This window comes from Tenrec ecaudatus, chromosome 2, assembly GCF_050624435.1.
Source record: "Tenrec ecaudatus isolate mTenEca1 chromosome 2, mTenEca1.hap1, whole genome shotgun sequence".
Classification (NCBI taxonomy): domain Eukaryota; kingdom Metazoa; phylum Chordata; class Mammalia; order Afrosoricida; family Tenrecidae; genus Tenrec; species Tenrec ecaudatus.
The window spans coordinates 40,373,742-40,662,099 of record NC_134531.1 but is presented as its reverse complement, the minus strand read 5'-3'; the positions used below and the strand labels follow the sequence as shown (position 1 = coordinate 40,662,099).

The window sequence follows — 288,358 nt, the reverse complement described above, 5'->3', positions numbered from 1 at the left end:
GATACTCTCTACTGACAAGATACATAGCATTACACTGATAGACCCTGTGCACTGGATCTGGATAAATCACTTGGAAACTGCCAGTGTTGAGCCGCTTACATTTTCACTGGATCCACAAGACTTCCCACCCACTGGCCTGTGGTCTTCCTGCATTCGGCATCATTGCATGTGTTTTATGAGTCCAAATAGGTTTTTATAGACTGGTTTCAGACATATGGGCTAATATAGGACTTATGGACTTGATCTGGACTGGGCTGTGGCATTTTCTCAATATTCAATTGTTCTTGTTTATATAAACCTCTTTCTTATACACATATGTGTGTCTATGAATTTGTTTCTCTAGTCTACCCAGACTAACACACCTTCCCTCTTGCAGTTAGCGTATACGTTCCCTGTTCCAAGGTTCTTAGGTTTGTCCTGATGTCTTCATTGATGATCCTGATAGTTTGGGGTTTTACTTCTAGGTCTGTGATCCAACTTGAGTTTGTTCTTGCGCATGAGGTGAGGTAAGGGTCTAGTTCATTTTTCTACAGGTGGATATCCATTCTTTCCAGCACCATTTTTTAAAAGAGGGCATCTGCCTCCCACTTGATGCTTTGGGCTCTTAGTTGAAGATCAGTTTTCATTGTGAAAATTTGAATAATAGTTTTACTAACTGATATTCTTCACAGTGTATAGACATTATCCTTTTTCATAAAGTCTTGGTCTTAAAGATAGATCTTGAAATATTCTTTTGATGATAAATGTACTGCCATTCCTCTTGAATTTATCATTCCCAGCATAGTAAACCATATGCTTGTTTACTTTAAAAGACAATACCAGTCAATTAGCTCACTAATGCCTGGGATATAAGTCTTTATTCACTCTCATTTCATTTGTGATGACTTATAGTTTCCTATATTTATATTTTGTACAATTCACATTATGATTATTAATAGATGTTTGAGCTGTTTCTTCTTATTTGAACCATGCCCAATAAGCAAATGAAGATCCAGAAGCATTTGCTTTATTCGTGTCATTAAAGTGTGTTGTTTGGAAAAACAAAAATAGTGCTGCTTCTATATGTATATATAGAAATAAATTTAAATACAAAAATGGCTAGCACAGTTGTAGACACAGTCAAGTCCAAGTCTAGGTCGGTATCAAGTTGTTGGGTCGGAATTTAGGTTGGAGACTTCTGATACGCATCACTGACAGCACTGATGGACACTAGATAGGCAGGAAAGTGAATGAATCCAAGTTCGGCAGGTCAGATAGCAGGGCACTGAAGACTGCTAGGGTAGGCAGGCAATATGGCAGGCCATAGGTTAAATTCCAAAGAATGGAAGTCAATGAGGCAGGTGTAAGATCCAGACCCAGCAAGAAGCAAGCAACCTTTCCACTATGACTATTTATATAGGAAGTAGGCTATATCCCCAAAGAAACCTCTCTCCATTTGTTTCAAGGACATGCTTTGAGTAAGAGGGTTGCCACGGATAGGTTGCTCATAGCAGATACCATCATGGAGTTGATTCCATTACGTTAGATCACATCATGGGGAATGACTAGTCTTCAATTGCCAAACCACTGAGAATCCTGACCTAGCCAAGTTGATACAAAATTCAACTTTCACAAGGCAGGAGGCAGCTCTGTCTCAGTCATATTTTGCAATTGCAAGCATCAAAGATATGGTTAAAACTTTGTCTCTTCCCCGTAAATATAAACAGAAACGGTAAGATAATGAACCTTTTTACACCAATATAATATCATGGTTTGGCGAATAGAGTTTGGAGTCAAACTAAACAGGACTTGAATTGTTGCTCAAGATTCAATAACAGAAATCTATCAAATGCTGCCTATAGGGTGACTATGAGTCAGAATTGACTCGATGGCAATAAGTAATTTTTTTAACCTCAAAGAGTTGTGTATTGTAAATGAAATATATCTGGCAAATCAGTGCTTGGTAAAGGATATCCATTATTTTTATGTCTTCCCATGCATTCTTACCTGTAAAGGAACTCTATTTTCAAACATGTGAAAGGACATCTACAGAGAGAGACACACTCCACTTCTTGCTGTACAGCTGCTTGGCACCTCCTTGGAGGCAACAATCCTGAGTGTGCTTGTTGATAGTGACTATCATTGGGGAAAGGAACCATTCATAGCCTTTTTGATTCACTACAGTATCACTCTCATCCTTTTGATCTTTCTTGACTATAAATATGTAATCTAATGATTCTATCACTTAAATAGCTCCTTTGATGATTGGATTTTCAAAATGCTTTCAGTCATTCATTAATTACACAGATCCACCCATTATTCTAGAGCATATCAACGAGACATTCGAAGAGCTTTGGGGAATAAGCAATTCCCCCTGAAGGTGGGGGAGAATAAGGGACCTGATTGCACGGATTGACATATTACCACCCCCACCCCCACCAGGGGGACCAACAACAGAAACCTGGGGGAAGGGAGACAGTGGATGGTGTCAAATATGAAAATAATACTAATTTATAATCTAGCAACAGTTCATGAGGGTGGGAAGGTGGAAAACTTCAAGAGTTGAAACCAAGGGCTCAAGTATAAGGAAAATGTTTTGAAAAGGATGATGGCAACATATGTGAAAATGTGCTTGACACAATGGATTATGATTGTTATAAGAGTTGTAAGAGCCCTCAATAAAATGATTTATTAAAGTTAAAAAGAAACAAAAAGAAATTCACCCTGATGCTTTAGAATGACAGTCATAGAATTTTGAAAGCATCAGACAGAAGAAAAGAAAGATTATTTTCAGGGGATAAATTTATTACCATCATCTTGCTAATTTTCTTTCTTGGCAAATGCCTCTAAAATAATTTGTATACATGAAGTGACCAATAGCGTGTCTTGATATTTCATAACTCCTGAAACCTCTGCTCAACTATTTTTGCCATTTTCCACTTTAAGGACTGTTCTAATAAATTCTTATTCCTCATATCACCTCAATGCCCTTATTTCATACTATGACAAACTGTTATCCAGCTGAATTTTTGCTTTCCCCCTTAATTAGGGGGGATTGGCCGTTAGATAACTGTGAATTTGAAATTTTCCCACTAAATGAAAACATCCACTTGTAAATGAACCGATACCGTGATTGTCTCTGAGATTTGGTTGCCAGTCTGAGCAGGGAGTTTGTCTGTCAACACACAAGGAATGCAGAAATTAAAATTTTCCATGCATCCTTACAGCGAGTAAGGACGATTTGGTTCTGGAGACTGCGCTGGTGCTGAAGATGACTCTCCTGCTTGGAGATGGTCATCGGATCTTGACCTTTCTTGTTCTCAAAAATGATGAGATATCAGTCAGTTCATGTATACAAACTATTTTAAAGGCATTTGCCAAGAAAGAAAATTAGAAAATGATGGTAATAAATTGTCTTCCTTGACTTGAACACTGGTTAAGAAAAGAAGATCCTTGCCAACTGCAGAAAATATATCCCTCATTAAAAATATTTATTATTGGAAAAGAGGGTGCAGTTATTGCACAGATGTCCTACAATGGTGGCTGCACCAGTGGAGAGGGTCAGCATTTCTGTGTGATCCACAGGTCAGTATGTACTCGAGCTGACTCAAAGGCAACTCACAGCAACATGATTTACTGTCTATCTTTTCTCCTAGAATCTGAGGTCCGTGTGAGTGGGTACTTCAGATGTGCACTAATCCAATCTCAGTCAATAATCATTAACTTAGTAATCATCTTAAATCTGGGTTCTCTCATGTAGCAAAACCAGTGAAATAACAAAGATCTGTGGGAATGAGTTAAGAATTATTACTATAAGCTCATACAACCTACTTGAAAGTCTCATTAAACTGTATAGCTCTTGTTTCTTGCCATGTCATCCATCTAGGGCTTTACTTTCTGAAGGCAGTCTCCATCTCTGTAGCCCTTCTTTAAATAATTCTATACTCTTTAGTTTATGTTATATCAAACTGTAGTTTAAAAAAATCATTTTATGGGGGTTCATACAACTCTTATCACAATCCATCCATCCATCCATCCATCCATCCATCCATCCATCCATCCATCCATCCATTGTGTCAAGCTCATTTCTACATTTGTTGCCGTCACTCATTCTCAGAAAATCATCTGTCTACAGGATCCCTTGGTATAAGTTCCTCATCCCCACCCCCCATGAACACTTGATAATTTATAAATTCTTATTTTTTTCATGTCTTACACTGACTGACTTTCACCCACTTTTCTGTTGTCCAACCCCCAGGGAGGGGGTTCAAACTATAGTTCTGACATTCTTGAGGGATTCAAAATTATGTGCCCTTTCAATATATTTTTTTTAGTTTGAGGAACAGAAAGGAAATGTGAAGGTAAAAGAACAGGGATATTGGGTGGATGGGGTAAGGTTTCCCAACAAATGTCTGTTAGGATAGATACAGTCTTTGATACCCTCAAAGAGGGAGCCTGTACATTTTGTGTGATGGGAAAAAATTCCTTGGCATAACTTTCCTGGTCTTTTTAGAACAGTTTCTTGTATTCTTAAACCTTCTTCCTAATAATCTCCCATGATCAGCCTCTGTCCTTTGAGAAAAATATATCGACATTACCCCCATTGAAGTCGTCAAAAAGCATCTAAATAACCTATTGGATTTAATAGACAAAGAAGATCCTCACAGATTGTTTCTATTGCATTGATATTTTAAAGATACCCTAACACAATACCAAGTCAGACATGTTACTGAGAGAAGTTGTCTACAGCCATCTATTGACAACAAAATATTTTTTGTTTGTAAACCAGTTGTGCATATATAATCTAAAAACTCCAACAGCAATACATTTACTTACTCTCATATAAACCCAAAGCAAACTGACTGCCATCAGGTCAGTACTGACTCATAGCAATGCTCCCTGTGGGTTTCTGAGTTTATAGGAGTAGAAAATCCAGTTTTTCTCCAATGAAGCTGCTGTTGTTTTGATCTGCCAACCATATGGATCACAGCCCAACATGTAATCACCCCCCACACCACCAGGGCTCCCTTCTGTACAGAGAGATTTACTTCAATGAAATGGCTCACTAAATTTTGAGGAAATGGCTCAGATTCCAAACCCACCAAGCGGGACAGGCTAACGACCCATTTTGGCTCGTGTTTGCAAGGACTGATGTGCACAGGTTTGAGGTCTCTTCTGGCTCACAGAAGTGCCAGAGATGGTGAATTGAAAATGTGCAGATCAAGCAACAGGCTGAACACGTCTACAGGTTTACAGCCCATGAACTGGAGTTCAGGCAACAGGCAACGTATAGGGTTGGGAGAGTGTGAACTTTTCCAGAATATCTATTTATAAGGGAGGCAGACCACATTCCCAAGGAAACTCCCTTTCCAACTAATGGCTGCTTAGATCAGATCACAAAACGGAATTACCAAGAATCAACAGCCTAGTCAAGATGACACAATCACTATCACAATAAAGTTGATGGAGATGGTAGAAAGGAAGAGGTAAAGGGAAGTAGGGTAGCATAAAGAATGGATGCAGTTGTCTGGATGATCCTGAGTCTGGTTTCAAATAATCTTAGGGAAGCTCGACCCCGAGACCATGGTAAGGAGAACCAAGAATTGCCATGAATATCAATAAACGAAAGCACACCTGTCAAAAGAAGAGAGAACCAAAGCCAACACCTCCAAACCCAGACTCTGCGGTCACTAGAACAAGAGCAACACAATAAACTTTCAATGCACCGTAGAGACTAGAGCAGAAACAAAGTAATCAAAGCAAAAAAAGAAATTAATTAGAAATCAGAAAAGCAATGGAAAAAAATCAACACGACAAGAACTTGGGTCTTTGAAAGGATTAACACAATTATTAAGCCGCTGGCAAACAGCAAAGGGAAAGAAAGGGAAGACGCAAATATCAAGAAAAAGAAATGAAAAAGATGACACTAACAGACCCAAATGGAAAAAAAATCGTCTTGAAGGTTTTTGAATTTTAGACACTAGTTTGATTCTCTGCCGGAATGACTACACCTATTCCTTGTCTAGTAGCCCTTCCCTGGTCCAGCTGGAGGTAAGTGATCTTCAGTAAGGGAAAGTTGGCCACGGAGTGTATTGGGGATGACAAGGGCTGGGTGAGTGGCAGATGGCGAGGTCCTGTCTGGTGGTAACAGTATGATGGAACAACAAATGAAGATAAATGTTACCTCAGCGCAATACTTTCAGAGGTTAATCCAGGCACACAGTTCAATAAAGTCTGGACTCCACAAGAATTTGAAATTCTATTATGCATCCCCCAAGTTTAAATTTTTACCTTTTTTTAGGGAAAATACCACAATTGTCTTATTTAACAATATATTCCATTCTTGAGCCCTATTTTTCTAAAGACCTTTTGCTCAAAATTTTCAGGGGTGGTAATGAGGCATGATCTAGATTTTTTTGGTTTGATGGCCCATGAGGAAATTGTTCATAGAAACAAATTGACACACACAATTTTTATCCGCCTCCTATCCTTGATCCTCCTCTTTCTTTGGTGCTCCAGGAAAACAGAAACCAATTGCAATGACTTTGATGGTCTCTTGCCAGCTGTAAAGGCTCCAGACACTTTGCAATAAATTAGGTAGGTCAGAAGCACTAAACACATTATTAGGACAATTAACTAGAGTCACCTGAGAACATGACCCTAAACCTTCAAATCAAGGAAACAAATACCTTGAGGTGGCTGGGTGTGCACAAAGAGCCTCAAAGTTCCCTGTGTTGTAAATCGATCTCACAAAGCTATTGCCAGCTCCACACTTCACAGCTGTTCCAAACATTGTGCTTCCTATGGTCAGCTGTGCATCTCTAGCCTTAATCAGATGCGATTTTCCCATAACCACAACGACCTCCTTTTCCACTTCCTCTCACCCCACAATCAACCGCAATCAACGTTGGTCTTTATAAATTTGTTTTTTTCTCACCTTCTCATACACGCGAGGCCATTCAGTACCTGTCCTTCTGAGATTAACGTAGCTCACTGAGCATAATGCCTCCAAGCACCATCGGTATTGCAGCATTTTTCAAATCTTTAAGTCTTCTACTGACTGAGGCATATTCCCTCGCATGTCTGGACCACTTTGCTTAGCCATTCATCTGTTGGTGGGCATATAGGACATTTGCACCTGTTGGCCATTGTGAATGGTACAACAATGCATGTTGGTGTATTGCTTCTGTTCGAATCCCAGAGAAACCTATTCTTATTACTGCAATTAAGAGAGGAAACTGCCATCCTAACCTCATTTATCATCCTTCATGTTTTTTCATTCTTTCTCTCTTATACTATTTATCACCTTTGTAGAGCCCTTGAAACTGAAACATCTTCTGTCTAGGTGACATGTTCTTCAGGGATGATGAGACTTCATCTCGTGCACTTTGGTCATGTTATCAAGAGGGACCAGACCCTGGAGGAGAACATCACGCTTGGGAAAGTACAAGGTGCACAAAGAAGAGAAAGAACCGCAAAGAAAGCTTCCTAAGTTACCCATTTCTCTTGGGTTTACTCCTACACACGGCATTTCTGGGTCATTGGATATGTAAACGTTTAGATTTATTGAATATAAAATTAGCAACAATTGTGAGGATGGCACAGGCTTGGGCAGCATTTCATTGGGTTGTGCATCAGGTCTCTGTGACTTGGAACCAATTGGATCAGAGCTCCTGGGTCCCTGGGTAGTGCAAACCACTAACTAAAACTCCGAACTGATAGGAGACGCCGTGGAAGAAAGGCGTGGTGATCAACTTCTGAAATTCTCGAAGATGCTGTGGAATGCAGGTCTACTCTGTCCTGGAGTGAGTGGTGCTAAGTTAGGAACATTTGAAATATGCAGCACTGTGTGCTTATATTTTGTGGTATTATGTATTGCTCTGTGTCCCAACTAGAATTTAAAACAGTTCAAACAGGGATGTTATTTTTTAAAACTGAAAGCTTGGCACCTAGAGCAGTGTCTTGATACATAGTAGGTATTTGATAAAATTTTTTAATGAATGTATGCTCTCTATAAAATAATTAGCAGAGCTCATACTCAGTTTATGTTCGTGATTTTCCAGGTATCAGGCTAATTTAATAAGAAGACAGATGACTTGTAATGAAAACTTATTAGAAACGGATCTAGAAAAAATTACCTGATATGTAGATCTTGAGCATTTTTTGCCCAAAACCCGAATTGTGGAAAATGAAAAAGTAGGACTTTTTTTTAATCCTATGCAACTTAAAACGAGCTATGTATAAAACACTCAAGTATATAATCATCATGGTTTGATCTGATTTTTTGAAGAGGACGTAGATACTTTTTAATTAACTACTTGGTCATCAATCTTTGGTAACTGTGTGTCTGTGGGCACAGTAAGATCCCTGAACAGCTTGCTCATCTGTGACAGGACTGAGGCCTCCCCTCCCCAATAGAGTTGGACACATTTCTGTTTGTCCAGTACTGCAAGTTGCACCAGCACGCATCTTCATAGTACAAGAAGATGGGATCTTTTCCTGTAGACCCACTGCAGAAAGGACCGGAGCTCATGAGATAAGAGAGTACAAAGCACCACGTAAGCTATGCCTCACTCACTGCCATCAGGTCGCTGGGACTCACAGTGAGGGAGTGAAAATCCCTGTCTTTTTAAGAAACTCATTTTATTAGAGGCTCGTACACTCCTATCACAATACATCCATCCATCCATTGGGTAAAGCACGTTTGTACATTCGTTGTCCTCATCATTCTCAAAACATCTGCTCTCCACCCAAGCCCCTGGCATCAGCTCTTCATTTTCCCCTCCCTCTCCACTCCCCCCTCCTTCATGAACCCCTGATAATTTATAAATTATTATTTTGTCATATCTTGCTCTGCCCCACGTTTCCCTTCCTCCACTTTTCTGTTGTATAGGCCACTGGACATCCCCTTACAGAAGGGTCGTGGGGAGGAGATGAGACAGTCAGGGTGCGATGTAGCAACAATGAAACATACAGCTTTCCTCTAGTTCCTAACTGCTTTATGATCTGAATCCTACCTTGCAACTCTGACTAGACCAGAGGATGTACACTGGTACAGATGGGAACTGGAAACACAGGGAAGCCAGGGCGGATGATCCCCTCAGGACCAGTGAGTGGTGTGAGTGGCGATACTGGGAGGGCATAGGGAGGGTGGGTTGGAAAGGGAGAACCTATTTCAAGGAAAAGCCCTGTCTTTCTCCCAAACAGTGGCTGGTGGTTTTGGACGGCTGGCCTCTCAGATTGCAGCCCAAGGCTTACCCACTTGGGCTTCTAACCCACACGCACCAATTAAAACTTCCTCTTAGCTAAATTTAGCCTCAGGTTTTGGGCCTCTGTAAGCTTGTTTCTGTTCAGTGGTGCTTTGTTTGCTGCTAGTGTTCTTCCCCTTCCTCTTCTCCTTTCTTTTCTCTTGGCTCTTTCCTCCTTTGAGGTCATTGTTGGGGCTCTGTTCCCAGCTCAGCCCTTCGGGAACCATCCTCCTCTAAGGTGTGGGAAGCCCCATGCTTAGCTAGCGGTACTTATTATCCCACAGGCAGCAAAACTGAATCTTAGGAGCACTTTTACACAAATTACTTTCAAAGTTCGATGAAATAGAGGAAGTCTTTAAAAGCATAACTCACCCAAACTGACGTAAAATAGATCTGAGTGGTCCCATGTCTTCAAAGGATTTGGATATATCACCCACATTCTTCCTACAAAGAGAACTCCAGGCCTAAATGGTTTCGCTGCTCATTTCTGTCACAAATTTAAGGTTAAAATAATATTGTATGTACACAGAACTTTTCCGAGAACAAAGGGAAATGCTTTCCACAATACCTCATGATGTCAGCGTAACCTAGCAGCAAAACATAAAAAGACCCTTGTAAGAAAAAATAGCATTTCTTTAACTTCCATTAGCATAGACTTGCATTTCTTAACCACAATGGTAGCAAATAGGCTGCAATAGAAAAAGCAGTAAAACACCTCATAACCAGGTAAAATTCATTTCGAGGTTTTCAGTGGTTCATCTTTCAGAAGGGGCTCACCTATTCCTTCTTCCTATTTCTTTATAATCAGTAATCATGAAAGCAGTAGTGCAGAAATACAAGGACAAACTAGGGCATATCTGCTGCCGAAGATGTCTGGAAAGGGTTAAAGAGCGGGACTCCCACTTTGATGGTCAACATGTGTCTGATGAAGATCATGGTGTTCTCGATTGCCTCACGTATCTGTGAAAGCTGGACCCTGCAGAGAGCAATCATGGTCTTTAAAAAAAGCATTTTATTGGGGGCTCGTACAACTCTTATCACAATCCATACCTCCATCCACCGTGTCAAGCACACATACATTTGTCGCCATCATCATTCTAAAACCATTTGCTTTCGACTTGAGCCCTTCATATCAGCTCTTTATTTTCCCCTTCCCTCCCTGATCTCCCCTCCCTCATGAACCCTTGATAATTTATAAATGTATCATTTTGTCATATCTTACACTGTCCGATGTCTCCCTTCACCCACTTTTTTGTTGTCCGTTGGCCAGGGAGTAGGTTATATGCAGATCCTTTTAATTTGTTCCCCCTTTTGACCTCACTTTCTCTCCACCCTCCCGGTATCGCCACTCTCATCACTGGTCCCAAAGGGATCAAATGTCCTGGATTCCCTGTGTTTCCAGTTCCTATCTCTACCAGTGCACATCCTCTGGTCTAGCCAGATTTGAAAGGTAGAATTGGTATCATGACAGGGAGGTGTGTGTGGGGAGGAGCATTTAAGAACTAGAGGAAAGTTGTATGTTTCAGCATTGCTACACTGCACCCTGACTGGCTTGCCTTCTCCCTGAGACCCTTCTGTAAGGGGATGTCCAGTTGCCTACAGGTGGACTTTGGGTCCCCAAACTGCACTTCCACTCATTCACAATGATATGAGCTTTCGTTCTTTGATGCCTGATACCTGATTCCTTCCACACCTCATGATCCCACAGGCTGGTATGCTTCTTCCATGTGGGCTTTGTTGCTTCTGAGCAAGATGGTAGCTTGTTGACCTTCAAGCCTTTAAGACCCGAGATAGCTGGGCACCATCATCCTTCTTCACCACACTTGCTTATGCACACATTTGTCTTCAGAGATTGTGTTGGGAAAGTAAGCATCATGGAACATCAGTTTAATAGAACAAAGTGTTCTTGCATTGAGGGAGTACTTGAGTGGAGGCCCAATATCCATCTTCTACCTTAATACCCTATAAATATATGCACATATATCTATTTCCCCATCATCATATATACATATATTTACTTATGTACATGCCTGTATTCTGACCTCTATAAATGCCCTTTGCAGTTTGCCTCCTAATTCTTTCCTCTATTTCCTTTGACTTTCCTCTTGTCCCACTATCATGCTCAGACTTCATTTGTATTTCAGTAATTCCTCTCGGTTACATTGCCCTTGATCAATCCCTGTATGGTCGGCCCCACTATGAGACCGACATCCCTCACTGACCCATACCCCTACAGAGGACAACACTGAAGATACAGTGTGGGAATTGCACCCGATCTGACCACACCACACCGAGACAAAACACTAAGGGCACGCAACAGAACAGCAAGGGGAGCAGAGCAGGGAAGTCCTGAGAGAGTACCAAAAATAGACTTTGGGGCCAGAGCATGACACCCCATCGGACTCGACTAGAAAACACCCCTAAAAGTCAAGAAAGAGACTTGGACTGTTTACAGGCTTTCCTTTTCTCGTCATTTTTTGTTGTTGTTGTCGTTTTATTTTCTTTTGTTGCTTTCTTTTGCTCTGTCTTATTTTTTTGTGCATATTGTTATCTCTGCAGTTATATCTAGATAAGACAGGCTGGATAAACAATCTGGAGGAGAAAACAACGGGATCAGTGGTTCCGAGTGGACAAAGGAGAAGGGACGGTAGGGGAAAGGAAGTGGTGTTAACCAACCCAGGGACAAGGGTACGAGTGATCCAAAATCAGCGGTGAGGAGGGTGTAAGAGGCCTGGTAGGGAATGAATCAGTGTCTTTTAAGGAGCCCTGGTGCTGTAGTGCTTATGCATTGGGCCGTGGCCACCAATCAAAACCACCCAAGGCTCCTTGGTAGAAAGACTGGGCTTTCTACTCATAAACAGTTCTAGTCTCAGAAAACTGCGGGCGGTAGGGTGGTGGTGGTGGGGTTACTATGAGTCAGCATTGACTTGGTGGCAGTGAAGTGTTTTGTTTTTAAATTAATGATGTTAGTGGAGAATAGCAAAAGTATCATGGATTGCCAGAAAAACAAACACATCTGTCTTTAAAGAATTACAATAAAAAGTGCACCTGAGACTTGATACGGCGAGTCTTTGTCTCATGTACTTAAGACTCATTATCAGGAAAGACTGCTTCCCCGAGAAAGAGATCACGCTTGCTGAAAGAGAAGTTCAGTGAAAAAAGGAAGACCCTTGAGATGGGAACAATTTATGAGAATTTATGAGATAGTACAATTTATGAGAACACGCCAATAAAACTGTCAGAAATAGACACCACATTTTAAAAGTTGAAAAGAAAAAAATCATGAGGCTGATGGGAGGCCTCCATAGAGCAGTGTGTTATTCCGTTCTACGTGATTGATATGAGCTGAGGGTGATGCCACCGCACCGAGCAACCACCACAAACACAACAATACTTACAATTAAAAAAATCAATTTATTTGCGCACTCTAACTGAAAAACAAAAATAATCATGTCTCAACAGACACAACTACATGAAGTGGCGTTTGACAAAAGTGTTCTCGGTTCTACAAACGTGTTCTCGGTTATCAAACAAACAACAAACAATTTCTCCCAGTAAACTCGGATAACCAACCAGAAGTTCCCGGGGCTCAGGCCTGATGGCGGATGGCGGAAAAGGTCACATGACTTGAAAAGCAAATGGAGCACAGTTCTTTCTACTTAGAAATACCAGGGCTAAGAGACTCTACAGCATCTCTCTCTCTCTCTCTCTCTCTCTCTCTCTCTCTCTCTCTCTCTCTGTCTCTCTCTCTCTCATAATCTATGCCTCGATCCTGGGAGGGATTACTCCGTTTAGATATTTATCAACACACCTAGGTATATACTAAAGTTTAGTGCACTTGATGAGTTTTTCTGTGTATACATTATACTTCAAAGGATTTTATGAAAAAGTTAACAAAACTTGAAACGTGCCTTTCAAAATAGGGGAAGCCAATAGAAGCAGTGAAAAGATAATGAGACAGAATGAAAGATAAGCTCATAGGTGAAAGAACACACGTTAGCATCCGTCATCTCATGCCGAGATGGACACGCCGCTAGGTTCCAGTCGCTGAGTTGGACCAGGAGCCAGACTGTATGGAAGGCTGTGCAGGACTGAGGGTCACGGAGGTCTGCTAATTCCCTGAGCAGCAGCCTTCAGAGCCTGCACCATGGCAGCTCTTGCCACAGGCTCTGCTGACAGCAAACAGGCATTAACACCTCAAAGAGCACAAAGCATTTTGCAGCCGGAGGCAGCCTGGCTGAGCTCCCTGTAGTTCACTAGCTCCCAGAATCAAGAAAAGAAAATTCGGCATTCAGCTATCCTCCCTTTGGTCACCAGTAGAATTCTCAAACACAGCCTTTGACTTTTGTCTATTATTGTACTTCAAAAAAACAAAAACAAAGTCCATTCTCAGTGGCGTTCCTTCCTGAGATTGTTTTTGTTGTTCTTTTTACAGCACACGGTCAAGCAACTACCAGCACGTAATATATAAAAGGCCACTGGGAAACTATCTGCAGTTAATTCTGATGGAACACGTTTGAGAATTTAGGAGGCAATCCAAACCTGCTGCTTGGATTTTAAAATCGTGTCCTCACGTGTGCTGTGTAAAATAGATGGACAAACACCGAGCTCTGTCTCCATCATACCTTTCGGTGGCCATAAGCTCGCTCAGTGTGGATGCCGGCCCAGAGACCCAGCTGAACTGAACACACACGTTCATAAACTTGTAGTGGTTGTTGTCATCAACTATAGTGATTAAAGCAGTCATTCTGTATTCAGGGTGGCCAGCTTGGTCTTTTTTCACCCTAAGCTGTGAAGGGATGCATGTTAGTGTTTATGGCCACACTGAGCAGTTGGAACATCATAGACTGCTTTCAGAAGCAAACGAAAGGGCATTTTTAAGATGATAGATTGCACCGAGATGTGGTTCTTGGACCGCGTGTGTTAAAGTTTGACCCCCCAGCGGGTGTCCTTGGCTGTCATCTTCAGGGGATGAGTGCTCAGTGGCTAACTGAAAGGGCTGCTCAAGCACATGCGGCAGGTCTGGCTGACAAAGACCACGTGACCTACTGATCAGAAAACTCTTTGGGGCATGTCTATTCTTGGGAATCAGCATGAATCCGAGCAGACGTGACAGCACTGGAGGAAGACCACCACGTCTGTTCTTCAGTCATCCCCTTGGGCGGGCTTACACTGTCCACACTAGGACTGGGAGTGAGTGTCAGCTCTTCGGTCGCCTAGGAACCGTGCAAAGAAGGTTGGAGCATTCTAATTGGGAGTGTTCTTCCCAGCACACATTCACATTTTCTAATAGTATCTCATATTTATAGGAGGTTTTATAACATCACCACGCTTTAGATTATATATATATCACCTCATTTGAGCCTCAGACTTTCATAAATAAGAACTGTACTGTATTTACCGGACAGATGAGAACACTCGGTTTTAGAAATTGTTAAGGTCACCTGATAAATGGAGGAGTGGGGACCAGAGATTGCACCTACTTTCAAACCATGGAGCTGGAATGGGGATTTTTCCTTTCCTTTTTCATCTCATTCTGGCACAAAACATTCCAGATTCTGACTTGTACATGGGGGGGACGGACGGACTATTTATCACAGGGAACATGGGCCCCATGAGATTTGTTACATTTACCAAATGAATAGACTCCTGTGATCAGTGTAGGGAGGCTGCAAAACAAAACAAACAAGCACAATCTGAGAAAGAACGATAAAGATAAACAGAGGCGCACATTTTGCTTCAAGTTTAGAGAGTTTCAGATATAGTTTTATTTAATAATTGGAGAGCCAAACCAAACCATACCAAACAAAATCAAAACACCCCAAACAAACCCACTGCCATCAATGTTGTTCCAAGTCACGGTGATAATACTAAGGGGTTTGTGAATCGTTAGGTTGTCAGAGAGCCTCATCTTTCTGCTGCAGAGTAGCTGGTGAGTTTGAACCATCACCCTTGGCGTTAGAAATGCAATATGTACCTGACAAGGCTACTTGGGTTTTAGTCATTGGAGAGGGAAGACAAAAGTATACCTGACATCAGAAACACCTGACAAGTAATCCCGGTACGTTGAATCAAGTATAAAATATAGGACTTCATTCTCAGGTAGAAATGACTTAAGCAACCCAGTACATGCAACAACAAAAGTGATTTATAAGAAATTTGTTGTTCTATGTGGTTTTCTTAAAGTAATTTTTACTTGCAGAATGATTCTACCTTTGTAGTGTCCTGTTCTTCAAATTTTGCCCAGCACATACCACTGTTTAACCACCGCCACCTTTATGTTCAAGAAGTTTTATCACCCCTCAGAATCTCCACCCTACCCATGTTTTCTAATTCTCTAAAATTACCTAAAAGGTGTTTTACAATTCATGACATTAGCAAGCATGGAAGTTAGGATATGTTGGTACATGTCCAATATATGAAGTGCCATCAGTTGTCCTACATATATATACAGCTTGGCCGATTGGGTCCCAGGAGGTAAATAATTTGTTCAAGTCATTGAAGTAGAGTTGAAACCTCCAAACTGTACCACTTTTCCAGGGCACACAATGCTAAATAAAGCATTGTAGATAAAGCCAGAAACTACACTAGTTATTAAAGGTAGAGCCTGTGTCATATTGTTTGCATATAGATAGAATCTGATCACAGACAGCATTGTAATTCATGACAGATTTTGATACGTCCTTTTTGAAGTTGAGTGCAACACCATTCCACGTGAATTTCTTTTTTTTGGCAGAGCAAACCATATGAATGTTTGATTTAAATGGCCAATACCAGACTATGTTACCCAATTAATTCCTAGGATTCTGATCTTTATGCATTCCATTCTATATTTGATGACTTCTAAGTTTCCTAGCTTCATTCTTTGTGCATCCTATATTCGGATTATTAATTGATGTTTGCAGCTATTTCATTTCACGTTGAATCATGCACGATCAGCAAATGAAGGTCCCCAAAGCTTTACTCTGTGCACAGCATTCTGATCAAGTCTACTTCGAGAAGGCGGCACTCCCTGGGTCATATTTTGAGTGCCGTCTGACCTGAGGAGACCACCTTCTGGCGTGTTATCTGACAGCATTCTGTTGCTACTCGTGGGGTTTGCAGTATCGGATAATGTTCTGTTGCTTTTCACAAGGTTTGACGTGGTTAATTCTTCCTATGTGAGCAGCCGAGTCCTTCTTGGAAGTCTGTGCTTCATCTGGAAGTTCTGTTGAACCCAATTAGGATTGGGTACAGGCTGATGTGAAACCTCAGTGACAGCCCCCAGCATCACAGCAACATGCAAGCCACCACTGTATGGCAAACTGACAGAAAGATGGTGACTTGCCAAGCACGCAATCAAGGGGCATTGATAATTGCTGGTGATAGGAATGAGAAAGTTGGAAGCAATGATTAATGAATAATATTTGGAAAATGTGGCCTTGGGGATAGAAACAAAGCCTGAGAATGCATGATATAATTTTGCAGGTCCAACCATTTCTTCATCTCAAATACCATCTTTTTAACAACACAAATGGTGACTATATACATGGAAATCTCCAGATGGAATATACAGAAATCAAATTAACTACATCTGTGAAGAGAGATGATAGAAACCCTCTATATGAGCAGCCAAAACGAGACCAACAGCTGACTGTGGAATAGGCCATCATTTGCTCAGGTGTAACTTCAAGTTGCAGTTGAAGACAATTTAAACAATTTCACGAGAACCAAAATTTGACCTTAGTGTATCCCATCAGAATTTCAATAACAACCATTGCGCATTGCTGACAGAAGACCTGATGAGTTGTGAGAGAACATCAAGGACATCACACAGGAAGAAAGCCAAAGGTAGTTAGAAAGACAATGAAATAAAAAAGATTAAATGTAATAAAGAGGAAAGTGGATGTCAGAAGACACAGAAACTTGCTCTTGTTGAGAGCACCTAAATCAAATGGAGGAGAAATCTTAGTCTAAACCATTAGACAACAAAAAGGAATCAAGGGAATACAATTAGGCAAATACGAAGTGAAACCCTCAGTATTTGCAGATGATATGATTTTATATGTAAAAAACGGAAAAGACTCAACAAAACAATTGGAAGATCTATTAATTGTTTCTTTCCATTGTTTCCATAAAAGTAGATAATTTAGGGCTTATAAATTCTATAAGCCCTGTCTTTCTCCCATAGAGCTGGCTCATGGTTTCGAACTGTTGACCTGTGGTTAGCAGTCCAGTGAGTAACCATTAGGCTTGATATCATGAAAAAGTCAACATTACCTAAAGTAGTCTATGAATACAGCACAATTCTGATCCCAAGCCTAAATTCACATGGAGAGGGAAAAGTGCATAAGCAAAAAGTTCCTTAAGAGGAAGAGCATAGAAGTCTGGATAGAGCAGAGGATGTACACTTGTGCAGATAGGAGCTGGAGGCACAGGGAATCCAGGGCAGATAATACCTTCAGGACCAGGGGTGTGAGGGGCAATACGGGGAGGGTAGAGGGTGAGTGGGTTGCAAAGAGGGAACCGATTACAAGGATCTACATGTGACCTCCTCCATGGGGGACGGACAACAGAAAAGGGGTAAAGGGAGACGCCGGACAGGGCAAGATAGGACAAAATAATAATTTCTAAATTATCAAGGGCTCATGAGGAAGGGGGGAGCAGGGAGGGAGGTTGAAAAAAAGAGGACCTGATGCAAAGGGCTTAGGTGGAGAGCAAAATGCTTTGAAAATGATTAGGGCAAAGAATGTACAAATGTGCTTTATACAATTGATGTATGTATGGATTGTGATAAGAGTTGTAGGAGTCCCTAATAACATGTTAAAAAAAAGAAGAAGAGCATAGTAGGAGGTCTCACACCACCCAACTTCAAAACCTATTACACAGCAACAGTACTGGTACTGGCACAGTGACGCATAGACCACTGAAGCAAAATTGAAAAACTCAGAAACAAACGCATCCACCTACAGGCAACTGATCTGCAACAAAGGTCAAGAAACAATAATTGGGGAAGAGAAAATCTTTTCAACAAATGGTCCTGGTAAAATTGGATCTTCATTTACAAAAGAATGAAACAGGACCTCATGTACAAAAACAAACTCAAGATGGATCCAGTACCTAAATGTAAATCCCAGGGCTATAAAGATCATCAATGAGAACATAGGTAGTATTTAAAGGCCCTGGTGCAGGACATAGACATATTACCAAATACAATGAAGGAAGCACACAAAGAAGAAGACAAAATAGATCACTGGAACCTACGAAAAAGTAGACACTTATGTCTATCAAAAAAACTAACAAAAAAATAACAGGAGAACCCATAGATTGGAAAGGGGAAAAAATCTTCAGCGGTGACAAAACTGACAAGGGACGAATTTCTAAAATCTACAGACTAATACTATACCTTAATAAGAGAAAAACAATCCAATTAAAAAGTTGGCAAAAGGCACGAACTGACAGTTCACCACAAATGACATCCAAATGGCCAACAAACACATGAACAGAGGCACACAATCTGGGAGATGCAGATCAAAACAGCTATGAGATATCACCTCACCCACAACGATAGTCCAGTTAACAAGAAGCAGAAAACAGCAAAGGAGAGATAGGGTGTGGACATATTGGCACACTCACACACGACTGATGAGTCTGTAAACTTGCACAAACTGTGGAAAGAAAGAACCTACACTGGGACTGGAAATCCTATACGATCCAGCGACATCTCTGCTGGGCATATACCTTAAAGAGATCAAGAGGCATGACATGGATAGACGCATGTAGTACACATGCTAAGTTCTTCTTAGCACTGTCTACAATAGTAAGAAGTTTAACACAGTCTATACAGCCATCTGTAGAAGAACGGATAAACAAACTTTGGTACACTCACACTGTGCAACACTATGAATGACTAAATACAATAACGAAAGCACCAAGCAACTCACAACGTGATCAGACACGCAGAATATTGTGCCGGGTGAAGTTCACTTACTGCCATCTTGTTTATTGCAACTCACAGCAACCCTACGGGACAGGGTAGAACTGCTTCTGTGGGTTTCCAAGCCGATCACTCTTCACAGGAATAGAAAGGCTCATCCTTCTCCCTTGGAAAGGCTGCTGGTTTCGAACATCTAACTTTGTGCTTAGCAGCCTAGTGTGTAACCCACTATGCCACCATGGGCTAGATTAGTGATGTTATTGGAAGTACCAAATGTCCCATGGAGAAACTGATACTAACAATGCTGTCCCTGAGGTGGTGTGTATCCAAGGACATATGCACACATGCAGGGGGATTCTGAGCTTGTACTTAATCATAAGCACTAATGTTAAGAACAATTTTGATGTGGTCCTGCTTGAAACTTGTCCTCATGAAGTGATCGCTGAAGATATGAGTGCTATAGGACAGTGTGGTGAAGAAATCGCATGGCGCCCCACTATCAGAAAGAACAGTGTTTGGAGCCAGCCATCAGAAACAATACCATCTGGGATCTTAAAGACTTGTCTTAAAACTATCAGCCATCTAAGTGGGGTGTTAGCTAAGTATTTGCCACCAGTTACTGTGGAAAAGTGATTATTGATAATAAAATCTTTGATCAGAGAGTATAGGAGTGTATAGAGCTTAAAATCTGAGCACCTGATTAGCAGAAGCCTATGGATTACAGGAAATATTCAGAATATATTAATAGAACACTCTATGGCTTAAGCCCACATTGAATTACCTTGCCGCTTGACCAAAGACATGAATTGGCTTGTTCTCAGACAGCGTGCATTGGACAGGGGGTTAAATTAACACCTTACCATTCATTTGTTTCCCCCTTGGAACCATTTTTTCACTTGTTCTCCTTTTTATTATTTTCTGCTTTATTTTGGATTAAAGTTTTCCAGTGTATTACTTTGTTGTTGCTGGGATTTTTATTTCTCAAGGATCTTCCTTATATGAAACTCAGGCTGTGGTTCTAGGTGCCATTAAGTTGGTTCTGACTCTCAGTGACCCTGTATACAACAGGTTGAAACACTTCCTTGTCCTGTGTCATCCCCACAATTTTTCTTATGTTTGAGCCTATGTTGCCACCACTATGCCAATCCATTCCTTTCAGGGTTTTCCTCTTTGTTGCCCTTCTAATGAACCGAGCATGATGTCTTTTTCTAGGGACTGGTCTCTCCTGATAATGTGTATGACGTGTGTGGGACAAAGTCTTGCTATCTTTGCCTGTAAGGGGCATTCTGGCCTGACTTGTTACAAGACAGACTTATTTGTTTGAAATTCAGGATAGGTAAATCTACAGAGAAAGAAGCTAGATTAATATTTTCTTAGATATGTGGCAGAAGGGGTTGGGGGCAGGGGAAATGGGAAGCAAATAATAATGGATTCAAGAATATAAACTATTCTAAAAATGGATTGTGGGGATGCATGCATGACTCTTTAGTATGGTATGCAATCCATCTCATATGCACTTTATAACCTATGAGTTATATGTTAATGAAGCTGCTTCAAAAATTAAGCAAAAGGAAGATATGATTACATAAAATGGCTGCACAGATGTATTTAAAATTTCTCAAGAAGAGACAAAATAAAGTATCATAATGAAATGTGTGAAGACCTGGAGTTAGAAAATTAAAAAGGAAGAAAATGCCCAGAATATCTTAAGTTGAACCATCTTAAGTTGAACCAACTGAAGATACAATTCAAGCTTTGACCTGCAATATTGAAAGTTTCTATAAGAAAAGTATTGAACGAAGCAGCAAAAGAATATGGAAGGAATCCACGGAGTCATTATACCAAAAAGAACTTGTGGACATTCAACCATTTAAAGCATATGATCAGGAACCAGTGAAAGAAATCCAAACTACACTGAAGACATTAGTGTAAAAAGATGTCCCTAAGAATTGACAAAACACCAAATGGAATGTTTTAACAAGTTGATGAAGAAGCACTGCTAAGGTAGCAGATGGATATTGGGCTCCACTCAAGTACTCCCTCAATGCAAGAACACTGTTCTATTAAACTGACATTCCATGATGCTCACCTTCCTGACATGATCACTGAAGACAAATGGATGCAAAAGCAAATGTGGTGAAGGAAATTGATCAAAAGACATAGCTTGAAGGCAAATAAGCGGCCATCTAGCTCAGAAACAATAAAGCCCACGTGGAAGAAGCACTGTGTGATCACGAGGTGTTGAAGGGATCAAAAATCATATCATTGTGAATGAGGGGGAGTGCAGAGTGGGGACCCAAAGCCCATCTGTAGGCAACTGGACATCCCCTTACAGAAGGGTCTTGGGGAGATGAACCAGTCAGGGTGCAGTGTAGCAATAATGAAACATACAACTTTCCTCTAGTTCTTAAATGCTTTCTTCTCCCCAACTATCATGATCCTAATTGTACCTTACAAATTCGTCTAGACCAGAGGATGTACACTGGTACAGAGAAGAACTGAAAACTCAGGGAATCCAGGACAGATGACCACTTTAGGACCAGTGGTGAGAGTGGTGATACAGGATGGTGGAGGGAAGGTGCGGTAAAAAGGGGGAACCAATTACAAGGATCTACATATAACCTCCTACCTGGGGGAGGGAGACGCCGAAAAATGTAATAATAATAATTTATAAATTATCAAAGGTCCATGATGGAGGGGGGAGCGGGGTGGGAGGGGAAAATGAGGAGTTGATATCAAGGCCTTAAGTAGAAAGCAATTGTTTTGAGAATGATGATGTCAACAAGTGCACAAATGTGCTTGACACAATGGATGGATGGATGGATTGTGATAAGCGTTGTTAGAGCCCCCAATAAAATGATTTTTTTAAAAATGGTCCTTAGAAGGGAGGAGGGAAAGACAGTCTCAGGTATTACCTCGGACATGTTATCAGTAGGAACCACTTCGTGGAAAAGCATGTCTTGTTTGGTGTATTATTCTGGGTAGACCACAGAAATAAATTCAGGGTGACTCATATATATAAGAAAGAGCTTTATATAAAAGAGTAATTGTATATAAGAAAACATCCCAACCCAGTCCAGATCAAGTATAAATTGGATATTAGTCCATATGTCTGATATCAATCTGTATATTCGTCTTCAGATTCACGCAGCATATGCTATGCCGCAAATGCAATGAATATCACAGGGCAATGGGTGGAAAGTCTTGTAGATCCAGTGGCGATGGAAGCATCTTAGCGGTGGCGTGGGTCTCCACGTGGCTCCTCAAGCTCCAAGGCTCTAGCTGCCATCAACATTGCTCCATGTGGTTTGTGCACAGGAATGTCTCATAGGGAGACAAAGCAGAGAGAGTGTCCTCCCACCAGTGATCTATTTCTCTCTATAGTGCCTCCAAATGAGGTCATCAAGCAGCTACTTGATTGACAGACTGAATCCCACCCCATTCACTCTTCATAGTCTCAAGTTGGCACCAGATTAAGTAATTACCACACTTGGAAAAGTAGAGGGGAAATAACAAGAGGAAGCTCTTTAATGAGATGGACTGACAGTCAGTGGCTGCAAAATTGGCCTAAGCCTAACAATTGTGAAGATAGCACAGGCCTGGGCAATTCATTTAATTTTATGCAGGGTCACTAGGGGGTGGGGACCAATTTAAGGGCACCTAATGAGAACACTAAGTGTCAGGTTGCACACCGAGCAGGGTCAACACGAATTTGCATGTGCATATTTACACATGTGTGCTGGACAATTTCACATGTTCCACCATATTAAAGGGTCTGTTTCTAGGTACTGCTGGCTTCCCTCCATCTTCCAATCCAAAACACCTTCCTAGGGAATCACAGCTTTTAAATTTATAATCCCTGATAGGGGTAGTTTTACCAGAAAGTCAAATTGTTCACCAGAGATTATCACGACAATTAGTGAACAAACACAAGGAAACCAGTCCTTGCCTTGTTTACTAAGCAATCCACCCTGGGTGGAGCAGAGCAGTCCTACACCAGGGAAGTGGAACCTCCTGGGTTATAAAAAGATAATGCTTTTCTTTTCTTTGACAACGCAATCCTTCTTCCTCAATAAATTTTGACTTATCCCAGTGTGAGATTTTTTTTGGTCTTGATCTTACAGGGAGATTTTGCTAGAAAATAGAATTGATAGAACTGTGCTATGCTTTTTAGAAATGTTAATTCCACAATTCTATAATTCTAAATGCAAATTGACGTGCAGTGTGCTGGTTACTCTTTGAAGCCCCACAGAGTAAGAGGAGATAATTAATCAGACAAGGACACATTTTCTTCTTTGAGCATTATCCACCTGTGTCTATAGTAAGCATCATTGTATTTTGACACTCTTGGACATTTGTGCTGATTGAATGTTAGTCAATAAAGATTCCTTTTTAAAGGATTACTGCTGTGGGGTCTGGCCTTGTTCTCAAAGCTGCGGACACACACTGAGAATTCAGAGAAAAGAATCTTGTACAATACTTAATAAAGTTCTATAAAGTATTAAAGAGGCACTGCCCCTTGTCCATTGAAAAGTATAGTTTTTTCCCTAAAATTCTGATTTAATATCATGGTTTATTTTCTGCTTCTTCAAACCACAGATTGCTTATTCTTATCAGCAACAAGATAGATTGACATAATCGAAATAATTAAATGAAAGAAATATTCTTTCCCTTTGGATATCAGCTAAAAGGGAATAGGGAGATTTATAATAAAAATGAAACCCAAAGAAATCAAACTCATTTAATTCACAGTTAAAGAACACACTTATGTCACCAGATGATTTGGCCTGGGCAGACACTCTGGGCTAATTTACAGGTATTTAATTAACTCCACGGGGTAGGGTCCCTTGTTGTTGTTTTGAGAATATATTTATATAGAAAATTATAAAACTAATTAAAATTATTCTGAGAGACCTGGTTGAATACAATAAGGCTCATTCTCTCTCGTAGGCCAAATGATTCGTAAGTTACAAAAGCAGATAAAATATTCATTGAGTGCTTTACCTAAATTTAGAACTGGGGAAGATGAGAGCAGGCTGGAGGGGGAGAGAAGGACAGGAGGCAACGTACAGAAGGCTAGTGAAAACGAGGAAGACCCTCAATGGGATGGGTTGATACAATGAGCTCCAACTGCGCCAGGACTCTGAAGATTTTACATGACCAGGGAGCATTTCCAGCTATTGTCCACAGGGTTAGGAGCTGGAACTGATCTGATGCAAGCAAACAACAACAGTAACCTTCATAGGTAGGATTCTTGACTTGTATGCTGGAGAACCTTGGTTCAATTCTGGATTAGCAAACTTTATGGCAACTATCGTTTGTCTATCACTGGGAGATTATTTGCTTCTATGCTGTTGAGCAAGCTTCAGTGGAGCTTCTGCAGTAACATAGACTGTTGGAAAAGATCTGGCTCGACTTCCAAACATTAACCAAGGAAATTCAGGTGAATCACACAGGTTCAACCGGTGACTGATCAGGGGCTGGTGCAGGACTAGGCAGCGTTTAGCTCGCTGTTCATGAACTCACCCTGAGTGGGGGCTCACATGAATCATCAGCCTACTCAAATAATTAAGAATATCATCTTCCTTTTGTTTCCTTTCTCTTTTCTTTTTTTTAGGGGAAGAAAGATGAATCTAAAGAGTACCCTGTTCTCCTTTGGAGTGTTGCCTGTATGATATGTGAATTATATATAATTACAGGTCAATAAAACTTCACTGTGCTCATGTATAATTTGTTCACGGGTCAAGAGGCACTTGTGGGAAAAGAACAAGGCCATAGTGAATGGTTTAAAATCAGGAAAGGTGAGCATCGGGGTTGTATCCTCTCACCATACTTACTCAACCTGTATGCTGAGCAAATCATCAGAGAGGCTGGATGATTTGAAGAGCGCAGCATCAGGTTTGGAGGAACGCTTCCTAACAACATCTGATATGCAGATGACACAACCTTGCTTGAAGAGGAATGGAAAAACTTGCTAATGAAGATCAAGGATTGCAATCGTAATTCTTATGGATGCCACTCAGTGTGGCAAAATCCTCACAACTGGACCAATAGGGACCATCATGGTAAATGGAGGAGAGATTGAACTTGTCAAGGATTGTGTCTTGCTTGGATCCACAGTCAGTGCTGAGGAAAGCAGCAGTCAAAGATCCAACGGTGCACTGCATTAGATAAACTTACCGCACAAGACCTCTTTAGAATATGGAAAAGCAAGGATGTTAGTTTGAGGACAAAGGTGCCCCTGATCTAAGCCATGGCATTTTCAATTGCATCGTATGCTTATGAAAGTTTCAAATCGAATAAGGACGACTGAAGAAGACTACATGGACTTGAACTGTGGCGCGGATAAAGAATATTGAATGTCCCATGGACTGCCAAAAAGGACAAGCTAGTCTCTCTAGGAACAAGTATGGCTAGAGGAACCCTTAAAGTCAAGGATGGCAAGACTTTGGGCATGTTGTCAGGAGAGAGACATCAGTCCCTGGAGAAGGACATCATGGTTGGTAAATCAGAGGGTCTGCGAAAGGAGGAAGGCCGTCAGGGAGCTGGATTGATGCCATGGCCGCAACAATGGACGCAGGCGCTGGGACAATTGTGAAGATGGTGAGAGGCTGTGCAGCACTGCGCTCTATCGTGCATATGCCAGAGGGTCAACGCGGGTCTTGATCGACTCAATGGCATCTGTAATAACAAAACTGTTGTTAAAATTACACAAACCCATCAACCAATCGGTTAGTCATTATTAAATGTGTACTTTAGCCCATCTCTCAATTCCCACAAACTCTAAATATCTCTTTACAGTTCAAAGCTAAACACAATCACGTAAACCCCCTCCCTTTTCTCTTTAATAACAGATTCAATTCTACCTATATAAGCGCTTGAACACAGGGGATTACGGGAATGTCTGCTTGCTCCCAACAGTGGAGCACCACATTGTTGAGTTCATGGGGAACAACTCTCCAGATGAAGACTCCACTAAACTCACATGTTGGAGAGCAAGCAACGAGAGTGCACAAAGTGGGACTGGCTAGCTGGCAGTGTTCACGCAGCACTTACTGGGAGCACTGCGGTGCCTGTACAACTGCCCTAAACTTGATCCTACCTGTCCTTGGAGAGAAGACTCCATTGTTCCAGGCTATCTTTGGTTTAAGCTAAGCTTCATAATAAAATCCTCAAGAAACTGTGGAGGAAAATGAGTTCTGAAACACTCATAAGTGAGTACATGAAGGCTAACACTTGATTCTATAAAGCCCATTTAGAGAATATACCACAGCAAAAATTCTAGTAATTTATAACTAGATTTTTTTTGCTAAAAATCAATGTAATAGCCTAACTTTTAATTGAATTTAAACTTAATTTTCCAGGCTAATTTTTTCCTTTTTTCAGTAAAAATAGCATAATATAAGTTTACATTTTGAGAAGAAATGGAAATCAGAAATATTGGAGGCCACTTAAGGAGGAAATCAACTCTCTATTTAATACAAAATGCCTAGGGAAACACTTCAAACTTTGTTTGTCTAGATACAATGCAATAGGTCCCCAAATCTTTCTAATAACTGGTACATGTAAAAGCCGATAGGATATCTTTAGTCATCCCCACTTTCCTCTTTTCCCGGAATTTTAATTTTTAGTTTTCTGGCCTCTGAAGTACAAGAAGATCCTAAATTTCTCAAATGACTTTCCCAAATATGTAGTTAGTTAGTAAAGCCCCATCCAGTCCGTTTGGGCTCAGAGCAACCCGAGGCAGGAGAGAATAAACAGCTACAGTCCTGCACCATCCTCACAATTGTTCCTGGGCCTGAGCCCATGGGCAGAGCTACTGTGTCAGTCCATCCCCTTGAGAGTCTTCCTCTTTTGTGCTGCCCCTTGACCTTACCAAGCATGGTGTCCTTCTCCAGGGACGTGCGCGCCTGTCCAAAGTGTGTAAGAAAAAGTCTCCCCTTCCTTGCGCTCTGGCGTCTCGTAAGCGTCTTATAACTGTCTTCTTCCCAGACAGTTCGTCCTTTTCTCAGCCAACGGTACTTTCAACATTCCCCAGCCCCACAATTTAAATGCATCAATTCTTCTTCAGTCTTTCCTATTGAATGTTCAACTTTCATATGCAAAATATGCAGTTGAAAATACCATGGCCTGGATCACATTCACCATAGTCCTCCAAGTATCATTCATGATTTCAGTATTTTAAAGAGCTCTTGTGCAGCAGTTTTATCCAATGCAATTATCTACAGAGGCATGTTTGATTTGGGGTAAGTAATGAAGAGACTTTTGACAGGCAACTTGAGAATGATAGGGGTTCAATAAGTTATTTACCGTATACACTTGAGTAAAAGCCAACCTGAATATCAGCCAACGCACCTAATTTTACCACAAAAACTACATAAAATGTGTGCTGAAAAGCTCGACATATTCATGAGTATATATGGTAATCAGCATCATAATAATTACCTAGAATATTCAGAAGGTCAAATTTAGTCCAAAGCCACTCCTTTGTGTCTGTATGTATCCCAGATTATAATCACTTAATTAAAAAAATTGGTTTCCAACATATATTTCCCTCACCATACTTTGATAAAATTCTCCACTTTAGATTTAATTTAAGTTTATCATTTTAGCTAACATAAAATCAGTCAATTCTGGACCTCTCTTTAGAGGTACATATGGACAAACAAATGCAAATCTGGTGTCAATTAGTGACTTCAGAGGATTAAGAGTGAAGGGGTGGCACTATTCTGTCAATCGGGTCATATAGCCTTCCCTGAGGATTCTGACATTTCCTCCCTGGAGGTGGGAGACACACTCTCTTTCTCTGCTCAGGCCCTGTGAGACATTCTTGTTGACAAGTCACATGGAGAAAGGCTGATGGCAGTCAGAGTCTTGGAGCTGAAGGAACCACATGGAGACCCCTGCCAGTGCTGAGATGCTTATAACACCCCTGGATTTACAAGACTTCCTACCCACTGGCCTGTGATCTTCCTGCATTCAGCATCATTCCATGAGTTTTGTGAGTCTGAAGAGGACTTTATAGATTGGTATTGGACATATGGACTAATATTGGACTTAGGAACTTGATCTGGACTGGCCTGGGATGTTTTCTCAATATTCAACTGCTCTTCTATATAAAGCTCTTTCTTTTTTTGTTTGTTTGTTTTTAAATCATTTTATTGGGGGCTCATACAACTTATCACAAGCCATACATACATCAATTGTGTAAAGCACATTTGTACATTCATTGTCCTCATCATTCTCAAAACATTTGCTTTCCACTTAAACCCCTGGCATCAGCGCAAAACAAGGTTACTTTTAAAGAAAGACAATTTTTACTTTTAGAAAACTTGCTTATCTCTTACATTAGGCGCAGACCCAAAAACTCTAGGTTTATGAAAACAATTTTCTTGGATTTTGCATCTTTTTTATTAACATTTTATTAGGGGCTCATACAACTCTTATCACAATCCATACATATACATACATCAATTGTATAAAGCACATCTGTACATTCCCTGCCCTAACCATTTTTGAAGCATTTGCTCTCCACTTAAGCCCTTTGCATCAGGTCCTATTTTTTCCCCTCCCTCTCCGCTTCCCCCTCCCTCATGAGCCCTTGAAAATTTATAAATTATTATTTTGTCATATCTTGCCCTGTCCGGCATCTCCCTTCACCCCATTTTCTGTTGTCCGTTCTCCAGGGAGGAGGTCACATGTAGATCCTTGTAATCAGTTCCCCCTTTCCAACCCACTCATCCTCTACTCTCCCAGTATCACCCCTCATACCCCTGGTCCTGAAGGTATCATCCACCCTGGATTCCCTGTGCCTCCAGCTCCTATATGCACCAGTGTACAACCTCTGCTCTATCCAGTCTTGCAAAGATAGAATTCGGATCATGGTAGTGGGTGGGGGTGGGGGAGGGGAGGAACTGGAGGAAAGCTGTATTCTTCATCGGTGCTATGTCGCACCCTGACTGACTCATCTCCTCCCCTAGACCCCTCTGTGAGGGGATCTCCAGTGGCCGACAAATGGGCTTTGAGTCTCCACTCTGCACTTCCCCGTTCATTCACTATATAAAGCTCTTTCTTATACACTTTTGCTTGTATATGAATGTTTCTAACACAGTCTCCATATGCTCTAAGTCAACAGTAAGGGCAACAAGTTTAGTCATAGTTGTAAAGTCAGGGTGAGCGTCCTTTTGGATTTGGGCCCCTCTTCCTTCAAAATTAGAATTTAGGTTTGAAAGTGGAAAAGATGAGGTCAATGCTGGTAAAAAACAAACGAACCCAAACTCACTGCCATCAAGTTGATTCTGACTCATAGTTACTCAACAGGATATAGTAGAATCGCCCCTGCAGGTTTATACGACTAAATCTGCACAGGGGTAGAAAGCCTCCTCTTTCTCCTGTGGAGTGGCAGGTGGTTTTGAACTGGTGACCTTCAGATGATCCCTTCAGGACCAGTGGTGAGAACAACTGCCTCTTGATGTGCAGGTTCTGCATGAACACTATGAAGTCTTCTAGAATCCCCATTCATCCATAGTCATCCATAGTTTATAATGATCCACACAGTTTATTATGATTAAATGCCTTGGTATAGTCAATAAAACACAAGTAAACATTCTTCTGGTATTCTCTGCTTTCAGCTAAGATCCATCTGACATCAGCAGTTGTTCATGTCCTCTTCTGGATCTGGCCAGAACTTTTGCCAGCTCCTTGTCAATGTACTACTGCAACCAATGTTGGATAATTTTCAACATAATTTTAGTTGCCTGTGATAACAATGATATTGTTTTGTAATTTTAGCATATGGTTGGGTCACTTTGTCCTACTATGGTGGCTGTGTGTTGCCGTGATGCTCAAAGCTAGGTCACTAGAATTTCAAATGCCAGCAGGGTCACCAAAGTGAATGGTTTCAGTGGAGTTCCAGATTAAGAACAGACCAAGAAGGACTCAGTCACCCATGGCAGAGGTAGCAGCTGGGAGCGGTATGCATATCTTGGAGGCATTGACAGATATTGTAGGTCTAATGAATGGAAGCAGACCTTTGTTGGAGATAGAGCCACAGAGTGGGCCCCTCAGGTGAGAAGCACTTGAATGTGACCAAGAGGAACTGCATTCTCAGAGAGGAGTTGGCCACGGTGACCAGAGTGGAGCAAATCCTGTGGGAGTGGAATAATCAGATCTTCATTTGCTGATGATCTTACTCAAGGTAAGATGAAACAGCTGCTTAACCATTACACCACCATCAATAAGAGAATGACACATCTTTCTAAATTCTATACCTTTTGATTTTGTTGACTTTATTAGTGTATCCAGCTTGAAAAGGGAAATTCAGCAACTACATCTGTCCCCTGAATTCCTTCATTGAATGAGACTGGGTTAATTAAGAATATATATTTTCCATAGTGGATTAGGCGAGTGATGTTCAAACATACTATGAATGAGTTTGAAATCTTATTTTCTTTCAACAACTAGTTGACCTAATTAAGTAATATATGAAAAACTGGAAGTGGTGTCTGAAGTACTTTGGAATATGGCATCTCCCTTACGAAGGCTTAGTACCACACTTTGTGGGTGGATACTTGGGGTATATACACTATATAAGGAAGTCATTTAGCATCATCGATTGTAATGACCCATGAATAGAGGTGAAAGATGCTTTCCAATAAGCTTCTACTAGATGTGAAGTCACGTAGTACTCGGCGAGAATAGTGAAAGAAGGTAACCACTGCTCTCAAAACAGTAATAATAACTAGCTTGGAAAACAGACCTAGAACAACACATATGGGACAACTAGAGAAAAGTTAACACTAAGGAAGACAGTAGTGATTATGATTGTATTAAATGATGGTGAGTCAAAGGTTTTGCTACTAGGATTCAAGTTCCTACATGAACGATTTATTTCAAATAAAATGTGTTTAAATATGCTTCTGGCCTCGAGGGTGGCAGACAGATTCTCTCTGTAATACACTTGTCTTAGTCTTGTTCGTGGTCCTTTCATAAAATGGTACTTTTTGTGCCTTGTGGATAGGGGACAATCCTGAAGTCAGGTGTGGTACTTACATAATTTGGGGGTCAACTTGAAGATATAATAGTGTAGGGGTGGAGTCTGGCCTGTCAATCAGTTCACACCCTGATGATGCCACCTTGTGGGCATGGCCTTCTCATAAGGAGGATCTTGGGAAATTCCCCTCTCTCGCTCTGCTTCACCTTCCTGTTGGCAAGCCACTCGACTGAGACCTGCCAGAACCTTGTGATGCTTCCAGCTCCATTGGACCGACAAGACTGTACATCCACTGGCTTGTGATATTCCTGCATTCTCCACCACTGCATGTAGCTGTGTGAGTCTGAGAGGGGTTTATGGACTAGTATCAGGCTTATGGACTTGATTTGGACTGGGCTGAGATGTTTTCTTGATATCCAATTCCTCCTTAATATGAAACTTTTTCAAACACATATATGGGTGTCATTGAATTTATTTGCCTAGTCTATCCAGTCTAACATACCAGGGTTAATCTCAACTTTTCAGTAAAACTCAAACGGACATCTTCCAAATCAATGAAGTTTTGCAATGTTTCTGTGAATTCTCGTCATGTAAAACAACAGTTTTTATTTTCTTTATTTGTATAATTGAAGGGGACCATTGGAACAATAGTTTTTAGATGGATCCAGCATTTGAAGGAAGGTCACGAAGATGAGCCAAGAGGGACTATCCATGTCACTGAAGGAAGGAAGAAGTTAGATTTCAGGCTGGTGGGCAAAGATCATAGAACTGAGGCACTGACTACTGAAGTTAGGATCTCATATGATTCCATTTTAAGGACATATCTTTGCCCCCACAAACTTTCAGCTTGATGAGTGTCAAAAGCATTGCATTCAGATCACTTAGCTCAAAGAGCTAAACTTTACATTAGTCTTGTAAGCAAGGTTGAAGCCAGCAAAAATCAATTCTATGTAATGAATGACAACTAATGTGAGTCTTTGATTTATCAATATGATCCAGAAAACAAGGTCCAAACAGAACCATAGTTTATGATGAGATCTGTTGGGCCAGTTAAATTCAAAGCACAGAGGTCCACTCAGCAGGTGTGGGATTCTAACAGGACAATGGAAGGTTTAGGGACCCCAAAAGGATAGTCTTGCTAGATTTTCTCCAAGAACACCTGATTATCCCAAGAAATTTAGAAGAATTTCTAATAAAACTAAAATTGTACTGGTAAGGAAAAACTAGGAAAGCTCAACTGAGGGATTTTTTTTTTCTCATCAAAACAATTTTCCAGTTCATTCATTGAGAACAGCATGGCTGCCCTATGAGACTTTTGCTGGAAACCACTACCTCATCTCCTGTACAACCCTGATCTTGCCTATTCAGATGTCCTTTAGTCCTCAAACGGAAGGAACATTGAACGGGAGCACTGATTGGGTTCTTTGAGGATGTCAAAACCACTGTTTCGATGTGGTACAATCCAGTGAGTCCAGAAGTCCTTGGAGGATGGTTAGAGAGGTGGAAACATTGCTTTCAGAAACAGACCAAGAGGCAGCCTATGCCAAGAAACAATAAATTCACAGTTTGACATTTTTTTTAGTAAACGTTTCTGTGATACTATATTGAGACTTTTTATTGTACCATTTTTATGTTGTATTATGCTATTGTATTTGAAGAGAATTCATAAGATGGATCATATATGTAATGAAGAATTGAAAGAATTCAGACATGCAAATGAAAGCAAGATATGTTCCCTCAATTGGTCCCAACATCATAATATTTTTACTTGAGACAACTCTACCCTGAGATAGAGGAAGAAATGCATTGAGACACAGAACCAAATCACTAAAGGAAGAAAGATGTGGACAATTCCACCAGCAGAGGCCAGTGAAGCACAGCCCATTTTTTATCAGACGACATTGGCAAATGTCGTGCAAAGCTGTTAGATTTGGACCTTATATATTATTTAGTCTGATTCTTTCTCTTTGCACCAATTACTCAGCTTGGCAAGCTGTGAAGCTACCTGGAGTTTCAGTGTTTCTGACTGATTCAAGACTGATATAAAATTTCTTTTTTTTAATTTGAGAAATACTCATGACATGCCAGCATGGATTTGGACATATTTTCTATTCTCCATGACCAGGGATTGCTAAAATATAAACGGAGAGTATATGTTGCTCTTCCTAACTCTAACTGTGTGCGTATTAAAGAAAATATGATTATTTCTGAGGAATAAATTGCATGGGGGACATTTGAAGTAATATGGCTGGCTGGTGTAAGAAACTAACTGGTGGAGGAGCCAGGTCTTTCACCACCAGCTGTTTTTTCTGCTTTACATGCTTGCTATGAAAACAAAAATTGAATGTGGGAAACCAGGCAGAATCTATGCATTGAAGTGTGGTGCTGGCTGTGAATAGTTAAGGTGCCATGGACTGCCAGCAGAACAAACAAATTGGAATAAGTAAAGTTAGCATGCTCAGAGAGAGGTGAGGAGGACAAGGCTTGATCTCATGTACTTGGATATGTAGTCAGGAGAGACCAGTCCCTGGAAAAGGACACTGTGCTTGATATGGCAGAAGAGCAGTGAAGAAAAGAGGAAGACTGTCAAGGAACTGTATTGGCCTGGTGGCTGCCACAGTGGATTCAAATATATGACAATTGAGTATGGTGAAGACGCAGACAGTGCTTTTGTCTGGTATGCACGGAGTTGCTGGGAATTGACACCAAACTCAAGGGCAACGAATACCAACAATGAAACATCAGGAAATAGGAGACTAGAGACTTTATTCAGTCAACTTCAGACTGATTGGTCACCTACAGAGACTTGCTATTAAATAAGTATATAGCAACTTGTACTGTGTCCCATTTGAGTTATCTTTGGGCTTTCCATAGGCAGAGCTTGCGTGCAGATAGTTTATTTGGGAAGTGACCTAGGAAGGCGAGTGAGATTGAAATAAGAAACACCAATAAAAGCTACATCACTGAATTTGTTACCACAATGTATAATCACAGTAGAGTAGAATGCTCCTGAAAACTAGGGCATTTATCTACCAACTCCTGTTCTAAACTCCTGCTTAAAGAAAGGTCATCTCCCTCTTCCCTGGGAGAGGGACAGCAGAGAAGGGGGGAAGGGAGACTCCGGATAGGGCAAGATATGACAAAATAACGATGTATAAATTACCAAGGGCATATGAGGGAGGGGGGAATGGGGAGGGAGGGGGGAAAAAAAGAGGACCTGATGCAAGGGGCTTAAGTGGAGAGCAAATGCCTTGAGAATGATTGGGGCAGGGAATGTATGGATGTGCTTTATACAATTGATGTATGTATATGTATGGATTGTGGTAAGAGTTGTATGAGTCCCTAATAAAATGTAAAAGAAGAAAAGAGAAAAAAATGATTAGGGCAAAGACTGTACAGATGTGCTTTATACAATTGATGTATGTATATATATGAACTGTGAAAAGAATTGTATGAGCCCCAATAAATTGTTAAAATTTAAAAAAAAAAAAAGAAAAAGAAAGGTCATCTCTGGGATTCTTACTATTTTAATACACAAGCTATGCCATGTTTGTCATGGCTAAAGCCATAAGGCAGAAGGAGAGTGCCCTTGCAGCTTGAACTGGACACGTAATTCTGATTTTACACCGGTGTGCCAAGATCAAATGGCCAAAATGATGCACCACAGGCACAAGAAGCGTCTGTGACACGAGCCGTTTTCTCTTACCCTGCTATTTGCAGATAAACACTAGCCTGTCTTCCGACTTCTGGTTTAAAGCCAGAATCTGAGAGGGAGAAAAGCAGCATAAAGCTAGAGCCTTCTCTCTGTCCTTGAAGGAAGAGACAGTACCCCATATACTGCATTCCGCTGGGCTTCGAATAATTATGACCCTGTATAGTTTTCACATGAGGAAGTGCCTGAACATTCTAAAGTTCATGGATCCCAGTAGTCAAATAGTACCTAAGTGGTGGAAGGAGTGGAAGGCTGCGGTGGAATGCACTCAAGCGGTAAGTCATGAGCACTTGCTCAGTGACTTAAGAGCTGGCTGGGACTGTGCTCTGTTTCTGAGGGCTCTAGTAGGGAAATGACTGTGACCACATCAAAGGAAACAATGTCATAGTCACTGAATCTCAGCTCAGGTTTGGTTGTTGTTGTTGTTGTTAAAGACTGAACTACTTTGTCTATATTTGATAGCCTAGTCTATTTCCCCCAAACATGATTAGACTATATGGAAACACATGGAAGATTGAACGCTATATGTGGTGCTTGTTAGGTGCCATTGAGCACCTTCCAACAAAACAAGGCACTGGCTGGTCCATCGCCATCCTCGCAATAAATAGCTTCTCTGCCCGAGCCCATTGTTGCAGCTAGAGTAAATGCATTTCCCTGAGGCCCTTCCTCTTTCCCCTGCCCGTCTACGTTACCACGCCTGATGCCCTTCTCGAGTGACCACCACTCCTGACAACATGTCTAACGTACGTAACATGAACTTGCACCATTTTTGCCTTTGAAGAGCACTTTGACCGTTCTCCTTCCAAGATGGATTTGATTGTCCTTTTGGCAACTAGGGCACTTTGGCTATTCTTCATCAGCACCACAACCCAAGTGCATTGGTTCTTTTTTGGCCATCACTATGGATGCAAGTGATGTAAAGGAACCCCAATCCTCACAACTGGACCGATAGGCGACACCATTGTCAAAGATGCTGTCTTGCTTGTCGCCACAGCCAGTGGCCGGGGAAGCAGCAGTCAAGAGATCAAAGGAAGTGTTGCATTAGGTGATCTGCTGCACGAGTCCGCTTTAGAGTATTGGAAAGCAAGGCTGTGGCTCTGAGGTCAAAGGTGTACCTGACTCAAGCATTTTCAGTAGCCTCGTATGGATGGTAAAAGTTGGACATTGAATAAGAAAGGCTGAAGAAAAATACATATAATGTCACACAAACTGCTCTGGACTAGAAGCCAAGAAACCTAGTTCCTGATTTCATTACCAGAAATATTCCACTTTATTTATCTCCTGTTCTTACTCACTCAAGAAATGAACAAGTACTTGACTTAGACAGAAGTCACTTCATGTCTTTTCTCTCTTTATATTAAGTCATAATATGTATACTTTGAAATTAATACATCTTTGAAAAACTGTATAGGGAGCTTTGAAGAAGTATACTGCATTTTGTGATCCAAATATATAGAACATAGTCATCTTACGAAGTTATGCCTTTTTTACTATTAATCTCCCCACAAGCTAAAAATTTGATTCTTATCCCCATGTTTTGTTTTAGATTGTTCTTGACCTTCACTATTTAAATTCTGCTGCAGAAAAGACAACCTCAGAATTTTGTAACTTAAACCAGCCATCTTAGTTCATAAATGAATGGGTCAGCCATTTGGGCTGGGCTCACCTGTGTAGTTTCCTCCTGGTTGCAGCGAAGGTCATGATCAACTCCATGGTCAGCTGCTAAGTGTGCAGTTATAGGATGACCTTGGTTATGGGAGTTCTCTCACAAAATATTGATTCATCTTCCAGCAGATGATACCAAACCTGTTCACATGGTGGAGAATCTTGTGGTGCATGCAGTTAATACATTAACAGAGCGGTTTGTATTTCAAATATACCGATTATTGCCTTGAAAGAAAGGCCTCACCAGGCCTCTGATTTCAAAATATCAGTCACTGAAATCCCTGTAGATCACAGTTTTACTCTAACTCATGCTGTTGCTGTGACTTGCAACCTCTTTGGAGGTTCACATGGTGTCTGTCTGAGCAAGATTCACAGCCAGACAGTGGATGTGTACGTGACGTAGTAACAGAAGAGGTACATCCTAAGTTTCCTTGCATCTAATTAACCAAAGAAGTCTCAATCTAGATGAGTAAGGGTGACTAATTGACTTTCTCTTTATGAAAGGTCGGCACAATATTGCAAAATACATGGAAATAGACAGCAGCGATCTGTCCTATTGGCAACCCATTATGTTTATGTTCATATAAGTAATCACACATACAGTATGCACTCTTCTGTGTCTGGCTTTTCCTCTCCAGATAAAATAATGAGCCAATGTTTCATTTAATAATTTTTATTGATGTGTACTATTTCATCAGACGCATATAGCATGCTACGCTTATTCATGATCTTCTTGATGGGAAGTCAGATTGATGGACATTGGAAACCATATGTAAAGCATCCCCAACGTTCTTATCTAAGCCTCTTTGTGGTCAGAGATGATAATTATTTCGAAGTGTATACTTAGGAGTGTGTAATAGGACAAGGGTATCTTTAAATTTATTTCAAGTTACATGTTCAGAAAAATGTATCTTTATTTTACATTTTTATTAGAAATGTTTTAGTTTCCATGATTCCATATACTCCCCAAGACTTTTACATCGCCAGTGTGTTAACTTCTATAGTCGCTCTCGGAGGTGGATGTTCACCAGTACCATAATCCAAATGCCTGGATTCCTCCTCAGCCTTCCTTGTTCAGTGTCCAGCTTTCATGTGTGTGTGAGGCGAGGGGAAATGCCACAGTGTGCAGCACCTTTCCCCTCAAAGTGATGTCTGTACTCTGCAACACGTCAAAGAGGTCTTCGTGCATCTGATTTGCCCAAATGACTATGGAGTTAGACTTTTGGACTTCTGCTTCCATGAACTTTAACAGCACATATGTAAGAATTAGCTGTAGAGTGGCATCTCATTTGATTTTGGTGACTAAGAAAATAGAACATTTTTTCATACGCTTATTGGCCATTTGGCTAAATTACTTTGTGAAATGTCTGTTTATTTTTAAAAATGTTTGTCCTCCTGAACCTTGATGGCCTTGTGGTTATGCATTGGATTGCTAACCCCATGGCAAGCCATTCAAAGCCACCATCTGCATTGTGGGAGCAAGATGAGACCTTCTGTTCTCATATGATGAACAGTCCCAGAAACCACAGGGGCAGTCCTACCCTGTCCCACAGGGATGCTATGACTTAGAATCAACCCTATGGCCGTGAGTTTGGGTTTTTAGGGACTTGGAGAAAAGCAAGTTTACCTATTCACTTTTTTTTAAGCAAAAGGGAAGAAATTTATTGGGGTTCATATGGCAAACCCTAGGGGGGCCCAGCATACCCTACTGTGTAGCCATGCCCAACAAAGAGTCATACCATTCACTGTACCCCCATGTCCCAGAGGGACTCCCCTTGAGCCAAGTCCCAAAGCCCCAGGACTGGCAGGGGGTGGGGACATACCTCTATACTTTCAAAAACACTTTAATTCTATATCATGTGGATGTTTCCTTTAATTCTGAAGCAATACGTTATCATAGATATCGTAGATGTAGTGGCTTGAAGCACCACAATTTTATTTCTCTATAGTTCTGGAGATCAGAAGTCTGAAATAGGTCTTACAACAAGGTGTTGATTGGACTGTCTTCCTGCCCCTAAAGGCTACCTGTATTCCGTGGCTCCTGGTTGCTCTCTCAATCTTCAAAGCCAGTAGTGTAGTTGGTGTAGCTTTTCCTTCAACAAACTCTCTCTCTTATTCCCTAATTATTCCTCTCTCATCTCTTAGTGTGACTTTTGCTTCTACCCTACATCCTTCTCTGATTTTGACCCTTTGGCTCGCTCCTATAAAGACATTTTATGAGTACAATGGTTTTACCCAGTTAATCCATGATAATCTCATCTCAAGATCCATCACTTAAACATATCCACAAAAGTCTGTCTTGTCAGGTAACATACTCACAGGTTTTGAGGATTTGGCTGTAAATGTCTATGAGGAGTCATTAGTCTGTGTCTACCACACACATCAGTTCATAAGATCTTTTTCCTTGTAAACAAATCCACTCTTCTATCCTCTGATTTGAAGTATTGGGAGTATATGAAACTACATTATGATTTTATAGACAATCTCCATGTAAGGTTCTGCCAACAAAAAAAATACCAAACCAGACTCACTGGTATTAAGTCAATGTTGACTCGGAGTGGCCTCCTGTTGGGTTTCTTAGGCTGTAACTCTTTACGGAAGTTGAAAGGCCAGTCATTCTCCCACAGAGTTGCTGGTGGTTTTGAACTGCTGACCGTGTGAATCATTGTCCAGTGTAGAACCTGTACACTAACGGAGTTCTTAAGGTCCTTAAGACTCTGCCAACAGGGATGTTGCAGAATGGAAGAATCTATAAATGAATGCTATATTAATAAAGGATACCAGCAGGCAGGAAGAAGACAAGACAATCATTTCTGTTTAGCTTGACGCTCCCTTTGGCATTACCCTCGCTATCAGCAAAAGGTACATAGTCCAACTCTCCCCACATTTCCACATGTCCCCACTTCCAGAAACAGCCTCACTCCCATAAGAAGCCTCACTGCAAACTCTCAGAAGTACCCACACCTGCTAGTCAATGCCTGCTCCTTAGAGCTCCTCCTCCAAGCACCTGGTCATCTCAAATGAGCTTTGCTGTTTACCCAACCTTACCAATGACAGCTACTGCGTGCACATATTAGTATAGCATCCATTTTAGATTGCTCCGCTCTCCAACATCTCTTAAACCACTTTCTGGAACATCTCTTGGTTGAGATACCTAGTGTACTTTGGTTTTCCTGTTATAGATGAATGTCATTTAAACAGCATAATAAGTACATTAGAACAAGCCCAGAAAAGGGAAGGTGGGCAGTGTAGCATAAAGGTCGCTGCTCTGATCAGCGACCTAATGCCTCCCTCCAATGCATGCCGCATTGAAGGAGCCTGAGACGAGCCAGATAGGATTAGCTGTTAATGCAGAGAGGTGAGTTCAAGCCTGACTGATGCTGGCTCTTTCTCAGGCAGCATGATGGCTTACTCATTCAGTTTGTCATCAAGCCCATCATGACTCAGAGCGCCCCTCTCAGACGGAACAGAACTGCCCCTGCGGGTTTCCAGGACCGAATCTTTACAAGGTAGGAAACCTCATCTCTCAGGTCGTAGCATCGAGAGACAAATCTGTCTTCCCCTCAAAACCCCTCATAAAGCTAAAAGGTCATTTTTCTCCTTGTCTGAATATGGCACGACCCCAATGCAAAAGATAGTAACATCATTTTTAAAACAAAATTTCCTTAATGGAATCAAAGATAGGATGATTAAAATGCTTTAATCAAATTTCAATTTACAAATATGATAAAAATGGATTTAGTCTGGCAAAATTTTACTCTCTGTCTGCATGGTTTCTAATATCCATAGTTAAGTAGTGTAAGGGGGGTAGGGTGGCTCACTGGTAGAATTGTCACCTTCCCTGGTGGGATCTGGCTTTGGTTCCAGCCAGTGTACTTCTTCTGCAGTGCCACCAGCCTGCCATGATGCTGAAAAGGAGCTTCCAGGACTGGATAGACCAGAAAGAAATGCCTGGTGATCTACTTCCAGAACTCTGGCACTAACAATCCAGTGGCTCACAAGAGCCTGATCAGAAATGGATCCTGTGGGCAGTGTAGGCACCACACTGTTTCATTCCATTGTGCCTGGGTGCTTCAGTGGGCATAAACAACAATGAAATAGTCCAGATCTTAATAAAATTTCACATGCAGATGGGTGGGCATGTGTGAGCACTTGCCTGCACATGTGTGTGTGAGAGATATTTATAAATTATATAATCTTTTGAAAAAATCATTTTATTAGGGGCTCGTACAACTCTTATCACAATCCAGACATACATCAAGAGTGTAAAGCATATTTGTACATTCCTTGCCCTCATCATTCTCAAAACATTTGCTCTCCACGTAAGGCCCAGGCATCAGCTCCTCATTTGTCCCCACCCTCCCTGCTCCCTCCTAACCTCATGAACCCTTGATAATTTATAAATTATTATTCTGTCATATCTTGCCCTGTCCAATATCTCCCTTCACCTACTTACAACCTTCAAATAAGCTGTGGAAAGACATTCACGTTGTTAAATGTGTGCAGAAGTCAAACTACATTCACAATGTATGTGTGCCCTCCTTTATCACATGTTTGAGCATCCTTTAGACTACGCTCCTGCCAGAGATAAATGCACTCGACATAAAACAATAATGTTTCAGTTATGGAAATGTGGTCTTACTCATGTTCAAATCTGCTCTGTATACTCTGATGTTAATTAGCAACCCAGATCCCCTTCTGCACTTCCACACCCAGATTTTGAAGAGGCTGCATGCCTGATGGGCATGATGTTTTCCTAGGGGCGTACTCCTCTTACTGGACTTAATAGAATTCCTTTGAAAACGTCCAGATTTATATCACTGCATCTCTCGTCCCAGTGGCATTACCTGTACAGCAGTGTGAGGTCCTCGAGACGCCGGCAGGAGAGATGTGACATGAATCTCCCGGATGTCAAAGCAATCAAGTCCGGGTGCATTAAGAAGAACTGGGCAGGAGGAGTAGGGGCCCCAAGGAAAGGCATACTGAAGGTGACCATATGGAACTACAGTTAAAGGAAAGATCAAGTCACCCAAAGGAAGACCACAATGTGTGTGAGTGTGCATGTCGGTGTGTTTGGTGCTGTGGAGTCAATTCTTAGCTGTGAAGAGCTTTCAATGATGGCTTTTTTTGCGTCGTTCTCCCAATGATTTCTCTTTGAACCTGTCATTGCAGCTACTGTGTCCATCCATCTTGTTGAAGCTCTTCTTCCTCTTCGCTGCCCCTCTGCTTTGCCAAGAATGATGTCCTTCCCCAGCACTGGTCGCTCCTGAGGACATGTCCAATGTAAATGAAACAACTTGCTGTTTTGGCTTCTACCAACTATTCTGGCCAGACTTCTTCCAAGAGTCATTAAAAAAAAAATCCTGGCATGTTTACCGCTTGCACCACCCAGGAAATGCAAAAGAATTGTTAGAAAACAAATTTTCATTTATTTCAGAGTAATTCCACCCCATACTTTACCATATGTTTTCCAATAATTTATATGATTTTTTCCCTCCCTATCTCATTGGATTCCATTATTTTGCCTGGATGGTTTTTCAAAAATACTTTCTCTAGTCCACTGTTTGCAGCATTGATGGCTTGAGTCTGTGTATACATAATTTTAAAATAGCTCATACTTGTCAGTGGCAGATACTTAAAAGTAGGCTTTGTTAATCTGAAAGCAATATCATGAAAATGATCTATCACCATCAAATTACTAATTAGCTGACCTACCAACACTTGCTCAACCTGAAATCTATCCACCTAATTTTGAAATTGTTTCTATTTTAATTGCTCCTGCAACTATTAACTTTGGCAAGTATCCTATCCTCAGATCACATCATTAGCCATGTTGCATGTGGAAATGTGCTTCCTTTACATCGCCTCTTTATTGTTTTCAATGCCCATTAGCATAATTTATGTGAAATGGTTTCTGACTCTGTGATGGTCTCTCAAAGCCCCCCTTTTATAGCCATTATAGTGAATTGCCGTCAATTCCAACCCACTCGTTTCAAACACCGAATTTACCAAGCCCTGTGTCTCTGAAGGGTAAGCCAAGAACCACATCTCAATCTTCTGAAAGGGAACCAGACTGCATGGATAATCATAATACCAGGTGCATTCTTTTTCAATTTCACTAATCCAAGTTAATAAGAAGGTATAATGAGTAATATCTTGGTGGAAGTTTATACCAACAATGATCATGTATGGAAAAATCAAGCTTTGTAATTACACAAAGCACAGGATAAGGCTGGATTGTAATTTTTCTTGTCATAAATTATTTTAAATAGAAAATAACATCCTTAAGATTAGCCAGCGCACACTGGGACATTCTTCCTCAGTTGCTTAACAGCTTGCAGGTGGTCACATTAAAGAGCCATAACTTTCAGCACAGGATTTTTGAGTTTTTATGAAAAATAACCATCAGTTTTGTGACCCTTTGTGTTTGCGAGCCAGCAAGCGTGTCATTTCTCAGTGCTTTCACCCTGTGGATTGTCTGCTGGATCTTCAGTGTGGAAGCTGTTTTATGGAGGCAACTCCATGACTTCCGCATGCCACATTGATGTTTGGGGGAGGGTGACTTCTTTTGTGTTTTGTCTTCTTTCCTTATATCTTCCATGATGCCTAACACGAAACTAAGACACAAACTCCAGTCGCTCCACCGCAGAAAGAAGCCTCCTGTGGGTTGATAATTTCCCGCGGAGACTTTCTGACAGTTGCTATGTGGTTTATAGTAGGCTTTGGCATCATCTTTTCTGGGTCTGATATTGTCTGTGCTGGGACGAGCAAAGACCCTTCTTGGTCACGTTGTTCTCATGATCACTTGCTGATGTAGTCGAGATTTAGCAGCACTGTCTGCATGGTGAAGAAAGACACGCTTATTTACACGCACTTTACATAACTTTTTTGCAAAGGCATTTTGATTCCAAATATAGTAATTTAGCACTCAATACAAATTTGGGGCAAATATTAGATAGAATGTATTTCATCTGCTGTAGGAGTATGTGGCTTCTAAGTTTTACAGATAAATCTATAATCCTATTCTTACTAGTGTGTCAGACTGTTTGCAATATATATATCCATATTAAATTATTTAGTCTAACTTAATATGGGAACATGAAAGCAGTATTGTGCCTTACATAAGTGGAGACATTGGGAGTCAACATTCATTCAACAGAAACAGCAAAGGACATGCGGTATGTAATAAAACAATTCAGTAATTATACGAGGTACTTGATGTATCATCAGAAAGTGAGGCCAAGGTCTTTGGGATGCAGCCATGTACTTTTCTTTATTTTTTAAAATTCATTTTATAGATAGAATTTTTTTAACAAATGGAACTATCTTTGTGGAGTTACAATCATTTAAAAAAAGATAGGTGTTACATTATTCAAAACAAATGTGATTACAATAAGATACTTACATCTATTGTCACTGAGTTCATTCTAATTCTAGAGACCGTAGAGGAGAGGGTGGAACTTTCCCGTAGGCTCTCCAAGGCTGAGACTGTACAGAAGCAGATGGCAACATCTTTCTGCTCCCCAGGACGGATCTATCAGTCAGCAGCCCAGGAGATAACCACTGCCCCACCAAGAACCCCCACCAAGACATCCCCACGGCAATTACACAAGCGGAGTCTCCACTGATGACTTTCAATTTTTATTTTTTGGCAATTTGTGTGGCTACTATGGATTTAATGTAGACTCTAAAGTGTTACTTTTTGCAGTTCCCTATGCATGCCACTGGAATTAAATACGAGACTTGAAAGCTTCTTGTTTATGTTCTATTTATGTTATAAATTGTTTAAGTCAGATAAATCTTGCCAGTTAATTCAAATACTCATCTGTAGTTATTTTTAAAATCTGAGTTAACTGATCACTTGATTCAATAGTTCAGCAAGTTAATATATTGAAGTTTTTATCAGAAAAATGCTACTAGGTCTGGAATTTAAAACAGACAAGCGAGGAAGAGAAATGTGTAAAATTAAATAAAAATCGCCCATAAGCTGATAACTTTTGAACCTGCATAATGTGGAGATTTAATTACTTTCCACTTTTGTGTTTGAAATTTTTCATAATAATTTTTTAAAGGCAGGTCAAAAGTCAGCTGTGCCTGTCATCCACCAAAACAAAACAAAATCCATTCACTATTTGCTCTCAGAGTAGCACTGTCACGTGCTTCCAGCAGCAGGCACGATAGCGAGACATGTAGAACAAACAACGGCTCCTCTTATTCAGCACCAGAGTTGTGGATAGCTACTCAGAGCTTCCATACTTTATGATTTGCTCAAGATCCTGCAAGTTTATGTATTTTCTTTAAAAGTACAGGATCTGAACAGTTTTATTGTATTTCTATTTGCTTTTAACATATAAAAATAGGTGAATAACTGTCTTCATAAGGACGTCTGGTGGCACTGTGGCTAAATGATTGGAGGAAGAAGTGGTCGTCGGTTCCATAATGACCGCAGTCTTGAAGACCTTTTGGAAAAGTTCTAGTTTGTCCTATACGGTCACTATGAGTGAGAACCGGCTCCGTGACGAGGGCTGACTATACGGTCACTATGAGTGAGAACCGGCTCCGTGAAGAGGGCTGACTTTCCTCATGAAACGACGAAAAGATTGAAAGCATTTCTTTTAGACAATTTTGTAATTGTTGCTTCATAGGATGAAAAGACAAGGGGAAAAAATTCCAGCTTTAGAAATTTAGGGTTACTCCCAATTGTAAAGAAAGGTCCGGTACTTGAAAGAAAATGACCAGCTATATTTTAGAGCAAAACTTTATTAAGTCATGCTAGACTAATAGCCAGAAACACTAAGAAACACCCATAGACATTGTTTCCTAGGCGGCGTGTTTCACGGAGCTTCCTGTGCAGTCAGACACCTGTCCTCCTCTTACACTGTGTCTGGATATCTGACACGATCTTCCACCGGCTGATCTGTCATTCTAGAACTAGGGCTAGACCGAGAGCTCATTATAGGATTTTTTTCTCTCTCAGAATCTCCATCTCAAAGGTGTTATTGGTGTCCCACACTATTATCCGTACCTGTCAGACAGCCCTAGACATAGATGATTGCCTTTGGGGTTTGCAGGAAGACATTGGAAAGAAATGCAAATTGGATGAGTTCCCTGCAGCAGGGATTGTTTTGCTTCCTTGTAGTTATGGAATGGTTTGGGAACAGCAGGAACAGACAAAAGGTTCTGCAGGGACATACTTGTGCATGAACACCCATGCTTTTGCACACACAGGCATCTAGTTCACTTTTTGGCAACAACTTATTGCCACAAAGTGCAAGAGAAAGCCTCACTGATGTGGAGCTCATGTCAACATGTGGACATGAGGGGAGAGCTGTCAATGACAGCTATTGTTGAAAAAAACCCACTAGTCTAGTTCTTGGAATTCCAGATGAATTTGACTGGGCTGTATCCTTATACTTTTGAAAGGAGCAAACCAGCTGCAACACCGAGGAGCGGGCCTGGTGCGATCAGCTAGGCTTTGCTATTGCTACAAGCTGCTCTGATATGGATTACATCTTGTCAGATCATCTTTACAGCATCAGATCACCCTGCAATCAGGTCTGAAAATAGACAAAACAGACGTATTGTCCAAGCAACACAAATGACCAAATGCCTCCTTTCTCTGCTAGTAAGACTACCTGCTGCGTCTTTACCCATTATGGCTTCAACTTCAGTCTGGTCTTTCTTCCTGAAAATAAGATTTATCATGGGACTCAGTTATACCCCCACTACTATCAGTTGTTCTTTCAGAAGATATTTTCAAAAAATAAGTTATAATTCTTTGGTGCTTTGCTACTTAGACAAGGGCTAAAAAGAAGGTATCCTACAAGAGGGTCTATGACATTGAGATGAAAGATACAGCCGAGTCATTTCTTTATTCAGGCATTAAACGATTATTTGTCACTTTCTTCCTGGAAGATAAACTCAATGAGGTCAGGAGCTGGCTGTTTTATCTTCTCTCTCTGGGTCAGAGCTCGACACAAGATAATTATGTGAAAATCTGATTGACAGTCAACACATGTTTGTGAAACAAATGAGTAAGCGAATGAATAGATGGAGACCTTACTGTGTCCTACCCACCACGAGAGCACTATAGGCTGTCTCTGTCTGCAAGAAGCAATACAACTAGTTAAGGAATAGAGAAACACCCTGTAAGACAGATAAAAAGAAACAACAATGGATAGAGGTACAGACAACAAAACAAAACGACCCACTGCCACTCAATCCATTCCAACTCATCATGACCCTTTAGGACAACGCAGACCTGCTCCTTAGCGTTTCTGAGAGCACACCGCTTTACAGGAGCCATAGCTTCTCTCCAGGGAGTGCGTGCTACGTTTGAAGCACAGACTCGGTGGCAGCGGTCCAATATTTAACCCACAAGGCAATGAGGGTTTCTTGTGGATAAAATAAAAAGCACAGTTTCAAAGAAGAGTTCCTTAGAAAGAGATTTCCACGGATGAAACCATATTCCTCATGGAACTATCAGCAGGGACACACGTTTATACTGCTAGCGATAGGCATAGCAATAAGCCACGGAGCTCATTAGACTCTCATTCGGGTCACTAAATCGTCAGTTCACTGGTAAAGCCTGGCTTAAAATGAAAGCCTTTGGGCCTTGACAGAATTGGCCTGTGATCTCAACCACTATATTAACTTCCATGTGTCTTACCTAGCTTAATTTTTACTTGCATATGATTTATAGACACAGGAAAGGAGGAGAGGGTTGAGGTTCAAAACTAGAGATTTAAAAAGATACAGGCAAAAGAGGCATCCACTCTTGCCTACATTTGAATTTAAGCACAATTAAGCATTTTTAGTCTTAAAGTTCTTTGGATGGATTATCTAGGTTGAACTTGGAGCGAATGATAAACAGAAACCCACACTGATTATTAAGCTGGTTTTCTTTTTTCTATTTTTGGTAAAACAAGGGCTCTTTATTACCCTTTTGTATATATTTTCTTTACTTTTGACTCTTCAAGTGCATGTTGATCAATGCTGGGCTTTTAATAATGTGAAGGAATTATTTTAAACAGAGTGCCTCTTTAAAAATGTTCTTCAGATCAAGTGTGCTCTAAGGTTCTCTGATGTATGGAAGCCTTGCTTCTCAGAACATACAATCAGAATCAACTTAGTTGAAGAAAACAAAACATATATGCTGCCAGCATTTATGAAAGGTTGCAAGCTAATGAAACAAAATGCATAGCAAAGAGCTATGATTTTTTCAAAGTAGAGGAATGTATGAAGTAAGGAAATATGCCAAATAAGTAGCAATGCTGAAAAATTCTCTGTGAACTTGATGGACAGTTGAGACTTACATGAATAAACTTTGGTTCAATAGTACTGAAGCCATTTCAATTAGAATGGTTAATCCCCTCCATTTATTTTTTAAACATAAGAAAGGTTGATTTTCAGAGGTTAGCTGTTATCAACACCACAAATAAAAAGTGCTAGTGTTGGTTTTGCAGAAGCCACCATCGGATTTTGTCCAGTCGGTGGAGTCCAGACTTTATCAACTCTATCTTGTGTATGTTAACAAAGTCTTGACATCAAGCCCCTGGACCATGTCTCTTTGAAACTGTTTGCAGACAAAGTTCTAAAGACAGCAGAACACTTTCACGGGCTGAGCACTGGGGAGAAAAGATTTGGTTCTAAGGTTCCTGCTTTCATAGAGTCATTCCTGGGCTTATGTCCCAAGGTGGTGACTTCACACACCATAGTCGATCACGCGCCAAAGAGGCAAGGCGATTCGTGGGGAGACATTGGATGATGAATACTTCATCCTGAAGCACACAGGTCCTGGCTTCCTGTCCAGACAAATGCAGGGGCCAGATGTTTATCTGCACCACCAAGACTCAATGGTTGGATGGCAAGCCAGTGAGTGGTCTTTACTGAAGTGAAAGAAGGCAAGAACATTGTGGAGCATTTTGGTTCTAGGAATGGCAAGACCACCAAGAAGATCGCCATTGTTGACTGTGGACAACTCTAATAAATTAGATCTGTGTTTGATATTTTATCTTAAAATATAGAAAGCACTAGTATCTTCTCATCTCTGGTGTGGGGATGACAATTTTGATTCCATACCTTGAGCTAACTGGCTAGAAATAAGAAAACTGATCTTAAGGGAAATATTTACATCTGTTCTCTTGCTATTTCCAGCAGTTCAGTGTCTGATAAGAACCATGAGGAAAACAGAATGATTGAGTAATAGACCCAAAGTGGGCTCTAGAGGATGGGTAGCAAGTTCTAGTTTGGTTTGCCAATGGGCAAAGTAAAACCCAGGGAAATGACAAAGTGGTTTTTTTTTTTTTATGTAAGTGTGCCAAAGCTGGCAATGGGAAGCTGGGGAAAGTAGATCATACAATTGTCCACAATACTGATTACAAGGCAGGGAAGGGTATTAAGAGCCATCAGTCTGGAGCCTGATCATTTTTTTGGATCACACACAGAGAAATGTAATGTTTGATAGTAAAACCGGACATAAAATATCCTGAAATTCAAAACAGAGACGTGGGAGAAGGAATTGTTTGGTTGCTTTACCTTAAAAAGAATCTCTACCATTCTTTATACAAAGAACTTTCCTTCACATTTAAGGATTCACTTTTAATAAATCTTTTGTACCTTTCAAATTGAAACACACTTGAACAATGAGTGTTTTGTGAGGGACCATTGTATTAAAAAATATCACCACGATTCACCAATGATTTTTTTTCTCTTGAAAATTGATAGTTTTAAGAATTGAAAAGTGAGACAGAAAGAGATCTACATACCTATATATCCTAATAAACCTCCTATGCTGTAGATACTTGGTAATTTGTGCAGTACTTTTAGATATGCTGTGTCCTGGACACATCACCACAAGTCTCTGAGTTATTGTTGCCAATGTATAAGGGAAAAATGAAGACTCACAGAGACGTGTGAACCTGTTCAAACACTGAAAGGGTAACTGCGGTCCAAACCCCAGCCCTCAACACTGCTCTGCAACGCGACCTCCCAGCGCTAGCATTAGCCCGGAGGGAGCTGTTTGTAGGTCTTTTGATCAAGGATCCTACCTTGGGTTATATCCTCACTCCAAGCAAAAGGATATGTACTAGCATGTCCCGTCCTAGTATGAATAGCAATAGTTACATTGGGACAGATTCCTAATGCATCTCTTCCTTCTACCTAAAGGCAGCTTTGCCATGTCCTCTTGAATCTGTGAATTAATTCGATGGGCAATTGACTGGTTGCTCATAAGGATGAGGCATTACCTTTTCCTCACTCCAGATTGGTCCCCACTTGAGGATCACGGCTCTATGAACTCAGTATCCTTGTACACAACCCCCCAGGCTTCAGTTGTTGTTTTTATGTTGTATGACTGTACTAGTTTACATTATGATTCCCCTATCCTGCAGCTGTCTCTTGTATCTTGAGTTCCATTTCTACTCATTGCCTTTCATTCATCAGTTGCCTGAGGACAGAAGGATCTACAACTGCTGGGCGAAGGAATCAAATAAAACCAAACAAAACCAAGCAAAAGGAACAAAACACAACCAAACCGGTGGCTACTCCTGAATTCTGACCGAATCCATGGCCACCTGGTGCCTGTGAGATTAGAACTCTGCTCCATCCTGTTTACAATGGTTGTGAGTTTTTTTTGGCCTGAGCACCAGGCCATTCTTCTGCGATCCTTCTGGGTGGAGTCCAATTCTAACCTGCTCGAGTAGCCATCAGCTTAACCATGTGTGCAGCCCAGAGAGCATTTCTACATTCTCTGGGTTGCAAAGGCCCAGACCACTTTGACTCCATCATTTGCACATTCACAATCATGCCACCACTGACCCATGGCCTTTGGAAAACTGGATTCCTCGCCTGTTTCTCAAGGCAGCGCAGGTGGACCAAGACTGTTTTTGAAGGCACAGTGAGTGAGTGGCTTCTCTATGTCTCAAGAGGTACATCTCTCTAGTATGTACGCCAAGGAATAAAAATTCAGACAACCATTGCAATTCAGATCCATTGCATCAAATTTGAGCCTTGTCCTCAGTGCAATAGAAATGACAGAGAGCCCGTAGGTAGTTTTAGCCACAGGAATAGGAAGAGTTTTCATGATTGGGGGAATGAAGGGACTGAAGAGCTTCCTTAGTGAAATGTCTGGAGCAGGATACCAGGGTCAAGTAAGAACCTCCTTCAATTCATTATCTTTGCTGGCAGAGCCCTTATAAATGACTCCAATAAAACCCACCCCTTTATCCCAATCCACCCTGGGGGGTGAGATGGGGCAAGGTAAATAACCCCCTGTAGTTTATTCACAGGAAAGCCTCCTAGGAATGGCCCCTCCTGAAAGCCTGCTTGAGAGTGAGCTTCCAGGGAAGTGTTAGCACCCCAAAGTTGTAAGATTTGGGGTTCCACCACAAAGCTGTCTTTGATGCAAACAGGGCCAGGAAGTCACAGCCAAGGGCAGATCAGCTTGGGTCGCCCAAGTTTTGGGTCTCTTTAATCATCCAGGCATCACAGGAGGTCAAAGGGAAGCTGCCCAATGGCAAGGCCAGGCCCAGGTGCCCGCGGAGGCTCGGAGGGGAGCTGAGAGTCTGGGAGGGAGGGAGGGAGGGGAGAGCGGCGGCGCGAGCTCCGTGCGGACGTCAGGAACAAAAGCTCCGGTGGCGGAGTCTGGCTGGCGGCGGCGCTCGGGGGAGCATAGGGTGTTTTGAATAATTACTGAAATTAGCATGTGTCTGCGCCATCCTGTGGGTGTGGCGCAGAGCGGAGTGTAAACTCGAGCGCGGCTGGAGCAAACAGTGGATTAGCAGCAGCAGCCGGCCGGCCAGCCCGCCCGCCAGCCCGCCAGCCCCGGAGTGCGGAGCCGCGTGCCCTACGCCCCACCAGCACCATGGCCTCGTCCCAGGGGAAGCCGGAGCTGACCTTCGCGGACTGGATGGCAACTCTGCCCGAGAGCATCCACAGCGTCCCCCTCACCAATTTAGCCATTCCAGGTAGGCGCGCGGACGCTGGCCGCGGGGCGCTGCCCCTGCCCCGCCCTGCCTTCCCGGCCACCAAGTGGGAACTTGCCGGGGTGCCCGCGGGAGACGAACTCGCCTCCGGGGTCGGGGTCGGGGAGTGCGCACCGCCGGCTGCCCGGCCTTCGTCCCCGTGCTGGGGACCCTGGCGCCCAGCGTCAAGGTGACTGGCTGCCTTCCCCCTGGCCGGCTGGGGCAGCAGGCTGTCGGCGCAAGGCTGGGGCGCGCTGATGCCTGGTGCCCCCTCCCCAGATTTCCCCGCAGATTTGGGGCGTGAAGGGGAGAGGGGGGGCAGGAGATGTCTGGGTCTGGGAAGTGAGGGTGCGCGGTCAGCGCAGGCTGCTGCCCTGGGGGGCAGGGTGGGGGTTGGGGGCTCCTCTGTGGCGCGAGGGCACCAGCCCTGGCAGGGCATTGAGCGGATTGGTAGGTTTCTCGGTGGGTACCACCTAGGGTCATTCATCTTCGCCGCCAGTCTCCTTTCAAGAGACAAAGCGCATCCTGAAGAAGAGCGATGAAAGTTCAGCAACTGGCGGCGGCGGCGGCGGCGTGATCGCTGCCCTTGACCCGGAGGGGAAGGGGGCGCAGGGCGGGAGGCAGCGCTTTCCCGGCGGCTTGGCCCCCGAGGGCCTGACTGATCTGAGTGGCCGCTGACCAGAGCCGCAGGCGGCCGGGGTGCGCTGTGGGAGCGAGTAGCCCCGGGTCCGGAAGGCAAAGCCCTGCTGCCAGCCGGGCTGTCACTGTGTTAGGTGCTCTGGCCAGAAGCCGGCGGGGGGGATGTTCTGAGCAGCGGCAGTCCGGCGGTCAGAGGGACAGGGTAGGCAAAGGTGACTGGCCGGTGTCCAGCCAGCCTACCACAGGAGGCGAGAACAAAGCGGAGAAGAAATCCGGGGTTCAAGAGACTTCATGGCGTGCGCGACTTCAACCCAAGGACCCCGCAGGTTTCTGGAATTGGAGCGCGCAATGGCCTACGGTTCAGGTTTCTGGAGGGAGGGTCGTTTCAGATTAGCTAAGGACAGTGACAGCTGGTGACACAACCAAACCTTGTTACCAATTTGAGGATGCAATTGAGCTGAGTGAGCAGCTGACTGGTAGTCAGTCCCCCATCCCAGATGAGCCTGGTTGTCAAGTTCCACCTGGGGTGAGCTCCCTCTTGATCCACCCTGTCCAGCGCCCCCTCTCAGCCGCCGGGAAAACATACAGAAGCAGGACATTTCAAGGGGCTCTGATCAGTCACTCAAATCCATGATCCTTAGTCAATTGGATGCTTGCCAGTCGTCCCTGCCAACATGGGCTGCTCTCGGAGCCCTGCCCCTGGGAGGGCTGGTTTCCATTCCTTCTTCTCCAACAGGTAGATCCCTGAAGATCTAGGGATCCCCAGGGGAAAGAACAGCCCAGCGTCTCCACTCTGCACTCGCCCAGCTACCTGGGTGAACCTGGGAATTGCTCTTTTGAAGTTTGAAGGAGACAGTAAAAAGTACATAACTTTGTTGGCAAAATTCCACTCCCACTTTCATAGGTGTTCCTACCCTCCAGTCTTCATCCCTTTGTGTCTGATTTTTGGACAGCCACAACATGTGTGCACACAGGGACAGGAAGAAGGGCAAAGACTGTGTGGCCAGTCTTCTGGCAGGGGACTCTCCAGGGATGCAGGGATTTCAGGGGGTTTACATACACCCCGTTCGTTCTCAGAGGGCTACCATGACACCATGTTATGTTGCTGGAACTCTTCACCAGTTTGAGTGTGGTAAAGATATATAGCAACTTTTCTGGGTCTCTTCTGCATTCTTCACCAGTGCAATTCAGGGACATTTGTTCTGCTGATCATGTCGGTTCACCGTCCCCATTATTCATTTCCCAAAATTCTCCTCACCCTTAACAGAGGAGCAGCATCCCCTAAGAAGTGATTTCTCCCACCCCTTCACCCTTCCGCTTCTTCCCAACTGTGCCGCCGCCAAAACCAAACTCACTACCATCGAGTTGAAACTGACGCCTGGTGATCCTGTAGGACAGGGTAGAATTGCCCCTGTGAGTTTCTGAGACAGTACCTCTACTGGAGTAGAAGCCATGTCCTTCTCCCAGGGAGCAGCTCGTGGTTTCCAATTGCTGACCTTACAGTTAGCGGCCCCAGTGAGCAGCCATTAGGGCAGCAGGCTCCCCTAACTGCCTCTGGTAACCACGTAATGAACTTTGGTCTCTATACGCTTGTCTGTTCTAGATATTCCAAAAAAGAAGACGTCACTTGTAAAGCTCTGCTGTGTACACCCAGGCATGGCTCACAGAATCCTTCTAACAATCCTGTGCAGTGGCCAGGACTGGTACAATTATCTCCAATTTACCGATGAGAATGTGGAGTCATAGTGAAAGCAAATGATCTTCAGTTAAGTGATCCACGCCCTAAACTAGATCTTAAGGAAGCTCTCCAACAATTTTGGAGGGAAAAGCTTTGGGGTTTGTATCTGAATTACCTGTCAGCAACAAGTATTAGCCAGGGTGAAGGGACAAGGAATTAAGCATTAGCAAGAGCAGAACAACTCTCCTCCCGATGGGATTTGCTATTGATCAAAATTCTAGTTTTCAAACTGAATATCTGAAGATAGTGACTTTGATATTCTGGTGGACTTATAGAAGAGATAATATATATAGATACACACACACACACAGTGGGGCATTGTAGGAACGGACTTCCCAACCCTTCAGAGTTTTATACACAAAGTTGATCCCCCACAAAATCTCCCCTTTGTACCCCAACACCTCTAAAACATATCTCACCAAGTCTGTCACCCCTGAATTACTTCCTGATTCTATAAAAATAGATTTGCTAGGTTCAATCTTACAAAACGAGGTCTGAAATCATCTTCTTTGGTACCCGTCTACAGTATTTAATGGTGAGAATTTTTGGAGGAAAAAGTCAAACTTCAATAGAGAAGACTAATTGGAGACTATTAAACACTAATGGAATAATTGCCTTAAAATCATGCTAATAGCTTCCTGGCTGCTCCATGTTTACTTGGCCAGGTGCTACAGCGTGAATTACGTAATTATCTCCACCACAGCAAACCACTCCTGGCGCACCACACAAGTGTTTCTGTTGAAGAGGAACTGCGGCTCAGACTTCCTCACAATCTCAGGTTTTCTTAGGTGAAGCAACCGGAAAGGGAAAAGCTGCCCAGATTACCAAGTCCTATCAGAAGGAACAAGCTCCAGGTGTGTAATATCTCCCATCACCAGCGCAGCTCCGTTACTTTACAGATCCTGTTTCCCGAAAGTAAGACATCCCCCGAAAATAAGACCTACTTATAGTTTTGACTTTTACTGAAATAAAAGGCATCCCCCCCAAAAATAAGACTTCCCTGAAAACAAGCCCCCCGAAGTTACCATGATTCTGAACTCTGGCCCATAGCTTCAGGCGCCGCCATGCACTTCACTGTTGGCTGTAGAGCAGCCAGAGGAGACAGGAAGTGCGAGGTCTCTGTTAATAAAACAGTAAACGTGTGCCGTATTCTTCTGCATGGAAAACTAAGACGTCCCTTGAAAATAAGACCTAGCGCATCTTTGGGAGCAGAAATTAATATGAGATACTGTCTTATTTTCAGGGAAACAGCGTAATTCTTAAGTGTTTGCAACATAAAAGCTTTGAGAACCCCTTTACTGGGTGGCTGCTTTGTGTTTAAATGTCTTCTTGATTTGATGTTGACTGGGATGAGAAATTGAGTCAGTCCCTGGTATTGGTTAGGATCCCTGGTGCCACAGTGTTATGCTTTGGGCTTCTAACTATAGGTTCAGCAGTTCAAAACCATTAGCTGCTCCTAACGAGGAAGATGAGTCTTTCTGCTGTTCTAGAGAGTTACATTCTCAGAAACTCAGAGAGGCAGTTTCTACCGTGCCCGAGGGGGCCCCTGTGAGGCAGCATCCACTTGATGGCAGTGAGCTTGTTTTGGGTGAGTTTGCCATTGGTTATTTGACTCTCCGTGTATTTTCCAGAGCACTGGCACTGCCAGAATACAGTTACCATGATGTCATGCTCCTTTATCATCTCCCAGCCAATGGCATCCAACTAATTTGCCCTCAATACATCTTTGGGTAACAGGGTGCTGGCACTTAGCTTATAAATACTGCTTCTTTTCACCAGAGGAAGGTGAGAGATGATAAACCAAGAAGGACACAGGAAGTCCAAGTGCATCATTCTGATCAAGGGCAGTGTGATGGATTTTCTGGGTCTTTGAAGTCAAATTCTACCTCAGTAATCATGGTGGCTCCAGGATCATTTTAAAGCTCCATCAAGGGGTAAGCAAGGTGCTGCTGGACTTGGGCAAGGGGTTGTGATGGAAAGGTGTTTGCAATCTGAACGTGTTCAAAATTAAATGATCAGAAGGGCGTTCCGCTGTTGGATGAGTGTCTTCATGTATTGCAGTAAATTAACCATCAGTAGTGAGATACTGGCAGAAATGGGGCTGGAACTTCAGAGAGAATGTATGTTCACTTGAATAGGGAATTGCTTATTCTTTTCCTACTTGAGCAAAGAAGACGTTCATTAGCAACCAATGATTCTACCTGTGAATTTCCTTCGTTTCCTTCAGAAAACATCAAGACCAATGGACAAAGCATCTTTTTACTTAGGGAAACTAAGTTTGTATACAGCTGATTTCTTGTGCATTTGCGTCCGCTTTTACTGGTTTTTAATTTCTTCCCTCCCAGCAATCCCAGCCACTTGGCGCTGGTGATCCTGGCAGGGGCAGTCTTCTTCCTCATCTTGGCATCTACTATTTCTATGTTGATACCTTGACACGAAATTCAGGTTTCATCTGGGACTAGGTCTAATTGTGTGAATGCCTTTTGAAAAGCAAGCCTCTTCCTGCTTCCAATCCTTCCCCTCAAGATGTGATATCAAAGTGAATCTTTCTAAAATAATCTAAAAACAACAATATTGTCTAGGAGGTGTGTCCTTTTCCACGGCCCAAATTTGTTTCTGATTTTGCTTAACAAAACAAGTGGATGAATCTTTGGTCACATCTTTCTTAGTAGGACTTTTTTTTCCCTCTTGGTGTGTTGAATCCGCAACTCCTGACAATCAATGTAAGGGGATGCATGTGTTTCTAACAATTTGCAAAGTGTGTTCCCCCACGCACGTGCTTTTAAAGTCTCTGTCACATCGCCTCTAAGACTTGAGTACCCAAAGTTGGTCCAGAGACTAACAGTATATTTATGCCTGGGATCTTGGTAGAAATGCAGCATCTCAGACCCCACTCCTTTGTTGTTGGATCAGTTGCTGTTGAGTCAGTGCTGACTCATGGCAGCACCAAGTATAGCAGCAGTCCCTGTTGCCCAGGTCTCTACCATCTTCATGAACATAGAGACACTGGAGTTTATTTTTGTAACCACTGTGCATTTAGAGCGCCTTCCAATCTAGGGTTGGCATTGACTTGAGACCAGTGGATTTCCAATCTAGGGAGCTCACTTGGGACCTACAGAGTTGCTATTGATTAATTTTTGGAAACTATTTGTCTTAGTTTGGAAGTTGCACCCAAAGCTGTCCAGCTGGATGACTGCTGGCACTTGAAATACTAATGGCATAAACTGGCATAGTGATATGCCAGTCACTACACGATGACGCACCAACAGATGGGGGAGATCCCTCCGCTTTAGACTTATTTAACCATAATCTGCATTTTAACAAGAACCCTTGGAGATTTAGTGCTTCAGAAGCTCGACTTTGGGGTATCTCTAAGGGGAGGAGGCCTTTTTGTAAGTGGCAGCAGGACCAAATGTAAAGACACATCTATTTACTAGGCTCCTTCTTTTAGACCAGAGGTTCTCAACCTGTGGGTTGTGACCCCTTTGGGGGGGTTAAACAACCCATTCACAGGGGTTGCCTAAGACCATCGGAAAACATAACTGTAACAAAACTAGAGTAATGAAGTAGCAACAAAAATAATTTTACAGTTGGAGGTCACCACAGCATGAGGGAGGAACTGTATTAAAGGGTCGGGGCATTAGGAAGGTTGCTAAGCACTGGTCTAGGGTCATCTGTGACTGCTACACTAATTTAAAATCAAGGTAAAAGCCAGAACCTGTATTGACTCCAGGGTAACGGCCTAGGTTGGGAACGTTTCTGATAAAGAACATTAGAGTTCATCATGCACCTTGAGCGGCAAATGTGATTTAATTGCTACTTAAGTGTTCAAATTAGGTCACTGTGATAAATGCAAAACCTTTCTCTTCATTTCCTTGAAGGCTTGCTGCTGATTGGCATCAGCTGTTAGCGCTTAAAGACAGCCCATCTGGTGTGACTCGTTGTTGGTAGACACCCTTAAGTCAGCACCAACGCATAGTGACCCTCTGGTCACCAGGGAAAACACTGCCCAGTTCTGCACCCTCCTCACAACTGTTGTTATGCTTGAGACCATGGTTGGAGCCACTGGGTCCATCCATCTCCTCAAGGGTCTTCCTCTGTGTGCTGTCCTTCACTGTACTAAGCATGATGGTCTTTTGCAGGGTGATGATGCTCTAGCGACCCCCAATGCCCATTTAGAAATCGTCCCTGTATCGGGCTTTACCCAGTTGGTCTCATTCATTGGGGACAGGCTCAGCCACTTCTGTTATCTTTTTAAGCTGCACCTTTGCTTATTATCTTTATAAGCTTTAAGTTTCCACCATTGCGCTTGAGTAAAAGCGGCATCATAAATATGCATTATGATGACCGTCAGTATCAAAAAGCTGCGCAATGCTGACGTGAGCAGTAGCTTTGTTTGTGATTGAAAGATGACTATCCATCTTGGTTGTATCTGGGGGCCAACCCCCAGTTATTTGAAGGGTGGTAGATATAGGAATAGAACTAAGAATAAGTATGTTTATAATCCACTTCTTTAAGTTATCTGACACCATCCAAGTTCTAAAATAGCTAAATTCAAGGTAACAAACCCTAAAAGTTTTACAATGAATGACAATTTTTTAAATCTTGTTTTTATTGTAGTAAATATCTATGTAGCAAAGCATTTGAGATTTCATCTTCTTTTTCATAATACAGAACGGTGACACTAATTACCATATTGTTCACCCATCATCATTATGTATTTGCAAATTCTCCCATCACCTTTAATAGATCAGTAACACACTAAGCAGTGAATTCCCCCCTTTCCTCTTTCTCCTACCGCCTGGCAACCACTCAAAAAATTATCTCTGTGAGGTGGGTTAATGAGTTGGGCTGCTACCTATAAGGTCAGCAGTTTGAAACCACTGGAAGCTTCATGAGAGAAAGATGAGGCCTACTGCTTCTATGAAGATTTACACCCTTGAGAACTCACAAGGGTGGTTCTACTTTGTCCTGGAGGGTTGCTGAGACTTGGGATCAACTCAATGGCAGTGAGTAGATATTTCCTGCTGCTGCCTATTCTATCTAAGAGGGCTATACAATATTTGCCCCTGTCATTGAGTATGCTGCAGCGTGTATAAAGATTTCACTTCTCTTTGTGGAGGAATGATATGCCATTGCGTTCACGTTCTACATTCTGTATAGCCGTTTTTCTCTGAAGGACCTTTAAACTGTGACTGTTGCTCCAAGGGATCCGTGTTATAGGTATCTGTTTGCATTCCGCTGGATAAGCCGAGTTTTCTCAGCACACTTGTAATGCAGTTTTTATGGTAAAATTAGGTGCCCTGGCTGATATTCAGATCAGTTTCTATTAAAAAAAATATATATACCTTCTACTCAAGTGTGTGTGTGTGTATGTGTGTGTGTATATATATATATATTTAACTTTTTTGAGGAACTGCCTATTTTCCACAGTGGCTGTGGCATTGTGGCATCCTGGAATCTCATCGGCAATAAGTGAACATTACAATGTCTTCCTATTCTCACCAACACTGTTGTTTTGTTTTGTGTTTATCTTTGTGTGTGCGCGCGCCTGTTTATCGTACGCATTTTAGTGGTATCAAGACTATCACAAAGTTTTTCTGTTAAGCCTCACACACATTAGTCATAAGAAAACTTCTTCGAGTCTTGTTCAGCTTTTATTTTCTCCTACTTTATTTCCACCCAACCAGTCCCATCCGAGGAGAATGTGGCCATGAAGAGGTTGAGAAGGGGACTGAGTGGTGGTGGCACTGAAATAACAATAGGGCCACTCGTGAGGAAATACTACCCGAGACAGGCGCGGGGACTCAAAGCTCCTCTAGCCCCCAAGTCAAACCCGAGTCATGGGAACTGCTGTTTTTAACTTCTCTCCAATGCCTTCTTATGGCTTTCCACATAGTTCTAGAAAATTCTAGAGGAGCTCTTTGGGTTACTATAGGTTATCGGCAATTTCCCTAGTTTTCAGAAACTTTGGGGGAATTATCCCCTTTGCTCCTTTCACCTATAGTGCCACTGGTCCCGACAGGGGCTGCAGAGGCCCAGCCCTGAGAATGCTGATGTGTAACGAGGGTCCCATAGTTCACTGTGGTCAAAGGCGCCTGGATTTGGGTTCTCTCACTAGGGGGGGAGATGGTGGGGGGGTTGACCTTCACTTCTATCAATACTGAGCCTGTTGCCACCACTGCTGAGCCGTCAACACTAACCCTGCCATTATTTTTCCATCTGTATACTTGGTATGGAGGTAAAAGGATTCCTGGGTTTATATGGATTCTCCTGCTGTTGTTCTATCCTGTGGGTCATTTTCTGCATCGTTCTCAAAGTTTGTATCTTACTGTCTCGCTCTGCGTGTGGACAAGTTTTCTCTTGGGATAATTTATTTTCCAGGATGCTTCTTTCTCATCAACAGGTCTCTGGTGGACTTCCAGAATCATCCCTCTTTCCTAGACGATCACTAAGAAACCTCAGTCCGACTAGTAATGTAGCTGGGGTCCACCTGGTTCCTACCATGCTGTCTGGGATGATGCGAGTAGAACCACTTAATTTAAAATTCTGGGCATTAACATAATTCCCTGTATTGCCACAGTGACTGAATCAATGGGCTCCGGGGGTCACAGGACCATGCGGGGCATTGTTCTGTTGTGTATAGGGTTGGAGCCCACTCAATGGCACCTGACAACAACCAACTACTTCCTCAAAGCTCCAGCATATTAAAGCAAATTAGAGTAATTGCTATGCCAGAACCATTAAGAAATGCATATATTATATGCACACATTCTACGGTAATTCTGGTTGGAACAACAAATAGGCTCTGCTACCTATTACCACCAGCGAGGCTGTCTCTCTCACACACAAGCATTCGTTTTTAGGAACCAGAGGACATTCTCCTATGAGGGACAAAAAGAAGCCCCCAGGCCATCATAGAACTTGGTGTCCTTCTGTATTCTGTGATCTCTTCTGTATTGCATAAGGTTAGGATCGGGCTCAGAAGATTTAGGACAAGAAATGTATCCCAACTCTGTATTCCAGAGAGAAGGGAAACAAATGCAACATTCTTCAGATTAAATTATTCTGCCAGAAGCTTTTTATGGCACCGTTATAGCTTCATTGTATTCTACAAAGAGAAGAATGGGATGTAGGTCAAGAAGATAGGGACAGTCATAGCTAGCCAGACATTTTCGAGAAACAGCCAGGACGAGTCACCTCCAGAGGCCAGGTATTTCCAGAAACAGATGCTCGCTGATTTGTTAAATGTGCTCTTGTTATGTTGCTATATATCTCATTGTAGATCCTGGGAGTGCGAGACCCTCCAACATCACTCTCTCTTAAACATCTACTATTACATTTCACACAGAATAATTCTTCCTACAGGTTAATGTTTATGAAATAGCTTTGCTTATCATAAGTCAACATTATGAATGATGGTTTTGTTCCTCAGTTCTCTAGGAGAATTTTAATTCATGAAGGAAAATGGACTATGGTGAATGGTGATCTCAGTTGCCTGCCACTCAGTTGACTTTCCCAGAGCCTCCCTCGGGCTTGCTGACTGGTAAAATGGAACATGTGAGTGGCCGTGCCATGTTTGACCAGTGGGGGATTATCTCAATGCTCCTGCCATATGAAAGGGAGAATCAGTGCTGCCTAATGGCGTGTTTAACCCTAACGACAGACCTGCCATCTCCTGCCTTTGAGCCGCTTCTTTGAAAGAATTATTCAGGAAGTTGGTCACTATAAAGTTTTGTTCACTATCGACCATCTCTTCATGTCTTTATTGATCTTTCAGCTCACATCCTTTTGTATAGATTATAGGGCTTCTTAAACTTTTTCCACCCATAACCCCCTTTCACCCAATAAATTTGTAACATGAACAAGCACTTCCAGAAACACTTCAAATTCATTACCTTGATTACTTGTCTGATTTTGAATTTTTGATCACTACACATTCAGAAACCTTTTAATGTTGCCCTATATTTTGAGACACCCACATGCAGTTACATAACCCCATGTAGGGTCTCATTCACATGTTGGACCTGATATGGTTTTCCACTGGTTTGTTCAGGATGGGATTTATTCCAGATGTGTTCTGTATTTGGGGGTCACCCTTTTGAATTTGTGCTATATGTTTTCCTGTTTTTCAGTATATGAAATCCAGGATTGATGAACCTATTGGGACAGCAAGAAGAATAAGGGTTTCTGGGGTGGGGGGGGGGGTACAGTAGTGGTGGTAGTGATGCTGGTAGGGGAGTAGGGTAAAAGGGAACCCATCCAATGTCAAGGAGTCCAGGAAGGAAAGAATGTTTGGAAACTGATTGTGGGAGCAATTGTACAATACTGTTTCATGTGATCGAACTATGGAATGATATGATATATGTATTAACTCCAAATTTAAAAAATTCAAGGGCACAGTAATATGGAACCTAAAAGAAAAAAAAGAAGCAGCATCTTTGGCCTAAAATGCATGTTGCATCCTTGAATCCTCCATTCTCTTGCCTCACTTTGATCGGTTCTCCTCACCAGAAACACAAAACCAAACCAAACCCCTCATCCAGTGAAGCTCAGTTGTCCACCTCTCTTCCAGTCCTAGATTCCAGTGGCTAAATGTTGCTGAAGAGAAATGACATGGTCTAGGTGACTAGTCACACTAGAAATGGCTCATCATGAATCTCTTAAATGAGCACTCCATTCTGCTAGTCTCACTAAGCTTCCCTGGGGATTTCCTTTCCCTCTTTTCTTAGATGGAGAACTCCTGTCTTTTCCTTGTTCCTGAAATCAACAGTTCTTCACATCACTCCAAACTGATGACCACACCCTTGCATTTTAAAGAGATAAACAAATAAGAACCTCTCTTCAATTTCCCCCCAAGGGCTCCATCCATTCACCTGCATCTGTTTTGCACATCTTGCATCTCCTTTAGTTAAGGGATGACACGAATCTCCTCCTACCCAAGCGCATTTGACCCACTGCGCTCTGGAGCTCATTCACTGGAACTCCTGCCAATATTCCTCTCAAAGCGCCCCACCCCTCCGGATTCATAATTATCCTCTCCTTCTGGGGCTCATTCTGCTCACACAAACAAGCTCATGTCCGTTCTACAAGCAGGGCACTCATTGTTTGGAGGAAACTATTAAGGATGATAGAGTAATCAGGCAGCGCATAATTGTCTTGTCTGTCCAGCGTGGTGATGTGTAATCAAAGTACTGCACGCACTTATACGCACAGCCTACTTTGATGCCACACCCATTTCTATCAACTGTCCCACCTCTCTGATACTTGTGTAAATGTTTTCTCTGTTTTCCTGTCACTATTTCCACATTTGTTCTGATCCCACTCTAATCTCATTGTTTCTGCATGGTACTGAATGGAAAGAGTTATTGTTGTAGAGATTGCCAAAACCCTACATGTCACTCAAGTTACTTCTCTTCTGTCTTTCTTGACCTTGCGGCAACATTTGACATAATTGATCCTCCTTTATTAGTCATGTTTATTAATTACCTCTACCTTTTTTTTGGCATCTAAGAAAATGGAGTGAGTACCCAGGGCACAGGGTTTGACCTCTTTTTTCCTCTGAATGGGCAATATCTAATCTCATTCTTTGGAATAACATCTGTATGCCGATGACTTCCAGCTTTAACTTTTCCAGATCTCTGTGCTGACCGCCATCCTCATACGTCTCATTGCCTTCTCACTAGTTATACTTGAATGGCGCTGGTGGCGTTGTGGACTACATGTTGGGCTGCTAAGCACAGGGTCAGCAGTTCTAAACCTCCAGATGATCCAGGGGAGATACAGGAAGCTTCCTACCTCTGTGAAGATTTATAGGCTTGGGAATCCAGAGGGGAAGTTCTACTCTGTCCTACAAGGTCATGGTGAGTCAGAATTGACTCAGTGACAGTGAGTATAGATATCTCAAACTTAACCTGGCCCAAAAAAGAACGAGTACTTTCACCATCCACTGCCCAGTTCGTCGCTAATCAAGTTTTCCCTAATTAAGTGCCTAGCATTGCTACTCGTCAGTCACTCAAACCGAATCCTTGTAGGCACTGGTCATTATTTTTTTTTCTTCAAGCCATAAAGTCAGGACCCCAGCTCTGCTGTCTCTTCCTCCCAAATAAAGGCCACACCGTCCCCCTGCTGCCTCCTCCTTCCACTGTAGTCCTAGCAAGCCACCACCATGCCTTTCCCGGGAATTCCTGCTACAGCTTCCACTCCGGTTTCTCTGGGCTAACGTTCGTCTCTCCACAGTGTCTCCTTCGCAGAAACTGCCTTTTGAAAATGTAAATCAGGTCACATCATGAGATGACGATAATTCAAAAAGCATTGTTCAAAAATCAGTAGGTTTAATACAAACAAAACTGTTGAATCGTGCCTCTGTGATCCGTGGATGGTTGCAGGCAAGTTCCCTCAGTAACACACTTATCTCAATATTACCAGTCTCCCTGCCCTTGAGTCAATTCTGACTCACCGTGGTCCTGTAGGGCTAAGTAGAACTATCTTTCTGGATTTCTGAGCCTATCCATCTTGGTAAGAGCAGAAAACCACGTCTTTCTTCCACAGAGTGGCTAGTGGGTGCTCAAGCCGCTGACTTTTCAGGGAGTGTCCCACGGGTTTCCCCTCTATAGCTTTTATGCTCATTAGGGTGGCTATGAAAGAGATCAGATCAAAACAGGGATCGCTGAAAGGATCTGCTAGGTCAGTTAAATTCAAAGCAGAGTTCAGCTCAGAAAGTTATGAGGAATATATACATGTATATATCTTCAAAGGTGTTATCTTCCATCGATTTATCTTGAAGGACACAGAGACTTATTAAAAAAATGATAAGACCAAAGAAAGGTTATAAAAAAAAAAGAAAACTGCATGTGTAGGAAGAAAAGCCAGAAAAGTTCTCCTGAGGAATTTTTTTTTTTACCACCACTGACAATGCACCTGCTCGTTTAAAAAAAATCATTTTATTGGGGCTCATACAACTCTTATCACAATCCATACATACATCCATTGTGTCAAGCACGTATGTACATTTGTTGCCATCATCATTCTCAAAACATTTGCCTTCTACTTGAGCCCTTAATATTGGCTGCTCATTTTCCCCCTGCCTCCCCACTCCCCACTCCCCACTCCCTCATGAACCCTTCATCATTCATAAATTATTATTTTGTCATATGTTACACTATCTGACGTCTCCCCAACCCTCTTCTATGCTGTCTCTCCCCCAGGGAGGAGGCTATATGAAGATTTTTGTAATTGGTTCCCCCTTTCCACCCCACATTCCTTCCACCCTCCAGGCATCGCCACTCCCACCACTGGTCCTGAAGGAGTCATCTGTCCTGGATTCCCTGTGTTTCCAGTTGCTATCTGTACCAATGTACATCCTCTTATTTAGCCAGATTTGTAAGGTAGAGTTGGGATCATGATAGTGGGGAGGATGAAGCATTTAAGAACTAGAGGAAAGTTATATGTTTCATCGTTGCTAACCTGCACCCTGACTGGCTCATCTCCTCCCCACATCCCTTCAGGGGGTGTCCAGTTGCCTACCGATGGGCTTTGAGTCTCCACTCTGCACTCACCCACCTTTACAATGATATGATTTTTTGTTCTTTGATACTTGATACCTGATCCCTTCAACAGCTTGTGGTCACACAGGCTGGTGTGCTTCTTCCATGTGGGCTTTGTTGCTCATTTTTTTAAGGTAGCCAGGGCTGTCTTGTGAGAATTTTGTTGGAAACCCTTACTCTGTTCACCCTACAGATCTTGCCCCTTCAGACTACTTTTCGCTCCCAAAATGCAAAGAAGATTTAAAGGGACCGTGAGTTGAGTCCCTCGTGGGTGCCTCCAGATGGCAGAGATGGAGACATCTCCCTCAAAAGTGCACAGGCAAGACATTTAGGAGATAGGGAAGCAATAGCTTCATATTTTTATATTTTTGTTTGGTCAAAGTCCTACAGTTCTGTAACAGTATTTTTTGACTTACCCTCACATGCTTATGCAAAACCTATCATCAACTGAGTATCTCAAAACTGATTTACTTGTCCCTGACAATCGCTCTTACCTCTTCTATTACCCTTTCTTCGTTCACTGATAACTGTCATTCTTTGTGACTGTCACCTCTCCAGGCTTCTTGCTGTAGGGTTTTACTCGGAATTGTCCTGCAGATTGTCCTCACTCTGCCATCTTCCTCGGTGGCTAGGAGACAGTCTCTGATCATGCCAACCAATGCAGCCCGCCTCTGCCTAATAATTATGCGAATTAATTTTATTTATGATGAATTCAAGTATTAGCAATTGACTGCTTTATTTGTTTATATACGTATTTTCTGTCAAATAAGTAGACTATAAACTCCAAGAGCGGATTTGTCTGGAATATTCCATATGTCCAGAATATAACTGGTCCTTAATCAGTGTGCAATAATTGTTTCTTGGTGATCAAACAACAAAGTCAGTATAAATAGAGTCTGACCCAAAAGTTGATGTTGATTTGGTAGCTAAATGACCCAAAGGCAGTCATCAAGTGATGTCCATTATTTGAAATTATAAAATAAATTCTGAGGGAAAATATGTGAATTTTAGTAGAATGATGACCACAGTGACCTCCAAGCAAACCCAATCCACTGTGTGGTTCGGTCGATTCTCCCTCACAGTGACCCTCTAGGTCCAGGACATGGGACTCTTCCACAATGTCTCTGAACTGTGATTCTTCCCAGAAGTGGACAGCCTCATTTTTCTCTTGTAGAGTGCTTGTGGATTTGAATTGCTGACCTTGAGACTGGCAGCCCAGTGCTCAACTCACTGTACAACCAAGGTGTCCAATGTGTAATTTTCTTCTTCAGGAATGAGACCATGCGAATAGGGTGCAGGCTGAAAGGGAAAGGCAACCTGACATGACAGTGTTGTATTTTCTGAGCTGGATCTTCACAGTTGGGAAGTTCATTAACTTCTCTAGAAATGCTTATTGCGCATTTACTAGAGATGCTTCGAGGTTGGCAGTGGTTGGGGTGTGTGTGTGTGTGTGTGTGTGTGTGTGTGTGTGTGTGTGTGTGTGTGTGTGTGTGATAAAACAAAAGAGATAAGCTTTCTCCCTTCCCGGCCATCTTGGCGGCTGCTCTTGGTTGGGGGCCGTCCCGCACCTAAGACAGGAAGATGGTGGCCGCAAAGAAGACGAAAAAGTCGCTGGAGTCCATCAACTCGAGGCTCCAGCTCGTTATGAAAAGTGGGAAGTACGTGCTGGGCTACAAGCAGACGCTGAAGATGATCAGGCAAGGCAAAGCCAAACTGGCCATCCTGGCCAACAACTGCCCGGCCTGGAGGAAATCAGAAATCGAGTACTGCGCCATGTTGGCCAAAACCGGTGTCCATCACTCCAGTGGCCACAACATCGAGTTGGGCACGGCGTGCGGCAAGTACTACAGGGTGTGCACGCTGGCCATCATCGGCCCTGGTGATTCTCATATCATTAGAAGCATGCCAGAACAGACTGGTGAAAAATAAATCCTGCAATATTTTTCTTTAATAAAACTGGCGAGCGCTTGTTTAAAAAAAAAAGAGAGATAAAAACACTTGTTTTCCTTGAGCATGCATTCTTATGAGAGAAACAAATTCACAATAACAGCAGCAAAATGAGTAAGATATTTGTCAGAGAATGAGGGAGGAAGTCCATGAAGAAAAGCAAGGTCCATGGAGATGATTAAAATGATGGAACAGAGTCGTAGGAGAGGGTCTGCTAGGTGAAGTGCTGTGCCATGGAGAGACACCACTGAAAGGGTGAGCCCAGTGGGTTGCCTGGGTCAAGTGCATCCCAGACGGTGGACCAGCATGAAAAAAAACCCAGAGCGTAAATGTACTTGGTGATAATTGATTTGTTGTATCAATCTTATTAATTTTTATATTAACAAATTTGGCAGGAGGTTAAATGGTTTACCTAAAGTCACACACAGCATGTTAAGGCACAGCTGAAGTAGAAGCAGTTCTCCCGACTAACAGGAGAGTTCTTTAAAGCCTTTATTTCCTGGGGCTGGAATGCCTTGCCTATCCAACAGTGAATTTATTTTTAGAAATTCAGCAGAATTCACAAACTGGACTTCAAGTAGCAAATCTTACAGACCTCGATATGAGGCCTTTTCATTTGGGTAGTGTTCTCATTAATTTTACACCCTGATTTTTGGATGATGGATGACAATTAAGCCCAGTGATATAAATACAATTTATTTAAAACAGAAACTTTTGTTTAGTATAGTACTAGATGTTCAGTCCATTTCCTTGTAAGTTAATTTTCTCATTGCGCTACCGGGTATGCATTGGATGACTATTTCCATGGCCAGCAGTTCAAACGTACCAGTGACTCAGCGGGAGAGAGATGAGGCTGTCTGCTCTCATAAAGATGTAAAGCCTTGGAAACCTTTGCCAGAGTCCTCACATGTTGGAATTGACTTGTTGACTGTGGATTTTGATTTTCTTGTAATATTAATGTTATAATAACTTTTCATTTATGTGCTTAATGCTTATTGGTCAGAATGATGACTTTGACAAAATCTCAGATTTGACTGTGCCCTCAAGCATTCTTTAATACTGCTGTAAAGGTTTGTATTCCATCTATAAATGGACAATTCAAGTTTGATATACATAATGACTTATTTAACCCAAATAGAGAAATAAAATTCATTTTCAAAACTATCCTGAGGAACTTTTTCTATCTATCTATCTATCTATCTATCTATCTATCTATCTATCTATCTATCTATCTACCTATCTATCTATCTATCATCTATCTATCTAGTTATTTAATCATTTTATTAGGGGCTCATACAACTCTTATCACCGTCCATACATACATCAATTGTGTAAAGCACATCTGTACATTCATTGCCCTCATCATTCTTAAAACATTTGCTCTCCACTTAAACCCCTTGCATTAGGTCCTCTTTTTTGCCTCTCCCTCCCACTCCCTGCATCCTCATGAAACCTTGATAATTTATAAATTATTATTTTGTCATATCTTATACTGTCCAATGTCTCCCTTCATCCACTTTTCTGTTGTCCGTCCTCCAGGGAGGAGGTCACATGTAGATCCTTGTAATCAGTTCCCTCTTTCCAACCCACTCTCCCTCTATCCTCCCAGTATTGCAACTTACACCACTGGTCCTGAAGGGGTCATCTGCCTTGGATTCTCTGTGTTTCCAGTTCCTATCTGTATCAGTGTACATCCTATGATCTAGCCAGACTTGTAAGGTAGAATTCAGATCATGATAGTGGGGGGAGAGGAAGCATTTAGGAACTAGAGGAAAGTTGTATGTTTCATCTTTGCTACACTGCACTCTGACTGGCTCGTCTCCTCCCCATGACCCTTCTGTAAGGGGGTGTCCAGTTGCCTAAAGATGGGCCCTGGACCCTTCTCATTCACAATGATATGATTTTTTGTTCTTTGATGCCTGATACCTGATCCCTTCAACATCTCGTGATCACACAGGCTGGTGTGCTTCTTCCATGTGGGCTTTGTTGCTTCTGAGCTAGATGGCCGCTTGTTTACCTTCAAGTTTTTAAGACCCTAGACCTTGTACCTTTTGATAGCCTGGTACTATCAGCTTTCTTTGCCAAATTTGCTTATGCACCCATTTGTCTTCAGCGAGGTATGCACCCAATGCTATGATTTTTGTTCTTTGATGCCTGATAACTGATCCCTTTGACACCTCCTGATCACACAGGCTGGTGCGCTTCTTCCATGTGGGCTTTGATGCTTCTGAGCTAGATGGGCGCTTGTTTACCCTCAAGCTTTTAAGACCCCAGATGCTATATCTTTTGATAGCCAGGCACCATGAGCTTTCTTCACCACATTTGCTTATTCACCCGCTTTGTCTTCAGTGCTTGTATTGGGAAGGTGAGTATCATAGAATGCCAATTTAATAGATGAAAATATTCTTGTATTGAGGGAACTTGAGTGGAGACCCAGTGTCCTTCTGCTACCTTAATACTAAACCTATAAATATAGGCATATGGACATATTTCTCCATCCTCATATATAAATATATTTGCATATGTACATGTCTTTATCTAGATAATGTCCTTTGCCTCCCAGCTCTTTCCTCCTGTCCCATTATCATGCTTATCCCCACCTGGGTTTCAGCAATTCCTCTTGGTTACATTACCCTTGATTATGCCCTACCAGCCTCCCACTCCCACCTCACCACCAATTTGGCTCACCTGTTGTTCCCTGTCCCTGGTTTGTTAACACCACTTCCTTTCCCCCCACCTCCCCCTCTCCCATGTCCCCCCAGAACTGTCGGTCCCGTTCTTTTCCCTTTGAGATTGTTCATCCAGCCGATCTTACATAGACAGACCTGTGGAGATGATAACATGCACAAAAACAAGACAGAGCAAAATCAAGCAACAATATACAACAAAACAACAACAAACCACTGACAAAGAACAAAACAAAACACAAGATAGAAAAGCTTGTAGCTAGTTCAAGGATCATTTGTTGTCCTTTAGGAGTTTGGGGCAGTCGTGTTAAACTAACAACTGGTAAACAGGAAAACGGAAGCATTCTGACACTCCACTCTAACCGAGAACCTGAAAGTTCGAATCTACCTGGAAGCTTCTCACAAAACAAGCCTGGTGATCCACTCCTGAACAATCCCCACTGGCATCCCGGTGGCGCACAGGATGTGCGTTGGGGTCATCATGAGTTGAAATGCACTCAATAGCAATGGGTTTTAAAGAGAAAAAGCATTCCCTAGGCAGAATCATGCCAAATTCAAGAATACAGGTTCTAGTTCCAAAGAACTGGGTTTGGGCCTTAGACAAATTGTTGCCTTGTCTGTGCTTCAGGTTGCCCACCTTCAAAATGGGGATACTAATGGTATTTCATACGAAGTTATTTTGTGTTTCTTCATAGCTTGTGAAAAGTACATTTTATAATTGTAATTTAATTTTCTCATGCACTGAAATAACACTTCAGAGGTGGTTGTAAGGATTAAATTAGGTAATGAATGCCAAGTGCCCAGCAGTACTAGGTGTACAGGATCCTCACCATAAGTACAATCTATAAATACTTCACTTGTACTTTTTATTCGGGTTTCAGAATCTTCAGGAGAATGATAGGCAAGAAAAAAACACGAGGGAGAGATGTTTTCAAATATGTGAAGCTTTTACGCCATGACAATATGTATCCCCTGGTTGATAGCTGTTGCCTTCTTGGGGTGGGTTTGGGGACTGGGGTGGGGGAAACAATAAAACAATGTGACATGATCTTATAGAATTAGAATTGTCATGTTTTAGAGATTATGAAAAATAGAGATAAAGACATGTAGATGCCACAGTTTTCAAAGAGGGAATAGTAGATCTCGGACCGTTCATATGGTGATACACGGATGATTTGCGATTGAAAAAGGAAGTAATATTGGTCAAAATTTAGAGTAAAGGTCAGTCTCTTATTGTGAAAAGTGTGAGACTGGGAAGCCTCAGATTTTAGTTCTCCCTCTGCCACCATCTCATGTAATCTTGAACATGTCATTTAGAGTGACTAGGTCTCTGGTGTGACACTAGTAATGAGATACTATGTAGGCGTTGACCCTTGGTTCAAACCACAGCTCTGCCACTGTCCTCAAGGGAGTTCTAAGAGGGTGCTGAGGTACAATATTCTCAGCTTCAGTGACATCACAAGCTCCATCCTCTTTGTTATATGGATTCAGTAGGACACTAGATAATAACTGTATGGAGTAAGTGATTGCTAGATGGAGCTGTTCTTATCATTAATTCTTATCTAAATGGACTTTTTTTTGGGTAATAGATTCTTTGTTAGGGTCAGCCATTTTCCTTGTTTTTTTGAGGCTCTGTTTTTCCTCTTCATATCACCTTAATTAAACCCACTTTGATTTTCTCCTGTTACTAGAACTGGAATGGCAATGACTAACTTACGAGTTAATGTTTGTGTATTGTGTAGCTCCAATTCCAGCCCCTAGCTTAGCCTAGAGCATATTTTTCTTTCAGTGTATACTATTTCAATGAGGGAATCCCGAGCTTGCCAACTTGTCTTATGGAGCCACTGACTCCATTAAGAAGAGATATATTCCATCAGGTGGTGGCTCTGGGCACTGTGAATCCTAGCATGTTGATATATCTGGTGAGATAGTTAAAGTTTAATGTGCCAACCTGGCTGATAAACATGCCAGGTTAATTGAAGGGCTGAGGGATAAATGGCTCGGTGAGCCTCACCTTTCTAGTTCTCAGGTCTCTTGCCTTCTGATGGTCAGACCAGGGTGCAGCTGGCTTAGCCAGTTTCCTGCTTTAGCTGGCAAGGCTCACTTCCTGCAAGACATCCCCAAGGAGAAGCCACATGGCTCTACCCCAATGCAGCCTTGGGTTCTGGAACAGCCATGTGGAGACACCTGCCAGCGCAGAGATGCTTACACATTCACTGATTCGGCTTTCCTACTGCAGTTGGCGTCATTGCGTGTGTTTTGTGAGATGGAGGAGGACTTTGTGGATTGATGTCAGACATATGAATTAATGTTGGACTTGTGGGCTTGGGCAGCACTGGGTTGGGATGTTTTCTTGATGCGCACTCACCCTTTATATAAAACTCTCTCTTAAACATGAGTTTCTGTGGATTTATTTCTCTAAAGTACACCGACTAACACATCTGGGAAGATGTTTTAAGTTTTAGGAATTTGAAATCTCCTAATGGATTATTTCATTAACCCTTGTCTGCAGGGAGCTTAAGAGAACTAAGTATATTAGTCAGCTATTAGACTACAGAAGCAAAGAGCTTAAAATGACAATGTGGTTTGTTGTTGATTTGTTGGTGCTTTTAGGTGCCATCAAGTCAGTTCTGACTCCTAGGACTCTGTGTCTAACTGAATGAAACCCTGTCCAGTCCTGCACCAGGCTCAGTCATGGTGTCGTCACCATGCTATTCCATCTGCTGGCCGGTCTTCCTCTTTGTGCTGACCCTATGGTTTGCCAAGCATGATTTAAGCATCTTCAGTAAACGATTCTGCGAATTAACTAAGAGGAGGGTAAAATAAGGTTGTTAATTTTACAAGTAGCTTGAACGTTTAGAAAGACACCCTTTCGTGGCATCATATTAAAGAATTGTGTACTCCGCAGAACGCTACTGGGAAAACCTCTGAGTAATTATGTTATAAATCATTACACTTATATGACTAGGCAAGTTCCTATTGATATTTCAACATGCAACTTTTGAAACATAAAGGATCCCAATTAAAGAGAAGTTTACACAAATCCATCAGGAAAACATCCCCAAATCCAGTATTTTGGATTAAAAGGGAACCTAGATAGCAAGCATATAGTCAGTTAACTCAATCAAATAATTACAATTCCAGTTGCTTGAGAAATTGGGTGAAAACTGAGAATGAGTTAGCTTTTCATTACCCGTGGGACTAAGCCAGTCACTGCTATCTGCAAGAACTAGCACTAGACTGGGAGCTAGATGATCCAAGTTCAAATTCTGGTGCTCAGACTAACTAGAAGAATGAAAGCAAATCAGTAAATAATCTAAGTGCCTTCATTCTCCATCTGTAGAATGGGGATTAAAATCCTCTTCTAATTTACAAAACAGTTAATGTAAAAATAAGATATGCATCTCTAGGTCTGGTAATATCAAATGTAGTTTAAAAGTCAAAACTGTTTTAAAAGAGAATGGAATATAAATATTGGAAAATAATTACTGAACTAGATGACATAGTTTGGAAGCAGAAATTCACATTTGTTTTTGTTTAAATTAATAGTTATGTGTATGCTCTTGAACTGGCCAAACTGTCGAAAATTTGAACCCACCCAGAGGCATCTTGGAAGACAGGCCTGGCCATCTGTCTCTCAAAAGAGCCCCCTCAGGAGTGGTTCCCCTCTGCACCCACAGGGAGGCCATGAGTCAGAGTGCCTTCTATGGCAACTAACAACAATGACCACTACTGCCACCACCACCACCACCACCACCACCACCACCTCCACCACCACCACCACCACCACCACCACCACCACCACCACCACCACCACCACCACCACCTCCACCACCACCACCACCACCACCACCACCACCACCACCACCACCACCACCACCACCATCACCACCACTACCACCACCACCACCACCACCACCACCACCATCACCACCACTTCACCACCACCTCCACCACCACCACCACCACCACCACCACCACCACCACCACCATCACCACCACTCCACCACCACCATCACCACCACCACCACCACCACCACCATCACCACCACTCCACCACCACCTCCACCACCACCACCACCACCACCTCCACCACCACCACCACCACCACCACCACCACCACCACCACCACCACCACCACCACCATCACCACCATCACCACCACTCCACCACCACCTCCACCTCCACCACCACCACCACCACCACCTCCACCACCACCACAACCACCACCACCACCACCACCACCACCACCACTCCACCACCACCTCTACCACCACCACCACCACCACCACCACCACCACCATCACCACCACCACCACCACCACCATTACCACCACCACCACCATCACCATCACCACCACCACCACCACCATCACCACCGTATCTAGATTTGCATGTGTACGTTTTTCCTGCCTGCCCTAAATAACACAAAATCTAGAGGGTATTATTTTACCAATTTGGGAATTACCATACATAATTTTCAGTCTCTGAATACATCCATGTAGAATCTCCTGGCCTTTTTGAGAATTCAGTCTTGGATACTACCACTGCATAAACAGGAAATCATAAGCATAAAGATGTATGAACTGCTCTATGTAGGCGTCCAGACAAAAGACAGCACTTCCTGTGTATGTGGGGGAAGGGAAGAATGAGACCGTGTGTGATTTTTAATGTATTGTTAAATGACTTGTAAAGGAAATCCTAAATACTAATAGAGTATGACTTAAGATTCCCAAATGCGCACATCCACATGATAATACTGAAAATATTTACATGCACATTCATTAACAAATTAACCCAAAGTAGATTAGGCAAATTTAAGTGACTGTGTGCCTAAAACTGACAGCTTTCTTCTTCATGATCAGCGTTTTGCATTCTTTATCTCACAGTGCTGCACTTTACATCTAGCCAGAGGATTGTTTTCTTTTGTTCAACTCTTTCATTTTTCAAAGACTCTTGACAAAACCAAACCCCATTGACATCATGTTAATTCTAACTCTTAGGGACCCTATACAACAGAATAGCCCTCCCCCCTCCCCCTAAAGTTTCTGAGGTTGTAAATCTTTACAGAAACTGGCTGCCTCACCTTTCTTTTGCAGAGTGAACTGGTGGTTCAAACCGTAGACCTTTCTGCTAGCAGCCCAGTGTTTAATTGGCTCTCTTCCATGTTGTTCATCATTGTAGTTAGGTGTGGTTAAGTTGGCACCAACTCACGAAGACCCTCTGCACAGCAGAACAGAATACTGGTCAGCATGGCGCCATCCCCATCATTGTGATCTGTCAGCCCACTCTAACAGCCACCGGCTCAATCTCTCTCCTCAAGAGTCTTGCTCTTTTCTAGTGCCGCCTCTTTACCAAACATGGTGTCCTGTGACAGACACTGGTCTTTCTTGATAACATATATACAAAGATTGTGAGACGAAATCCGTTAGCCTCGCTTCTAAGAAGTCTCGTGACTGTACTTCCTTCCAGATAGGTTTTCTTCCTAAATCTTCTGGGAGTCCGTGCCACCTTCAGTATGTTTTACCAATACCCAGTGTGTTAGGTTGAGCTCTCTAGAGAAACAAAACCCATGACGCTTGTATGTGTTGTACACAGAAAGAGATTTATATCAAGAAATAGCTTGCAGAGCTGTATAAATAGGCAAGTCCAATCCAGTTCAAGTCAGGGTTCTCCTGATGTGTAGAAGCTGATGAACAGGAAGTACCAGGAAATTGAGGAACCACACACGATGACAGAGCAGACAGCAGGCAGTACAGGCTGGTGGATGCCAGGTCTAAAGTTAGCTGAATGAACCCACTGTTGGTAGCCTGCTCCTGGCTCCTTGGTCAGCATGCGATGCAACAGAGATTGAGGGGCAAGATGCAAGATGCAGATCTGATGGAAGGTGAAGGGCCAAAGAGAGCACGACTGCCCTTGGTGGCTCCGTCTTGTACAAAGAGCTTTTGAAATCAAGGAAATGTCATCAGCTGTGATTTGATTGACAGGTTTGACTTCACCCCTAGCCAGGAGTGTCTAGTTGCTGTAATCCCTGACCATCACACATAATTCAAGTGTATCTTTGCAGTCTTATATATTGTCTAACTTTGTCACATGGATATGAGACACGTGGGAATGCCATGACTTGGGTCAGTTTCCCTTAGTCTTCAAAAGTGTTAGCATTGCTCTTTCACAGTTTAAAGGGGTGTTGGTCAGAAGTTCGTCCAGTGCGATTAGCTGTTTGATTTCTTAACTGCTCCTTCCAAGATCAGCAAGATGAAATCCTTGAGTGCTTCAGTTGTTCCCCCATTTATCACGATGCTATTTATGGTCCAGGAGCGATGGTTGCACAGTGTTTTGAGTTGGGCTGTAATCTTCAAGATTAGTAGTTCAAGACCACCAGTTGCTCCCTGGGAGAAAGATGGGGCTGCCACTTCCTTTAAACAGTTACAGTCTCAGAAACTCACAGAGGGCCGTTCTACCCTGTTCTACAAAGTTCCAATGAGTCAATATTAACTCAATGGGAATGAGATTTTTAAAAATTGATCCAGTTGTAAAGATGTTTGCATTTTTTACATTGACTTGTAATCCGTCTTGAAGGCTCCAGTCATTGATCTCCATCAGCTTGGGCTTCACGTCCTCCTCACTTCCAGCAAGCAAACTTGTACCATCTGCTTATCACCGTGGACTTCACATAATGATTCTTCCTCCAAGCCTAATGCTGTGTTCTTTTTATATAGTTCAGTTGGATTTAAGATAAAACAAATTTCTTCAAAATATTTTACAGTGTCATTGCTATCGTTTCTTCCTCAACAACTGTCCTCAAAGCCAAGTCCGGTGCTCTTTCCAGCATATGGACTTCAGGAAAGATCCTGGGGCCCCAACCTTTGTCTTGGGAATAGAATGGTAGCAGCCTGGAGTTTGCATATTTCCTGTCATAGGACGCCAGTCTCCATAATTATATTGACACAAGAGAAATATCAATTTCTTCTACTGACATACAAAAATATTACTCTAATCTAATAACCTTGGAAATGATATTTGGGTTCTAAATTAAAGTGGACTTTGTGTCTGCTGTATTCAATATTCAGTCTTCATCCCACCTGCTTAAAGCAATGCTAAATCCTGCTAAGAAATATGCAATATGTAAAGCCTAATAAAAAGTGAAGGTAAAGGAGTCAAAACAAGATATTCATAGAGGGAAGGGGAGATAAAAATACTAATTAATGAAAGTATAGTTATTTATTTAGTCATCCAAGAAAACACTAGGTAAAATTTTATAATTCATACCTCATTCACTTTTTTTGATTACTAAGTGTTAGGCACTATTCACACCGATTATGCCATTTAACTCATGCAGCAGTCTTATTAAAATGAGTACTATTTCTATGCTACTTTCAGATGAAATACTCAAAGAGGCTACAGAACACACTCCAAATCACACAGTCTCTCAGAGCCAGAAAAGTCCTTGGAGGTCATCCACCTCCAACCCTACGAGAGTGTGAACGGCCAGGTGATGGCCTTTCAACCTCACTTTAGATAATTCCACTTGGGAAAGATGGGGTCCTGCCTGGTACCAAGGCTTCTGTGCTTGACTTCTAGCCATGAACCCACATGCTGGAGGTTTGAGTCTAGTAAGAGGTTCTAGAAAGGCTTGATGATCTACTTACAAAAAAGACTCCACGGAGAACCCAATGGTTGACACGTTCTTTCCGACACACATGAGTCTGAGTTGACTCCATAGAAACAGGGTTTGTTTTACTAAGGGGGTGGGGTGAGTGGGAGTGTTTAGATGTCATCCATAAGCTGTTCAGTGGCTAATCCCTATTCCTTAGTGGGTTCTAGGTCTGAAATCAGTTCACTTTGGGTGACTCTACTGATATTTGAAATACCAGTGACATAGCCTTCAGCACTGCAGTAACACCTAAGCCACCACAGTGTGACAAACTGACAGACAAGTGGTAGCTTGTGTGCTAGAAAACTAAAATCAGCACATCATAAACTGAAAGAACGACAGAAAAAATTCAAGCCTTGGGTGCAACATTGAAAGATTCTATGGGCAAAATATTGAATGATGCAGAAGCATCAAAAGAAGATGGATAGAATGCACAGAATCTCTCTACCAAAAAGACTTAGGTACATTCAACCATTTCAAAAGATAGCGTATGGGCAAGAACAAATGATACTGAAGAGAGAAACCCATGCTGCACTGACAAGCTTAGCCAAAAACAAGGCTCCCGGAATTGATACAATACCCACCATAATGCTGATGGAGCATTGGATGCACTCACTGGTCTATGCCAAGAAATTTGGAAAAGAGCTGCTTGGCAAATTGACTGGAAGAGATCCATATTTGTAACCATTATAAAGAGAGGTGACACAACAGAACGCATAGATCAGAGAGCAATATCATTGATAGCACATGTAACTAAAATTTTACTGACAACAATCCAACAATGTTTGCAGCACCACATTGGCAGGCAACAGGTTCAGGCAGGATTCAGCAGAGGCTGTGAAGCATCAGATCTTATTGCTGATGTCAGATGAATCTTGACTCAAAGCAGAGAATACCAGAGCGATGTTTACTTGTGCTTGACTATGCAAAGGCATTCTACTGGGTGGATCAAAACAAACTCTGGACAGCCTTGGGAAAAATAAGAATTCCAGAACACCTCATTGTGCCTCTGAGGAACCTGTGCAAACATCTAGAGGCCGTGTGTGAACAGAATAAGGGGATACGTCAAGAAAGGTACATGTCAGGGTTGTATCCTCTCACCGTACTCATTCAGTGTGTATGCTGATCAGAGAACAGATGGGGGATGTAAAAAAAGAGGGTGGCATCAAAATTGGGGATGGCTTCTTAACAACCTGTGATATGCAGATGCACAACCTTGCTTGCTGAAAGGGAGGAGGACTTGAAGTACATGCTAATGAAGATCAAGGATTTCAGCTTTCACTGTGAATGACAGCTAAATATAACGAAAATTCAAATCCTCACAACTGGACCAAGAGGTATCATGATAAGTGGAGAAAAGATCGCCATGCTCAATGACTTCTTCTTGCTTGGATCCACAGTCAATTCTCATGGATGCATCAGACAAGGAATGAAAAGAGGAGTTGCATTAGGTGAGTGTGCAGTGCAAGACTCTTACAGAGTATTGAAAAGAAAGGAGGATACTTTGAGGACTAAGTTGTACCTGGCCCAAGCCATGGTATTTTCAGTTGCCTCGTATGCATGTGAAAGTTGGACATTTAATAAGGAAGACCAAAGAATTGATGCATTTGAATTACGGACTCGGCAACGAATATTAAAAGCACTGTGGACTCCTCAGAAAGCAACCAGACCTGTTTCAGAAGTTCGGGCAGAATGCTCCTTAGAGGCGAGCATGGGGAGACTTCATCTCATGTGTTTGGTAGATTATGAGGAGAGACCCATCTCAGAAAAGGACAGCATGCTTGGTTAAGTTGAGGGGAGGCAAAAAAGAGGAAGAACCTCAAGGAGATGAATCGACACAGTGGCTGCAACACTGGGCGCAGGCACAGGAACAGTGTAAAAAAAAGATGGAACCAGGCATGATTTCATTCTACTGTACAGAGGGTTGCTAGGAATGAGAACCCGCTTGATGACATCTAAGGCCAACCACAACAAGTGGAGATGAGTTCATTACTTCAAATGTTAGAGTCCTGAAAGTTGTTTTCTGAAATCCTTTTGAATTCTCCTCTTTGGTGACTCTAATTTTAAACTCCATGGATTCTAAGAAAGATGGCTGGAAAATCATTATCATTCTAGTGGGAGGAAGAAGACCTCAAAACAGCTAGCGAGACGCAGACACCATAGAAGAATTCACCCAAGCCAGAGGAATGGTGTTGGTATTTCATTGAAATGTCTAAGCTCCAGAGAAAACAGATCTTCTTAGAGGAGTTCCGTTTCCATTCTCACAGTTAAATGTGGAACATGATCACAGTGACTCAGCGACTGTCAGGTGCTGCCACAATTACTCTTAAGTCATAAACATCTAATTAAATTTGGAAAAATTCAGGTTTCTTTAGATGGTCCCAAATATTCAGATGATGATCTAACCTTTTCATCTTTTTCAGTAATGTTTCGTAGGCACCCCTACCAGAGCTTTATGCCCGGAGAAGGAAGGCAGGAGGGTGATGTGGGCTGAGGTATCCATTTCAGAAAGCAGAAGCTTCCGTAGAAGCTGTCTGTCCTTCCTTTAATCTGTTCTTCTCACGGATTCTTTTTCTTTCACAGTCTCCTCTTAGGTGTGGCTGCCAATCATTGAGGATCCTGGTCCGGCCAAGTAGAAGCAGAATCTATTACAGTCCACCCTTCGTCAACTAGATACCTGTACATATCTCTTTAAACCACATATAATCTCTAAATAGAGACAACAATAAAGTCACACTTGCACCTAACATGCTACAATTAACACACGTAGAATGGAAAACATACTAACCTCATTTATATTTTATATCTTATAAAGCAAAAATATCTGATGCATATGTATAAGGAAGAAATAAATGCTCATAACAGTTAAATCCTCTATTCTTAAACTGATCGTGTGCCTGTGGCTGGTATTTAGAACTACCTTCTACCACCACCTATCTCATTACTTTTACTCCCTTGAAGCATCTCAGTCAAGCTGACACCAACCCTAACTGTCACAGGGAGCATAGTTTCGTTCTGACACACATGGTCACAGTTTTATTCTGACACACACACAGGCTCACAAAGCATTGGAGCAACTGATGGTTTGGTGGTGAGGTTAAAAACCACTTTAAAAAAGAAGCCTGCTTTTTTGCTAGGCGTTTATAGACACTAACTCCTTGCAACAATGCTACCAGGTCATTATCATGTATTCCCACATTACAGATGTACAGAGTGTAATGTAGCTTGCCTTCGAAAAAATACACACTCAGCTCCACCAAGGTTCTACATGATGGAGCTATATCAGGAGCTGCCAAGTTTACCTTTTGCTGTTAGACTTTATAGTTGCCTCCGACCTAAGTCTAACGAACAGTCTTTATTGGTTTTTTATAGCATCCTCTTCATTGATAGTTTAGAAATATTTTCTGTGTCTTTTTTATTTACATAATTAAGTGCATATTTGGGCTTTTAAAAGACGCAACCAGTAGTCACATACTTCAATCCATCGACTTAACTTTCTCTTTAGGTTATAAATTTAGAATGGCCTAGACACTTTTGTAAAGCCTTGTTAGCAAACTACCAAACTTAACAGTAGTCAAATTCAGCAAGCATGTGATTAGAAGTTTGCCTTCTGCTGCAAAGCTTGGATTGTGTGTTTGTTCTTTGTTCTCTGCATCCGAGCACTGGCTGCAGTGTCTGCACACTATTTTCCCTCAGACACAAAGGAGCCAGTGGCATAAATGAGAAGAATGTGCAGTGCAGCTACATTGGCCTCCCAAGTACCTAAGGGGAACTTTAACCCCCAAGGTTGTCTTCCAAAGGTCATTACTATGTGATGAAGCTCTGCATGGGTCTTTGACCCTGGGAGGTAGCTTTGTGATGTTGATCGCTTTTTAATGGAGTGTTTAGAGCCTTTTCTAGAATGTTGCTTTCAGGGATTTTTTATTGGCTCAGTTTGTTTTTTTTTTGTGATACCAGAATACTACAAAGCATTAGTTCACATCTGTCTAAGTAAGCGGTTCTCAACCTGTGGGTCATAACCCCTTTGGGGGGGTCAAACGACCCTTTCACAGGGGTTGCCCGATTCATAACAGTAGCAAAATTACAGTTATGAAGTAGCAACAAAAATAATTTGATGGTTGGGGGTCACCACAACATGAAGAACTGTATTAAAGGCTCGGGGCATTAGGAAAGTTGAGAACCACTGGTCTAAGTGATTGGTTTTAGTTATGATGTTTATGGACCATCAACAAGTGTAGTACCTGAATTTTTTGGAAATTAAGTGAAAAACAATTAAATTTACTAGATTTTTGCCACTTAGAGATTACTCGTATCAAACTGAGTCAACGTTTAAGAATTATTTTCTGTTTGCCAGTCAATGTATTCGGTGGTTAATCAAATATTAACTCACATTTATATGTTGAAACCATGAGATAATTTTCTGTATTTTAGAATTTTCCCCTTTAATAGTATTGTGATTAAGTTGAACTCTGTGCATCATTTATCTGCCAGTTTGTCACACTGTGGTGTCTGTGTGCTCCGATGATTCTGGAAGCCATCCCACTGGTATTTCCAATGCCAGCAGGACCACCTCTCGGGACACATTTTAGCAGCACTTCAAGACAAAAGCAAGCTAGAAATAAGGACCCTGAGCACTGGTGATGGAGTGCGTACTGATCGGGCTGCTAGCCACAAAGTTTGCAGAGCAGTGCCATCGGTTGCTCAGCAAGAGAAAGATGAGGCTTTTGTCAGGAGTTAGAGTTTTGGAAAGGCACAGGGCAGTTCTACCCTGTCCTCTGGAGTCTTTGTGATTCAGAATCAACTTTATAGCAGTGAGTTTGGTTAGCTTTGAGGTATGCACTTCTAAAAATTTGGCATGTGAAACCTCATGATTCGCAATAAACGTTGTCTGATGTAGTGCAGGATGATGGGTCTCTCAGACTGGAAGACCCTTGAAATATGACTGGATAAAAAACTGCTTCCTCAAGGTAGACTTATGGTTAGAAAAAAATCTTCGAGACCTTTGTTTTCTAATGTGGCACGACTCAACATGAGAAGACATAGCTGCAGACATCCATCTAGCAGAATGTAGAGTTTATGAAGTAAGAATCTAGGAAAATTAGAAGTCATCAAACATGAAATGGAAGATGAGAAAATAGCTGTGTTTTGAATCAAACAATCATATGTTCATCAGAAATGACCCATTTGTTGTCAAAAGAACATTGATAGTACAGTGTTGTCAATGCTAAGATAATATGTATACCCTTATAAGAAAGACCAGTTAATACAGCCCCTATTTAAATAACTGAAGTCACTAAAAATTTTTTTTAAAAGATGAAGAAATTAAACGTTTCTAATAACTTCTACAGACTGAAATTGGTAATAAATGCAATTAAGATCCACTGATAATTACAGGCAATTGGAACGTGAAAGTCAGGAACAAAGAATGCTTAGTTGTTGGAAAATATGGTCTCATAGAAATCCTCTGGAGATCTCTTGATAGAAGTTTGACGGATCAATGACCTATTCATTAGAAATAGATGCTTTCCTACAACAGAATGACAACTACACACATTGGCCTCAACGGATAGAATAAACAGGAATGAAATAAATTAAATCTATGCAACGAGACGTTGGAGAAGTTCAACATCATCAGCCAAAACAAGACCAGGGGCAGACTGTGGTCAATTGATCCTATGTAGATTCCGGATGAAGCTGAAGAAAATGTAAACAAGTCCAAGAGAGCCCAAGTTCCACTAGGATATCCCACCTGAATTTAAAAATCATCTCAAGAATAGATTTGATGTACTGAACACTGTTTCAGGGCAGTGAATTATTCAAGGTAACTTTTCTAGACAGTCTCTGTAACTCCCACCAAATGAACTTTTTCTCAAATGAACTTTCTCTTCCTGGATAAAGAAGATGGAAAAAGACACTGATAGGATTCAGTTATGAGTGTTGTCTAACCGGATGCATTGTGATTGCATCCTGTTGGGTATAAGGTGAGCCATCAAGAAGCAGGGGATGAGGCTCTCACCACAAAGAACGAAGGCACAGGGTGGCGTGCATCCTCTGGACCCTGAACTATGGGTGCAGTGAGCCTCCGTGATCCAGAAAGACAGCTTTGACACCAGCGGAGTGACAGAGGGACAGCTATAACAGAACCAAGAGCCAAAGCTCATGGCAGAGCAGGGGAATTCCCAGGGCACGGAGACATCAAAACTGAGTGCTTTTGGATAGCAGGCTGGCTTGTGGAGTGAGTGCTTCTGGACACTTACTTCAGGGAGCTGGGGTTGCCCGAGCAGGAATCTGGAGCTGTGCGCCTTCAGGCTGAGACCACAGGGGGTGGCATGCTCTTTGGGTGTTCATGTATTACATCCTAAAACAGCTTCATGATATAGTCTGATTGAATAACTGAATCATGAGCATGTTTCACCTGCATTGTTGTTGTTGTCTTCCACAATCAAGTGCGTCATTGTGACTGGGAGTGTCCCTTGCACTGAATGGTAGAACTCGGAAGGTGGGCAGAGGACAGGGAAGTGAAAGAGTGCCGTGGGGGACAGAGCTGAGACTGCACAAAGTGCTGTGTGAGGCAGAGAGCAGTTACTGACCGAAGACAAGCGGCATACCACCAAGAATAGCCACGTGAAGAGAGCAAGAAGGTCACTTAGAAAGAAAATAAATGACCAAATCGGTGTCAGAACAGATTCAGACACTTGCTCTTGACCATAGACTAGCTGAATTGAAAGGAAGAAATGATGACGTAAAAGAGCTGAACAGATTTCAGAGAGCAGCTTGAGAAAAATTCAAGCTTCTAATTGCAATACTGAGAGATTCTATGAGCAAAATTCAATCTTGGAAGGACAGCCAGGATGGTTCTTCCCAGTGAAGATGGCGAGACCAGCTCTCACGTGCTTCGGACAGGTTCACAGGAGGGACCCATCTCTGAAGGAGGAAAGAATGCTTGGTAAAATAGAGAGTCCAGAAAAAGAGGAAGTTTCCCAATGAGATGGATTGGCACCGTAGTTGCAGCCATGGTCTCAAACGGCAAAGATTGTGCGGCTGGTGCAGAACCAGGCAGGGCTTGTTCTGTTGGAGAGAGATGCTCTGTGATTTGGAACTAACTTGACAGCAACAGGTGGAACATCCTTTTTAAGCACCGTTCTCAAACTATCCCCTGAGGCCACCTTTAGCAAATAGAAGTGCAACACAGACACTACGAGGAAAACACCTGCAGAAGAGTATCTCACTAAGAGAACTAACAACAAGCAACAGCGCACGTGGCCTACAGGTCAACCAGTGTTCTAAAGCAAAGATAGAATGTAAGGGAGCATGGAGACTAGAGTATTGGAAATAGAGTAACCAGAGCTGAATTAAAGATAACGTTGCCACACCGCAAAAAATGTAGCTGATGCCATTGAACGATTATGTGGGAGTCGTCCAATAGGGACCTTTCTTGTTGTGTAAAGATTTGCCAAATATCAAATAAAATATTTGAAATTACTATTGAAGAAATATTTGTTTGCTGACTTACAAAAATGGTTAATGTCTGGTTATAGGAGACAGTGTTGTAGAGATGATTATAGCAGATTAAAATATAACATCTGATTTGATCCCTTTGGACACATTTGAAAGTTCTAGCAGTTGAAAAAAAGAAAGAAGGGGAAGTACATCTGGAGGGAGCCTCCCGTCAGTCTCCTCCGAACACAGACCCAAGACGTGAATGGCCTCGCTGCCACACAGGTGCACTGGGAAGTAGGTTATGACACAGATAACAGGGTTAAAATCCGATACCTTATCGTTTATTCCCTTTTTCCATTTGAAAGTTGTTCTAGATTTTAATATTTTTTGTTTTCTTTTCAACTGGGAGTTTCCTCTACTTTATTTTGACATTGTTTAGTTTTTGGTCATTTTTAACTCTTTGTTTTGGATTTTTATGTTTGTGGCATATGAAACCCAGAATGGGTGGCTCTATAGAGCCGCTAAGTGGATTAATGGTTCCGCGGGGTTACGATGGGGCAATTTGAGAAGGAATAGGGAGCTTGTACGAGAAGTACAAGAACAAACAAAATGTTCCTAAAATTTCTAAGATTGTACAACTCTTCCTGGTGTGACTGAACTATTGGATTGTATGATATTTGGACTACGTTCCAATAAAATTGTTTATTTTTCAAAAATGGCTATTGTAAAAAAAAGTCCTCTTTTTCTGTTCCCTTTTTCTCTTTCTTTTTTTATCAGAGTACCAAAAGTCAATATAATTGAATGAATTTTGTGATATAAGATTATTATCTCTATTTTATTAGCATCAATCCTTACTCTTTATATCCTGGAACTATTTTGAAGATGTCGATATATGCAGGCCATTTGTGTATGTACTCATAGGTCTAAACATCTGCTTTAGTTCTTGTGCTTGACGGCTAAAGTTAAACAACAAATCTTCATTATTGTGAACGCGGTGCAGCTTTGCAGGTCACTTTCTCCTCAGAAATTTTCACACATTTTGTTTCACGTATTTGCTTGCAAACCCTGAAATGTAACATCATTTATTCAACTTCCTCACTGTTTCCTCTACCCATTCCTCCTCCTTTCATAACCCTTCTGAAATTTGTTTTTGGGTAAATGCCACAGTTTTTATCTCACATGGTTGATAAGCCTAAGGTGTATCTCCCAAGTGTTATTATTCCCCCTTATAGATCTAGAGATCGTTTGTCTGGATGTTGAGCCATGGGACTGAGTTGATTTCATTACCTACGAATGACTAAGGACCATCATCTTGGGGGTTCTACTGGTCCCACCTGACCTGTAACCCTGCTCTCTGTAAACATTTGTTTCACATTTCCTCCCACTCCTGCAAGGACATTTTAATGTGATCTTTCCAGAGCAATTCGTAGTGATACCTGGCACGATCTGGTTCTGGTCTCGTAGTCATGGATACTGATGCCAGAGCGGTCCATCGAACTAAATATTTCCAAGCATCCTCAAGTTTCCTGTTACTTCTTTTTTCCCCTGACATGGAGAAACCAAGAGTTGCACCTTAGATCATGCTTTTAAGACTCATTCACAACTCACCAAATTAGGCTATAGACAGAACATTGCCTTTATAGACTGTGTTCTGTCAGTTGGCTTTTTGTTGACTTCGTTGAACCCTGGCCTAAACCATGGTCCTGAGACCCTACTAGACTTATTCAAGAACTTGGCCAACCACATACATGGGTATATTTGCAGCAAAAGTAGCTGAAGGAGCCTGAAGGATGTCATGCTGACTGAAATAAGCCCATCACAAAAGGACACCTGTTGCAAAACATGAAGAAAAGATTGTCATACTAATAACAAACAGCCAAATAACATTCGTTAATGGTTACCAAGGGAGGGAGAGGAAAAGAGAGTAATTACTGACAAGAGGATCGGCATATGTTAACTTGGATGAAAGAGAAGATACAAGAAGAGAGACAGAAGCGCACCCCCCCCAAACAACAACAACAACAACAACAACAACAACAACACAACAGATAGAAGTTAGGGAAGTCATGTGGATGAGTGCAAGAATGAAAGGGAACAGATAAATATTGATAGTCCGCCATAACCATGATCTATATGTAACCAAACCCATGCACGTTAAATCAGTTGCCGTGCACAGTGACTGGGTCGGTATGCAGCGGAATGGATTTGTGAGGAAGAGGGGGAATACACCTATCAGCTTGGCTGAGGGTCTCTGGACGTGTGTGCTTACTTTTGATTGTTGTACTTTTGCTCTCCCTTGTTGCTGCAATTTCTTTGATCTTCTTCACGTATTCCCACTTTTATGTCCCTCTCTTCAGCAAACTCTCTCTAGTCAATTATCTCTCTCCATAATTTACTGTGTATGATTTCCTCTTAGCTGAAAAGTGATTTAGCTAAATTGATTGTAATTGCACTTAGAATAAAAGTAAATAGGCTCTGAGTGAGGCCCTGAGAGACATTAAATTAAGTAAAGGACTTCCATTTTTGGTATATACATTTTGTGACTCCTATTGTAATCCCCCAGAAGCCCCCTTTTCATTTTACATACGTTTAACTTCTTGAGGATGTTTTTAAAAATGAGTTTGTAGGGATGGTGACTTTTAGGTAAATAAAATATCATAGGCATTTGAATTTAGGTTCTTTAATTTAGATTTTAGGAGCCCCCAAGTGACTCAAGTGGTTAATCATTTAGCTACTAACTGAGAAGTTGATCATTTGAATCATCTTGGAAGAAAGGCCCCCCCCCAATAAAATTACAATAATGGAAAACCCTAGAGAAGTGCAGTTCTATTCTTATACATATGGAGTTGACATGAGTTAAAATCAACTCCATGGCAAATGGTACTGAAATCTAAGTGCTAACTGTGTGTGGTTATGGAATAAAGATTGGGTTATGTAAATAGCATTTAAACATGGAAAGTCCATGGATTATGATTTCTTATAGATGCTGTTGTATATCACACTTTTTGGTTAACTTGTGCAAGTACTGAGTAGTCTGGATCACAGCTGCAGCATTCAAAGGAAACTCTCTGGCAACTGTCAAAAAGTAAACAAAAAGCATTTTGGATGATGGATACATAGATTTAATAAAAGCTAACAATGTCTCAACAAAAATAATGTTGTCAAGTGATTTAGTAATCAATTTACTACGATTATTAACTATGAGATCTTTAACTATGATGCATACAAGTCATATTCAGGCTGCTCCCGGATGGTCCAGGCTTCATCTGCAGAACTGGAAGAGGTGTCAATGCAAGTGCAGCATTTCAGAGCAGCTGGATTAGATGAGGAAGAGTGAGGCCCCAGGATTGGAGGAAGGCTCGAACAACAGCTGCCATGACCTTGCCTGCGTGCTGAAGGTGAGGAGGGTGAAAGCACTGCTGAGGGAGATCAGGATTGCAGCCTTCAGTACAGTTACACCTCATCTGAGGAAAACCCAACTCCTCACATCTGGACCAATATTTACATACATGAATCTTCACCTAGCATGATAAATGGAGACCAAGTTGAAGTTGTCAAGGATTTCATCTTACTTGGATCCACAAGCAATGCTCATGGAAGCAGCAGTCAAAAGATCATTAGTAGAATCTGCGGCACAACCTCTTTAGAGTATTGAAGAGCAAGGATGTTACTGGAGGCCTAAGTTGGGCTGACCAGAGCCATGGCAGTTTACTTTGCATCAGGTGCATGTGGACCTGGGCCTTGAATAAGAAGGGCCGACGAAGAACAGATGCATTTGGGTTGTGGTGCTGGGGAAGAAGATTGAAAGCGCCATGGATACCAAAAGGACAAACTGATCCATGCAGGAAGAAGTAAGGCCAGAATGCTCCTTACAGGCAAGGCTGGCAAGACTTCTTCTTACATGTTTTGGACGTATTTTCTGGAGTGACGTGTCTCTGGAGAAGGACGCGTGTTTGCTTCAGTGAAGAGCTGGTGAGAAAGAGGGAGGCCCTAGACGAGATGGATGGACACAATGGCGGCAACCGTGGCTTCAGGCACAGGAACCATTGTGAGGAGCGTGCAGGTCTGTGCAGTGTTCTGTTGCGCATAGGGTCACTCTGGGGCCGCGGTTCTCAACTTGTGGGTTGTGACCCCTTTGTGGGTCGAACAACCCTTTCACAGGGCTCTCCCCATTCATAACAGTAGCAAAGTTACAGTTATGAAGGATCAACAAAAATAATTTTATGTTTGGGGCTTCACCACAACATGAGGAACTGCCCTAAAGGGTTGCGGCATTGGGAAGGCTAAGAACCACTGCTCTGGAGCATGACACCTGAAATCACCTACAGTATTCACTAATTGTCTTCCCTGACCTCCAGCTTTCTCTAGGAAAGCCAATCGCCCCAGGCAGTACCAGCACCTCCATAATGCAGCTTGGATCAGTTCATTCATCTTAGACCCTGGCTCTTTATCTTTCCTTCCATTTCCGGTCTAGCTGTAGGTTTCTTCCAGGCCGATGTCTACTAGCCTTCTCACCTGTTTGCCTTTGTCTTTCATGTCCACTTGCCTCTAATTCGTGATGACAGAGAGAAAAATAGTGTTATTCCAAATAAATAAAGAAGATGTAATTAAGTGCTTTAGCCATGCCTTCAAAGAGCAAAATTCCATTTCCTGAAAAGGAGACACTAGCATAGTTAGTTGAAGATAAATAGCAGGTAATCACGAATGAACAATTAATAGTTTGTCCATAGAATCCCCCAGTACTATAACTTGAAGCTCAAGTTTTTTCTTTTTTGTCTTAAGCTTGTGATATTCTGATAATATTCTTCCTTTTTGACCTCCGTATACTTTGTCTTCTTGAGTTGTGCTTTGAAATGTCCCGGTTAGCTCTTTATTTCAGCACTTCTTCCATTTGCCCCGGGATGTTGGAAGCCCTGGTGGCATACGGGATTCCATGGAGGGCTGCTAATTGCCAGGGAAGGGGATTCACACTCCTTTAGAGAGCTGCTGTCGCAGAACCCCTCAGGGGCAGTTTCACTCGGTTCTATAGGGTTCCAGTCATAATTGACTTGATGGCAGTAAGACTCTATGTTCAAGAGCAAGTTTCAGCATCTCTTCAGACATATACTTTGGGCCACATTTCCTCCCTTCTTTCTAGTTTCTTCTTACAGTGGTTCTCAACCTTCCTAATGTTGTGACCCTTTAATACAGTTCCTCCTGTTGTGGTGACCCAATAGGTGGGTGTATCTGCGCAGGGGCGGAGATGGATAGAAGACCAGTGTCTTGGTTCCTAAGACCATAGGAAATATGGTCATAGGTGGCCCCTGTGAAAGTGTCATTCAACTGCTGTTTCTAGAAGCATCACTGAAACCTTTTTCAGTGACCATGCTTGCATTGGCAGTACTGGTCACTGAAACCTTTTTCAGTGACCATGCTTGCATTGGCAGTACCGGTGGTATAACACTCAGCATCACAATCACACAGAAGCCACCACAGAATCATATGTCAAAAGAGACTGTGGGTTCAATTCTCCATCCACTTGGTGGTCTCACTCTAATGTTTGATACAATCTAGCACTATGCCCTGAAGCTAGGCTTCATGTTGTAATTTAAACTTTTGAACATTGTTCTTTATGCCAAAGCCAGTTAAGTTTATAAAACAGATAAAACCTCACTGTCATGTAGTCAGTCCAGACACATGGAGACCCTAAATAGTGTTTCAGAGGCTGTGAATCTTTATGGGAACAAACAGCCTCATTTCTCTCCCTCAGAGCTGCTGCTGGGTTTGAACTTCTACCTTGTGGTTAGCAGTCCAACATTTACCTGATAGCACTACCAGGGGTTGTTGGTTTAGTTACAGAATCTTAATAAGAGCAATTCACTTCTAAATATATTGGGAGGGTTTGGGGGTGGGGAGATGGCTCATGTGTGGAAAGAGTAGGCAAATGGGCTTCTTAATAAAAAAATCCAAGAGTTACACTGGCTTTTCCTTAGAGGAACTATTTTTTTAATCACTTGACATAGGGTAAGCAGATTTCTTTTTCTTTCCTTTGGTTTTGAAGCCTAGCATGGCTAGAGAGAGGGACACCAAATGCGACGGAATAATTTCTTCCTTGTCAGGAAAGACCAAGAATATAAGCAGCAGGAGAGTCCGAGGACTTTCAGAAAGGACTGTTCTCCATTCCTATTTCTATAGGACTTGAGATTTGCCTTTTCCCACAACTTCCCAAATGACTGAAGTTCTGCCTGGCATCGTAGTCTCCATGATTAGTCCTGCTATCCAGCTGGACACTGCGATGCTCTGCTTTCTCTTCCTGCCTCTTATTCAAACCTCTTCATTTCCCCTCAGGTTTGCATCAGCTCCACAATTTGTAGACTAAACCTGTTCTTCTCATTAAATACTATGGGGTCCAACTCACAGAATGCCGGGAACATCAGAACAAAACAGTGTATCTGCTCCCGTGTCGTCCTCAACATTGTTCCTAACAGCCGAGTATTGCTTATCCTGGTCACTTCCCTCCATCTCTCTAGCTCCTGTGCCTTTCACAGTCAGATCACAGCGTCTGTGCTTCATCACCGGGTACAAATATTTTCTTTTCATAATTGTTGTTGCACTTTTCTGACACTGAGTTCACATCCTTAACAGTTGAGGGTTGAGTGAAATGATCCATAGAATGCTGGAGACGATCTTGTCCTATGGCTCTTTGGTCGTCAAGGCCTTTAGGATCCATAATAAACCTTTAATTGGCTCGAACTGCCCCTGTGGGTTGCGTAGGCAACCATCTCCCTGTGAACAAACTGCCAGGTCTGGTTGCTCCAGATCCTCCCCATCCCCTGTGTCTCTTTGGCAAGACCTCGTTCTAGGCAGAAGGGAGCTCCCTACTCCTTGCTTTTGGAGTTCGTCATGCAGCTTGCTGGGGAGGAGGCACATGTGGTAATGTGTCGCTTCTCAGCCAGGTCATAAAGAGGCCTTTCGCTTTTCCTTCTGTTATTTGTATGAGAGTTATTTCATGCTATTTCCATGAGTAGCCTGTCAATCCCAAGAGCAGGGTGAGATGCACATGGAACTGAGCTAGCCAAGCCATTGGTATCTGAAATTGATCCTTTCTAGCCAGATCAAACTTGTGAATAAGAAATTAATGCTCATTGTTGGATATCAATTAGATTTTGAAATTGTAAGGTATGTAGTGTTATAAGGAATACGTGATTGATACAACACCATAGCTGTAGTGTTTTACAGATGGTAGAAGTAATAAATGTCAGTTGAATGCTTCTCTTATGTTTCACTGTAATATTGTATATGTTGTTTGTTTGTTTGCATAAAGTGCAATGATCAAGATAAAAATGTCCCCGAATGACAGGTGTAATTGATGTGAAGTCTAGTGACTGATGGCTTTCTAAGTCCTTTCTGAAAAGGAGAACAGAACAGTAGTTAACCAGTGCTGCAAGCTGTCGGGCCCTTTCTTCCTTTCCAGCAATCACGCACAACCCCACTCTTCAGTAGTACATGCCGCCACCATTCATTTGAGGACCCGCTTCTTAAACGCTTCCTCCAGAAGTATTCAAGTGACTAAATTTTCCAGCTCATTGTGTTCGGCTCTTCTGACCTAGATCATCTGACGAGGCTGCTAAGAGATGAAGGCATTTAATGAGCCTCTTTTCATTGGAGTCTTTACAAATTAGGTCAGTTGCAATCTGATCAAAGCAGAGGAGAGTTTGTATGGGATAAGTAGGAAACTGCACAGAAGTACAGAAGAGCCTCTCTTCAAAAGGACATCCAAGGCCTAGCAGCTGGTTTCCTTCCCCCCATAGAAATGCAGAGTTGAGATGTTGTGGTGGTGCGTGGGCCTAGGGCTTCAGGATCACTGAAGGGACATTCTGAGGGAAAGAGTAAAAACCCACCTGATTCCATGACGTGCCCCTCATAGAGATCCAGGCAGAAGTCTGACAACACCGAACACGGAATCTCAGAGAAGCTAAGAAATTGACTCAAGCACTTTCAGTCACTAAGTGACAAATCTGGGAATTGGACCTACATCTTCTGTTTGCAGAGTTTTGGTTCCTTTCTGTAATACCAGGCTCATTGTTTGCTCATATGTAAGTCCAGGTTGAAATTGAAGAAAATTAAAACACGTCCACTAGAGCCAAAAGATGACCTACATATATCCCACCTGAATTTTTAGAACATCTTAAGAACAGATGTGATGCACTGAGTACTAATAACAGAAGACTACTACATGGGCTCTGGGATGACATCATGAATATCATACATGAAGAACGCCAAAGGTCATTAAATATAGAAAAGAAAGAAAACATCAAAGTGGATGTCAGAAAAAACTCTGAAACTTGCTCTTAAAGGTACAGTAGCTAAGGCAAATGAAAGAAATAATGAAGTAAGAAATCTGAACAGAAACGTCCAAAGGGCAGCTAGGATACACAGAGTTATACATTATAGTGAAATGTGCAAAGACCTACAGGTGGAAAACTAAATGAAAGATCATGCTCAGCATATCTCAAATGGAAACAAATCAAGAAAATTTAAGCCTGTTGATAAGTTCAAACCTCAAGTTATAATACTGAGAGATTACATGGGCAAAATATTGAATGATGCAGGAAGCAACAGGGGAAGATGGAAATAATACACCGTCACTGTACTAAAAAGAACTCATAAACAGTCAACCATCTACAGAGGTAGCATCTGAGCAAGAACCAGTGACTGAAGGAAGAAGTCCAAGCTGCACTAAAAGAGTTAGCCAACAACAAGCTCCAGGAATTGATGGAACAGCAAATGATATGTTTCAACAACTTGATGCAGCACCGGAAGCAGTCATTTGTCGATGCCAAGAAATTGAGAAGACAGCTGTCTGGCCAACTGACCAGAAAAGTATGCATAATTGTAGCAAAGAGAGGTGACCCAATAGAATGTTCAAATTATAAACCAATATCATTGATATCAACTACATGTAAAATTTTGCTGAAGATCATGCAATTATAGTTGTAGCAATTCTTTGAAAGGCAGCTGCCAGAGGTTCAGGCCAGACTCAGAAGAGGACATGGAGCAAGGGATATGGTTAAGGGCATAGGGCAGGTTTAAATACATTCCCTGCATATTGCCTGCGACCTGTGACAGATTTTACGCAAAGGACCAGTTCACAATTCTTTGAGCATATACAAAGGCGCATTAACACGTCCACCAAGCCGTTGATAGATGGGAGAAGAGGATGTGGTTGGGAACATGACGTAACTTATAAGTTTACAGACTGATGCATTCTACAGCTTTGGTCAGGGAACTGGAGGCAAGTTCTATTTATCTTCATCAGCTCCCATCAGCATTCTACCGTGAACCATGAATTGTGGAACTTGGTGGTCTTGTCTCCTTTGCCTAAGTAGCAAACAACCCCGTCCCCTCACACACAACGATATTTAATTGTGTGGATAGCTCTAAGAAGAATGGGAATTTAAGAACACTTCATTGTGCTTATGAGGATCCTGTATATACATTGAGGCAGTTGTGAAAATAGAACAAGGGGCTACTCCATGTTTTGAACCAGGAAAGTTGTGTATCAGAGTTGCATCCTCTCACCATATTTATTCAATCTGTATGCAGAGCAAAGAATATGAGAAGCTGGATTCTATGTAGAAGAATGTGACATCAGGATTGGAGGGGGCTCATGAGCAACCTTTGATATGAAGAGAACAAAATCTTACTGACCGTGAGGACTTGAAGCACTTGCTGATGATGATCAAGGATTGCAGTCTTTAGTATGGATTATGACTCAATATAAGGAAACCAAAATTCTCATTACTGGACCAGTAGGCAATGCTATGTTAAATGGAGAAAAGATTGAAGTTATCAGATATTTTGTCTTGCTTGGACCTACAATCAATGTTTAGCATACAAGAGATCAAGGAACCCATTCCATTGACTAAATCTGCTGCACAAGACCTCTTGTGCAGAAAAGCAAGGATGTTACTGTGAGGACTGAGGTGTGCCTAAGCCAAACCAACACGTGTTTTCAGTGGCCTCATAGGCATGTGAAAGTCAGACACTGAATGAAGAAGATCAAAGAGGAATCAGTGCATTTAAACTACGGTGCTGGCCAAGAATATTGAAAGTATCACAGACTACCAAAAATACACACAAATCTATCTCGGAAGAAATACAGTCAGAATGTTCTTTAGAAGCAAGGATGGCCAAACTCTGTCTCAGTACTTCGGACGTGTTGTCAGGAAAGACCAGTTCCTGGAGAAAGACATCATGATTGGCAACACTGGCTGCAGCATGGGCATCAAGCATAAGAGCAATCGTGAGGTTGGTGTCGGACAGGGCGGTGCGTCATTCTGTTGTCCACAGGGTTGCCATAAGTCAGAACCAGCTGGATGGTACCTAACAACAATAATAACGTAAATAAAGTGTGTTTATAAATACATGATTTATAATAGTTTCCTCATTATATCCATAGATCAAAGGATTACTGGATAGAATAGAATCTACACCTGACACAAATGGTAACCACCATTCCTTGGCTTCCTACTTGGAACTGAATTATGTTTCTCTACCTAATTTAATTTTGTTTTTATGGTTAAACTTGTTGCTGGGTGCTATCTTGTCGGTTCTGACTCATAGCAACCCTATACAAGTAGAAGAGTTACATAGGTTTTTTTTTTGGACAATATTTAAAACAGCTGTCTCTGACTCATTCTCTCTTAGAGACATAGAGGGAATTCATACCACCGACCTTCCAGTTAGCAACTGAGTGCTCAACCACTGTTCTACTGGTGCTCCTTCATAGTTAAATTTCAAGGTTAATATTACTAATTCATTTTTTCAGAGATGATGAAATAGAGATATGTTAGGCAGGGCTCGCTGGAGAAACAAAACCAGGACACTTGTGATTTTACATATATATATTTGGGTAGGTTTATACAGGAAGCAGGAAGAAAACAGCTAATTAGTCCACACAGCAGTACAGAGGGCTCCGGTCAACTCACTACTGTGGAACAGTTAATATATGGGAAGTCCTTCACCTCATGTGGCCTGCTGGGTCCATAGTCAAGGAAGCAGACAGCAGAGTCCTCTCTCAGAAAAGGCAAGCAGACTCTGCCCACAAACAGCAAACAGCAGGATGGGTCACCACCAGTCAGTAGCTTGAGAGCTTAGCGAAGCAGGCTTGGATAGGATATCAAACAGAAGCAATGAAAGACAGCAGGATCCACCAGCCTCAATCTCAAGCTATGTATGCACCAGTATCATTGCGAGGCAGGTCTCCAAGGAGCCTCAAGCTCTAGCAACACAATCCATGGGTTGGCCTGGCCCACGGGTAGTGTAGTTCATAGGTTGAGGCAGCTAAAGCAGCAGCATGCTCAGATCACCAGAGGGCAATGTGGGGGGAGGGAAGGGCGGGCCTTGCAGAGCCATTTATCTCATTGCCCTCCAATCATACTGTGACCCCATTAATCCCATATGCTCCTATTGACCAAGTTGGCACAATAAACCTGACAATCAGAGTGGTCATCAATGGATAGAAGTGATTTTTTTTTTTTTGGTCTACATTCTTAGGACCAGAAATATAAAGAATGGGCTGTAGTTTTTAGGGCATGAGTGAGCTTTTTCTGGATCATGGAGCTAGAAGAATTATGTGTGGGAGCTGAGTACCAGTGGTAGGTGGTTGGTTAGACCAGGAAGGACTTGAACAAGCAGAGTCTAAAGCAGGAGAGAACATGTTCCTGTATCGGGATTTTAGGGCAACTACTCAAGTCCGTAGTAGTAGGGAAAAGTGGTAGCACATGTGGATAAGGACACAGCTGTGTGACCATTATACTTTATATCACCTAAACTTTTAACTTCATCGGGAAAATTGATGTCACAAAACATGACTATTCATTGAGGATTTTCAACCTGCTAAGAGTGTAATGACCTTTCTTGGCATGTAGGATTCTAAAATGGGCTAAGTCTGGCCCCTAGGCTGGAGTTTGCTGACCCTTGGCCTAGTGTCTGACAACACACATAGTTGTTTGCTTTTTTCCCCCAATGAGAAGTAGGAATAGCATTGTCATTGGTTATTGGCATCATCTCTTACAATATTAACAGGGAAATATGGAACATAAAAATAACTTTTTAAAACTCTCAATTTGTAGTGATGAACACGGCTTTACCTTCCTTTTGTTATGTCACACTTTTCGACCATTGCTAAATGCCTTTCTGATGAGGGTAACAGGAGACAAAATACCGTGTTCAGATAATGCTTGCCAGAGAGGGTCCACAAAACTACACACTTTATTCTCAGCAGATGAATCAGGCAGCCAGGAAGACAGGGAGAGAAAATTTCACATTCTCGTGGGTGTATTTATGTGTTATGAGTCATTACATATGCATGCATCCAACCAGAACATTTTCATTAACTCTGCCTGGAATCCCTCAAGCATTATGCGTGATTGGCCATAAAAGTGTACATGGGAGAGACCCTGCACTCATTTGTTAGGTTGCTGTACTGTGGCGGCTTGAGTCTTGTTATGGTGCTCTAAGTGAGACCCACATATTTTTAAAATCAGCAGGATCCCTCCTGGTGGAGAGGTTTCAGAGGTGTCTATAGACAAGATAGACTAGGAAAAAAGGATTTGCTAATCTATTTCCAAAAATTAGCCAACAGAGAGCAACAAAGTGTTGTCTGATATGGTGCAGGGATGCAGAACCCTGGGTTGAACGGCACTCAAAATACACAGTGGCTGCCTCGATAATGGCCTTGAACTCTGCTGAAGACGGGATTATTTTGTTCTGTTGTAGACGGGGTTGCCATTAGTGAGCGCAGACTCAATAGCAACTAACAGCAACAATAACAGAAGGAACAATGTCACCGGAAGTTTAGGAATCCTATGGGAGTGGAGGATGTTCACTCTCATGGGCATCCTGAAGATCTGTAGACTTGTCTGGAATTAGCAAATAAAAAGAGACCTCTTTGTTTCAACTGAAACAATTGATGACAATTGAAGTCATCAAAGGACAGTAATTGCCTCTCTGGTCTGATATTTGCTGATGTGCAATTGTTCTCAACTGAGGGAGCCTGAGAAGCGAATAGTTCTATCACCCGTTCTGTCATTGTTTTGCTCACAATTGGCCCCAAGAAAGGACGATAAACGTACTATCAATTTGTAAGCAGGAGCGAGACATTACTTTGTGTGTGTGTTGTAGAAATCCTGGTGGTTGTAAATTGATTCATTAAAGGCCCAGGATGTCAGAGTTCCTCCTTTATTCTGTTGATAGTCTGTTAATCCTCAATTATCCACCAATGGATTTTCCACTTTGTGGGTAATTTAGATGCAAATGTGTTAATAATATGGAAGATCTCGTCTGTCATCCGAAATAATTTTTCCTTCGGGTGCAGTTTTTTTCTAGACAACATAACGGATTTGGTAAGTATTTAAAAATAAATCTTTGCATATTGTTATCTCTATTTTTATAAGTTTCATAAAGATATTAAAGAGATCCCCCTCCCACTTATCATTGAGTTGCTTCTTACTCTAGGTGTTTCCAGATGCATCAGGGTAGAACTGTACTCCATAAGATTTTCAACGGCTGATTTTAGTTGGTGGGCAGAGCTTCCAAGGTGCCTCTGAGTGGATTTGAACCATCGACCATTGGGTTAGCAGCTGAGCACATTAACCATTTGTATCACCTAGGAATTTCAAAGGATATATATTAGAGATACTCGCTATTTCATATATTATTTTGGATTATCTATATACTTATACAGATGTTTAAGTAAATTTGAGGATTTTTAAAGAATGTGTGTTGTCTAAAAGAATAAATGCAACTATTCTGTTCTTTATACCTAGTAAAACAAATAGGTCTTTATAATGGAGTTATAACTTAGATTTGCATTAGCATCACCCAGGAGCACACTTTCTTTTGTCAATCATCCAGTGACTGACTCCCCTGCGTGCTGAGGAACGGAGACCCCGTGGAAGATCATCATCCTCTAATGATCCAGCTGTTATCTGGAAAATGGCATCATAACTTCCAAGTCCACAATGTTTCTTGAAAAGTGGAGCTTTAAGTCACTGCAATGTCATTTCTGAATTTCTTTGAAATAGAAAAAACCTTGCCTCCCTATTCGAGGGTGAAATTTCATGTCATTTTATTATAGGAGTGAGGTCTAGATTATTTGTTCTCTTTTAAAGAACCCGCTTCAATTATTCAAGGACTTCAAAAGAAATCCACTTGAGTGAAAACCCAATAATGCAGTCGTTTTCAATTCTATCGCATACAATTTAATACTTGTGTAGTTTATATGCTTCCTTTTTGGTGTTGAAATCTTTTATTGTTATAAAAAGATATGTAATACAATATTTGTCAATTCAGTGCTTTTCACATGTACAATTTAGTGCCATGTATTATATTAATCATGTTGTGTAACTGTCACTAATAATCATTCCCAAAATATCCTCACCAAACCCAGAAACTTACTAAACAATAACTTAACCTAGTCTTTTCTCTTCTGCCCCAGGTACTTACCAATAAAACTTTGGTCCGTATACCCTTGTCTACTGTGTATGGTTCTTCCTCATCTTAACTCTTTTTTTTTTTAGTTTCAAATGCATTTTATGTCTTCAATAATGCCATGTTAATGCATATGTGGTGCTTTTACTTGAATCCATTTAAAAGTTGATTTTGGAACAATTATTACACCACCAGCTGATTTAATTTCTATTCTCTCCATTCCTTTGGGGTAACTCTGCCAACAGGGGACAGGTTCCATTCGATTCCAATTTGTGTTGCTGTGTCTGTCCATACAGCAATACAGAAAGTGGCTCCACCAGCTAAAATAGCATCGCCATATTTGTCATGGAAATCAGGCGTCCGTTTCTGGTGGCTGTGCCTTGCCATGGCTTGCTGAATGCTTCGCATTTGAAGACGGCTTAGTGCGTTTTGGGCCAAAGGAAACATCGCGAAGAAGTTCACAGAACTGTGGCAACTGCAGCGGCTGGCTCTGAGAACCCGCGTCCGGTTCCCTTGCAGAGAGCCATCTTACCTCTTTTTACTGAGTTTCATAAGCCAGAAAATCTTAAGACATGAAAGGAATTGTTCCACTAGCCAGTGAGAAAAATGAATAGACCACCCAGGTCTAAGGCCATACTCTACTTACCCAATGATCTGGAAAGCAGGCAGGCCAAATTCGTTGCAGCTACTGATGCTTGCAGAGTTAATTAGCTATTCCTGAAATAGCGAAAGCATTGCAGCTTAAAAATTCAGGCATAAACTTCCTAAACAGTAAATGATCTGTAGCCTGATGGGCTAGCCTTTATGTCACAGCTCTCCTTGGTAAATCACTCAGTTTGAAGCTTTAAATGATAAATGGATTATAGTTGGCAATTTACTTTAAAAATTGTTTTAAAGTTTTTTAATGTCTGGGTTAAAAAATCATTTTATTGGAGGCACTTACAGCTCTTACAATATTCCATACATCAGTTGTATCAAGTATATCTGTACATATGTTGCCATGATCATTTTATAAACATTTACTTTCTATTTGAGCCCTTGGCATCAGCTCCTCTTTTCCCTCCATTCCCCTCTCTCCCCCTTGTGACACCTTGATACATTATAAATTATTATTGTTGTTATATCTTACACTGATTGCTGTCTCCCTTCACCCACATTTCTGTTGTTCATCCCTGGGGGCTGGGGTGCGGTTATGCATCGATCATTGTGATTGGTTCCCCCATTCCTCTTCTCCTCCCACCTTTCCCCTTCCCCTTCCTGTTATCACTACTCCCATTTCTGTTCCTGAGGAGTTTATGTGACCCGGATTCCATGTGTCGTGAGCTCTTATCTGTACCAGTGTACATGCTCTCATCTAGCCTGAGCTGAAAGGCAGGACTGGGGTCATGATAGAGGGATGTGAGGAAGCCACAAAGAACCAGAGGAATATTGTGTGTTTCATCGGTGCTATACTGTGCCCTGGTGCTATAATGTGCCCTGGTTGACTCATCCCCTCCTTGTGACCTTTCTGTGAGGTGATGCCCTATTGTCTACAGATGGGTTTTGCATCTGTGTTCTGACCTCCCTCATTCTCAAAAATATATGTGTTTTGTTTTGTTTTGGGTCTTCTGCTGCCTGTTCCCTAATTCCATGATACGTCATGATTGCACAGGATGGTATACTTCTTCCATGTGGGCTTGTTGCTGCTCTGCTAGGTGGCTGCTTGTTCAACTTCAAGCCTTTAAGATCCCTGATGCTATATCTTTTGATAGCTGGGCACTATCAGTTATCTTCACCACATTTGCTTATGCACCCATTTTGTCTTCAGTGATGGCATTAGGAAGGTGAGCATCACAGAATGCCAGGTTGTTAGAACAAAGTGTTCTTGCATTGAGGAAGAGTTTGAGAAGAGACCCAAAGTCTGTCTACCTCCTCAATGTATTGCCATATTAACATATGTACATAGGGGATGTTTTAAATTAATAAATTTACATTAGTGCATACCTATGTTTATACTTCTATTCATAGCTTTGCTTCCTAGGCCTTTCCTGTTTCCTTTTACCTTCCTCCTGCCCCACCATCACGCTTGCCCTTCATCTGCCTATGAGTAATTCCTCCCAAGTAGATTGCTATTGCTCCAACATCACTGGGATCTATGTCTTCCTCATTGTTGCTTTTAATTCCCTAGTTGTTCCCCTGTCTATTTAAGGTGCCTCTGGTGAATTCCAACCTGAAATCCAGTACCACCAAGGATTAAAATAAAAGACAAAAATTCTCACAACTGGACCAATACAAAATATCGTGATAAATGGAGAAAAGATTGACGTTATTAATTTTGCTTGGATCCAAAATCAATAGTCAAGGAAGCTGAAATCAAGAAATCAAATGATGTATTACACTAGGAATGTTTGCTGTAGAAGACGTCTTTAAAGTGTCGAAGAACAAAGATGTTATTTTGAAGACTAAGGTGTACCTGACCCAGGTCATGGTATTTTCAGTCACTTCCTATGCATATGAAAATTGGACAATGAATAAGGAAGACTAGAAGAACTGATGCATTTTAATTTTTAATTTTGTTGTTGATAAATAATATTGAAAGTTTCCTGGTCTCTTATCAGAACAAACAAATCTGTCTTGGAGGAAGCCAACCCAGCGTGCTCCTCAGAAGTGAGAATGGCACGCACTATGCTTCGGACATTATCGGAGAGATTCGTTCCCCCAAAAGGATACCATGTTTAGGAAAGTTGAAGCTCAGCAAAAGCGAGAAAGACCATCAAGGTGTTGGGTTGACATAGTGGCTGCCACAATGTGCTCAAACATAACAGCGAAGACGGTCCAGCCTGGACAATGTTTCACTCTATGGTACACAGTGTGTTGTTACCAACTGGACGCACCTAACAGCAACTTTCCTTGCTTTGAAAGATGGGTTTTTATTGAATATGAAAGGGAATTTAGGAGGTAGAATTTTCAATACCTAGTTTTCAGAAAATATTCTTTTGTGCTCATGATTGATTAGAATATTGGCAAAGTAGAGAAATATAAAGTGAAAATTCATTTTTAACCCAGAATTTTGAAGGTATTGAAGTATTATTTTTTAGAACCCACTTTGCTTTTAAGAACTAAATGTCAGGGTCACAGGAATAGACGAGGGTGCAAACATGCAACTTTTCTCCAGTTCTTTAATGCTTCCTCACCCACTAGCATGACCCAAATTCTTCCTTACAAATCCAGCTAGACCAGAGCATGTACGCTGGTATAGATAAGGGCTCACAACACAGGGAATCCAGGACAGATAAACCCCTCAGGAACAATAATGAGAGTAGCAATTCCAGGAGGGTAAGGGGAAAGTACAGGGAAAAAGGGGGAAACAATCACAATGATCAGTGTATACACCCCTCCTGGGGGGGACGAACAACAGAAAAGTGGGTGAAGGGAGACAGCAGTAAAATTATAAATTTCAAAGGTTCAGGAGAATGGAGGGTGGAGGAGGAGGGAAATGAGCTGCTACCAAGGACTCAAGCAGAAAGAAAATGTTTTGAAAATGATGATGGCAACATATGTACAAACATGCTCGACACAGTGGATGTATGTATGGATTGTGATAAGAGTTGTAAGAGCCTCCAATAAAATGATTAAAAACAAAAGAAATACGGTAAATAAAATGCTCTCAGACTCCTTAGCCATGACCTGTTTTAAATAACCCTTGTGAACTGCTGGGTCTCCTGTTTGTCTCTGGTGTTTTCAAGGATGATAAAAAGGCATTCGTGCATTGTGCTCAGTGGGGGTCCCTTCAGTCTATGCTGCTGTCACGTAGGTGAGCTGATAAAGAACAGAATGTTGCCAGCCCTGCGCCACCTCCTTGAACTTTGATAAGTGTGAGCCCGTTGTTGATGTGACTGTGTCACTTCATCTCTATGACAGCTTTCCTCCTTTTTAGTGACTCGCCACCAAATGTTCAATCTGTAGATTTTAGTTCTTAGTATTGGTCCCTTACTTCCCTTTGCCAATGTCCTCCTCCTGTGAGTTTTCGTTTTGTTTTACTCGGAAGCATTCCGGATATTTAGAGGAAACTATCTTTTGCCTTGTCAAGCTTCAATCATTAGGCCTGGCAAGGCCAGGCAAGGGCAATGGGTTGTTCACTTGGTGGTGGCATTAAAAAGTCGCAAACCAAACTTACTGTCACTGAGTTGATGTCAATTCAACCCCCTATAGGGCAGGGTAGAACTGCCTCTGAGCTTCCAAGACTGTAACTGTTAGTGTTCTTGTTGTTACGTGTCATTGAGTCGGTGCCGACCCATAGCGACCCTAGGCACATCAGAACAAACAGTGCCTGTTTGCTACCTGCTCTCACAACTTTTCTTTTGCCTGAGCCCCTGATTGCAGCCCCCGTCACTCTTTGTGGGAGTAGAAAGCACTGTCTTTCTCCAATGGAGCTGCAGATGGTTTTGAACTGCTGACTTTTCAGTTAGCACCCAAAGTGTATTCACCACGCCACCAGGTCCCCTGATTTAGTGGCATTAGCTCGTCATAAATTCACTAAGGGCACCTCAAACCTGAGCCCTCCATTCTCTTCTTCTAGTATGCTCTGCTTCTGGATCTCCCCAGACCACCCCTCCTAAATCACTTTCTTCAGAGGTAAGCTTGCTCTTTTCACTCTGAGGAAAATAATCCATGCCCCATTATAGAGGCTGGCGAGAGGTCCAAGTATCTCAGTGGCATAGACCTTTGACTGTACCTTCTGTCATTGTCACTTTGTCCCCTCGGGCCATCTCCCTGCTCCAAGGTGCTTCTTTGTTTTCTCAGATTTCTGTGCAAGGACTGCTTTTGTTGTCATTAGTTCTCTTCTCTTCCGGTCCCTGGGTTTCTGCTTCCTCTGCTCAGCTGTTAAGCTATTGTTGTGCTTGTTTGTTTTCCATGCTGTTAAGCTGTTGTTGTTGTTTTTTTTCCATTCATCCTTTCATCCACTTTCTATCTTCCAGATTTTCTAATGTCTCTTTGTCTCCTCCCCTGTTTTCTTTTTTCTTACAATTTTCCCGTCTTTCATTTCTTTTTAGGTTGAGAAAAAAATAGACAATGGTCATTTTCTGACTTTCCATGTTTCCTAAATTCTTCCCACATTGTGTGTTGTTCAATGATGCGTTCAGTGGAAAAAATCATTGGACAAACCTGCTTTTCTGCACCTCCCTGGAGAGGCCCCTTGTGAGGTCTCCCCAAACTCTCTCTTAGCAAGCACTTCACTTTTAACCTCCTCACTCTCAGCCTCAGTAGTACCCTGAGATTCAATGGGTCTCAGAAAATAGAGGGTGTGGATAAGCTTGTTTGATGCCTTGAACTTTTTGTTTAGGTAAAAGAAAATGGTGGGTGAATTTATGAATCACACCTAAGAATATTAATGAACACATCACTAGCACAAATTATGACAGAGAATATTTGCCTACTAAAATGGTATGTAGCTCGGGCATAGCTGAAAATATACCTTACATTTTCCTCATTCATTATTTAATTGATGGTAAGTTTAAAAAAATCCTGCTGCCTTTTTAAAAATGTAACTGTGATACTAGCATTTTTATAATCCATATGATTTTTCTTCCCACGTTGCTAGATTCAGTATCAAATGAGAAGCATTTTTAGATGTGTCTTTTCTGTCCAGTGCTCAATTTTCCTACTTACTTCAAAATACTTTTCAGTGAAATCTTTAAAAATAATTTTCTGGCCTTTAAAAATATTTTTATTAGGTACTTATATATAAGGTAAAATTCTTATTGGAATTTTTATTTTATTTTGGTACTATAACACTTTAGGAGATTAAAAAAAGAAGAAATAAAAGGGAGCAATATTTTTAAAGTGGTGGTTCATAAGATCTAGGGGGGAAAGGAAATAAATTATTTCCCTTGTCATTTTAGAAGGGTAGGAAATGAGGGAAGACTTAATTAGGCATTCATTATTTTTCCCAGTAAAAATTTTTTTCCCATGGGTTACAAAAGGTATGACTTTGAAAATGTAGCTAATTTTATAGGGAGGTTTATGCCCCAATTGCATGGAGGGAAAGATCTGGGAGGTAAGAAAGAAGCATTGATAAGGGACCTGAGGCAGCAGCTTCCACCCTGGCTCTTTCAGAAGTCAGGAGCAAAGCTATGAATAGATGCTCATCATGGTCAGCCCGGTTGTCCGACCTCATACTCCCTGGCCCCCAGTTTGCTTAGAGCATCGGCTTATTATAAAATGCAGGAGTTGGCATTGCTCAAAGGACACCCTGAGTCACTGCTACTCAATCCAAGTTTCCTCTTCCCTGTGGTGCATCTTCAGATCGAAAGCAAAGTTAAGCTCAAACTCAAAAACTTCGAATGTACCACCAGCCATGGCCATAGCAACTCATAGCAACTCTAGAGGACAGGGCAGAACTGCCACTGTGAGTTTCCAAGAGTGTAAGCCCCCTCCTTCTCTCTCAGACGAGCTGGTGGCTTCATACTTCAGCTCTTATAGATGGACCACAGCTCAGCACATAATCGCTACACCCCAGGGGCACCCCGGTAAGACTGGAACCACGGAAAGACCTCTGGCTCCAGAGAGTCAGATGAGATTTAAGCACACAGTGAATCTCATGTTCTCCAAACTCATAAAAAAAGCCTCAGCAAATTTTTTCTAAGAAAATGTGTAACCGTCTCCATCCTCTAGAGAAAAGAAATCTATCAAGACTACAAGTAGATATATCTTGTTTAAAAGTCATGAACTCCTGGGATAGGTGAGAACTTAAGTCTGAAGACATAAACTGATGCCCCTAAGCAATGATCCCGCGTTAGGCATTGCATAGCCCTGCTGTGCCTCCGTGACACCGCTGTGGATTTAGGCCAACGGAGGCCTCACCACCCAGAGTCCCGGATTAAGTGAGAAACAAATGGTGTGAAACAACATGTAATACAGTAAGCAAGCTTAGGAACCGAAGGATCTGAAAAGTATCCATAATACATATTTGTAATTGTCTTTAAATTCTAAAGGATTGACAACACTAAACAAACAAACAAACAAACAAAACCTACCTCTCCCCCACCCCCAAAAGAAAACAAAACCAAGATACAAACAATTTTTGGTTCAGTCAACTCATAATCAGAACTTGAATTATGACATTTTCTGACTTTTTTTCTCAGTGCTATAGTCAGTTTGATTCCTGTGAATTCCAAATAGTGAGGCCCCGTACACAAGTGTAGTTTCCTGTCTACATTGTTAGAAAAGGCTACCTGCCATGAAGAAATCCTTTGTCATCTAAAGTTCTATCATGTGACCCCAAAGGCTGAATTTCTATCATGAAGGCTATATTTTCCAGCACTATTTACCACAGATTTTTCTTTCTTGTTTCTACTTCCACATTCTAATCTTCAGTGCGTATCAATACATCTTAATTTCATGTTTGATCTATTTCAGACTGAAAAGGTTGAGAGAATCCTTCTGTTTCTTCATCATTGGCTCTAGTGTGTGAATTGAATAATAATTGTCTTAAATGATTTTTCTTGTAGGTGCATAGATATTATCCTTTCACATATAGCATTTAACTTCGATATATTTCGATATATAATTTTTAATATATATACTTTTATTATCATCCCATAGTTCAATCATGTCAAGAGGAATTGTACAATTGCTACCACAATCAGTTTCCAAACATTCTTTTTCTTTCTGGACTCCTTGACCGCATCTCCCTTTTACCTTTCTCACTGACCCTGTCCCCCACATTCCCCAAAACCCTTATTCTACTTATTGTCCCTATAGGTTCATCAGTCCTGAGTCCCATATACTGAAAACCAGAGAAACGTATGACACAACTTCAAGAGGGTAACTCCGATAACATAATACCTCTGAGATATACCTTAATGTGAACGAACAAAAAACAAAACAAAAATACAGAAAATGTTGAAACCCAGATCAGGTCCTCCATGCATCAGAGGGAGGAATCAGCTGACAAAGTTCTAACTGTTCAAGGTAGATTTATGCCTTTGACCTTCTGTACTATCTCTCCAACGCTCTCTGTTTAGTAACCCCTTCCCTCCCATCCCTCAATTGTGGCTAGAGGCAGTTCACTGCGGGTTTGTTTCCTAGGTAATTCCCACAAATGCATCTTGAGATGGCATGCCTCTTAAGCTTGTTCTTCCTAGCAGAGTAAACCATATGATATCCAACTCAGATCAGCCAGTACTAGTCCATTGCAGCTCATAAATCCCTAGGATATAGATCGTTATGCATTATATTTCATTTTTAAACTTTCCAGTTTTTGTCTAGATTCATTTGAACATTCCGTGTTCTGGTTGTCAGTCGACATTTGCATCTGTTTCTTCGCACTTTGAATCATCCCCCATCAGCTAGGGAAGGGCTCAAGGTCTTTTCTCCATCTATGGCTTTAAAGCTGACTCTGCATTTAAGATGCAGCTCTTCCCTACTCATATTTTAGTGTCTTCCATCCTAAGTGGCTAGTCGTCTGGCACTTTCTCAGACAACATTTCACTGCCATTCAGAAAGCGTGCATGGCCCATCTGTCAGAAGTCGATGTGGTCAGTTCTTAGTATAGACACGTGACTGAACTCTGTCCTATGTGGAAGACACTGCTGGTATTTGAAGTGGCAGAGGCACGCTGTCAGCATCACAGGGTCATGCAGGCCACGGCAGTATGGCAGCATCGGAGTGGGACCAAAACAATGGTGACAGGATTAATTGTGTCGTCCAGTTGGATTTTTATCATACTTGTAAAATTATTAGTCAAGTTCATTTCTCAGGCCCCTTTTCCCTCCGTTCTGGAGTTCTAAATTGTTGTGGTTAAGTACCATCCAGCCAGTTCTGGTTCATAGCAACACTGTTTATAACAGCAAGAATCAATGCCCAGCCCTGTACCAGCCTCACAGCTGATAGTACGTCCATCTTATTGAGGATCTTCCTCTTTTTCATGCTACGTCTACTTTATCAAGCAGGGCCTCTCCTGTTAACATAGTCAATGTACATTAGATGAAATCTTGCCATCCTTGCTTTTAAGGAGTATGCTGGCTGTATTTCTCCCACGACACATTCATTTTTTTCTTTTGGTGGTACTTTTGATAGTCTTCTCCCAGAACCAGAATTAAAATACATTTATTCCTTATCCAATGTCCAGCTTTCAAGTGGATGTGAGGTGATTGAGAATACCGTGGGTCAGGGACACCTCGGTCCTCAAATAGATAGCATCCTTACCGTTCAACACTTTAAAGAGGTCTTGTGCAACGGATTTACCCAATGCCATGTGTCATTGGAAATAGATCCCTATAAGTCCTTAGACAAAAAATGTTTGAAGTGATAGAATTCAAGAAAATGTTCAATATAAACTTGGGGCCAACAGAGAGAAGACAGCGGTATCCAAACCTGTCAGGCCATCTGTTTATAGACAAGTCACTTTGCCAAAAAAAAAGAGAGAGAAACAAACAAAACCCCCAAAAAACAAACCTGCCTGAATTTCAACTGGGCATATGGTATTTTGTTTGGAGAAGACAAATATTTCTGTTAGACCTATGTAGAAAATATGCAACAGGCTTATGATGACATGCAAGCCAATAACAAAGGTTGCCACCCTCTCCTCTACCAGTTCTCTGCCACTGAGTCAATTCTGCCTCGTAGTAATCCAATCAGACTGAGTAGGCCTGCTTCTTTGGATTTCTGAGGCTCCACACCTTTATGGGATCAGAAAGTCCTATCTTTTCCTGAGGTTTTGAACTGCTCACCTTGCAGCTAGCAGCCCTTTAACAGGACTCGGTAATTCCCTAAACAAGCACAGCCATCTCTCTACTTCTCAAGTCCCTTACATTCTGCTTTGGTAAAGGGCTGTTGCCAACATTCTACACAGGCTGTTGGAGGGTTTCAGAGAGATTAGACCTTGGTGCTTGAGCAACGCACATACGCAAGCCATGACTTGGTGCCTTGGTGCCCAAACAGACAAAATCCAAGCAGAACTAGTAAGTCCAAGCTATCCCTCAAGAACTGAACATCAATGTTATCATGGCTGCCAGGACCCCTTGAGATGAATTCAGAGAGAGATCCTGAGGCTGGAAGGTGCCTCAGACTCCTCACTGAGACTAAGACAAAGACACCTGCACAGGGGGCAGTGGTCACAGCTGAGCCGAGCCGAGTGTGCCAAGGCTCCAGTCCTTGTAGTAGGCTGTGGGCATCTCTGGAAAGGAATGGCACTGACCTTGCTCACGCTGCCCCTCCTGGTGCTGTGCGGCTCAGGGCCAGAAGACAGGGGAGGTGGAACTAGAGGCTCCTGGGGAGGAAGGGGGAAGGCAAGCTGGCTAATCACATGGACAGCCACGAGCTGCTCTCTAAAAAAGGCTTCTGGAAATATCCACAGTTGCGATGACTAATGCCTAGGCCTGGCATGCTGTCGTAGACCTAGCCTGAGCACACATGTGACCTTGCGGGTCTCTCCTTCCACTGGGAGTGGTTTGAATACAATGCCATTGCCAGCACTCTGGACAGAGACAGAGATGGCACCAGGGTGGTCCCTGCTTCTTGAGTGCACTGGATAACTAAATTAAAATTCTGGTCAGAACAACATAGCTCTATGGCGCCAAACGACCACAACCTGACGTATAGAGTCATGGGTGTGGTCACAGTGGGAGGCCGAGGCTACGCTGTGGGAGCCGTGTAAGCTGTGAACTGGCCTGCCGCCATGATTGGGGGGGAAATAAGAAGCAGCCACTGTGACTCCCTCCCCCCTTCCCTCTCTGAGCTGTCACTTGCCCTTCTGTCATGTGAAGGGAGAACAGACACCTGTGTGATGCTGTAAACACGTCTCAACGTAGAACTGGAAGTGCAGATTAACAACCGAGGCAGCGATGACAAAGGCTGCTGGAACCCAGTGTCTTTGAAAGAAAGCGGCCACTGTGGTGTTGCGGCGTCCGTGTGAAGGAGGGAAAAGGAACTCTAGGTGGATGTGAAGCCAATTGCAGTAGTGGCTTAGGGAGGAGTGATGAATTCAAAGAATCACATTTTCCTCATTTTCTTTTGCATACTTTTGAAGTGGGAGTGACAATCTCCTGATCTCGTGTAGGATATTAAAAATAACAAAGGAAATTATTTCAGCCCAGTTACACTGCTCCTGTCGGCTTCTTTCATTTAGGAGGCTGTTCCCTACTTTCTCAGCACGTGAAACGCTGGGAGCCTTTAGGTTTTAGCCACTGAGCCGGGTTATAAATTATAGAGATTTGCTTGCTCCAGTACTTAGGTGGAATACTCTAGTTTACTTCCCCAAAATGTAACATATAATTTAATTTTCCATTTCATTCACCAGATGTAATATCAGATAACTCTGTTCCTTTCCAGAAAATAAAATTCTTAAAGGTTTAATGATTTGACTTTACTAGGGATAGTCTGGAGCCATTTTCTGATAAAATATAGACAATAAACTTGGGATCCAATATTGTTGTACATGGTGTGGGTTAAGATACAAAGGTCTTATAGCAACCAGAGAAATGGGATCCAGAAGAAATCTTGTCAACTCCCAGATAATCAAAGGATAGTTCTAGTAGCTTTGAATATCAATAAACCAGAATTTAGAAATCACCTAAAATTCAGACCATATGTTACTTGTTAACTATAATACATGGAGTACAATTACCAAAGATTTTGTATGAAATTTCATTTTACAAATACATTACAAATGTGTCACAAATAAAGCAATGGCTTAAGTTTTACAGATTAATTTCACTAGGATACATTAACTGCACTTGGCAAAATTACTTACATGGGAACAATTTTCTACTCACCAAGGGTTCAAAATTCAATAGAGTCGAAGGAAGTGCTACATGAACGGGTCCGTTTCTTCCAGCTTTACGCGCGCTCTGTGCTAATTGCAGATGAACTAAAACAGCCCTCAGAGTTGGGCAGCTCTCCTTCCAGTCCCCACCTCGTTCTCCATCTGTTCAGAGCCTTCGGATGTAACCCCTTTGAGAGCAGTTGGCGGTGGCAGCGGGCACTGCTGGGTCTTCTAGTCTCAGGGTCACGGAGACTGTTGTTCTGTGGCTGATCCTTTCTTCATTGGGCTGTTTCCATTTGCCTTTGGTGCTTATCACTCTTCTTTCCTCTGGTCAGAGGTTCACCAATGGTTGTTTCTTACATGGTGGCTCAGAAGCTTTTAAGACTCGGTTCAGGACTCAAGAAAGTAGGAGGTAAAATATTATCCTTGTGGACTCTTGTATGCCAATGGACCGTGGTGTTCCCTATGACTGCGGTTCTGAGGCTCTGGGTCCAGGGACACATTCCCGCAATGTGTGTTTAGTTATATCTGAAAAGTTTACATACATTTGCATCTACCCATAGGTCACCATTATGACAGAGTTGGACATATAACACTATTTACCACTTTTGCTTTTAACTCTGTAGGGTCGATATGATTCAGAATTGACTCAATGACAGTATGTTGGGTCTCCTCAGTGTCTTGGCCTGCTTTCATGCTTTTTTTCCTCCAATCTCTTTCTTATTGTATATTGTTTTCTCTTTCACCCAAGTTACATCTCCTTAACTAGTCAGTATTCAACCCACTTGTCCATCCTTTCCTCAAGCTCAGGGTCTCCTGAAAGATCACCACTTGTTTCTGTTTCCTTCTGTCTCTCTTGTCTTTGTTGTAGAGAGTCTATGTGGTGTGTTCTATATCAACTCTTGTTGCGTGTCATTGAGTCACATTATATATAGTGCCATTATCTATAAGGGAAGCTGTCTTGTGCAGCAGATTTCTCCAACGCAAAGGGTCGTTTGCTCTCTTGACTTCCATGAGCATTGATCGTAGAGCGAAGCAAGCCAAAATCTTAGGCAATATAATCTTTTCACCAGTTAGAATGATATTTACTGATCCAGTTGTGTGGATTTTTGTTTTCTTTACATTAAGTTGCAGTCCATATTGAAGGCTGCAATCTTTGGTTTCATTTTCAAGTGCTTTAAATCCTTCTCACTTTCTGCAAGCAAAGTTGTCTCATCTGCATAAAGCAGGCTGTTAATAAGTCTTCTTCCCATCCATCTTCATATAGTCCAACTTCTGTGATTATTTGGTTAGCAAACGGGTTGAATAAGTCTGCTGAGATGACACAGCCCTGATGCATACCTTTCCTGATGGTCAACCATGAAGTATTCCCTTGTTCTGTTCACAAAACTGCCTCTTCGTCCGCGTTTGTGTTCCACAGGAGCACAGTGAAGTGTTCTAGTATCCCCGTCCTTCTCAAGGCTAGTCATATTATAACAAACTATGAATAGCACTTTATGGGGTATATGGTTTATAGGTGTACTGAGTGGGCCCCACGGTGTACAAACAGTCTGTGAGGACAGTGGAGGGAGAGGTGCGGGGTGGGAGTGCGGGAACAATCCCCAAAGGACAACAAAAGCAGGGAGCTACACTTTATCCCAGATTTATGTGATTATTATTGTTGTTGGGCTATTATTCCATTTGGGCTCTATTTCAAGAAGCACCTAGATGTAAAGTGATCTAAGCCGCTGCAGCCTTCGAGCCAGGTCTGTGGAGTTTCGTCCTTGATGTGACCTTTATCCGCTAAGAGAACTCGTTTGACACGCTTCGTACACCGCACGCACATGAATTGACACGCGTTCAAAGTTAGCACGGTTAGCTGATCTGTGGCACAGCAGGGGCGGACTTCAAAAACGCGGTGGGAAATGCCTTTCCTTTTGTCACAGTGTTTTTGGAGCCCCTTGCAATTATTGTTGGTGATTTTTTGTGTCTCCAGTTTGTATTGATTGATTTTTATCTCCATTTATAGCAATAGGACCTAATGAAAAGGGATTTTAAGCACACCGAATTGTAGGTTGATTTAAAAAATAACATCTCAGAAATCCTGGGGGGTATATTCCTTTTGTCTTGTCTGAGTACCATTTACATTTGGAGGAAGATATGGAATTTGCCTAATCTGTTCAAATCTAAAAGTGCCTGCAACTCTGTTGTTGTCATTTGTCTTCCAGCGCTTTCCCCCTCCCATCTAGAGCCTCGGTGGAGAGATGCAACAAGAAAGCTGAGTTTCACTGATAACTGTACCATTCTTCCAAGTAGCCCTCTAAAAGATCACTTGGCATTTAAGGGAAATATTTTCTTGAGGGAATTTTAAAAAAGACAGAAAAATATCAAACAATCATCTCTAGGGATGTCTAGACAAAACCAATACTTTTTATAAGGAAGTGAGTGGCAGAAACAGATACTGAGTAAGTAGAAGTGTCTTTTTAAGGTGAACACATATGGTTAAAACGTATCATATGTTTGCATACCCCACACGTGTGTACAATGTTCCACCGGGTAGAATAGTGAACTTCTCCATTAGCTGTGTTTGTTTCTCCTAAAACAAAGGGAATTTACTTGAATTCCATAGTTAAGGTCCTCTAGGATAACAGATCCAGTATGATATATTTGTTCAATAAATAATGAGGAGATAAATCTATATATAATAACTCCAAAAGTTATAAGTAAATAAATATATAATACATTTATCTATCTCTCTGTCCATCTGTCTATATATCTACAGAGAGAGTGTGTGTGTGTCGGTGTGTGTGTTTGTAGTACATACCACAGATGGAGAGAGAAAAATTGATCTATATTTAGCTATCTATTATTCTATGAGGAGCAGTGTGGCATAATGATGAAGTGCTTAGCCACTACCTGAAAATCTGGAAGTCCAAATTCATCCAGGATCTTTGTGGGACAAAGACATGGTGATTTGTTCCTATAAAGATTTACAGCCAAGAAAGCACTGTGAGGCAGACCCACTCTCCCCAACTCGGTTGCTGTGGGTTGGAATAGATTTAATTGGAATCAAGTGCATTATTGGTGCATAATATTTATATATATTTGTATATTGGTTATGTATATAATTGATATAAAGAGTGGTTCCGTTTAAGAAATTACTTCATGGAATTGTGGGAACTGGCAAATTTAAAATCTCCAGGTCAGGAGGCAGACTGGAAACTCGGGCAGGATTCCTCTGTTAAAGTATTCAAACAGTTCCCCCTCAAGAAACCTCCTCTTGATGCCTGTAATTGACTGTGGCGGCTCAATCGTGTTACAGGCGCTTTCCTTAAAATCAACTGATTGTAAGTGTTGGTGACATACAAATACCTTCCCGACAACATCTAAGCTCTTGTTGTCAACCCAGCAATTTGCACCTAAGCACAGGTACCTTTGAGTGTTTCCCCTTGAAACCCTTGATTTTCACTTTAGCCCATTTCCTCCTGCTTTAGCTTTCTCTGGCCTCATTTACTAAAAACACATTCCGATTTCCAAGGAGAGCTCACTGTTAGCATGGAATGATCTGACCTTGTGCTCCAGCCACTAGCTTGAAATCCACTGTCTGGCCCAACACTTAATCACATCACTTAGCACAATTCTTGGCGCGGTGTGTGTGTTCAGTTAATACTTATTGGATAAATGATAAAACTTCCCTCATCTTCTCTCTTATTCTTTTTCCCTTGTCACTAGCAATTTTGCTCAACCAGGTAAATAACTTCTCAGATCTCTTGGCATCCGGGCACGTCACAACTTTCAATATTGAGAATTGTATTTGATTAGCTAAGGTCTTACATCTAAAATTTTCCATTTCTGTTTTTAACACTTGATTTCTACTAAAGATGTTTAAGATGCTCACTGGTTTCTCAATTCCTTACACATCTGTTTCTTTAACTATTCAGTCTCCAACACTGAAGTTACCTGAATCATGTTTGTGTTCATTTAAAAAAATATTTCATTGGCTGTTTCCCACCCCCTTACCTCTGACCCAGTCAGTTTTTCCCAAGTAGATATTGTCTGAATGGGGAAGAGAGAGGAGACTTCACATGGACGTTGGTTACATCTCTGTCTAGTGATAATTCTGATTATTCTTGTGTCCTCTGGATGTTAATAAATAAGTAAACAACTTTAAATCACTGTTGTGTCTCAAGAACATTCCGTTTTCTGGTGGTTGAGTGTCCTTTAAATTAAAGTTAATGCTTTCATTGGCCCCTCCACAGCACAGCCACCACTCAGATCTGTAGTTTCCCTTTGTCTCCCAAATACCCTGCACTTGTGCGATCCAAAGGACTCGCTCTTTGCTTTAAAAAAAAAAATCATTTATTGGAGGCTCTTACAGCTCTTATAACAATCCATACATCCAGAATATCCTTTTTCTCTTTGAAAGAAAGCTGAAACATGGCCATGTACAATGGATGGGGAAGAGCAAGTCTGTTAACTTTCTCCTGTAGCTCTTCTTTCTCCATAGTCTTGTCTCAAGGGGGATCCTGTTAGAGTTGAGATTTCAGGCAAACCTGAGTCACTGAGAGTCCTAGCCCGTGGAAGTGTTTGGAAACAAAAGCAGGTAAGATGGGTTTGTGTAAAATACTTTAAAAGGAACCATTTGAATGAAGCCACTCTTCTCTGAATACAAAGGTCATTTGAATACAACCATCTTTCTATGGGCTGTCCTCTCAGTGTACAGTCTGCAGCAGAGGAGTCTGCCAATCTGTCCATGAAGGACCTGATGGGAAAAGATGTGCTCCTGTGATCCAATAATCTAGGAGGGATCTGGATCCTCATTTGAGGATGATGCCTATATCTGAGTTATCCACCATCTCTAAGGCAAATGAGTTTCATATAGGTCACTGATTGTTTCTACCCTAGCCACCAAAATGTATAAATATAACTTTTATATTATTACTATGCTATTGTCATGGTAAAACTTAACCTTTTTTTTTTTTTAAAAAAAAGCTTAGCGTTTATTCAATAAAAGCATGGAAGGAACATTGCCTCCAGCCAGTTGCTTTCCAGTGGCTGCCAGATGTGAGGATGGAAGAAGATACGAGGCCATGTGCTTATCTCCAGGCCCTTCTGTTGTTTTTCCAATGAAATTGGATTATAAATTTCAAGTGTTTATGATACTGGCTTTAATTTTTTTCATATTTATGAAATGGCAAGAACATCTATAAAACATGTTTTGTAGAGAGTTCTTATACTCCATGGGTTTGAATGAGTCGGGGTTCTGCGTTTTCCCATTAGTGCTACCATAAAACAACACCCACTCAGAAAAAAGTGAGCAGACAATAGGACAGTGAAGTGGGCAACCCGTAAAGCTTCGATAACTGGTATTCCTTTCTGAAAACGAATAATACTTCTATTTCTCATTCATCTGAAGATCTTTCCACTCCAAACTCGCCTCTCTTAGAAAGAAAGAGAGAGAAATCAGCCACTGTACAGACACATCTCATACTCAGGACACACGGAATGTTTTAGAAGAATAGCTTTTAAAGTAATGCCGTGGCTATCGAGCTTTTATTTGCTATGTGATTGTACAAGAATTATAAATAAGATTCAGATAACTATAACAGAATTGTATAGATTCTGTGATGGCAGGAGAATTCCAGAATTCTTGAGAGTGCTAAATAGCTATTTATTATCTATAGACATGGCAAAATTCTCCAGGGTCACATTCATTTTGAGGCCTGTCCTGGTCATCTTTTAAAGTTAAGCACTCTTTACAGGTGAGCCACGGCTCCTTCAGCAGTCCCGATCCCCTTTCTTTCTTCTGCGTCACTAAGTTGGATTTGAATCCAGTTGGATTTGAATCTTTGTCTGATTCTAGACCACATGTACCACACCATTTTGTATTTAGTTTATTTTCTGTGATCTTTGTCCCTGTACTTTATCCCGTGTGTTTTATGCTTTTTAAAAAAATACGCCTATTTCTTCTTTCAATGAGAACTGAAGTGTATTTTCTTTTTCTTCAATTTCTGAATTCTCCAGTGCTGTTGTCACTGATCTCTGTGGTTAATGCTTCTTTACTTTGGCTGTCATATGACTTGTTCGTCTGGGAGAGCTGGATTTGGCCCCTTCTTAGATGTCATTTACACTTATCAGGCATATTTAGATTCAGATAATGGTGGTTTAGGTCATCGGTACTAGGAGGAGAGGGTCAAGTTGATGGAAAAATAATGAAATAAACATTTTGTGATACGTTTCTAGCTTTGAAAGGAGTGCTGGTATTGTGATATGTCTTTAATTGCAATTTAGAAGACACCTGAAAGGTCCAACCTCTGTTACTGAAAGTGCAGTAAAACCTGTGAAAGCCAGAATCTGTACAAGTGGAAACCTGTCGGAGAAGGAAAACTCAAATAGTTTCCAGTGATAGAGGGTGATAGAAAAATGGCAAGACTTCATCTTTTTGGAAATAGATGAAAGAACTAGGAGGGAGACAAAGGGCATTTATAGAGGTCTAAATCCAAGCATGTGCATATGTAAATATATTTATGTATAATGATAGGGAAATAGATCTATGTGCATATATTTATAGGTTTAGTATTAAGGTACCAGATGGACATTGGGCCGCTACACAAGTACACCCTCAATGCAAGAACACTTTGTTCTATTAACCTGGCATTCCATGATGCTCACCTTCCTGACATAATCCCTGAAGACAAAATGTGTACATAAGCAAATGTGGTGAAGAAAACTGATTGTAATGGCTATCAAAAGATGTATTCCTGGAGTCCTAAAGGCTTGAAGATAAACAAGTGGCCGTCTAACTGAGAAGCAACAAAGTCCACATGGAAGAAGCACTCCAACCTGTGTGACCATGAAGTGTTGATGGGATCAGGTATGAGGCATCAAAGACCCAGGACAAAAAATCACATCATTGTGAATGAGGGGAAGTGCGGAGTGGAGACACAAAGCTCATCTGTAGGCAACTGAACATCCCCTTACAGGAGGGGCACAAGGAAGAGACGAGCCAGTCGGGGTGCAGTATAGCACCGTTGAAACATACAGCTTTCCTCTGGTTCGTTTATGCTTTCTCCCCTCCACTATCATGACCCGAATTCTACTTTATAAATCTGGCTAGAGCAGAGCATGTACATGGGCACAAATAACATCTGGAAACACAGGGAATCCAGGAAAGATAAACCACTAAGGACTGATATTGAGAGTAGCAATACCAGGAGGGCAAGGGGAAGGTGGAGGGAAGAAAGAGAGAACCACTCACAATGATCTACCTATAGCCCCCTCCCAGGGGGATGGACAGCAGAAAAGTAGGTGAACGGAGACATCAATCAGTGTAAGACATGAAAAAATGATTATAATTTATAAATTATCAAGGGTTCATGAAGGAGGGAGAGTGGGGAAGAGAGGAAAAATGAGTTGATACCAAGGGCTCAAGTAGAAAGAAAATATTCTGAGAGTGATGATGGCAACAAATGTGCTTGACACAATGGATGGATTGTGATAAGAGTTGTATGAATCCCAATAAAACGATTAAAACAAAAAGACTGCATCTTTTTAAAGGCAAACATTTCTTATTCTTGGGTAAACAAGTGTAGTTCCTTCAAGCTCTGGCTCTCAAGGTTTCACTGTATTTTCCTCTTGTTGATAGAAATATCTGGTGAAGGGTTTAGAATATGGAAACATAGTCATTTAAATAGTGGTGGTCTTTGTTTTTTATAGAATCTAAAAGGAACCCATAATTGTTGTAAATCTAAAAGGAACCCACTTGTTGTAAATCACCATTAGCATTAGCACCTTGAGGAAAGTCAAGGGCATGGGATGCTGGTCTCAAAGGATGCCAGAGACCAGCTGAGTGACTCAGGGCAATTCACCTGCTCTGCTTTTCTGGAGAAGCTCCCTTATGGCAGCGTGGAGGAAACTTCCTAAGTGTGAGTGCATTCTTCTGTCCAAATATTGGAATCTGGGTTTATACGACTTGGTACAGAGAAAACATTCATATTCCATTTAAGAAGTATACTAGTGCCTACTATGGGGTTGATGATGTGCCAGGCTCTTTATAAAACATCCCAAACCTGTTGCCATTGAACTGATGCTAACTTATCAGACTGGCATCTGATAACAAAGGCAATCTCATATCTGTCTGTCTGTCAGAATAGAACTTAGCCCCATCACATTTTTAATGACTAATTTTTGAGAAGTAAAGAGGCAGACCTTTTTTCTGTGTCTGGATGAATTTGAACCTTTATCCTTTTCCTTAGCAGCTGAACATGTTAGCTATTTGTACCACGCAGTGTCTCCGAAGATCAGTAGAACCCCAAATAAAATGCCAAGGGAAGAGCCAACTTGGGAGAGAAAATGAGGCCATCTGCTTGTTGTATACCCTATTTCTTTAGGCTTCAATGCCTTGGGGCTTGTCACTGTATTTCAATAAGCAGCACGCTTTTCTTCTCAAGGAAAACAAACCTTTGCTGACAGGGTGGCTATCAGGGTATCACTGTTTCTCACATAACCGTCTGACAGTTGGGTAAATATTATACTCTCAATGTAAGTCAGGTATTGGAATGGCTCCACACCAACAAGAAAAGGGTATTTTATCTTGCGCTTCAGGGAGTCAGTGGATCATATTGTTTAAAGAAACTTATCATCTGAAAGGTGTTAAGTGGCAAACGTGGCAAAGGAAGACCCCCCCCCCCCATGGAGAGCAGGTCCTTGGGATGGGCTTTCATTAGGTGACTTCATCTGGGCTTTTGTTGATAATGGAGAGTGAGGGGTCGACATCAGTGGAAACTGAAGAAAGGTCTCCGGGTGTTTCTCAAATGTCTTTTCCAAAGCGGTCCTTTCTTAATGTCTGTGCTACTGTTTCAGGGACACTGCTTTTATTATCACACTAGTCTGTTTCCATCTTTTCTACTAGACCATGAACTTACTGAAACCGGGGACTGCTTTGTGCTCACTTAGGCAATGATAAATACTTAAATGCTCATCAAACGGAATTTTAAACCCAATCCTACCATCTCTCTCCTCAAGCAGGGATCTTTTATAACTTCTTCCAAGGTCAACAGTCAGAAATATTCCACACGTTTTTGGTAGGGATAATTACCGGTATGCAACATATTCTACGTGTGTATATCAAGAGGCAAATGATAATTAAATATATTTAGATGTGCATCTTTTTGTTTTAACTGAAATGCTCAGAATACCTTGAGATGGGCAGAACCATTAAGTCTTCCATGTACTATGAAGACTTTGCTCAGGAATAAAACCCATTGGTGATGGGATCACCAAAGGACAAGTATCCTATGAGTTCACTCCTATCAGGATAAACACCAAGAATGAGGAGGCTTCTGCTCTCAGGTCATGTCTTCTACTCCAATCTCCAACGCGACAAGGTTGAGTGCTTGCCTAGCATCAAAGAACTGGATATCATCCCCTCCCATGTGTACACCTTAAAAAATCCACTTCGACAGAGGAAACCTCCCCTCTGCTACGGTCAGCTTTACAAGATGTAGGGAGAGAGAGCAGACAAAATGATTCAGTTGCTACCATCCTGCATTGTGCTAAAGTCTCCCCCAATCCACGGACACTTAAACAGAGAGAGAAGTGAAACTTAACACAAAATTCAAGTCAAGATGGGGTCAGGGGAGGATGTCTGTCTCCAAGAAGACAACTACTCACTGTTGACGAGCAAACTGGGTGAAGCAACCTACCAATGAGACAAACAAACACTTAACACTCACATAGAACCCAAGAGGTGAATGTGTGCAGTACTACCTTACTAATTCAACACCTCTGACTTAGTTTCCATCCAGCCCTTGGCGACCCAGGCCATGTGTTATAGACCACGGGGACTTTAGACTATGTCCTTTAGAACGACACAACCTCCTTCAAAAGGCCACACTAAAAGGATTTCATGTGGAGACTCCACGAAGCGAACTGCGCTTTACCGCAGACTCATAGCAGATTTATGGAACTAACATACTCCCTTAGGCTTAAGACTGAAAGACCCTAGTGTAAGAAGACGCAGATGACTGATTTCTCAAGGTCAAGGAGTTGGTGGTTATTGGACTTTGGTTCAGATCCTGTGTTTTGAGGGTGCCAGTGAATGGTAGCCTGGGACTATAAGATTTTTACTATTTTAATGCTCTTCTTGCTTCTTTATGATATGCATTAATATTTTAGGCTTGCCTTTGTTAATGAATGTTACTGGAAGTTTTGCCTTATTACCAAATAAACAAATAAAACCCAGTGCCAGAATGAACTAGAAGTATATTGGCATGTTTCATCCCAAATGTTTCCCACGTGGGGGATGAGGACACAGGCTTGTACTCTAGTGTTCAGTTGTTTGTTTGTTTTTTAATTTGGCATGGAGATGGGAGGAATCTCCAACGAAAGCACGGCTAATCAGCCTATTTTGCTTCCTCCTATTGTTTGATGTGCTCTCCCCACTGTCTGTGTCACACCATCTCCTCCTCTCTCCTTCCCACTGTCCCTTCCTTTCTGTTTGTCTCTGTCTGTGGATTCCTTGAAATGAGAGGAGACAATGAGCTAATGTTGTCTCTCTTTTCATACCTCTTGGAAGAGAACCTGTATGCAGGAAATGGAGACAGCCTAGGACCAGCCACAGGAAACCTGTATTTTAAAAAAAAATGTGTTACTGATAAAGTCTAGAGAAGCTGTTGAAAAGTAAAATACTCTTGTAGAGATAAGAGAACAGTAAATTTACCTTTAGCTGCTGCTGGAAAAATCTGAAGTCTGTCTGTCTTTGGGAGGATCTTTTAACCTGCTTCTATCAGCATTGTCGGTTTTGTAAAATATGTGTAAAGTGCCAACAACTCCCCTGAAAGCCTCCTTTCCCAGGCTCTACTCAGGGAATTTCATCTTTCAACTACTGATGAATGGAAGGTTATAATTCAATCCTCTGTCAATTGAAACTTGCTAATTAAAATTCCATGTTCTTTTATCTTCGAGCATTTGGAAAATGAGGTATAGATGCTTTTCTGGAGATAACAGAACCACTACCTGCTTTTCTGCCTAGCATGCTAAAATGTTAATCTTCTCTCAGTTATGAGTTGCAAGACAGTCTGCAGCTTTCTGCTCTCTTACTTCAGTCTTAGATGGCCTCTGCTCGGGCGTGTCTTATGTCTCAATCGTCACCAGCCCCTCAACATCTTGATTCTCAGGGAATCAAGCTAAATCCAAGAAAGAGTTGCTTTGAAGATGGAAGAAAGCAGAAAGCACTATCTAATTGCATCACTTCTTTTTGATTTTAAAGTATCATTCCTGTATATTTGTCTATCTGTCTATCTATCTATCTATCTATCTATCTATCTATCTATCTATCTATCTATCTATCTATCTATCTATCTATCTATCTATCTTTTGTGTGCTTTTGAATGCTATTGTTAAGTGCCTTCAAGTTGGTTCCACATCAGAACTACCTTATGTCTAACCAAACGAAACCCTGCCGGGCCAGTGCCATCCTCACAACTGTTACGTTTGAGCCTATTGTTATAGCCACGGAGTCAGCCCATTTTCTTGAAGATTTGCCTCTTTTTTCTCCAAAATTCTACATTATCAAGGATGGTATCCTTTTCCAGGGACTAGGCTTTTCTGATAACATGTCCATGCGATGAAGTCTTGTCATCTTTGTTTCCAAAGAGCATTCTGGCTATACTTTTAAGACAGATTTGCAGTGAACATACTTTCAATCTTCTCCACCAACACCATCAATCAAATGCATCTGTTCTTCTATGGTCTTCTGCATTCCATGTCCTGCTTTCTCGTGCACATGAAGCAATTGAAACATCCTGCCTTGGGTCAGGCACATCTTAGTCCTCCAAGTGGTGTCTTGCTCTTCAACTCCTGAAAACGGTCTTCTGCAGCAGATTTGCCTAATGCAATACACCATTTGATGTTTGAGTGCTGCTTCCATGAGCATTGACTATGGCTGTAAGCAAAATGAAATCCCTGACAATGCCCATTGTTGCTCCACTAATCATGATGTTACCTATGGGTCCGATTGTAAGAATTTTTGTTTTCTTTATATTGCGCTGTAATCCATAGAGAAGGTTGTAGTCTGCTAGCTTCACTAGAAAGTGCTTGAAATACTCCTGGCTTTCAGCAAGCAAGGTTGTGTTATCTCCATAGTGCCCACGGGTACGAAGTCTTTCTCCAATTCGGATGTTGCGCTCTTCAGACAGTCCAGGTATTTGCTCATCATCTAGATTGATAAGTATGATCAAAGGGCGCGACTGTTACAGACATGTTCCTGACTTTAAACCATAGTGTAGTGTCTCATTCTGTTCCAATAACTGCCTCTTCATCCACGTACAGGCTCTGCTATTCTCTCTTTCAGTCAAGATCCGTCTGACATCAACAACGATGTCCTTCCTGCCATCTCTTTTCTGAATTTGACTTGAGTTACTGGAAGTTTCCAGTTGATATACTGCTGCAACCATTTATAAATTATTTCCAGCACTTTTTTTACTTGCATGTAATGTTAGTGATATTCCTTAAGTTCCACACTATTTGATCGCCTTTCTTTGAGATGGGAACAAATATGGATCTCTTCTGGTTGGTTGGCTAAGTACCTGTCTTCCAAGTTTCTTGGCATAGAGAACTGAGTGCATCCAATACTCTAGCTTATTCCCCATCAAATCCTCTGGCAGCACCTTTGAATTAAAGTTATAAAAATGCTTGATGTCAATATTATTCCTCTGCCAAGGGGGGGAGGCTAGGAAATGTCTTCAATGTGCTTTAAAATATACATTGTGTAGAAGACACAAACACAAGGCATGCCACACTGTTTCCAAGCCATGGTCCTGTGTCATTGTACAATGTGATTGAGCTGACAAATTTATCTCACTCTCTGAGTCTGTTTTGTAGGTTGCTTTTGGAAAAATTAATTAACTGGCACCAATTCTCAAGTATTACAGCATTGACTAGTGGACAGTTTGCAGTGGGGGAAATAAAGAAGTTACAGTCCATGTGCATCGGTCCTGACCTTGGCCCCAGACCTCTCATATTCAAAGACAGGCTCTTTCATCCTTCTCGTTTCCTTGACTTCGATGTGGGTTCAGACTTGAATCCAGGTCTTTAAAGTGGTTCATTCTTGTTTGACCCTATGACAGTTTGCATTTTAACTCCGGATGTACTGAATTAGTATCTACCATGTAACATTATTCGGGGTGATTCTAATAAAAATATCTAAGTCAGATACTCTAGTATATGATTAAATGTAGATTTTAATTCAGTTTACTTAGAGTGGAATGTAAAATTTCAGCAAAGGATTGAACCGAGTATGCTGGTTTGAAGCTTGCTTGGATTCGCTGTGCAGGCTCTAGTAGATATGGGAGAAATGGCTTCCAGGTGCCAGTCAAGGGCACCTGGTCAGATGTATTGATTTCACAAAGTCTTTGATGTCTGTTTTGGCTCTGGAGATCCAGAAAAATATGACGCACAGAATTGATGTTCCAACTTTCTCTGGTATTTTAAGAGCTGCTTTGAGACTCTTACAGCTGCACCAGCGCATAAGGGTTGGCTTCTCTTGTTCCTCCATTCTCCCAGTAACCTGGCTTTGTGAATGCATGCTTGGTGGTATTTGTACTTTTATAGTGTGTGTCAGCCAACAACAACCAGAATGCTTCTGAATTCACATTTAATTTATGCACAGCACAGCATGTAGCCAGATGAGGAGGCAAGTTAATGGGCTTTGTCTTAATGAGATAACTGTTTGCCTCCCAGGTTTGGAGGCTTATGCTAATTTTCTTTGCCAGCCTTACCTAAGCCAGTGCAAGAAACCACTGCAGCTTTCCGCTGACATCTTATCGGGTCCATTTGCAGAGTCAGATGTGATGGCCTCTTCTTCCTCCTCTGTCCCTTGGGATATTTCAAGGGTTTCTTCCTTTTTCCAAACTTGGCACGTGAATGCAACATTCTTTGGAGTTTATGCATGTGGGCTAGGCGAAGAGATTACTCAAGCTATATGTAATCACGGACTTGCATCTTCATGCCAATATGCTGCTATTAAACAGGGTCTGAGTGGCTGACATCTGCTGCCAGGTTTCTCTCCTTAGCGTATTCCTTCTTATTCCTCCCTCTAAATCCAGCAGGATTTAGTAACCTGGGAATAACATGACATGGAAAACTAAGACCTTCCCAAGAAGGGAACATTGCAAGATGCGTGGGCTTTGCCTTGTACATGTGTTGGCCGTATCCTTTTCTGGCAGCCCGATTCTTTCTCTCTGCTCCTTTCTACTGCCATTCCATCTGGAGCCATGCCTGGCCTTCACCTCTTTCCCAGTCGACTTCTCTGGTACCATATTCATGTTCAGCAACGAGAGGAAAAGGGCAACAGCTCTATTAACACAACCAAATTGATTACTTAATCAGACCTGAACCAGGCCCCGGGGGAGAGTTTCACAAGTGTGATAGGTTAATAGAACCATTCTCCAGCCCATTTCCAAACCAACCGTCATGAGATTTTCTGACCTCCACCCACGGATGTCTAGCCATTGCATAAGAGCTTTTGGCAAGGGTGGCTGCTAGGTGGAAGTTATTTCTGAACATTCATAGCTTGTTCAACCACTGAGCAGTTATTAGAACACCCTTACCTGGAGCCTCAGTTAGGCTCAGAATAAAGCAATTATATAGTTAATTTAGCATTTATCTGGAAGACTGACTTCCAAATTAAAAAGCTCCCTCAGTTGAAACTAGCACTTCTTTTTTCCATGGGGATTTTTACACAGGCCCCAGTTGCCAGTATGAAACCCCCATGTGAAGCTGTTTTTCGGAATTGAGTCTGATCATGGGCCAATCAATTTTACTGTGAATAGCCAGCTGGATAGAATCCACACATTCCATTATTGTTTAATTGCTATGGTAGGGGATTCCATTGGCTAATCCTTCCACCAGGGCCACCGAGGCTTCACAAAAGCTTCTACAAGGCAATCCACTGGCAGGAAGGAACCAAACAGTGGCATGGGCCTCCCCCAGTACACAGTTCTCTGTGTGTTCTGAATAACAGTTTCACAATGCATACACCACCTGGGACCTTACTCTGTAGAGAACCTATCTTATTGCTCTCTTCCTCCAAACTGACTCTGCTAACCAATTTCAGAGGGGGACTCTAGAAAGTCTATTCAACTTCTGCTTCATTGTGGGCTTTTAACCCAAAGGTCAGCGGTTGGAAACTACCCGCTATTCTGTGAGACAGCAGTTAGGCCGTCTACTTCTTTAATGCGTTATAAATTCACAGGACTGTTCTACTCTCCTATAGGGCCCTGCAAGTCAGACTCGGCACAGTGGAGGAGTGAGTGCTTTCTAGTATGCATGGTGGCATCAAAGCTACAATATTTCCACCGAAGGGTCTCAAAGACTTTAATACTTCTTTCGCCTATTGAATGTCCCACTTATTGAAATGCTATCAGGCCCAAAGCTGTGTTACTAGCTTCATTGACTCTCAGATTAAAGGTGGTGTGGTCGCCATCTCCCAATCAGCTTCATTCCTGTCTTGGGAGCCAAGGTGATCTGATTTATGTGCTTTTCCTTAATGAGAGATCCTGAATGGTGTGTATAAATGAATTAGTATTTGAAAATACTCTTTCACCAGGAGTGATTCTCCACAAGGCAATCAGCCAGCCTGTTTATGACTATAGCTGACAGATTCTCAAGTCACAAATTAAAATTGACCTTCCCCCTTGTCAATTGGGCTCAGTTCTTTATTTGTAGATATAAAACCGAAAGAAAAGAAAAGAAAAAAGAAAACAACAGACCTGGGCTATAGACATAGCTTTTCATCAGTGGGGAATATTATTTGGAGTCATGTCTATGGAGACCACACAGTGCTTTGACGTATTATTGTGGTGGTTTATCTGACAAAAGTTTATTTAATAAGCCCTTTTCATTCTTTAATCTCAAGAATATGACCTAATTATCATTCTACTTCTTCCCTTTTCTTTAAAAATATACCACCCCAAAGTACCCTACTAATATTAATGTCCAACCATAGTGATATGTAAAAGCATCGTGTGGTAATGGCCAACTTAAAACTAATATTAATAGAGACAACAAAGCACTCAAAATTTTCAACCATTATAAAGATAGTGTCGGACTTAAAAATACTTCTTTTTGGATATGTAACATCACCATCAGCGACGAAATATTTTTTCATAGAAAATAATGCCTATGATAATTTATCTAGAACAAAGCAATTTTCAATCATCAGAAGAGTTCTGGAAACATAGAGTGACATAACAGGGCTAAAAGAAAAACTAAACTAAAAGGTTAAAATGTGTGTGCCTGGATTCTGAGACAAATTTGTTATTTTTAGCACAAGCACAGACTGTCTCAGTACTTATAACTGGGGCTAGTCTGTCTGTACTTTACCAGCTTTCTCGAAATACTTTTCAAAAAAGAAACTGATTTTGTTCTATCAAGTCTCTGTAAGGGGTTATGCTCTAGTAGGGTTGACCACAGAATTCTTGCAGAAGGGTAGCAGAATCATTGACCTTTCATGCTGAGCCGTTCCTGGTAGTCATGGTGGTAGTATTGGCAGCACCCGGAGGAGAGATGATACCAACCGATAGATCACCTGCTATGCCCTGTTATGATCGATATGCACTATATTGTTGGAAAAAATAATAATCCTTGAAGGTTCCTTATGTTTCCTCCACCTCATAAAGAGAAGTCTAGCCTTTTCATATTCTATCTCAAGGTTACATTTTTTCATGTTTGTTCTGAGGACATCAAGGCGTGGAGACACTCTGAATCTTTGCATTTATAGTTTGGGCTAGATCATGACTGTGTACTATTATCAGGAAGCATGGAATACAATAGGGAAGATGTAAGAGGCAGAACTGAGAGACAAGCTCCAAGACTTGACCTTGATTTTGTCTGGTAATGTATGTGGTTTGCGGAGAAAGGAACTATTCAAGAAATTGCTTTAAACATGTAAACTCGGTTACATTGCATGATAAATTGATGCATTTGAACTGTGACATTAGCCAAGATGTTACCATGACAGGTAAATGTATGTAGAGAAATGACAATGACGTGAGTCTCAAGGCAATGTCCTGGAGAAGTCCTTTGAATCCACTTTAGGAAGGAGATTCCCTAAGGCCCGAGGAGATGGCGTATTGAGACTCCCCTGGGAAATTCTCTGGGTCATCAAAATAGAAACTAGTTTCCCAAGACAATGAGGACAGTGGGGTGCAAATGAGAGACTTGTTGGATTCGATGGCATGGCTCCTCTTTTCCCAGGGAGAAATCATGATCATGAAAACTACACTTTCTCTTCTCGGCTACAGCTCCATCACATTTAGTATCAATGTTTTATGGGTGAGTTTTCTAAAACAATTCACTGCCTTGGTGGCTGCTCTTTGCTACATAGCCATGCCTTGCCACTCCCTTGGGCTACCATCTTTTGGATTGTATCATGAGTGTATCTCATCTTTTCCTGGGAGACCATTATTAAAATAAAAACAACCTTGAACTATCTGAGCAGCACACAAACAAAACCAGAATGAATGAAAAAGATAGGATTTATTGGGAAGATGGTGGAGGAGTTGTTCACAAAATTAAAGCCAGGGCTCCAGGAACCAACATCTCTGATTCTATAACCTGAAGGGCTATCAGAGGTGTCTCTGCCTCTCTCAGGGGCTTTCAGGATCATTCCTAAGCAGCTCATGCTGCCAGTTCAACCTTGTTGTGTCCCATGAGAGAAATACCACACTGGGTAGCAGTAGAATGGAGCCAAGGTCTGGGCATGGGACCCTGTATTACCAAAACAGCACAAATTATGGAGGCCCATGGGGTATCTGGTCATCTCCATGTGTGGCAATAATGGATTTGAAAATAACACGGAGAAGAGAAAATGGGGACCAGGACCATCTGGAACCCTATCCAGGCTCACCAACCACCCAGATGGTACTGCCAGCGACACCAGGTGATAACCTCCAAAGTTGGCGGGGCCTCTGAGGCACAGGACCAGGGAAAGCAACCGGGCTTACTCAGTACTATTGACTTAAAGTCATTCTGAATGGCTGTCTGATCTAATGCTTTCCAGTGTCCTCCAGGGGGTGAAGAATGTTGTGGTTAGGTGCCATCTAGTTGGTTCCAACTCACTGTGACCTCATGCACAACAGAACAAACACCGCCTGGCCCTGGGCCATCCTCACCACTGTTCCTCCGTGTGAGCCATGATTGCCGCCCATCTCCTGGAGGGCTTTTCTCTTTCCCGCAGCCTCTCTGCCAAATATAATGTCTCCAGGGACTGGTCTCCCCTAATAGCTCGTTCAAAGCATGTGTGCTAGTCAGCTAATGTTATGTCAACTTGAAGATGTATAAAAGTGTTGGGATAGAATCGCCGCCTGCTGCTCTTTTTGGAAGTGTGGCCTTCCTTGAAGGAGGGCCCTCTTGCCTGCTGGGACTCTGCCCAGGACCCTGAGAGCTGCTGGCACCCTGCCATGTTTCCCCAACGTTGGGTCCACTGTGCCCCCACCGGCCTGTGGTCTTCCTGCATTTGCATCATTGCACGTGGCCGTGTGAGTCTGGAGAGGGACTTCTGCACTCGCATTGGACTTACGGATTGAGTTGGACTTGGCTGAGATTCTTGATGTACAATTACTTCTTGATATGTAGCTCCTTTTCGTGCACACTGAGTGTCACTGCATTTGTTTCTCTAGCCAACCTGGCCTAACACCAATGGCAGATGAAGTCTCACCATCCTTGACTCTAGATAGCACTCTGGCCTTCTTATTCTAGGACAGACTAATTTGTCTTTTAGCAGTCCATGGTACTTTCAGTATTCTTCTCCAGCACAATTCAAATGCATACTTCACTCTTCCTTAGTCAATGCCTGACTTTCACATGCATATGAGGAAATTGAAACCACCATGATGTGGATCAGGCACACCTTAATGCTTAAAGTAGCCCCCTTGCTTTTCAGTGCTCTAAAGAGGTTTTATGCAGCAGATTTACCAAATGCAACTCATCTTTTGACTACTAGAGTGCTGCGTCCATGAGCATTGATTGTGGATCCAAGCAAGCCAAAATTCTTTTTTTCGTTTATCATGATGTAGCCTATTGATTTTTTTGTGTGAGAATTTTCGTCTCCTTTACATTGAGTTTTAATCCATATTGAAGGCCATAATCCTTGATCTTCATCAGCCAGTGCCTCAAGTCCTTACTTTTCTCAAATAAAGTTGTGTCATGTGCATATCGCAGGTTGTTAATAAGCCTTCCTCTAATCCTGATGCCACGTATTTTTTATAATCCAGATTAATTTTTTGGTCAGCATACAGATTAAATAATATGGTGAGAGGCTACAACTCTGTCCCATGCCTTTCCTGATTTTAAACTATGCTGTATTCCCTTGTTCTGCTCGTATAGCTAAATACAAGAAATATGAATTCTTCCTCCTTTTTTCAACTTTAATAATTCTAAGGATCATTCTGGATATTGTATATAATACAATTTGGAATAATCAAACTGACTAGGTGTGTTAGAATGAGTTGTCTAGAGAAACAAATCCACTGACACACAGGCATTTATAAGAAAGAGCTTTTATCAAGAAATCATCTTATATCAAGAAGGCATCGCAGCCCACTCCAACTTGAGTCCAGGAGTGTGATGCAAGTCAGGGCTCCTCCTCAGACTCATGCAGCTGAAGGCTGCTGATGCAGAAAGGTGACATGGCGTGCGGGAAGATCACAGGCTGGTGGGTGCAGTCAGGTGATCCAGGGTCAGTGGAAACATGGCAGAGTTCCAACAGCTCTCAGGATCAGGCGACCCACATGGGCCACCCTTGGAGGCGAGCAGAGTTTCAGCATGCAATAAGGCAAAGTGACACAGAGAGAGATTATCTCTGTTTAGCTTATTTTTATACAAAAGGCTTATGACATCCAGGAGGGATCATCAGTCCATCAATCCATCAACTGGATTGATGATAGTCTTGACTCCATGCCTAGCCCGGAACGTCTAGTTGACATGATCCCTAACCATCACAGCAAGTGTCAAGGTGTTCTTTGGCCCAACTTGGGTCTTCTTGTTCATCTTTGAGGTGGCGAGGAGATGAGTAATATGATTATGATGTACTCTTCTCTCCAACCTTTTCCCAACGTGATGAGAGTGATGTATCTACCAGAGGAAAGTTCCAAATCAGGATCATAATAATAACCACTAATACTTATAGAATATTTTCTATATGCCACATACTCCTTTAGGTATTTTTTAAAAAACATTTTATTAGGGGCTCATACAACTCTTATCACAGTCCATACATATACATACATCAATTGTATAAAGCACATCTGCACATTCCCTGCCCCAATCATTCTCAAAGCATTTGCTCTCCACTTAAGCCCTTTGCATCAGGTCCTCTTTTTTTTTTTTTAGGTATTTATGTTTATTAACTAATAAGTGTGAAAAAGAAGATATTATTTCCTACATCTTGAGGATTAGAACACGAGAAAACTTTGCTGAAGTCACACAGTAAGTGATGAAGCTAGGATTGGGAACTAGTTCCTGAATCTGTACATTAAAAAATATATTCTCCTTCTGTGTTAGTCTGGGTTGACTAGAGTGACAAATTCATAGACACTCATATGTGTCTAAGAAAGATCTTTATGTACCAGAGCAATTGGATATTGAGAAAACATCCAAGTCCAGTCCAGATCAAGTCTGTAAGTCCAACATTAGTCCATATGTCCATTACTAGTCCATAAATTCCTCTTTAGACTCGCACAGCCATAAAATAATGCCAAATGCAGGAAGCTCACAGGCCAGTGGGTGGAAAGTCTTGTGAATCCAGTGGCGGTAGAAGCATCTCAGTGCTGGAAGGGGTCTCTATATGGCTCTTACAGCTCCCAGGGCTCTGGCTGGAGCTCCGTGTGGCTCATTGTCCATAATGTCTCACAGGGAATCCACATGTGTCCCACCTCCAGTGAGCTATTTATCTCTTTAGCGTCTCCAAATGAGGTCATCAAGCTGTGACATGATTGACAGGCTAAACTCTACCCCTTCACTCATAAGTCTCAAATTGACCACACATTATGTAACTCTCACACCTACTCTTTATAAATAGCAAATGACTACCGTGTAATAGAAGCCCACATCTTTTCTGTCTGTGAATCCTTCCCTTTCTCTCCCTTTCACCACTAACTTCTCTCCTTTTCACTTCTTAAAACACATTACTGCCAACCAATTTAAAAATAGTTAATATTATTCTTCCCTAAATTTTTCTTGCCCAGTTAGCTTTAGTGAATGAATGGAAAGCAACCATGTTATGTAGTTCTTTCAGCAGTCTAGTGCTTTGTAAATGTATTGAAAGTTTTAGAAAGAAGGCTTAAATAAATGGGATATTGTCCATTTTAGATAGAGTTTCCCTGTATACAACAGAAGGACAAAAGCAAATTGCAGGAGATAAACATGATGTTGTTCCCCTTCTGAAAGAAGCTTGGAGGAAGTTAGAAATGGTGTCTCTGTGATATCTTCAGGGACATTTTCTTCTTTGCCATTGACAGCTTGTGCTTTCTGTCCTAAGTCACCTCTTGCTCAGCCAGTGCCCCTATCTTCCAGGCAGCAAGAAAGAGGCGGAGACTTCCTCAATGGAACGGGATACTGCATATACTCGTGTATAAGCTGAGTTTTTCAGTACATTTTCATGCAGTTTTTGTGGTAGAATTAGGTGCCTCAGCTGATATTTGCTTTGACTTATACTCGAGTATATGTGGTATTTTAAGGAGAATTCCTTAAGGTTTCAAATAATATGTTGTCTTATTCTTAATTCAAGGAAACTTTCCATGTGGGTACTCCTAGCAAAAAAAAGGTACTTGGGAAGGTAGACTTTTATTTAAGATGGTAATGTGTCCATCTGAAATTCAAAGTTCTAGTACTAAATTGAAAGGCATGAAAGATATCAGATAACAATTAGACTTTTCCCCAGAGAGGAATAAAAAAGATCATCTCTCCGATTATTTTTCTCAGCAACCTTTAGGTTTTTTATGCAGATTTTTTTTCTTCATGACCCAAGAAGAAATTTAAATCTGTTTGGGTGGCTCATAGGAAGTATAGGGATATTGGACAAAATTCTATTCCCTTTTATGGAAACCCTTGCATATTCCTGAATGCACTGTAAAGCACTAACATGATTTTTTCCCTTTTGCTTACATGGTTAAATATAGAACACACCTACATAAAAAAGAAAACAACATAGCACACTGTGGAATTATACTTTGATAAATATACTATTAAAGTTATAGGAATAAACATAAATTTAGATTATTGCTTTCTCAGTCCCTTTTCCAAGAGAAGTATGTGGCTAATCGCAGTTTTTATGCTCTAATTATCCTTGATACAGATAACTTCTAAAGTTCTTTCGAATTGTAAGATCAGTACTGAATAACAAGTTTCAAAAACGTCATTTCCCAGAGAAGCAACCTTGGATATTTTTAGTGGAGGAAAGTTTACAAGTACTAGCATCTCCTTTGTATTGGTTAAGGTAAAAGCGGTTAAGCTGTTGAAACAGGAACTCAAGAATACTTTGAAACGTAGAACGAGGGATTACAGTTCCCTCTCTTATTGCAGATGTGGATGTCATCATCTAGGCCAGTTTAGGTTCTTTAGGTACTTTCTAGCCAATCTCTAAGACAGAAGGGAACCACATCCAATATCTTGTTTCCAAACAAACCAGGAGAAAATGACTTACTTTCCTTCCCTCACTTCCCATGATGAACATTACAAATGATTTTGGGAGAGGCTGGGAAACATCACCTAGCCTTGTAGTCAGGAAGAAGGAAAAAGTGGATTTGGTGGCCCGTTGCCATCAAGACAATTCCAAATCACAGGGACTCTAGAGGACGAGGACAGAGCAGAACTGCCCCTTTACTGGAGGAGATACCTGCGGCTTTGCTTTTTAAAAAATCATTGAATCTTTTATTTTTTTAAACATTTTATTGGGGGCTTGTACAACTCCTAGCACCATCCATCCATCCATCCATCCATCCATTGTATCAAGCACATTTGTATATTTGTTGCCATCATCATTCTCAGAACATTTTCTTTCTACTTGAGCCCTTGGTATGAGCTCCTCATCCCCCCCCTTCCCTCTCCCATGCTCCCTCCCTCATGAACCCTTGACAGATAGTGGTTTCAAACTGCTGACCTTTCAGTCAGCAGCCTAACTTGTAGCCCACTGTGCCACCAGTGCTCCTCTTTTTCTGGACAGTCCAGCCTGCTGGGCAGAAGGCCATTCTAGCAAGTGCTTCTCCCTGAGTCCCCTTGTACTCGTGTTAGGTGGGGTTTAAATAGGTAAAAGGCGAGTGGACCATCTCAACCTCTAGGCAATATGACACCATTCACAATCAACCCTAATTTTGCCAAATGAAGAGAAGATGCAGTCCAGGGCTTCACACCAGTGGGGTTCTGGCACACATGGTCAGCCGTGCAGGTGCAGTCTCTTGCTGAGGGATGATTCCTGCTTCTGGCATCTCTGTTGTAGCCCTGGTCCTAGAACTGTACCATTCAGTGAGGGGGCGTTGAGGGGGCATAACAAAGGATAAAAGGATAAAAAAAGGATTTTTAGGTGATTGGGGAAAGAATTATATAGTGGCACCATTATAACTCAGTATAGAACTGTCTTATGGATTTCTGAGACTATAATTCCTTGTGGGAGTAGAAAGTCTAATCTTTCTCCCATGGAGTGACTGGTGGTTTTGAACTACCGACCTTTAGGTCAGCAACCCAACACAAAAATACTACATTACCAGGACTCCTTTTATATAGTGACAAAGGATGGGAAAATAGCACAAAAGGAAGAAGCAGGGATCAAGTCCCTACCCAGGCGCAGGTGCCACCAGGCTGGCACACCAAACCTAGTTCCCAGGCACCAGAAGAGGATTTAAACAGAAATGATCTTTACTTAATAAAATATATTTACTTAGAGTGTTTTATATTTTCTAAGGATCTCGTGCTTGCTGCTCGGTGTCTTCGTGTTCTATTTAAATTTTAAGCTCCACAAAGACAAGGGCGATTATTTTCTATTTAACTTTTAGTTTAAATTCCCACTGTTGTTGCTGATAAGCTGGTTCTGACTCAACGTGACCCTATTGGACTTAGTAGAACTGACCCACAGGGTTCCCTTGACTGTGATCTTTACGTGAACAGATCCCCAGGTCTCTTCCCCGTGGATCTGTGCATACTAGTAACCTTTGGGTTAGCATTGAGTACCTAGCCATTGTCCCATCGAGGCGCCTTTAAATCCCACCAAAACCAAACTGAACCCAACCCATTGACCAAGTCCATTCTGACTCATAGCAACCAGGTAGAAGTGCTTCATAGAGTTTCCAAGAGTTCCGACTCTTAGTGACATGACATGGATTTTCCGAGACTGTAAATCTTTGTTAGGGCAGTAGAAAGCCTCCCTTTTCTCCTGCAGAGTAGCTGGTAGGTTTGAACTGCTGACCTTGCTGTTGGCAGCCGAACATAACCCACATTGCCACCAGAGCTTCCTTAAAATCCAGTGAAAATGAGTTTCTAAAATGAAATGTATGATGGAAAAAAAAATGCCGAAAGCTTTTAAATAGAGAATAAGCCAGGAGAGTCACACTTCAATCAGAAGGTCAGATTTTACATCAGCACCCTTCCCAACCTCATAAAATGCTGTTATTAGGCTTGACTGCATAATGGTTAAGTAAAAGAGAGCTCTTTAGAAAGAATGCCTTCCTTTAAGTTCATACCTTGTCCTTGACTATGCTAAGCATTTCTATATACAAAACCCATCAAATAAGACAGCATTTAATCTTAGACAAATTCTATAGAAGTATTATTTTTGCTTTCAAAGTTCTATTCAGAATGGGGTTCCATCTTTTGTCCTGTCCTGCTCACAGTAACGTGAAGTGGTGTTTTGCTTTCTGTGAGCTCAGTCTGGCCCTTCATTCTCTCGTGCTATGCAGCCGATAAGCACTTACTAAGTGGTGGTTATATTGAATCAGTGGACTTCATGTCGCCTTGTCATGTTTTATGGTGCTAGAGTGCAGTACCTTTCTGTTAGAATTCCTTAGTAGAATGCTTGCTGATGCTAATACAAAGATGTACTTAATTACAATGTTCCAAGTAACAGCTAGCATCGATTGAACTTAATAACACAGAACTTTTCTTGTATGTGTCATTTAATGATGAGGATAAACCAAACAATATTGCTACAAAAACTTGATGAAAATATTGCTATAAAAATATAGAAGCTATTATTTTCAGCATTTCTTCCTACTCTAGTCTATACCAGATCTGAAGGTGATATTTATATCTCTGCAACCCTTCTCCAATGAAGTCTGTCTTGCACCTCGATGTACACCACATCGAAATAGCCGATCTGAAGAGGCAAGATCGGGGCTGGAGGGAAAATGAAATCAGGCAGGTTTCCCAGTGAAACTCAGAGGACAGACCTGCCCATGACCAGGTATACGGCCCTGACTGAAAACCAAGCCAAAACAAAACAACTTCAGTGCAAATTCCCGTCTTTTTCTCATCAGTGCAATTTTCAAGTTAAAACAAAAAGCCCACAGGCAAACAAAAACCTCAGCAGCAGAAGGTACTCAAATAAGTATTTGTTAAAGGACTCAGTAAACGTGTGAGTGGTCAAATGAATTGCTCAAAATCATACATCAAAATCAAATACAGAAACGTGGTGGTCGCCGTCAGGCTACATGGCAGCACCACACGTGTTAGCACAGGTCAAGTAACCCCCAGAGTCTGTCTCTGGCATCTGGGTGAGCATCGCTGGCTGTTTGCTGTGCTGTTGGGGTAGATGGTGCTGTCACTGAAAGCAGCTGCAATGTGCGCACCAACCAGGCCGGGACACTCTGACCCATGGTCACCCGATCTGATAACATTAAAGGCAAAGGTGTCACCTAGTCCCTTTCCCCTTCCCTCTATCAGGCTTCCGATGGAAGGAGAGAAAAAACATAAAAATCACCTCACTGGGTGGGAGGCCGTTTTCAGTTTTGGTCTCTGGGCATTTAAAGAATTGATTCACGAGGTTTTAATGCGTTACTTGATATGGCTGCAATGGTCTGTTTACGGTGAGGTACTGATTGGATCGAATGAGATGAGCGCATCTGCTCATGACACTTTAATAGTTCTTTGGACCAGAATTTTATTTCTTGATTTCCACTGTTATCTGTGAGCCAGTCAAAGAAGAAACACTTTGGCCCCAAGAGCTCAGGTCTCATTTCTCCCCTGCCCGAGTGAACATGGAAAAATCTATAAACTTGCTCTCTGATGTTACTGAGAATGTAGTCTGGCTGCTTTCATCTTGAGGTTGGGGAAAGGGGTGTCTGGCAATGATTGGGTGGGATGCTTTTGACTAGGGATGCTTTGGAGAGTTGGTGCAAGTCCACTTGGTTGGTGGGTAGGCACTTACTGGCTGGTTAAAAGGGGACCAACGGGCATACTGCAGACAAGGAGCGGTACCAACGTCCCGTTATAATTCTTAGAGAGCTGGTGTGATTATTTTCACTTAAGGTGAGGCTCAAAGAAGCAGAGAAATTCACCAAGGTCCCCCAGTTAGTAAACTATTGTAGTTGCCTTCAACTCATAGTAAACAGGTGTGGAAGATCAAAACCTGGAGTGGTCCCTCTGCCGTCCTCGTGATTGTTGGTTTGAATCCACTCTTGCGACGTTTCATCAGTCCGCCGTAGCCGAGCTGGGGCCGCAAAGGCAGAGCAGTGGGGCTGGGTCCTTCTTCCATGGAGTGGAGATAGCTCGCTGGTTTGAACAGAGCTTCCAGTGTGCAATCTTCTGGTCTTTCAGTCAGCATGAGACCTTGAAAATAAGGTAAGTTTTGTGTGTTATAAGGCAATGATTTCAAGCTTAAAGAAAGATGCAGGCAAGTCACAATGAGGTCTATGAGCAACTTTCTCTTTTGTCAGCCATGACACCAGCTTAATGGATGGTGCCCGGGTGATACTATTGAATATTTTGATCAGAGATTCTCCAGGAAAATCCTGATCAGCAAGGAGTAAGTACAGAACAGAATTCCAAATTCTCATGGATTCTGGACTTCCTAGAACCATTGAGGCTAGATGAAATGGTTACCCTGAGATAATCTTTAAAGCATAAACCAAAAACATCCCCAGAGTCTTATCAAACATAAATTAGCTTACTTAGTAAAGAACATGTGCCTTCAATATTGGATTCTTTGAAAGATCAATATATTTGGGATCAAGCTGACAACAGCGACTCAACAATCTGGTAGGATGCTCCGGACGTTCTCATTCATGAAGCAAAGTACAAGGTGCAAAAGGAGGAGAACTGTTGTCCAAATTAGAGTGTGAAATCAATGTCACTGAATTGTACATGTGGGAATTCTTAAGTCAATTTTGCTGTGTATTCTTTCAAAATGATGATGATGCTGGGGAGATCTGGACAGAGTAGACAGACCCATTTTTCTTTTCAAAGGAGCACAACAGATCCATCAGTCAGTTCAACCTATACGCTGGTCTCAATCAAAATATCCAGGAAACTAATAATTTGAGACAAAATGGTTCATTTTTCTCTTCTTTTTGTTTGTTGCATTATTGAATGTAGAGAAACCTTAATATTCTTTCTCTTGTATATTTATCCAAAACATATCTGCTATGAGCTAATTATGTGGCCATTTCTGCTTGCCTGCCCGAGTTATCACACACACCATCCCTTTCCCTTGGAACTCAGCCTTTCCTTGACTTTTTCCCGGCAAGAAAAACCTTCTATTTTCTTTTACTAGTCATCTTGGCTTCTGTATATTTTATGGTATCTTGGCAAGGACAGTCGTAAATTAATTTCTGAAATTGACATTAACAACATGTCATGCAGCTTGGCACTAAATGATTTAGAACCTATCAAATAAAGAACAAACAGCATTGATTCAGTACTTTTCCTCTCTAAGCCCCATCCCTATCCTTCTTATTCTTTATCTTTAGAATAATCCATGTTTGGACACCAGAAAATCAGTAGTAATAAAAGAAACGAGGATGATTCAGAATTAATCAGAATTTTGTAATTAGGACGTTTAGAACAAAGCTCCTCTAATTTTAGCAGCTGTGTGACAATTATAATTTTAGCATATTAAAATTATTTTTATTTTGAATTGCAAAGTTGCAAAGAGACTGTATATATTTACACAGCCCATCTCAAGAAATGAAATCAACCACAATATCCCGTTGATCAGGCTTTGGATTGTCTAGTCAGTTTAAGAAGTCTGGCAGTATACACTGGCAGGAAACCAGGGACAAATACGAATTCCTTGTTGGGGACACAGGTTAGTGGGAGGAAGTTTTCTGATTGCCCGGATGGACAGCTAGCTCTCCCACATCTGCTTATCTTTCGGGCTCCTTAGTTCGCCTTTGCACCTGGATGACTACTTCTTTTCCATCACCACACTCCCAGTCCCATTGGCTACCTCTGTATACATCTTACAGGTCTAAAGCCCATCGTGGGTCATTTGGAGGAAATCACAATACAATTCTCCTAAGTTTCTAAAAATAAGGTGTCGTCTGAATTCTGAAATTATCTGTTTTTCACCTTCAGAAATGTGGTTTCTATCAAAGATTTGAAAGTCATGGTTCAGCAAGACAGGTAGATCTATGAGCTCTCCCCTAATGGTTTTTAATGGAAAATGCATGACATTTATTCGGAAAACAATCAAACCAGAAAGCTGGTTCTATTTTTGCCCTGCTGATTTTCCCTTGATGTGAAGAGCATACAAAGAAAGTATATGGATCGAGCACATCCAGCCACTTCATATAACATGTGAGTGAATATTTCCCCTTTCAGTTCATATCGACACTCTCTGGAAGCTCGCTATAAAATCATCTACCTTGGCATGTCAATTTAGCACATGTTCTCATGAGAGTGATTGTGTTATTTGAATAAATATATAAACCAACACAAGTTACCACAGAATAATTTGCAAGAATCAAGAGTTTTGTATATTCACAGTACTTTTTACCTTACAAACTCTTTAGCTTAGTTTCTAAGGGGAGTTAACATAAATAAATTATTTCTTTTTAATGTAAAACAGAATAGGACATGAGGGAGGTATCACTGGAACTGATGGCGATTATGCAACACATTTTAGAAGTGATGTAACCATGGTGGGGGGAAAATGTTCCATAATTTGTTGTGGTAATGATTGTATCTCTTCTTGATATAATTGAATTATCGAATTGTGTGATATGTGGATTAAGTGCCAATAAAACTAATAAAACACCAGAATAGGACAAATACATGAGAAATCACCTGACATCTAGTATTCAGCATTAAAAACATTCCTCAGATAGATGGATCCCTATGTTTATACAGACTGGTACTTTCTAACTCAGAGGGTTGGCACTGAGTCTAACTATGACACTTGATGCATCTACTAAGTGACACTTGCCCACCGTACAAAGAGCTCCTCAGTGGAGAATTCCATCCTTTTATGTTTCCAAGTGAACACAATTTAGTCAAATACTCATTAGAGAACAACCAATTTGTCTGCCCAAAGCTGGGAGAAAACGGTTGTTTCTAGAGCCAGTTTGGATAAACAGCAGATGGAAAGGTTTGGATGGACTGTGGGCACAGAGATCCGAGGTGCCAAAACGTGTTGGTCTCTCCTTATAATCTTATTTTCCTTAAATTTGCAATGTGTTTTTAAGGACGAGTATTGCAGATGAAGCGCCGTGTGCCTCTCTGACGTTTCGGGGTACTATCGCTCTTCAAAGCTTGCTGCTCTAAGCCCGCGGGTGTCTTCAGGAAATGCTCCGGAAGAATCCCAAACCCGCGAGTGCACTCAGCACATTCGGGTCACAGAATTCTCTGCCAGGTTTGTTCCGTGATTATGGACAAGTGACAACCTTAGCGACAAAGCAATTGCAAACCCAGCCAAGCTTGGACAGCACATCGTGTCCTTCCAGAGTGTCCGCCCCCCCTCCGTGAAGTCCCGTTATAAATTTTTTTTTTAATTAAAAAGATGTGAGCTTAGCTGCTTTAAGCTGCAGCCATTTTCCATGAATTGGATTCGTGCTGGTGGTTTAAAATCAACTTTACCCAGAGGTTTGGGTCTTTGGCCTTGCTTCCGGACAGGTAACCTTAGAGTCTGGAAAATTCTCCAGTAACTTTGAGGGGACGTCCAGCCCACACCTGAGAGGTTATGCTAATGAGTTAGCGTGAAGTCACCTGACCTGGGTGAGGGGGCATGATTCAAACCCCAGGAACATTCTGGACCCAGTCCCGAGATGCATCTCTTGGTTGGGGGAAGCCCTCAGTGCGCATTGGAGGGTGATGCATCCCCTGGGGAAACTGAGGCGCTCTGCATTGAGAAGCCCGCTCTTTGTCTCTCCTCGTTGGTATCCTGTGTGCTGTCATGTAATTGTCATCATAAGAATAGCATTGTGTGTGAGTTCCAAGGGTCATTCTAAACTTGAGGGAGTAGTGGGACCAACAAGTCAGAAGTGCGGGGCTGCGAGAGATCCCCAAGCTTACGGCTAGCATCCAGCTGAGAGACAGGGAATCCCGAAGATTGAGTCAGGGCAGATGTGAAGATTCGGTGAGAACTCTGAAGCTTGCAGCGGGCACCTGAGGTCGTGAGTAGACGTGGCAGCCGGCGGACCGTGCCCTTGCCAGGGGACCTCTGAGCGCTTAGGGTTGGCGAAGCAGTGTGGCAAGTGCACCTGGTGTCCAATCAGAAGTGGAGCAACACTGTACGGATTTGATTGAACTTTGCAATTTGGTGGGAGAAGCGGAAGGCTCATTTCCCCAGCAGGTGGGTGTCAAAATTAGGGACTTGTTATCTTCTGGTGCTGCCGTTTCCATATTTAACCTTGGAAAACCTCAGACTGGCTCTTTTAGGATTTCAGCACTTTGGCCTTTTAATCTGATGTTCCCAGAGTTCTAAGTAACTATTCAATTCAACAGTTCTGTATTGAGTTCATTCTTATCAAGTATTTTCTGTTGGAAGACAAGTTAAATGTATACATTTATTTTATAAACACTTACAAAGCACTAAAAATACCCACCCATTTAATTTGTTAACAGACACCCAATCTAAGTGCTTTCATCAGTCTTACGAAAAAATGAGGAAACTAAGACACAAAGATTAAGCTCAAGGCTGCCCAGGTGATAAGTGGACGAGCTGGGATTCAAATTCAGGCCTTTGGCTCAAGGGTTTGCATTGAAAATAAGATGCATTGCAAATCAAGGTGATCGTGATGAAGAAGTTTTGTTCTTAGGAGTTGGTTCCATCATTTCAAAGTGAGGGTAACTTCACAGAATAGTTAAAGGCAAATAGGAGTGGTCCGAAGGAACCCTGGTGTCCCCCTCGAACTAGCATGACATTACTAACTGCGTGGTCATTTGTCAAATCCGTCGTCTACTCTGGAGGAGAAAGATGAAGCGTGCTGTCTTCTCCATAACGATTTGTGGTCCCAGCAATGCTAGATAGGGTTGTTAAGAACTGGAATCGATTTGATGGCAATGGGCTTTGTTTTTTTTGTAGCTATCATTCATAAAATCTAAAATCCCTACTTATAATCTGGGGACAGTCTATATAGGTTTTTGGATTGGTTTAGATGTGAATATAAATAATCTCTTAAAGAATAGTCCCAGAACTGAACTCTGCCTCCATATTTCAATTTCCCCCCAATCTTCTCTCTTCTTTCTCTCTTTCAAGGGCATCTATCTCTCAAAGCACTCAAACACTCGCAGTTTTCATTCCCAAAATATGCCTGCACAAAACTTATTTGAAATTATGTGAATACTCCCATGCTTAAAATCAATTGGCACCCTAATTCCAGAATCCTTGTCTCATAAAGCGTGAATTCTCTCTATCTCCCCCATCTCTCTTTCTCTCTCCTTCCCTTCCTCATAGTCTAACTCCAGATAACAAACGGTCACTTTGTCTTTAGTCCTCTTCCGTTTAGATGGCAGTGTCATCCTTTGCAGATGTCCTCACTTGGGTGATGTCTGAGCAAGTCTAGCCCAGCCCTTGTGGAAAAAGGTCACGTGTCCAGTGACTTCTCTTAGTTGTCCGAGTGGTTATCCCACGTGTGTTCTGTAATGGACAATACACCGGGGTGAAAGAATGAAAACTTCTCTCTTCGGAGGTTGCCGCTGTTTCAACTGCTATTGTAACAAGTACAAGACTTGAATGGCTTTAAATTTATTTTCTCACAGTGTTGGAAGCAACAAGTCCAACTCGGATTCTCTGCCATTGGAATGACAGAGAATAAAGTCAGATTTCCAAGCAGGATCACATCTGCAGATAAAAGGGTCAGCAATTCGATATATATTTTGGAGAGCAAACAATCCCCCCCACACAGGAGGTTGAGTTCTCCCCAGTTTGAGTTGCTTCCACTTGGGTACAGCCTGAGCTGTGCTGCTATTGGTAGAGGTCTTCCTGGAAGCTGGAGCAATTCAGCACTTCATCCAGCTCCCCAAATTAGCCCACAGTCTCTGGAAGCTTTGAGTGCATCAACCTGGCAGCTCTTTTATCCTCCCCGTTTATGTCGCAGTGATGCCAATTTTTAAAAACTACCTCTCCTCACCACCTGCTGGCTTGTGATTTTAATAGCACATGCAGCTTCTATAAAACATTTCTGTTGTGTAGAAAAGTGAACCAAATATTATGAGATGGAAAAAGGATAGAATTATTTTAAAAATGGGATAACTTTGGCAAAAATATCAGGTCCAGACTATGTTGGAGAATCTTATGATAAAGCAATTAGGGATATTGATTACAATATTTTTAATAGTTGATCAACTTAGAGAAAAATATAAAATGTCTGATGCCAGAAGCAGAGGGAGCTAAAAATCAGGAAATAAAAGGGCTTCTTTTTAAACAATGGCAGGTTGGGCCATGAGATTCAGAGCTTAGATTTTAATGTGTCCAGTGGGATGGGGAGGACAAAATAGGAGATCCACAAAAAGTAGAAAAGAGGACTGGACTCTCACGCTGAAGATGGGAATCTTGTTGAAGGACAAAGGAGAAGACATATTCACCTTGAGAAAAGTACAAGTTATTTCTTCGCAGGTTCAGAGTAGTACTTACAAAAGATGTTTCTCATGTACTTTCCATAGGGTTGAAGCCCAAATTCATTCTACTGCAAAATCCTACCTGGAGAAAGTCGCATCGTGATGTCTTAATGAATGCTCTGTATGTTACTTCTCCAGCTTATAATATGCATTGCAATGGCGATGCATAACTCAGACAAAATTCATGATTAAAGGGTTTATTAAGGAAGTTAACAAGTTGTCATGCCAGTGAGAACTGCTCAGGGTAGTTGTTTACCAGGACATGTTACAAAGTTTCAGGTCTGCTAATAAATGCCCAGAGGAACCCGCTATTCTGCTGTATGCCTCCACCCAAAGGCATTCAGTTTAAGCCCTTTAGGACAGCAAACCCAGCTCCCTGAATTAAATGCCAGAGGCACCCACTCCATCAGCCAGCCCTTGCACGAAAGCACTCATCTTTACTTGCTCCCGTCCATCACTCTGGTCCATGCTCTGGCTTCTGGTGCTCCTCTGATGCTTTCGCTGTCATCTGGATCCAGCAGGTTCATTGTTCAGGGATCTCAGATCCAAGGAACACACTGTACTCCTTGCTCTTGCTGGTAATGAGAACCCTCCTCCCGTGTCTCAGAACAGCATATTTTATACACAGCAGGATCATAATCTAGGGAATCCTGTTCCCAACTACTCACCAGTGAATCCGATCTATCTTCCCCATCTTCTGACCAGATCCATGCAGGGAAAAGTTGTTTGGTGGGAATCCAAACCATTAGCTAGAAGAGTCACATTATATGAATCACTGCCCCTGCAAATATAAAAATAGTTTCCCAGTGAATGATATTTCTAGGGTGAATGGAACTAAACAATGCTAAACTCTTTGAGAACAGTTTAACAATACAGGCTATTAAGTTTTCTTTAGGAAAAACAATCCTTGCTTAAAATGGCCTTCTAATGAAAAGTTCCAAAATGACGTGTGGGTATGAAGCAGCAAGACATGAGGTTGTCTACAGGATCAGTAATCACAAATTTCAGAGTGTATCGTCAATCTGAAATTCACAAAAGTATATCTGAATTTATGATAGACGTTAGCATACGCTTTAGAAACCAAAAGGAGGGAGTAGTTTGAATTAGACTGTCGAGTGATATTCTTAGGTGCAATTGAGTCAATGACTCACGGTGTGCAGCAAAAAGAAATGCTCCTCTGCCTTCCCCAGAACCGCTGCTATGTGTCAGCCATTGTCGCAAGTCTGCATCCTTCCATCTCTCTGAGGTCTTCCTATTCTTGATGACCTTCCTGATTCCCCAAATAAGATGTCCGACCTGTGGACTGGTTCCTCCTGCCAGCATATGAGCGAAGCCTCACTGTATCTCTTCTGAGACAGATTTGCCTCTGATGATTCCACATCTGCCCCAACCCCTCAATTCAAATATCAGTTCTTCCATCTGCCCTCAGTCGTATCCTGAGTGCCTTGTGACCTGAAGTGCTCATCTTTGGGGACTGTAGCTGACAAGGTTCTCTTTTTAGTCATGGCATTTCCAGTATCTGACAATGTTTCATTGCTATTTATAAGGTTTTTTAATTAATAATTTTATAGGTAGCTCTTACAGCTATCACACCATTCCATAGTTTGATCAGATCAAGCATTATTGTACAATTGGCACCACAGTTTCAAAACATTTGCTTTCTTCTTGAACACTTTGGTTAGCTCTCCTCTATCCCCCCCCCAGAACCCTTATATATATATCTATTTGGGGGGCAGGACATATCTCAGCTCCCCCACCCTCTTCCTCATAATCCTTGGGTACCATTTACTCCCGATACTGTTTCTGAAGGATTATCTATCTTGGCTTTCATTTATTGAATGATCTTAGTTAAAAATGAAATTATGCAAATCTAACAAGATTAATGAGGGTAAAAAACCCATAATAGTAAGGGAAGGAAATCTTAAAGAATTAGAGGATAGTTAAGCAGTTCATTAGTGTCATACCAATTGACCCTGGATTTATCATCCCTTCCCTGCGGCCCTTCCGAAAGGACCTGTCCAATAATTTTACAGGTGGGTTTTGGGTCTCCACTACACCCACGCTCCTTCACATTGATTTGATCGCTTGGTTTTGAACTTTTGATACCTATTCCCATCGACAGCTCATGATCATACAGGCTGTGTGCTTCTTCCATGTGGACTTTGTTGCTGCTCTGCTATATGTCCGCTTGTTTATCTTTAAGTCTTTAAGACCCCAGGCATTATAGCTTTTGATAACTGGGCACCATGAGCTTTCTTCACCACATTTGCTTATGCACTCATTTTGTCTTAGCAATCATGTTGGCAAGGCTAGTATCATGCAGTGGCACATTATTAGTACAAACTGTTCTTGTACTGAGGTAAGACATCAATAGAGGCCCAAGTCCATTTGCTTCGTTGTTATATATATATACATGTAAAAGCAAACACACCTATATTTTTATATTTACATATATACTTATATGTAATTTTTTTCTTTCTTTTTTCCTCTTTTTCTTTCCTCCTGCCCCACTATGATGTTTACCCATTATTCACCTCTCAGTAATTCCTCTCAGATACAATTTGCTTGATCAAACACTACCAGAAAAGCTACATGCTTCTCACCATCAATTTTATAACCCTTATTGTTCCACTCTCCCAGTTATTATTGGCTCACAGCTCACCTCCCACTGCCTCTTCTCCTCTCATGTCCTACTCCTACCCAGCCATTGGTCTTGTCCCTGTCTCCTTGGGATTGCCTATCCTACCTATCTTAAATAGAGAAACACCAAAGAGAGAGAGAGAGAGCATGCACGAGTGAGAGAGAGCGTCCATACAAATAGTCCCAAGTATAACAAAGATCCTGACCCGAGTAGAAGAATATCTCTCTGTTAAATAGTGAGCAGGACATAAGGTTTTCAATTGATAAGGTCTCGGATGGGACAACCCGTTCCTCATAGTCTGTTCTTAGTGTGGAACTCTGCTGAACCGGTTCTCTTTGGGTGATCCTGTTGGTATTTGAAAAAGCAGCGACAGCTTCCAGTATCACAGCAGCTTACAAGCCACCACAGTGTGACACAATGACAGACAAGTGGTGACTCTTAATGGGCAGTGGGTTTTTATTAAAAGTAGCCCCACACCGACAGTTTGGGGTGGACTTTGGGGGGGGTAGGGGGGTAAGGAAGTGGGATTAACAAACACAGGGACAAGTGAACAACATGGGACCCCATATGGTAGAGAGGGGGAATGGCAGGCCTGGTGGGGAATGATCAAGGGTAAGGTTGCATAGAGAAGAGGTATACTCTAGCCCAGGTGGCGATGAAGCATGGTAGTAGGGCAGGAGGAAAGTCAAGGGAGATGGAGGAAAGAGCTAGGAGTCAAAGGGCATTTATGAAGGTCTAGACAAAGACATGTACCTACAAATATATATAGGAGGATGGGGAAATAGATCGATGTGTCTATATTTATAGGGTAAGCATTAAGGTGGCAGAAGGACTTTGGGATTCTACTCAAACACTCCCTCAATGCATGAATACTTTCTTTTATTAAATTGGAACTCTATGATGCTCACTCTCCCAACACAATGGCTGGAGCCAAAGTGGATGAACAAGTAAATGTGGTGAAGAAAGCTGATGGTGCCCGGCTATCAAAAGAGATAGTGTCTGGGGTCTTAAAGGCTTGAAGGTGAACAAGTGGCCATCTAGCTCAGAAGCAAAAAAGCCCACATGGAAGAAGCACACCGGCCAGTGCGATCACGAGGTGCCAAAGGGACCAGGTATAAGGCATCATGCAAAAAAAAAAGATATATGTGTGTATATGTATATATATATGTGTATGTATATGTGTGTATATGTATGCGTATATATATATATATATCATATTGAATGAAGGGGGAAGTGCAGAGTGGAGATCCAAGGCCCAAGTGTCGGCCAATGGAGATCCCCTCACAGAGGGGTTCAGGAGAGGAGATGGGTCAATTAGGGTGTGAGGTAGAATCGATGAAGAACACAGCTTTCCCCCAGATCCTGGATACTTCCTCCCCCCAACTACCATCATCCGAATTCTACCTTGCAGGGCTGGATAGGGCAGAGGTTGTACACTGGTACATATGAGGGCTGGAGGCACAGGGAATCTAGGGTGCATGATACCTTCAGGACCAAGGGTGTGAGCGGCGATGCTGGGAGAGTGGAGGGTGAGTGGGTTGGAAAGGGGGAACTGATTACAAGGACCCACATGTGACCTCCTTCCTGGGAGAGGGACGGCAGAGAAGGGGGGGAAGGGAGACTCCGGATAGGGCAAGATATGACAAAATAACGATGTATAAATTACCAAGGGCACATGAGGGAGGGGGGAACGGGGAGGGAGGGGAAAAAAAGAGGACCTGATGCAAAGGGCTTAAGTGGAGAGCAAATACTTTGAGAATGATTGGGGCAGGGAATGTATGGATGTGCTTTATACAATTGATGTATGTATATGTATGGATTGTGATAAGAGTTGTATGAGCCCCTAATAAAATGTTTTTAAAAAAAGTAACCCCACATAATTGAGTTACCTGGCCACAAGATTGCAGATAGATGCTGCCAGACAGAATGAGTGTGGTGGAAGCAACCAATAACTTATAGAAAACGCAGGTGTGATGGGACAAAATTAGGGGGTATGGTTTCTTAGGCTGGGTTTTCTGGAGAGACGAAATGAGTGAAAGCGATGTAAGTTCATGTACGCTGTGGTTGGAAGGTGCCAGTGAGGTGGTTCGGACTCATGGCGACCCTACGCAGTCCTGCGCCACCCTCGCAGTCGTTCCTGTGCTGGAGCTCATTGTTGCAGCCGCTGTGTCAATCCGTCTTGTCAGGGGCCTTCTCCTCTTTGCTGCCCCTTCACTTTACCAAGCATGATCTTCTCTCGGGACTGGTCTCTCCTGAAAACATGTCCTAAGTACCCGAGACAAAGTCTTGCCATCCTTGCCGCTAAGGAGTATTCTGGTACTTTTTCCAGTTTTTCTTTTGACAGTACGTGGTTCTTTCTTTGCCTTTTTTAAAAGATCACTTTATTAGGGGCTCTTACAGCTCTTGTAACACTCCTTACACCAATTGTCTCAAGCATATTTGTACATATGTTGCCATCATCATTTTATAAACATTTACTTTATATTTGAGCTTTTGGTATTGGTTCCTCTTTTTCCCTCCCTGCCCCTCCACACCATCATAACCCCTTGATAAATCATAAATTATTATTATTTTCATCTCTTATGCCGACACATTGCCTCCCTTCCTCCATGGTTTCTGCTGTTTGTCCCCTTGGGGATGGTGATGGTAATTTGTCGATCATTGGGATCAGTTTCCCCTTCTCCCCTCCTTCCCCTACCTTCCTTCTAGCCTCCTGGTATCGCTTCTCCCATTTCTGTTCCTGAGGGATTTTCTGACCTGGATTCCATATGTCGTGAGTGTACATACTCCAGTCTAATCAGAATTGAAAGGCAAGACTGGGGTCATGTTAGTGGAGGGTGAGAAAACGTCAGAGAACCCGAGGAATATTGTGTATCATTGGTGCTATACTGCTCCCTGGTTGACTCATCCCTTCCTTGTGACCTTTCTGGGAGAAGATGTCTCATAGTCTACAGATGGGTTTTGGGTTTCTGCTCCAATTGCTCTCATTCTCAGCATGTTTTTTGTTTGTTTGTTTTGGGTCTTCTATGCCTATTACTTTGTCCTGTTAACACCTCATGATTGCATAGGCTGGTGTGTTTAACTCCAAGCCGTTAAGACCCCAGACACTATATCTTTTGATAGCCAGGCACCATCAGCTTTGTTAATCACATTTGCTTGTTCACCTGCTTTGTTGTCACATGGTACTTTCAGTATTCTTCATCAACACCATAGTTCAAAAGTCTTTTCTTGTGGAGCAGCTGGTGGTTTCAAACTGCTGGTCTTGTGGTTAGCAGTCCAGTGCATAACCGTTATACCACCGAGGCTGCTCCCCAAGTATCTACATAGAAAAGATTATGTCAGGGAAATGGCTTACATGCTTGTAGACATGGGCAGGTTTAAAGTGTATGTATTAAATGTCAGCCTTTTCGTGACTTCTGTAGCTAGGCCAGATGACAAGCTGCTGACTGCAGAGAAACATCCACCAAAAAAAAAAAAAAAAAAACCCAGTTTTTTTCCATCATGCCCAATGCTAGTGAAAGCAAGCTACACCCGCAAGGAGTTCTCATCAGGAAGGATTGCTACTAACCCATTGATAATACTACCCTATTTTAACTACTAACTTAACTACTAACCCGTTGATAATAGTACCCTATTTTCTTTGGAGAAAAATCTTAACTTTGATATCAGAAAAGTAATAAAATATTGAAAGAATGTCACTCTGTATCTGTGGTCCACATCCTGGTCTATTGGTTTGCAATCAGTCTGTCTTGCAAAGACAAATTCTTTTCCTGAGCATTGGAGATGTTGCTGCCACAGAGGAAGCAGAGGTTGGGCTACTACGCATGATAAATTTAGCAGAATCCCAATCTGAGCGACGTGGCTCCTTTGTCAGCACGGAGTGGGTAGGCTGCTGTGCAGCTTAATTCAAGTATATATTTTCTGGTTACCCTTTACGTCAGTGGTTCTCAGCCTTCCTCATGACATGGCTCTTTAATACCATTCCTCAGCCAGGAAAACTTATCGGAGCTGCCAATCACCGGCCGCTGGGAAGACGGTCCTTGCCAGGTCAGCTCGGCCTCAGGCCAAGAGGCAAGACGCGTCAGTTGAAAGCTCCCCAAAGAAGAATTCTGCTGCTAGTGGAATTAAAGAGCATCCAGAAAGCACGAAGGATCTCAGGCTGATGTCCAAAGCACTACTGAGTCACAAACCACATGGAAACACAGTCCAGTCCCCAGAACTCCTAAAGCCAGAAGGAGGAAAAGCAGACCAGAAGGTGCATTACCAGAGATGATCGAACCATCCACTGATGGAGAGATCTCTGAAGCAGAATCCAACTGTTCTTCTGTGTCTGAGCTCCAAGATCCCGTTGTAAGAGTAACTAGGAGAAGGCAGATCATCGTACCATCCACTCCAGTATCCCGTGCAAGGAAAATCTCCAATAAACGAATCTCCTACTGAAGAAGTCTCTGAAGCAGAATCGCATGTTTCAGGTATTTCTGCATGTGTGCCTTCCACAGTCATAAGAACACGAACCCACGGGTGTGTGTGTGTGTGTGTGTGTGTGTGTGTGTGTGTGTGCTAACCTCCTCACGGATCCGAGCCGAGAATCACGTGCAGAAGACACTTCCGATGCCGACTCCTTGTGCTCAGACGTTCCTTCGTGTTCGGCGTTGCAATCAGAAGCACCACCAGGAGCCTGCACAGAAAGTTACAGACACACGCTGATGAGGAAGCTGGTGAGACTGCACCAGGAAATGGAAAGCAGAATATCAAGATTGAGATGATGATACCAGAGAAATAATAAATACGGGGAAAGACACGGATGGTAAAAGTTCCCTGTTGAAGAGTCTCTCTGAGCTTCAGGACGCTGGCCTTCAGCAGTTAGTTTCTCGAAGGCAATTGACTCCACACAATAAAGGCACACCAGAACCCTGAAATTCAAGCTTACGAGCCGTCATGAAGTCAGTGGCTCAGACATTTGCAGTTGTGGAAATGGACAGCTGGACGAAGACAGAGAGAAACAAGGCACAGAAACAAGTGACTTGATGCAGCTTGGTGGTGCAGGAGATACAGAGTACAGCCAAGGCTGGAACAAGACACAGAATATCAGTGTCGAACCTGATATCACACTGTCCGAGTCTGCGCTCAACACATGTCCGGATAAAGATGATGCTGTTCTATTTCTCCTCAGCAGTGAGGAAAGCCAGCAGCCTGGAAACGACGAGAATGAAGACAACATCACTTTGGTTGGGAAGAGTGGTCAAAAGGAGGCAGGGAGTGAGTGACGACTTGGGAAATGTGTCAACTGAACCGGTTTTGTTTGTGATTGACAAAGCTCCTGGATTGAGTGCTGAAGGAAACGTTTACCTGGAAGAGGAAGACAAAGCTCGTGAGGCTGTCACTGAGGATGAGAAAGAAGAGGGAGATAATGAAAAAGGTGAAGAGCTAGCAGATGATGACGGATGTGCAGCTACTGAGGCCAGTGATGAAGAAGACTCACTAACCAGCACAAAGTGGAAACTTCTGAAGTTAGCCAGCAGCACCATAGACCCAGGCCTGAATACTAAGCAGCTTGGGGGTTTATATATTAATTTCAATGCAGACAAACCACAATCAAAAAAGAAAACCCTCACGTACATCAAGGAGAAAACAAAAGATGAGCTTTTACAGAAAAGCATCATTACCCCTGATTTTGAAAAAAAAAAACCAAAACAAACTACAGTGTCCCACCATACAGAGAATCAAAGTTTCAACTTCAAAAATAAAAAATAAAAAAGATGAGAAGAGCGACCGAAAACAGCCGCAATGGTTGGTTTGGTGTGAAAGCTCCAGAGTTGACAGCTGACCTGAAAAATGACCTCAAAGTGCTGAGGATCAGAGCTAGCATGGACCCCAAACGTTTTTACAAGAAAAATGATGGAGACGGCTTCCCCAACCACTTCCCCATTGGAACCATTGTTGACCATCCAGCTGACGTCCATCATTCAAGGATCCCCAAGAAAGAGAGGAAAAGAACTATTGTGGAAGAACTGCTGGTTGATTCTGAGTTCAGAAGATTTCATCGAAGGAAATACTCGGAGATCATGGCTGAGAGAGCCGCAAATGCGGCAGGAAAGAAGTTTCGAAACAAGAAGAAATTTCGCAATTAAGATTCATCAAGCAAACCAATTTTTGTCTTTTATGTATTTAATAAAGATGTTTTGAAAATTAACACCACCTCCTATTAAAGTATACTGATTCCATTAAAAAAATACCATTTCTCATGTTGTGGTGACTCCCCAACCATAAAATTATTTTCGTTGATTAATTCATAACTGTAATTTTGCTACTGTTATGAATGAGGCAACCCATAGGTTGAGAACCGCTGCTTTACATTCATAAATGAAAATGTCATCATCTTAATCTTGTATTATATCACTTCTAGTTAACATTTATTGTGTCAACATGGCCAATGAACACATGTAGGATTAATTGAAGGGCAGAAAGATAAATGGCTAGGTGAGCCTCACCTGTCTTGTCTCTTACTCTTTGATCATCGGGCGGGCCAGTGTGTGGCTGCCTTGCTTGTTCTGTGCCTCAATTTGCAAGCTACACTACCTGTGGTACACCTAACCCGTGGACTGTGTTGCTGTAATTTGGGGTTCCTTCAAGACCTACTTCACCACACTATTGGAATTTATATCTCTTGAGCTAGGGAGTGTCGGACCCTGTCATCTGGCTGACTGTTGGTGACTTACCTGCCTTTCTGTTTGCTGCCTGTGCCGGGACAGCCTGAATTTCTCTAGAGGACTACCCAGCGGCCCTCAAGACTTGAAGGACTGCCAGTGTCTCACAACTGTCATGGGAATGAGTTGCACTGAACCATTTGAACTGCTTTATAATTTAATTAACTGTTTATTTATGTTACATATCTATTTATCTGTATAAATTGATATAAAATTATCTGTGTTCTGATTTTGTTTCTCTAGAGAACCTGCCTAATACAGAAAGGAAGGAACTTGTCCATGGAAACCTTTGAATATCCCCCCTTATATTTTGATTATAATAATCCGGAAAATTATTCTTCATAAAGAATACATTGCATAATACAAGGTCCTTACTTTTGAATTATTTTAAAAGTCCTTATTTTTAAGGGAAGTTTTAAGTCAAGAGAAAAACTATGCCTGGATAGAGACTCCCCATATAGTCCCTCTCCCTCCTGCACATGGCTTCTCTTGTTAATATCTTGCCTGCCTGTAACCAATATTGATACACTACTACTAACGTCAGGTCCATAGTTTATGCAAGCGTTCTCTATTTTGCTGTCTCCCTCCTAATTATTGCGGGGTCTTTTAAAAATGTATTATATGAGACCCTGAAATTGCTGACGGTACATTTGGGGGACACTGTGTCTGTAAAACCTCAAGCAGAACCGGAAATGGAGAAGAGATTCCTGTTGCCTCCAGTTCCTCGATTCCCTTCTCTCTGGAAAATTCATCACAGGGCATTTTCTCTCCAACGATATAACCTTCCTCAGAGCCACGATATGTATTTTCCAACTTTTTTGCTCCTCATCCACAGAATAGGAAGAGGCAACAAGAAATAACACATGCTCAAACCCATCGTCTGTGAATCGAAGGCTGTGGCTTCTTCATTCAATCTCCTAAAAGGGTAGAACTTTGTACTCTCCCCCCCCCCACTACCCCACACACGCAAACTGCTCAGTCTTGACCTCTCTTCTGGCTTCTATGCTCTCCATTTACAAGCTGCTCTCTGTGATGAACAATGCAGCCTTTTGTGGTGTTATTTTATCCTTTCTTTGTGAATCGTGGGAAATAACAAAATGTTCTAAGATCACTTTCTTCCACGGGAGTGAGGGAGGGCAAGATTCAATTCAATGTCACTACGTACTCACAAATGAGTATGAAAGCTTCAGGTGATTGTGTTTTCTTCTTGGCGCTGGGTGGGAGGGGTGGGGACAAAGAAGTGGTGGGAAGATGCAGGAAACCCAGAAACCAGCTATCAATTCCACTTCAGGCACCCTTGTTGTTTCTGGGTGCTGTCGAGTTGATTTTTGACCCAGCGATCCTGTGTGATAAAGTAGAAATTTCCTAAAGGCGTATTTGTAGGTTGTAAATCGCCAGGTCTTCTCCCCACGAAGCACCGTTGAAAACAAAAACAAAACAAACTCATGCCATCGAGTCAATTTTGTGAGCCTTTGTGACCTAACTCTTTCATCAAAGTAGAAAGCCTCGTCTTTCTCCCATGGAGCTGGCTGGTGGTTTTGAACTGTTGGCCTTCCTGTTAGCAGTCCAATGAGTAACCACTATGCCACTAGGGCTCCTTGGAGGACCACTAGGAGGGCTCAAACTGCCAACCCTTGAGGTAGCATCTGAACACTGACTTTATCACTGTGTCACCCGATTTGTTGTTCTGACTCAAAGCAGCCCTCTGCACAACAGATGCAAATAGCGCTGGGTCCTTCCCGCCCCCTCAACTCTGCCAAGAAGCCTTGGATGGAGTAGTGGGCTACAGATTGGGCAGCAACCAGAAGGGCAGTTCAAAACCACCAGCTTCTCCACAGGAGACAGATGAGGTTTGCTACTTCGGATATTTAGTCTCAGAAACCCACAGAGGCAGTTCTACTTTGTTCTATCGGGCTGCCCTGAGTCAGCATTGACTTGATAGCAGTGAGCTCTTCTAGGGCCTGCTCTCTCTTGATGACATGTCAAAAGTATGTGAGATGCAGTTTGCCATCCTTGCTCGCAAGGAGCATTCTGCTGTTGTTCTTCCAAGACAATTTGTTTTGTTCTTCTGAAAGCCCACGGTACTTTCTTAGTCACGTGTAATTCGTGCGTACACTTGTAGGCCTTGTGAATGGTTTGCATATCATTCAAATTTTGTTCAACATATTGTTCAGGATATTGCCAGGTACATATAATAAATTAAATAAGATTCATATTTTAAAATATTCACAAAACTCATGTATTTTGGCATGTCTTCACATTCTGGTTTTGATTAAGATTGTAAGAACTTTTCCACTGTCTACCCCTCGGCTTCCTCACTTGAATTCCTTACTTTTCCACCCAAGTACCACCCACGCCTGTGAATGATAGCAGTTTCCATATAGGTTGAATGGATCTAGACCTTATAAAAACAATCCTTCGAAGCATTGTGTTCTTTTTAATCTTAAAAATAAAAGGCAAATGTGTCCCTCGTTCCCTAGTGTGTATGCTTTCAGATGAAATCTGCATCACTCGAAATAACTTTCCATTTCAAACTTCCTGTAAAGTTGATGTTCCACACATGTGAGAAGCTTATGCATTTGTATGTAGAACAACATACCGCCATGTGCCTACATGCAGTTTGAAATGAATATCCTAAATTTTCCTTCATAAATTGTCCCCCTAGTAATGAGGAAAATACTGTATTGTCACATTGTTTGATGATGTCTAGATTCAAGGACATTAATAGACCTTTGAATTCCAAAGCCAACAATAGATCATGCCAGCCTGTTAGGAAGTACTGGGACGAGCAACCGGAGTGAATTTTCTTTCCAAGACCCCTTCTATTTTAATGAGAGCTCTGGGGACAAAGTGAGTTATGTCTTGAACTTCAAAGCACAAGATTCACAGCTCCTGCGAGGGAGCAAAATGAGCTTGTCTACCCCTGTAAGGATTTAACGTCTTTGGAAACTCAAAGAGCAGTTCTATTCTATAAGGTTACACTAATCAACTCGGTGGCAATAGACTTTGATTTTTATTAGAAAAATGTCATAATCTCCAAAACTCTTTTCAATCTGACCCACACATGCATCCAGTCAGATGCCTCTGTAAGCAGCTTGTCCTGTTTGCTCTTCCCAGGTATGGTAGTTACATATTTGTGTCACCTTGAGGGTAATACAAGTGACGGGGTGGTCACAGCCTGGTGATGCCTCCTTGTGGGCATGGTCCTCTCATGAGGATTCTGAGAACTTCCCCCCTCTCTCTGCCTCTCTCTTCCTGTTGACAAGCCACGTGGAGACTTGCTAAGACTTGCAAGAGCTTGCTCTCTCTGTTTTCACCTCCTTGTTGATAAGCCACGTGGAGCCACATGGAGACCTGTGCCAGCCTCTCTGTTTGCGTCACCTTCCTGTTGAGGAGTCACCCTCGGAAAACTGCCAGCACCAAGATGCTTCCACCGCCATTGGATTCTCAAGACTTTGCACCACTGGCCTGTGATCGTGCTGCATTTTGCATCATTGCATGTGACTGCAAGAGTCAGAAGAAGGATTTTTGGACTAGAATTGAACTTCTGGACTTGATCTTGACTGGGCTGGGATATTTTCTTAATATATAATTACTCTTTGGTATAAAGCCTTTTTCTTATACATACATGAGTGTCTCCGCATTTGTTTCTCTAGTCACCCTAATATACCTGCCCTCCTCAGAAGGTCTGATCATCACAGGTTTGCGTAATAAGCTTTGTGTCATGTCTTGACAGCTTTGTGATGTCATCATTCAGGAAAAGGTCTACAAATTCATTTGCAGCAATTAGCTACTAATTAGAGAATAGTTAATATTAGTGTGTTTTTCTGTTCCAAGTCTCCTCTCATTTTTCCCTTTCCCTTGGGATTTCTCCAAGAATTTATGCTAGGCCTGATTGGCCTTCTCCCATGGATTCTCCAGTCACCAGCTCCACCTTCCTTCCTTGATAAGTAGGACAATAGGCACCGGTTTGCTGCTTCAAAATTCCCAAATAGCGTCCCAATCCCTCATTTTGTTATTGAAATGTGTCATCAAATGCTCAGGCTCCAAGTTCTAGGGTTGGAAGGAGTAAGCCTACTCAGGAAGTCAGCTATTTCCCAATATTTATCTACCCAACTTCAATGAGGAGTCTCTTTTGTGACACAGACATCACCGATGAAACTTGTAACTCTGGGCAACTATCCTCTAGGATACTGCCCATGATCAAGGGTGGAAGTGGGACATTCCTTCCTGGGACCCTTAGAATGACAAAAATGATATGGATAATTCACTGGTGATCATAATTGTTACACGTTCAGAGGCCTACAATTTACAAAGTGTTTTTCACTGTTTGATTTAGCATAATGGTTCTAGGAGGCACTGTTAGTGTTATCCACAGATTTGAAGAGAAAGGAAGACAGAGGTCTAATAGTCACCTACTCGATCGTTCTGAATTGCCTTTACCACTGCTCTTTTATGTTCATGAGTGCCGTTGTACTAACACTCGGATGGACCCTGAAAACTGTGTTTTGTTCACATTAGATTGATAGCCCTCCTAGCCCTGCTCTCACAAATTTCATTTGCATATAAGGTAAGCCCTCCCTCTTCTAGACCGTGTTGTGGAGAGCATTGGAGAGCTGCCTGCATGCCCACGAAGAGATGCTCGTCTACTCTTGTCTTCTAGAATTTAGTTCCAACTCCGGCAGGGATCTCAGTTCTGGACCAAAGAATGCAGACTGATCTGGAATATTTTCACCTTGCTAAATCTCTTCTAATGAGATGATACTTCTTAGAATTAATGCCTCAATTTTGAAAGCTAGCATCTCTTTTAAACCAGATCAAACCTATCTTGGCTTAGTGTCCAGCCTGCCATATGTTGCGCTGTGTCACTGTTTAGCGAAAGAGAATGCTGAGTGGATCTGGTTGTTTGGAACATTCTACTCACTTGGCCCTGGGCGCTACATTCACTTCCCATCTGTTTCTGAGAACAGCTCTTGGACATGAGTCCAAGTCTGAAGGTGGGAGATGGTCAGAGTCCCACTCTCATTGAGACCTGGCTCAACATGAAGTGCCCACTGCTTTATTTTTGATTGGGGACTTTCATTCAATTTAGTCAACTTAATTCCCTTGGCTCTCCTTTTGTTCTATGAGGAGGACTTTGCTCCTATTGATAGTAAAATTAATATTTTGAGACCTACATTATAGCAGAAACTATGTATCTTAGATATTCATCTGGTTTTTTCTCTTACACCCCAGATCGCTCCATGCTCTTTCCCCTTGCTCTTAGCCCTATGAGGTTGACTGTTCCTGAATTCATGAATGATCTGTTTTCTCAAACTTACTATGGAGTTTCACCAATGGCAGCTTGATTCCTCTGGATTCATCTCTAAGACAGGCTGCTTTGAGATGGCTGAGTCCCTGACCGAAGGTTCGTGTTGCTCTGGAGACTGACAACCTTCATTACCTGACTCCTCCTCTCCCAAGTTCTCATAACAGCTCCTATTCTCCCTTGTGCTGTCAGGGTGTGATACCAGCTCGTCTACTGTCTCCACATTATAACCTGCCATCTCCCTAAGTCCACCTCGGCTCATTATAAATAAGGAAGCTCTACGTGAGTAGTCTTAAGCGCTCTATGCTATATGATTAGTGAGAGTTCATCTGTGATTTGGGACTAGTCATTTCATAGGAGCAGTTTCCTCAATTCTCATATACAATGTTTAGACATGCAGTTGCTAATGTCCCTCCCCGCACTCCCAGCTCTAAATTGGTTTGGTAATATAGGAAATATGAAACAAATCTCTTCTCTGTAAGCTTAAGTTATATTTAAAAGGTAAACTATATGTTTATTAATTACAGAATAGAACTAAGTATCTGAGTGATTAGGACACATAATAAGCACTGTAAGAGTTCCCTAACCTAGATCCGTGTGGGCTGAATGGTCAAGGAAAGCATATGGATCCACTAATACATTTGGGCCCAAAGCCAAAGAAATATTTGTGGGTGGATTTTGTAAACTGGATCCAAGATGAATGTTGTAGTCAAGTTTGTACCGCAGCCAATATCTTGGAGCTATTTAAAGAGCGTGCACAATCTCGCTTGATCTTAGATAGAGTCTCCAGGAAAATTATTTATTCTTGAGACTGACCTTAGTCACATTGTACAAAAAAGTATAGAAATTCTGAAAATTCTTAAATTGATATAGTCTTTTGAAATGTATATATAATTTAATACGTATTATTTATATATCTTAAACTTCTAGTGAATGACAGTTAAAATTAGAATTCTAAGCTTTTAATCTCCTAATTCTTAGAAATATTATATAATCATATAATATATGAATGTATAACATAATATAATGTATAATATAACATATAATATTATAATATATTATAATATATCATTTATATAATATATTATATGTTTAAATCTAGCTATTATATATGTGCACCATATATGTATTTAAAGGAATTTTCTAAGAGCTCGGCATTCTAATTTTAACTGTTATTCACTAGCAGAAGTTTAAATGATTGTTAATCAGAAAATAATCTTTATCAATATTTGATTTAGTCTTTCCTTTTTCCAGCGATATTAAAGATGCCTGCAACGATGTGAAGTAAAAGATAACGCATCCTAATACCCGCTGTGCTCACTGATCGAAAACCTTATGGGATCGGGTAGAACTGTTCTGGGGTTTCCTTATGGAGCAAAGAGCCTCATCTTTATTCCTGGAGGTGCCTGTGAGACTGAACCAGTTAGTGGGCCAGTGCTTCATCCACTGTGCCATCGGGCTCATTTTATACCAACTGGATACTTTAAGAAATAAAAAGTTTCCCAATACAATTGGACCTCTTCCCCACTTGTTTTCTTTTTCCACCCAAACCAACCTCAACTTCCTCTAAACATACCCACCTCTATTTGGAGCCTAAGCTAAGTCAGACACATTAATTTGCCAACTACTTGTGTGTTGAGGCAGCCTCGTTTTCATGGAACTTATGAGGAGAATTAGCGCCGAAGTCTGAGGCTTTCAGCTTTACATGAATGCTGCCTACTCAGGTCCAGAGCTGTATCCCATACATCTGGTAAAACTCAAATCCCAAGGTTTCTGCTTTTCTAAATGCCCTCGGGCCATCCACGACTTCAGAGTTGACTTTTACCATTGGATTCCATCTGTTCTTTTTTTTTTTCTTTCTGATCCTAGGATAATTTCCTTATATTAAATGCAAGGAAAATGCATTATGAAATATTTTTAAATGAATTTACCTACTTGCTCTTAAATCAGAAACATTGGAAAAATTGGGGTATTGCATTAAGTTCAGAAACTAAACATGCTTTATTAAACTAGGACTCAGAGACGGTTCACAGTTGGAGTCTGAGACCATGCCCACCCAGTATTCTGCCTGCTCTTGCACATGCAGTCAGCGTGGAAGTAGAACATGCATAGCTATCCCATATATTTTGCAATCTAAATCCATTAACTTTCAGAAATCAATAATGTAACAAAAAGTTATCCTTTGTTATAGTATTCCTCAGAAAACTTCATTTAAACCATCATAAAGGCAGAGATTATCTTTTTAAAATAAATGTATTGAAATTAAATTTCTTGCTAGGTAGTTTATATATCCCATGATGCTTGGCTTTTGCCTTTCACATTTTATGTGATCAATATTTATATACTGATTTGATTTGAATTGCTCTTCCAAGGCCAATGTACACACATAATTACCTGAAAATGTCCTATTGCTTTGCTCAGCCTGACTGAAATGTTAGCCCACCGTATGGTTGGTACATAGGATCTAATCTTGGGTCCATTCACTTTGACAAGTATTTTATTGCCTTACATACAAATGAATGCCTTGAAAGTAGGTAGTTCATGGTTATTTTCAGTCTGTGTGGTACAATTTTATCTCCTAAATTAAATATGAACTCTTACAAATATAATGAAATAAATGGACGCTTTTGTTGTTATTTTGATCTAAATCTTTAGACAATGATTAGAATCATTAGAAAATGACCGGTTGTCATACAATCTCATCCCACCCTCCTCGTCATTTCTTTGTTTGTGAGGAAACAAAGTGGCTAAGAATAACTGACCTCAGTGTAAAGTCAGTACAGTTTGTATTAGAAGACAGTGTAAACAGTCTAATGTCCTAAAAACTTTTTAATCAAGTGTGAAACTAGTACTTTCACCTTTTACATTTCACAAAAGTAAACATGATCCTTTGAGATGTCTTTGTTTAGGGGTTGATGCTTTTTATTTTTAATGATCTTTTAGTCATGATTTTTTTCATTATGAATTCGGTAGAGGTACATTTGTGAATTAGACAGACTATCAATTCAGCATTCTATAATTCAAATCACTCATCAATCCCACCCTGATATTATATCCTACCACTTTCTCCTGACTTCTTTTTCCCCTCTTGTGGACCTTCCCCCTCTTTGTCAGCCACTTATGTAACTGTCTGCCGTCTAGGCCTTTGGCTCATCTTTCCACCCTTATCCTACCCTCCCTTGGGACCTTTTGTTTTGATCTTTACAGTAGTGGTCTCATACAACAGTTGTCTTTTTAGGATTGATGAACTTCACTCAGCATTATGTCCTGCAGCTCAATTCCTGTTGTGAGTGCTTTGCAGTGTCATCATTGTTTCCAACAAGGAATGGTATTCGACTGTGTGTAGATCTCAATCTTTCTTTGTCCATTCTTCTGCTGATGGGATTTGAGGCATTTCCCAACTTCTTGCTCTTGTGAAGAGCACTGTGATTAGCTTAGGAATGCCCATGTCTCTTTGTGTTGTGACTAACACTGTTTTAGAGAATATACCTAGCAAGGGTATTGCTGGATCACATGGGATTTCTATTCCCAGGCGCTTTAGGTGGTGCCACGTGGCTTTCCATAATAGTTGTACACATTTATAGGTCTGTCAGCTGTGGATGAGAGCCCCGTCTCTCCAGCATTTGTTGTTTGCTTTTTAAATTGGTCTGTCATTGTCTTTGGAAGTTGATTTATCTCATGGTTGTTTTGATTGCATCCTGAAAATGGCGAGTGATCATGAACATTTTTTCAAGGGTCATTTTTGGTGAACCATCTCTTCACATCCTGTGCCCGATTTTTCACTGAATTATTTGTTCTTATTGGTGGTGATGGTTTTCCTTATTTCAGTAGTCTATAGATTTTAGATATTAGTCCATCGGATGATTGTTGAAGTTTTTCCCAGTCTGTGTGTTTTCTTTTTACATTTTTGTTGAAGTCTTTTGATCTACATAAGTGTCCCAGTTACCTATTTGGTTTTCTTCTCTGTATGTGTCCTTTTTTATTTTTGATAGTAAGTCTATGTCCTGAGATAGGGCACTGTATTAGGCTGGGTTGACCAAAAAAAAAAAAAAAAAGACACACACAACAAATCTCAGATATATGCAACAAAGAGCTTGATATCAAGAACTAATTATATATCAAGAACACATCCCAGCCCAGTCTAACTCCAGTCCATAAGTCCAATACTAGTCCATAAGTCCTCCAGATCCATGCAGCCACATGCAACAATGCAGAAAGCAGGAGGATCATAGACGGATGGCCTCAGAGACCTGTAGATCCCAGGTCAGTGGAGACATTGCCAGGCTCAGGCAGCTCTCAAGGTCAGTGGAGACATAGCCAGGCTCAGGCAGCTCTCAAGGTCAGTGGCAGAGAATTCCAGCAGGCAGGAAGGCAAAGCGATGTCAGAGGAAGCCAGCCCCTAACGCATCATTTATGGGTCTGGTAGGCTCAATTGTACAGCGATAAGTAAAGATCATAGTAAAGTTATAGAGAGCATGAGAGATAGAAGTATTGAAATAAAGGGGAGTCAGACACAATTCATGGTAGCATGCTCACCTCAGCCCCGCCTGATGGTCCACGTGGAGGGAGAGAGTTTAATGGTAGCCCCGGCACCTTTTATATTCTCTGGGGACATACAAGCCCCCTAATTACAGGTGAGAACATACATCACAGGAAGGGGCTGTACTATAGGTAATACAATAATCAGAAGGGGTGGTCTAGGGACATACATGCAATAGGAAGAGGGATTGAGGGTATACATGTGACAAGATGGGCGGACCCTAGATTCAAGATGGCAGCCTAACCTTGGTCATCCTTGAGCGGGTTTGACCTCTCTGGGGTCTCCTACAAGGAAAGAGACAACTACTATCCTTATCAGAAGGGAGTGGGCCCTATTTGTTTTGGGATAAACAGTGGTGACTACCTGCTCTAGATGGTTGATAGCTCTCAGGGGGAATAACCCCTGACCTACTTCTGATGACCTCCAAGTGTATGGTCATTCCCAAGCAGCTGTATGGCATATATTTGGGGGAGACAGCTTGGGAGAAATCCTTCTGTATCCCACAAAGTGAGAAGGCCACTCTCCCAAGGACACAGCCTTGACTCCATCCCTAGCCAGGAGGGTAGTGACATAAATCATCTACCGACTGCAGAGAATGCTCTATTTTCTATTTGATGATCATGATGGCTCTGGGATTTACATTTAGGTCTTTGATCCATCTTGAGTTTGGTTTTGTGCATGGGGTGAGGTATGGGTCCTGTTTCATTCTTCTGCATATGGTGATTCAATGACACATCACAACACATTTGTTGAAGAGACTGTGTCTTTCCCATTTAATGTTTGGGTTTCTTTTTTGGGGGGTTCCCTTTGTGGAGTACCAATTATCTATAGGTAGATAAATTTATATCTAGGATTCTCATTCTGTTCCATTGATCTATGTATCTATCAGTGTACAAGTACCAAGCTGTTTTGACTACTGTGGCTATGCAATAGTTTTAGGATGGGTGATGAGAGACTTCCTTGTTTATACTTCTTAAGAAGTTCATTTTTTATTCTGAGTCTCTTCCCTCTCCATATAAAGTAGACAACAATTTTTACATTTCTTTAAAGACTGAAGTTGGTATCTGGATTAGAGGTTTGTGGTAGTTACCCCTATTGCTCATGTCAATAGTGTCCAGTCACTTATGTGTTTAATCTGGACAAATCAACAATTCATGTATTCAAAATGTTTTTAATTTGATACTAAATTAATTAAACTACCAACATAATTATTTTATGATGCAAGGAGATAATCTATGATGCTCTTTGTCATAAAATGATAATGATGTCTTAACCCAAGACCTATATAAGCCATAGTTAAATGAATGGGCTTGAGGCTCTGATATAATTCTAGCCCTAATCTAAGAACAATTAGTTCTTATGACATATCCCTACTTTATACTTGCCCCCATGAAGAAATCACTGAAGATATGGGGGTCATAGCAAAGTGTGCTGGAGGAATCAGATGGCACTTGGCCGTCAGAAAGAATAGGGTCTGATTTGTTTTGTTTGTTTTGGGTCTTCTGATCCATCAACAGCTTATGATCACACAGGCTGGTGAGCTCCTGCCACACACACCCCCACCTCTGGGGGATGAACAACAGAAATGCTGGGGGAAGACAGACCGCAGTTGGTGTAAGATATGAACATAATAATAATTCATACTTTATCAAGGGGTCATGAAGGTGGGAGGGGGAGGGAGGGAAAAGAGAACCTGATATGAAGGGCTCAAGTAGAAAATAAGTGTTTAGAAACAATGATGACAACATATGTACAAATATGATTGATACAGTTGATGTATAGACTGTTGTAAGAGTTGTATGACCCCCAATAATATGATTTTTTTTAAAGAATAGAATCTGGGGGTCTTAAAGGCTTGTCTTAAAACAAGCAGCCATCTAAGTGAGGTATAAACTAAATCCACTTGGAAAAAGGACACCAGGCTGTGGGCTCAAAGGATTATGAATAGCAAAATCCAAATCTGAAGGAGGAAACAGTGTCAGAATTTCATTTGTAAACACCAGTTTTCAGAAGCTATGGATGACAGTGGAAGCACAAATCCATTTGGAGGGTCTCCATGTGGATTAAGCCTCCACTCGGACCCCAGTCTAGGGATGTGAAGAGGGGTGTGTGTAAGTCCGGGTCGACTAGAGAAACAAATTCATAGACACACATGTAGATGTATGGGAGAGGTTTATATACAAGAGGAATTGAACATTGAGAAAACATCCCAGCCCAGTCCAGTTGAAGGCCATAAGTCTGATATTAGTCCATATGTCCGATACCAATCTATAAAGTCCTCTTCAGACTCACGAAACACATGCAATGAAGCCAAATGCAGGACGATCACAAGCCAGTGAGTAGAAAGTCTTTGGGTCCCCTGGTGTTGTAAGCATCTCAGCGCTGGCAGGGGTCTCTCTGTGGCTTCTTCTACCCTGCTTGGTTCTTCGGCCTCTAGGAGTTGGGGATCTTTATTTACGAAACTTTAAAATTTGACTCTGAGATCTCAGGCTACCCTGTCTTCCTTCCTGCAGATTTTCTCCTGCGTTTTTGTAGAGTGGTCTAGTTTTATGGGATCCAGTTGTAAAGGTGTTCCGTGTTTTCAGTTGGCTGTCATGCCCGATAAACTTCCTAGGCCCGTATGCTTTCCTATGTCAAGATCTTTTAGTGTCAGAGAGTCTTTGAGGTACGATCTTGAGTAACAAAACACATACACACATATAAATCACAGGCAAAAACGAATCTTAAAAGGGAGATCCGAGACACTGAGGCAAATGGAAAAGGCTAAAATGAGAAGTGCCTGTTGCCTTGGACGAGCAGATGAAGGAAGAATGAAATTGGAGGAGGCCATTGTCATTAGTGGGCAGCAAACGAGCTCATTATCAGTGTGGTTTTCTTATTCCCTGCTCCGTGGCTCCCACCGCCAGGATCTCCAGTGTTGCACATTCGGAGAGGAGTCAGCCAGAAGTAATGAAAAAACCAGAGCCTGGTGGCATCCTGGGCTACACACTGAATTGCTAAGCATAAATTCGATGGTTTCAACCCATCACAAGAGGCTCCAGGGGACAAAGATGAGACTGTCTATTCTTGTAAATATATGAGGTCTCAGAAACCCAAAGGGGCAGTTCTCCCCTGACTCTGAGAGTCATTATGCATTGGAATTGACTTGATGGCAATGAGTTTTATTTTTCTTTGACTGATTTTTTGCTTAAATTAGTATTTAATTGATATATTATGGGTATAATTGCATGGTTTTTCATTTGACAGATAGTGCACCCATTATATCAATTTTAGATGTAATGCAGACATGGATTTTATTTGAAAGTAAGGTGTAGATGTTATAGACAGACCCATGCTTGATACTCTACCTAACCAACTCTATCGCATCTTAATAACAAACGTGAGCTTTGAGCTGAGTGGTTTGTGAACGCCTGCGTCATATAATATGCGTGTGTGTGTGTGTGTGTTCTTAGGTTTCTGGAAAATATGTAGCATGAACATAGCACTTTTCAGAATCTCCACTAGTGGTACATATATTTCCATCTTTAGAGACTAGTTTGTGTGATCTGCCCCTATACACATTGCTTATTATTGCAGCTCTGCTTTGAGGTTGGAAAGCAAAAGGAAGTATATTTCCCTCAACATTAGACTCAAATCCCAAGGGTGGGGGAAGAGAAAGGGATATTGGGGGAAGACCAAGCAGGAAATAAGCCCCTCTCCTCAAATCCTTCCTTACTAAGGAAAGATCCAGTGGCTGGCAGGAAGCAGGGCTTGGGGAGAGCAGCCCAGAATCAAAGGCTCGTATTTCAAGGAGCTGTTCTTTCTGTGGCACAAACATGATTCAAGGTAATGTTTTGTTATTTGAGATTTTCATTATTTATGAAAGGAAAGCCAATAGTGCCAGGCATGCAAGAACAAAGCCAAGTCGCTGGACTTCAGAGGGCCTTCCGTCCTCAAACCCAAGAGAATTTAATGCTTGCTCTGGTTATTTTGTTCTCCTTAGAGGAAAAATGCAATGGCACTTTTCACTCAGAAGACTTGGTTTTAGTTCATTCTGTGTTTTTGTGTGTTCTAAACTAAAATTACTTTTCAAGAGGCCTCTTATTCTGTCTTCCTGTGGGTGAATTTGACCTTCCATCTTTTCGGTAGTGGTTCAACATGCCCACCATTTGCACCACATCGGGATTCCTTCTTCTCATAAATGGATGACTAATGCTCTGCTGGGAATGTTCCTCTCAAATATTAGTAATTTATAAATAAGTACTTCCTGGCTCAAGCACTTTCCAATTCGGGAAGCTGCCCTCACTAATTCTGCGTTGTTAGGTTCAGAAGGTTACGAGGCTGTTATTGCTAGATTCATATAACACCGTTCATAGCCAATGGAGCCTGGCGGTAGAGTAGGCTGTGTGTTGGCCTGCTACCAGCTTTTCTGTGGGGAGAAGATGAAGCTTTCCACTCTCGCAAAGACTTACAGTCTCAGACAGCCACAGAGGCTGTAGACTTTTTTTTTTTAAATGAGGTTGCTATAAGTCAAAATTGACTTGATAGCAGCAATAAAGAGTCCAAAATAAAAAACTTGGAGAATGATTCCACTTGATTCTTAGCTGAGTGCTCAGACTGATGCTGCCCCAGGAAGGTAGAATTCACATTGAATGGCTTCAAGGAAATTGGACAGGAATTTAGGCATGCTGTATTTTGTGGGCTCTCTCTTAATTACCTTTCTTTGCAATTCTGATGATAGTATGTTAAAGCAAAGAAATTCCCATATAAAAGGAGCCTTAATAGATTCACCAAGCATAGCATTTGGAGCCCATTTGCTTTTCTGACTCTTCATGGGAACCCTGCTGCTCCGAAGCAGTTCACTGCCCCCTCAGCGTAGGTTTAATAAATGGCCTGATACTTTACAGAAGTTGTGATGGATGTTGAGCTTCTTTACGCCTGAGAGGCATCGATACATCAAGACTTCTCAAGCTTAACCTCCGAGATCCTGGATCAAAGATTTAAGAAGTCATTCTCTCTTTACATCTTACTATCTCTGAAATGTGACAAGAGAGCAGACTTGACACAAGTATGAAATATGCAGATTTGCCCAAAGAGAAATTTTAACGTAGCTATCTTGATGTTCCCTCTTAAAAGAAGTCAACTCAGAATTCCATGAGATATGGTGATTTGATTTAATATTTAATTTTTAAAGTATGTGTATTTGTTGTATCAAGTATACAGATTAAATTACAATGGCATAGTTTTAATGATCTGTTCAACTCTTTTTTAAATGTCTGCGTTTGTAGTGCACATTGTGCATTAACTTCAGTGATGCATGATACCTTGTATCTTCCAAAAAGATCTTACTTCCATGGTGGAAGTCTGCAGCAAGTGAGGAGGACTTGAAGTACTTATTGGGGAACATAAAGGATTGCAGCCTTCATTATGGATTACAACTCACTGTACAGAAGGTTAAAATCTCACAACTGGACCAAATAGGTGACATCATGATAAAGGGAGAAAAGGTTGAAGTTGTCAAGCACTTTTGTCTTGTTGGATCCACAAGCAATGCTCGTGGAAGCAGCAGTCAAGAGATCAAAAAATGCATTGCATCCGGTCAATCCGTTGCACAAGACCTTCTTAGAGTGTTGAAGAACAAGGACGTCACTTTGAAGGTTAAGGTGCCCGTGACCCACGCCATGGTACTTTTCACTCATGTGCATGTGAATATTGGACAACAAAGAAGGATGGCCAAAGAAGAATTGATGCATTTGAATTATAATGTTGGTAGAGACTATTAAAAGTACTGCGTAATACCAGAAAGACAAACAGATCTGTCTTGGACGAAGTCCAGTCAGAATGATCTTTAGAAGTGAGGTTGTTGAGTCTTTGTTGCATGTACTATGGAAACGTTAGCAAGAGAAACCATCCTTGGAAAAGGTCTTCATGCTTAGTTAAAGAGAAAGTAACCCAAAATGAGGAAAACCGTCAAGGCCATGGATTGACAAAGAGGCTGCAGCCATTTGCTTAAGTATGACAATAATCGTGAAGATGTTGCAGGAGTTGTGCATATTGTTGCCATGAGTTGGAAGGCACCCAACAACAAACACCACCAACAGCACCACAGGGGTGACCTTTTCTGCTCAGGTTTCATCTGAGGCTCACATAATTTGATCAGCTTAATCAATGAAGTCTATGAAAATTAAGGAGACTAATTTAGGCTCTTAGATAGGTATAAAATGAAGTGGTTGCTATGTACTTACTTATTTTTTCTGTCAGCCTGATCATCATCAATTTATTTCAAATAAAGTGAGCTGATTGTGTTCCAAACTGAGGACAAGCTATCTGTGAATTAATAATTATTTGATAAGCTGGTTTTTTTGCCTCCTCCATTATAATTACATACAGGATTGTGTTAGGGTGAATGGTCTAGAGAAACAAACCAGCATCACTCATACTTGTATAAGGAAGAACTTTATCAAGAAGACATCCCAGCTCAGGACAATGTGCGTCTATAAGCCTGATCTAAGGCCTAAATCCCTCTTCAGACTCACATAGCTGCATGCCAGTGATACAGAGTGATGAACCAGGGAGCAGGAAGATCACAGGCTGGTAGGTGCAGAGTTGTGTGGATCCAAAAATCAGTGGAAATGTGTCAGGGCACCAGCAGCTCACAATGGAGAGCAGTCCACAAGGGGCCTGCCCTTGAGCCAGGCAGTGTCTAAGCAAGCAGCCGAAGGAGCAGGGAGAGAGAGCAGTTCTCGGATTCCTTCACTCTGGTGAAGGCTACATGACCAAAGAGATGTCATCTCGCTACCACTTGCTTGGCAGATTTGGCTCCACCCCTCGTGCCTAGTCATCTCTAACTACCACAACGAGTAAATTATGTTTGTTATAAATGCCATCAGGAATAGGGTAGCGTGGATCCCTCCACTAAGACAGCATATACTGAGGCCAGAGTTTAGTATTATAACATAGGTGTATAACCTCTCAAGGCTAGAGTGCATACCACGTATAGAATTAGGTAACAAGAAAAGTTCAGACTTTTAATACTCTTTCCGAAAGTAGTATTAAAGAAAGATTGAACAGTAGCATTCAGCAGATGACCAGGCTGTTTACAGCAGGCTAACATGAAGATGAGATTTTAGTTTCCTGGGGTAGGAACAGGATAGACATGCAAATATTTCTCTGACCCTTGGCAGTTGAGTGATGCCAACACATAGTGACCAAATGAGATGGAGTAGACCTTCCCCCTAGTATTTCCAAGGCTCTAATCTTTTCAGAAAGATTACCACCTTTCTCCTGTGGAATCATGGGTAATGTCTAAATGCTCACCTTTCAGTTAGCAACTGAGAGCTTCACAACAGCATCGGCAAGGCTCCTTATTAGATGTTGTGGCAGTCATTTAATTTGTTGTCAATTTAAGGAGTAAGAGTGTAGGGGTGGAGTCTAGGCCGTCAATCTGGCCAATGAGACTTCTGTGGGCATGGCCTTCTGAGAATTCTGGGAAATCGGGTACTTCCTCCTTGGAGGCGGAAGACACCTCTGTCTCTCTGCCACTCCCTGGGAGACATTGCAGAAGACAAGACACCTGGATTCAATCAGACCTCGGAAGCCGGAGAAGCCACAGAGAGACCCCTTGCCAGTGCTGAGATGTTTCCAATGACACTGGATCCAAAGACTTTCTACCCACTGGCCTAGGATCTTCTGCATTTGATATCATTGCCTGTGTTTCACGAGTCTGAAGAGGACTTTATAGATTGATATCAGAAATATGGGCTAATGGACTTGATGTGGACTGGGCTGGGATATTTTCTCAATGCTCACTTGCTCTTATATATAAATCTCTTTCTTATACACATATGTGTGCCCACCAATTTGTCTCTCTAGTCTACCCAGATTAACACAGATGCTATCTATTTGTGACAACTGGCCCCCAAATAATAACCCTTAGTCAGTTTACAATCTAGTGTATGTTGGAGATGAGGGAGGGATGGGTGTCAGGGGAAAGGGAGGAGGCTTTGTAGATGGAGAACAAGATGTAAAAAGTGAATGAGCATGACAAGTGTTAAGTATCTTTTAATACTCATTAGTTGATGACCAGAAGGAAAAAGGCTCGACCACAGAGAAAGAGTGCACGTGGCCAATAAAAGACGCCAAAGATTTTCGTAAACACGAGGCAAGAGGGCGAGTTTTACTCCCAACCTCTGCCTTCCCAGGGAAAGGAGAGATGGCGACAACTGTACTTTCTCCCTGGAATCGAGCCTCCCCAAACAAACCCAGCCTCCCAGTTCCTCTCCCAGCAGTGTCCCCTAGGTTCCCAGATGGAAGGGACGCCTGCTTCCCACTCCTGTCACGATGGTCCTATTCTCACAAAAGGGAGATCAAATATGCAGAAAAACGTTGCCAGAACGCGGGAGTCTTGAAACCTCTCATGCTGTGCCAAGTGACAGGAACCGGATGGGCTAGGAAAGGGAGCCCACAAGCTGTCACCAGGCATGAAGAGCCGTTGTTATTGTGAGTCAGAATGAGCTTGCAAGGTCAGGACAGGGAAATGGGAAGGGCACCAGCATGAACATCGTGAGCCATAACCCAAGGAGGTTTGGGGCCTGAAGGTTCGTGGATGGAATGACACATATCGAAAGTTGATATGTTTTATTTGATATTTACTCAACCCCTAATTTTATATCACTTCATCTGGAGCTCAAGGCCAAATTGAGAAACCAACCAGAGATTCATCCCAAAGAGTTTTGTTTTTGGTGTTTTTAATAAATAGCACTGGAAAAGCAGCGAATGAAGGGGGATAGTACTCAGTAGACTTTGCAGATCAGTTTGCACGGCATGCATGACAGAATGCATCTTATTCACTGTGTAACAAGGAATAGCGTCATTTTGATTGATCAACATGGGCAACATATTACATAAATGAGAAAGAGCTTGCTTTTTAAAAGTTACATCATATAAACCTAAATCCCATGATTTAGATCATCTGTCTTCTCACTCAGATACTCCAGTGCATATGTGTCTAGGCACAGACATGTTCTCAGCCTCAAGCAAAGAGATATTTGTAACATAGTGACAGAGTGAGAGCTGTGGGTCTCCAAAGTCTTCTGCCTTTGCCCCCTTTCTATGACTCTCTCTTTAGTGGAAAATATTTGAGTGTTTCACATGGATTTCAACTTTTGCAGGTTTTACTCTAGTGCCATAAGAAAAATACCAGTTAAATTTTACAGCCTTGTATGGGTCTTTCATGTACATGATTTTATTTGTCTCTTATAAAACTCTAATAAGTAGGTGTGAAAAGTAATTTAATCAATTAGAAGACCCAAGGAAGAACCCTAAGTCATCTGGAGACCTTCCAGTGTCAAACCGTGACTTAGTGATTGAGCTTCCATTCCAGTCTAGTCCCCTGCTATCTGCTTCACTACTTTCAATGCATCATACAGCCCTCGTGCTTCAACCTAAAAGAACAATTTAAGTGAATCACTTTCTTGGCAGACCAAGCTAGAATGTCAATGCCTTGTGATATCTGATGTAACATTAAAAAGAAATCAATGCTACCATTTTAAACAAAAAGCTAAAATATAAACTTAAAAAATTTAGTTAGAATTTTAGCTATTTAAAAATATTCTCTAGTTGTATTGTTCTAGTTTCGGAGAGAAAACAAACGACAACCTGTATTGACATTTAAATTTTACATAGAAAGTTTTTTTATATACACCCACAAATTTAACTCTTTTTAAAGTATCTAGCTGATAAACCAGATGTAGGTATAAGATGGAATACTGAGAATTACACAACTAATCCTGAATAAACGTCCCACTGACTTTGTGTCAATTACTACTTATAATTACCTAATACCTATATGGTAGCTGAGGTTGTAGTTCTTTGTAGGATCAGGTATTAGCCAATAGAAGGAAGGAAAATAGGAACGAAGAACATATGTAAGCAAATGACATAACTGTAGACCTGTCCAATTTTTTAATTACTTAAATATCAATAATTAAAAAAATTCAACTCAAAGCAGACACAGTTTTAATTTTTAAAAATCTCAGTGGTTTGCTATCTACAAGAAACTCACAAATGGGTTAAAAGTAAAAAAATGACACACCATGTTAATATTATGCAAATAGATTACTAAGAATAATGGATATTACTAAGAAGAAAGAGTAACATTATAATAGAAAATAATAATATATCAGCAAAACATAAATTTCATAATTTTTATGCACTTAAATGCAGAATTCCAAAACACATTGAGCAAAAATTATAAGGAGAAATTACAAAATTCTTAATACAGTTGGGCAGGTAAAAGAGAGGGAGAGAGAGATTTCCCAACATTAGAAATTTGCATCATCTGCAAAGACTCCATATGGTGCCGTGACTGTCAACTGCACTTTGCCAGGTCAAACCCACTCGTTGCTCCTCAGTAAGAAGGTGGAGCTGCCCGTGCCTGTGAAGATTCACCCTCTCAGAACCCTTACGGAGTAGTTCCACTAGGAACTGCATAGTTAAATGGACTCAATGGCAGTGGATTCAGTTTGGTTTGAGCTTATTATTACAATCTTATAGATTTTAAAAGAGGAACAAGAAAGTACTATGAATAATTTCCTGTCAGCAAATTCAGCAACTCAGGGGTTAAAAACAAAAAAGAAGCATATTTATTTTCAAAACCATTTTCCTGGGAGCTAATACATATTGCAATACCTGAATTATTCACTCAAACAGAACAAATCCTTACACGGCTTGTTTACTATTTACATGCACAATATGTAGTTTTTTAAAAAAAAAGTATTATTACCAAAAATGAATCAAGAAGAAATAGCTCACGTTCATTATCAATATTGAAGTTTTATTAAAAACCTTCTCATAATAAAACTCTAAAACTAGCTGGCCATACTATTTATATGACTCAACATTTATGAGATAAATAATACATAAACAGAACAAATTCTTTCAGAAATAGAGGAGTAAATATTTTCTAATTCACTTGTGACATTGATATATGAGTATGAATATCAAAACCAGACAAAGAAAATACAATATAGACTAGTAGGTTTCACGATTATATACATAGAATCACTTATAAAATTATAACTCAAGGAAAAGAATAATACAGCATTAAAGCTTAGATTTAATATAGGGATTCAAAAGTAGTTTTAATAGTCATATGATCATTCCAGTAGATGCAAAAGAACGTCCTGATAAAATTCCATATTCATTCAGTTAAAAGATTCTTGTAAAACTAGGGTATTTCTCTATCTAATAAATTGTATCTCCAAAAACTAAGCTAATATCATAATTTTAATAGTACAAGACATATATTTTTAAGATTAGAAACAAGGCAAGAATATCCAATTATATATTTTATCATCTATATTTTACAGGAGATTGTAGTTTGTTGCAATATGTTAGGAAAAAAATAAATGAAAGACATACAAATTGGAAATAAGAAATCATGGTCCTCTCCAAAGGCTTCCTCAATGTCCTCATAATGTTGAAGCAGAAGAACAGGAGAGGGAGAGAGTCCCCAAGAAGAAAGTCACATCTTTTTGTAACCCAATCTTGAGAATTATTTATATGTTTGTAATATTTTAAAATATTTCTCTTTAGAGTTTGTGACTCAGGTTTATTAGAAGTCAATATTCTGTTAATTAGAAGCAAATAGAAGAGCATGGATTACCTACTCAAACAGTAGGGATTAAAACAGGAAGTGAACAGGAGGGACTAGGATTAATTGGGGGTCCTTTTTAGAGGCTTCCTGCCATAATAATCCAGAAACATAATAATCCAGAAACAATATGGTGCTGCCACCTACGGATATGAATCATTACCGAAAGAATACCCATATACAGATCATCAGTGGATTTCAGCAAATGTCCCAAGGTAATCAAATGGAGCAAATGACAATATTTTCAATAAATGGTGTTTGAACAATTGTGCATCGTTTAATATTTTGACCCTCATCTCATGTCTTGCAGGAAAATTAGCTCAGAATATATTGTTGACTCAGACATCCAAATTAATACTATATACATTTAAAAGAAAGCATTGAAAACATACTGGAATTTTAAAAGACACAGAAAGCACAAACCACACACACAAAATAAATAAATTGGACTTCCTCATAATTTAAAACGACCGCTCTTTTAAAGACATCTTTAAGAAGTGAAAGACAAACCTATTCTACAGCACCACAGAATGATTTTGAAAATGCTCCATTATGTCCATATGAATTTGCAATAACAGTAAGAGCACGTGAAAAGATGCATGTGGTTATGTAATGCTGATGTAAGGTGCCATCAAATGGGTTTGAGTTAATGAGGACCGTATAGCCAACAGAAAGACACCGTGGCCTCTCCTGCCCCATCTTCACAACTACTGTTATGCTGGGGGCCATGGTCCCAGCCACTAAATCAATCCATCTACATGATAAGTCAAGATGAAGCCTGTAAGCCAGTATGACTATGTGAATAAAGGGATCATTCAGTCTTGGAATGTTACTGTTTTCTTAAGATACCTTGAGTATTGAATATGGTATTTGGCTCGCTGGGAGAATGATAGTGGCATTACATATGGAACATGCTGGTCAAATTTGATTCTTACTTTAAAATAAAAGTAGAAAGAGAATACTATGATTTCTTCCCACAGCCAAATGGATTATGTTTACCCTGAATTATTGCCAAATGTTCGTATTTTGAATGGAGTTTTTGCTGAGATATCTGTTGAAAGAATGTTCTTATGTATAAGGCTATATCTTTATCTTTCCTCAGATTGTTTATTAAATTATGAGATACCTCAAGGCAAGAACTCTGTCTAATTGTTTCTTTTACATCTTCAACTATTTGATGGTGAGAAAAATCAACCAGCTGAAGATGTCCCCGTTGGACACTGTGACCGTGACTCGGGGGAGTCCGTTACCCCGGTAGCCTACAAAGCCTTTTGCATTTAGCCAATTAGTCCCTGTTACTTTTTAATTCTTTACAAGATCCCATTGTAACTCCCAGAACTTATTTCTTCCTCACTGTCTGATACAAAATACTACCTAAGAATGTGGATCATACTGCGCTGTAAGTATTTGCCTGTGTGAATCACACGTCAAGCTGGAAAGCCGGGCGTGGGAGCCAGCTTTTCTTGTCTGTTGCATAGGGATAGCACCCACCCAGTACTTTAAGAATGTGTGACTGAACGAGTGCTAAACGAATGAAAAAGCCAGGTGTTTTTTCCATGAAGTACAATTATTTCCACGAAGCAAACATTTGCAAAAAGAGAATTAGTGGATCTTATTTTCTACAGAGAGAGGCTAACTTACCTTGTTGTCAAACAGATTGCAATCAAACAATATCTCCATAAGCAAAATAAATTAGTACGTTTTTGTAATCTAAGGAGATTTTAGTCAGAATCCGGCAACTGCCTCAGGTAGTTATATCACTTTTTACTTACCATGTCAAATAGAGCATACTTGCAAATATAGTCTCAACTAGAGCATAGTAATTTTATGTTGGTACAAATAGGGGTATTTTAAGTTATGCTTTATACACTAACAAAATAATTTAACAAATATTTTATATAATATTGAGTAAAATATTACCATAAATATAGTGGCTTTCAGCCTTCAGTATAGATTACAACTCAACCCAAAGAAAATGAAAATCCCTGCACCTGGACCAATAGATAATACCATGATATGTGGAGACCAGATTGAAATTGTCAAGGATTTCAGCATCAAGTGGCTTCCAACAAGAGATTTATTATCTCACAGCTCCAGTGAATCAGGAGTGTAAGAGCCAGTTAGTTAGGGAGTCCTCTGAACACCAGCCCAACAAGCAGAGTTTAAGCCATTGGTCATGGCTGCTACTCATTTCAAACTCAGGGTCTTCTTCTACTATATTGGTTGTTGGCACAATTCAGTTCCTTTTAGTTAAAGGAATGAGGTCCCCTCCCTTCCCCCCTCCCCTGCCACTTGCCACATGGCCCTGTGGCATGAACAACAGGAAAGTATATGCAGCTTCTGTTCTCCTGCTGCCGGCGGGTCTGCTCATGACCACTGCCCTCTGCGCCACACCAAGTTAACTGGTTAGGGACCTCAGTTACATCTGAAAAAAATCAAAACAAAAGTTACTCTCCAATAGCCCATGATATTTACCATATTCAGAAGATGGGTGCTATCTACAAGGATGTATACCAGAAGGTCTACCTGTCACACGCATATTGAACATACAGTGGGCACCTAGTGCTCGAAGTACCATCCTCGCTTCTCAAGGCCCTAAAGAGATCTTGTACAACAGATTTACCTAACACAACTCATTTTTTCATTTCTTGAATGATGTTTCCACAATCATTGATTGTGGATCCAAGTAAGATGGAATCCTTGACCACGTCAATCTTCTCTCCAGTTTTCCTGTTATCTGTGAGGATTTTGATCTTCTTTACATTGAGTTGCAATCCACACTGAGGGCTTGGAGATCCTAGATCTTCATCAGCAAGTGCTTTAAGTCCTACTCTGCATGTTGTGTTATTTGCATACCACAGGTTGTTAATAAGCCTTCCTCAAATCCTAGCCTCATTCTTCTTCAGATAAACCAGCTTCTTTGTTGATTTGCCCAGCATGCAGATTGGGAAAGTATGGTGAGAAGATTCAATTGCCTCAATCTTGTGAACATTGGACATTGACTAAGGAAGGCTGAAGAGCAATTGATACATTGGAATTGTGATGCTGGAGAAGAATCTTGAAAGTTCCATGGACTGCCAAAAGGACAAACGGATCTTGGAAGAAGTACAGTCACAGTGCTCCTTAGAGGCAGGGATGGCCAGTCTTCATCTTACATACTTTGGACACGTTGTCAGGAGACAACACGTCCACAGTCCCTGGAGAAGGCCATCATGTTTGGTAAAGTGGCAGTGAAAAAGAGAAGGGCCCTCAAGGAGATGGATTTGGGGCCATGGTAGCAACAATGAGCTATGGGAACAACTGTGGGGTTGGCACAGGACCAGTCAGTGTTTTGATCTGTTAGACTTGAGGATGCTATGGGTTGGAATGGACTTGATAGCAACTAACAACTATGAAACATACCAGAAGGTCAACAATTCATGTATCGCCATTTAAAAAGCAGGGCTTTCCATGTGTAATTACCTTTTTCTCAACTATGTTCTAAATTGTATATGTCTGGCTAACCTTCTGATATTAACGATGGAATTACTTATTCCTTATGGGGAGAAATTATTCTCTTCTTCAATAAAATGATAATGCCTTCTTCAAAATGAACCAGGGACACACATAAACTACATACTGATGAGTGGACTTTGGGCTCACACTTAATCCTAGCCCTAATCTAAGGAAAATTAGTTCATATGGCATGACCTCACTCAATACTTGCCTTCGTGAGCGATCACTGAGGTATGGATGCTGCAGCAAAGTGTGGTGAAGAAACAAGATGGTGCCCGGCTACCAGTAAGGATAGTGTCCGGGACCTTAAAACCTTTTCTCAATGCAAGTAACCATCTAAGTGAGGCATCATCTAAACCCGTGTGGGAGAGGCATACCAGCCTGCGTGATCCAAGGTTTATAGCAATGCAATTCACACCGAGAGGCAGGGTTGTGCCAGAGTTTAAATTCTGAACACCCAGTCAAACGAAAGCTGTGGATGACAGTGGAATCCCCACATCCACTTTGGGTCCCCATGAGTCTCCAACCATCATGCAGAGACGTGAAAAGCTTGGCTCGCCGGCAGCTAGTGCAGAGCCCAGCCTCCACAGCTGCCAGCGTTCTAAGGAGTGCTCGTGTAGTTGAAAGGGAAACTAAGGAAACATCAGACAAGACAAGACCTCCTCATTAGAATCAAACCCGAGAGCGAGAGGAGGAGCTAATGCATTCTCTGACATGTTCATGCATACACATACATAACAGGAAGGGGGTGTGCTAGAGACATGTGTAACAGGAAGGGGATGTGCTCGAGTTAGCCACATGATGGGAAGAGTCATACATAACAAGGTGGGCTTGTTGTAGAGCTAAGATGGAGGCTTAACCTTGGTTCTCCTTGGACTGGCTTGACTTTAGGTGTCCTGAGCTCTTCTCCTATGATCCTGATCAGTCAGGAGTGGGCCATACTCAGGGTGTGGCAGCCAGTAGGGCCTGATTGCTCTCCATGGCGGCCACGTTCCTAATAGAAACATCTTTAAGTAGCCTATTATCAGGGGAGACTGGGGATGATTTTCAGTCAGGAGAACATGGTGGAATTCATCTCCAACTCACAAAGATGAAGGTCTTCCTCCGCCTAAGTCTGTCTCTCAGACTCCTTAAACATGAGCTTTGAGAATGGGTCCACATACACTCTCTTGCCCGTTCTGTTTCCCACAGCGAGCATTGTAAAGTTGATTAAGGCAGATGTGCGTACGTTAAAATCTAACACGGTATCATTTGATCTCCCTTTTGAACCATTTTAAGTTTGTTGCAATTTGTAATGTTTTATAGTTCCTTTTAAATTGAGGATTTTCTGTTCTATTTTGTCATTGTTCTTACGGATTTCTTTTGCTGCTGTTGTTGGTGTCTCGATTTCAGCTTGTCTGTTATCTCTGTTTATAAAATTGGACTAGGTAAGTATGGAGGGTCAAGAAGTGGCAGAGGCTGTTTTGGGGAGATGGGAGGCTAACAACAATGAGAGTGAGAAAGAAGGGAGCATTCTAAAATGGGTGGCGTATCTCTTCTTAAGATGACGGACTATTGAGTTATATGGTGTGAATTACATGCCTATGTAACTAATTCAAAAGTAAATTTAATTAGTTTATCTTTATCAAAAATGGGACTATTGATCACAAATCATCTTTTTTTAACTCCAAAAAGTTACTCTAGCCTTTATTCATGATCTATGTGTGCATATTTATCAATTTATGCATATACAACTCCCCTCGGTTGTAATGGACATTCCACTAGAGGAAGAACTGCTTTCTACTCAGTGATTTGGGTGCGACTCAATTCCTGTGGCCTCGTGGACTGAAAGCCTTCCTGCCTTTCTTGCTAGAGGCACCCTTCGGTTCCTTGTTATGAGGCAAGCCAACATGGCGGGGAATTGCTGGGTATCACACATGGTTTCGCATTTGACTACTAACAAAGAGGTTGGTGGTTTGAATACACTGAGAGGCCCCTGGAAATCCAAAACAACCCAGCCGTTGGAAACCCTATGTGTTGTTATTAGGTGTCATCGAGTCAGCTGTAACCCATAGCAACCCTATACAAAACAGAAGGAAACACGGCATGATCCTGCACCATGTGTCCCCTGGTTCAGCCACCGTGTCAACCTGGGTCTTATAGGGCCTTCCTCTTTTTCTCCACCCCTCCACTTTCCTGAACATGATGTCCTTCTCCAAGGACTGGTCTCTCCTGACAATATGTCCAGAGAATGTAAGACAAAGTCTTTCCATCCTTGCCTCTAAGGAGCACTCTGGCCTTCTTCCAATACAGATCGGTATTTCATTTTAGCAATTCATGGCACTTTCAATATTCTTCTCCAGCAACACAGTTCAAATGCATCAATTCTTCTAGGGTCTTCCTCATTCGATGTCCAACTGTCACATGCACTTGATGCACTGGAGAATGCCATGGCTTGGGTCAGGTGCCCCTTATTTCTCAAAGTAACATCCTTGCTCGTCAATATTTCAAACAGGTCTTGTGCAGCAGATTTACCTAATGCAATAAGTCTTTCGATCTCTTGCTTCCATGAGCTTTGATTGTCAATAAAAGTAAGACAAAATCCCTAACTATCATATGGACCATACTGCCTGAAGGAAAGCAGGCTGAGCAGAAACTAACAAAAGTACCGATTTAAAAAAAAAAGATAAAAATTGGTTTGTGTGTTTGTTGGTTTTATTATTCAAAACCATAGCAAATTGGTTGGATTGTGCTGAGTATGAACTTGGAGTGACCAAGAGCAGCTCCTGTCTGAAGAAAAGGGGCAGCTTGAATCCAATATTGAGAAGCCAACGTGAGACTCAAGATAATAGCATCCTCAAATTCCATGCTCAAGATAAGGATTTTCATTTGTTGTTAAAGGTGGAGACTTTGGGAGCCCGGGAATACTGAGTCAGTATATTAGAACACGAGGCTAGATAAGTCAAAATGCTGCTGTAGCCATTATCCAAAAAGAATGCTGTTTGCCACTCTCTTGTTCATGGGCAGATGGGCGATAGATGTGGCTTTCTATCCATGTAAATAGTTCCAGTTTTGGAAACTCAAATTATCAGTCCTACCCTGTCCTACAGGGTCACCATGAGTTGATTGGCTTGATGGCAGTGAATGTTTGAGTTCATGGGCAGGGCTTCCTGGTTTTAGAGGCAAAAGCTACTTGAGTTGTTTTTCTTTTTCCCTCTCAATTGTTGTAAGGACATAAAGAGCTGATTTGTTTTTATTCCGAGTTCAAACAAATAGGAAACTTCACGTGTTAATCAAAATGATGAAATAGAGGAGAGAGTATCATTCAGAACAACATTTAAAAATTGGAAATACTCCTTTTGGGCCAATACTAGGTGATGTATGTTCTCCCAAAATGCATGGGCAGTGCTATGAATCTTGTGATGATTTAATTATCTTCTCCAAATAATATACACAGCATATCACTGACAGTGCATCATTCTGCACCAGAGGCTGTGCATAAGCCTCTGAGATTTCTGGATTAAAACAAATATTAGTGGAAGTCTTCCTGTTTTTAATTATTATTTTGTTTTTAGCTTTACCTTTTTCTTTTTTTAAACCTTAACATCGTATTTTCCTCGAAGGGCGACACATAACTTAATCTATAACTACTTTGTACATTCACAGGATTTTCAAATAGTCTTAGTTTTCATTGCCATATTATTAAAACAAAGAAACAAACAACTCCTACTTCTACCACCTCAATTCTGACTTGCAGTGACCCCAGAAAGGCAGAGTAGGATTTCTCCCTAAGGCGTGTGCAAGTGTACCTCTCTCTGAGAGCAGGCAGCCTCATCTTCCGCTGGCAAAGAAGCTGATGCATTGGGACTTCGAACATTGCGGTTAGCAACCCAATGCCTCACGCACACCACCTCCACGTATCTGCATGCTAGACGAATCTAAAGCCATAGTTAACGCAAAGAGTTAATCGCAGGAAGAAACAAATGAATCCTCTGTGAAACTTTTGTGCGTTCTTCCATTATATCTTCTCCCAGATTACAACAATCAACCCTCACCGCCGTCCAGTAGGTTCCAATTCCCAGCAACACCAGGAGAGTAGGACTCTGCTTTCCAGGCTGCAAGTCTTCAAGGGATGAGAAACTCTCCCTTCTCCGTGGTGCAGATGTTGGTCCTTGGGACAGGGCAGCACGTCCCCCTATGCCACCGAGGCTCCTTCATGAGATGATGGAAATAACTCAGCATCCACCTCTGTGCTTAAGCTCACTACGGTTTTTCACTTTGATCACGTGTGCGTTATTACATTTTGCTGGGAAGCTAAGAGTAAAAAGTAGCGGAGTAGACAAGCTATAGTAACGCCTACAGAAAGGCCTAGATCCATATCAGCTGTTTGGGGCTTTTGTTCTTTAGTGTGAAAAAAAAACAAGTTGTTGTCAAACACAAATAAAAGACAGTGAACATGATGGGGTTTTCTGAGAAGCTTTCAAAGTGGTCGTTACAAGGGATGCTTGTTCGTAAATGAGAAGCTGGTGTGCGTCTCAAGGACGACGTGGCCCAGCAGTGAAAGGGCCCCGGTGGAGTAGTGGGCACTGAGCGGGGCCGCTGTGCATGGTCAGTCGCTCATACTCATCAGCAGCTCCTCCTGGGAAGACAAGCCTGTCTATGGCGGTCAGATTGGACAGCCCCAGGGGCCCACAATCCTAGACAGTTGCTGTGAGTCAGAATAGACCCCAGCCATTTGGGTTTGGTTTTACCTTTGTTTCAAACGCCCCCAAAATCTTTGAACTTTTATTTTGATGTGGCTTAAAAAAAAAACCCAAACTATTGAATCCTAGATCATTTAAACTAGATCTCATCTTCAATTCATCCTTTATTATTTCTTTCTTAAGCACTCCTCTCGGTGGATGCTGAGCTGTGAGACCAGTCTGGTTAGCTTTTTCCTTTAAAATTACAACCAACTGTGCAGCAACTGAGAAATCCATGCGCTGCGATTGAAATCCCTATCAAAGTACACCAGTACCAGATCCCAACTGCCAGTGTTGCATCTAAGACCATGCTGACATTTCCTTAGGATTCAATGTCCTTAAAATATAGACAGTGCAGAGAGTTCCAGATTAAATTGAACATGTCATTTCTGTAATTGGGGAGGTGGGATAACTTTCATTGTTTTGGGGAAAACCCGACAAATTCTGAGCAATTCTCTGTTTCAAATCTTACAGATGATGATTTGCAGATATCAAAATAGTCTCCAAAATGCTTTCTCTGATGATTTACCGTGGTATCTGAAATCTCCCCTCGTGTGTTTCCCATGGCAGGTTGAAGCGAGATGGAGAAAGGCAGGTGTATGCATAGATGCAAATGGAGGTTTAGACAGATGTTGATGGGACACATCCGTAGACATGTTTCTGTCACTGGAAACCCCTGCTTCAAATAGCTCATCAGAGAAAGGCCCTGAGGAGATGAATGGAGAGATTTAGAGGTGTGTGTGTGTTGAAGTGTATGGAATTAGTGAAAGAATGGGGGGGGGGGGGATCAGTGGTTCCGTGGATGGATTTTCACCTGGGAATTCTGCGTCAGATCCGCAGCCAATGAGCAACCCCTCCTCTGTCAGAAGTTGGCATGTTGCTTTGATGCTGAACCCATTTCATGGGAGCTTTCAGATTAAGGCAGGCTAGGGAGGGAGGTCTGGTGATCTACTTCTGCAATCAGACAATGGAAACCCTCTGATTTAAGGGGCGTTTGTTCCTTCACCAGTCCCGGGAACGGTGCAGGAGCAGGGAGAATCTTGTCCCGTCGTGTTTGGCGTGGGCATGATTCAGGAGCCACCATGGTGGCAGTTAGCAACAGCAGTGAAAGCACTGGACAAAGGCGCTCTTGGGGTACCTGGATCAACCTGGAGCAGCAGACTTAGGGACAGCAAGAGCATAACAGATGGAAATGATCGTCCTGGGACAGGGGATGGAAGATGAAATGGTGTGCAGGAAGTTGCTTGTCTCACATTTTCTTGTCTCGGTATGTGTTGCCTCCACAGTAATTAACAACTGAGCACTTTGAAAATCAGAAGTTGAAGCACATTTGTCCTTTACAATGTAGGGACACATTAAAAATTAAATTTAGCTATTCAGCATGTCATACTCAAGAACTAAAGGAAGCTTTAAAAATAAGATGTACCCCTGAAATAACTTTTAACTTGGGGTCCACATATTTTTTGAAATGGCACTCTATACTTGTATGCATATCTTATACACATCTATTGCTATATCTCTGATATTTGTAATTACCAAAAATACATGATCCTGGTTCTTCCTAGAAAGAAAATCTTCTACATTAAAAGAAAACAAAAAACTTCAAAGAAACTTTTAATTTTTGAGAGAATATATCTGTTTAGAAGTAGTCTAAATAATTTTCAAATGTATCAGCTGTGTTAACTTGTAAGACATATTCATTTTTAATATCTAAAAATGACTTGACCTAAATGTAATTTCCAATTGCCCAATCCAAAGCAGGACTGATACTGATTTATCAGCATTGCACTCTTTCATTGCCTTATTTAAGGAGCCCGGTGGCATAGTGGGTTATTCATTGTTCTACTAAGCCACAGGGTCATCAGTTCAAGGCCAAAGGCTGCTCTGTGGAAGACAGATGAGACCTTCTGCTCCTCTGAGAACTTACAGCCTCGGAAACCCACTTGGGCAGTTCTTCTCTATCCTTTAGGGTTGCTTTGAGTTGGAATTGACTCAATGACAATGGATTTTTTTTATTGCTTCATTTATCCTCCCGTTGATTACTTGATCTATTTGTACTTTTCAAAGTGTGTGAAGATACATTTTGTATACTGATTTTCTGCTTGCTTCTTTATGCAGATGAGGCAAACTTTCTATGTTTAAAGTCAACCAGAATAAAAGGAAAGGGCAAGATTTAAAACAAAATATTTCAGAACTAGTGAATCTCAAGAAATCACACTGTATGGTAGTCACTTGTTGGATAGATAGATGGATATAGATAACTGTATGCGTGCATTAAGTTGTTGTTTAAGATAAATAAAAGATTATAGTTTGAGTTTCAAAATGTTGATCAGAAGGTATTTTCCTATCATTGTCCAATAAGTTTTGGACTGTTGAGTCCTCTGCGTATTATAAACCAGTGGCTTTCAAGTGGATTCCAACTCATGGTTGTCCCATGTGTGTCCGAAGAGACATGTGCTCCCTAGGTTTTGCTTCAATGAGAACTAAATTTGGAAGACACATATGCAATGAGATATGTCAGTTACATGATCTTTGCATATAGAGTTCAGTAACATTGAGTATGTCTATCATGTTGATCAAACATCACCATGTCCTGTTAGTAAAGTTTTCTCTCATTCTCAGCAAAAACAATTCAACATCACCTAAATGCTGTGTCACTGCCCAACTTGGAAGCACTATAAACGTTGCTTTCCACATACTTGCCTATTCTAAATATTCCATATTAGTAGACCATCGCTGTTTTCTTTCCCTTTGTGACTGATTTACTTGGGTGTTCATAATGTTTGCCATGTTTGCTCGTGCTGTAACAAATGTTGGGAGTTAATTTCCCCTATGGCTGAGTGATATTCATATATATAATTTTGTTTATATATCCATCTGTTAATGGAAATGAAACTATTTCCACTCTTTGTCTATTGTCAATAATGCTGCAGTGAACATCAGTGGGCAAGTATCTATCTTTCTGTTTTTAATTCTTTCAGATGTATCCCTCTGAGTGGACTTGCTGTCTCGCACAGTATTTTAATGTCTACCTTTGTGGGGGACCATAAGACTTTTACACAGTGGCTGAGCCACTTTTCAGTCTCATCAGCAATACGCGAAAGTTCCGATTGCTCCACATCCTTACAAGCACTTATTACTTTTTGTTTGCTTATTGTTATTATATTATCTCCATAGGTAATGATGGATATTTGAATGTTTTGTTTTATATACTTATTTTAAATATATAAACATTTATAATTACAAATATATTTTCCTTAGGACTGAATCTTTTAATGCATTTACCTTTACTCTAGTTTCGAATATCCCATTTTATTATTCTGAATCACCGTGCGCCCATGTTGTGTTCTGTTGAATCAATTCCAGCTCGAAGCGTTCTGTATTACAGGGTAGCACCATCCCCACTGGGTTTTGTAGCTGATTATTCAGAAACAAAGTGGCAGACCCTTTTTTCCAAGGCAGCTCTGTTTAGATTAGAACCTCTAACCCTGTGGTTGACAACTGAGTACATTACACATTCCCACTACCAAGAAGTCCCTGTTTATGGGGCCTTCAAAAAGTTAATGGAAAAATAGAATTAAAAGGTAAATGGAACTTTCTGGAGCCACTTGTACCATATCAGGCTATCAAAAGGAATCTCCGATCACGTGAGGATTTGCTAGGTAAATGGTGCTTAGCATTTCTTTGGTGTCTATGAAGTTGTGGTATGGGCTCTCGGTATGAGAAAAAAAGAGAAACCGAGGAGGACAGAAGAACTGTGCTCTTAGGGCTGAGACATAACTATTTTCTATCTTATTCTTCTAGGATCTCATGATTCCTTCAGCTTCTACATTGATGAAGCCTCGCCGGTAGGGCCTGAGCAGCCAGAAACTGTCCAGAATTTTGTCTCTGTGTTTGGAACTGTGGCCAAAAAGCTGATGCGAAAATGGTTAGCCACTCAGACAATGAACTTCACTGGTCAGCTGGGAGCTGGCATTCGGTATTTTGATCTCCGAATTTCCACCAAGCCCCGAGACCCTGACAACGAACTGTACTTTGCTCATGGCTTATTCAGTGCCAAAGTCAACGAAGGCCTTGAGGAGATCAATTCATTCCTCACCGACCACCGTAAGGAAGTAGTATTCTTGGATTTCAACCACTTCTACGGGATGCAGAAATATCATCACGAGAAACTGGTCCAGATGCTGAAAGACATCTATGGAAACAAAATGTGCCCAGCGATTTTTGCCCAGGAAGTAAGTCTACAGTACCTGTGGGAAAAGGAGTACCAAGTGCTGGTCTTCTACCACAGCCCGGTGGCTCTGGAAGTACCCTTCCTCTGGCCGGGGCAGATGATGCCAGCACCCTGGGCCAACACGACCGATCCAGAAAAACTGATCCAGTTCCTGCAGTCCTCCATCACCGAGAGAAGAAAGAAGGGTTCCTTTTTCATATCCCAGGTCGTGCTGACGCCCAAAGCGAGCACTGTGGTGAAAGGAGTCGCCAGTGGCCTCCGAGAAACGATCACAGAAAGGTAAGTGCTCTTAAGGCGTCAGGAAACCTCTTCAAGGAATTTGGCCCAATTCATCGGGCTAGGAAGGGACGAAGCTAGAAATTCATACTCATGCATCTTAAGGTGATGTCCATCTCTGTTTTCATAGCATACCTTTTCTCTTTTGTGTCTAGCTTGGCAGACTCCAAAGCTACAAGCCACTAGAGTGGGAAGATTCGTACAGAATGAATCATAACTAACTTCTGTTTTTAGGTTTTAGCTGCAATCTCCAAATTACTTAAGATTTAAATATTTTGAATATGCCATGCAAGAATAGGGCCCTTCCTATGACTTCTGAAGAAGCGTTGGTGGTGTGGTGATTATGAGTTGGGTTGCTAATCAAAAGGTCAGCAGTTCGAAACCACCAGCCATTCCTTGGGTAAGAAATGGACTTTCTACTCCCATAAAGAGTTATAGTCTCCTAAAACAACAGGGGCATTTTACCCTGCCCTATAAGGTTACTCTGAGTCAGAAGTGACTCAAAGGCAGTGACTTTGAGTTTCCTTTTTGTTTGTTTGCTTGGAGGCCTCTGAAAAGATCTACATTGCTTACATCCTTATGGTTTGCACTCCTGCTGCTGCTAAATTATCCCAATCATTATGTAGGGAGATTGGCCCACACAGCCTTACCTGTCTCTCCATGTGTCGATTGAGACATAGCACTGCCTCTTTGTTTAATTTCTGCAATGGTTTTTATACTTTACTAAAGAACCGAGGAGTCCAGAAAGGTCTCATAGTTGCAGTAGGGCAGAGCATTTAAAATAGAATTTTAGGCTTATCTGTATTTTGAAATCTTCTTGCCTGAGACTTCTTCTTCTGGTGACATATAATGGGGTTTGTTTTTTGTCCTTAGCAATCCTTCCCACTCTCTTCCCCACCCCTCCCTCTATCCCTGTTCTGCCTCTTCCTCACCTCCATTCATTCTAAACCTTCAATGGAAGAAGTTTCATTTGTTAGTTTTCCCATATTGACCATGAAAGGGTTTTCTTTTTCTAGATTTATTGCTCTGATAAATTTTAGGAAAACCTTTGTCCAGATGAAATTCCTGCTTTATATATAGGCCAGCAATCATGCCTGGTGCTTCCCTGTGTTGGGACCAGCTCTGACGAAGTCATGACTGCAATGGATAACTTTGTGCTCTAGTACAGGATTATTAAAGTGGCATTTGAGGGGACAAGGTCAATAAGAAAAGTGTTGAATTGTGTAGTCTACACAAATCTCCCAAAGGGTTCATAATGCATATTAGCATATTAAAGGCAGTAGCATATAGTGCAATGAGAAATCATGTTAGATTTAACTAATACAATGTCTTTCAGGCATTTAATTTTTTTCTCTGTGTAACAGTCCATATAATTAATTTTGAAAAACTGCCCTTTGACATCTGCTCTAATTTAGAGCTTCTTTTTCCAGAGCATTTTTCCCCCAGAGTATTTTATTGTGGTAAAAGTTTGCAGTGCAAATTAATTACCCACTCAACAGTTGTGCTCATTTTGTATCATGATTTCATTTGGAATTCCTGTGATATAGCAGCACTCTTCCCACTTTCCCTCTGGGTCCCCATTTCCATCGATGTTTCTTGTTCAGAAGGCCCTCCTTGTCTTCTCAACTTTGTTTTTTGGACAAATACTGTCCTTTGGTCACAGGTGGTTGATTGTGCTCAGGAACATTTGTTCACTTTGTAGACTTGTTTAGCGGAAAGGTGATCCCAAGAGGTCCAGGCTTGAAGAATGTTTAAAGACTGTAGTCTTAGAGGTTCTGTGTTGTCTTTATCAGACCATTAGATATGGTCTTTTTATGGTATTGAATTTTCCTCTACAGTTTTCTCCTAAAGCCTGTCCAGGACCTCTATTGTGCTTCTTATTGGATGGTCTATAGTGGTAGCTGGGTGCTATTTGATTATTCTGGCCTTAGGCTAATGGAGGCTGCGGTTTATATGGTTTTCCAGTGCTTGGCACTAAATGTTTCCTTGAGACTTTCATTTTCATAATTTATCTTTTCTTTAGACCATAAAAGACTAATAGTTGTACCTTATATTGTTGCTTGCAAGTTTTTAAGACCTCAGTCACTACTGACCAAGTGGAATATAGGACCCCATCTTTTTCGACTATGTTAGGCCAATTGACCTAGCTATCCCACAAGACTGTAAGCCTAAACTCCCAAGATCAGGGCTATAGTCCCTCCAGATTTTTATTATGGCTAAAATGTTTTCATAACATTGTCCCCTCATGCTCTACTGTATACATTGACCTATTTGTACAACATATAAATACATATGAAGAAATTTCTTATAAAAGCATATGTAGACTTGTCCTCTGACAAACTTACATATGCTCTTGGATGTACTTCCGCGTGCCATCCCACACCTGTTCACCTTACATATCTATCCACTTAGAATCATGGCTTGTTATCACGGATATTGCAGGATTGTGTAGGTAATAGTACTAAAGGACTTCAACAATTTCATGGAAATTTTAATCTCATTTTCCATGAATTTTGTGAAACTGCTCTGCTTCTCTAATGGTTACTTTTTACTGTTATGTAAAAGAATACTCCCAGTGCCTTCCTTTGCCTTGGTCCTGCTGGGTTGACCTCCCCCTTCATCCAAATTAATGCTTATCTAAGTCAGTGATTTTCCCTCCTTTGACCTTGATAACCACCAAATACTGTTTCTTTCTGAGTATAAACCTTTTCTTGGTCTTTAAAGTATAGTTGTTTCAAACAATAGTTGTCCTTTTGTAATTGAGTTATTTCTTTCAGTATAAAATCCTTCAGGTTATGAGTTATTTCACATATTCATTGGAATTGTTAATATCTATTGTTTTGTTATTATGTGTTTTTACCATAGTTGTTTTATCCATACTCTCATTGATTAATATTTAGGTTGTCTCCATATCTTTACTGCTTCAATAAACATGGATGTATATCTACTCATGGAATGGCTCTTATAGATCCCTTTAGTACATATACTAGTTCCTGGAAACATAGAATGGAAAAATGATGGAACTTTTCCACAAACTTTTTGAAGTTCTTCATACTTAGTAATGGCATCGCGGGGTCATGTGGTATCTCTATTTCTAACTTTTTAAAGAGGTATCATATGGATTTCCACGGTGGTTATGCCATTGTACAGCCCACTCAGAAAGCATGTGCTGGGGCAGAAATGGTCTTTCTTTGTTGTTTTGATTTGCATCTCTCTAACATCTCCTTCTCTCCACATAAAGTTGATTCATTTTTCTATCTTTTTAAAGAATATTGAAAACCTAGATCAAGATAATATTACATCTATAGATTTATTTGTGTATTGTTGTTAAATATCATTGAGTTGGTTCCAACTCATAGCAACCCTGTTATGTTAGTCCAGGTTGCCTAGAGAAACAAAGTCAGAGACACTCATATATATATGTAAGAGAGAACTTTATATCAAGAAGTAATTATGCATCAATAAACATCCCAGCCCAATCCAGATCAAGTTCATAAGTCTGATATTAGCCCATATATTTGATACTAGTCCATAAATTCTTCTTTAGACTCATACAGCATATTCAATGATGCCAAATGCAGGAAGATCACAGGCCTCTGGATCCACTGGTGGTAGAAGCATCTCCAGAGCTCTGGCTGCCATCAGCGGGGCTCCATGTGCCTTGTCAACAAGAATGTGAAGCAGAGAGAAAGAGTGTGTGGGTGTGTCCTGCCTCCAGGGAGAAAGAAAAGGAGTTCCCAGAATCCTCATGATTAGGCCACACCCACAGGAGACATCTTCATGCTCTGACCTGACTGATAGACTAGACTCCATCCCATCATTCTATTTATCGAGTTGACATGAAATTGTGTAACTCCCACACCTGTGCACAACAGAACAAATATTGCCCAATCTTCACAATTGCTGCCATGTCTGAGCCCGTTCTTATAGATACTGGGTTGGACCAGCCAGTAGGGGAGTTTCAGCTTTGTCACCGACCTTCTACTTTACTGAACATAATGTCTTTTTTTCCCGAGACTGGGCCTTCCTCATAACACGAACAAAGTGCCTGAGACAAATTCTCACTTTCTTCTCTTCTAACCAGCCGTCTGGCTCTAATTCTTCCAACACAGATTTGTTTATTCTTCTTATGTCCGTGGTATATTCAATCTTCTTTATAGGACTATAATTCAAATGCATCAATTATTTTTTAGTCTGCATTAATCATTTTTATCCACCTTTTGTATTCATATGAGCGATTGAAAATACCATGTATTGAATTAGACACACCTTTAGTCTTCAAAACAACACCCTTGATTCAAAATAATAGTTTTATTGACATACAATTCACATATTATACACTTCAATAGCTAAGTCATATTAAAACAAGTAGTATAATTATTTACAGTCAGTTCTAGAACATTTCTTCCTTCTTGAACTCATTATTAGGTCCTCATTTCCTTCCCACTTCCCCGACCGTGCCCCCAATAAGCCATTAATACAATTACACCGACCCTAATGGAGTTTACAGTGTTTGATAGCAAGGCAACTTATACCGCTAGCCCGTCATTAGCATGGATTTCCCTGAGGTTTAATCCATGTAGATACCTTTGCTTTTTAGCACTATAAGGCTTCTTTGCAGTAGATTCTCTTAATGTAATATGGCATTTGAATTTCTGGCTGCTGCTTTATATGCATTAATTGTGGATGCAAGTAAAATAAAATCTTTGACAAGTTCAACCATTTCTTCTTTTATTATGAAGTTTCTTATTAGCCTATTAGTGAGGATTTTTGTTTTCATTTGTATTGACATTTTCCCAATTTTCAGGTTTCTTTGATCCATTCTTCCTTTTATGCAAGTTTTTTTAGTAGTGCTTTTATAGTTTGTTTTGTTTTTTGTCTAACTTATTTGTGTTCCCAGTTAGGTTAATGCCTAAATATTTCATCTTCTGGGTAGGTGTTTTTAGGTCCAAACAAGTCGGTTCTGACTTAGAGCAATCCTATGTACAATGGAACCCTGTGCAATCCTGCACCATGCCAACATTTATCACGTCTGAGTAAGTTTTTGTGACAATGGTTAACCCATCTTATCCAGCATCTTCTTCTTCTTAGCAGACATTCTACATTATGAAGCATGATGGCCTTTCCCAAGGTCGGTTTCTTATGATAACATGTCCCAAGTACATGAGATAAAGTCTTACATCCTGGATTTGAGAGCGTGTTCTGACCGCACTTCCCCCAAGACAGATTTGTTTGCTTTTTTGGCAGTTCGTGGTATTTTCAATAATCTTCGGCAAGACCATGGTTCGAATGCATGAATTCATGTGTGGTCTTCTTTATGTACAGTCTTTCGAGCAAATGAAGGAATTGAAAGTACAATGGCTGACACTCATCCCCAGACCACCCTGGAAAATGTCTCCTGGTCCTGTCCCCCCTCCCCAACCCCCCAACAACCATCTCACTTCCTGACTTCTGTTGAGTCCGAGCACCCAGCCAGGTGGAGTCGCCCTTCCATAGGCACTGATTGCAACTACCTAATTGGTCTTCATCCCTGTGCTTCCAGGCCAGGTCCTCAATCCAGCTACATCCCAGCCCACCCCACCGCCCCTCCCCTTCCTGGAAACGCACATTTCTCTTGCCCACATCAGCTACAACACTCCAGGGGAGAGCTTAGGCACCCAATCAAACACCAGCAGCTCTTCAGAACCTATTTTTCTCTCTTTTGTTCTTCTCATTCCCTTTCTTCACAACAAAAGCTTGTACTACTGTTATAATTCTTTTTCGAGCAGTATCACTGTTTCTTTTGTCATTTCAGAATGAGAAAAACTTTTTTCTCCAATTCTTTAATTAACCCTAAATGTTCCTTTTTTCCCTCTTTTCCTCTACTAAGGTCTCGTCCATTATTTTCCTCTGTCCCCTCTCCCCTGCACTCCCCCTTTGCTTTGGCCTGGCTCGGTGGCTGTTGCTCCTCTGCTACATCACAGCACAGTTAACTCCCCTCCTCAGCGCAACTTCCCGGCCACCTCTCACAGCTACAGCAAAACGACAGGGAGAAGCAGAATGTATTTTCCACACGCACAAAGCGAAACAGGCACAAACAAGCCAGACCTAAAGGAAAGGGCTGAAATCGAACAGGCAAGGGAATCACCACAAACATAATTCAGAAGACTGATGATAGCACATGTTTCATAGATGAAGAAAGTGTCTGAGAAGAATAGGAACACTGGAAAGCTTGGATAGAGTCAAACTCATACTAAGATTTTAATGGAATTGAAAATCAGGAAAGGTTAACTTTCTTTAACCTTAACCGGGATTCACATATGAGAAATTGTTTCTGATTTATCCAAATTAACTAATTTTTCAACCTCTTCAGTGGTCTGGGTTGTTTTGTGGTTAAGACTTAACCCCTTTTGTTCCATTTAGTTGCTTTAATCACATTTAAAAAAAAGTTGATAATGTCAATTTAGCCATGTGGTTCGGCTGCCAAATCACACACACAGTGATCTGATTCAAATTTTGCAATGTTTTCTTTCTTCAACCGTATTGTGGTTCTCTCATTTTTTCTCTTAGCTTTACTGCTGAACTATCACTTTTTTGGAGGCATGGTTATGATATTTTATTCAAATAGAAATGATGAATGTTTTAACACGCTAACATAAGCACTGTGCTGTCTGAGTGAGACTGACACTTCAACTGAAGAGTCACATCTTTGTGTCCACATGGAGAGGAGACACGTGACTCACTCTCAGCCCATTTAGGCTTTCCCAGTGGGATTTTCAGTTCAGCTATCAAACAATTATCAAGCAGATGTTTTTTTTTTTCATATTGAGTAGTGGAAAGTTCAAGTTTAGAGCCGTTGGACTAATGAAGTCTCACTGTACTTCCTTGTATTTATTACCTGTACTTCCTAGTAAACATATATTAACTGTACTTCCTTATAAACATGCATATTTCATTCTCTCATGGACAGCTTCGTAATCAACACAAATCTTGATATCTTCTTGACAATGAATGTGATAACATTACTCTTGATTTTTCCATTCCTATCATAGTAAACCATATGATTATCGGACTCAAAAATGGTCTATTCTAGTCCATTTCAATTCACTAATGCTTAGGATGTTGATGTTGATGCATTTTATGTTTTATTTCAGTTTTCAGTCCTGCTAGCTTCACATGACCTACTTTCCACAGTCTGGTTATTAATGGGGGGATGCAGCTGTTTCTTCTCATTTTGAGTCATTCTCATTAGAAGATTCCAAAAATTCTATTCAGTCCACACCAAGAAGCTGATTCTACTTTGAGGAGACAGCTCATCCCAAATAGTGTACATTTGCCTTGCCTTCTACCCGGAGGGCTTCTTATTCAGGCAGTATGCTAGGCAATATTGTGCTGCTCTTCATAAGGTTTTCAGTGGCCAATGCCTCCTAACTAGATAGTGCATTCCTTCTATCTAGTCTGTTCTTACGCTGGGGTTCGTGGACTTCCAGAAGAACAAGCAAATCTGTTCTGGAATGAGTAAGGCTAGAATGCTCCTTAAAAGGAAGAATGGCAAGAGTTCATTTCAAGTTTGGCTTTTGAGGAGTGGCACCTAAAAATGACAATGAACTATTGTAGTTGGTGTTCCCTGTTGGAGGAAAAGGTTAAGCGTCTCACCTACTACCCCAAATGTTGTTGGTTTAAGCCACTCACCTTGCCAGAAAGGTCTGATAATATATGTCAAAAGAGCATAGCCATTCAAAATCATACGAAGCATAACACACATGGGGTTATAATGCATCATATTATATACTCAAAGGCAATTTTTAAAAATTGGAGTTTAATACAATGTGAGTACATCCATTTGGGAAACAATGGAGGTGTAGATGGCTTTCGGTGCAACTAAATCCTGCTTGAATTCAGGTATGGTTTTAATCTGGCCGTGGGCTTCATACAATGAATGAGTGTTTTCTACATTTTAGCAATGCCAAAAGACACAGATTTCCATTTCTTTAAGATCTATTTTTAATTTCTTTTCAAACACCAGCTTTTGCACCTCTCCCCCACGGAATTCACACATTCTTAAAAAGAAGGTGAGCAATGGAGTCAAATCTTTCCATAATTTGTAAATGTTTATTAGAGGATATATATTTCTAGTTAAAAAAATAGACCACCTGTCAGTCTTTAATGACTCTTTGCATGTAAATTGATGCTGTACTAAGTTAGACAATGTCTATATCAGTGAACAATGTACATGATAAGAAAAAAGAGTTTTGATTTTTAAGTGTGCTCTCGGTTAGATAATATGTTATATTATTTGCATTGTTTATTAACATTCATATTCACAAACCTCCCCAAAGAACTTACTATTGGCATCCCACCTTAAAGATGAAAACCTGAGCCTGACAAGAGTTAACTTACCAAGAGCACTCAGTTTAGGAAACGTAGAATTAGGATTTTAAACCTGGCTTCTCTACCTGTTCATTCATTCAGAAATCAAACATGTTCGAATGTTCTCATGGATCAAATTATGATAAAAATATGTGTCAACTTGGCCAATCTTGATTTTTTGGGTTGAGAATGATATAGTGACGTAATTACCGCTCAGGGTGTAATGCGACGTGATTAGTCCCTCAGTTGTAAGGGAATTGGGGTGGGACACAACCAGGTCACAGTCCTCTTTCCCAAGTTGTGGCCTCCATCATATTTCATCTTCCAAGAGATGAAAGGATAGAGAAGCAAGCAGAAAGAGAGGGATCTCTGTGGAGAAAGGGAATCGGGTACCATTAGGAAAGAAAAGATAAGAGTAGAGTTTGTCCTTTGAAGCCCGAGTCTTAGCACTAAGAACCTCATAGATCCGGGAGAAAATCGATGCCCAGACATCTGGGCATCTCTAAGGAACAGCAGGCTGATAGATGTGGAAAGGTGTCAAGGGCCTCACCCCCAAGCCAGCAGAGAGGGAAAGCCTTTCCCTAGAACTGACACACGGAATTTGGACCTGTAGCCTTCTACTTAGGAGAGAGCAAACTCCTTCCAGCTAAAGCCATTCCCTAGGGCTATTGATGCCATAGCAGTACAAGGTAACTAAGAAAGATGCCCACCTGTGCTGGATACAGGAGTGTGCATGACCTCAGGCGTCGTATCATAAAACTGTTGCAACACTCTCCCTATGATATCTGTAAGAACACAAAGAAGTGACTGGGTTTTTCTCACCTCATTTCATATCAATACGTAGACATAACAAAATCACTACCTAGACATGACATGGACTAGACAGTTCAATTTAGTACTTCTTTTTATTTTTTAAAAATCATTTTATTGGGGGCTCTTAAAACTCTTTTTTTTAAAAATTTTTTTATTTTAACAATTTATTGGGGCTGATACAATTCTTTTCACAGTTCATACATATACATACATCAATTGTATAAAGCACATTTGTACAGTCTTTGCCCTAATCATTTTTTGCTCTTAAAACTCTTATCACAATCCATCCCTCCATACATCCATTGTGTCAAACACATTTGTACATTTGTTGCCATCATCATTTTCAATACATTTGCTTTCTACTTGAGCCCTTAGTATCAGCTCATTTTCTCCTCCTCCCTCATGAACCCTTGATAATTTATAAATTATTATTATTTTCATATCTTACACTGACTGCTGTCTCCCTTACCCACTTTTGTGTGTTCGTCCCCCTTGGGGAGTGGATGTGGTGGTTATATGTTGATCATTATGATCTGTGCCCCGTCCCCCACCCACCACCACCTTCCCCTTCCCCTCCTGGTATCGCTACTCTCATTATTGGACCAACACAGGCTTTATATGTCCTGTATTCCCTCTGTTGCAAGCTCTTACCTGTGCCAGTGTACATGCTCTGGTCTAGCCTGATTTGTAAGGCAAAATTAGGGTCATGATAGTGGGGTGAGGGGGGACGGATGGGGAAGCATTAAAGAGCTAGAGAAAAGTTGTATGTTCCATCGGTGCTAAACTGCACCCTGTCTGGCTCATCTCCTCCTTGTGTCCCTTCTGTAAGGGGATGTCCAATTGTCTACAGATGAGCTGTGGGTCTCCACTCTGTCCTCCCCCTTATTCACATCAATATGTTTTGTTTTTGTTCTGGGTCTTTGATGTCTCATACCTGATCCTATCAACACCTCATGATCACACAGGCTAGTATGCTTCTTCCATATGGGCTTTGTTGCTACTGAGCTAGATGGCTGCTTGTTTATCTTCAAGCCTTTAGGACCCAAGATGCTATATCTTTTGATAGCCAGGCACCATCTGCTTTCTTCACCACATTTGTTTATGCACCCACTTTGTTTTCAGGGACCTTGTTGGGAAGGTGAGCATCACAGAATGATGAGTTATTAGAACAAAGTATTCTTGCTTGGGGGAGGAGTTAGTACTTATTTTTCAACATCTCCTATGACTAAGATTCTATGTCAGTTGTTATAAGGCATATAAAAATCCGTTAGATGCTATTGCACCTTCCAAGTATCATATAGGCTTATAAAGATAGGAACAGAGAAAATACATATGAACATAGATGGAGCTTTAACTTTGGTGGGGAAGCGAGTAGTTAAACGACAGTAAAAACTCACCAGAGGAATTCTCACCAGAGCCTTACAAACAGGCTTGCTAAATCCACAGGCAAGCATGAGATTGGAACTGGAGAAATGTCTAGTCCTTTACTCCAAATTCTATAATAATTTTGCAGAGTTAAGATTATTACATGATTTTGTTTGATTCCAAATCCCATGTTCACTGCTGCTGTCCTACTGAACCTGTTTCATAGAAATCCTATAGAGGGGAGGGCTTCAGAGACGGCAAGTCCTTGTGGAGCAGACAATGCCATCTTTCTCTCATCCTCAGAATGACTGATGGATTTGAACCACCCACTTTGGAGTTAGCAGCCGATGCTTAATTCCCAGCACTACCAGGGCTGTGCATGATAGAAATATTTACACTTGTTAGGTGCAAGGCATTTTTGTCAGATTGAGAGGCAGAGCCAGGTCTTCGTGTTTGGGAAAGTAATGTCCCTGGAGGAGCATAGTGACAATGATGTAAAGTCAGGAGAGACCAGTCTCTGGAGAAGGACAGCATTCTTGGTCAAGTAGAAGGTCAAGGAAAAAAAGGAAGTCTGCCATCGGCAAGAAGGATTGACACAATGGCTTCAAACATACTAAGAATTGTGAGGAAGGCAGAGAGGTGAACAGTGTTTTGTTGTGTTGTCCACAGGTTTGCTATGAGGCAGAACCAACTCAAAAGCACCTACCAACAGCAGTGGATGTCGTTGCTCAGTAAACAAACCTAGGCAGGATGCTTATCTGGGAGCATGAAGTCAGAGGACAATATAACAGGAATGGAGTGTAGAGGTTACGTGACGAGATTCTACTGGGTTTATACTTGTTTGATCATTTTCCATTTAGTAAGGAAACTGTGGCCCAGAGCAATTCTAAGACATTCCCAAGATTGCATCATTACCTAGCAGCAGAGATGGAATTGCAATTCAGGTCTCAGGCGCCCAGGTTAAAGGTTTGTCCTCTATCCCGTCATGCAAGCAGGAGGAATGGTGAGTGGGGAAGAGGACCATAGAAGGTCAGAGAACACAGGAACACATGCAGAGCCAACACAGAAAGGAGGGCTTGACTTTTTGTCTCTACCCAGCTGGACACTAAATGGTGGCCCTCACTGAGCAAACTAGACCAGGCTTGTGGAAGCTTACAAAGGCCCGGAGGCACAGTGAAGAAATTCTGATTTCTGCGGGAGCCTGCAATGTGAAGTTTTCCTTTTCAGCAGACAGCCACCGAGTTCCCCTTTGAGGAGCACTGCTCTTGCCTGTGGAGAAGCTGACCCGAAACCAGCCCCACCAAAAGACTGCCTGGCTGGAGGGGATCTGTCAAAAGAGAGTCTACTTCATTGATCATTCCTTAGAAATCTCGGACTTCCAAATGGTCGGGAAGTCAGAGAGCCATTCCATGCCTAGTGAGTGTGTGTGTGTGCGCTTTGGCACTGAGGAGGGAGAAAGGGGGAGAAGGTGGGAAAACCCTCCCAATTCTCATGACCCCAATTCTACCTTGTGGACCTGGTTATACCAGAGGATGTACAGCGGTGCAGTAGGGATCTGGAAACACAGGGAATCTAGGACGGACGAACCCCTCAACAACAGCAGTAGGAGTGGCGACACCGGGAGGGAAGGGGGTGTAGAAAGGGAGAATCGATCTTGGAGATCTATGTGTAATCTCCTCTCTGGGAGATGGGCAATGGGAAGGTGGGTGAGGAGAGACGCCGGGCAGTGTAAGATAAGATAAAATAATTATTTATAAACTATTAAGGGACCAGGGGGAAGGGGGGAGCGGGGAGGGAGGGGAAGGGGAAAAAAGGGAAACCGAGTTGATTCCAGGAACCCAAGTGGAAGGTGAATTTTGAGAATGATGAGTGCAACAATTGTATAAGGGTGCTTTGCTCAATTGATGTATGTATGGATTGTGATAAGAGTTGTATGAGTCACAACAAAAAGATTTATTAATTAAAAAAAAAGAAAGCATGCATACTCTTTTCTAAAAGAGCACAACCTGACAAAGAGATCTGTCCACTCTAGTAAACCTCTCTGGATATCAGTGGTCTTATGTGGAATTATCGGATGAATTGAGTTTAATGTTTGAAAAGGAACTTTCCCATTATACAAAGCAGTGTGTGTGTTAAGAGTTCATGAAAAACTAGAAGTAAAAGGTAATACACAGCTTTTATAAACATTTTGAGGCCCGCTTAGGTGGCTGACCCAAAAGCCTAGGCGCTGGAAGGTCGCTGGAGGTGAAGAGAATGAAGGTGCTGGGTCCAGGCAGGAGGGATGTGCGGGTAGGACAGTGATGGGTCAATACTTTGGGTACGTCAGCCAGTGACTGGGGCTTTAGGATTGGGAATGAATGATAAAGTGGATTGCCAGTAGATGAGCTAATATCAGATGTTTGTTGAAGAAGTAAAGCAGACTGGGCGTGAGTATTTCAGGCTGGGTTCATATGTTCCTGTCCCTTGAGAGGACTCCCACTGCAGGCAGGGCTCTTGAAGTAAGGCTAAAGAGCAGGTCCATGAGGAAAGCTGCCCCCAACCGACCCCTCAGGAGGTCTATTTACTTTAAACCAGTGGTTCTCAGCCTGTGGGTCTCAACCCTTTCACAAAGATCGCCCGATTCATAACAGTAGCAAACTTTATGAAGTAACAACAAAAATAATTTTATGGTTGGGGGGGTTACCACCAAATGAGGAACTGTATCAAAGGGTTGTGGCATCAGGAAGGTTGAGAACCACGGCTTTAAACTGTGGCGGGGGTGGGGTGGGGGGGAGGAAGGTCATAGAGGTGAATTCCTAAAATAGTTTTATATTACAGTACCTCCTACCTAAATATCACCAGGAACACACTCAGATAGTTAAACATCTTGGCTTTATGTATTATTGCAGCAACAGAAAGCACCTATACTAGGGCAACCTTTAGGCAGAGCACTGAGTGTAGAAGAAACGTCTTACAGGAGTCTGGCTTTCAGAAGTAAGTAAGTGAGCCTTCGTGATAGATTGGATGCTCACTTGGAAATGCAAAGTCTTTTTGTATTGTATCAAAAATCACCCCCTTTGGGCTAAAAGCAATTTTCTTGACAGTCATATTGTTTTAGTCTATGTGACAATGATATCCCTTAAAATAGAACCAGGGACTTGTAGAAACAAAAGTTATAAGAATGGATTTTGAGCTCTCCCTTGATCATAGCCCTAATAGAAGAACAATTAATTCTTTCCACATGGCCTTGCCTGGTAGTTGCCCTCATGGAGAGATCAAAGAAGACATGGGGGCCACCAGGAAGTGTGGTAAAGGAACCAGAGGGCACACCGCCATTATGAATAAGAGCACCTGTGTCTTACAGACTTGTCTCAAAATAAGTAGCCATCCAAGTGACGAGTCAGCTAAGTCTACATGGAAGAATCACACCAGCTTGTGTGATCCAAAACTAGCTGATGCGATCCAAACCTGGAAAAGGAAGTGATATAAATGTCCAAATCCTAAATAACCAGATTGCAGAAAACTGTCAACCATAGTGGTGGCCTACAATCTGTCTGCAGTGTCCTTGGGTGAGGTGTACCTCCGGTGAATTCCCAATGCACAGACACTAGGAAGGTCAGCAACCCTCAGATCAGATGGTGAGCACTGTAAACTCATTTTGCAACTGTACTTAGGCTGGAATGTACATTTTGTGATCTGATCTCCTGATGAACCCAATGTGAATTTATTCTAAATTTTTAATAGTCTCTACTTCTCTTAGATTAAAGTCACTGTCAGTTTTGTGTGGTCATTGTTAACGGATCCTTGTTTGCTGTCTACCCTGGTCTTGTACTGTCATCTGTATAGGGCATCTGTTCTCAACTGGTGGGTAGCGACCCCTTTGGGGGTCGAACAACCCTTTCACAGCGGTCGCCTATGACCGTCGGAAAACACGTATTTCCGATGCTTTTAGGAATGGAGACACTGCTCCTCTCTCCATCTCAAGGCGGGTCTGCCCACATGCAGATACACCCACATCACACCTGGTGTGATGACATCGTGACGCCAACTGCATCACATACACCCCATACAAATACAGGTGTATGAGACAGGGTTGGCACCTTAATGTACTTCTGTGGACAGTCACATGTGTAGAGGGCAGCTACTGTGTAGAAAGCAGCAGTATTGGAGGTAAAACACTTCATGAATTATAATTACTGAGTAAATGTAAAATCATAAACTACTGCAAAAAATATTATACCATGGGAACAATCTGGATGCTGATCGGTCTCTTCATATTCAGCTGTGGTTGATGTGAATACTGCCCCCTTGTGATAGTAACAAGTATGTTAAAAAAACAACACAGAATGGTTAATCATAGGAAACTTTAATGAAGTGTATTGATTGAACTATGCCATGAGTCATCTTTTGTTATTAAAGCTCTTGTTATGTATTATTTTAATTAGCAAACCCTCCCATGACAATGGATCATGTAGAGAAGAACCTTAAGAAAACAAAATATAGTGAGGAATTTTTACAGTATGGTTTTACCTAAACAATCACAGCAAGAATTGAGAAACTGCAAAGTGTTATTTGCTGTGAAGTTCTATCAGCAAACTCTATGAAGCCGAACAAACTAAACTTCCATTTTCATAGCAAGCATCCGAGCTTTGCTGGCAAGGATACCAACTATTTTAGAAACAAAGCTGATGGACTCAAGAAAGCCAGACTTGACACTGGTGGCAAATGCCACAAACAAAACATAGCAGCCAGTGAAAGTTCATATTTGGTGATGCTTAGGATCCCCAGAGCTTTGAAACCTCATGCCATCGCTGAGGATTTACTATTGCCAGTGGCCTAAGACATTGTTCGAGTTATGATCAGAGATGAATTTGTTATGAAATTGAGTGCAAGTTCTTTATCGAATGACACTGTTCTCAGAAGAATAGATGACATGTCTGCTGATCTTCTTGATCAGTCAATCCAGGAAATTAAATCTGCTCCACTTCCAATATTTAGTATCCAGCTTGATGAATCTACAGACGTTGCAAACTGCTCACTGTTGCTGATTTATGTGAGGTATATTAATGATGGCTACTTTAAAGATGAGTTTCTTTTCTGGAACCCTCTTGAAATGACAACTACTGCATGTGATGCGTTTGACACAGTTGACTCATCTCTGAAAGAGCATCAGATCTCTTGGGAAAAGGTATGTGGTGTTTGCACAGATGGTGCTCCCGCTATGCTAGGATGCCGATCTGGATTTCAATGTATGGCACTGAATGAGTCACCAAAAGTCATTGTAACCCACTCTATGATTCATCAGCAAATATTAGCAACAAAGTTGCTGCCACAAGAGTTACAAGAAGTCATGAAAAGCATCATAAGTTCTGTCAAGTTTGTAAAGGGAGCACTTTAAACAGTCCATTGTTTTTGCAACTGTGTAACAAGTTGGATGCACCGAATAATGCTCTGCTATTTCACGCTGAAGTGAGATGGTTGTCAAGAGGAAAAGTTTTCAAATGTTTTTTAAGCTTTGTGATGAACTCAAAACGTTTTTTAATCAGAAAGCAAGAACACAGTTCAACGCACTTTCCAGTGATAAAAGTGAACTGCAGAAAATAGCTTACTTGGCCGGCATCTTTGCCATCTTGAATGGGTTAAATTTATCACAGCAAGGACCAAATGCACCATGCCTCGATTTGTCGGAAAAGATCCAATCATTCCAAATGAAATGTCAGCTTTGGCAAAACAAAAAAAAAATTGGATGAAATAAAATTTGCATATTGCCTACCTTATCTGCTTTCTTTGAGGAACATGACATTGAACCAGACAAAAGAAATACTATGATAATTTCTGTGAAAGAACATTTGCACATGCTTGCAGGTGAAATTTCATTGTATTTTCCAAATCTACCTGACACCCCATTTGCACTTTCCAGAAGCCCATTCACAGTCAAAGTTGAAGATGTTCCTGAGACAGCACACGAGGAGTTCATTGAACTTATTAACAGCGATGCAGCAAGAACTGATTTCTCTTCGATGCCAGTAACAGAATTCTGGATCAAGTGTTTGTAGTCACATCCTGTTCTGTCTGAGACTGTGTTGCCCCTTCTTCCATTTCCAACAACATATCTTTGTGAAGCAGGGTTTTCCAGCTTGTTGATTATCAAGTCTAAATACAGAAGTAGATTTTTTTTGTGGAAGATGATCTTTCTTGTGCTCTTGCAAAGACTGCCCCAAGAATTTCAGAGCTGGTGAGGAAGAAGTTATCTCACTCTTCGCACTGATGTTGGCTTTTTATGCACACAGCTGCAAAATGAGCAATGTAGTTTACTGTTGCTATATTAAGGCTGTTACCCATGCTACACCATGCTTTAAGACAAAATTTCATTTATTTGTAATTAGAAATAAATATTTCAAAATATGTTATTACATAATGTTTTTGTGATTAATATGCTTTAATTATGTTCAATTTGTAACAATGAAAATAGATCCTGCATATCATATATTTACATTATGACTTATAACCATAGTAAAATTACAGTTATGAAATAGCAACAAAAATAATTTAATCCTTGGGGGTCACGACAACACTGGGAACTGTATTAAAAGATGGTGGCATTCAGAAGGTTGAGAACCACTTGGATAGGGAGACTGAGTTGGTGGAAGTATAAGGACAGTAGCAGGACTGATGATACACTAAGGTGTGCGGTGGGAAAAATGAGGAGCCAACATCAATGTGTAAAAGAAGAAGGGGGGTTCCAAATCTGATTGTGGGGATGATTGCTCAATCCTCCATGATATTATTGAACTATTAAATTTGTATGATATGGTAATTATAGATTAATTAAAATGCATAAATAAATAAGAAAATGCAAAATCTTTCCACTGTCCCACACTCACAATCAGTTTGACTTTCTTTTTCTATTTTCTTAAATTTCTCCTTAATTTTTATCTCTTTAGACAGTGGTAGAACCAAGGAACAATTATAGTTATCCCTGGGTATTCACTGAAGACTGGTTCCAGGACACATTCCATACCAAAATGTTCAGATACCTAAATCCATTATATAAAATGGCATATGACCCGTGCTATCCTCCTAGACACGTTAAGTCTTCTCTACATTACTTGTAAGGAGTCCTAGTGAGCCCTGCTGGGTTGTAACCATAGGTTGTTGGTTCAAATGTACTAGCAGCTCCTTGGATATGAGACTATGTGGTCCCATGAATATTCATAGTTTCAGAAACCATACATAGAGTCAACATGAGTAGGAATCAACTTGATGACAGACGGTGGGTGGGTAGATTACTTATGATTTCTAATACAAGGTGATTGAGATGTGAATAGCACTGTATGCGCCTTCTTAACCTTTAGGATATTGCTTTGATCATTGAATTGCTTCTTCTCCCTCAATTTATCCCATCTTAGCTTGGTTAAGTCCTTGGATTTGCAGCCCTTAGATAAGGAGAAGGGCCTTACTAAATGAGCATATTCAAAGAATCCCAAGGTGGCGGGGAAGAAATATAAGTACATTGCTTTTTATAGTGAATTACTGATTTTTAATTGAACATTTCATCTTGCTGTCATAATTTCATTGAAATTTTTCTTGCCTCGGAGGGGGAGCATATATTTATCAGGCTTATTTGAAAGGGTACCCTGAAGCTTGTCATCTCGATCTGGGTATTGAGTGTATCTGAAGGTCACAGCTTCAGGTTAGTGAGCTACTGATTAGCCAGTGTGACTCTGACAAGTGAAACTGCTAACCCACGTGCCATGACACCCGTCAAACCCTCTCACAGGATGGAAGGGTTTGTGTTGTGTTCCATCTAAGTAAAGTGTTCAATGAATCTCAAGTGGTGTCTACAGACTCAATAAAGCAACTTCTGATTTACTATTTTCAGTTGATAACAATATTTTCTTCCACAATGCTTTCAATATAAGAATGATGAAAATAAAATTTCTCCGCAGAACATCTGTCCTTGCATGGTTTTGAAAGAAAGGTCGCATGGAGAGGAGGTAGATACTAATATGTAATTTAGACGTGCAGCGCAGAAATCTGGCTCTTGATTGGTATGCCTGGGAGCATAGCCTATTGCTGATTAACTTATTTGAAAGCATTGAAAATAATTAGACATGAACAGCTAGAGTCTTGCTTATCATAATTGATCCTTTTTTTTCACTGGACAGTTTATAAGTATAGATGGAATTCTTGCTTTCAAGCATTTCTGCCCCCACCCCGCCATCACTGATTTCCCTCTGGTCTCAGCTGTTAAAAGAAAAAAAAGCATACAAGTTGTTTCTGGGGCTGTAACATCCTATCCTGAAGGAACAGTCTGAGGCAGTGAGACTGCGACGTGTGGTTTCATTAGTGACGTCTAGCAGCACAGGCGGCCCTTGGAGATGCATGTAAGAGGTGGCCAATTTGAAACCCAGCAAATTCACCCTGTAGCTGCAGCTTCCCGGAATACTAAGCAGAAAAGCTCTTGTGGAGACAATTCAGCTCAGCTTCAAAACCGAGCCAGTCAGGGAAATAAACAGCAAAGAGAGCTATAAAAAGGTACCCGTGACTGTATATCTTTCAGGTCTCACAGTTCATATTGGAAGGCTTTCATCTTGTTTGTCTGTTTCTCCAAATAAAGTACTTATAATAAATCACCTGTCATAAATTGTTTGTGGGGAAAGCCATTTTCTCTTTGGTTGAGTGTGTAGTTTTATCTACAATCAATATGTAAACAGAAACCATATGTGGTTCCCGAAGCAACATATTGGATCTCTTAGGAAACAATGACCTGGAAGCATATTTTCATTCTGCATCAGCTTTGTCTTTACCAGGCTAGTGGTGGTCGGGCTATTTAAGAAGACCAGTAGAGTAGGCTGCCCTAGGCATTCTGCCTGTGTCAGCTAGCAGAAGGAGAACCCACCCCCGGTGTGCACACACACAGGAACACACATCTCAGTCTGCTCTTCCTGCCCTTCAGCCATGTGTTCACAAGAAGAGTAGACGTAAATAGGATGTATACAGGGATTGTGTATCCAGTAAACGCCTCGGGATTCTTTAATCCCATAAACCGCGAATGGTGACATTTCAGTGCCTCCCTGGTCTGCATTGTGTGTGGAAAGGCTGCTTCAGTGGGCCGCTAGTTTCCATTTGGGTTAGTAATTACTTGGAAGCCAGCTCTAGCTTCAAAGTGTTGCTGCTATTAGTTGCTCTTCCGACTCGTGGTCACGTTAAATATAACGGAAGGGAGTGCTGCCCGGTTCTGAACCATCTCCACTTTCTTCGATATGTTTGAGCCCATTGTGAAGCTACTTCCTCAGTTCCTCTCACGGAGGACTTTCCTCGTTGTCACGGACACTCTGCTGCACCGGATTGCTTTTTCTGGCAATCGGACATACACGTGCATGTTTGCGTGAGTGCTCATGTGGGAGGATGCAGTAGCTTCCCCCCGCTCGTGAGGGAGAAATGGGTTTCATCTTCAGTGTCACCCTGTAGCCCACTGGAAGAGAGAGCTACTACTCTCCCGAAAGTGCCTGATGCGGCCCTTCCTCGCCTTAGTTCAGGGCTGCCGTGGACCTGAACCATATTTGGGGTTTTTCATCAGGGCTTCCTTTTGTACTTGTAGTTGTGACTTTTTTCTCCCAGCAGTGGATGCTTTGTCACTGTGGCATTTGAAGCCTTTGTCCTTTTATGAATCATGTTAAAAACATAGATAGATACAGTGCAGTGGAAAAGGGAAGAAAATGATTAATTTTAATATATCCCCCTTGGTATCAAGGATGATATTTATGTCACAACTTTAGAGAATGATGATTTGTCTTTTTTGAAGTGGAGGAAGTTCCTCTCAGGGTTCCCGAACTCTTCAGATTCCCATTGAATAAAGATGACTCCATTCAGTCAGTCAGTCAGATTCAACCAACAAAGAATAACATGAGTCTGCTGTGGGCTGGGAAAGGGGACAGGATAAACTACCATGTATCTTATAAAAACCTGTATCATAGTCCTTGTCCTCAGGGAACCAGGCAATTTAGACTGCAAGCTTGATATGTAGTGCCTTTAAAAAGGATTCAAGCCCATAACTTGTAATTGAGTACTAAAATATTGATCTAAAGATTATTTTTGCTGCAGGTGCCCAAAGCAGGAAAAATAAGAAAAGCGACTTTTCTATGGCAAAAGTTGTTTTTACAGGTATAGATACATATGTAAATATTATATGTAATATGTAAGTATGTCATTGTAAATATATATGTAAATATATTAATTTACAACAATAGGATTATAGGTCAGTGTACATCTATTTGTATGTTAAGTATTAAGATAGCAGACAGACTTTGGGCCTCTACTCAAGGACTCTTTAAATACAGGAATACTTTGTTCTAATAACCTGGAACTCTTTGATACTCACCTTCCCGACATGATTGCTGAAAACAAAATGGGTACATAAGCAAATGTGGTGAAGAAAGAAGATGGTGCCCAGCTATCAAAAGATACAGAGTCTGGTGTCTTAAGGCTTGAAGTTAAGCAAGTGGCCGTCATGCAGGGAACCAACAAAGCCCACAGGGAAGAAGCACACCAGCCTGTGTCATCATGTGGTATTAACGGATCAGGTATCAGATATCAAAAGATCCCAAACAAACAATTATATCAATGTGGAATAGTGGGGTTGGAGTGGAGACCCAAAGCTCATCTGTAGACAATCAAACATACCTTCACAGAAGGGTCACAAGAGAGGGATGACAACATTCCTCTAGGTCCTGAATGCCTCCTTCAGTTCTACCTTACAAATCCAGCTAGACTGGAGTACACACATTGGTAGAGATAAGAGCTCAGCACACACAGACTCCAGGACAAAGATCCCCTCAGAAATAGCAGTGGGAGCAGCGATACCATGAAGGGGGCAGAGGGAGGAACTGAACACAAGTTAGATATATCAGTCTCCCCATCCTGCAACCCCCACAGGGGGAATGAATACCAGAAATGTGGGTGAAGGCAGACAACGGATGGTGTAAGATACAGAATAACAATAATAATATATAATTGATCAAGGATTCATGAGGGTGGGAGGCTGAGGAAGGAGGGGAAAAAAGAGAAGCTGATACCAAGGGCTCAAGTAGAAGGAAAATGTTTTGGAAATGTTGATGGCAACATATGTACAAGTGTGCTTAATACAATTGAATGATGGATTTTCATAAGATTTGTAAGAGCCCCCGATAAAATCATTAATAATAGAAAAAAACAGTGACTTCTCCAATAACTCAGGACAATAGTAACACACTGGTCTTTCTTCCTCTTAAAAAAGTGTAATTTTGCACTCAAGTACTAGGACCTATTATCTCTATTCAAATAGAGTCTGCTTTTATAGTTGTCTGATTACTGGCCATTGCAAATAACAAAAATCATATTTTCTATGGTGAACAATTCTGCTTTGCTTTGGGAACATTTCTAAACAATAAAATTTCAGATCAGGTTAATATAGAAAAGGCCTATAGAGGTTTTAAATACCCAACCATTGACTTACGATGTTCACCGTGCTCATTGGTTTGTGTGACTGCTGTACATGAGAGAATCCCACCACCTTGGGGTTGATAACAAAAGGTTTCTCTCTTGACCACAAAGTACAGCAACTTCACCGAGGAAATTTCTTCACTCTATGCTACACTGAAGGAATAGTTTATTTAAAGTATTAGAGGAGGGAAATATACTTTGGGGCTTGGCATTCTGGCTTGCATCATTTATATGCCAAGATATATTCCCTGGCTAGCAAAAGGACATATCAATTGAAGGGCATCTCTTCCCTGACTGAATTAACTTGGCACCAAGGAAGCACCTGTGGGACTTCTGAAGGACCGCTGAGAACCAACCTTTTGATAAGTGTGGCGGGCCTTTGCGCTGCTTTTTCCTCTCAGCCTTCTCAGTTTTATAGTGAGAAGGGACAATTTTATAGCAACTTGGCAAAGCAACTGTGCAGGAAGTCCCAGCTGTTCATGCCCTGACTGCCTCTGAGATCTAATAATATAGGGTGGGAATAGCACGTCTCCCAAAAGAGCACACACATTGAAAGTCGCTTTAATTTTCTTGCCAATTAGACTTTTAAGATGCCAAATTCATCTCCAGGCAATGCCTCTGACAAGTTAGTACCCTTTGGTAAAAGAGTCTAAAGCAAAGGGGAATCTCCCAGTGGCAAAGCAGCACAAATTAAAAAAGTCCTCTTTCATCACTAAAGATCAACACAGGTGCACACTTTTGCTTCTGTGCACACAGCCATTTTAACACCAACACGGAGATGCGATTAGAAAGCCTGGGGATCAGAATTCTCAGCCTAGAAGAGGATTTCTCAGCCTCAGCAATAGTGATATTTTGTACAAGGTTTGTGAAGACAATAGTAATGAAAAAGAGGCCCAGGCATTTGTCCCCTGGCAATGAATCACCCCCTGCTGGGCATCACTGACCAAGAGCAGCCACTGCAGACAAATCCAGGAAAATGACTTCCCTCTGCTGGAACTTGGTTTCTTTATTTGTTGAACTGATGCTATCAATTGTCCCAAACCTACAGCCACCTAGTGGATTCAGACTCATAGTAACCCCAGAGAGGGTTTCAGAGGCTCTAAATCTTTATGGGATCCAGCAGCCTCATCTTTTTCCTGTATGTAGCTGGTGGTTTGAACCTCTGCCCTTGGCATTAGCAGTCCAATGCTTACCTGACAGTGTCACTGAGCTCTCCCAATAGTCCAGGTACTACAGACAACAAAATGAAATAAAATACATTGTCATGAAGTTGAATCAGACCCATAGTGAGCCTATGGGATAGACTTGGATTATCCCACTGAGTTTTCCAAGGCTGCTAATCTTTTCTGCCAAGAGTGCTAGTAAGGTCAACCAGCTCTCCTCTGGGCTAGCAGTCCATTGTAGCGACTTTGCCACAGGGCTCTTTGCACGGGGCCAAGAGGAACATCAAATATTTAATTCTATGGCTCGTTTTTCCCTGTAGACTCATGTGCTCTAACACACATATTTCCAGTGGCTGCTGACACCTGTGTATTAGTCACCATGGGAATTTATTCATTTACCCAAGAGATGCTGAAGCAATTTTAAGAATAGCTTTAGAGGGTGTGTGTGTGTGTGTGTGTGTGTGTGTGTGTGTGTGTGTGTGTGTGCAAATCTTTATCCTTTCAAGGTGAGTTGGTTTGGGGAATAGCCTGAGCTTACTCAGAGGCAACCTTGGTAAACAAGGTGGATGGACAGAGTCGATGGAGGCCATTGGTGGAAACACAAGTGAAACCATAATGAGAGCAATTTCTCTTGTGTGTTTTCTGAACAGACTCCGAAGGCAATTTCAAAAAAAGAGTCATAAAAGGAAGTTGAGTCATCCCACCCTGGACGGACTCAGTGACAGTTATCACTGTGGGCAACAATCTGAATGACAGCTCCCTTTTCAGCATGTAAAGTTTAAAGTGTTTGTCACTTAAAAGAAAACAAACACGCAACCACACTGCTGTATAGCTATGCCTCAGAGAATGCGATAATATAATGGATGACATTTCGAATTCTTTAAAAGATGCCTTTCTTTAAATAAATGTATTATTATTTTTAATACATAGGTGAAAAAAATAGACTGTTATAGAACTTTTCCGGAGTCTGTGCTATGGGCTTGTGACTCACTATAACTAAGACAAAATCCCTGTCCACAAGTGGAGGAAGACAAACATATGAACAGTTTGTTTCAAGAAAATGTGGAAACTGGCGTCCCTCACTGAACCATGATGCTGCGGGGGACAGCACTGGAGACACAGGGCGGGAACAGTGCATGGTCTGACCCCATCATGCTGGGGCGAGGCACTGAGGGCATGAAGCAGAGCAGCAGGGGGACAGAGTGATGAATCCTGCGGCAAATACCAAAATCAGATTTGGGAGTCAGAGTGTGGCACCCCATCATATTCAGCTTGGGAGTCAGAGTGTGGCACCCCATCATATTCAGCTGGAAAACACTCCTAAAGGCCAACAAACAGACCTTGAACTATTTATAGGTTTTTCAATTTTTGCCAGTGGCTTTCATTTTGTTACTATTATTTTGTTCTAGCTTTCTGTTGCTGTTGTTGTTATTGTTTTCTGGTTGTGACTTTCTTTGTTGTTTTATTTGACTTTTTCTGGTTTTTGCACTTATTAATATAGCTGTATTTCTGTCTAGATACAAGGCAGGATAAATAATTCAGAGATGAAAAGAATGGGAACAATAGCTCCAGGGGGAGGGAGGATAAGAGAGAAGGGGGATTGGGATAAAGGAAGGGGGACAAGGGAACCATAAGTGAACTAAAATCAGTGGAAGGAAGGTCATAGGTGGGGCACAATCAAGGGCAATGTAACAGCGAGGAACCAGCGAGCACACCAGCCTGCATGATCATAAGTTGGCAATGGGATCAGGTATTAGGCATCTAAGACCCAGAATAAAACCATACCCAAGATGAATTGGGGGGGGCATGGAATGGAAACCCAATGCCCATCTGTAGAAAAGTGGGCATTCCTGCACAGAGGGGTCACAGGAAAGACATGAGCCAGTCAGCGTGCAGTATAGCACCAATGAAACACACAACTTTCCTCTAGATCTTTGGTGCTTCCTTCCCCCCTGTATTATGACCTCAATTCTACCTTACAAATCGGATTAGACCAGAGCATGCACACTGCTACACATAAGAGCCCATAACACAGGGAATTCAGGATAGATAAACCCGTCAGGGCCAACAACAAGAATAGAGATACCAGGAGGATGAGGGGAAGGCAGGGGGTAAAAGGGGGATTTGATCACAAGGAACAACATATAACCCCATGCCAGAGGGGTACGAATGACAGAAAAGTGGGTGACAGAGGACGATGTAAGATATGGAAATAATAATCTATTACTTATCGAGGGCTCTTGAGGGAGGCATGCAAGGGAGGGAGCGGGAAGAAATGGGGAGCTGATATCAGGGGCTCAAGTGGGAAGAGAATGCTTTGGAAATGATGATGGTGGCATATGTGCAAATGTGCTTGACACACTGGAGGAATGTACGGACTGTGATAAGAGACATAAAGACCCCAACAAAAGTATTTGAAAAAAAATAAAAGAAAATGTGGAAAGTGCTAAGCTAAATCAGAACTAGATGTTAACTACTTGGTTTCTCAACTTAGCCCTCCTGTTAGCAAGCTAACCGTGTACCCGGGAGGAAGTGCCTTCATTTCACCTACCCCAGTTTGCTACCTGCAGACTGAAGGTATGAACGAGCAGTGCTCTTGGAGCACCACGACCCACAGTGGACGCTAACAGGGCAAGGTTAATGGCTCTAGAAACAGAACTATAATGTGTTATAGGGAAATTCATCATGTGGTCTCCAAATCGTAGCCACGATTTTCTCGTGAATCGTTGCCCAAACCAGAAAAGATGCCCCACTGGACACTAATGAAGAGAAATGTCCAGGGAACTCACCTGTTAATGGCGGTTTATATTGTTTTAAAAAATGACAATTCACCAAATACATTACTCTTATGTTATTTTTGGATTATGCAGAGATGTTATGAATTGATCTACCCATAGTCTTCAATGGGTAGGAGATGCTGCTGATTCCTAGGAAAATAGCGAGTCGTTTAAAACTTAACTCCCAAATCCTTTTCCCCCCATTTACATCGATGCATCATTGGAATCATGGGTGGTATCCATGCACTTAAATTCCAGTTTGCATGCATTTGGGAAGGTCGGTTTCTAACCTCAACTTTCCTAACTGTAAAATGAAGGAATTGAAACAGGTAATCATCTATTTTGAAAGGCTAGGCACTTTATACATGTGCTCATTTTAAGCCTTAACCAGAGTTGTGCAGTGTAGGGTCTTTTCACTCCCATTGTGCACAAGGAAAAATGAGGCTTAGCTTTGGGTCTCCACTCCACACACCCCACACCCCCATTCACATTGAGTATGATTTTGTTCTGGGCCTTAGATGCCTGATACCTGATCCTATCGACACCTCATTGTCACGCAGGCTGCTGTGCTTCTTCCATGTGGGCTTTGTTGCTTCTGAGCTAGATGGCCGCTTGTTTACCTTCAAGCCTGTAAGTTCCCAGCTGTAGATAATTGGACATCCCCTCACAGAAGGGTCACAAGGTACAGTGTAGCACCAATGAAACACACAACTTTCCTCTAGTTCTTTAATGCTTCCTTCCCTCCAATATCATGACCTCAATTCTACCTTACAAATTGGATTAGACCAGAGCATGCACACTGCTACAGATATGAGCCTGAAGCACAGGGAATCCAGGATAGATAAACCCCTCAGGGCCAACAATGAGAATAGAGATCCCAGGAGGATAAGGGGAAGGCAGGGGGTGAAAGGGGGATTTGCTCACAGGATCAACATATAACCCCATCCCGGGCGGGGGGACAAACGAGAGAAAATTGGATGACAGAGGACAATGTAAAATATAGAAATAAAAATCTAGAACTTATCAAGTGTTCATGAGGGAGGATGGTTGGGGGAGAGAGGGGGAAAATGAGGAGCTTATATCAAGGGCCCAAGTAGAAAGAAATGCATTGAGAATGATTATGGCAGAATATGTACAAATGTGCTTGACACACTGGATGAATGTATGGATTGTGATAGGAGATGTAATAAAAGTATTTAATTTAAAAAAATGAGGCTTAGCAAAGTGAAGCAACTCACCCACCCACACAGCATCTGAATGGCTGCGCTGGGTTCCCACTTGGGTCTGTCTGCTTTCAGAACGTGTGGATTTTCCTCCTTCCTACACATCCCTCTGCCTTTTGGGTTCTTGCTGATGAAGCTCTGAAATTGCATGAGTCTTTTCACACGTTACCCTGAGCAGGAATATGAAAGTATTGCATGTTTACTAACAAGTGCCAAATGAGAAAGAAGAAAATGTTTATATCTACTCTGAAATTCAGGAATTTAAAATGATAAACAATTTGAAAATCCTGGCAGATGAGTAGCTTTCCACAATATGTGAAAATGGCTTCCAAGGACTCTCACTGATTCTTCTCTACTTTTTCTAAGTTCCCCAGTTTCAGGATACAGGAAGGGAAAGTCCAATTATTAAATGATCTCTGTTAGCCAATATACTCACTGATATGCTAACATAATTTATGAATTCCCAATATTTAACAATATGTGTGCTGTTATTTGCTGGCTCAGCCAAAGAGAAGAAAGCTCCATTTCTAGTTTCTTTTTTTTAAGTCAGGAATTCATACATAGATCATTCCGTAGTTCAATCATGCCGAGCGGAATTGTACAATTGCTAGCACAATCAGTTTCCAAACGTTCACTTTCCTCCTGGGCTCCTTGGCATTGTCTCTCCCTTGTCCCACCATCCCTACTGTAACCCCACCACCCCAAATCCTTATTCTAATTGCTGCTTCCATGGGTTCATATACAGAAAAACATCTAATACCAAATACAAACAAGCAAACAAAGAACATGACTTCAAGAGGATTACCTCCAATGACATAACTCCTCTAAGATCTGCCCTGATATGAACAAACAAAAACCAAACCAAATAATACGAACTACTTCGCAACTTGCATTTCTGAAAGTTTTAGTATTTCAGCAGCGTATGTGTTACAATTGATATAATTGAAGATTAAAAACAGTTACAAGGGTAATAGAGGTAGGTACAAGGTATATTATTTTTTAATTAAATATTTTTAAAACAAAATAAAACATACACAAAGAAAAAATAGGTAGTGTGATAGTTCCATAATATGGTGTCAATTTGAGGATTAAGAGTGTAGGGGTGGGGTCTAGCCAGTCAATCAGATCATAGCCAATGAGGCCTCTGTGTGGGCATGGCCTTCTCCTGAGAAGTCTGCAAACTCCTGTATTTTCCTCCTTGGAGATGGGAGACATTTGCTCTCGGTTCACTCCATTAGAGACTCTTTACTGATACCACTCACTCCCTGAGAGACACTCTACTGACGAGACACCTGGCACTACACCATGGGAGCTGGAGAAGCCGCATGGATCTACCCTGATGCAACCAGACCTCTGGAGTCAGAGAAGCCATGTACAGACCCCTGCCAGTGCTGAGATGCTTACAGTGCTACTGGATCCAGAAGATTTCCAACCACTGGCCTGTATTTGGCATCACTGCGTGTATTTAATGAGTCTGAAGAGGACTTTATAGATTGGTATCAGACATGTGGGCTAATATTGGACTTATGGCCTTTATCTGGACTGGACTGGGACATTTTCTCCATATTCAATTCCTATTTCTTATAGACATATGAGTGTCTTTGAATTTGTTTCTCTAGTCTACCCAAACTACCACGGTAGTCTATATTAGTCCTTAGCTATGGCTTAGCGAGGGGAAAATCCAGCTGTCTATTCATGTCTTCACAGCTTCAGTTAGCCTCCCCCCTCCCTCCTGAGGGGGAATGAGGTAGCTCTTTGTTCACATTTGGCTCTTAGTTCACATTTTCAGTATAGCTTAAATAATGCAGAACATTCTCTCTGGACAGACATACATTTGCATGTCTTGAATCTCCACTTGCCATTGTGTAATCACGGGCAAGTTTCTTAAAATGTCTGAGCCGAAGTTTTCCCTCCATAAAATTAAGATAAAAATGAACCTCACTTATGGCTCTTGCCCACCATCTCCGTGTACTGTGGTACCTTGAAGATTGCTAGGATGCTGGTAGTGATGACATCAGAATGGCTAGCACCTTTCAACAGTAGCAAGCTGCAGCTAAGTGTGTCTGAAGAGGGCCCCAGCTAGCATGTGACCAATGGACTAAGTTGGACTGGGCTGGTGTGCCTTCTTGACATGAACTTCTTTCTTGTACATAGATGAGTGTCCGTGGTGTGTTCCTCTAGACAACCAGCCTAGCACACATGAGAAACTAATTTTCCAAGAAGTTATTTAATTATTCAGAATAATTAAATTTGCTTTAAATTGAATGCTGTTGTAATATACTTTGTTATGATGATTTGAGTATTTACTAGATGTGGTTAGACATAATCTGATACATTGTTACATGTTAGACAGTCATTTACAAAAACAACTTAGGGTTTTGTTTTTATCTAATATCAATATTATGCATTTCCATTATATAATCATTTATAGGATATATATACATACAAGCTTAAACCTGTAACAGTGATATGTTCATCAGAATCATCACTGGGACTTTATAATATATATGCCCATGCTGCCTCTCTGGAGATTCTGTAATGGACCTAGTTTCCAGTGTTGTTTGGGTGCCAGGTTAAGCTTAAGAACCACTAGTTATCTGTATTATGAGTTCTTTAACAACTGAGATCACCACCTCTGTCAGTGGTACGGGCTGATACTTGGGTTGGTACTCAAAAGGTTGACCTTTCAACTCCATCAGTAAGGCTCTCTGTTCTATAAAGATTTTACAGACTCAGAAAACCTATAGAAGATCACAGTAAGTCAGAGTCCACCTGATGGCAGTGAGTTTGGGTTGGCAAACTACGCATAATAGCTAATAAGCATTTTTGGAGTAATTGTCCATCAGATATCATATAAAAGAGTAAGAGAAAGACTGAGTTACATATTCCACTTGAAACCCAAATATTACATGTTTTAGGAAATGGATAAACATATAAAGAATTCATACTTGGAGAATTCTAACATGTTATGTTAATAACAATTGTCTAGTTCATAACAATGTTTTTCTAAAATGCAAACGTATTTTTATGGTTGCCATAACACTTAATGCCAAAGGGCAGAGGCTCATCTGTAGAGTAGCATTAGCAAGTACAGTCAGTTCCACACTTGCAGACCCACCTCAATATGGATTACAAGCGGTGGGGGGGATGGGGAGAGGGAGCAGGGGGAAAACTCTCTTGAAAGTAAAATTTAAATTTCCCATGACCAGACACTACACTGAATGCATGTGAATGAAATTATGTGCATGCTGTCACCTCCCATTTACAGATTACCGGTCCCTCTGTAGCACATGTTGGAACATTGTTCCCCGCAAGTTTCTTTTATTTGCTGCCTGTGTTGTGTTCACCCTTTGTTTCTGTGGGGTGGGGGTGGGTGGATGGGGGGCTCCAAAGCAGAATTGGGTTGTCAAAGGAATCCCTCAAAGCCCAAGAGAGAGTAAAGTGTTATTTGCATAGCATTTACATTGGAGCAGGTATGATAAGTAATCTAGAGGGATGATTTTAAGTATGCAGGAGGATTGTGTAGGCATATGCAAATAAGGTGGTATTTTTATCATGGATTTGAGTGGATTTTAGTATCCTTAATGGGTGGAAGAGGGTGAGTACTCAAACCAATTCCCTATAGGTAGTAGGGATGACTGTCATTTAAATATCCATCCTTCAGGGACTGTGGGGGAGATTGACCTACATGAGTCATGTTGACAAATGCTGAGAAAGACATGCTGCTATTTATCATGTTTCCATTCTTTAAAGACACCAACCAATTTAGAAAATTCTGAAGCAAATAAACATATGTCTTTCTCAGAGTTGGATCAAGCATGTCTGCATACATACGGCGATTAGCAGCAAAACTGAAAATGGCTCCTTAAGTCAGTCTGGCATCTCTGGTTTCTCTGAAGTAACTTGGGTGACGGGTAACTGTGTGCTCAATTTCAGCCACTGATGGTGGGCAATTGGAATATTGGAGAAGTCAACCTCCCCAAGTGGCCATGTGTTTGAGAAAACACCCAAAAGCAGTACATAGGGACCCTTCCTCACTGAGACGTCATCAGCTGAGAGATGGGTACACCCCTTCACTTGGGGGTTTGACCAAGAGTTAACGGCATGCATTTCAAATAACAACTAAAATAAAGAAGGTGATTTTTTTGTTGTTGTTCTTTGTTTTAAAGACAAGGCGTTTTGTAAACTGGATTTTATGTAAACTAAATTATTGAGAAGCCATTTTTATTCTTCAGGACACAGATCCATATAGTGTGAACATTATTGATTTTCAATAAGAAGTTTCATATTTTTGTTAGTTAAAGAAAACTCGAAAGCAGTGACCCCCAAATCAGTCAATAATAATGGTATTAGAAAATTCATAGTGCCTTCCCAAGGAGCCCTGTGGGTGTGCATGGAGGTCATGTGCTGGGCTGCTGACCACAAGCTCAGCAACTTGAAACTCCCAGCTTCTCTGTGGGAGAAAGACAAGACTTTCTACTTCTGTAAAAAGGTACGGCCTTGGAAGCACACAGAAGGCAATGGCGTTGGGTAGACCCTGTGGCATTGAACTCATTGAGTTGAGTTGAATGCCTTCCCTTTCTCTTCCTGGCCCTGGTATGGCAAGAGTTATCTGCTCCACCTCCAGCTAAAACGATTCGTGTTTCAAATCCACCAGCCTCTCCTTGGGAGAAAGGTGTATTAATCAGTTGATTTGTGTGTGTGTGTTTTCCTTTTATTTTAATCATTTTATTGGGGGCTCGTACAACTCTTATCACAATCCATACATCCACCCATTGTGTCAAGCACATTTGTACATTTGTTGCCATCATCATTCTCAAACCATTTGCTTTCTACTTGAGCCCTTGGTATCAGCTCCTCATTTCCCCCTCCCTCCATGCACCCCCCCTCCATCATGGACCCTTAAGAATTTATAAATTATTATTATTATGTCATATTTTACACTGTCTGACATCTCCCTTCATCCACTTTTCTGTTGTCCAGCCCCCAGGGAGGAAGTTATATGTAGATCCTTGTAATCAACTCCCCCTTTTTACCCCACCTTCCCACCACCCTCCTGGTATGGCCACTTTCAGCACTTGTCCTGAAGGGATCATCTGTCGTGGATTCTCTGTGTTTCCAGTTCCTATCTGTACCTGTGTACAACCTCTGGTCTAGCCAGATTTGTAAGTTAGAATTGGGATCATGATAATGTGTGTGGTGGGGGAAGCATTTAGGAACTAGAGGAAAATTGTAATTTTCATGGTTGCTACACTGCACCCTGATTGGCTTGTCTCCTACCCATGACCCGAATGTAAGGAGTTGTCCAATTGCCTAAATATAGGCCCTGGGTCTCCACTCTGCACTCCCCCTCATTCACAGTGATTTGTTTTTTGGTCTTTGATGCCTGACACCTGATCCCTTTGACACCTAGTGATCACACAGGCTGGTGTGCTTCTTCCATGTGGGCTTTGTTGCTTCTGAACTAGATGGCTGCTTGTCTACCTTCAAGTCTTTAAGGCTCTAGATGCTATATCTTTTGATACCTGGACTCCATCAGCTTTCGCCACATTTACTTATGCACCTGCTTTGTCATCAGTGATTGTGTTGGGAAGGTGAGCATCATGGAATGCCACTTTAATATAACAAAGTGTTCTTGCTTTGAGGGAGTACATGAGTGGAGGCCCAATGTCCATCTGCTACCTTAAATACTAAACCTGATAAATACATGCACATAGGTCTATTTCCCCATCATCATATATAAATATATTTACATATGTACATGCCTGCAATTAGACCTCTATAAATGCCTTTTGCCTCCTATTTCTTTCTTCTATTTCCTTTTACTTGCCTCTTGTCACACTATCATGTTCAGCAATCAATTGGGTTTCAGTAATTACTCTCGGTTACATTACCATTGATCAAGCCCTACCAGGCCTCCTACACCCTCCTCACCACTGATTTGGATCACTTTTGACCCCTTGTCCCTGGGTTTGTTAACACCACCTCCTTTCCCCCACCTTCCCCTCTCCCATGTCCCCCTGGAAACGTCTGTCTCATTGTTTTCTCCTCTAGATTATTCATCCATCCTATCTTATTTAGACAGACTTGCGGAGATAATAACATGCACAAAAACAAGACAGAGCAAAACAAAGCAACAAAAGAAAACAAAATAATAGTAACAGAAATAAAAACCAATGACAAAAAAACAACAACATCAAAAATAAAAGCCTGTAGTTAGTTCAAGGACTGTTTGTTGGCCCTTAGGAGTGTTTTCCTGTGGAGCTCATAGCATGGGAATTGCGCCCAATCTGATCCCAGTACACTTAGGCAAAACACTAAGGGCGTGCAACAGAACAGTAAGGGGAGCAGAGCAACAAAGTCCCCAGGGAATACCAAAAATAGACTTTGGGGATACAGCTTGGTACCTCATCAGTTGAATTTTTAAACAATTTACAACCTTAGAAACTTTGGACAGGGGGTTTAGTTTGGGTTTAAGCCAAGGGTTGGGAATGTGCATCCTGTGGGCCTTATGAAGCCCTCAAAATCATCAATACTGCTTAAAATCACACCTCACCAAAGAAAAGCAGGTCCATGCATCCCAGTAGGGGTGAGTTCATTAAATGTTCAACCAGTATGGTCCCTGAATTGTATTATAAATATCCAATGGCCCTTGGTGGAAAAGGTTCCTCACCACTGATAGGTCTTTGCGCATTTCATCATATTTTATTATGGTGTCTAAAACTGCCCTTTGAAAATTTCCATTCAGTTATTCGACTTAGCTATTTCTTCCACTTGCTTTAGCTACTCCACAACTCAGAGCAAGTGTCAGCAAATTTCTTTTCTGTCATCCACTTTGATTTTTTTCTTTCTTTTCCTTTTTTAAACCATTTTATTGGAGGTTTTTACAACTCTTATCACAATCCATCCATCCATTATGTGAAGTACATTTGTACATTTTTTGCCATCATCATTCTCAAAACATTTGCTTTCTACTTGAGCCCTTGGCATCAGCTCCAAACTTTTATTTTCCTTCACAGCTCATCTGGTATTCTATCATTATTGTTCAATACATCAAATCTGTTCTTGAGATGTTTTCAAAATTCAGGTGGGGCATACTCAAGGTCATAATTTGGAAAATATATTGAGTGATACAGGATGCATCAAAAGTGTAAGTGATTTTTAAGATGTACGTATGGAGGGAGTGATACTTACACAGAGGAGACCTTAACATAGCTGGAGTCAGTTTTTCAAGATGGAAGGGGGGACAGATAAAATCATTCAGCTGCCGCTATACAATGTGTTCTAACATCACCCCCAATCAACAGACACTCCTACAAGGTCACAGGCAAACCTTATTGAAAACAAGTCAAAATGTGGGTGGGGGGGAGCATGTATGGCTTGGAGAAGGAGTTATGTTACTGTTTGTAGATAAACAAAGAGGAGCAACCTCCCACTGGGGGAAAACTGCTTAACATTATTTATACGGAACCCAAGGGGAGAGAATGACCCAGTGCTATGTTTCTCACGAGACACCTTAGGCCTAGTTTTATCCAGCCCGTAGTGACCCAGACTACATGCTATAGAAAACTGGTACTTTAGATTCTCTCCTTAGAACCTTAGACTATTCTTCATAGGCTACACCACAAGGATTTGATGTCAAAACCCGCTAAATGAACTAGGCTTTACCTCAAATTCACCTATAGCAGCAGTTCTCAACCTGTGGGTCACGACCCCTTTGGGGTTCGAACGAACCTTTCACAGGGGTTGCCCAATTCATAACAGTAGCAAAATAACAGTCATGAAATAGCAACAAAAAGAATTGTATGGTAACCACAACATGAGGAATTGTATTAAAGGGCCTCAGCATTAGGAAGTTTGAGAACCACTGCCTTATAGTAAATTTACTATGTCCATACTCTCTCGGACATCAGGCTGAAATACCCTCGTGTGAAGAAAAGAAGACAGCCCTCCCCCGGTTGCAGAATTGGTGGTCACTATACTTTGGTTCAGATTCCCTGCTTTGAGGGTGCCCAATGAATGGTGGCTTGGACCCGTATTACTATTTTAATGCCCTCCTTACTTTCTTATGCCATGTATTAATCCTGCAGGCACTTCTCTGCCTTTGTTAATGAGTGTCATTGAATGTTTTGCCTAATGAGAACCTCCATTGTTTGTGTAAATAATGTCATCTTTTAAGAGTTTAATCTTTATCAGTCAACAATTCATGTATTGCATTCTGAGGTTAGCCTATACTTGTAAAATTTCTGTTTCTCAAGAGGTTTTCAAATTTTATATCATTGGCTAAATTAATGAAACTACCAATAGAATTACCTTGTGCCCCAGGGGATGGTTTATAATGTTCTCTGTCACAAAATGATAATGGTGTCTATAAAATTAACCAGTACCATATATAAACCATATATATATGAATGAAGTTTAGGCTCACACTTAATTCTAGCCCCAATCTGAGAATAATTAGTTCTTATGATAAGACCCTGCTTGTTGCTCACCTTCATGAAGAGATACCTGAAGATATGAGCGCTATAGCAAAGTGCTAAGAAATGAGATGGTTCCAAGCTATCAGAAATAACAGTGTCTGTGACCTTAAAGGCCTTATTGAAAACACATAGCCATCCAAGTGAGGCAGCAACTAAATCCACATGGAAGAACCACACCAGCCTTTGGAACCCAAGGATCGTAAATAATAAATCCCAAATCCAAGGGAGGAAATAGTATCAGAGTTTTCATTGTGAACAACTGGTTTTTAGAAGGCTGGGAATGACAGTGGAAGCCCAGAATCTGTTTGCAGGGTCCCCACGTGGATTAAATCTCCTGTGAAGCTCTGCTGGATGTGGTGATGCAGGGATGTCAAGAGGCTTGCTATCATTCAGAGAGCATTGCCAAGTTGATTTTATAAGATGCAGGCAGGTTAAAATATAATATCCTATCATTTGTTCTCCATTTTCATCTGTTTAAAGTTGTTTCAGTTTTTAATATTTTCTATTTTCCCTTTGATTTAGGTTTTTCTCTGTTTTGACTAGTGATTATTGTTATTTGTTGTTGCTGTTTGTTTGCTTTATAGGATTTTTGTATGATTGTGTTTTGTTTTGCATGATTATCCATATAGGAAATCCTAAAGAGGTAGATCTACAGAGACAGTGACTGGATAGGGTAATGGCAGCCGAGGATTGTGGGAAATGCAGAGCCTGCAATGATTATGAGAAGACCATGTCCTGAAATGGACTGTGGTGACGATCGCACAGGTCTTTCTAATATAATTGAATGATTAAATTGTACAACATGTGGAGTATATGGAATAAAACTATTTTTTAAAAAAGATTGACAGAACATTGAGTCACTGTACCAAAAAGACATAGTTAACACTCAACCATCTCACGGAGTAGCATATGAGTAAGAACCCATGATCTTGAATGAAGAAGTTCAAACTGTGCTGAAAATATTAGTCAAAAGTAATGCTCCAAGGTTGATGAAATACCTCCTGAAGTGTTTCAACAAGCTGATGAGACACTGGAAGCACTCACTCAACTATGCCAAGAAATTTGGAAAACGAATACTTAGTCAGCTCTCTGGAAGAGATCCATATCTGTACCCATTCCAAAGAAAGGTGACCCATAAGGAATGGGGAAATTATAGAACAATGTCCTCATCACATGTAAGTACAATTTTTCTGAAGATCATCCAACAGTTGCAGCAGTACCAGGTTCAAAAGAATACATGGAATAAGGATACTGTTGCCGATGTCAGATGGATCTTGGCTGAAAGCAGAGAATTCCAGAAGACTTCACTGTACTCATGCACAAGCTGTACATGGACCAAGAGGCAGTTGTGTGAACAGAACAAGAGAATTCTGCATGGTTTAAAATCAAGAAAGGTGTGCATTATGGTTGTATCCTTTCCCCACATATATTCGCTCTATATGCTGAGCAAATCACCAGAGAAGCTGGATTATATGAAAAAGAATGTGGCACTAGGATTGGAGGAAGGTGTATTACCAACTTGCGATATTCAGATGACACAACCTTGCTTGCTGAAAGTGAGGAGGAATTGAAGCACTTGCTGATAAAGACCAAGGATTTCAGCCTTCAGTATGGATATGACTCAATGTAAAGAAGACCAAAATCTTAGATAATCTCATGATAAATGGAGAAAAGATAGACATTGTCAAGGATTGTTTCTTGCCTGGAACCACAATCAGTGTTCATGGAAGGCGGAGTCATGAGATCAAAAGTCACACTGCACTGGGCAAATCTGCTTCACAAGCCCTCTTTCAAGTATTGAAAAACAAGGACGTTTCTTTGACGTCTACAGTACACCTGACCCCACAATGGTACTTCAATTATTTCATAGGCGTGTAAAAATTGGATAATGAATAAGGAAGACTGAAGAAGACTTGATCCATTTGAATTATGGCGCGGGTGAAGAATATTGAAAGTAGCCTGGTTTGTCAAAAGAACTGAGTCTGTCTTGGAAGGACAATCAGACGGCTGTTTTAGATGCAAGGATGGCGAGGCTTCAGCTCACGCAATAGTTCCCCCTCTGCATAGGGTTGCTATGAATTGGAACCAACTTGATGGCGTCAAACCCCCCCTCCCCCCCGGTTTAAATGGTGCAGACTATACCAACTGCTTACCAAACCTGGCTGTTGGCTTAAACCCCTAAGAGGCTTCCTGGAAGAAAACATCTGTGGATTTGTTTCTGTTAAAATTATATTCAAGAACATTTTATGACACAGTTCTCTTCTGTAATACATGGGATTGCCTTAAGTCTAAATTGACTTTCTTGCTTTTTAAAGCACTCGTAAACCTTCAATGACTTGTCAAAAATGACCTTGATAATTTGTACCTAGAATTAAAATCTTCTATCATTATGCCCAGTTTTTTACCCCCACTAACGCCATACTAACGCCCAGTAATAAAATTCACCATTGAAATCAATTTCTTAATATCAAGGTGCTTAGTTCCTTTGGTACAGAGTGGTTGTAAGATATCGGTACATGGGCTGTTTTTTTTTTCTTCAAGAAACCATATGATGTAAATTAAAATTGAAATTAAAGGAAGAAACTTGCTAACCACAGAAAAAGAATACAATGTTATTTTCTTCTTTTCCTCGTGCTGTTCCAAACTCCAAACTTATCCCTGACCAACAACCACCCATCCCCACACTCCATCAAGCTAGAATTATGTCTGACATGTAAACCAGTCTTATAATTTGGGAAACTTGGCTAAGGTGAAAAATATATTTTGTGAGTGAAATCAATAGAAAGTTGCTGATTGTCTTTGCAGGACATGGTATTGTGGTTAGCTGCCATCTAGCCTGTTCCAGCTCATAGTGACCCAACATGCCACAGATCTCAACACTGCCTGATCCGGTGCCACCTTCGCATTTGTTGTTCTGTTGGAGGCCCTTGTTTCAGCTGTGTCAATACATCTCCTTGACAGTCTTCCTCCTGTTTGCTCACCTTCTACATGTACAAGCGTGGAATCCTTCTAGGGACAGGTCTCTCCTAATAACATGTCCAAAGTGCAGGAGATAAGTTTCGCCCTCCTCAGTTTTAAGTTGCATACTGTCTACACTGATGACAGAGCGGATCGGCTTATTCAGCCGATAGGCTCTGGTACTTTCAAGGCTCTGGTACTTTCAACACTCTTCCTGAGCACCATAAGAGAAACACACCAAGGCTTCTATGGTCTTTCTTTTGAAGTGTCCAACTCTCACAGAGAAAGTACTACGGCTTGGATCAGGTGCATCTCAGTCTTCAAAATGGCATCCTTGCTCTTTTTAAAATCATTTTATTGGGATCTCTTCAACTCTTATCACAATCTCTACATCCATCCTTTGTTGTCAAGCACATTTGTACATGTTTCCATCATCATTTTCAAAACATTTTCTTTCTACTTGAGCCCTTGCTATCAGCTCATTTTGTCCTCCCCCACTCATGAACGCTTGATAATTTATAAATTATCATGAACCCTTGAAAATTTATAATTTATACATTTTGTTATGCATTACACCAACCGCCGTCTCCCGTCACCCTCTGTGTAGGTCATTGTGATCAGTTGTCCCTTTCTGCCTCCACCTTTTCCTTCCCCTCCTGGTATCACAACGCTAATTATTGGTCCTGGGGGGTGGGGTTCTATCTGTTCTGGATTCCCTGTGTTGTGAGCTCTTACTTGTACCAGTGTACATGCTCGCATGTAGCCAGATTTGTAAGGTAGAATTGGGGGCATGATAGTGGATGGGGATAAGGGGAGAATTTAAGGACTAGGGGAAAGTTGTATGTTTCAATGGTGCTATACTGCACTCTGACTAGCTCATCACTTCCTCATGACCCCTTCTGTAAGGGGATGTCCAACTGTCTACAGATGGGCTTTGGGTCTCCACTCCACCCTGCCCCTCATTCACATCGATATGATTTTTTGTTCAGTCTTTGATGCCTGATACCTGTTTCCATTGGCACCACATGATCACACAGGCTGGTGTGCTTCTTCCATGTGGGCTTTGTTGCTTTTCAGCTAGATGGCTGCTTGTTTACCTTCAAGCCTTTAAGACCCCAGACATTATATCTTTTGCTAGCTGGGTACCATCAGTAATCTTCACCACATCTGCTTATGTACCTGTTCTGTGTTCAGAGATCATGTCGGGAAGGTGAGCATCAAAGAATGCTGGGTTATTAGAACAAAGTGTTCTTACATTGAGGGAGTATTTGAGTAGAGCCCAATGTCTGTCTGCTACCTTAATACATGACATATAAATATATGTACATAGATCTTTTCCCTGTTTTATATATAAATATATTTACATATGCACATGCCTCTGTTTAGACCTCTATGAATGTCCTTTACCTCCTAGCTCCTTCCTCTTCTTCCTTTTACTCTCCTCTTGTCCCACGCTCATAAGAGGTTTTGGACAACAGACTCGTTCATACAGTACATCCTTTGCTTTCTTGATCCCTGCTTCTAGGGACATTGTGAAGCTAATTAAAATGAAATCCTTTACAACTTTATTTTTTTCTCTGCTTATCAAGGTGTTACTTACTGGTCCGGTTGTGAGGATTTTGACTGTAATCCAACTGAAGACTGCAGACTTTGATCTTCCTCAGAAAGAGCTTTGAGTCTGTTTTGCTTTCAGCAAGCAAGGTTGTAAAATCTGCGTATCTCAGGTGGTTAATGTGCCTTCCTTCCATCTTGATGCCACATTCTGCTTCATGTACTTCAGCTCTCAGATGATTTGCTCAACACACACATTGGGGACTAAAGCAAAGTGACGTAAAGAAACCTTGATTTGGACCCTATCAGCAAATGAAGATCCCAAAGGCTCTACTTCCCCAAACTGAAAGACATTCGGCAGATGGCAGATGTGCTGTTGTTGTTAGGTACCATTGAGTTGGTTCCAACCCATAGTGACCGTATGCACAACAGAAGGAAACTACCTGGTCCAGCACCATCCTCACAGCTGTTCATATGCCTGAGTCCATTATTGCAGCCACGTGTCCGTCTATCTCATTGAGCGCCTTGCTCTTTTGTGCTGACCCTCCACTTTACAGCCATGAGGTCCTTGTCCTGGGGCTGATCTCTCCTGGCAACATGTTCCAAACAAAGCTTTGCCATTCTTGCCTCTAAGGGCCACTCTGGCTATACTTCTTCCAAAACAGATCAGTCTGTCCTTTAGCAGTCCATGGTACTTTGCCGCCACTACAATTCAAATTCCCTTTTGACCCATTTTAATGTTTTCTCAGCTTTTAATATTTACTGGTTTCTTGATAGAAGTTTTTGTATGTTTTTCTAGTCATTGTTGTTGTTTTGTTGCTCTTTGCTTCCTGTTTATGTTTTGTATGATTCTCTATGTGAAATCCAGCCGAGGTAAATCTAGAGGCAGTAACTAGATGGATAATTACCTAAGGGCATGGCAGGGAAGGATGGGGCAATGGGGAGTGGACAATTATGACTCAGAGAAGAAAATGTCTTGAAATGGAATGTGATGATGATTGCGTAAGTCTTCTCAATGACTGAACAATTAAATTTTATGATATATGCTTGTAAAATTGCTTAAAACTAAAATAGGAAACAAAATAGTGTTAAAAGAGTTGATGATCAGAAATGTCTGCCTCTACTTAAAGTACAGTTTTAAAAAAGCAAATTTCAGAGTTCCTTCTGACATCTACTTAGGTATTTCTTTTTGCTTATTTTGCTTTCTTCAAATATGATGCTTGATGTTATCTTGCAGCTTTTGTCATTAGTGTTCAATGGGTCCAATATGCTCTTGGCATGTTCAGGAAATTAAGCTAAGCTTTACTCAAAGCGATGTTTTAACTCTCATGACCTTTTAAATTTTTTCTTCAACTTCAGCCTGAATATGAGCAAATTTATGGTCTGCTCTACAGTTGGCTCCTGCCCTCATTTGGCTGCTAATATTGACCTTCTCCATGCCCTTTCCACAGATGTGACCAATTTGATTCCCATGTATTCTCTCTTGTGAGGTCCATGTTTATAGTTACTGTTTATGTTGTTTAAAAAAGGGGGAGGGTATTTGCAACAAGAAGTTGTTGGTTTTGCAAAATTCTATCCTGCAATCTCCAGTTTTGTTTCTATCACCAGGGATATATTTTCCAACTACTGGTCTCTCTTTTTTGTTTTTTATCTTTCTCATTCCAATTGCCAATAATTATCATTGCCTCTTAATCACATATTTAATCAATTTCAGTCTGAAAAGGTTAATTTGATAGAATTCATCAATTTCTTCATTACTGTGATTAATGGTTGGTGCATAAATTTGAATATTAATTGTATTAACAGGATTTCCTTGTAGGTATTTAGTGATTGTTGTATTACAGATAGCATTGTGCTTCAAGAGAGAGACTGGCATGTTCTTTGTGATGATGAATGCAACAGTATTCCTCTTGAATTTGTCACTCCCAGCACAGTAAGCTGGGGCTGTTTATGTTGCAGTTCATTTTCTTGACTTATAAATGTTCTAGATTCATACTTGCATATTCATGTTCAGAATAGTCATGGGTGTTTGCAGTTGTTCCTTTTGCCTTTAGAAACTTGATTGATCAGCAAATGACGGTTCTGGAATCTCTGTCATTATGATAAACTCTCCTTTGAGAAAATAGCTCTTCCACAGTTGTTTTTTGAAATGCCTTTTGTCCTAAAGAACTCATTGTCCAGCACTGTGTGTGACAACATTTTGCTGCTATTCATAATGTTTTCGGTGGTGCCTATTCTTTCTTCACCATTTCTTTTTGTTCTGGAAACTCTACTCACCTTGGGTGTCCCTGATGGTATTAGAAATACCGGTGACATTCACTTCTAGCACCATGGCACCACAATTCACCATAGTGTGATTAAGTGACAGATTAGTGGTGGTTACATTCATCAGGATGGCTATTATGGGTAAAAAGGAGCATAACAGATGTTGGGGAGGATGTAGAAAAATGGGAACTCTTGTGCATTGCTGGTGCAATAATAAAAATGCCACTACAATATGACAGACACGTGGAGGTAAATGTACATAGTCTTTGTCAAAACAGAGGAAATAACTTCTAGGCAGATTTCCCCCCAGAGTCCTTGGATGAATTTCAGGTCCTCTTTACGAGAGATGGGGAAAGAAAGCATTTAGATTGGACATAAATGGATTTTCATGGTCCATGGCAGACTGTGAAGCATTCACACAAAGGAGTTTCAGGTTGGGATAAGAGCAGGGAGGTCGGAATAGAGATGGATTATGGTGTTAGTATTACAGACAAATGCACGATGGGCTGAAAAATAACCATGTGAGATGAAGAGCACACTAGACCACAGAACACCCCCTGTGCTTAGGTCGGGGTTGCTGTAGATGCTGTGTGGTTCCTTGGTCTCAATGACAGGAAGAGTCACTTACCCTACATAATGACAATATCATTTTAGGAGCTGTGATGCTTGGAAATGTGGGTATTTTCTGTGGATCATAGAGCTGAGTAGATTACTGCTTCTACCACTCATAATAGACTGAAATCAATTATCAGACTAGTGTTGAGGCAGCAAAGTTTGCCTTGGAGTAGGCAGGAAAAGTTAAGGTGTCAGAAACTTATTGTGTGTGTCTCTGTTAAGAATGATGGAAACGTTTCAGATACCCAGAACTGCAGTACAAGGACCTGGAAGGGAGAGAGCACACATTGGGGAGACTGAAAGGGTTTCTGCAGGCGGTTATGTCACCACCATAGGAGCATCCAAAGATGGAAAAAATGGTACAGATCATAAAAGCCCTTTCTTGTATTTTACTCTAAAAATTGGGGGAATTTTCTTAAAATTTGCCAGGATTTTGTTGGAAAATATCTTTTTCATGGAAATTCTTTGAACAGATTTGGATTTAGATGAAGCACTCTAGGTTAGCACTGTAAACCAGAGACCAGGGAGGATTATTATACCAACCTCAATGGAGCAGCAATCTTTTCTCTTTTTACTTCTGAGAATCTAGAGACAATGTGGGTGAACAATCAATGTGTGCTGTTGAATGAATGTACGGTAGTAATATAGATAGCTCATAGATGATAGTGGATCAAACGAAGGGGAGTCCAGAGGGATTCAGAGAAATCGACAGAGACTTAAATGTGTTAGTGTGCAGGACTTACGAGACATATACAACTGATTTATGGGAGAAGGGACAGAAGGAATTGGAGGAGTTTCAAATAGAAATGCCGTTTACAGGCTTGGACCACTGCGATGGTGCAATAAATGTAAGATTTATTGAAATAGGAAACGGAGGCAGCGCATAGTTAGGAAGAGACGATCGACAGATGGTTTTAAACATGTAGATTGGAGATGTTAATGGGACATCCTTGTCTTGGCAACCATAAGACAACCTGGATCGTGGAATCTAGAGCTCAGGAGAGGAATTTGCAGTGGGAAAGTATTTTGGAGCCTGCCATTGTACAATTGGGAAATAAAGCTACAGAATAATGAAGCTACTGAGACCATGGTGGAGAGAGCTCTGAAAAGAGCTAGTGTTTGCGGATTGTTGTTGGGGACTAAAGCATCAATTCGGACTCACGGTGACTCCTTGAGAGAGTGTAGAAGGTCTCCACAGGGCCCTCCATTGGGCAATCTTGATGGAGGGAGATTCCATCAAGTCTTTTCCTCCAGAGCCACTGGGTGGGGTCAGACTTCCTGCCACCCTTTCACTTTTCAGCTGAGTACTTAATCGTCACACCACGCAGCTGCTTTCAATTCAAGAAGAAGGGGGGGGGGGATATTCTGGACATGGAAGCTAATGACAATAAAGAGTCTGTCCTCTGGTGAATTCCCAGTTTCAGTGAGGGGGACAGACAAATAAACAGACATCTCAAAGTCATAAGTACTCAGACAGAGAAATAAGCAAAACATATTGCTGAAAACCTAATTTTCCATTGAGAACAAATCCAGATGTAGAAGAATCCCTAATAATCATTTACCTGGCACATTGATTTTATTAACACAATGTAAGTCTATTTTTTATCTGATAGTCTCTTTATCATCTAACTCCTTTCAATAACTCCACAAGCATAGACTTTTGGCTCTGGCCCTGCCCTATTCTGGAACAATGCTTGACCTGTAGGGAATGCACAATAATTACTTGCTGTGATTAAGACTAATGTCGATTGTATGTCTGGACCTGGTGTGTACTGACCATAACATCTCCTAGAAAAAGCTACTGACAAAAATTACTGATAGGAATTAATGCTCATCGTTTGGCTCTTTACTTTACAAGCTAAAGGCTCAAAATTTAATTTTAACTAAGACTTTAAGCAGGACTTTAGTTCAACAAAAGCTCATTCTGTCATGAGGATTATTGAAAGTCTCTTATAAAGCTTCTTGATATGCACTGTCTTTGCGTCAAGAGTAAATATATACTCTTAAAACTATTCCATAAAGCAATTATCTTTCACATAGATCCAATGCTGGGAAGGATTCTATAGTAAGGTATGACATAGTGAGATTTTAAAATTTAATTTAAATGTAGCTTGTTTTTCTAGGAGACTTTTTAGAACTCTTCAATAAAATTAGTTGAAACTTTACAAACATATATAACTAATCTCCAAATGGCATTGTCTGTTAAATATGGGGGGAAAGCCACATTTTAAACTCTCTAAACAAGCAATTTCTCAGCTGTCAAGAACTGTTCAGATGTTCAAATTTTACTAGGGCAGAATTTCTGCCATAGAAAAATGGTTTGTGTAATGGCATTTAGCAAATGTGCAATGATTTTATTCCAACTAAGTGCACTCAGAAAGTCAGGTCTAGATTTAAAACATTAGAATACTTGTCATTCATTCATTTATTACGCACCTGCTCTTGCCAGCGTGTGCTAGATTTTGTAGACTTAAACAAATAAGAAAACAAACAGTATCTGTTCTTGTGAACCCAAGAATTTCCTGTAAACCTCACAGAGAAAGCGATCTCTTACATGGGAGTGAAAGTGAACAGGTATTTACTAAGCGAACACGAGAAAGGGGACCTCGTGAGCAGAAAGGGGCTCCATCTGCAGAAGACAGACTGGATTGGGAGGGGCAGAGGAAGAACCGGAAGTTTGAGCAGAGGTCAGACCAAGGGATCACTGCTGGCCTGCACTGTTGGGCTTTCATCCCTTTGCTAGAGGGAGCACAGTGCTTTATTTCATAATTTTAAATATGTATGTCCATAAAGAGTGCGTCTATGGCAACCGTCCATACTGTCACCAGTTTTATTGCTTGCCAGGTTTATTGATTAAAATTCTCAGGACATGGCTATTATTGGGAGCAGGGCATTTCTGGATACACTAAGCCAACTAACTTAAACTTGCAATTGGTAAATAGGTATTAAGATAAAAATGACCTGGTTCTGAAATTACATTTGCACCATGTCTAATCTTTGACTAGCACATTTTGACACTTTTGCTCCTTTTTTGAATATTTCCTTTTAAAATGTCACAGTCATATTCCTCCCATTCTTTAAGGCAGAAAGGGTAGCATAATAATGGAGTAATCTGACCCAATGCAAACTGAGTGATATGATTCAATTAAAAAGCACTATGAATAAAATTTAACATCTTAGGACAAAATCTATCTTCTTTTTAAGTTCAAAGGCCAGAATACTATTCTTAACTTTGCTTATTCATTGAAGATGTGCATAGAAAAATGACGACATAGTCAGAAATGTGAACTGCGGAAGTTAAGAACTGGGTACGATCTAAACTTCTTTTCTACAGTAACCCTGTTTTGATGACATGAAAACTGAGGCAATATGTCAATACCTAACTTAGTGGACTTTGGCCTAATATCTAAACCTTTGTGATCCCACCCCAGTGGTTCTTCCCACTGTATTCTCCTCTCATGTCTGGGGAGATGAAGTGCTCTGTAAGCAACCCAAATGGGGGAGCCGGTGAGAGCCTCACTTCCCTTGAATGTATAACAAGTCCTCTAGATTCACAGAACCGGGGGTGGAGGGGTGAGGGGACACATACATCGCGATTAGCCTGAAGCTCATAAACCAGTAGGGATAGATAATGAAGACTGAGCATGATAGTGGGACAAGAGACAAGTAAAAGGAAATAGAGGAAAGAATTAGGAGGCAAAGGGTATTTATAGAGATCTAATTGCAGGCATGTACATATGTAAATATATTTATATTTGATGATGGGGAAATAGATCTATGAACTTATATTTATAAGTTTAGTGTTAAGGTCGCAGATGAACATTGGGCCTCCACTCAAGTACTCCCTCAGTGCAAGAATACTTTGTTCTATTTAACTGACTTTCCATTATGCTCACCTTCTTGACAAGACCGCTGAAGACAAAGCAGGTACATAAGCAAATGTGGTGAAAAAAGCTGATGGTGCCCAGCTATTAAAATATATAGCATCTGGAATCTTAAAGGCTTGAAAGTAAACAAGCAGCCATCTAGCTCAGACAACAAAGCCCACATGAAAGAAGCACACCAGCCTGTGGGATCATGAGGTGTCAAAGGGATCAGGTATCAGGCATCAAAGAACAAAAAATCATATCATTGAGAATGAGGGGGAGGGCAGAGTACAGACTCAAAACCCATCTGTAGGCAACTGGACATCCCTTTACGGGAGGGTTATGGGGTGGAGACAAGCCAGTCAGGGTGCAGTGTAGCAATGATGAAACATACAACTTTCCTCTAGTTCTTAAATGCTTCCTCCCTCCCCTGGCTATTACGGTCCCAATTCTCCCTTAAAAATCCGGCTTGACCAGAGGATGTACACTGGTGCAGATAGGAACTGGAAACACAGGGAATCCACAGATGAACCCTCAGGACCAGTGGTGAGAGTGGCGATACCCGGATGGTGGAGGGTAAGTGGGGTAGAAAGGGCGAACCGATTACAAGCATCTACATATAACAGACAACAGAAAAGTGGGCAAAGGGAGACATCAGACAGTGAAAGACATGACAAAATAATAATAATTTTAAAATTTTCAAGGGTTCATGAGGTAGGAGTAAGCGGGGTGGAAGGGGATGAAATGAGGAGCTGATACCAAGGGCTCAAGTAGAAAGCAAATGCTTTGAGAATGATGATGGAAACAATGTACAAATGTGCTTGACACAGTCAATATGTGCATGGATTATGATAAGAGTTGTATGAGCCCCCCATAAAATGATGACAAAAAACAACAACAATGCAGAGCATGCGTATTACTTGATCTAGCTCTTCTAGCCAGTCTTTGCAGCTCCCACCAAATGACCAGTGAGGGCATGCAAAGAAGGTGTATGGTACTTTTACTTGGGGATTGGTCAATTTTGAAATCCCACAAATTTAAAAATAACCATCCCAGAAGCAGGAAGAGGAATCTCACTCCCATTAAGAAAGGAGAGCCATGAGCAGAGTGTACCCTTTGGACCCTGAGATTTCTGCGCTGACCTTTGCGATCCAGGTGAGAAAGAGAGCTGTGGCAGAAGCGTGGCAGGGGAGCGGTGGCAGCAGAAACCACGACCGGGTTTCCAAGTCCACGTGGCAGGCAAAGCTGCGTGCCTCTGGGGGAGGAAGCCTACTTGTGCACTATGATGTCCACAAGCAATTAGTTAGGGGAGCGAGGTTTGCTAGCAGACACATGGAGTTAGAGCAGAGCATGTTCAGGTTGAGGCATGTGGCAGAGTGCAGTGCTCCTTGGACATTTATTGGCAGTGCCAAAGGACCAATGTAATATTTGTCCAAATATTTGTAATATTTGTCCAAATAGGGCAGAAGCCGATGGGCTCACCACGTGGCTGAGAAGCCAAAGGTCCGAGAGAGGCATGCCTGTGGGTATGGCTCAGATAAGCTGCTAGTAACCAAATTAACTCTATTCCATGCAGTTCATGAATGGTAGCCTGTTAACGTCCCTAACAAACCTTATAATCTGTGAGTTTGGAGTACCCATCACAATGAATTCTCGAACCCAAAAGATACATGGAAACTGTGACTGGGTTGGTTGATTGGTGTTAGTATTTATAAACAAAGTTGGAGGTTAGAGGTGGTATGTCTTGAACTCTGCCTCATAGGAAACAGCTTCGGGTTGATGTTGATGCTATTGAACTTCTCCCTGTGAAGTCACAGGAGGTCTGACCCTGGCCCTGCACCATTCAGACAGAGGAACAGCCACAGGTTGGCCGTCCCCCCAGCTAGTGCCAGTAGCAAAATGACACATCTGTTCCCTTAAAGATGGGCAGCGTCAGAAGCCCTGCATTGGGTTGCTGTGAATAAGTCTACTTGGTGGCAGTGAGTTTTGTTGGTTTGTTTTAGATGTAGGTTTAATCGACAGCATATCAATACCAAGTAAATCAAGGCCCAAGGATTTTAAAGTTATTTAAATATTATTTTATTGGGAACTTTGAGCAATACTTTTGGTTCATTGACAGTTATGTCAGAAAATATAAATCTCTTATAAGGGATTTGTGTTCAAATATTATCAAGTTGTAAATTGGACCCTTTCTAGGACTGCCACAGGTTCAGTGAGCCATTGGCGTTAAAAGCCCTCTGGAGTCTTGGAGACAGGACATGTTCATTAGTCCTGAATGGTTTTCTGGAAAAAAGTTTCAAGTGTTTCTGTGAGCTTAGTCACGTAAATATATTTATGTGGAATAAGGCAAGCTGCTTCTAAAGGTTAGTTACAGTTTAAAGTATAATTTCAGTTTCACAAATGATAATATATGTGACTACAAAGCAAACAGATTTCTACCATATAGTAAGATGGCCTTTGGCGTCCTGGGCAAGAGGCCTTGCTGTTTTCATAATTCTATTTTATTTCATAGTGTGATGCTAATGAAGTCACCTCTATACAAAATTACAAACAGTGGGGATGGCTAAGCAGGAAAGATTTGTGATTCAAGGGAACTACATATCAGAGAAACTCACTGAGTTCGCCTATCTTGCTGATATTTTCCCCTTAAAACCCAAAAACTAGAGACAATTTGCCTGAAAAAAGTATCTCTTTTGAATTCTTGGGATTCTTTGATAGTTGGTCAAAGTTATCATTATCTGTTTTAACATTGTTTAAATCCCTGCCACAAACTATTCTAAAGTATGATTTGATGAATTTTGCCCATTTCGTAACCAGGGCCTGACCCTTTAGACTGGCGCATGTCAAGGTGTTACTAACGGCCTGAAATAGCCAAACTGAAGAAGAGATGAACTTAAGTGGTTGTTGTTATGTGCAGATGTTTGACTCTAATTCTTCGAGACTCTACAGAACAGAGGAAAACTGGCCATAGGGAGCCCATTGCCAGGACTTGCTGCTTACAGAGGGGTAGTGGCTTTGAACATCTAAATTTAGGATAATAACAGAGGGCTCAACCATCACCAGTAACAGTCCCAAATTCCAAACAAATAAAGCCAAGATATGTAAAGACATTTAAACAACAAGGGCTTTGGTTCACTTGTATTTGTCAGACTTTGAGGCAATTTTATGGGGAATGTGTGATATTTTTATCACTGCTGTACTTCATAAAGCTCCGTGGAACTGTTCCCACACTAAAACCTTCCCAGGATAGATGCCAGGAAAATTATCTTTTCCTGTCTTCAGACAAGGTGTTACCTGATATTTCTGATACAAGTAATATGTCCAGGTGAGTTGTTTGCCACTAAGCATAATTTTTAAAAAATGAAATGATATTGAATTACCAATTCTCATATTCCTTGACAAATCCACTTAATGGAATGTATCTAAGCTCTAAGAAGAAAAAAATATCTTTATAGTGTATCTTAAGGGCTCAAGCAGAAAGCAAATGTCTTAAGAATGATGATGGCAACAAATGTACAAACGTGCTTGACACAATGGATGTGTGTATGGATTGTGATAAGAATTGTACAAGCCCCCAATAAAATGATTTAAAAAAATAATAAAGTCTATAGTGCCCTTTGTCTGAAGGCAATAGAACCTAAGATAATTTACCCTGCTGATATAAGTCAGCTGGAGACTAGCAAGTGATAAGAAGGAGAGTCCTAGAGAGACGGGAAGTTCAGTGGAAGCCCTTGAGTCCAGTCTTAGTCACGAAGACCTCTGTGTGCCAGAGTAGAACAGTGCTCTGTAGGGTTAACAATGACTCAGTTTTCAGAAGCAGGGCTCCCTAGTTTTCTTTCAAGGTGTCACTGGATGGGCTTGGGTGTCTAGTTTTTAGGTTAGCAGCCAACCACATTAAACATTTCCATCCCCCAAGACTTAGGACTGGCGTTTGATGCTGGACACTGTTAGACAATGCTCTCTCATTGACTCCTTACTGAGGTCTGCTACAGAGTTGGCTAACTTAAGCACTCCTTCATTTTCAGTGAGAGAAGACACTAAACAATAAAGAATTGGGCTTTTATATAGAGCTAAGTATACCTATTGCCACTATCAAGCTTACAGTGTTTAAGCCCTCTCATTTCTATGAAAATTCTTACAACCAGACCTATAAACAACATAATGATAAACAAAGAAAAATTTGAAATCACCAAGGATTTCAACTTTCTGGGATCTATAATCAATGCTCAGGAAAGTAGCCATCAAGAAATCAAATGATTTATTGTGTTGGGCAAATCTACTGCAAAACATCCACGTGAAGTGTCAAAAACAAAACAACAACAATAACACAAAACCCCCAAAGATATCACTTGTTGGACTAAGGCTTACCTGACACAAGTCATGGTATTTTCAAATGCCTCATAAGCATGCAAAAGCTAGGCAATGCATACGAACTGGTGCCTTTGAAGTAGGAGAGGTATATTGCATATACCATTAACTCCCAGAAGGATGAGCAACCTGTCTTGGAAGAAGTACAGCCACCATATTTGCTAGAAGCAAAGATTCACTCATGTATTGTGCACATCTTATCGCCAGGGACCAGTACTTGAAGAAAGATAGTATCCTTAGGAAAGCAAAGAGTCAAGTGCAAAGAAGAACTGGATGGCCCCGCGTCTGCAACAATGGCCTCAGACATGGCCAGGATTGTGGGGCTGGCAGAGGACCAGACAGTGTTTGTTCTGTTGTATAGAAGGTGTGAAAATAAAGAAAACAGACTGCTCCTGATGTTTACTACTAATCTGCATAAAGGGAAAAAAAGACAGTAATTGCTCAATCCAGATGAAAATGATTTGACATTCTAAGCTCCTTAATACCTTTAAGTTAAATATATTTTATGTGGGACAACTCAAAAAGCAAGCAAGATCTGTGGCAGACTACAGTGTTTCACAGAAGATGTGAGAGTGGAAAATTGCTGACACAAATAGGGTCTTCGTCAACTGCCACCATTGTGATATCATCTACAAACAGACAGTAGCTCGGGTGAACAGACTGGACAAGGCAGTGTAGAGCTGGAACTAGCTCCCTAGGACAAAGAAATAGGGCGCTAAACCCAAGAAAACAAATAGCCCTACTTAGTTCCTGGACCATTCCAGACCTTTGCCTTTGAAAAGTTTTGAGTGAGTATGGTCAGATCAATTAGTACAAGAACCAGAATGCAGTGTTTTTCTTATTAGCTGCTGGGGTGTCTGTCCTGGCCTAATGGTAACTCACTCACCATCAGAAGATGCTGTGCAGGCTTGCTTCATCTCCATCATCAGTTATGAACCAGACTGGCCGGACTGTTGTAATCCATAGGGGTTTTCGTTGACTAATCTGCATTCACTTCTTCTTAGCCTGTCGTAGCCTGAACACTCCACTGTACACAGTTCATTACCATAGCAATGGCAAGCCTCCACTGACAGATGAAATTGAGGCTAGGGCTGCAACCTGGAAGGACAGAATTCTACCATGGAGTCGCCCAAGAATGCTCTGTAACTGAAGGATGATTTATAGACACTGTGATGCATGCGATTGTCCTAGAATAATTGCTGGTGTGTTTAGTGCTGGTGTGTTTATTTTTTTTGAGTGTCTCAGATCTTTCAGGTGCATAGTCAAAAATCTATAGCATTGTGACGTGTCCTTTCCAGCTCCAAAGAACACGGACTGCTACTCCAGACTCTTGGACCACTGTAGGTGGGGAAAGTGCAGGATGCTGTTGACATCCCCACATTCCCTGAGAAGTGACATGTAATCTGATTGCTGCAGTTAAATGGATTTTTATTCGTTTTGTCATTTTTGGTGAAAATACACACAAACAAAGATACAAAATTTCAACAATGTCTACAGGTACAATTCAGTGACAGTGGCTACATTACTTAAGGTAAATACCATTCTTGATATTTTTTCCAAATTATTTCACCACCTTTATCCTAAATTCACATTTTCCTAAGGTTCTCAATAGAAGTTAAAGGACTCTTTTTTCTTTTCAGGAAGAGAATGAATTTGGGTGACATTATTTTCCCAAGTGAGGCAGTTCTCTTATGGAGCACTTTGATGATCAAATGGCATTTTTATAATGGCATAGCATACTTCTTTGGTCATAAAGCTAAGTTTAGTCCCCTAAGGCTCTCTAAGAAGTCCTGCTTAAAAAAATAAATCTTATTTTGTAAACTGAAGAACAACTGTAAGGACAATTTCAGGGTCGTTTAAGCAGTGACTGTGAACAAGCAGGTTTTCACCGTGCGCTTGTACAACTGGTAACACCTGGCCCTCTGGTATCCTTTCAGTATTTTTTGAAAGATATAATAATTATCTGTTGATTGGTAGTGTTAATAAATCACAAGGAAAATTAGTACATGTACAATTAGTAACATTTTACAAAAAATGTATAATTAACACGTTAAAATGATCTGTTCAACATCCAGGAATTCTGCATTACACATCTTCGCGCTATAGCTCCTGGGTGATTACAGTACTTGGATATGATTATTAACCCTTTCCCCACCCCAATTCTGTCACATGGCAACTCTCTGGGACAGAGCACAACTGCCCTGTATGGTCCCCAAGGCTATACCTCCTTAGGAAAGCAGCCCGCCACGTCTTTCTCTGAGTGCACAGATGGTCGGCTTGAACTGCCCACCTTTCAGTTAGGAGCCAAGTGCTTTCACTGAGCCACCCAGGCTCCTGATTGTTATCATTGTATTGTGTTTTTACCAATAAAGCTCACTTAATATTAATTCCCATCATGGTGACTACATGTGTTACCAGAGTAGAACTTTGCACTCTTGGGTTTTCTATCATTATGAAGGGTTGACTTCACTTCTGAGGTGCCTCTGAGGGGATTTGAACTCAGCAACCTTTCAATTAGTAAGTGAGTGCTCACTTGTAACACCCACGGACTCCAGTTCTTAGTCATTTTTAACGCCCTGAGCCCACTTTCCAGAGCTCAGGATTTCTATGCCTGTTCTGAAGTGGATGGCTTGTTCCCTTCCCAAGCAGTCTAAAAGTCTTCACTCTTCTTTGCCTAGGACGCCTGGATCCACGGCAGGTTCTTGATCTCAGTACTTTTGTTTTTAGGGCGTTTGCATTTTAGAAAATCCCAGGAACCAAATTTATTTAGCATCACATCTTGATCTAAATTTTATAGGGCCCAAACAAAGAAAAGACCCATTCATTTCCCCTGTCAGTCTTTATTTTACATAAATAATAAAAAATGGCATTTCTGAAAAAAGCAGAAGCAAACATTTTGGAAGCTGGACAATCTTTTTCAATCATATTTGCAAAAGCTGCTTTGCCCTGTCAGTTAACTAGCGAAGCTACACTGGTAGCACTGACATTGCAGAAGGCTGTTCGGTCTTGCTGGGTTGTTCCTCCCCTCAGTTTCTGACACTAATTCAAACTCCTATTCTCACCCTCATGATATCAGATACAGAGATACAAAAATAAATGAGTTCCAGACAGAAATTCTAAAGTACATTGAAATGACTTCGTCTCACCCTCCAAACCTTTGCATAGATTTTCCCCGTAAACCATTGTATTGGGTGCTGATACAATATCAGATCGTTCCATAGTCCAACCACATCAAGCAGTATTATATGATTGCTACCATAATCAGGGAGAGAACATTCTTTTCCTTCTTGAACTCCGTGACACCAGCTTCCTTTTACCGACCCCCACATGACCCCCACCACCCTTTGTCTAGATATTTTAAGACGCGGGCTCATTGGAGGTGTGCTTGGGACTGCAGTATCACACAATCTTGCCTTTGTGCTGTGAGAAACATTTGGGATAGCCATTCTACCGCCTCATTTAGGAACGGGTGCTAATATTATTATCTTCCCTCACTTTGAAATAGCTAATCCCATGAAATTTTAAGTAATTTTTTGGAAAAGGTTATTTTTTCCTCAGATATTTCATAGAGCTGCCAGTGAAGATCTCTAAATAATTTCCAATGAACTGTTTTTAGGTAGTACTTTGGCAGAAAAGTAGTAGTGGTTGAATACTTTTTTCAACCCACCTTCCCAGAAAGAAATGTTTCTATATTTCTAGGATAAGGTGACAGCAAAGGGAGAGGGTGCTAAAACTAGGCAAATGTTGTGTTTTCATGAGTCATGAGTATTTTAATTTTCATATTTTCTTTCCTGCCCCTATTTGGTGATTTCATTTTAATAAGATTGCCTTTGCTAAATCAAGTGTTAGAGTGGGATTGGCCGACTTCAAGTCAGGGCGAACACATTAGATAGAGAAGAAGGGGCAGGAAAAGGCTTATATGAGGTAGGGCTGCCTGTCTCCTCCACTAACATAATGGAGAACACCTGTGTAGTCTGAGAAGCACCGTGTATCCATGCAGTGCTGGGCACTGGGAGGCAGACTCAGCCAAATTATGCTCTCCTCCTTTAGGACCTCTAATTCTAAGGGGAATGGAGAGTAACAAATTATTGCAGTTTTTTTGCCTTTGTTGTTGTTGTTAGGTGCTGAGTTAGTTAGTTTATTGTGCCAACCTGGCCAATAAACACATGTGGGATTAATTGAAGGGCGGAGGGACAAATGGCTCAGTGAGCCTTGACTTTCTAGTTCTCCAGTCTCTTGCTTTGTGGTAGTCGTACCAGGGTGCAGCTGCCTTAGCAGTTCCCTGCTTCAGCTTGCAAGGCTGACTTTCTGCAACACATCCCAACGAGAAGCCACATAGACCTACTCCAATGCAGCCCTGGGTGCTGGAACACCCGTGTGGAGACCCCTGCAGCGCTGAGATGCTTACACGTTCACTGACTCAGCTTTCCTCCTGCAGTCGGCATCATAGTGTGTGTTTTGTGAGATGGAGGAGGACTTTGTGGACTGGTGTTGGACATATGGGCGTTGGACTTGTGATCTTGGGCAGCACTGGGTTGGGATGTTTTCTTTATGTGCACTTAACCTTCACATAAAACTCTCTATTACACACGAGTTTCTGTGGATTTGTTTCTCTAAAGTATCCAGACTAATACAAATGCCATCAAGTTGGCTCCAAGTCACAGAGACCCTATGTGCAACAGAATGAATCGCTGCCTGGTCCTGAGTCGTCCTCGAAATTGTCCATTAATTTAACACTGTGTCAATCCATCTCTTTGAGGGCTTTCCTCCTTAGCACTGCTCCTCTACTTTACTGAGCATCAGGTTGTCAAAACACATGAGGCGAAATCTCACACCCTCCTTCCCTCTAAGGAGGCCATTTCAATATTTTCCCCCATTTATCATGATGTTTCCTATTGTTACCTAGGGAAACGATTGGGTTATACAATGTTAAGGGCTTGGTGTCTTTTGTGTACAATGTCTCTTCTCAGCCAAGCAAGTCTCCCTCTCTCTGGTCCTTAATTTCTCAGTTATATGGTCCCTTGGCATCTGCTTTGTTCCACGGGCCAGAAAACCCACAGCCTGCCTCCCGGTCTCAGTGCTGCGCCTCTGCTCTGTCTCATGGTACCAGTGCACATCTATTGCTCTGCCTCGTGGCCTCAGCACAGCTCCTTTGCTCTCTCTCTCTCTCTCTCTCTCTCTCTCATAATATTGGTTGCTGTAGCGCCTGGTGCATCTACTGCCTCCACCATGTCAGCTAGGGAACTCACATTGTTCCACTGTAGACTCTTCTTGATACTGACAAGGTTCTTTGTCCCTGCTTCTGAGGTGGCTCACTCTTCAATCCAGCAGCATGGAAAAAATGACTAATTCCTAACTGAGCGTCCATTATACCTTATTTACACACATACCCTTATATTGGATGCGGTAACCAAGGTTATGAAGAATCATATTAAGCAATTTAAGAACTGAGTGTCTGAAGGACTATAGAGTAGATGGAGTGCAGTTTCTCAATTAGATTCACATAGAGAAGCCCTTACAACCCTCCAAATATGAGTGAGTTCATTGTGATGGGAAAGGCAAAATTTCTTGGCCCAACTTTCCTGGCCTTGTCCTCACCAGTGCCATTTTCAATTTTCTTAAAAATCCTTCATAACGACCATCCTACTCCAATGATGCCGTGTCTGTTAAGAAAATCTATCCAATTTTTTTTCCTTTAGAATGCCCCCAAAATAGTCACCATAGCCTCTGAGCTGACCACTCTATCTTAAATGTAACTGGCCCAGCAAACCCCTTTGGAAGTCACTCTTTGCAACTTGCTCTCTGAATCCTACTGGTAAATTCAACATTCTCCCCAGTTATGATGCGTTCCACAAAATTGTGTTGACGATCTTTGATCTTGCTTGACAACTGATAGAGAGCTGGCTGATTTTTGTGCAGTGCTTTTGGCTCTCATCAAGCCCCAGCGCTTTCTATTGCCCACGCGTTCCCTTAAAATTGGAAGTGCTGAGCCACGTGAGCTCCTACTTTCAGGCGCTTTCACATCAATGGCGATTCTGTGGTCTTCTTTCACCAGTTTGCAGACCTCAATGGCGGTTTGTTCATCTGCTGAGGTCGACAGTCTTTCTGTTCTTGGCTCATTTTTTAGGTGTTCCCTGTCTTCCTTAAAATGTGTGATCCCTTTAAAAATTGTTGCCTTCTGTGGGACAGCATTCCTGTAAACTTGCTGCAAATTGTGATCTGTTGGGAAGATGTCCGTGTGAGTTTTGTTGAAAAGTTGATATTATCCCTGACCTCAGTATAACTTCTCTCCATGGCTCAAAATGTATCTTTTCTTCTTCTTTGAAGTCATTCTAGTTAGAACTTGTCTGCAGCCATTCACTAATTCGGTGTTATGCTTACATTTACGTCTTGGGGGAATAAACCCTTCTATGTATGAACTAGAACACGAGTAGCTACAATTTATTTATTTGTTTGTGAACTTTTAATCATTTTATTGGAAGCTCTTATAGAAATCATAACAATCCTTAGTTCAATCACATCAAGCAGTATTGTACAATTGCTACCACAGTCAGTTTCAAAAAGTATTTCTTTCTTCTTGAACTCTGTAATATCAGCTCCCCTCTATCCCCTCCCTCCCCCAGGAACCCTTATTATTTTTTTCCTATAACAGTTTTTTGGCCACATCTTACATGATCCAGCATATCCATTCACATGCAATCCTTCCATTTGACCCCGTCGAGTGGGGTTATGTAGTCATCAATGCTGTCAGCGCTCTATTCCCCCGCTCTTCCCAGCGCCCCAGGGAACCATTACTCCTGTTACTGCTTCTGAAGGGTTATCTGTCGTGGTTCTCATGTACCAAAGGATCTTAAATATACAAATGAACATATGCAAGTCTAACATGATTAATGAGGTAAAGCAAATAAAAACCATAACAGTAAAGGGAGGAAATATTAAAGAACTAAAGGAGAATTATGTAGTTCATCGGTGCATTACTCCACCCTGGATTTTTCATCCCTCTTGTGTGGCCGTGCTGAGAGGGACTGTCCAATGACCTTACAAGTGGGTGTTGAGTCTCCACTACATCCACGCCCCTTCACACTGTTGTTCCTGAACTTCTGATACTTCCCAGTGACGCCTCGTGATCACGCAGACTGGCGTGCTTTTACCACATGGGCTTTAGCAGCTGTGCTTTTGGGCTTATTCCCTAGTAAGTCTGCCCAGCCGCCGTAAAGGTTCAACAAAGAGATCACCATCTTGTGTAGGACAGAGAGGTTGATAAAGAAAAGCTTATGCGACCGATCTAATAAGTGTCTGTAGAAGATACTTCTACTGGATGACAATCTGTGCCAAAAGTGGAGCAGAGATCCTGTTAGTAGATACGGCATTAAAAAAATCTCCTCTCTACTATGCTGAGGTGTAGAGTCAATATTTTATTTTGGAGAATTGTATATTAGCTATTTGGATAGGTCAAATAAATATATAATTAAAAATTTTATGCGATGTTTATAACAAACTGACGTCAATTTTGATTTAAGGAAAATAGTCTGGAGCTATAAAAGTGAGCAGCTTCCGTGCCCTAGACTGTAGAAGTTCATGTATGAATGTATTCTCTCTCTCTGCTTGGATCCGGTTCCTGATGCCATGGCAGAGGTGAGCACTCCCCAATGCTCGTGGGAAAAAAAAAAGTTCACAGCTTTAGTAACTTGATTAAACTGACTAAAGGATGAAGCACGGTAGCAGTTGTGTGGAAATATACCAAGATATTTGGCTATATGCAAAAATTGTTTTCATTTAATAAAACAGTGGCTTAAACTGAATGACAAGTTGTGTTCAGACATTAATTATTATCTCATGAATATTCTAATTCTCCATGAACTCATCGCATTTCGATCCCAGTTATTGCCGTTGTGAATCAGAGTATGGTAGATAGCATCAGGCAAACAAGATCCCCGGGGATATTGATGAGACAGATGTATGGACAGAGCTTGAATATAATAGTTTTCATTTTAACTCCATCACTGAATAACAACAAAATAGGTACAAACTATTCACCTCTCCCCATCTTCTGTTGGATATCTAGCCAATGAGAGGGTTGGACTAGTTGATCTCTGAAGTTTGTTTTTATTCTCAAGTCTTTGTAGACTTGTTTGTTGTGTTTTAATCTGTTTAAAATTAGCTAAACATAATTTGAAAAAGATGCAAAGAAGACTCATGCTAAGATTATTTTATTTGAAATGAATCTAATCTAATGCTTGACCTACTTCCATTGGGACATTGATAAAAAAGAAACACAAGTTTGTATTGCTAATCGCCTAGTTAGGTCAAGTTGCTATACTATCTGCTCTTATAGAACTATTTAGATGAGTGGTTCTCAATCTGTGGGTCGCGACCCCTTTTGGGGTCAAATGACCCTTTCACAGGGGTTGCCTGATTCATAACAGTAGCATAATTACAGTTATGAATTAGCAACAAAAATAATTGTATGGTTGGGGGGTCATCACAGCATAAGGAACTGTATTAAAGGGTCATGCCATTAGGCAGGTTGAGAAGCACCGATTTAGATCATTTTCATATTTCTCAACATAGTTTGTAATTACACACTTATTTTTGTGATTTGCTGAAATCTGTCCTCTCTCCCCACTTAACTACCACTAGACTGTGAGCTCTGTAAAGGCAGGAAATAAGGTGATTTTATTCAACATTAACTGGGGCCCTGAGTACTGGAAAATAGTATATATTGCACCAATGAATTAATGAATCAATGACTCAATATATTTGTTTTATGCAACACAAATATAATTTTAGTTATATGAAGTAAATAAGTTATTATTTTAAAAATAAAATTCATTCTGCATGAATTAGAATTATTTTTCTTAAGTGATATTCAACTTAAATTGTAGGTTTTAATTAAAATAATTTTTTACAGGTGTGTAATATATTTGGTTCTTGATTGTTCATATCTCAGAGGCGCTATGGAATAGGGGATTACCCTTGTCAATGTGTGAAATAAGTTTTTCTATTTTTCGGTAAATGCAACACAGGATTGATGAAAATTAACAGATGGCACATAGAACAATGAGCCAGGGAAGGGTTGTCAAGAGAAGAGAGATGATATCAAGGTACCCAGAAAGAAGTCAGATGTTTGGGAACTGATTGCAGAAGCAATAGCACAATCTGCTTGACGTGACATTTTGGTTCATTCCCAAGTAAGAATAAATCGAAAACCCAAACAAACAAACATAGATCCAGGAATGGTTTGGGGCTCACCATAAATCCGAGCTCTAAGTTAACCACAATTAGTTCGTACAGGATGGCCCTCCTTGATACTTGCCTCCATGAAGGAAACATGGAGGAGGCGGGGCTATAGCAAAATGTGGTGAAGAAATTAGATTGTCATCGATAAAAAAAAAGAAATTAGATTGTGCCCAGCTATCAGATAAAATTGTATCTGGGTCTGTGGTAGACACATAACCTGGTGTCAATTTGGGACTTGAGAGGATTGAGAGTGAAGGGATGTAGTCTAGTCTATCAATCAGGCTAGAGTCAATGAGGTCTCTGTGTGGGCATGGCCTTCCTCTGGGGAATCTGGGAATTCCTGTATTTTTCTCCTTGCTGGTGGGACACATGCTCACTCCCTGAAAGACACTCTACTGACAAGACACATGGCACTACACCTATAGATCCTGTTCCTGGGGAACTGGAAGAGCCACATGGAGACTCCTGCCACCCTGAGATGCTTCTACTACCACTGGATCCACAAGACTTCACACCCAATGGCCTGTGATCATCCTGCATTCAGTGTCATTGCATGTGTTTTGTGGGTCCACAGAGGACTTTTTAGATTGGTATCAGACATATGGGCTAATATCAGACATATGTACTTGATCTGGGCTGGGCTGGGGTATTTTCTCAATAGTCATACTCAATTGCTCTTTTTTTATTATAGAATTTTATTTTTTTTACATTTTATTAGGGGCTCATACAACTCATCACAATCCATACATACATCAATTGAGCAAAGTACCCTTATACATTCGTTGCACTCGTCATTCTCAAAATTCACCTTCCACTTGGGTTCTTGGAATCAGCTCGGTTTCCCTTTTCTTCCCCCTCCCCCTCCCTCCCGCTCCCTCTTTCTCCCTGGTCCCTTAATAGTTTATAAATAATTATTATATCTTATAGCTTACACTGCCCGGCGTCTCCCCTCACCCACCTCCCCATTGCCCATCTCCCAGAGAGGAGGTTACACATAGATCTCCAAGATTGGTTCTCCCTTTCTACACCCCCTTCCCTCCCGGTGTCGCCACCCCTCCCGCGGGTGTTGAGCGGTGCAGTAGGGATCTGGAAACACAGGGAATCTAGGATGGACGAACCCCTCAATTGATTTTTTATATAAATTTATTTCTTATACACATATGAGTCTCACTGGATTTGTTTCTCTAGTCTACCCAAACTAACACAGGGTCTTAAAGATATCTAAGTGAGATGTCACCCAAGTCCAAATGGAAGAATCACACCATCATCAGCCACCAAAGGAATGTGAAGCATACAATCTGAAATTGAAGGGAAGGATTAATATCAGAGTCTAAGAAACTGATTTGCAGAAGGCTCTGGATGACAGTGGGAGCCCATTGGTGGAACTATATAGGGATAAGCCTCCAGGGAACACCCCCTCTACACAACTTCAGAGATAAGAGGAAACTGTCACTAGATGGAATGCACTGTTAAGTTGATTATAGAAGGTCAAAGACAGAAACTTGAGCAGTTCAAACTTGTTAGCATATAACCCTTCGGATGCATGCTGCACCAGATTTGGTTACCCAAATCTTATGTCTGGGGGGTTTGCATGGTTTGTTTGGTTTCTGATTCTACATATTAGGGGTATCTCAGGAGTGTTATGTAACTGGGGGGTCATGCTCATGAAGTTGCAGTATATGTTTTAATTGTTTTGACGGGTAGGAAAACAAGGGCTGAAGAACCTATAGAATCAGAAAGTGGAATAAGGATTTGGGGGAAGGGGACACAGAGGTGGCATCATGGTGACAGGGTGAGGACATCAAGGGGTCCACATAGAAAAAAAAGTTTGGAAATTGTTTGTGGTAGCAAATGTAAAATTCTGCTGGACAGAATTGAAATATGGAATGATTTGATATATGTATCAAGTCCAACTAATAAAAGAAAGAATTATAATTTCTATTAACCAGATAAGTTCTTATATGTGAATGAAAGTCTATTGATTCATGTCATACATATTACTTGCAGTTATACTTTTAATCTAAAATAATGAATTAAACTATTCAGATAAAAATTTTGGGGAGCTGTGATCAATAAGACAAAGCACTGTATTAAAATGAGCTGTGCAAAGATCTGAAAAATCAAAACAAAAATACATTTAACATTTCTAAAGTGTACAAGAACTGGGGGAAAATCAAGCTTTGATTTGTAATACTGAGGAATTCTTCTGACAAAATATTGAAAAATACAGAAAGCCTCAAAAGAAGAAGGGAGGAATACACTATCACTGTCCCAAGAAGGATTGGTCAACATGTAACCATCCCAAGAGGTTGCATAGAATGAAAACTGAGAGGGACTCACACAGTGGCTGCAACAATGGGACTGGATATAGGAGTGATTGTGAGGTGACACCGGGACACGTGGTGCTTGATTCTTCTGTGCATGGCTGTTTTATCCTGTCTGAGCTATGGCTCAGAACCAACTCAATGGCATCTAACATCATGACAAAATGTATTGTATTGAAGGGAGAAGAGAAAACTGAACCGGAGCCATTGACAAAATACAAAGCTCTAGAAATTGATAGAATAAAAATTTAGGGAAAAAACACAAAGAAACAAAAAAACAAAGTAAAACAAAAAAGAATACAAATTTAGATATTTCAATAAAGTGATAGATACATCACTGAAAGTGCTCACTCGTCTATATCAAGAAATTTGGAAAAACTAACCAGAATACAAATTGAAATATTTCAACAAAATGTTCTAGGACTGAAGGCGTTTACTCATTTATTCCAAGAAATTTGGAAGCGCTTACTGTATAAGTAACTCTTCCAAGGAAAGGTGATACAACAGATTACAGGAAATTTGGTACAACCGTATTAATATAAAACAAGTAAATTTTAAAGCAAAGTAATCAAAAGTGGCCACAGCTTTACATAGAAAGGGAGTTACTAGAACTTCAAACTGGATTCTCTAAAGGAAATGAGGGGTTTTTGTCGATTATTATTGAAGTGATGGATCTAGCTGAAGGCAAAGAATATCTCACAGGCGTGTACCTGTGTTTCATCGACTACAAAAAACATGAGACTGTAAGAATCATAACAAATTATGGATAATGCCTCAAAGAATGGACATATCAAAATGTTTGGCTGTGTTCATTCAAAGTCTGTCCACAGACCAAGAGGCAGTCTACTACTGCTCATAGATTGTTCTGTGGCTAATATTTTAGAGGAGGATTACACCCTCCTTTCTTGTCTACTCTACTTAGGCTGAAGCATCTTCTGAAATCTGTTAGCTATGAATGTGAAATGTTGGTGGTATATCTTCAAGCCCTAAAGTGTTTCAAAGCAAGGATGTCATTTTGAAGACAAGAATGTGTCTGACTCAATCTATGGCATTTCAATCATTTCATGTACATGTGAAAGCTGAAGAGTGAACAAAGGAGGCTAGAGGAAAAATTATGAATTTGAATTGTGTCTGGGAAGAATGTTATGTATGCCATTGACTTCCAGAAGAAGGAACAAATCTATTTTGGAAGTACACCAAGCATACTCCTTACGAGCTAGAAAGATGTGTCTTCATCTCAAGTAATGCGGACATGTGATCAAAGATAGCAGTCTCTGTATGAAGCCAGTATGCTTGGCAAAGTATGGTGTCAGCAAATCAGAGAAAGACTGCATGCTGATTCATTAGCACAATAGCTACAACAATGGGTTCACACATACAACAACTGTGAAGATGGTGCAGGGCCAGGCAGTGTTTGTCCTACTGTACATTGGGTCACAACCAACTCAGCGGCACCTAACAAAAACGTGCCGACTACATTCTAGGGTAAGGAAAGCAGTTGCTCAGCAACTGTCAAGAACACTGGCCTACAGGACAGCTGGCACACCACAGCCTTGAAAATCCTGCGGAGCCATTCTGTCTGTACCAGTGGAGTTGCCGTGAGGCACACTGACTATGATCAGTGACAATGATAACATGCCGACTACAAAACTTGTTACAGAGATAAGTGTTTCTTTACGTAACAAAATGGTGTGGATTTTTAATTCTAGATTGAAATGATTTTTTAATTCATATCGATTATCCGAGGCTCAGAGTTTCACCTTGCTGAGGGAAAAAGACCTAAAATTAATTTTAAAACCTTAACCTTTACCTCACTCAGAACTGAGTAAATCAGAGATGTTTCTTATTGTATACACTACTCCTAAAAATAAGTTGTATTTCTGGGTGGTGGAGTGGGTGCTTTGTCTTGGGGGAAACATGTCGATAGAATATTAGATTAACTATTTTATGTGTTTGTCAACTCTGTGTTCATGGAGATGATTCTGAATGCCAGCTTATTGCTTGCCCTTTATGAGCAACTCAATATCCATGTTTTAGAAGACCATTTGAAAAAAATTAAAAAGAAGACCATTTGAAATTATCCTTTTAAAACATTCCATTCATTCATATGATCAGTTTAGAAAGATTATTTCTCCAGCCCAGGATAATATTTTATGCCAAACGGAGAATCACAGATGTCGTTTAAAACTTAGAACCAGTATAAAATGTTGAAAAGAACAATACAGGTTTTGGGGGGTGGGATAGGAGAGTAGGGGGTATTACTTATCTGAAATTGAAATCAAAGTGTGAGGTGTAAAGAATTTTCAAACACATGAACCATCTACTTCAGATCAAGCAATAAACATAATGCATGGAAACATCTATGTATAGTAAAATATGGTTAGACTTTTAGAAAAAATGCTTTAATACAACTGTGACTTTGATATGGAACAACATTTTCACGAAGATCAGAAAAGTGTCATACTTCACTCCCAGTTGATGCCATGCTTGATTTGCTCCAGATTTAAGCATATTGAATTTTCAGTGTGACTAAAAACAGTCTCAGTCCAGACACTGTGCTCTGATTGTAAATTAATTCAATCCAATGCTCAGAGCGGAGATATAAATTGAGACTAGAAATTTTTGTGGAAATACTACGTGAAAATACCTACAGGGATTAGAAATGTTTGCTTACTTTAAAGTTGAATCAACCATTTATTTTATTCAAAAGCGAAGGAAATTTCTTTGCATATAAACAAGCTTTTTTTTTTTACTTTGTAGTAATTCAACTTCAGAACAGTCATTAGGTTCTTAGAAATATTGATTTGGGGCCTTGGATTTCTATTTTCTGTTCATGTAAAAGAGACTTGTGGAGCAAAACAACTATATTTCAAGTAAATATAAAACCTTCAAATGGCATATATGCCAAATGAAGGGGAAAAGTTGCTTTGTATATTCCCCAATATTATTACAGGTAGTCCCTGAATTACTTCTGACTGACAGACAACCCCTACTCCTTGCCTTTTCATGTGAGGTTGGCTTCCCTTTACTTTGAAAGGCTTGCGCCAACGCCTGCTTGCAATCACCTTCCTGGCTGCACATGCGGCTCGGACATCACGGAAAAGCCTGGGAGCCATTTCTTGCACTAAAGACTAATGAAGAACCAAATGCGCCTTCTTTAGTTTACTTACAAATTCAATTTAAAGACTGTGTAGATGGGCAGCTGGGTTTATAGAGCCTGTTCTTGGAAGGAAGTTCTGCTCACCCATGGGAAGATGGCAGCAGGGTGCCCATTGGCACTGCATGCTCTGCTGGCCCAGGGCAGCAGAGTGTGTGCCTCCCAGGGCTGGGGTGATATGCATCCAGCCAAGAGGGTTACAAGAGCAGGGCGATGAAAGGGTTAAGGGGTAGAGGCATTACTGGCAGCTGGGTGGATCAGGGTGGGGGCTGACCATATTTCTGGCCACCCACTTCTGGCCATCAGGAGGATGTAGAAAACAAGGATTGTACTTGTCTGGTCCTCACCCACTCGTGTGAATCCTTGTGCAGTTCTGGGTGAGTGGAGTTACTCTTTTGATTGGTCACTCCTCACAAAGGTTCAACATGGCTGTACTATATTAACCTCCACGACAATGCACCCACTCTCTCTGTCTCCTTGCGCTACTCCTGTTCAAATTCTCCTTCTGGGGAGCATTCAATCCCCTTCTCTCTCCTTTCCTCTTCGGCCCAGGACTCCAGGAAGATCATCCATGTCATTCTGTCTGCCATGTCCTCATTGTAGAGGACCTCCCTAGGGTGTCCACACACTCTGCCATCTTGCCAGGGAATAAATAACATTAGGTAGAAATGGAGATATTAGAATAATCAACCATATATAATCAAGAGGGCAGCATTTACCCACTAACAAAATTCAGAAGGGTTAGGGAATGGAATCAGAGAACGCAGGAAGGAAGTGCTGTAAGTGATGGTGTACGTGGGGATTGCGGTCACTGACACAAACCAGGTGTTCCTGAAAAACCACGGTTCTCAACCTGTGGGTCATGACCCCTTTGGGGTTCGAATGACCCTTTCACAGGGGTCGCCCAATTCATAACAGTAGCAAAATTACAGTTATGAAGTAGCAATGAACATCATTTTATGGTTGGGGGTCACCGCCAAGTGAGGTACAGTGTGAAAGGGTCGCAGCATGCGGAAGGTGGAGAATCACGGCTGTCAGGGATCAGTCTTGGAAAGCCCCAGGGGTTTGCTGCCCTACAAGGTTGTTATGAACTAGCATTCACTTGATGGAAGTGGACACTTCAAAGAAGCAAGTTTCCAAGTCTTGCTCATGCAGAGTCGCTGATGGGATTTGAAACACCAACCTTTTGATTAGTAGTCAAGCCCTTAACCATTGTTTCACCAGGAGTCCTGAAGCAGACGATGCTAGTTCCATTCTACATAGTAAGTACCCAGAGAGGCTTGGTGACTTGCAATCACAGTTAAAGCAGGGTCACATTCTTGGTTTCAAGAATGACCTGGCATAGTCAGGGAGGAAGCTGTGCATTGTCATTATGAATATGACAGAGTGTGACAGAATATAAATAAGCACAGTGGGTTACACATTGGGCTGCTATCCCAAATGTTGGTGATTTGAATCCACATACTATTCCGTGCAAGAAAGATGGGGCAACCTCAGGATTGGCAACCTCAGGAGCCCTATGTAATAGTCCTACTCTGTCTATAGTTGTTGTGAGTTCGAATTGACTCAGTGACAGTGATTTTTGAGGTTTTCTATGAGTCAAGCTGTTAGTGGATATTCCAGATCCAGAATCAGGGATTTAAATTCTTAAGTCAATTTTCTTCCTGACTGATTTTACTTTCCACTAAGTTCCACTAGATAAAACTGTGCAATGTAGCTAAGAAAAACAAATCAGTGTTGTGATTGTGATATTTTATTTAATATCAGAAATGCTAAGAGCAGCTTTTAAAAGATAAATTATCTTATCCGCAACTTCTTTTAAATTCATTAAAAAGGACAATTGAACATCCTTGCAGAAAGGTCGCGGGGAGGACACGAGCCAGTGCAGGGTAGCAACAATGAAACATACAATTTTTCTCTAGTTCTTGAATGCTTCCTCCACCCCACTATCATGATCCCAATTCTATCTTACATATCAGGCTAGACCAGAGGATGTACATTGGTACAGATAGGAACTGGAAACAGGGAATCCAGGACAGATGAATCCCTCAGGCCCAGTGGTGAGAGTGGCGATACCAGGAGGGTGGAGGGAAGCTAAGGGAGAAAGGCGGAAAGGATTACAAGGATCTACATATATCCTCCCTGAGGTCGGACAACAGAAAAGTGGGTGAAGGGAGACGTCGGACAGTGTAAGATATGAAAAAATAATAATAATTTATCAAGGGTTCATGAGGGAGGGGGGAGTGGGGAGGGAAGGAGAAAATGAGGAGCTGATAGCAAGGGCTTAAGTAGAAAGCAAATGTTTTGAGAATGATGAGGGCAACAAATGTGCAAAACAGCTTGACACAATGGATGTAGGTGTATAGCAATAAGAGTTGTACAAGCACCCAGTAAAATGATTTAATTATCTTAAAAAATACCTTATATTGGTAGGATATTAATAAAGGTTTCTGTTTGTTTTGTGTTTTTCCATCAATGTTTTTGTATTAAAAAAAATCAAAACCTACAATGGAATTGAACACCAAGAGAAAGGGCTATATAAAATATATTCTCTTGTTAGCTACTGAGAAAGCCACACCTTTGAAGACATTTTCAAATGTTGTCGACTTAATGACTCCCTGTGGGACATGGATTCCTAATAATATGAGCATCAAAATTCTTTAAGTTCTCGCCTGCTGACTTCCACTTTTAGTTGAGAAATGCACAGTAATTTGTTCATTTAAAAATAGTCCTGTCCTTCTGAAATAGTTGCCTGATGAAGAGACTTTAACACCTTGAGACAAGAGTCTTTCTTGGGCTGGTTTCTTCCTGCGCGCAGGACTGATGAGGCAGACGAGCGTCTGGAAGACACAGTCAGGACCGTTCCTCACTCCCTCTGGCTGACAGCAGCTTCCTAATGAGGGTGCCTTTTCACAGTTGAACTTGGGCTGTTTGAGTGATGTAGAACACATTGGATTTGCAAAAATATCCCTCTCGTCTAGAACAGAGAAACTGAGAACACATAGCATTCACGACATTTTGCAATTTTTGGCTTAATTGATGAACCCAATATATTTGGTTACCAGCAAGGCTAATTTTGGTATTTCAGTATAACACTTATTCTTTAAGTCATTTCACAACATCATGTTATCTATTTTCAGGAACACTAAGTACTAACAATCTACTTTTGAAAATCAGCTATTTGATGGGGCATAATTCTTCTCCTACTCTCTTGTGGTTGCCACGAATCAAAATCCACTTGGAGGCACCTCATTTGTTTGGTTTACGTACTCAGGTTCAAGTTTCCGTTGGAGGCAAATACTGAGTTAAGGCAGACTTTGGTGAATGCTAATCACCCCATGACCTGAATGAAATTGCTCCCTAATGGTCTGACTGAGTTTGTGCAGACACAAGGTTTATTCTGGAATTTCCTTGGGAACAACGCCTATGAGAGAGTGCAAGTAATAGCACTGAGAAGACAGTGGTGTAAATCTCTGATACAATTCTAACGGGGATGCTAGACAATTCTACAGGGCACTTTGGGCTTAGAGAAAAACTCAAAAGAAAACCAGAAGAATAAAAAAGATATTAAAATGTTTCCAACTGCTCTTTTTGTGCCCACCGAAAGACTCCTCAAATCTTATCAATGGCCAGAATATTTGTGTCTATCCCAGAATTAATCCTATAAAAATTTTAAAAAGCTTGTACCTGAATCCTTACTTGAAATAATCTAGGGCTTTGCATTATCTTCTTTCAGTATGGATTGCCTTTCAATGGACAGAAAACAAACATTGAACTCCTCTTAATTGAACTAATAAACAACTTTATGATGAAAGAGGAAAGTTTGAAGTTGTCAAGGATTTCATTTTACTTGGCTACACAATCAATGTCCATGGAAACAGCAGTTAAGAACATGGTGGTGGGACAAGAAGAAAATAAAAGGTAATAGAGGAAAGAATTAGGAGGCAAAGGACATTAATAGAGGTCTAATTACAGGCATGTATATATGTAAATATATTTTTATATAACAATAGGGAAATAGATCTATGTACATATAATTATATGTTAAGTATTAAGGTAGGAGAGACAGATATTGGGCCTCTACTCAAGTACTCTTTCAATGCAAAAACACTTTCTTCTAATAACCTGGCATTCTGTGATGCTTACCTTCCTGACATGATTGATGAAGACAGAATGGGTATATAAGCAAATGTGGTGAAAAAAGCTAATGCTGTCCGGCTATCAAAAGATAGCATCTGAGGTCTTAAAGGCTTGAAGATAAAAGAGAACCCATCTAGCTGAGAAGCAACAAAGCCCACATGGCCGAAGCACAGCAGCCTATGGGATCATGAGGTGTTGATGGGATCAGGTACCAGGCACTAAAGACCCAGAACAAAAAAAATCGTATCAAAGTGATTGAGGGCGAGCACGGAGTGGAACCCAAAGCCTTTCTATAGACAGTTGGACATCCCTTACAGAAGGGGCACAAGGAAGAGATGAACCAATCAGGGTGCAGTACAGCACCGCTGAAACATACAACTTTCCTCTAGTTTTCTCAAGCTTCCTCCCCCCCCCCCCCACCATCATTACCCCAGTTCAACCTTAAAAATCCGGCTAGACCAGACCATATACACTGGTACAGATAAGAGCTCACAGCACAGGGAATCCAGGACAGATAAACCCCCTTCAGGACCAATAATGAGAGTAGCGAAACCAGGAGGGGAAGGGAAAGGTAGGGGAGAAAGGGGGAACTGATCACAATGATCTACATATATGAATAACAGAAAAGTGGGGGAAGGGAGACAGTGGTCAGTATAAGACATGAAAAAATTGTGAATTATCAAGGATTTATGAAGGAAGGAGTGTCAGGAAATGGAAAAAGAGAGGAACATATATCAAGGACTCAAGTAGAAAGACAATGTTTTGAAAATGATGGCTGGCAACTTATGTACAAATGTGCTTGACACAATGTATGTATGTATGTATGGATAGTGATAAAAGCTATAAGAGCCCCAATAAAATTATTTTAAATAGGTAAGAAAAAACTGACTATATTCAGTTTTTAAAACTCAAAAAATAAAATAAAATGAATTAAACACTTTATTGCCTTAAGCAAATCTATTACAAATGGGGTCTTTAACATGTAGAAGAAACTGAAAAGAAAAATGGAGACAAATGAATTTCAAGAATAGCTTTGACACACTGGCCACCCAAGATCAGACTAGCTGCGTGGTTCTCAGCCTCCCTCAGGCCGCAACCCTTTAATACAGTGCCTCCTGTTGTGGTGACTCCAACCATAACATTATTTTCATTGGTCCTTCTTAACTGTTATTTTGCTATTGGTATGAACTGGGAAACCCCTGTGAAGGGGTCATTCAACCCCCAAAGGGGTCGCGACTCATAGATTGAGAATCGCTAGTCTAGCACATCATACACAAAGAAATCAAAAGTCCATTAAAAAAAGAAAATACCAACGAACGTCAAGGAAGACATTGACACTTGCTCTTTAATGCACAGTAGCTAAAGAACATGGAAGAAAGGATGAAATAACAGAACTGAGCAGAAATTTTCAAAGTGTGGTTTGAGAAGACAAAGTAAAATGTGAAATGTTCAAATACCTGGAATTAGAAAATAAGAAGAGAAGCCATGCTTGGTATTTCTCAAAGTGAAGCAACAGAGGAACACATCAAGCTTCCCATTACCAAGCTGAAGGTTCTCTGGGCAAAAAGTATTGCAATAAATAAATTGTTGGTTGTATAAAATTTTATCAAGCAATCTCCAGCTTTCTATCTATTGCCAAGACCATCCTTCCCAAATACTCTTCCTTCCTCTTTGTTTCCTTCTTTTGCATTCCAATTGCCAATAATTATAAACGTATCTTGAGTGCATGTTTGATCAATTTCAGAAAGAAAACAAAGGTAAAATTCCTTAATTCCTGCATCCCTAACTTTAGTGGTTGGTGTATAAGTCTGAATAATAGTTGTATTGACTGGATTTGTTCTTATGTGCATAGTTCCTATTAAAGGCTGCATTATATTTCAAAGTAGCTCTTGAAATATCCTTTTTGAGAATGAATACAACACCATTCTTTTAACATCTCTTCTCAGCATAGTAAACCATATGATACTCTAATGCAAAATGGTCAATAGTCATCATTTCAGCTCACAAGCACTTGGGATATCGATATTTATGAGCCCCATTTCATTTGACCCTGTGCCCTTGCTGTTGAAGATCAAAGATTGGAGCTTTCTCTATGGATCATAACTCAATGTAAAAACACACAATCCCCGTGTTCTGAACCGATGGGCAACATCACAATAAACAGAGAAAAGCTGGAAATTTTCAAGGACTTTGTTTTGCTTGGATCCACAACCATTGCTGGAAGTAGCAGTCAAGAGGTCAAACAACATAGTGCATTGGATACATCTGCTGCTCAAGGCCTCTTTGAAGTGTTGAACAGCAAGATTGTTACTTTGAGGACTAAGGTGCCCTTGTCCAAGCCATGGTATTATCAATCACCTCATAAGCATGTGAGTGCTGGGCAATGAACAAGGAAGATCAAAGAAGAATGGATGTGTTTTATTTATGGTGATGGTGAAGAATATGGAAAATTCCATGGACCATCAAAAGAATAATAACAACAAATCTGTCTTGGAAGAAGTAGAGTCAGAATGTTCCTTAGAAGCAAGGATGGCAAGAGTTGGTCTCATGTACTTTGGATGTGTTATCAGAGAGAGAATTCTCTGGAGAAGGAGATTTGGCTTGGTAAAGTAAGAGGGGCAGTGAAAAAGAGGAAGGCCCTCAACAACATGGATGGAAACAGTGGCTCCAACATTGGACTCAACGTAAGAACAAGTTTGAGGATGGCGCAAGAACAGGAAATGTTTCATTCTGTTGTACTGTAGGTCTTGATGAATTGACACTGACTGGATGGCACTTACTAGCGACAAAAGTGATGCAGTAGGCTGCTAACCACAAAGTCAGTGATTTACACTCATCATCTTTAGGAAAAGATGAGGACTTCTATGTTCCTACAGATTTAAAATCTAGGAACCCTCCAGCGGCATTTTGACTCTATCCTACGTGTTCCCTTTGAGTAAGAATCTGCTTGATGACTATACTGAGTGATTTAGAAAACATCAAAAGAAGATAGAAGGAATACATAGTTTTATCAAAAGGAATTCATCAGTGTGTAGCATATTCCAGGAGGAAGCAAATAGTGAGAAATCATGGTACTGAAGGAAAAAGTCAAGGTGTACTGAGCGTATTGGTGGAAAAGCAAGGATTCAGGAATTGAAAGAATTCCATTAGAGATGTTTCAACAAATAGACGTAATGCTGGAAGCATTCTCTCATCTCTGCTTAGAATTTTGGAAGGCCACTGCTAGGCCAAGCAACTGAAAAAACAAACAAACAAATAAACACCCACATCTATGTCCATCCCAAAGAATGGTGAAAACTCTGAGATAATATCATGTACAAGTATGATTTGTCTGGAGAGAGTTAAAATCAGTTTCAGCAGTACATAGACAGAAACTGCCTGAAGTTCAAACCAAACTCAAAAGAGAAAGTGGAATAAGGAACATCATTGCAGATATCAGATTGATCAAAGAATACCAGAAATGAGTTTATCTGTATTTTATGAATTATGCAAAGGTATCCGATGGTGTGGTTCATGAAAAATTATTAATAACATTGCAAAGAGTGAAAATTCCTCTTCTGAATTCAGCCAGAACATCTGGCAGCTCCCTACCAATGTACTGCTGCAACCATTGGTGAATGATTTCCAGGAAAAAAATGGACTTAATGTGACATTAATGCTATTGTTCTATAATTTTAACATTCTATTGGGTCACCTTACTTTGGAATGGGTACAAACGTGGTTCTCTGCCAGTCAGTTGCCTACAGAGTTGTCTTCCAAATTCCCTGGTACAGAGAAGTGAGTGCTTCCAATGCTTCATCAGTTTATTGAAGCACGTCAATGGGCATTCCAACAATTCCTAGATCTTTGGCGAATGCTTTCAGTGCTGTATGATTCCATGGTCTTTGTTGTGACTTTCACCACGATCAACTATGGTACCCTCACATTCTGTACTTCCAAGCTAGGACCCATTGAGTGTTAAGGTGTGAACTCAGATGATTCTTAATTCACTGGTTCTAAGCAACAGCAGAAATGTGAAAACCTTCCTCTCTGGACAAATTCAGTAGCAATTCTTTGCATGCAGATTCTTTCCAATGAAAGCGTAGGAAGGTCAGGTGCCCATGGTTCAAAACGTCATATTGTGAATAAGGTAAATGGCTTCTGAGCTTTGTGCACCCAAATTCCATTTGCACTGCCAAAGGCACTCTCAGTACTGAATAAGACTGAAGTGAGAACACTTGATCCCAAACAGAAATATTCAGGGTAGCGAAAGTCTGCCCTGGAAGGAAAGCCAGTTGTCTGCCTGTTGGATATCTAATTCTAGTTAATAGACTAAAGGGCTCCTTTGTCTTGAATTCGCAGTCCTAGCATCACATTTAGAAAGTTCGCAGGGGGAATGGACCCTGCACCTCAGGTGGCCCCACTGCAGAAATGCCTGTGCTCCCATTGTTCCCAGCCAGGTTCATGACTCATTCCCAAACACCGGATTGGAGCTAATAATGAGCCTGAGAACACAGGACATGCATAAATTCTAAACATCGTTTTTCTTGCAATTTATATTACCTTATTTTAATTGAAAATGGATTTTTAGCAGTTTTCTCCCTCGCCATGGCAAAAAAGGGCGGCTGTTCTTTCCATCAAAGGAAATGGAATGGGCGTTTTTGCTGTGATTTGACTGCACTGCCTTTTGTCAACCCAAAAGGGTTTTGACAAAATGCAAGAGTCCAACTAAACTGACTGCCTGCCCAGCAGGAGATGACATAAAATAGCCTTCCTTGTACTTCTGAGAACCTGGCATTCTGCCGTTAGGGTGAGAGTGCGGCCTGCTTCGTGTTTGTGCTCTGATATTCCTTATTTTTAAATATGCAATTCCATAGTTCAAGCATATTCAGAAGAGTAGTATGGTCATGACCACATTCAATCTTAGAACATTCTCTTCATTCTTGAACTCATCGTTATTAGCTCTCCATTTCCCTCCAACCTCCCCTGATACGCCCCCCAAGTGGCCATTCTTCCAGTTGCTGTCTCTATCCTGGATTTCATATACAAAAATACATTTAAAAGGCAACAACAAGCAAACTAACAATAGCAAAATAAAACAGAAAACACTCATTCAAAAAGGAAGCAGAACTCAAATCACTCTGCTATTATCAATCCAATTGGTGTGATAACTATTGTGTTATAAACCTCTCTCTCCCACATTAGACTTCACGAACCAGGAGAAAAGGGGCCATCTTTTTCTGATCCTCATACTCTCCTTAGCACACAGAATAATATTTAGCACATGTCATTTTTCCAGGAGTTTTATTGGCATATAATTCAAATATCATACCATTCAACAGTTCAAGCACATCATTACCAGATGTGTACAACCATCACCAGAATCAGCTTATAACGTTTTCTTCAATCTTGTACTCATCCTGATTAGATCCCATTCTCCCGACCTCCCCTGATAGACCCACAAGTGGCCATTAACCTAGGGACTGTGTCTATAGATTTACCTATCCTGGATTTTGCATAAAGAAAAGAACAAAAAAAACCCAACAAAAATAGCAAAGTAAAAGAGCAAAAAAACCTCAATCAAAAACAAAGCAGAAGAATATTACAAACTAGAACAAATTTAAATGGGTCATAAAAAGCTGCTAAGTTGATAGCAATTTATGGTGACCCCAGGTGTTTCAGAGTTGAACTCTGCTCCATAAAGTTGTCACTAGCTCATCCTTCAGAAGTAGATGACCAGGCCTTTCTTTCCAGTTTCCTCTTGGTATATTTGCACATCCAACTTTTCTGCTAGTAGCTGAGTTCTTAACTGTGTGTACTACTGAGGGAATCTTGAGCACAAAACCCCTGTCATAGAGTGGCTTCTGACTCACAGGGACACTGTAGAATAAGGTTTCTGAGACTGTAAATCAATCTTTACTGGAGTAGACAGCCTGATCTCTCTCCCACGGAGTGGCTGGTGGGTTTGAACCATGGGTCTTGGAGTTAGAAGCTCAACACTTATCCCACAGTGATGCCACATGTCTTTATAAAGAATTCTGTAATGACAAAGGTGTTTGTTCTTAATTAGTACAGACACCCTGGGAAATCAAGGAGGAGAGGTTTCCCTTTTATAGCCACAGAAGAAATTTTCAGATAAACTGTGTGGTTGTGCCTTAATTATATTTTTCACTTATAAAAATCACCATCATTGAAGAGGAACTTAGGACAACTCTCATATCCAGTAAAGACTAAGCCATCTAATATGTAAACTATTGTATATTTTGTAGCTAATTCTTGTGACTGAATTCAATCTCTGAATGAAATTTTACTGGGAAAATTGCTTAATAATAGTACGAACTATTTTCATCAGCCTTACATCAGATATGATATTTCCTAAAAGGAACCAGGCACGATGTCCTTCTCCAGGGACTGATCTCTCCTGATAATGTGTCCAAAGTATGTACATCTTTTCATCTTCTGGCCTTAGTTCTTCAACACAGATCGATTTGTACCTCAGACGCATATGCATCTGGGGCAAGGGAAAGTACCAAGGCTTCACATCAGACGTACTTTAGTCCTCAAAGTAACGTCCTTGATTTTCAGTACGCTAAAAAGGTCTTATACAGATGATTTACCTAATGCAATACATCTTTCGCTCTCTTGACTGCTGCTTCCATGAGCATTGATTGTGGATTCAAGCAAGACCAAATTCTTGACTTCAGCCTTTTCTTCATTTCTCATGATGTTACCTCTTAGTCCAGTTGTGAGGGTTTGGGGTCTTCTGCACAGCAGCAAAAAAAGTGGAAGGCCCTCAACCAGACGGGTTGACATGGTGGCTGCAACAATGGGCATTCGGATCATGTATAAGGATGGCACAGGACCGCGCAGGGTTTCCTTCTGTTGTGCATGGGGTCACCATGGGTCAGAACCAACTCACTAGACTAACAACAGCAACAACAAGCCAAATCAGGCTTTTAGTGAACAAAGAAAACAATATGATTATGCTGGTGCATGTTACACATTGCACTTGTCTACTTGAGGTCATTAAAATAACTCTAATTTTTAAACCTATTGATGAAAGGCCCTAATTATTATCCCTAAAGGAGCCCTGGAGGCATCGTGGTTGTGAGTTGGGCTGCTAACCACAAGGGACACCATTCAAAACCACCAGCGGCTCCTTGGGAGAAAGATGGGGATGCCTGCTCCCAACAAGAGTTAGCCTCAGAGACTCATGGAGATGGTTCTACTCTGGCCTCCATTGTCACCATGAGTCACAATCTAGTCAATGGCAGTGATTTGGGGGTTTTAATTTTTATATGCATGAAATGCTAATCGTTGGGGCTGAGTTTCTTTTTTTGTTTTCCCATTCTATTCTTTATATTTTCAAGTGAAATTTTCAAGCTTTCAAACATGTCCAGAAGGATAGAAAACACTGTTTTAAAACGTCTGGCCAAAGGTCAATAGATTCATCTTGGGCATTTGGTTGCACAGAGGGAGGAAGGCCTGTGATTATCATTTGTGACTGTGCAGCGGATGGGATCAGCTTCGGTTTCTCAGGAGCGGCTGTGCTTGGGACAGGCAGGAAACAGACACTTGACATTTTCCGAACAGTCTTCATGCCCTGGAGCATGAGAGAATTCTGTAAAAATTAACAAATTGATGTTGGAGACTCTATTCTACTCACTGTGAAAAATGTCATTGAAAATCAAATGCATTGAAATATGATTCACTGAAAAATACAACTTATTCATAGATTTGATCATAGTTGCAAGAAGACCATTTAGTAAAATTAGAGAAGTGGAATATATAATATATATTTGGTGTAAAAATATTACATATGTGTGTGCATGTATATGAATAGGTGTATGCCCACTTGAATGTGAATTAAGCATGGATTAAGAATAAATTTCTAATAAATACCATTCTAATTAATTAAGTTATAATTAATTGATGATCCAGAGGCTAAGTGGCAGAGAGGTTTTACATTGGCCTGCTAACTGCAAGGTCAGCAGATTGGAACCACAAGGAGCTCCACAGGAGAAAGATGGGGTTTTCTACTCCCGTAGCAAGTCTGCTAAACTCACGGACGTTCTTCTACCCAGGGTTACTGTGAGTCGGAATCAACTCCATGGCAGTGAGCTTTGTTTTGGGGTTTGATTTAATTAGAATAAGTAAATAAAATCCATTAAAATATTGAATTTTAATGAAAACATATTGTTACAAAAATGCTGGTGATTACTAGTATCCTCACGGTGCTTCACATAAAATGCATGGAATGTGGTTCTATCAATTGATAGGTTGATCTGAAAATTTGGAGATATGTCCCTCTGGCTGAGGACAATTTTGATTAATTTGGATCTTAAAATCTCTCAAGGAAATTTAAAAAACTTTCTTTCAGCTAACTAACAATAAATTCACAAATCAAAACCTTTGACAAAAGTCAGGGTGAAGGAGTCTGGGAAGCATGCTCATGGAGTGTGTCACCATATGTTGTTCCGTTCCACCAACTCAGCGCCGACCCACAGCACTCCTGTGCACAACAGAACAAAGCGCTGCCGGGTCCTGTGCCATGCTTAAAATTGTTCCTATGCCTGAGCCCATTGATGCCGCCACTGTGTCCGTCCATCTCTGTGAGGGCCTTCCTCTTTTGCCTCACTGTTCCACTTAACTAAGCATGATGTCTTTCTCCAGGGACTGGTCTCTCCTGAAAATGAATCCCAAAGACAATGAATCCAAATGGTAAGACAAAGTCTTGCCATCATTGCCTCTAAAGAAGCGCTCTGGCCTTACTTCTTCAGCACATATTAGTTTGTCCCTTTAGCAGTTATGGTAGTTTCAATATTCTTACCTAGCCCAATTCATATGCAGCAGTTCTTCTTCAGTCTTCCTTTTCAATGTCCAGCTGTCACAAGCATATGAAGCAATGGAGAATACCATGGCATGGGTCAGGCACACCTTAGTCCTCAAAGTAACACCCTTGCTCTTCAATACTTTAAAGAGATCTTGTGCAGCAGATTTACCTCACGTAATATATCTTTTGATCTCTTGACTGCTGTTTCCATGAGCAATGATTGTGGTTCCAAGCAAGACAAAATCCTTTATGACTTCAATTTTACCTTTTTTCATTTATAATGATGCTACCATTTGGTCCATTTGCGACAGTTTTTGTGTTCTTTATATTGAGTTTAATCCATGCTGAAAGCTACAATCCTTGATCTTCATCAGTAAGCGCTTCAAGTCATCCTAACTTTAAGCAAGCGAGGTTGTGTCATCTGTCTATCTCAGCAGGTTAATAAGCCTTGTTCCACTCCATTTTTAAAAATCATTTTATTAGGGGCTCATACAACTCTTATCACAGTCCATACATACATTAATTGTGTAAAGCACAATTGCCCTCATCATTCTCAAAACATTTGCTCTCCACCTAAGCCCCTAGCATCAGATCCTCATTTTTCCTTCCCTCCCAACTCTCCCTTCCCTCATGAACACTTGTTAATTTATAAATTATTATTTTGTCATATCTTGCACTGTCCAACGTCTTCCTTCACCCACTTTTCTATTATCAATCCCCCAGGAAGAAGGTCACATGTAGATCTTTGTAATTAGTTCCCCCTTTCCAACCCACCCTCCCTCTACCCTCCCACTCACACCACTGATCTTCAAGAGATCATGTGTCCTGGATTCAGTGTATTTCCAGTTCCTATCTGTACCAGTGTACCTCCTCTGGTCTAGCCATATTTGTAAGGTAGAATTGGGATCATGATAGTGGGGGAGGAGGAAGCATTTAGGAACTAGAGGATACTTATATGTTTCATAGTTGCTACATCGCACCCTGACTGGCTCATCTCCTCCAAAAGATTCTTCTGTAAGAGGATGTCCAGTGGCCTACAAATGGGCTTTGTGTCCCCACTCCTCACTTCCCCTCTCATTCAATATGATATGATTTTTTGTTCTGAAGATGCCTGATAACCTGATCCCTTCGACACCTTGTGATCACACAGGCTGGTGTGCTGCTTCCATGTGGGCTTTGTTGATTCTGAGCTAGATGGCTGCTTCTTTGCCTTCAAGCTTTTAAGACCCCAGATGCTATATCTTTTGATAGCCGGGCATCATCAGCTTTCTTCACCACATTTGCTTAATCACCTGCTTTGTCTTCAGAGGTTGTGTCAGGAAGGTGAGTGTCATAGAATTGCAATTTAATAGAAGAAAGTAGTCTTGCATTGAGGGAGTACTTGAGTGGAGACCTAATGTCCTTCTGAGACCTTAATACTAAACCTATAAATATATACACATAGATCTATTCCCCTATCCTCATATATAAATATATTTGCATATGTACATGCCTTTAATTAGACCTCTATAAATGCCCTTTGCCTCCTAGCTCTTTCCTCTATTTCCTTTCTTCTTGTCCCACTATCATGCTCAGTCTTCATTTGGGTTTCAGTAATTCCTCTTTATTACATTACCCTTGATCAAGCCTTAGCAGGTCTCCTACACCCTCCTCACCACCAATTTGGATCACTTGTTTTTCCTTTGTCCCTGGGTTTGTTAACACCACTATCTTCATCGCCCCGCTTCCCCCACTCCCATGTCTCCCCGGAACTGTCGGTCCTGTTGTTTTTTACCCCAGATTGTTCATCCAACCTGTCTTATTTAGACAGACCTGTGGAGATAATAACATGCACAGAAACAAGACAGAGTAAAACCAAGCAACAATATACAACAAAACAACAACTAACGAGTGACAACAAAGCACAACAAGAAAGAAAAGCTTGTAGTTAGTTCAAGAACTGTTTGTTGGCCTTTAGGAGTGTTTTCTAGTCCAGTCTGTTGGGGCACCACTCCCTGACCCCAAAGTCCTAATGACACGGCCTTCTTCATATAATCCAGCTTCTCTGATGATTTGCTCAGCATACAGATCGAGCAAGTATAGTGAGAGACTGTAGCTCTGATGCACACACTTCCTGATTTTAAATCTTGCAATATCTCCTAGTTCTGTCCTCACAGCTGCCTCTTCTGGATCCATGGACAACTCCACATGAGCGCAATAAAGTGTTCTGGATTTCTCTTTCTTGTCAAGGTTATCCACAGTTTATTATGGTCCATGCAGTCAAATGCCTTTTCATAGTCAATGACACACAACAAACATCTTTCTGGTGTTCTCTGCTTTAAGCCAAGATCCATCTTTCTTGAACACCTCATTGAAAATCAAATGTAGTCAAATATGATTCCCTGAAACATACGATTCCTTTGTTATTCATAAATTTAATCATAATTGTAGGTTATACATTTAGAAAAATTAGAGAAGTGACATGTATATGTTACCACATATACTCTGTACTAAAAACCATCTGTTTCACTCATTCATTAGGCAATAGATAATTACTGACAAGTATGGTAGACACTGTGTTTAGCACGGGGGATGGTAGGTTGTTGTCAGGTGCTCTTGAATCGATTCCTACTCTTTGTACCACCAAACAAAGCACCACCTGGTGCTTTATAATTCTCACAGTTGTTCTTATGGATAAGCCCGCTAATGCAGCCACTTGCCAATCCATCTTGTGAAAGGTTTTCCTCTTTTTCACTGCCCCTCTACTTCACTGGGCATGGTATCCTTTTGTAGGGATTGGTCTGTCTGATAACACATCCAATGTATGTGAGACAAGTCTTGCCCCCATTGCCTCTAAGGAGCATTCTGGCTGTACTTCTTCCAACACAGCAATGTGTGTTCTTTTGGCAGTCCATTATGCTTTCAATATTCTTCACCAGCACCATTATTTCAATGCATCAGTTATTCTTAAGTATCCATTATTCAATGTCCCATGGCTTGGGTCTGACACAATTTAGTCCTTAAAGTGTGACATCCTTTCTTTTCAACACTTTAAAGAGCTCTGTGCAACAGATTTACCCAGTGAAAGTTTCCTTTGATTTCTTTTCTGCTGATTCCATGATCATTTTTTATACATGTCTCTTGTTTCTGTCATTCCCGGCCATGTGACTTCCTGATTCAAAATGGTCCAAACCAGTCCATTTCAACTCACTGATGCCTAGGATATTCATCTTTATGCACTCCATTTCATTTTCATGATACCAACTGTGAATGCAGCCTGAGGAAATGAATTCTTGTCCTCAACGCTCTGACAGTCCAGTTGCGGGAACACACATTGGTCACACTCATAGTTATAATTCAGATTCGTGTTTTGAAGAAGTGACAATTAAAAACTGTCATCTGAATGTTGAAAGAGTTCACCAAGTGAGGGGACCGGGATGGCTAGGATTTCTGAGGTTGGGGGGAATGCAATATGTTCCAAGTTTTCACAAGGAAACTTAGGTATTCAAGATAAGCCAACAAATAGGACTAGAATTTAGAGAGAGTAATGGGCACTGCCACTGAAGGTCAAGTAACTGCCAATGTTCAGGGCCATATAGGCCAGCTAAATACATTTACCTTTGTCCTTACAGCACCAGGTGGTGTTTGAAGCCATCTACATAGGAGATGCACATGAAGTCATGAGTCAGGGTCAGACCACTGCGGGTAGATGAATCCTGAATTCAATAGTATGAACCTTAGAAGAACCTCTCAGCACTGCCAACACAGCATGTAATTCACTGTCACCAAGTCAGTTCTGATTCCTAGACACCCTGTAGGACAGGATGGAACTGCCCCTGTGGGTTTCCAAGACTAACTGTTGATAGCAGGAGAAACCTCCCTCTCAAACTGGTAATTTCCAACGGTTGACCTTGCACTGAGCGGCCCCATGCTTCAGCATGAACCACCAGGATCCAAAATATGAACACAACCAACTCCTACATATTTTCCTTTAAGTTCTATCAAAACTAGTCCACAAAGCCAGTACACTTCTGGTTCTCACATCTTCCCCATCTGGTTGTATCATCTTTGGAACAAAGAGTCTTTTGATTCCTATGGAATTGCAAATCTTCATTGTAGGAAGCGTGCAATCTATTTGAAGTCAAGCCTTCCTCAAGAGAACTCCACATTCCAAAGAAGCGCTTAGAAATGCCATACATTGTTTGGGCTCTAGAACTACTATGTAGCAACTTGAGTTAGAAATTGTTTTGGTTCAAACCTTTGTAGGTGTGCCCAGGACTTCCACTTTAGGACACAAAGCCTTTCCAAGTACATATCCCCAAACTATTATAACACCAATACACTCTTCCTCTATTTTGTGTCTTTGTTCAGAATTATAAAAATTTGAAAGACATCCTGCAGGTTAATGTTTACATGAGACTTGTGCTAAACCTGGGTGTTGTCCCAGGGCTCAGAATTCCCTTCAGCCATTACTTCTTTGAAACTCTTTCAGCCTCTAGCTCCATAGAGTACAGGTTGTCACTCAGTAGTATTCAATACAGGATTGTGATAAGAGTTGTACGAGCCCCCAATAAAATGATTTTTTATGGTTTAATTTTTTAAAAATCATTTTATTGGGGGCTCGTACAACTCATCACAATTCATACATTCATACATTGTATGTCAAGCACATTTGTACATTTGTTACCCTCATCGTTGTCAAAACATTTGCTTTCTGCTTAAGCCTTTGGTATAGGCTCCTCCTTTTTCCTCCTCCCTCTCCACTCCCCCTCCCTCATGAACCCTTGATACTTTATAAATTATTATTTTGTCATGTCTTACACTGTCCAACGTCTCGCTCCCTCACCTACTTTTCTATTGTCCATCTCCCAAGGAGGAGGTTATATGTAAATCCTTATAATCAGTTCTCCCTTTCTACCCCACCTACCCTCCACCCTCTGGTATTGCCACTCTCACCACTGGTCCTGAAGGGATCAACTGTCCAGTATTCCCTATGTTTCCAGTTCCTATCTGTACCAGTGTACATCCTCTGGTCCAGCCAGATTTGTAAGGTAGAATTGGGATCATGATAGTGGGGGGAAGGAAGCATTTAAGAACTAGAGGAAAGTAGTATGTTTCATCATTGCTATACTGCACCCTGAGTGGCTCGTCTCCTCCCTGTGACCCTTTTGTAAGGAGGTGTCCAGTTGCCTACAGATGGGCTTTGGGTCCCCAATCTGCACTCTGTCTCATTTACAATGATATGACTTTTTTTTTGCCTGATACCTGATCCCTTCGAAAACTCTTGGTCATACAGGCTGGTGTGCTTCTTCAATGTGGGCTTTGGTGCTTCTGAGCTAGATGGCTGCTTGTTTACCTTCATTAATTAATTAAAAATAAATTTTAAAAAATACATACACAGAGCCAGGTACTTTCCAAACACTTTCAAAGTTTTAACTTAGTCAAAACCCAGCATCACACCCATTATGTAGATGGAAAAACTAAGTCCCGAAACAGTTATTAATTCACACTAAAAGGATGAATCTCAAATAGGGAGTGGAACTGATATTTGAACGCAAACTCTGACTCAAGAACTGACATCACGCTATGATTTTATTTACTTATTTATCCTGAAAGATTTTCTTGCCAACGAGGGTGAGTTTTTGAACAACAACAACAACAAAATTAAAAACAAGAGACATTTAGAAGAGAGTATTACTATAGTCATATAATAAATTCTTTCTACATTAAAGTAGATAATTCTGCAAATAGACACAAACTATTAGTATATAAATTCAGAGATGGTGTAGTAAGTTATATGATTTAAGATGGTGTCTTATATTGTATAACTCCTTTTACAAATATTCCCTTCATTCAATCATATGAGTGAACATTGCCCAGATGTCTCTTCACAGCCTCTGAGCTATAACGACGGTGGTAATGTGAATGGGTGAAAATGTTCTAGGATTTTACATGTAAGGTTTCATGGAGAGAAATTAATGTTTCATTGATTTGTGAAGAGACTAGAAGTACTAGTGTCACTAGATGTAAGATGTTGAGGGAAATCAATATTAGATTCTCCTCTTCACAGGAAAGTCAAAGAAATCCTCTCTGATTTGATGAAGTCAGGAACTAGTCTTTAATCACATATCGGATGACACTGCAGACCTTTAGGATGTTGAGGAGCATCCTTAACAATCTGGCCAGCGCAGTCTTCCTGCTCCCATCCGTGTTCAGTCAGGCCTTACCAGCCCCAAGCCTCTCTTCTTTGATCCCTCGGCCTGTCCTAATCACATCATTCCTTTCATGTGCACTTACTTTTGCATGTGCTACTCTCAATTCTTGGAATGCCTTCTTAACCTTTTATCTAAAGGTCTTCCAAAATACAGCTCAAATGTCCATAGTGTGTAAGATATTCCTTAAACTACTTCTTAATTCCTCCAAATATTTTATCTACTTTGCTCCCAGCTTATCCTATACTCACATCTACAGTGTTAGTAGGTGCCATGAAATGTTTCCTGACCCACAGTGACCCTATGCATGACAGAATGAAATACTGCCCAATACTAGGCCATCCTCTCAATTGTTTCCAATCTAAGTCCTTTGTTGCAGCCACCATGCTAATCCATCTGGCCAAAGGCCCTCTTCTCTTTCACTGCCCCTCCATTTTACCAAGTACAATGTCCTTCTCCAGAGTCTGGTCTCCTCTGAAAACATATCCAAAATATGGAAGATGAATCTTGGCTCCCCTTGCCTCTAAGAAGCACTCTGGCACACATCTTCCAAGAGAGAGAGAGCAGTTTGTTGTGTTAACTGCCCATGGTGTTTTCAATATTCTTCTCCAGCACCACCATCCAAACGTAGCCATTCTTCTTCAGTCTTCTTCACTGTCCGACGTTCACATGTGTACATTAATGAGTCAGGCATGCATTAGCCTTCAAAGTAACCCTCTTGCTTTTCAATAGACCATGTGCAGCAGGCCTGCCCTATATAATGTGTCTTTTGAACTCTTTACTGCTGCTTTTGTGAGCATTGATTGTGAATCCAAGCAAGACAGGCTCCTAGATAAATTCAGCTTTTTCTCTCTGTATAATGATGCTGCCTATTGGTCCCATTGTGAGGAGTCTGGTCTTTCTTCTCTATATTGAGTGGTCATCCATACCAAAGGCTGCAGGCCTTGACTTCATCAGCAAGTGCTTCAGGTGATCCTCACTGTCAGCAAACAAGGTTACATCATCTACTCATCTCAGGTTGTTAATAAGTCTTTTTCCAATCCTGGTGACACATTCTTCTTCATGTAAACAAGCATCACTGGTTATTTTCTCAGTATATAGATTGGATACGTATGGTGAGAGCATATAATCCTGATGCACATTTGCTGCTTTTAAACTATGAAATATTTGCTTGTTCTGGCCCACAACTGTCTTTTGATCCTAATCAAAGGTCTGTATTCCTAGTCTTCTCTGGAATATCCAGAGTTTGTTATGATTCACAAAATCAAATGCCTTGGCATAGTCAACAAAACACAAGAAGTTAGCATCTCTCTGGTATTCTTGGCTTTCAGCCAAGAGCTGTCTTACATCAGCAATGATATCTCATGGTCCATACTGAATCCACTCGGAACCTCTTGAGCTCTTGGTCAATGTACTGCTGAGATGCTTGTGGATGCTCTTCAGGAAAAGGTTACTTCCATGGAGTATCAGTGAGACTTTTCTTAGGAATGAGTACAAAGACGGATCTCTTTTAGTTAGTTGGCAAAGTAACTGTCTTTCAAATATTAGCATAGACAAATAAATGTTTCCAGTGCTTCCTCAGCTTCCTGAAACATTTCACTTGGTATTAATCCATTTCTGGAGCCTTTTTTTTTTTTTTTTTTGGCTAATGCTTTCCACGTGGCTTCCAATTCTTCTTTCAGCACATTTCGTTCTTGTTCATATTCTACCTTCTGAAATACTGGGATGTTGGCGCAGTGACTCTGGGTTCTTTCTATCTTCTTTTGAAGATCCCTGCATCATTCAGTATTTTCCCCAAAGAACCTTTCAGTTTTGCAACTCGAGGCTTGAATTATTGTTTTCTTGAGTTATTTCAGTTTCAGATATGCTGAGCATGTTCTTCTGTTTTGGTTTTCTAACTCTAGGTCTTTGCACATTTGATTATGTTTGTCTTCTCAACAGGCTGCTTTTCTCTTGGAATCCAGAAACTGTAGTTGGCATATGGTACAGTTTGGCCTTTGCAGTATGATTCCTTATTTTTAAAAAGCATTTAGGCCCTGATAGAAACAGGTACAGAAACTGATCGTCTCAATGTATCAAGGTCAGTCGGTTATGTGTAATGCATAAAGAACAGGTTCTCAACCACATTTGATGGGATAAATTGAGATAGTGCCTAGGCCATGTCTTAAATAATAAACAATTTAGTTGGGTTAAGAAAAATATAAGAGGAAAAAATGGTGATGAAAAATGACTGAAAAATACACAGAAAAAAAAAGGAAACCAAAAGGTGTATTCTTGGGGAAACACAAGCATTTCAGTGCTATTAGAGAACAGCTTAGCAGGCTAATGGTAGCAATAAATGAGGCTGAAAAGGTGTCCGTGCAAGAGGGAATGGTGGGGAAAGCACAATGAGACGTAAATAGATCAATACTATATACTAATACATGGTATTTACTTACCATGACTCTACGAAAATAGTTGTTGTTGTTATGTGCTATCAAGTCAGTTTATAGTAATCCTGTGTACAACAGAATGCAAACACTGCCTGGTCCTGCCACATCCTCACAATTTTTCTTAGATTTGAACCCCCCATTGCAGCCACTGTGTCAATTCATGTCGTAGAGGGTCTTCCGCTTTTTCATTGACCCTCCACTTTACCAAGCACGGTGTCTTCTCCAGGGACTGGTATCTCTTGACAACATTGCTGAAGTGTGTGAGACAAAGTCTCACCATCCTTGCTTCTAAGGAGCATTCCGTCTGTGGTTTTTCCAAGACAGATGTGATGTTCTTTTGGCAGTCCATGGTACTTTCAATAATCTGCATCAGCCCCTTATCGAAATGCATTGCTTTTTCTTCAGTTTTTCTTATTCAATGTCCACCTTTCACATGCACATGAGGCAAAGGAGAAGGCCTTGGCTTTGGTCAGGTTCACCTTAGTCTTCAATGTCTGCTTTGGTGTTGTCCTAACTGTAGGCCTTTGCACACGTGATTATATTTGAGTTTGTCTTTGAATATGCTGCTTTCCTGTTTGAATTCACATGGTTTTTGTAAATACGCATGGTCTGTGCTAGTGTGTCTCCAAAGTCACAGCCCTGAGCACCCCAAGGACCACGCTTCTACTCCGCAGCTGATAAGGTTGATTCCTGAGATGGAAGTAACATGCTGGCAGTTAGATTTCCATCTTGTTGTTTTTACTACATTATATAAGTTTAATATATTGTTTACTTACACTGTTGTTATTGTTGGTTGAGATTGCATTGGTTCCACCTGATGATGGCTCCCGTAGGTTCAGAGTATAACTGTGCCATAGAATTTCTAAGAAGGGACTTTTTCAAGGAAAAATGCAAGGCCTTCCTTCCCAGTCATTTCTGGGCGAGCTGGAACAGCCAACCTTTTAGCTCAAGCACGTATCCACGTGCCCTACACAGGGACCTCTATGTGTGCAGCCTGTGGCGCTCTGTCCTGCAAAGTGTTTGTTTTGTGGTGAGACAGTACTTTCAGGTACATTTGATCAAGAGTGTTCTGACGATAGGGTGAAAAAATCACTACAGGATCTGTGGTCAAATGTCTCCATGAAGTAGATGGGGAAGGGCTGACCTGAAGGACGGATGTAGGGAATCATCGATGAGCTCACTGTCTTCTGCTGTTGTTAACTGTCCTGGAGTCAATTCCGACCCTCTGCGACCCTGTGGGCAACAGAGGGACACCCTGCCCAGTCCTGCACCATCCTGACAATTGTTCCTCTGCCTGAGCCCCTGGTTGTAGCCACTGTGTACCTCCCGGAGGGCCTTCCACTGTTCGGCGGCCCCTTTACTAAATATCTTCAACAAGCCTACAATACATGTTTGTTGAATGAATTAATGAATGATTACAAAACTATAATTCATCTGATTTGTCTTATACTATGAATACTTTTGGATTGAGCCAAAATTTCATTACCATTAAAATAGGTCTTTCAATTTGCTCAAATTATCTGTCAAGCACTAAATGAAATCAGGGACTTTTAGTTTCATTTGAAATTATGCCTCTTCAACACAAACATTACCCCTAAATAGACAAAAATTGGTTCTTGAAGGTGGAGATAAAATGAAGATAATTATTCTTTCTATACCAAAGTAAAAGATATAGAAATCAGACATAGATAGATACAAGGATAAGTAAAAATTAGTTATAAAATCACAGAGATCTTTATTGAACAAAATTATCAAACTGTGATGCTATTATTTCTTGACATATCTTTCATCTACATCTACACATCTAAAAATGAATTTAAAAATCATTTTATCAGGGGCTTTTACAGATCTTTTTATCTTTTACAGATATTCCATATGTCTACACATTTCTGAAGGTAGTGTTTCTATCTCTCTAACCCTTTCCTGAAGAATCCCATGATCTTTAATTGGAGACTCAGATCCTGTTTCTTTTCAATGTTCATTGAGACCTGGGAACAAAACAAAATCTGAAAGAAGATCAGGGCAGGAGGGTAGGTGGAGTACGGGTTCCCATCAACATTCTCATTAGACTGCCTTTGCTATCCTTGACGAATGAGCAGGTGCATTGATTGTCATGATGGGGCTGGAGAAAGTTTCTCGGCGTAACTTTCCTAGACTTTTCATAAGTTTTCAATTTTCTTCTACTTCTTCCTAATAAGCCCTTATGAGAGTCCTTCAATACATTTTATCAACCCCCTCAAAATAGTCACTATAACTTTCTCTGCTGACCTCTCTGTCTTGAACTTAATTAATTCAACCGATCATCTTGGAGGCTCCTGTTTTGATTGGATCTTATTTTTGAAGTTGACCTAACAAGATTAAGACTAGCATATTACTGAAAGAATGTACTGTAGCCCTCCACTCATTGCCAACACATAGGTACACGTGTTTTGTTTAGATTAACTTGGGCATGCCTGATGTGGAACACTATCAACTATGTTTTTTTACTCACCCTCATGCATGGCCTGTAATAATACAATTTTCTCAAGGGAAAGAAGGCTAGGAAAATGATTGAAACATTAAAAGAGCAATGATAAGAAAAGGTTAAGGAATCCTACTCAAAATAATTATTGTATTTTCAGTATCATTTGCTAGTCTTAATCCAACACATTGAGTGTTCTTAAGACTTAAGACTGTCTGGGTATTTCAGATTTGACTTAACTTTATTGCTTGTTTTGTCTTTAGTACCATATTGATTTTAGCAAAATATGTCTGAACAGAAAATAAGAACTATTCCCTAGATTCCCAGAAATCATATTTTAAATGTAAAATTCATATTTCATCCAAAGACTACGTGTTATTTTAAAAGGATGTTTTATGAATCCTCCAAGCAATCCATTTTACATTGAAGCAGAAAAGGGATCTCTTCCCATTCAATTAACAATTCGTTGGTCTAAATTCAGGCCCAGGAATTTTAATCTGAGAAGAGTAGCGGCACAATCAGTTGAGCTACTGACTACTAATCAGAAGGTTGGAGATTGAAGCCTCAGGAGAAAAACCTGGCATTTTACTTTCAAAAGATCACCACTATTGGCAACCCAACACAGCAGGACTCCTCTCAGAGACAGACCAGGCTTTGTCATGAGTCAGATTTCACTCAATGGCAACTGATTTGCTTTGGATTCAGAGGGAATTTTTAGAGCAGTGTTTGTGAAGGTTATGGCTCGAGAGTGATTGCTCTGGAGCCTTCCAGAATCCAGTACCTCAAACGTCTGGTGAACTAAGTACTTAGTTGAGCTCAATATACAACTTGCTTGCCTTGGCCTTACCATGACTCTTACCCATCCTTCTCCACCCCACGTCTCATCACTCTGCTGAGTGAGCACAAGTCTTTCCAAGAGATGCGCTGCGGAAATATATTTGACGATATATCAGGTAAAGATGAATTTCAAAAATCTATAGCCAGTGGCAACACCTTAATAATTAGAACAAGAACCCAATGAAAAGTGGGCACAAGACATGAACAGACAATTTACTAAAGATAGCAAACCAGAAGCCACCAACCACATGGAGGAATGGTCTTGAGAAATGCAAATGAAATACAAGTTGTAAGAGACATGCAAACTAAAACAACAATGAGATACCACTTCCCATGGATGCTTTTAGCAGAATTCACATAAACAAGAAATAACAAGTTCTGGGAGCTGGGCGGATGGGATTGGAGGGGCGGGTGGTGGTGGGGTAGGTTGTGGAGAGACTAGGATGTTCATACATTGCTGGTGGGACTGCAGATTGGTCCACCACTATGGAAACAGTACGGTGCCTCCTTAAACAAGTGTGAACGGAAATCCCACAGGCCTCTGCAATCTCTCTACTCCGCATGTGTCACAGCTTATGCAGCTTATTGCAGCTCTTTCTATAATAGCAGAAATATGGAAGCCAGCCAGAAACCCCATCTGGGAAGGAATGGACAAACTCTGGATCTCCCAGTAAGCTTAAGCATCTCCAAAACACAATGATGAAAATGTCAATATCTTAAGACATGGAGGACATTGGCAGACATCACGTTCAGCAAAGTTAGTCAATCTTATAAAGATAAATACTCCATGACCCTTTATTATAAAGAAAAACCGGCTTTCCCACCAATGGAGAAGACTTTGAAGGCTATGATGAGACTGGATGTGATGGGGGTTGGATATGAGCTGGAGGGAATATGATCCAGTCACTCAGTAGATGTCATTTTATCTCTAATTCTTTCAAATTTTTAAACCGCTGCCCCTGCAGTCCAGGTCTCCGCAATCTCTAGCCTATGCTAGTGCCACAGCCCCCTGGTTGTGATCTTTGCCCACTGTCTGCCCATCTGTTTCATTTGTCTAGAGTCTACTACTTTATCCAATCATGGAGCTCGTCACAGTGTTTTCCTGGTTAACAGCTTTCCGTTACCCCCCGTTTCTTCAAAGCTCTCTATAATCTGGTTTGTTCCTACCTCTCCAACATCTTTTAAAATTTCCTTAAATTTTGTGACACAGCTTCTTTGACATTCTTAAACTCATTCGGTCTGCCTTTCTCTTGATCTATTCTTTCCCCCCATTTCTTCTTTTTCCACCTTTCTCTTCCCTTCCCACTCCTTCCTTCTCATCTGGGCATTCAATGTGTACCGGTCTCCTTTAGGCTTCCTGTGCTTACGCACAGTCAGTCGTTGGTCTCCAGTTTACCTGTTGTTTTCTCGTGGGACCATCACCTTCATCCCCTGTCCAATGACAGTAGGTTTCACTCCAGTTGGTTTCATAGGAAATTGCACATTTGTATTGATATGAGGGTAGAAAGCCTCTTCTTTCTCCTATGGGGTAGCTGATGGTTTCAAACTGCTAACAACGTAGTAAGCAGCCCAACACATCACGTCCACTGTGACACCAGAGCTCCCCGTAGCCTTCATTTGAGATGCTCTACAGCAGGGTTGGGACACTTTTTTTTCTGCCAAGTGCCACTTGGATATTTATAACCTCATTTGAGGGTCCCACTGGTCCCACATTTAATCACTGTAACTCACCCTGGATGTAACTGCTTCTCCTTGGTGAGGTGTACAGTGGTAGCGACTGATGATTTGGGTGAGGTGTGCGGTGGTTGCTAGTGACAATTTCAAATGCCTTCTATGGCCCTCAGCCACACGCCCCCACTCATGCAAGGCTCCATAGTTCACACCGAGATCTGTTAACTATCTCAGAGTCCTTACAACGGCCCGCAACAGGACTTTATCACTTTTCCTCCTGGTCCTTATGACCTTCCCTCCTATTACTCACTCCTTCTTTATCAACACGGGCATATTCTCCCCATAGATCCGTGGCACTAACTGGCATGCACTTCTGTGGCAATCTCAACAACTAGTGGATGAGGCACTAGAAACCCACATCACTAACTTCCTTGCCTCCTTTGCTTAAAGAGCCTTACTCAAAGAAATCTAAAAAATCACCTTAGGTTAAATGACATTCTGCCCCACTCCTCCAAACATGCATATTCCTAATTTTCCATTTTCTACTCCAATTTTAGCATATTACCTCATATCAAGATATGTAATTTGTTTATGATTATTCTTTATTGTCTCTCCATGGGGAAGAGTATTATTATTTTGTCTCTTTGATTCAATGAAAGTTTCTAAGTACCAGTAGTCATGATGGACTTAGAGTTGGTGCTTAGCATATGTGTTCCAAGCAATAACTTCTTTTTCCACTACATTAAAATTACCTTCCTTTCCTGCCTGCCCAACACTAGACTTTGAACTCCTGGAAGGCAGGAATTTATGCCTCTACACCTTTTTACAATATCTAGTATGGTTCTTGAGAATAGTAAGTTCATAATATATGTTTTCTAAGTTCATGTAACACTAATTAAACACTAATGACACTCTATCTAGGTAAAATAGGTGGGATAAACAATCTGGAGGAGCAAACAACGGGATCAATGGTTCTGGGGAGACACGGGAGAGGGGGAAAGAAGGGGGCAGTCAACCAACCCAGAGACAAGAGAACAACAGGTAATCTAAAATCAATAGTGAGGAAGGTATAGGATACCTGGTGGGGCTTGATCAAGGGCAATGTAGCCAAGAGGAATTATCCAAACCTGAATAAAGTCTGAACCTGATAGTAGGACAAGAGGAAAGTACAAGGAAATAGAGGAAAGAAATAGGAGGCAAAGGATTTTAAAAAGGTATAAATATAGGCATGTAAATATGTAAATATATTTATATATAATGATAGAGAAATAGATCTATGGGCATATATTTATATGTTAAGTATTAAGGTAGCAGACGAACACTGGACCTCTACTCAAGCACTCCCTCAATGCAAGAACACTTTGTTCTAATAATCTGGCATTCTGTGATGCGCACCTTCCTGATATGATTTCTGAAGACAAAATGGGTGCATAAGCAAATGTGGTGAAGAAAGCAGATGGTGCCTGGCTATCAAAAGATATAGTGTCTGGAGTTTTAAAGGTTTGAAGATAAACAAATGACCATCTAGCTGAGAAGGAACAAAGTCTCATGAAGGAAGCACACCAGCCTGTGTGATCATGAGGTGTCAATGGGATCAGGAACCAGGTATCAAAGACCCAGAACATATTGATGTGAATGAGGGGAGTGCAAAGTGGACATCCCAAAACCATCTGGAGACAATTGGACATCCCCTTACAGAAGGGTCATCAGGAAGAGATGAGCCAGTCAGGGTACCATATAGCACCAATGAAACAGACAACTTTCCTCTATGTCTTTAATGCTCCCCCCAACACACACTGTTAGGACCCCAATTCTCCCTTACAAATCTAGCTAGACCAGAGCATGTAGAGGGGTACAGATAAGAGCTGGAAAGATAGGAAATCCAGGACAGATAAACTCCTCAGGACCAATCATGAGAGTGGCGATACCAGGAGGGGAAGGGGAAGGTGGGGAGAGAAAGGGGATACCAATAAAAAGGATCAATATATAACCTCCTTCCAGGGGGAAAGACACCAGAAAAGTGGGGGAAGGAAGACAGTGGTTGGTGTAAGATATAAAAATATCATTTATAAATTATCAAGGTTTTTTTAGTGTGGCAAGGTGGGGGAAGTGGAGAATGAGCTGATAGGAAAATATTTTGAAAATATGATGGCAACATATGTGCAAATGTGCTTGATACAATGGATGGATGTAAGGGTTGCACTAAGGGTGGTGTGAGCCCCCAGTAAAGTGATTAAAAAAACAAAACACTAACGACAGAAGACCCAGAGGGAGGATATCAAGACCATCATACATGAAGAAAGCAATCGGTCATTAAAAAGACACAAAAGGAAATAAAAATAAAAGTAGATGTCAGAAAAGAATCTCAAAATTTCCCTTAATTGTAGAGTAGCTAAGACAAATGGAAGGAATAATGAGTTCTTGACCTGAACAGAAAATTTCAAAGGACAACTCCAGAATACAAAGTAAAATATTATAATCAAATGTGCACAGCCTAGAGTTAGAAAATTAAAATTGAAGTACGCAGTATATCTTAAATTTAAAGAACTCAAGAAAAAGTTCGAGCCTCAAGTTGCAATATTAAAAGATTCTCTGAGCAACATATTGAACTTTGCAGGAAGCGTCAAAATAAGATGGAAGAATGCAGTCGCTGTACCAACCCTTTCCAGAGGTCGCATGTGATCAAGAACCAGTGAGACTAAAAACAGGAGTACAAGCAGCACTGAAAACTTTAGCCATCATTGGAGATCCCCTCATAGAGCAGTTTAGGAGAGGAGACGGGTCAGTCAGGGTGCGAGGTAGTACCGATGAAGAACACAGCTTTCCCCCAGATCCTGGATGCTTCCTCCCCCCAACTACCATGATCCGAATTCTACCTTGCAGGGCTGGATAGGGCAGAGGTTGTACACTGGTGCATACGGGAGCTGGAGGCACAGGGAATCCAGGGTGGACGATACCTTCAGGACCAGGGTTGTGAGGGGCGATGCTGGGAGAGTGGAGGGTGAGTGGGTTGGAAAAGGGAACTGATTACAAGGATCCACATGTGACCTCCTCCCTGGGGGACGGACAACAGAAAAGGGGGTGAAGGGAGATGCCAGATAGGGCAAGATATGACAAAATAATAATTTAAAAATTATCAAGGGCTCAGGAGGGAGGGGGAAGGAGGGAGGGAGGGGAAAAAATGAGGACCTGATGCAAAGGGCTTGAGTGGAGAGCGAATGCTTCGAAAATGATGAGGGCAAAGATTGTACAGATTTGCTTTATACAATTGATGTGTGTATATGTATGGATTGTGATAACAGTTGTATGAGCCCCTAATAAAATGTAAAAAAAAAAAAAAGAAAAGAAAACTTTAGCCAAAAGCAAAGCTCCGGGAATTGATGAAATGCCAGATTCCTACAAGCAGATGAGGCACTGGGAGCACTCACTGGTCTGTGCCAGGAAATTTGGAAGACAGCTCCTTGGCTAATTGAGAGAAGAGATCCATGTTTGTATCCACTTCAAAGAAGGGTGAACCCACAGAATGTACAAATTATAGAACCATATCATGGATATCACATGCAAGTAAAATGTTGCTGACTATCTTCCAACAATGATTGCAGCAGTCCATTGACAGGGAGATGCCACAGGTTCGGGCTGGATTCAGAAGAGAGTGTAGATTGAGAGATACTATTGCTGAAGTCAGATAGCTCTTGGCTGAAAGCAGAGAATGACAAAAAAAATGTTTACTTGTGTTTTATTGACCATGCTAAGGCACTCAGCTGCTTGGATCTTAACAACTATGAATAGCCTTCAGAGGAATGGGAATTCGAGAACACTTCATTTGCTCACTCAGAGCCTGCACATGGATCAAGAGGCAGTTGTACAAACACAACAGGGGAATTGGGAGACAAAACAATATTGGGAATGTTGTGGGTCAAGGTTGTGCCTTCTCACCATATCTGTTCAGTCTATATGCTGAGCAAATAAATCATCAGAAAAGCTGGACTATGTGAAGAAGGATACGTCTTCAGGAATTGAGGAAGGTTTACTAATTACCTACAACCTGCAGATGATATAATTTTGCTTGCTGAAACTGAGGATCACCTGAAGACCTTGTTGATAAAGATTGCAGTCTTTAGTATGAATTACAATTCAATGCAAAGAGGAATAATATCCTCTCAACTGGACTGATAGGTAACATCATGATAAAAGATGGAATTTGTCAAGGAAGTTATCTTGCTTTGATCTACAATCAAATAATAATCGATAAATACTCAGAGAAGCAGCAGACAAGAGATCAATGACCCATTGCATTAGGTAAATCTACACGACTTCATGGGAAAGCAAGGATGTTACTTTGAGGTATCAGGTGTGCCTAACCCAAGTTATAATATTTTCAATTGCCTCAATATATATGAAAGTTTGACATTGAATAAGAAAAAGTGGATTAAAATAGATAAATGTGAATTATGGCTCTGGCTAGCAATATTAAAAGTAACATGGACTGCCAAAAAACAAACAGATCTTTCTTGGAATAAGTACAACCAAATGCTCTTTAGAGGCAAGGATGGTGAGACTTGGTCTAAGATGCTTTTGGCATTGTTTTAGGAGAGACCAGCCCCTAGAGAAGGACACCGTGCTTGTTAAAGTGGAGGGCGGGGCGAAAGAGAAAGACCGTGGACAAGATGGATTCACACAGTCGTCATGGAATGGGCTCAAACATAATCACAAATGTGAGGGTGTCGTGGCGCAGGACCCAAGGGCATTCGATCTGCTGTGCATAAGGCAGCGTGTCAGAACTGACTAACGCACCCAGCAAAACAGCACGCCCCTGTACATCATGCAAAGGCAGGATGTGAATGCAAAACTCTCTCAGTGGCGAAGCTTTACCATAAATTACCACAGCATCTGATATTGTGGTACTCATTTGGTTTAGAGAATCAATACCAGACTTATCCCAAAAGGCTGCAGATTAAAGAAGCTCCAAATGTCCAACTTTTCCAAGATGTTGTACACCTTCATTTTTCCATCATGACCCCCTTTAGGATATTCCCTCGTGTGCCAGGGCTCCGTGATTCACTGCAATGGCTCATAGAAACTCATGAAACCAAAAGGAGGTGTCTCACATGGATGTCGGTCATGTCAAGTCCCAAATATGCAGGTTAGGCAGAGACAGGCTAAATGAAGTGTCCAAAGTCAGAAGCCAAATGTGACTGAAAGTTAAATTAGATTTTATTGCTTCTACCAATTCTCAGTCAGTAAATGGAGGTTACAAAAAAAGAGAAGGTATTGGTGCAGATATTGATTTTGTTTCAGTGAACCACACCCCAGGGAAACGAAAACATGGTGATTTCAATCACACCCTCCATTAAAAACTACTACTACTAATAAACCTCACTGTCGTTGCATTGACTCTGACAGGCAGTGACCCCACAGAGGAGTGAAGAACTTCCCCTGTGGGGAAGAGCCTAGAACTTTCCTTGATTGTAGAAAGCCACATCATTCTCCCTCAGGGCGGGGGCTTCAAACTGCTGATCTTAGAGTCCAGTGAGTCCCCCACTCCACCTCCAGGGCTCCAGTAAAGTAGGTTCTAAAGATAGATCCCGCCCTCATTTTGTAACAGAATTACAAAATGCGACCATAAGCACAATCACAGAGGACAAAATCTGCAACAGAGCAAGAAATAAATTATGGCACACAAGACTAGGGCTAGAAGGACCTTATTAAGTAATTGATTACGTCTAAGAGATCGCCGACAATAAAAGCCCTAATGTGGATCAAGGTGATCAATATGTGTCCTGCAGAGTCTCTTTCCGGGTTATGCGTCCACCATTGTCTATTTGGCCTTTTTACCCTGCTCTCTATCTGTGGGGGGGAGATGGAAGGCATGGTTTGTTGAGAAAGGATGCTGCTTCCTCGGTGACCTCTCTTTTTCTTTCCTTCCTCAGAGCTCTTCCCGCCATGATGCAGTGGGTCCGAACGCAGAAGCCAGGCGAGAGTGGCATCAATATCGTCACTGCTGATTTTGTAGAACTGGGTGATTTTATCAGCATTGTCATCCAGCTCAACCATGTCTTTGAGGAAGGAGAAGTCGACACTTGATAGCGCCATTAGAAGTGTTCGTGAAGAAGATGGAGAAAACACATTGTATTAGGCACATTAGCTGATCTTCCTGTTCCACTGGGTCTCTGATGCATTCAGGGCTGGTAGTGGGTGGGAAAGGGGGGAAATCCATTTTTAGTGGCTATAGTCATAACTTGCATTACTATAAATATTTAATTTCCCATTTGGTGAGCAAATTGTACTTCTAGTGTTAGGGATTCAAAATGACCAGTGAATTTTGTTTTACAAAATTAGTCTTTGTAACGTATACATCATGAGTGTTCGCTTGATTGTGTTTTCGAGTTTCAGCCTAGGGCTCCTACATTGTCTAGATTCTCTAAGTGTCGCTCTCTGCTCCCTCCTTTGCTTGCTCTTTGCTGTATGGGACTCAAAATAATAGACTGCCTGCTAAGAAGTGCATTACTTTGTTGTGTTTAAGTCCACTTGCTTTGTGGAGTTTAGTAATATTCTGTGGTCACCTGTAATCAGACAATCGTAGCCTAACTTTTGGTCATAGGAAATAAGCTTCAAGTCAGTTTCTCTGTGTTTGTCATTTTGGAGGCCATATCGTTGATTTTTTGTGTTACGTGAAAAGAATCGTGTTTCACAGCACTTCTGTTTAAAGGCAGCTATAAATAAAAGTAAAAGCTTTTTTGGATGAAGTGTTAATGCCAACTTCATGGTGAAATGAAAATGAGGGCAGAGGCTGAGATGGATACCTGTGAATTCAGGAATCCCTTGCCCTGCAAGTGCAGAATGCATTTGATAAATCATAGCAAGGGAGCCCCAATCAGAAACCTTTGAAAGGAAATCAGAAACCTTTGAAAGTGGGTCTCTTGATTAAGAAGAAGAATAAGAGAAAGAAACAGGAATATAGAAGCTGAAGGACCTCTGTGCTCTCGTGTTGAATCGGGATTTCCAAATAAGTAATTTTGGAAATCATCAAGATTTGAGAAACACTTTTTGAGAAGCTTTGCTGGGCACTTTTGACAGGTGGTAAAAAAGAAGGATAGCCAAAGGAATTCCAGATCCTTCTTGCACTAAATGCGGCCTGGGTGGTTTGTGGAGTGCTGGCCGGGACTCGCTGCTTCTGGCTTCCATCCCACGTTTGCGCAGGACTAAGGCAGAGGCAAAAGTTTGACGAAAAGGCTCTGTGGCCTAATATTTGATTACCCAAGTGTATAAGGGAAATGATGATCAGAAAGCTTCACGCATCGCTTCTCCCTCGGCGGCGGCGTTGTAAATTCGACAATTCTAAAGTCGCCTCTAAAACAGCGCCGTAGCCCTCGCTTATGTGCCTCATAGGGATACTGCGAGGCATTTGAGGAAAATCTATACAAAATTTGGAAAACCTTGCAACTAGATATCATCATTTTATCTTCGTGTTTTTAGAAATAAATGAGCTCCTGAATAATTCCCTCTGTACAGTCGAGCCCCATGCAAAGTGGGACCATGGAGAAACAGAAGCATGCAATCATGTTCAACTAATTTAAATGTAAACCATCGACTTTCATCTCTTATCCTCAGGTAAGGGAGTTGACTTCCAGATTCTAAATACTCATCAAAAAAGGGGGTAATGGAAACTGAAGGTCAGGAATAGAATTTTTTTATATGGAAGACACGATTTGATGTAAATGTACGGTGTGCAGGTGGTAGATGAAGGAACATACCATGAATTTATCAGTGGTGTGTATATGTCTCGCCATATACACAATACCAAAATATACCCATTCTTGTGCAGGCGGAGAGTTATAAGTACTCAGAAATGCAGACACAATTCTTTTTCAGTGAACATATGGAGAAAATTAATTGAACTTTAAGATTGGAACCT

At 41.2% G+C, this 288,358-nt stretch overlaps 1 protein-coding gene and 3 pseudogenes across 1 annotated transcript; 3 read left to right on the top strand and 1 right to left on the bottom strand.

The window, feature by feature from the left end:
- Positions 1 to 51,375: 51,375 nt before the first annotated feature.
- On the top strand, positions 51,376 to 286,527 carry PLCXD3 (phosphatidylinositol specific phospholipase C X domain containing 3). The gene is made up of 3 exons (XM_075543014.1): positions 51,376 to 51,478; positions 187,217 to 187,925; positions 286,374 to 286,527. Exons 1-3 carry the CDS (start codon positions 51,376 to 51,378, stop codon positions 286,525 to 286,527), a joined length of 966 nt encoding a protein of 321 aa, XP_075399129.1.
- Positions 66,917 to 67,387, top strand: LOC142440762 (large ribosomal subunit protein eL30 pseudogene; annotated as a pseudogene).
- Positions 99,792 to 100,048, bottom strand: LOC142440761 (cytochrome c oxidase subunit 7B, mitochondrial pseudogene; annotated as a pseudogene).
- Positions 129,131 to 153,146, top strand: LOC142438775 (deoxynucleotidyltransferase terminal-interacting protein 2-like; annotated as a pseudogene).
- Positions 286,528 to 288,358: the final 1,831 nt, after the last annotated feature.

Coding starts and splice junctions, on each gene's coding strand:
- PLCXD3 (XM_075543014.1), top strand. CDS start 51,376: ATGGCCTCGTCCCAGGGGAAGCCGGAGCTGACCTTCGCGGACTGGATG. Junction 51,479..187,216: donor CACCAATTTAGCCATTCCAG/GTAGGCGCGCGG, acceptor TTATTCTTCTAG/GATCTCATGATTCCTTCAGC. Junction 187,926..286,373: donor CGAGAAACGATCACAGAAAG/GTAAGTGCTCTT, acceptor TTCCTTCCTCAG/AGCTCTTCCCGCCATGATGC.